This window comes from Panthera leo, chromosome D2 (genome assembly GCF_018350215.1).
Source record: "Panthera leo isolate Ple1 chromosome D2, P.leo_Ple1_pat1.1, whole genome shotgun sequence".
NCBI classification, from domain to species: Eukaryota; Metazoa; Chordata; class Mammalia; order Carnivora; family Felidae; genus Panthera; species Panthera leo.
In genome coordinates this window covers 54,184,358-54,425,299 of record NC_056689.1, presented here as the reverse complement: position 1 = coordinate 54,425,299, position 240,942 = coordinate 54,184,358, and the positions used below count along the sequence as shown (strand labels likewise).

Sequence of the window (240,942 nt, the reverse complement as noted above, 5' to 3'; positions counted from 1 at the left end):
CTGGCTGGTCAGCTGCCACCATGTGGACCAGGTGCTGGGATGACCCGGTGAGACAAGTTCCGGGGGCCTGGCCACATGGGGAGCTTGCTGAATGCTGGGGGTTGGTGCAGGAAGGACAGGCGGTTAGGACAGACAGGCCCAGGGTTGGGGACCCCACTCAGGCATGAGAGGCTGACCAGATTGCTATGTCTAAAGGGACACAATGGACATTCTGGGTCCCACAGCCAGAGTCCCATCTGGCGGGCAAGAAAAGCTCCATGGTGGGGGTCCTCAGAGAAGCGTTTGGTCTCAGGTGGGTGGGACACTACCCATTCAGCAAATATGTGTTAATGCCTACTCTGTGCCAAGGCACTGCTCTGGGCACTGGAGATTCACTGGTCTAAAGGCAGACTTTGTCCACAGCTCTGAAGCTTAGATTCGAGTAGGGTGGCAAACAAGAATGTGAGCTCCATGGCGGCAGAGATCTCTGCTTATCTTATTCACTGGATATCCCCAGCTCTTAGAAGAGCACCTTGCATGCAAACATGATGGGTACTCACTAAAAATTATTTTATGAACAAAGTAGATCACTAAATAGATAATAATATCGGGTGGTAATAGGTGCCATGGAGGAAAAAAAAAGTGAGAGCCACCCCACTTTGTGTTTTTTGTTTTTTGTTTTGTTTTGTTTTGTTTTGTTTTGAGGGGCTGGAGGGACTATTTTTGAAAGAGTGGCCTGAGAAGACTTCTGAGCATGGGAGAGAGAGGGAGAAAATTCTGTGCAAAAAATCTGAATGGAGTGAAGGAATCTAGGGGGAAGTGTGTAGGCAGAGGGAACAGTGAGCGAAAAAGAAAAGCCTTTGACGTAAACTGAGCTTGGCATGATAGGAGAACAGGAGGGCAGCCAGTTTGGCTAGCCTTGAACTGGGAGGTAGGTATGGGGAGGGAGAGTGATATGAAATGAGATCAGTGGCAGGTGGGAGCCAGATCTTGTAGGCCATGATAAGGAGAGTGTGATTAGACACCACTGGAGAGTTTGAACGGAATTATTTGTGCTTTACAATTATTTTCCTGGGTCCTGAGTGGAGAATAGACTTTGGGGTCAAGAGGAGAACCATTATAACCTGAAGGGGTCCAGGAAGGAGATAAGGGCATGGCTTGGATTAGTGTGGTGAACTCAGGATATATTTTGAAGGTCATGCCTGCTGGATTGGTGTGGGGTGTAAGCAGAAAGAGTCCAGGATGAGCCCAGTGTTTTTGGCTGGGTGAATGATGTTGCTGTTTACCGAGATGGGGAACAAAGAGGGCTATATGTGACCGTGTTTGGGGGCGGGGGACCTGAGGGTTCAGTTCGGGCATGTTAAGTTTGAGATGCCCATTTGCTATTCTCAAGGAGATCTAGAATTGGCTGGGGCTGGAGATGGTCCCTTTGAGAGTCATCAGCATGTAGATGGTATTTAAAAGCTATGAGGCTGAATGAGATTACTTAGGTAGAGAAAGGAGTGCGAGGTAGGATTTGGACAGAGAAAGAGGCAAAGGGTGGATTTTCCATATAAAACCCCTAAGAAGTAAATGAAGACACATGCTAATGAATATGGTATGATTTCATGTAATACAAATATAAATTATTCAAATGAGATAATGATATAAAAGTAGTAAGGTCTCACCTTATATTAAAAAAAAACTTGAAGTACTGTGACTCCCCAAACCAAGAAAATTAGTTTTAGAGTTGTGTAATTTTAAATCGGGTCAGCTGAGAGAATTATAAACTGCATTTATGCAACTGGCCCGTGGCTGTGCTTTCGGCTGGCAGGCAGAAGGTTCCAGCATCCTTTGCCATTAATAGCATATAAACTACACTGTTCTTTATCTGTACTGCCACTTCTGCAAGCCATTTTGATGACTAAGTTTAATTCACTGTTAGTATGTTTCAGGTTTTTCATCCTGTAATCATACCATCCAAAAGTTCATTAAACGAAGGCTCTCCAGCGTGTAAAACCATGCACGAAGATCAGTACTTCTGCAATCAAAGTTAGATGTGATTCTATTAAAAGGTCAAAGAGGCCTTTCTTTGTTTGCAGAACCACAATTTAGGAAATATTTAGAATATCGCTGAAATATTAAGATAAACTATATCGCGGCAAAAATATACCCTGATGCTTGTAGTAGACGTATGCGTTTCAGGTACCACCCATATCCCTCAACTGCCATTGACTGACAGGAGAAAATCAGTTCTGAATCATATACATTTTTATCTATTTGTGGGCTCTGGGCACAAAATGCACCTGCTACATACAGTTTTTGTCTGTTTCTTAGAGAATTCGCCCCATTGAGTTTCCTGCACATTCTCATTGGGCTCTTTAGTTTTTCCATTTTCACACTACCTGGTGAGTTTCTTTAGTCTTGTTATCTCCGGTCCCCATAGAAATTTTTGTCCTCTTCTTGAAGTTGCTGCCCAAAGTTGGCCTGCCTCCTCCCTCTTGTCCTGGGCTTCGGGCCCCACCCATCTTTGACTGCCCTAGTGAGCCTCCCAGCTTAGCCCTCCCCAGAGGCTTTTCAGGATTCTTTAGGAATCCCTTCTTTGGGGAGACTTTCACCTTTTTCCCCCAGGCCTGGTCTTTACATGCTTTTTGTGGACTTGACAAAAAAATAGGAAACCAGGGTCCTGTTGAGGGCAATGTGATAAACAACTGTTCTAGAATGTACTGTTTCAAATTGCTTGGGCAATGGGCCGCCCTAACTTGTGTTTTCATGTATTTCAAAACCCTTGTATCTCAGTGAAAATATTCTCAATGGGACCTCTGGAGCATCTTATAGTAATATGCATTGGTTATGTACAGTTCTATATCTATAGCAAATGATTTATGGTGAAATGAAGGTTTCGGTTTAAGGGTATTTATTCATGACAACTGACATCAATCCTGGTTTTAATTTGTCTTTTCTTATAGAGTAGAACCTAAATATGATTAAAAAGAATGAAATTTACTGACAATCATGGGAGGATTTCTCTTCCCTACTTACTTCTTAATAAGTGCTTTTAGGAATTAAAAAAAAAAAAAAAAAGGCTGATACCTTCTCCTGTCCCTGGAGACTGAGTGGTCAGGCATTAAAAAATGGTGGTATCTTTGCGGCGCCTGGGTGGATCAGTCAGTTAAGCGTCCAACTTCAGCTCAGGTCATGATCTCAAGGCTCATGAGTTTGATCTCAAGGCTCTGCATCAGCCTCTGTGCTGACAGCTCGGATACTGTGTTTCCCTGTTTCTCTGCCCCTCCCCTGCTCATACTCTGTCTGTCTGTCTGTCTCTCTCTCAAAAAAAAGAAAATAATAAAAATAAGCATTAAGAAAAATTAAAAAAAAAAAATTTAAAAATGGTGATATCCTCCTTAAGGTGAAAAGCAAAACAGTGCTTCGGTGCCTGTATGCATGTAGACCATCTCAGGAGGAGATGCTAGAGAGGGGTGGCTTTTTGGGGAGGGCCATGGTATAAGAAAGAGACTTCTTTTCACTCTATACCCCTTTTATACTAAGAAAAAAAAAAAAAAGAGCTGCCCAAAGTGGAGTCACTCGTGCTGAGACTCACATCAACAAACCAAGACTTAATACCTAACCTAATTATGTAACTTTTAATAGTCAATCAGGAATTACCTGCTCTGCAGTAGTGAGAAGGTAATCTGCCTGATAGATACCCCTCTCCCCCTCCCCCTCCCTGCCTCCCCCCAAAAGAAGGTGACCTTGCCTGGGACAACCTACTCTTTGCTAGAACAGCTTTGCACCACGTCCTTCTGCCTATAAAAATCTTCCATTTTGTATAGTTTCTCAGAGCTCCTTTCTGCTAGAGGGGATGTTGACTGATTTGTGAATCATGGGATAAAATCTATAAGATCTTTAAATGTACTCCATTGTTTTGCTTTTTAACAACTTCTAAATTTTTTTATATCATGTTTATGTATTAACTTTAAAAAGCATGATAGTATCCCTTTTAACCTTTAATACATGATCCAGAAAACTTAAAGTTCCTTCGTTAACTTGGTTTTCTAAGTGCCCTTGCTCGATGTATATTTAGATTGAAAACGTTGCCTGTTCAGTGTCTGTTGCCTTTATTTGTTCTGAGGCTCTGTGTTCATCAGCAGGTTGAGACTAGGCTTCTTTAACTTGAATTTCAAATTTTTTGCATATATTTTGCATATGTCAGCCCCATTGCTTTCTTTCCTCCTTCTTTCCCTTCTTTCAGAAAGGATTTAATAAGGCTGTTTCTGGCCAATATTTTATTCCACAGCTTTAGACAAATATGAATTTGAAATGAGGTGACCTTGCCATGAATTGAACCACAAATTATGCTGTTTAAACCGACATCTCTCTGCTGCCCTTTGGAGCAAAATATTGTTGCGTTGCGGAACAGGACGTGGAATTTGGAATCCAGTGGTTGAGAGTTTCTAACCCCAGAGCTCAGTCAAATTTAAAAGCAACCCTAACTCATTTTCCTTAGGAATCTCAGCTACTGGAGGGAAATGCTCAACATGGAATTTACGTGAGTTGTCACCTTTCCTTAAGTGAAGGCTGGAATTCAGGGTCGAATACCAATGTTGCCAGTCACTACGCTGTTGTTGGGCAGCTGTGTGTGCTGTTGGGGACAGCTTCTGCAGAGGTCATTGTCTAAAAAAGTACCTCCCTGGACTTGCTGTATTGGTTTGTGTCACCAGAGTTTCAAACAGGCACTTTCTGGCCAAAGTTACTTTGTCCTGTAAAGAGATGATACCCATTTCAAGCAGCAGCGACATTTTTGAGGTGTTGCTATTTCTTCAGAAGATTTACACCTTTGATTTTGTACTTTTTAAACAGGAAGCTTTATCACATTTGCCGGCCACGTGTATAAACAAGATATTTTCTCCTTTTCCATCCAGTGACTACAACTAGAAAGTGAGAAACCTCTTTTGCCTTTCTTTTTCCTCCCTGGTTTGGGGAAGTAAACATTAGAGCATACGTGGGGCTGTCACAAAAACAGGGAGCTCATCATCATCTCCTGTGATTCCTGAACATCATGGGAAGAAGTCCCTCTGAGTGCTCCACTGACTAAATTAGACAAGGCACCATCTGATACCTGCTTCACAGCAGTGCCCTCATCCTGCAGTCTCCTTATCAACGTGGAGATGACTCACTCTGTTTTCCTCACTCAGAGAGATTTGCTCTGGTTTGCTGATTATGGCAGTGATTAAATAAAAAATGGTTCCTGCAGAGGTATGCTTGAAAAAATAACTGCATTATTTTTGCTCGAACTTGCACAATTGAACTTTCATATTACAGTCAGTTAGGTATTGGTTCTTGGGCTTTTTTGGGAGAGGGGTCAAGACCCCTCTAAGGCACATATGCACATTGCCTAATTTGCATATATAATGGATTTGCACCCCTCCACCCAGGTATCATGCCTTCTAACTTAGTCACACAAACCATTAGCATATTATTATAAGAGTGATTCTGAGCAGCAGGTTACCTGCTCTGGATGGCATTTCTGTTAGAGAAAGATTAAGGAAGATAGCTATGTTCAAAGCAGCCTAAGTTTATTGAAATTTGCAACTGCCAGAATTGGCTCGATATGGACTCAAAAGCTGGAAATACTCTTCTATGAATTGCTTTTTTTTAGTTTATTTATTATTTTGAGAAAGTGAGCATGAGTAGAGTAGGGGCAGAGAGAGAGAGGGAGAGAGAATCCCAAGCAAGCTCTGTGCTGTCAACACAGAGCCCAACACGGGGCTCAGTCCCACGAACCACAGAGATCATGACCTGAGCCGAAATCAAGAGTCAGACACTCAACCACCTGAGCCACCCAGGCACCTCAAATTGCTATTATTTTAATAAAAAAGGGAAAGAGGTACTTTTACCCTTTTTGCTTTCCAACAGCTAATCTCATGTTTTTCTCAAATTCATTTATTCCTCTTCTCACCTCCCTGTTCAAGAGAAAAGTTATTATGGAGAAATATAGGTTAAAAAAAAAAAATGTATAGAGCTCAGTCTTCATTTTCCAACCAAGTTTGTGTTTCTAGATGTTGCATTTGTTCCCTGAGTTAATTACGTTTATAAGCATCCTGTCTGTTGTGACAGGTTACAAACTAGCTGCCCAGGAAACACCAGTTTTAAGTATTTGAAGTAAGTGGCCAGAATTTTAAAAGTGAGGCAATTTCATATAATTTTATTTCTAACTCCTCTTGACCGAGTATCTTGCAGTATCAGGCCGTATCCTTGCGTGGAGCAGAGTGGGCTAAACGGAGGACCAACGGTTGTTCCTCTTGTGGGGGCCTTCGGGGCCCAGTTTGCTGCAGTCCCCGCACACCCACTTGTCACCTGCTTAGCTCGCTCAGGCTTTTGGTTTTGTAACCTGTGACTTATGGTTTCAGTTTCAAATCTTACCTCAAAGAATCAGGGGATCTGGAGGCTCAACAAAACATTGTTTTGGTATCCTCCTTTGTAAATTACAGAAACTAAATTCAAAATGATAAGGAGAGGGGTGCCTGGGTGGCTCAATCAGTTAAGTGTCCGACTTTGGCTCAGGTCATGATCTCACAGTTCATGGGTTTGAGCCCTACATCAGGCTCTCTGTGTCACCTCAGAGCCCCCTTCAGATTCTCTGTCCCCCTTTCTCTCTGCCCCTCCCCAACTCGTGCTCCCTCTCTCCCTCTCTCAAAAATAAACAAACATTAAAAAATTTTTAAATAAAATGATTGGGAGAAAAACGGTTGGGGCAGTGGAGTAGTGAAACAAATATTTTTTCCTTCAAGAGATTTGTGTGTTTTTTAATAAGAGGAAGGAAAGAAAGCAATAAGGTAATTTTTAGAGTATTCTTTACAAATACCAAATGATTAGATTAGTTGTGAAACATATCATGTATTCTACATAATGTGGTTTGCTCATAAAATTACCATATTGGGAACATTTATATAAATCTAATTAGATTTTTTTTCTCTTAAATATTTTCCTTTTTCTTTCTTCAAATGGAACTGAACTACTGAACTTGAAGGAGCTGAACATTTCTTAAGTTTTTTTTATAATAAGATCAAAATATAAAACTGGATGACAGAAGTCACCATTTTCACGAAACAGTTGTTAGTTTTTGAGCCCTGGTACCTTCCAAAGTAATGAGTAGATTACAGGAAAGGAATTTCACACAAATGAGACCAAGCCAACAAACCAACCTCAGATTTTAATAACCATGTGAACTAACCATTACCATTTTATGAACTTTGTGATAGGCAGTTTCTGTTTTTTCCTAAGAATTCCTTTTTTTCCCCCTCTTAAAATCATTCTTGTAACCTTCTGAAAATGGGATGCTAGCCAGGATGCCGACAACATCTCCGTCCTTTAGCTTTCTGGTTTTAGAGTGCAAGCCCATCACAGAGGAGTCTGGGCTCCTCACCCTGGCCACCCTGACTTGCCACCTACCTTAGAACGACATACCCTCTCTGGGCTTCATTTTTTTCTTATATAAAATGAGATCATATTTGGGTTAGCTGTGAAGAATTCTCTGACATGTAGCAAACCCTTCGTTCTGGGTATAAGTTTTGGGAAACTCTGGTGTCCTGGCCAGACAAGTTCTGTGGGGCTAGAAGGGCAGAGCCTCAGTGGAGAGGGGTTCCTCATGGTTGCCTCGAATAGACATGGAAGAGCTAAGTACAATGAGGTTTGTACTCAACAAGCTCACGGCATGACCCTCAACCCACCATTCTGGGAGAGGACTCTGGACCTCTGCTTAGTAGACAGGACAGAAGCGAATTAGGAAGAATTTTATCTTCTTGGCATTGTGTAGAGTATTTCCAACCTTTGGTGCTCCCAGGTCTATGAGTGGACTCACGTTTGCTGTTCGGATTATCTTTACACTTGAATTATACGATCCTGGGTCATACTTTTCCTTTCTTTGTGGCAGTCCGACACCAGTTACATACCATCTCTTGGCTATTACGTGGCAAAACTGTTGACCGGAACAAAAAGTAAATGGCAAGTGGAGAGGTTTTAGCTGAGTAAACGATACATGTTATAGAACATGGTCAACACAGGACAGTGCCATAGAGGCTGCTGCGGGTGTTTTGTGGTGGGCCTGGGTCTGCAGTTGGTGGAGAGTGTGGTGTTCTGCTTGTCATTGGTTGGCAACTTCTAATGGCACTTGGAGCATGGAAATATAAATATATGCACATACGCTATAACATATGTAACATATGTTAAATGTATTGTGTGTGTTTTATATCAAATATATTGTGTTTTTTAGGAAATTTATGTCAGGAATAAATGGCACTGCAATGATTTCAGTGCTGCTTGGGTTATCATTAAAGGGGCTGTGTGTGTAGGAGCCCATTAGAGACCAGAGACTAAGCTTGCAAAGGCCTTGCGATTGTTTTAAAAGGCTTTTGACATATTCTAGGCTGCATTCTTGGCTCACATACCTAAAGATACTGTGGATTTTGCAACTCATTAGATCGGCTCTTCAACATTAAGTCAGTGATTTGTTTTGTTTACTCGTTTGTTCAGGCAACAGCTATGGAGTAGCGAATACCTTACATAGTGCCTTTTGGCATTTGGAACATATCCACGTACCTCAGCCACTCAGGTGTGCTGGTTTCAGAGACCAGTCAGATGCGCGGGCAACAGCCTGCATTGGTCAGTGACCGTCTTTTGTGCTTGTGAGCAGATATACCCACAGCTTGGCCTGGGCTATTTAGGAAGGAACTCGGGACAGGTGGACAGAAGGGTTGCTATGGGGGCTGGGCTTGGACAGTCGTGCCCAGGAACAGAGGGGGTGGGAGTCCTCTGCTGAGCATGAGTGGGGTGGGTGGGATGTGGTTGTGGCTCTGAGGAAGATGGAAACTATTTGGAACAGCTGCTGTGGGTTGGGCACTAGGGGCTGAGCGAGAGCTGAAAACTAGGCCTGCTGAGTAACTAGGAGGAAGCCGTAGTGGACAGCAGGTGTGGCCTGGCTGTGTGACTCTGGGACAAATGGAGAGGCTGGGGTGCGGGGTGGCGGTAGGGATTGGCCTGTTGCTTGATGATTGACCTAGTGTAGGCATATGCCAGCCGTGTGAGTGTGGCCGGACAGGGAGCTGTCGAGGGCGTCTGAGGGTGCTGGGCAATACCTCTACTTAGCATGGCTTATAAGGCCCTTTGTGTCTGGGCTCCTCCCACCTTGCATGCCCTCTTGGGCCATTCCTGTGTACTTTTATACATATTATTCCCTTGGTCAAATTATTTCCTCCTCCAAGTGCTGGCTCAGGCATCAGTGCTGGGAAGCTGTTCCTGCTTGCACTCTGCTCCAGTCTCTGCTGGGGCAGCTGACCCTTCGCCCCGTCCACATGTCTCTCCCGTGGTACCGTAGAGGCTTGTTCACAGGCCGCTGGCATATGTGGAGCGATGGGTTCATTGAGTAGAGGACTGTCCTAGTACCTAGACGTACAGAATGTGTTCGGTAAATGTTTGCTGAATGGAAGCATAACTGCTGTGTTGCAGTATTAGTTTGTAATATTAGGTACCTATCTATCCATCTATTGGTTGATAGAGTAAACAATACATGTTATAGAACATGGTCAACACAGGACGGTGCCATAGAGGCTGCTGTGGGTGTTTTGTGATGGGCCTGGGTCTGCAGTTGGCAGAGAGTGTGGTGTTCTGCTTGTCATTGGTTGGCAGCTTCTAATGGCACTTGGAGCATGGAAATATAAATATATGCACATACACTGCAACATATGTAATATACGTGAAATGTATTGTGTGTGTGTATACATATCTTAACTGATAGGTAGATAATATATGTATTAGATATATATTAGATAGATAATATATATGTATAAATATTAGACCTAGAAGAAAACTATAAGATCAGCTAGTTCAACTTACTCATTTTATAGTTCACGGAGAACTGAAACTCAGAGAGATTGAGTGCCTAACCTGATGTCACACAGCTTGCTCGAGGCAGAGCTAGGACTCAAAATCACCTCCCCTGCCTCCAAATGCCATATTCCTTCCACTGTGCCACAGCAGTCTCCGGATGTGTCTGTGCATGACTTAAGTGTGTGAAGACAGCAAGCCTCTGCCTCCGCTAAGTGCGTGGTTGCAGGCTAATGTCACTACTCATGGTGGTATGTTATCTCATTTTTCTCCTAGGGAGGAAAACTGTGTCCTGACAACCCGAGGACCTTTTCCTCCGCATTGTGCCAGGTTTACAACAGCCCTTACCTCACTGCTTCCCCTTCCCTTTCCGGGTTTGTCCTAGTTTATCTTTGGTTAGGGCGAGCATCAGCAACTGTTTCTAAGTAAATAGAGGAATTGCAGATTCAGGGTTTGTGGTTTCCAACATTCAGTGCTTTGGGCTTCAGCCTGTCCCCTTCTGACTGCTGTCATTGCTACTCCTGTCTCCAGATTGCCCTGATTTAGCATGTGTTCAAGACTGGTAGTGTACAATGGAAGTTTCCTTCTTGGAGCAAGCAGAAGAACTGACAGAGCACTGAAAAAGGGAAGCCTTAGGAGAACGAGAGTGGGCATATGTCTGAACTGTTCTGTATCAGTAAAAAAACAACAACAACAACAACAACAACAGGGTATCTGTTGGTTTCCAGACCCATCCTTGGAGAATGGGATACATTTTGGGTTGTCTAGAAATGCTTGCTGTGTATTTTCCGTCTCCAAACTTGTCTCTGTGCTTTTGGATAATATTTGATGCTTAGAATGTTCTGTCTAGGGTTAAAGTCTCAGTGTGACAGAGGGTGGGGTGTGGCTGGTTCCCTTACCGCCTATTCACGGATGACGCAGTTTTGTGAGGTTGGTTCCAGGTCACTGCAGATCTTCTTAACTCCCTGCCCATTACCCTTGGTCTGAAGTACCTTAGGGTCAGTTCCAGGACTAGAAGATCTGGACATGAATTCTGGGGGTGGGGGTGACTGGTTTGAACCTTTGGGCTCATCTGTTAATTAACCAAACAGTACATGGAAACAAATGCCCATTTTGAAAAAAATGCTTTGGAGACCAGGGTCTTCAGAGTTTTTATTACTTCAGGGAGCTCTTCAACACTGCTCCCTCTTAGCACTTCCATACTCCCCTCACTTTTTTTTTTTTTTTTTTTTTTTAAGTAGGATGATGCCCAGTGCCCCCATTAGCTCAGAAATCCTGTGGCTTGGAACAAGGCCAGTGTCTTTGGTTTTATGGGGTTTCTGAAGCCACTTTGGACCTTCTTGGCTCCCAGGCACTTGGGAGCCTGTTTCTGATTCTCCCTGGGCTGGTTTTGAGTTCCAGGTATTGAGCTGAAAGTACATCAGCCAGGGAGTTGGACTGCATCAGGAAGTATTTTGATTTGCTATATTCTCTGCTTGGCATCTACTCATTTCCTTCAGGGACATCCCCTTCCTTGGAAAAAATAACTCCAAAGATGCTTGTCTGACCTATGAGCTAATAAGAAGGCACTCCAACCAGGCGCTTCCCTTTAAGGATCTTGGTTTGTCAGTCACAGGTCACCGGGTGAGAAGGGCATCACCAAATTTAAAATGTTCCTGCATCCACTCCTCCTTGACCCACCTGCCGGCAGTGGTCCTTATGCTGGCTCATTTTAGAATGACAATCTTGGGACAGAACCAGCATTGACGATAGCAGATGTTGGCCAGAGAGTTTTTTTTTTTTTTTAAGTTTATTTATTTCCAGAGAGAGAGAGAGAGACAGCACGAGCAGGGGAGGGGCAGAGAGAGAGAGAGAGAGAGAGAGAGACAGAGACAGAATCCCAAGTAGGCTCTGAGCTGTCAGCACAGAGCCTGACACGGGGCTCGATCTCACAAACCGTAAGATCATGACCTGAACTGAAACCAAGAGTTGGACGCCTAACCAACTAAGCCACCCAAGTGCCCCTAGAAAGTGTTTCTAAGGTGTCAGCCATCACACTGCTGGTGTACCCTAAGAGGTACCCTAACTAGTGGCCTCTCTGAGCCCCAACCCTGAGCTCTGCTCCGGGTGTGTGTAATCTTCCTCTGTGGTGCCATAACTTCTCTGTAATTAGGAACGAGAGCATTAGAAGGGGCTCTGCTGGGATCCCAGAGCTGTGTTCGGACCTCATCTGGAAGCTCTCTGAGGAGCATCATAAGGACTCTCACATAGCTAAACTTGACTGCTCTTTTCAGTAACCACTTTGGGCTCTTGGTCTGTGTGAAGCATGTGGCCAGGGATAGGTAGATTTCACGTGTATTCACCTTAAATTTCATCTTGTTAGATTTGATTCATCTTACAACCTCCAAAGAACTTTAAATACCCAGCTTTTGTCATCTAACATGATGATGAGCCCTCCCTCATGTATGTCACCTCTAGATACAAGTTGTAGATCAAATGTACAGGACAGGCCTAAGTCCCCGTGCCTGCAGGCTGGTGGCTCAGTCATCTCTATGTAAATCTGCCTAATTGCTCATATTCATATTCACAAGAATATCATAGAACTGTTAAAGCCTGGCTCAGGTGAAGTTATGCTCATCTGAACTATCAGTCTTCTAAATCTAACAAAAAAGAGAATTGGTTCATTTGATACTTGATTATGGCGAACCTCTATCAGTTTTTGGCAGTCATCACTCTTGAGTATTCATCTATGTAATACTCCAGGCTAGAATTTTTCTGGACGTTAGTGCCAAGCCTGTTGGCATATACTTCTAGAATCTTCCTTTTGTTAATTATTTAGTTCCTTATCTTTGAACGCCATTCCTTTCTTTGAGGTTTCTGAAGGACTGCTGACGGTGATTCATCTGCGGCATAGGTCCATACTTTGGCTGTCTGTGGGTGTGATTCATCTGAGCCTAAAAACCTGACTGGACTTAAAATGGCAGTAGCTCCCCCGGCTCCACACCTGTCTTAGTTACCAGAGTCGCCTCTTCTGGTTTGAAGAACGTTCCCTTAGCGCAGGCGAGGAACTATTTCTCTTCTCCTCCGCTGGCTGCAGCGTCCCACTGGCTTCCCCAAACAGGCCTATGCTTCTTTGCTTTTCTTCTCACTCTGATGCTAATTTGACAAACAAATGACAAACAAAAACCTACCCCTGATCGTTATTCACATTTCTCACCTGTTGTAATTCATCCCAGATACTAGCCTTTTGGACTTTCTTCTGACTGATAAATGCTGCTGTCCTTTGTTTAGCTTCATCTCTATTCTATCCTCCTGCAGCCCAGACATGCAAATAGAGCATCCCAAGCTAGGAGTGCAGCCCTTTAAAGGACTTTGCAGGGCCTTCCTGGCTGTGGTCCTCCCTGGGCTCTTTGGACCACAGGAGGATTTCTCCAAGCTCAGATAACCTCTGCCTCCCTGTTTGCCTTTCTGATACTTAGCTTCTCACCATCATATTCTCTCTCATTTTAAGCTCTGACTGGCTCTCTGGGCTGCCTGGCATAACCCTGTGGGGCTGAGTTAATGACTCAGGACAGGAGTCGGCCATGCTGACCGCCCAGAACTTTCATTCCCACCCTGACTCCCCGAGAGACCAGCTCTTCAAACCTCCCACCCAGGGCAGGGCAGGGCTGGGGCCACCGATACCTCTGCCAGAGTTGAATTCTCAAGGAGCATCTGGGCCTCTCCCTGAGCTGAGGCAAAAGACCAAGGCCGCCCAGCCCCGGGTCAGAGAGCCAAAGGAAGGGAATAGGTCAGGGATGGGCCAGCAGAGGGAACGGGCTGGCCGAACTCAAAGCAGGACATCTGGGGGAGGCTGGAAAGTTTGCTTTCGATAACTCTGAGGACTCTAATCCAGGGGGCCAGGCAGCGGGGCATTCCACTTTTCTGCAAGAGGAACTCGGTACTGGGAGACTGCCTTCTGAGTCGCCATACTATTTTGGGATGAGTAAGTCAAGGAGCAACCCTCTCCTGGCGCCTGGAAGTGCCTCACATTTCCTCATTTTAGACTTGCCGTTCCTATAAAGAAAAGCGTCAACTCCGTTACAGATGCTGGATCATTAAGGCTCAGGCTGGATGGAATTTTATCTCCCCACTGTCTGTGGACAAGGATTTACTGAGAAAAATCTCAGTAAGGGATGTTGATTTAGGGAAGGCTTTTTAGAGGACCCACTTTAGGAATGTGCATTTGCATACAAACAATGAAAGTGCTAATTAAAATGATTCTCACATAGTCATTTTAGCCATGCAGGGACTGCAGCTCGGCAACACTTGTATAGTGGAAATGAGTGTACTTGGAAATAATAAAGTATTGCTCCTTTCATCCATCTAACCAACTAAGACTTATTGAACGCCTTCTGTTTGCAAGGCACTGTGCTAGAACCAGGGGGTTGGGCATTGAAAGGTCAAGTACAAAACCTGATGTTTGCCCTCTAGGGTAACCAACTGAGGGGGGTTCCTGGGACATGAGACTACCAGGAAAGTCCAGGGAGAACCAGGGTGATTGGTCACCCTACCTCAAGAGTTGAAAGTTAGTAGGAATTAACCAAGTTCCTAAAATGCTCTGCCTGTGGATGGAGACCACATCCACTCACATTGTTTTAAAAACTCTCTGTATTTTGGGGCGCCTGGGTGGCTCAGTTGGTTAGGCGGCCGACTTCGGCTCAGGTCATGATCTCGCGGTCTGTGAGTTCGGGTCCCGCGTCGGGCTCTGTGCTGACAGCTCGGAGCCTGGAGCCTGTTTCGGATTCTGTGTCCCTCTCTCTGGCCCTCCCCCATTCGTGCTCTGTCTCTCTCTGTCTCAAAAATAAATAAACGTTAAAAAAAATTTTTTTTAAAAACTCTCTGTATTCTGCCCTTAGAGTTTTTCCTCCTCCATGTTGAATAGTCAAATTCCCTTTTGAAGCTATATACCAACACTTAGAGTATTTCTGTTGCCATCATCCACCATACCGGCATCACCTGTCACGGGGCACCTGCTATGTGCAGGACTTTGGACTTTGTCGTGGGGAGTGTAGGTGGGGCCGGTTCAACACTGAGGTGCTATGAAAGCCTTTCCAGCTCCTGACGGAACACCACCACCAACTCCTTACCTTTTTCAAAAAGTGTGTTAGGGCACAGTAGGTGCAGAATAAATATTTGTGGATTGGAGGTTATCAACTTTGCAGTTAAGAGTACAGGTTCTGGAGTCCTGTAGACTCGGCTTCAAATTCTCTTCCATATACTTGCTTCGTGATCTTGGCTTGCTGTAACTTAACCTATGAGCCTCATTTTCCTCTTTTGTGGAATTGAGATTAATACAAGGGATTTATTGTAATATGCCATAATAGTAATAACAACTATGATAGGCTGCATGGTATAGTGTATAATTGAACGTACTCTGGACTCAGACCGTCAAAGTTCAGATCCCATTTCCTAGTTATGTAACCACAGGCAAGTTATTGAGCCGCTCTGGGTCTTAGTTTTCTTATCTGTACAACAGAGATAATAATAGTACCTCTAACAGAAGGTCATTAAAAGTGAGAATTGTACGTGAATCTCTGAATTTTCCAAGGGTGATGAGGGTAAAGTTAGTATGACAACATTCCAGGCAGCTCCTGCCTGTGGTTTTGGCAAAGTAAAACCATTGTTTGGGTCTCAGCTTTCAGTTAAAATTCCGATGTAATCTCAGACCTTATTTTTAACCCTGCCCACCCTCATTTCCCCTTTTCTGATATATATTCATGTATATCTAAATGCTATCTTTACTTGTATATCTAAAAATATGTAAGAATTATACAACACCTTGTGCTTGGCATGTAATGTCATATAAATGTTTGCTAAACTGTAAAAACTATACAGCATTTCATTTTGGTTATTTTAAAATTTCTGTGAGATTAGACAAGTCAAGTATTAGTCTCTTGCCACCTGTTTATTGTTGTTATATTTGAGGGACAAAAATGAGATTCTGATGGGTTAAAATGGCTTGCCGAAGGGAACCTCGTTAGTAAATGTTAACTGGGCCTAGAACCCATGGTATTTGCAATAAAAGGTACAGGTGTACCTATACTCGTTTATCAAAGGCACATGGGTATGCACAAAAACATTAAGCCTTTGATATAATAAATCTGGAGACAAGCGAATAGTGTATTTACCCCCTTCTATATCCACTGCTCTCACTCAAATGTGCCGTGATCCCCTAGAGTACTGCTAACTGATGTTCTCTGTGAATTGCAGCATTGAACTTGTACACTCCAGTTGGTTCTCTGAAACTTATTAAGGTTGCCAGTTTAAACCTCTTCCAGATTCTGTCTACTATCTGGCTGGACTCCCTTTGGAGACCAAAAGATGCTACTGTGTTTATATACCTGATTGCAAAGCCTCTTAGAGGAGCCATTTCATTCAAGGGGATCCCAGGCTACATAGGAACACTCCCTCTCCCCCTGCCTTTATATGTGGTGTTGAAACACTTCATTTCTTGTAAGAAAGTTAATTATGAAAGGGGTGTATCCAGGAATGTGAATATAGGTTTAAAATGTTTGTGTTTACCAATCTGCCACTCACTCAGATAGATACCTTTAGATTAAAACATGTTCATGTTTGTTCATTAACGTGAGCACTTAAAAAATGCTGCTGTGTAAGGTGTTAAAATATAAATATTCTATATGAGCAGTGAAAGGTGGTTTAGTACTTAAGTCCTATTTTTGAGCTCTGGAATTCAATTCCTTCCTGTTACCAGCTGAACCTGGGACTGATGTATTAGATGAAAATATAGTCCTATCTTCAAACGTGGACAACAGGACATTCTGTCCTCCAAATTTCAGTGTTTGAATCGGGCGTTGCAGGAAACTTGGCTCCCTCTCTTTCTTTTCAAAATAATAAACAGAGATGATGTTGCCTCAGGTTTCATCTGATGGGGCTTAGATGCTGTTGCCTCATAAAGGCTGATTCATAGACAAATGGGAACTAATTATAGTAACGTAAAAATAACGTCCCCGTTTAAATTTGGCAAGGCAAGATGCCTTGCATGTTTTGTAGGACATGAGAGACTGTTTCTTTAGTGGCATGGGGGTGACATACCCATTCCTATTTTAGCCACACAGTGGTTGTGCTGGGTCACTACCTGCCCTCTTTTATTTTTTAAAGGATTTCTCTTGCTCTCTCATGCACACGCCATGCACAAACGTTGAAACACCTCTTACTACCTTCTACACAGGGAATTCTCTCTTGTTATTTATCCACTGCATTTTTGAGAAGCAAGTGTCGGAGTAGTAGAAAGCGGATGGCATTTTATTCATATATATGTGTGTGTGTGTGTGTGTGTGTGTATGTGTGTGTATATATATGTATATGTATACATATATATGTGTGTATATATATACATATATGTGTGTGTGTGTATACATGTATGTGTATATATATATATATATATATATATATATATATATATATATATATATTTAAAGTTAATTTATTTTGCACAAGAGAGAGAGAGAACACATGCCTGGGTGTGTGCAAGCATGCTTGCAGGGGAGGGGCAAGTGAGAGGGAGAGAATCCCAAGCAGGCTGCACACTGTCAGTGCAGAGCCCGACCCAGGGCTTGATCCCACAAACCGTGAGATCATGACCTAGGCTAAAATCAAGAGCTCAACTAACTGAGCCACCCAGGTGCCCCAGAAAGTGGATGGCATTTTCAATTTATTTTTTAGTTCTAATTATTTTGGAATATCTACTATGAAAAAGTATTTGATGCAATGAATGGAAAAGTGTCACAGGGTATTCCTATCACTTCTTACCTTCCCTGCTTGGAATTAGGTTGGAAAACATTCCACCATGATTTTCTTCAAATAATTTTGGTCTTTGAATTTGCTTTATATAAATAGGTGATACATGAACCATGTTCTTAATTCAAAAATTAGAAAGATATTTGTCATGAAAATTAAATCTTCCATCTTTTTTTCTGTCAAATTCCTGTACCTAGCTTTCTCCTCAGAAGCACCAGTTTCTTGTGAACTATTCTGGAGGTTTTCTCTGCATCTGTAAATATGTATGTTTGTCTGTTTTCTTTACACAAATGACTTCATACTATCCATGGTGTGTTTGGACCCATGGTATTATCCATGGTTATTTAACCATAATTTTGGAAATCATTCCATCTTACAGTTTGAGCTACCTCATGGTCTTTAATAGTTGTTTCTGTTGAATAGATGTGTCATAACACATAAACAATAGTTTATGAATGGTATTTAGGCTACTAAATCTTTTGCTACTAAAATCATGGAACAGTGATGACCCCATACATCTGCTATGTGATAGGCACTCCATCTTGGTGGTCATCAGTGTGGGCTCTAGAGCCTAAGGGCCTGGGTTTAAATCTCAGTTTCTCCATTTACTGTTGAACTCTATGGTCTTGGCTAGTTACTTATTCTTTCTGTGCTTCAGTTTCATCATTTCTAAGATGGTATTCATCTTGTAGGTAGGATGTGATGATTAAAAGCCTTAGTCTAAAATACCATATGATTTTACCCATATGTGGAATGTAAGAAACAAAACAGATGAACATATGGGAGAGGGGGAAGAAAGAGTGAAACAAACCATGAGAGACTCTTAAAGATAGAGAACAAAATGAGGGTTGATGGAGGGGAAGTGGGTGGGGGATGGGCTAGATGGGTGATCAGCATTAAGGAGGGTACTTGCTATGATGAGCACTGGGAGTTGTATGTAAGTGACGAGTCGTTGAATTCTACTCCTGAAACCAATATTGCACCGTATGTTAACCAACTAAAATTTAAATAAAAGTTTGAAAAAAACCCCCAACAACCTTAGTCTATAGAAAGCTTATAGACCGTGCCAGGCATGTAGACCGGTCTGTACGTATTTATTAATAGTGTCATTTGGGGTGATGTGGAAACATCGGAATTTTAAGATGCACTTATCTCTGTGTATTTCTGACCCACTACTAGTAGTAAACAATTTTTGTGTATAGGTTGTAGCTCCTAAATTTACTGAAATGTCATGCTCATCCACCCCTCCCCCATTTCCTCGTTGCTTTTGTGTAACATCCTGGAGGAGAAAAGGAAACATTTCTGGCCACTCTACTCAGGTGTTCAGACCCCTTCAAAGGCATAAAATGTATTGCCTATGGTGATAATTTGTTTTGAAGTTTATTTACTTATTTTGAGAGAGAGAGAGAGAGAGAGAGAGAGAGAGAGAGAATCTCAAGTAAGCTCCACGCTGAGAGCACTGACGTGGGGCCCCATCTCATGACCATGAAATCATGACCTGAACTGAAATCCAGAGTGGGATGTTTAACTGATTGAGCCACCCAGGTGCCCCGCCCATGGTGATAATTTTTAACAAATGGTTCAAAATCTTCCCCCATCCATAACTAACTTAGAACTTTATGATACTTAAATGTCTTACATTTAGGTAAATACATTGTATACGTATGTGTATATAACTCAAATTTATTTAATGATTTCACTACATTTGAAATGATAAATTGAAACTTAGGGAAGGACTGGAGAGTGCACTTACCCTGATTTAACGTCGGTGGAAGTTACAAGGTCTCCTGTCATCTGTGAATCTTACATCATTGAAGACCATCACTTTTGGATTCAGATAAACCAAAGCTGAAGTCCCCATATTGGTGTTGGCCAGCTGTTTGAGCTTTCACTTCCTGGGCGTTGGTTCCCCATCTATAAATGAAGACATCAATCCAGCTCATAGGACTTTGCGGATGACAGGAAAGAGTAAGTGAAGGACCCAACAGCATATGGCACAGAGCAGGTGCTCATGAACTATCAATTTTCCTACCTTTCCCGTCCTGCATCCTGCTTCCTCCTGCCATCCGCACAATCGCCTGAGAGTAACCTCTTCCACCTGACTCCAGTGTTCTTCATCTCCACGCTCCTGACTCACCCTGTGATTAACCGATGTGCTTTCACTGCTTCAGCCGGGAGGACAGTAGATGTCTCATGTGTCACCTGCCTCTTACCTTGTGGTAACCAGTTTTCAGTGAATGCCAGCGAGTGAGTGAGAGTCAGGCTTGCCATGACCCTAGTGAGGTCATTCCTGGCTCTTTGAAAGCAGTAGCTAGTACCAGTATTGCAAGATTGCAGTTCGGGGCCACAGCTCCTGGAGTGTCATGGAGAATGGTGTTTTCATTCTTGGCTATTCCTTTTGAGATAATTTGCTATAGCTAACTTATAAAAACGATTTTCCCAGATAATTCTTTTTGGGGGAGGAGATAGGTGTGGGTGAGGGATGTCTCGAAAATGTTTCACTTCATCAAACTCCATTTGCAGGGACTTGCAGGCTTTGACTGTTTTACCCCCACTTCCCAAGGCAAAACTTAAGCCAGCTGGCTTATAGACTCCGTGGCCAGCTTTGCTTGTCCCTTGGTTTAATGTGTTGGAGGTGGGCAGCTGGGCGCCCAAGCAGAGAGGGCGAACAGGGGAAGTGAAGCTACAGCTGGAAAGGGAGCAGGAAGACCTTTGCTCCATCCTCCAAATCACTTTGGAGAGCAGCTACTCTATTTTGCATTAAGTGTTTTGCTGTGAATTTTTGAAATAGCAGTCACACCCATATTCAAATTAAGAACCAGGGTGCTCTCCAAAGACATGCACAGCCAGGCCTCCACCATTCTGCAAACAAATATTTGGATAATAGGAACCATTGTTACCACTTGGAATGTTCTTCCCAATTATATTCTCTCTCTCTCTCTCTCTCTCTCTCTCTTTTAATTTTAGAGAACATGAGTGGGGGAGAGGGGCAGAGGGAGAGAGAGAAAGTCTCAAGCATGCTTCATGCTCAGCACAGAGCCTGGTGTGTGGCTCAGTCCCACAACCCTGGGATCATGACCTGAACTGAAATCAAGAGTCAGACACTCAACCGACTGAGCCACCAAGGCACCCCATTCTCTCTCTCTCTCTCTCGTTTTCCAGACTTTCCTATCGTTTCACACCAAGTAATTCCCACTGTCCAGTTTTGGTAGTTAACTCTGGACCGTTTGGTCATTTGTTAGATACAGCCTCGTGTGTTGAACCGTTAATTATTAACCCTGTTGTCCTGTAGGCATTTTCCCGAGTTGACGCCTTGGCTTCCCCACCAGGTCTTCCCTCTGGGATGAGGCACGCCCCAGCCTCTGTGCTGCTGCGGGCGGGTGTAGGACAGTGCTTCTCAAAGTGTGATTCTTCTGGCAGCAGCAGCACCCAAGAAGTGTTGGAAATACACACCAGATCCACTGACTTAGACAGTTTAGGGTCAGACACAGCAGCCTACAGTTAACCATCGCTCCTGGCCATCCCTCTGTGTGATGAAGTTAGAGACCCTCTGGTATGGCCAGAAGAACTGGGGCTTGGGGGTTGGAGAGGTCTGGGCCTGAAGCTACCTCCGTCATTTACAAACTGACCTTAGGAAGGGTTTTTTCTGTTTCTGCTCTCCCATTCCACTGGGACTATGTAGAAGTTTGTTCTGCATGGCGTTAATGGGTGCCCTAAAGGGAGGGAGGAGGAAATGGTTCTGTGGGCAAATAAATTAACAGAATGCTGCTTGAGTGCATTTCAGTGGGATTCCTTATGGCTAGACTTCTCAGATACCTAAAGGTATCACTGAAGGTCACTGAGAGTTGCCATGGAAAGACATTGCAAATTTGTTAGATTCTAGAACACCTTTTTTGCCACACGCTAGCTTTTCTGGCAGCACTGTTCTGTGGAACATGTTTTGGGAGATGCTGGCCTAGGTGATGGGATAGGGTCCTATTAGCCTTGTGATTTTACAGCCCGGTAAACCAGTGTGAAATTCAGAAACTTCAAATGCAGGTAAATCAGACATAATGCCAGAATTTATAATTTGGGTAAACCAGACTTACACAACAACTTGAGCACTGGAACAAAATGGAAGTAACGAAACATTGAAGAATATAAGGTTAATATATTTTTAAAGCAGCAAGTTTTTCTTCAGTAGAAAACCATACACTAGGAGAGAAGTGGGAAAGATAAGGAAAATGTCACTTACTGAGTGTATTGGGAGTCCTGGCAGGAATCCTATGGCACATTCAAATCAGGTAATTTAAGGAGATTTAAATAAAGGAACTATTTATAAAAGGTGTAGGCAGAGTTTGGGAAAAGCAACAATGGTTGACGCAGGACTTATTCCTCTCTGTATATGCAGGGTTTTTCACGTAGCCGGTACAGTCCTCATAATCACCCCAAAGATAGGTTTTATTATTTCTTACTTTGCAGAAGAGGAATGTGAACTTGAAAGAGGCAAAGGAAGTTACCTTCGATGCTAGTTGGAGAATGGAGGCAAAATTCCAACTGCGATGTCAGACTCGCAACCCCACGCTTTCTCCACATATTTCTTTAGGGGAACATCCTCTTTTCCCTCAGTCTTTCTCCGCGTGATGAGGCTGAAAACACTGCTCTCTAGAAGCTCATGTTCTGAGCTAGATGTGTTGCTCTGAACAATCAGTAGACTGGAGAAAATAGCACATTAGGCAAATAATGTAAATTAACAAAAGAATATAGATTCCATATATATGGGAGAGAGAGAAAGGCAGTAAGTTGGAGCTCTGGAAATCCATCATCTGTCCTTTTTTTCGGGTTGGTCCCATTCTAGAAAATAGGCTTGGAGGATATGGGAGCCATTTGAAGGACACAAATGAGGCAGCATAGCTTGTTGGGGGTAGGACAAGGTAGAGGGAAACTTTTGAGACATATGGCGCAGCTTGGGAGGGCTTGCTGTGGGCGTAGCATGGAAGAGCGCTCTATGCCCAGGTGCCTCCACCAAACGGAGACAGTGCTGGTGGTAGGAGGTGGGCAGGCATGTGGGAGAAGGAAGAAGGCATGGTGGGATCCTTGGGTGCTTCTGACTCCAGTTTTTACATTGGGGCCATGCTTGCCCAGTGAAGTCTCCATAGCTTAACACCTTTGTTAGAAAGTGGTAAAGGTAGGGGCGCCTGGGTGGCTCAGTTGGGTAAGCGTTCGACTTCAGCTCAGGTCATGATCTCACGGTTTGTGAGTTCGAGCCCCGTGTCGGGCTCTGTGCTGGCAGCTCAGGGCCTGGAGCCTGCTTCGGATTCTGTCTCTCTCTCTCTCTGTCCCTTCCCTGCTCACTCTCTGTTGGTCTGTCTCTCTCTCTTTCTCAAAAACAAATAAACATTAAATTTTTTAATACAAAAATGTGGTAAAGGTTGAATTTTTTAAGAACTGATTTTACCTCCTTTAGGAAGTTTCAGATATGAATGCTTCATTTCTCTTATACACTAAGAAAATTTACAAGTCGTGTCTCTGAGGAGGCCACTTTCCCCGTATCCTTTTGAATTTGGATTGGCTTTTCCTGCTCCATTAAAATACATCTTATGGTTAAGCCCTCTTGATTCTAGAAAACAAAAAAACCTCTCAAGTACTGTGCACAAGCCCTGCCTTTGAAAACATCTGGTAAAAATAACAAGTCGCTTGGAAAACCCTGATTCTCAGATGCGACCCCTGCCTCTTTATTAGCAGGGAGTCACTGGAGTAAACCTTTATTTCCTGTTGCTTCCACACAGCGGTGCTTCACGGAAATATTTTGCATGTTTCCTTAGGCAGCAGGGAACCTTGAAGGGCAAACAGAGTGCCGAGGCCCCAAATAGGAACAGAGATGCCGTCTCTGCCTGGCCTGGTCGCGCCTCCGGGGGCTTGGAGAGCCCGCCTGGGCCTCGGAGCTTTGAAGCTGTGCCGGGTCTCTGCCCCAAACCGCAAAAAACTTCAGCTCTCCCCAGGCATGAGCAAGGCCCGACCTGCCACACCTCCAGCTCTTTGTACAAGAGAGGTGTTTTAAAATAGTCTTAAATGTCAGACGTATTTTTTTTCACAGCATTCCTCAGACATCTCATAAATTATTCTGCAGTGAAACTTTAATAGGGCCGCTTAGAAGATGAAGAGTTCTAGTCAGTGGAGTTTTTGGTAACTTAAGCAACTAACTGTTAACCTCAGCCCCTCCTGCTTTCTCCACCCCAGAACTCATTGAAGAAAACCATTATGAATTAGAGATAATCTTCCTGAAACCATGCTCGAGGCTGTCTTCGATGACAGCGGTCTTCTGTTCCCTCGTAATGTTGTGTGTTAATTTGAGTAATGTGATATTCTAATATTTGATTGTTTTTGACTTAAAGGCCATTTGATAGGGTTCAACCTGGTAATGGTAAAGAAAGTAAGGAGTTTGAGCTCAGAATTTTCTGACTTCATAGTATATCACGAAAAAAAAATTTTTTTTTTTAAAGCCTGTGTTACCCACCTTTCTTGCCAATTTGCTTCCTAGGGACATAGGTAATTAAAGATTCTGGTTTTAGAATTTATGTTGCTGCCCCGTCTGTGTCTGCTGTCATATTGGCTCCACGTTGAGCCTTTTACAAATATGCATCACATCTACAGCTATAGACCTATTGGGTTCTGGAGGTAAGCGTGTGAGCCTTCTTTTTGCGGGTTTTTAGTCTGTTGTGATTTACTGTTACATTTACTTACAATGCTTACTGACTTGATTTATTTGGTTACTGGTTTCTGGAAAACTGGAATTTGGAGAGAAGTGAAATTATTTATTGGTAAAAGAGATAGAAAATTTGAATTTGGATCTGCCCTAATAGTCTGAGATATGTGGTACAACACAGAATTGTTGTCACTTGATGCCTAGAGTGATGCTCTCTAGACACTGTTCAGTCCATAGAAAGAGAAACTGTATTAAGGATGCTAGTATACCTCATTGCATGGTATTTTTCATTCTTCAAAAATTGGACTTTGTAATTAATCAATGTCTTAGTCTTTTCAGGCCACCATACCAAATACCACGACTGGGCTTAAAAACAACAGAAATTTATTTCTCACAGTTTAGGGACATTCAAGGTCAAAGCACCAGCATGATCATGTTTTGGTGAGGGCCCTCTTCCACATTACAGACTTCTTGTCATAGCCTCACATGGTGGAAGGGTTATGACTCTGGGGACTCTTTTATAAGGACACCAATTCGATTTATGAGGGCTCTGCCCTCATGACCTAAGCACCTCCCAAAGGCTCCTAGTACCATCTACCTTGGATGTGAGGTTTTCAGCATATGAATTTGGGGGGAAATAAACCTTTAGACCATGGCAACGTTTTATTATCTAGAACATTCTATTATTTCTTTGTATATGGATATGGAAATATGGATACTGGAAAATCTTCCAGTATCTGGAAGAATTTTTCATAGTGACGGTGTATTTCTCAGTGTCATTTGCCTTTTTATATAAAATCAAAATATTTATTGCTCCTTTACTACATCCAAGGCACTGTGTGAAAATTCAGAAAGAATATTTGTAGCGAATAAAGAATTTTGTTCCTCTTGAAATATGATGTTAGCATGACATTCTCCTTACCATTTGGTCTACAGAAAGATAAGGCCAGTTATCTGTGTTTTGACTCAGGGCAACATCCTGTGGGGGAAACAGTGCTGAATAGGGAGCCCTTGTTTTACTCTTGGCCAGGTCACAATCTCACTCCAACCATGTGGGTGGGCTTCTCCTTCCTCACCTGGACTGTTTTCTCAGCTATACAGTGAAGGTGTCAAACTACATTATTTCTGTGGTCCCTCATAACAAAATAAACCCAACATTGATTTTTATTGAATGTTTTTCACTATGTAGGCCACTGAGATAGGTCCAAATAAGTGTAAGAGAATCTCTTGTGTGAGTGTTTAAAGGTCCCTCAGAGCTAAACAAAAACAAACCCCCAAAACATTTATTGACCATCCTATAAGAGTAGGTCACTGCAAAGGGTAGAGTGAACGTGTACTCAGCCACCCTTCAGAGAATCATCCCTGGCTTACAGAAGAATGACCAATACAACAGCCAACACTTAAGTGGGAAAAAGTAGACCAGCCAGTGAGTGCCCCGAGTCAAAGAAGTCATTTATCAAGCACTGCACTGTGTCCAGCTTTGTGGCAGGTGCCCCTGAGTGCTTTACCAGTGTTACCGCAACCAGATCTTGTAGTAGCCACACGAGAGGGATTGCTGTAATACTCCATTTTATGGATGTGGAAACTGAGGTAACTTGCCCAAGATCACACAGCTAGTAAGGGATGGAGCTGATCATTTATACCGAACCTACATTCTTTTTTTTTTTTTTCCTTTTAATGTTTACTTATTTATTTTTGAGAGAGAGAGAAAGGGAGCACAAGCAGGGGAGGGGCAGAGAGAGAGAAGGAGACACAGAATCTGAAGTAGGCTCCAGGCTCTGAGCTGTCAGCACAGAGCCTGACGCGGGGCTCAGACCCATGAACCATGAGATCGTGACCTGAGCCAAAGTTGGACATTTAACTGCCCGAGCCCCCCAGGTGCCCCAAACCTACATTCTTAATCACCATGCCTCTGAGGGAAGGCAAGGGCAAGGGCATGGGGAGAGATGCAATAGGCCTCTCTCATTAAAGGAAAGCATGGGAATCGCCAAGGGTTAGTGATGGAAGGAGAAGGGGACATTCATGATCACGGGCCACCTACATCGGCCCGTTTCCCCGGGCTCTCTCACCTTGATCCCCGTCACTGCCTTGCTGGATCCCGGGGAACACTGCCTCTCTGTTAAGGCTGTAGCCCACGCCTGGCCAGAACCAGGCCTTCCAGCTTCCCCCTAGCGCGCCTGCCAGAGCTAAAAAGAGCTGTGTGTGTTTACTGGAACTTGGGATATCTCTGCCACTTGAGTTGACAAGAGTCAAATCGAGGGAGTAAACAGCTGGACTCCCAACAACTATGTGGAATTGGAGAGTGACGCCAACAGCATAACTATACAAAAGTTGGTAAAAATTTTTCAAAATTCAGTTTTACTTCAAACTAATGTTCCCCTTGTAACATCTCCATTTATAGAACCAAAACATTCTAGTTTGGGAATTTGCTGTGAAAAGCTTATAGTCCTTAACTAGCTCTCCGTTCATTCCTTGGGCCGAAGGGGTCACTTGTATCCACTCCCAGCCCTCAGCCCAAGCTTCTGTTCACTTCCACTCTCTCGGCAGCCAGCAGTGGACTGTCTAGGCATCGCGTGGCTTTCACAGAACAAAAGACACCATCATCTTGCTTTGAAGCCCCCTCCACAGTTTGGACCATAGGCCTCTGGAGGGCAATGGTGGTGTTCGTCTCTGTAGCCAGCCCTGAGCACAGTGTCTGACACTAAGCTGGCACTTCATAAAGGCTGGATAGGTCTGTGGGAAGGTCTGTTGAGCTCATTCTCTTAATCACCAGAAAACAAATGCAGTGGAAAGGTGTTTACAAAACGAGGTGGGAGGAGTGGAAGGAAGGGAAATGCAATGCAGTGCCACGCTGGTACGAGGTGATCTTTAAGAGCCTGGGATTTAAGGTCAGATCAGGTTTCTGTCACAATCCCACAGCATATACTGGTCATGTGACCCTGGGGAAGACACTGAACCATCTCCTCCTTTCGAAGTTGGTAGCAACAGTACATATGCTCTAAGGTTATTAGGGTTAACTGAGATCTTGTATGTCACATGCTAAGCATAGAGCTCTTGATGACACAAATAATTGTATTTTATTTATTGCTAGGGAGACAAATCAGATTTGGCTACCTCTCAAAAGAAACAGGAAGCAGACTTGAGTATGTGGCTCCCCAACTCACTAAATTAAAAAAATGTACGTGTTGCAGAGTGGTGTAATCCTGAATGCTTTGCAGTCACCTGTATCAGAAGCGAGTTCACCAGGGCTTGAGTGCTGTTTGTCAAAGTTTGGTCCTACAGATGAAGAAAGAGGTTGTTTTAGAGTGGTGACAATATGGATCTTTTTCTTTAATTTTCAGACGTTTAATTCTGTGCTTATAATTTCCTTGGTACTTGAAAATATAAAAAATAAAACCTGTTAGATCTAAAAAGAACAATACTCTTGAAATGAGAGGAAACTCTTTTTCTTCTAAAAAAGAGCTTAATACTTGAACAACTGCTTTTGAATTTCTCTGGTTGTAACTGCTTTCCCAGTTGCTTTTTATAGGAAACTATTTTCTGTTGCTGAATAGTTAATAGAACTGTCTGGTGGAAACACGTTGAGAAGTTAGCAGTTTGAGTTTGATATAAAATGTAAACGTTGCTGTTACCGTAATATGAGAGGATAAAGCATTAATGGACTTTTAGAAATCAAAGTCTGCTTAATTAAAAAAATTTTCTTTACATGGCATCAACGGATGTATCAGATATATATCTTTTTTTTTTTAGGGTATAGTCATTTTATGGGTGATGATATGAAACAGTCTGAAATTTTGGGCACATTTGATTTCTTGGCTTTCTCAATTATCCAGTTTAGGAATATTTAAGCTGATAGATGAATGTGCTCCTAGTAGATTTCTCATTTGGAAACCCTGTGCCAGACAATGTGCAGATGGGGCAGCAGTCATGCCTGGCAGGCCTAAGTGCAATTATATTTGCACGTTGTTTTACTCACTGTGAACAGTTTGCAGGGGAAAAAGGAAAAACTGTCTCCCTGCTGAAATGAAATTCTGACACAGTCAGTGCAAATTAGAAATTCTGTTTAATTTGATGCAACAAATTCATAATAATTTCCAGCTTTGTGTCAAGTGTTGGAGCTGTGGGCATTTAATACTTGGAACTGCCGTAACTTGGTCATATTGACCAGTATTTCTCAAAGCATGGCCTTAAACCACATCCTCCAGAAATGCAGATTTTAGGCACCCCCCCCCCCCCCCCCCCCCCCCGCCTTGGAACTTCTCAATCCACACGTCTGGGAGCAGAAACTGTAATCTGCATTTGAGACAAGTGTCCCCTCCCTGTGACCAACATACAGCAGTTTTTGAGGCCCTCTGATACAGCGGGAGCATTTTTTACGAAGATTATTTTAGTTGTGCTTTGAATTGAAAAAATATTTTTAAATCCAGAGAATTCAAATTTATAATGAAAATTGAAGTCCAAGTTAGGAATTTAGTTGAAGGGCACATGTAAAATGCTCCTGTTCTTTTCTGAATTCTCTGATTCATCAAAGTTGACTAGGAGCAGGGTTACAAGTAGTACTTTAACTTTCTCAGCATCCATGATGAAACGTACATTTGGGGAAATCATTAATGATTAAGTCATGTTTGAATTTATAAAATAGGAAATTACTAAGTTTGGAGGAAAAGGGATGAAGAGAAAGACCCAGTGTTACCTCCTATCAAGGGTTAAGACCAATATTTATTTACTTGGGGGCAAAAGTAAAGACAATAGCCAGTTCTCCACAAAAAGACAATGATGGTTTTATTGGGCTCTTCCCACCACATAGCAGCATTTTTGGCCTTTAAAGTAATGAAGTTAGAGGTCAGTTTGTGGCTTGCCATATTCTGTATTGCAGATGCATCTTTTAAGGAAAAAAAATCAGGACATGAGAAAAAAAATCACTGTATCTTAAAGTTTCTTTGACTTAAAAAAATGATTTCATATAACATATCTATATTTAAATGCAATTTCTTAATGTCATTTGTGTAGATTTCAGTGATAGAAGAGATGAATAAGATTTAACCTTTTTAGTGAAGTATTTTATATGTACTTATTTAACTTTAATAATTCTTGTAAAGAATTGATATTTTTGTTTTAATATTATTTGTGTTGGTCTACTATTCACTGACACCGTGTTACTGATCTTTGGGGACTCACTGCCCCACTGCCTGTGTCTTCCTCCATCTGTTCTGTCTCCCTGATGATAATGGACCCAGCACGTTCTGAGAGAAACCGCACTATATTTTCAGCAGGAACAGAGCACCACTCTAAGGATGATTTCCTTATCTTCCATACGGTTGCCTGAAATCTGCCTTCTAGCACTGTGATCTGTGAGCTACCACAACCCAGGCGTTCAGTCTGTTTTCTTTGCTAGGAATTTCCAGAGCCACGGCTGGGTCACCCTTTGCCTTTTCTGGCAGCTGGTTTCACTCTGAATTTAATGAGGGAGCTGAGCTGAACGGCCAGAGGAGGGTTTCCCTGTCTGGCCCCTCATTGGAAGAACTCGGCCGCTTGTCCACGTTCAATGAGTCAATGCCCGCTGCTGGGCACTTCCAAGAATAGGCTCTTCCAAGCCGGTGTTCATCTGGTCGGCGTCTAGGGCACCTTCCTGAACTCACCCACTTCTCCCTCCCTCCTCTTTCAGCTTTGGTGTAAACCAGCAATGAAGCCGGAGCATAAGTATTTTAAATTACACCTATATGTAAAATTTGGCATCTCTGGGATTTTGTGTTCACTGGTTGGACTTTAGCAAAGTACGTGGGCACACTTCATGTAGTCCTCTTGGATTTCATGCTCCCCAGGGCACCACTGTACCTGATTCGCTGCACTTAAGTTTTTTAGTTACTTTTTATTTTTATTTTTTTTTATTTTAGTGAGCAAGCCGGAGACAGGGGTGGAGTGGGGGAAGAGAGAGAATCTTAACCGGGCTCTAAGCTCAGCACAGAGCCCAGTGCGGGGGTTGATCCTGCGACCCTGGGATCATGACATGAGCCGAAATCAAGAGTGGGATGCTCGACGCATTGAGCCACCTAGGCGCTCTGCCAGTTTGTTTTTAGAGCTGTGATATTAGCACGTGGGAATTTGAAATGCTTCATCACCATGCTGAGAGGTCAAGTGTTTTTCTTGTCTGTTTTTAAGAATTTTGAGCTCATATTTTAGTTTCTTCTCCCCTTATAACCCAGTATATTTACTTAGGCTTTACATTTTTACATAAGGAAAAACCTATTTTTGCACTTTTATTATTAAACAGGTAGGAAGAAAGTCTATGATTGTGTGTAATATATTCACCAAACTATACAAATACTGCAGCTCCCTGTAAGAAGATTGGGAACCAACCCAAGAGTTCTAAAGTTACATTTTTATGACGGGTTTTTGTTGCACACTTCAAGGGCAAGAGAGATTTTTGTGTGGGATCCTTATTTTTCCCCCTCTCTGCAGTCTTCTTAAAATGCTCTCTGTTAGAATCCTGGTGGTTTGACTTCCAGATCTATACAACATACTACAAGTTAAAATAGAAGAACCAATGTTCATTCCTCACATTTAGTGAACTTTTATTGCATGAATTAATGGGTTCAGCAGCACCAAAGGGCATTTGATTGTGGGCTTGCCTTAAATTAATGATTTATTTTTAAAAAGGAGAAAGCCATTTATTCCCCAACTTTGTACTTGTGTGTAAGATTTTAGAATTTAATTTTAAAGACATTTGGGTTTACTATAAATGTTATGAAACCTTAGATTTTAGTTTTCTACTACTGCTTTTTTTTTTTGACGAAAGAGAATGCCACAATGAAATTTTTCAAAGCCATTTAGAATATTTTAGTACTCTCATGACTTACAAACTCATATGATCATAGATGCTTGTCGTCAGGGAGATTAACTTCAGGAAAGCACAGCAGGACCCCAAACCTAGGAGCTGTCACCTCTATTGCTGACACGGTTGGCTTTCCCCAGTGTGTCCTGTTGGACTTCAGGGCTTCTAATATTTGGACATTGTGGTCCTTTCCAGCCCTGACGTATTATGATACTCTGAGAGTCCTTTGGCCACATGAAACCTTCTTAAAGACAGACCGCATTGCATTTCTTCCCCATCCCCTTTTTCTGTGATTGAACTCAATTCCTGACCTTCTTACAGACAGCCAAAGGCACTGCTGTTCTATAACCTGCAAAGTTCTATACAAATGCAGGGTGCTGGGTGGAGCTACCTCAAGTTTTGTGTGTTCTCTGTCCAAGGCAGAAAGCCTTCATTGCTGGCAGTGCCCCTGCCTCCTTCCAGCAGAATCCCGGTAAACTGTTGTTATAGTAAAACAGTGACTAACTCGAGCCTTTTATTAACCAGCATTTCCACCCACCTACTACTATGCTCATTTTTGGAGTTAGAACGAGACAAATGGGAAATAAACCAATTATATCAACACGTGATCATTTATTGAATTCTTACCGTGTGCAGGCACTGCTACATGGGCGATGCTTGGTCCCATTAATCCTTACGGCAGCAGGGAAATTAGTGCTATTATTAATCCAGGGGGAAACTGAGTTTCAAAGCGGTAGGATCACTGCCTCAACACCTGGAACTATTTGCTGATAGAGCTCAATGTGAAGCATTTAATATTCTCTTAATCAGGCTCCTTAATCTAGATCTCAGGATCATCACATTAACTATAATTGAATACGTAGTTCTCTTCTTCCAACATTTTTTGTCATATTTACATGAGTGGTGAATTGTGAAGACAGGGTCATTTTATGTCGAGAACTATTCTCTTTAACATTAGTTTGAAAATGATCCCTCATTTGTCATGTTTTAGTCTATGGTAGTGGTTGTTAATTGTAATGTCTCCAGTTAGTAAGCTTTGTGAGTAATAAAGGATTTTTGACACCTTTTGTTTTCTGGTAATTTCATGTCAGCCACCAAGGCAAATGGGCAAAAAATAAGACTAGCCGTGGGCAAAAGTGGCAGAGTGAGATTTGAGGAGTAAGCTCCAAAAATCAGATTCTCTCTGAGCAGCACTTTTTGCAGCAAATAAGCAAGATAAGACAAATGTAGAAATTGTCAGCTGTGGTTGCTGTAATCAACGCTTTTGTGGAGCTTTTCACAGCCAAATGGGCAAAACAAGTTTGCTGGGAGCTGCTTTCCTGGGCAGAGAGGGTATATATGGTTGAGGGAAATTGGAGGAGGAAGTCACAAAAAGCAGTAGATGTCCATGCATTCTCCGTTGGCCTGGCCTCAGCTCATGTACTCTCCCTGCACCAGTGTCCCCAGCCCCCCTAGTTCATCCTGTGTGCCTCAGTCAGATTGATTTTTGGATTAGGAAATGTCTAAAGAACTCACCTTGGGTTCTGTGGTCTGATAGAGGCAAGTACAGATGCCTTTCCTGGATTCAAGGCCAGTTGGTGACCATGTACACCATCTACCCAATGTTATTTCCATATGCTCTTCAGTAAAAGTCCTTCCCATCAACTGGATTGGACTTGGGTCTATTCTGTGTATATGCTGTGCTGTGGACTAAATACCACCTTTGTGGAACCCACCTCAGAAACCCCAGCTTAGGCACTTTGTGAGAGCAGCTCGTGACTAGCAAAGGACACAGAAGACAATAAATTTTACGTGGAGTCAAGTGATACCCAGTAACATAACATCCATGAGAATGAACTGTGCTGTGAAAGAGTACACCAGTTACTTTGCTTCTCATGGGGAGCTGAGTTAGAAGAGGGGATTGTATGGTTGGGGAAAGACAGACCATGTGACTTAGGAGGGACAGGAAGTTGGTACAGTCCCCTCTTAAGAGGGGAGCGGAGACTGTTTTGTTAGCCCGAAGACTCCAGCCTCCCTATCGTTGGACACCTACTCAGAGAAACCAGCTGCGGAGAAAGTGGGCAGGAACCTTCCTGTCAAATGCTATTGATGATGATGATGAGAGCAGCTGACATTTATGGAGCACCTTCTAGTCCTGTGTTAGGCATTTGAAGTGCTCGCTTTCTGCATTTAATGCTCAGTGTAACACTCTGAGACCGCTGGCTGCTGGTATTCCCATTTTACAGATGAGGACACTGAGGCTTGGCAGGGTTAACTGACCGCATATCATGCCTCTGATAAGTGGCCGAGCAGTAACTGAAATCCAAGTTATTTTTGCTTTAGAGTTCCTCTACACATTTTTTTAAGGGGTGTGTGAGTAACAGGGTGATGGTGGATGTCATTGATTCGTAAAGGCTACTAGAACATGCTGTGTGTAATTCTATTCAGTTTAGTCTCCTCCGATGAACACTTTCTTTTTTAAAAATTTTTTTTTTCAACGTTTTTTATTTATTTTTGGGACAGAGAGAGGCAGAGCATGAACGGGGGAGGGGCAGAGAGAGAGGGAGACACAGAATCGGAAACAGGCTCCAGGCTCCGAGCCGTCAGCCCAGAGCCTGACGCGGGGCTCGAACTCACGGACCGCGAGATCGTGACCTGGCTGAAGTCGGACGCTCAACCGACTGCGCCACCCAGGCGCCCCCGATGAACACTTTCTGTAGAGAAGTCATTATCCTAAGAACTGCAGTGTATTTTGCACATTCAGAAAAGGGTGCTTTGGTCAGCACATCCTGGTCTTTCCCACTAAGTCCTGAAGTTCTCTTAGCTGGCATAGTCTTACACTGGAGGGTGATTTGTAGATGCTTTTCCGTGCTGTCTTTAGTGATCATCAAGGTTTCAAAGCTCTTCGTCTTCTCCCTCCAAGTAGGATGTAAGGTCTTGGAGGCAGGCACCATCTCTTGTTTTGGCTGATAAGCTGATTAAAAATGTTCCTTGAGATTATCATCTCTCTTTTTTAGGTCTGTATATTCTCTGAATAGCCTACATGTAGTAATATCTTTCTTCAGGCAGGGACTGTGTCATGCCTCTTTGAGGCCACATTGTGGAATGGAAAGAGCCCAGACTTGGGAGCCAGCACCAGGATCTGTATTCAGCTTTCTTAGTGCTTCTGCAAGACTTTTTAACAAGTCTTCTAACTCGCATTGAGCCTGAGTTTCTCCTTTCTCCGTGTGGGTATAGAAACCTTACAAGGTGTTCTCAAAATGAGAAATGACACATGCAAAGTTGCTGGTTCATCTGTCTGAAGCATGAGCACAGGCTCTTGTCTAGAATGCATGCACAGTAAATGGGTCTAGATCATCATGACTTGGTTCCTTGAGACCTGACTTCTAAGAGAGCAACCGTGAAGTGTCTTAAAAAACATGATGCCTTTGTCGAAAGTGTCCTTCATTGCCCGACTTTGCATAGGAAGACAGATCTAGAGATGGATTTCTTGGTTCTTAGATGCTCCTCTAGTTCGTAAAGCTTAACGTTTTGTACAGGTGAGTATTGGTACAGGTAATATCAGCTTCGTGATGAGATATACAGTGACCCTATTCATCAGTCTGTTAAAACAATAAAGAAAGAGTAACAGGACTAGACAGCACCTTCTTTGCTAGAACCATTTTTCCTTTTATAACACAATTTACGATGTTTCATATTTATTTTTAAATTTAATTAGAAACACCTTATGAAATTAGATATTATTAATTTCCTTGGATAGGTGAGTAAACTGAGACTGAGCAAACTAAGGCACTTCCCAGTTTGCGCAACCCTGGCAGTTTGGATTCAAACCCTGTTCTTCTCACCCTGGATTTTTGTTGTTTTCTGCAGACACTAAGCACATGTAGCAACTGTTAGCATGGTTTCTTTTTCTGCATGAATTTAATTTTTATCTATATGTGTCTTTGTAGTTGATGTGGGCTTCTTAGAGACAGCATACAGTTGAGTCTTGTTTTTTTATCCACTCTGACAATCTGTCTTTTAATTGGTGCATGTAGACCATTTGCATTCAAAGTGATGATTGATATAGTTGGGTATACATAGGGCAGCTGAAGTCATAAATGTGTGTATATATACATGCATAAATATAAAATTTCTATTTATATAAAATATATACTAGATGCCAACCTGTTTCCAAGTAGTCTGGTATGAGAGTTGTCATGGATTTTTAAAAAAAATATTGAATGTTTGCTATGATTTTGCTACTATATTTTAGTGATGTCAGCTTAGTTTGAAGAAAACCCATTTCAGAAATTTGCACTATGTTCTCGAATGCTTGGATGCAGCTTTTATACCTGATATATTGAAAAATTGCCTAAAACCAGCACAAAATGAGATTATGAGAATAGAGAAAAAGTAGCTAATATATAATTCACTGATTATTTAGTGACTAATGGAAGTTGGGGGTCTCATGTTTATTACTGGTAGGGACCCAGGGTCTGATGAAGTCCTTGGCCTCCAAGACCTGAGTTAAAGGATCATTGATTTTGGGTCTATATGTGTTCCACCTCAGTTATTAAGCAGATACCACTAAGAAGAGAGATTTTCTCAGAAGAAATAATGTTTTCAGTGTTCCATATTGGCTCTTTGCTGGCTAATATACATTCAGTAAAAATTTCAAAACTCCTTAAGGAAAACAAGCAATTCCTGAATAAGCCAGTATTATGAATTGAAGTATTTAAGTTATGTATTTGCAAAAGACCCAGCGTCTTTTTACTGAATGGAACTTCTGTTCCCTCATTCCTGAGCGTGGTATGGGCCTGTGCTGTAGACGTCTGTGATAGATGATGTGGTGAATAGCCTTAGGAGTTTTGTGGTTCAAAAGCCAAGATGAGAGGGAACTATGGATTGTCTATAAGACTGGACACCTCTCCTGCCAATATCAAACCCACGCTTCTTTCCCATTCTCAGGCTCCAATTGACCCCTTTTTTAGAATTTTTTTTTTTTTCAGCCACACTTAGTAACTTCTTAGTTACTAAGACTAGACCACTAGACTCTGGCCCAACCTTGACTCTTCTGAGAATTCAAAATGCCCTTGTCTATCCTTTCCCTACAAGGAGGCATCATGTAGTGACTGTGGAGACAAAAGGCATCATCTGTCTCCTGGGCTTGCCTTTATTAGTTTGAGGTTATATGTTCACAATGGAAACAGAGCTAAGATGTTTTCCTTTTATCTCATGAATTTGGGAATCTGCCCTGGTTTGAATTATCTAGATTGTCTCAATGGAGGGTTCCAAATGTGCGGGATGCTACAATTAGACACCTTTGTTTTAGTTCTGTAGACACAGCCATATTTGGGAAACACAAATGGGCCAGTTTTGTATTTAAGACTTGTCTTGGTTAACAATGCATGTTTGAGAAACCGTGTGTGCCCAGAGTTGTACATATAAAGAGTTTGAGAAGGAGCTCAGGGCTCTGGAATGCCATGAAGTCGGGTTTGGAGCAAGGAATTGGCAGCGAGCAGGCGTGGGGAGCAGTGGGGTACTGGGTGTGTGTTGTCACCGGGCAGCCCCTGCTGACTATTTTAAGATGAAATGTTTTGGTGCGATTGCTTCTTTAGGAAATCTGGCTGAACATCTTAGTCTTTTTATCGCCCCCCTTGTCCTCATAAGGAACTACACGGGAGTAGTTTGGCTTCATTAAACAAAAGCAATCACTGGAGATTAATGTTGGAATCCCACATTTGGGGCATTCGCTATTAGTCCTGTGGAAGATTGCATCATGTGGGACTGTGTTCAAATAGACAGGGTTGTTAGTGGTGCGTTTTCTAGCTTGTCGCCTAGAACTTTCTGTTGAAAGTTCTGAAGATGACACAATTGCATAACAAATGCTAGGTATGAGCTAAAAAACATTACTTTTTTGTTAAAAAAAGAAATGTCGTATAAACAGTCTGGAAAATAGAAGTGAAATTTAAAAGTTACCTGTAATTCCATGCTACCAAATCATTATTAGAATTTGGGCATGTTTCCTTTCCAATATATGAAATAGGTTTTATTTTTTACATAACTAGAATCACAGATGTCCTACAAACCTACACACTGCTTTCTTCACCTAATCTTGTAAGAAGTGTTTTCCCATGTTGTGTGGTCTACATAACCATTATCTTTGTAACTGTCCAACAGTCCACCCAGAGGGGTGTGTGGCCATGTAATTGGCTTCCTGTTACTGAACACCAGAGAGTGTCCAGGTTCTCACTATTATTAGTAAAGCTGTGGTAAACATCGCTGTGTAGCTTTGTTGTCATTTGGGATTCTTTCTTTGGGCTAGATTCCCCGAAAGCACAAAGGGATTGAGGTGGATAGCTCTGGATGTGTTACGTTCAAAACAGTGATAACCGTTTACAGTGTTACTGGTAGGAAAATGTCAGTGCCTTTGCCTCAGCTGAGTGTTGGTGTTTTTAAATTTGTGGACTAATTTAAGAAGTTAAAAAAAAAAAGACATTATTTGAATCTATTTTTTTTTTAAAGCTAATCAGGTTAAGTGAGCATTTTCTTATAGGTTTGTTTGTTTGCCTTTTTTCTTCTGGGAATTATTTCTTCATGCTTTTTAAATTTTTTTTCCTGGCAGTGAGTATGAGTATACTATAAGATAAGGATATTAACCCTCTCTGTTATGTTTGCTGCAAACCATGCATTTTTAAAAACATAATGTAACATATGATTACAAGTTGTCACCCAAATTCTATTATCTGAAGCTCAAATAATATTGCATTTATAAGACTTGAAACTATTTAGGGGCTGTATTTTGCTTATTGTCAATTTTGTTGGCAGCATCAACTTTTTATGTTTGCTTAAAGGCTCCATTTAAGTATAAAAGGTAAAACGTGATTGCAGATGTATTGCAATCTTTTATAATTAGTCTTCTAGCTCCAAATCTGACCCATCTCTGGGAAAGGCCTGGGATGAGAGTGTGATGATTTTAGTGGGCACTTGGGCGTGGGATTCCTGAATTCTGTGATTATAAATTGGTCTTGTTAAAATGAGTTCCTTATCATCACAACTTTTTGTGGTGATTAAAAACAAAACTAAGGGGCACCTGGGCGGCTCAGTCGGTTAAGCATCCAACTTTGGCTCAGGTCATGATCTCAAGGTTCGTGGGTTCAAACCCCGCATCGGGCTCTATGCTCACAGCTCGGAGCCTGGAGCCTGCTTCGGATTCGGTGGCGCTCTCTCCCTCTCTCTCTCTCAAAAATAAACAGAATAAAATAAAATGAAAACTAAAGCAAAATCCAAACCCTTTCATTTGTGTTGGGCCAGTGCATCTGGCTTTAAAGGTTGAGGAGGTAAGGGAAAGGGTCTTAGTGGTGGGAAGAAACAATGACATGAACGACTTGGAGACTCTTCTTTGGGATTCAGAAGGAGTGACAAATCTGGTACAGTGGAGTTTAGGGTTTATTGAATATATGGAGATGAGCCTGGGAGGCTCATCAGGACCTTGTCTTCATGGCCGTATGGTATATTCAGGAATCTGGACTTAAATTTTTAGACCTGCATTTCCCAAAGTGTAACATCTGAGGTGAGTTGAGAAGTATGTCTTCGAACGTTTGAAGATGTTAGCATTCATTCCTTGATTCTCTCTCCTGTGCAGAAATTATTCCTTTCTGTGGTCCCATAACACTTAGCTCAGATTGCTAGCAGAAGGGTTACCCATCATATTGTATTTCAGTGGGACATGTGTGTCACCCTAAAATTCTGTGGTGGCCTCAAAGACTGCAGCTGTCTGATTCATGCTGGTCTCCTCTGGGCTAAGCACCATCCTGGGTGCATAGCAGGCATGAAAGAAATACTGTTTGAACAGTGTCACCAGGCCAGTTTTAGCCACATTGTTCCTTCCTAGGAAGTTTGCTGTCTTTTTTCTGTTTTCTCTGTACTGCCCAAGCCAGCCCCTCTGAGTTCACAGGAGCTCTGTGGATCATTTTCCCTGTGGGAATTTGACACATAAGAAGTCGTCTTCCCCTGCTAAAGCCACAGTGTGGCACTATATGGGCTGTACAGGGTGGTTCTGAGGCTGATCAGGCCATTGTAATGGTCAAGGAATAAGGAGGTGGAACACAGTGGTGAGTATGAGGATGGAAGCACAGAGGTGGCTGAGGTTATGACTCACGAAGAAGGAGGAATTGATCAGACCAGGCAGCTTGTCAGGTGTGGGGTGGGAAGGGAGTGACAAGGAAAAGAGGAGAAAACAGTGTGTGAGGGACGATGATTCACTCCACCATTAACTGCGTGCTTGCCAGGCACCGTACCAGATGTTGGGGTACAGAGAAGAGGGAGACCCTGCCTTACCAGAAGGTGCTCACTGTCTAGCGGGTTCCATGAATGAGGCCTGATTGGAGGAGCAGACACAGATGGGAAGGCAAAGTGGGGCAAGATGAGTGAAGGACTCAGCCGGCTCTTGCAGCTGGTTATCAGGACTCGGTGTTCAGTGAGTAATGGAGTGCTATTGAAAGGTTCTAATGAGGGAAATGGCACTTCCAGTCTGTGCATCGACTGTGGAGGGCTGATTCTCATCTGGAATTCTGTATCTGTTGCCAAGGGGTCAAAGGCTGAAGATGGCCTGAGGAGGAAGAAGAGGGATAGGGGACTTAGTAGAAGGGGTAAAAAGACAAAGAGAAACTTTATCTGAATCCGTTTTTGCACCCCAGTAAGGATATGGATTAGATTTCTGGTTTAGGAACCTTTGTTTTGTAGCCACAGAACCCAATCATCCCAGGAAAACTCAGGAAATTATAAATGAATGAAATCAGTAAAAGCACAGCCACCATGGTTGGAGTGAAAGGTGGGGAACGGGTGGGTGGGTTACGTGCACTGTGGCATGAACGTCCTTCCAAAACAGGCAAGAAACCAGGGAAATGGGCTAGGTAACCTGGCATGGATCCTTCCAGCTCTCCCATTCCAGATGAAATCCTCAAGGAAAAGAGCATGAAGAAGGAGAGGGATGAGGACCCAGTGCAGGGTCTGCTAGGTCTTTAAACTCCTGGAAGAACTATGGAGGCCCTGTTCTAGAAAGAAGATCCTCATGGGCTGACGTAAACCAATCCACGGTGACACTTAGAAATCAGGACCTGGAAGTTTTATGGGAGGAAGAAGGAGTTAAGTGTTTTAAATTCAGTGGAAAGGTCAGTGAGGCCCCGACCAGTGCAGAAGCCAGTGTTGGGCTTGGCCGTGTGTGCACTGGAAACCTTTCTGAAGGCCATTTCAGATAATTGGTTAGAGCGGAAACCAGTTGGAGAGACTCCAGGAGGAAATGAGAGGATGTGGGGGATGGCCTTTCTGATGTGTTTTCCTATAGTTCCCTCTCCAGAAGCATGGCTCTTTTCACAAAAACTGTGTGTTTGTTGTGTTTTGAGCCCCCAGCTGTGTCATGGGATTCCAGACTGAAGTTAATGTCAGGGTCGAGTTTATCCTATCTTTCTCCCCTTGAAAGGAAGTGTCAGCGACTCAATGTTTATCCTTTGTGGCTTTCTGAAGAACCTTCTGCACCCTCTCCAGCAATGTAGAGTGTGCATTTGAAGAGACATGACCATTAATAGAGATTAAGAAGAGGATGAACTGTCAAAAAAATTGGAGAAATTTGGCTTTGCTGGTGGGTCAGCAAAGTATAAAAAGCAATAAGGCCAAGCATTTATTCTGGGGCTTTGTGAGCTATCACTGTTCTTTTCAAGCCATTGGAAGGAGGTAGCTGCAAATATATCAAATCAAGTCCCAGATGGGGTTTCAAAGCCAGAGTATGGTTTGGTTGGAATGGGGAGCTAGCTTGCTTTTAGGCAGCTACTGTGGATTTAAGGAGGATCCTGGTTATCTTGAAGTGAAGACTCCAAAATTAGGTTCTAAAGGCTGACTAGAGACAAGGACAAAGTTCATGACTGAACGCCATGAGGATGACACAGTGTCTCTCCTATGGAAACTTAAAAGTGTGTGTGTGTGTGTGTGTGTGTGTGTGTGGGTGGGTGTACACATGTCCTTATGTACATATGTGGAGAGAAACAATAGAAGCCAAACACCGTGGGCACAGGAGAAGCTGGAGCACCCTGTGTGAGAGGTCAACCCGAAACTCCTTCTTTTCCCAGAATCTTTGCTGGACCTTGAGTTCATTTTTACAAACTCAATTCTTCCCTTGTTATATATCCCCGAACCATCCATATAAGGAAGGACCTTCTTTCCTTCTCCAATAAACAAGCCATATTTAGTTATTGGATCCTATTTGAGCTGGAAGCATGAGTATAATTTTTGCTTTTTAGTAATTATTCACTCTGTGTCATCAAGACTTATCTCAGAATTACAGGGTCATGGAATTAGGGAGGGACTATGCGGAACCATTAATTATCCAGTTGTATTCTTAACAAGTCTGGCTACTTCACATCTTGTTCTTCTGTTGGAATGTCTGTGTTGATGCTGTGGCCCTTTAACCAAGTACTGTAGGTCCTGACTGCCTAAGGCATGGAATGGCCACTTGACCTTCGCTGGCCCACCCAAGCTGTGACACTGTGTAGGTTCCTGCAACTCATAGTGGGATAGCTGTCCGCCGGCAGCTGTATGTTTTTGTCACTAGGTGGCACTGTTCATCTTTTTGGCTTTTACCCAAAGGTGCCTGCTTCTTTTGGAGGGGCTTGTGAGAGAAATTCCAAAGACATGGCATCATGTTCTCAACCACATCAAACTCTTTACAGCTTAGTTTTTAAGTAAATATTAAGTGTCAGGGGGTTTTATGTAAAATAAATTCTCACATTCTACATATGATTTTAATAGCTTGCATTATTTCTAAATAAACTGCAGGGACTAGATTATGACTTTCAAGACTATGACTTTCAGACTCCGTTTGTGCACCTTCCTGGTCACATCCTCACCACCCTGACTCAGAGCTGTTCAGGTTGTAGAGACAAAACCCTTTACTGAGCCACATGGGATTCAGATCCAGTTGGCCTTACTTCAGGGGAGAGGAATGAAGATCCTCCTCTCAGAATGAAACCTTGGGACCCGCCCCCCCCTTCTTGTTCCGGTCAAGATTCTCAGGTTGCAGATGACCAGAAACTGCCTCTGGCTAACTCCAACTGAAGAGGGGGTTTGTTGGTAAGATCTTGGGTCGTTCAGATTTGTGGAAGCTGGAGAACTGCGCCCAGAACAGGGGCAGGAATTCAAGGAGGCTGAGTCGGATGGAATGAGAGCTGAAATCAGGCCCTGACACGGTCTGGATTGGATGTCGCTACAGTCGCTGCCGCCACTGATGAGGACTGGACACTGGGTGCCCTCCTTGGCACAGCTGCCACTGCCACCCTTGCTGCAGATTTTATTTTACTTTACGTTACCCCCTCCATGTGTCACCTGCTGCAGATTCAGTCACCAAATGAGAGCCTGCAACAGAATCTCCTACCCAAAAAGTCTGTGTCCGGAGCCGCTGCTCACCTGGGCGTGGTCGTTGTCACCTATCACTGTCATTCCAGTTCTTAAAATGTTCAAATAGTGTCCTGCCACTCTGGGCCCATTCTCCTTCCATCTTACAGTTCCAACCACTAAATGGTTAACCTCTGGCATGGGGTTGGGGCGCAGCTCCCAGAGAGTGCTAAAGTGGTATCTTCTGTGGTTGCTGGGCACTTGTGGCAAAATGATGGTATTTGGGATATTTTTCCTGACCGTATGTACTTTAGATCAGTTTGTAAGCAAGTGTGGGGCTGACACTTAGAAATTACTAGTATCTGTATTGAAAAGTATTAAGTGTGCAAAGGGCTACCTGCGTATGACAGTGATTTTCATCATGTGTGAGTTGCGGCATCTTTTTTGCTTGATTCAGAAGACCTCTCCATTCATCTCTTTCCCAGCCCGAGAATGCTGTTGTGCCATGTACTTATTTTTAAATTAAGATGAATTAAACTAAACTATACAGAGGGAATCGGTGCGTGAATTATGGACGGTGATTGCAAAAAAATATGATATAGCCATTAAATAATGGATATGATAACTGTGTAAAAATCAAGAGAAATGTTCAGGAAATCTTTAGTTTAAAAATTAAAACACAAAGCCGCCAGACATTAAGTTTACAACTACAAAAATGCTACTTGTTGAAGATAAAGGTTAGGAAGGACTATAAAGAAAGAAAATACATTTGATTAAGGTAGCTTCATGGCTGAATCAAAAACATGTCTTCGGGGCGCCTGGGTGGCTCAGTCGGTTGAGCGGCCAACTTCGGCTCGGGTCATGATCTCACAGTCCGTGAGTTCGAGCCCCACGTCGGGCTCTGTGCTGACAGCTCAGAGCCTGGAGCCTGTTTCGGATTCTGTGTCTCCCTCTCTCTGACCCTCCCCTGTTCATGCTCTGTCTCTCTCTGTCTCAAAAATAAATAAACGTTAAAAAAATTTAAAAAAAAAAACAAAAAACAAAACATGTCTTCAATCACTTTAAAAGTTGAACAAAACCTTTATGAAATTATTAAAGTTATTTTATAAATAAAAATGTTTGGGTGCCATGATGACAGCCTTTTTGGTCTTGGGAGGCAAACTGGGGTATCCTAAAACCGGGCTTGGACACCACTGGGGTGTACAGAACACAAAAGGTTGTGTTCCTTAACTGAAAGAGCAAATGTTTCCACAGGTGGGGGGGAGGGGCGGCTGTTGAAGGTCACAGATAGTCTCAGGCGTATTTGACAGTGTCAGAGACAAGCTATCGCTGATTCGGGGCCGCAGAGGACTTAGAATGATTTCCTTTTTGCCCCTAGCATCCTACTCAGCTCCAAGGACAGTAAGCAAGGCAGCGGCCCAAGGCAGCGGTCCGTGTGTTACAAAGGAAACTAACACAGGTCTCCTTGTGCAGACCCTCAGACCATACGGTGGCCTTCTTATTACAGGGGTCATGAACTAGAGAGTTGATGTCCTCTCCCTCATTGCTTCTCAATTTTAAAGTGCAAAGAGACCAGCTGGGGATCTTGTTAAAATGCAGATTCTGATTCAGTTGGTGTAGGGTCAAGCCTGAGTTTCTGCATTTTTAATAAGCTCCCAGCTGATGCCAGAACCGCTGGTCTGTGGACCACACTTTAAATAGCAAGGTTCCGTATATCCTGAAGGCTTGCTTTTCAGATTTCTTTCCAATATGTTCAGCTAGACCTTTTTATTCAAAATGTGTGCTTTGAAAAGTATAGAATGTTGTTGAGAGATGAAAGACCTGCACAAAGGGACGGAGAGTCTATTCTCATGAATTGAAAAATCCAGTTTTGTTAAAATGTTAATTTTCCTTCAGCTGTATAGATTCAACATGATCCCAATCAAAAGGCCAGCACCGTTTCTATTTTGTTTTGTTTTTGGTAGAAATCGGTAAGATTCTAAACTGTGTGAAAATGTGAAGGATCTAGAAGGGCCAAAAATGATTTTGAGAAAAAATGAATTTGGAAGACTGACACTACCTGATTTCAAGACTTAGGCTAAAGCTAGGGCAGTCAGATAATTAGTTATGGGTTAAAGTCAGACCAGTGGAACAGAAGAAAGTCCAGAAATAGACCCCCACATACGTGACTAATTCCCAAATTGTGGTATGCTAAGTGAGAGAAGCCAGCTGCAAAAGATTACATACACTATGATGCCATGTGTAAAATGTTCTAGAAAAAAGGGTTAAACTATAGTGATAGAAAGCAGATCAGTGGTTACTGAAGACTTGGGAGGAGACCATAGTGAGTGAGTAAGTAGAATGCATTCCCACCTTGGGGCCCAGAGTGCACAACCTTCAGGTCAGTCTGTTTAGGTTCCACCACCAATCTGTGCCCCTCTCTGTACTCCGGTCTCCTCATCTGTGCAAACTAATACAGTGTCAGTGCTTACCTTGTAGGGTCATTGGGAAGATCAAATGAATATATTTGATGCATCAAGAACATTTCCTTGTTCATAATAAGCTACGTATATATAGCTTATTATATATACGTGGCTTATTATTCTTTGATAATCAGTTTTTGTTGTGATCTTACCTCTTTCTCACAAAATTTGGTTCTTTCCTTCACCCTCTCCTTGATCCATGTGCATTCATGGAACTTGGGGTTTTTAATAGAATCTTAGAACTGGAAGAGGTCTTGGATAGTATATTAACAAAGTACGGGTGACAAAATGGAGGCCAAGGAGGTTGAGTGACGTGCCCAACGTCATGTTCCCACGTAGCCAACCAAGAACTAAAGGCATGGCCAGGAGACTCCTCGTTCTGCTCTGTTTTATCAAGGATTATGTATGGTGTTTGCATTCTTAATGTAAACCATTGGGACTTCTTGGGAACCCACCATTCCTCAATTCTGTTGTGTTGGTGTTTGTTTTTCTGCAGAGCAGTTCAGAGCCCCAGTTGCAGAAGACTTGTCCTGTTACCACCATGAGCTCTGGTAAGTCACTTTAAATCCTGTCTTTCTCTTCTGAACAAATCTACAAAACTGGGTGGTTTACCCAGATTTCCCATCTACTCTTAAGGCCCCAAATGCATTTCATTTTTTATTTTTTGAGACCTGGGTAAGCGTCAAAGCTTTGTCGTAAGTCGTCATTGCTACCATCACCTTCGTTATTAATGATTTAATGAGCACTTGTTATGTCTTAAGAACTATGATCTACATTTCACATGCGCTATGTCCTAATTTTTATATATTTCTAATTTTTAAACAACTTTATTGAGATACAATTGGCATAAAATGAACTGCAGATATTTCGAGTGTACAACTTGATAAATGTTGACATATGTGTACACGTCAGTGGCATTATTTAATCCCAGTGACTACAGCAAAAGTAAACAGATTGACCATAACTGCTCCAAGGAGTGAGCTGTTCTAACGTTTTCTTCATCGAGGCTGGAACAGCAGTTTGCTTACGTTTTTGCTATGCCTTTGGTAGTAACAATCAAGACCTAAGGAAATGAACAGTTTTTAGTATTTTTATTATTTATTTATGAGAGAGGGAGAGTGCACATGGGGGCACAGGGGAGGGGTGGAGGTGGGGAGAGAGAGAGAGAAAGAGAGAGAGGGAGAGAAAGAATGAGAACGAGAATCTTAAGCAGGCTCCACGCCCAGCATCGGACACAGGGCTCCATCTCATGACTATGAGATCATGACCTGATCTGAAATCAAGAGTTGGACGCTTAACCTACTGAGCCACCCAGGCGCCAGCCTGAGTTTTGAGTATTTTTAGTTTAGAGCGGGGATAGAAAGCACGGGCAAGGGAAGACAGAGAAGGGAACAGGTCCCCGCTCGTTGTATAGCCAAGTACTGTCAGCTTTCCAGCCCAGAATTCAGGGCAGAGAAGTTTCCATTTGGAGACTAAGGCCCACCTTGGCTTCTGAGCATGCCCTACAGCCTCCTGAGACCTGTAGGCTGAGGGGGAGTTGGGCAGATGACCAAGTTGTAGCTCATTCAAAAAGGTCTCCTGGGGGTGCCTGGGTGGCTCAGTCGGTTAAGCATCCAACTCTTGATTTCTGCTCAGGTCATGATCTCACGGTTCATGAGTTTGAGCCCCGAGTCGGTCTCTGTGCTGACAGCACAGAACTGGTTTGGGATTTTCTCTCTCTGCCCCTCCCCCGTTCGCCTGTGCGCATGTGTTCTCTCTCTCAAAATAAATAAATCTTTAAAAGAAAAAAGGTCTCCTAATTCTGCATTCTCTCTGGAGTATTAATCTAATCTCTGTCCATTAAAAACAAGCCTTTCTCGGGAGCCTGGGTAGCTCAGTCAGTTGAGTGTCCCAACTTTGGCTCAGTTCATGATCTCATAGTTAGTGGGTTCGAGCCCTGTGCCGGGCTCTGTGCTGACAGCTCAGAACCTGGAGCCTGCTTCAGGTTCCGTGTCTCCCTCTCCCCGCCACCCCCCACTCCCTGCACTCTGTCTCTCTCTCTCTCTAAAATAAATACACATGAAGAAAAAAAAAATAAAAAGCCTTTCCATTTATTGACACACAGTGCCCTGTTAGCCAAATCCTAAATTGTGCAGGACAGCATGTGCTTAGGACAGAGGATGGCTCCAGGTGGAACAGTGCAGGGCCTCAACTTGGCTTCCTCACACACCAACTGTCTGGCCTCTGGCCCGTGGGGGCCATCTCAGCATTCTCCTCTGTGAAATGGACATCATGAAAGCACCGGCCCGCCCGGACTTTGTGAGGATGAAGTGAGGCAGTGCTTCTCAAGTACTGTGCCCGCGGCATCACCAGGGTTGGGTCCTCCGTTGTCGGTTCAGCTCACGTGTCCTCCTTGAGAGGAGGGGAACTCGACTTGTCTCTGATTCCCTGAGCGCTTTTGCTGCACATGCCGATGCCACACACTTTCTTTTTCCCTCCACGTGGACTTGGGTACCTCCAGGAGCTCCTGCTTTGTAACTCATTTTTTTTCTTTTTGTTTGCTTGGCTTTTTGGTTTTGCTGTCATTTAAAACAGGCCAGGGCTTTTATTTTTTATGTATTTTTTACTTTTCTTTCTTTCTTTTTTTTTTTTTAACTTTTGCCCTAAAATTTCTGGCTCTACCAGAGTTCGCCTAAGCTGGCATTGCCACTCCTGGCACGCTTAACGGTAGAAGGAGGAAGAAGGGAGGGGCCCGGCAGGAAGGTGAGGGTGAGGATGGGCCTGCGGGACTGGACTTCTCCCAGGTTCGCCGTCAGGCGTGGTGCGAGAAGGTATTTCATAGAAAGAGTCCAAAAAATCCGGACCTTTTGGCCTGATAATCTCACTCTTGGGAATTTCCATCTTAATTCAGAGGAAACAAAAACATCACCCACACGAAGGTGGGGAGTGAGCAGGTTCCTGATGTGCATTTGTTTGATGGAATATTATGCCAGTATTGAAAGTGATCATTAAGGGCACCTGGGTAGCTCAGTCGGTTAAGCGTCGGGCTTCGGCTCTGGTCATGATCTCACTGTTCGTAAGTTCAAGCCCTGCATCTGGGGCTCTGTGCTGACAGCTCAGAGCCTGGAGCCCTCTTCAGAGTCTGTATCTCCCTCTCTCTGATCCTCCCCTGCTCACACTCTCTCTTTCTCTCTCAAAAATAAATAAACATTAAAAAGAAATAGATCATTAGGAAGAAAGCAGCTGTGTAGAAAACATTAGTTTTAACCTTTGGTGGAAAGAGAAGCATGAAAATGATGGCACTTTTTTAAAAAATATTTTTATTTAGTTTACATCCAAGTTAGCATATAGTGCGCCAATGATTTCGGGAGTAGATTCCTTAGTGCCCCTTACCCATTTAGCCCATCCCGCCTCCCACAACCCCTCCAGGGGTTGTTCTCCCTGGAGAACCCTCCGTTTGTTCTCCAAATTTATGAGTCTCTTCTGTTTTGTCCCCCTCCCTGTTTTTATATGATTTTTGCTTCCCTTCCCTTATGTCATCTGTTTTGTCTTTTAAAGTCCTCATATGAGTGAAGTCATATGATATTTGTCTTTCTCTAATTTCACTTAGCAAAATACCCTCCAGTTCCATCCATGTAGTTGCAAATGGCAAGATATCATTCTTTTTGATTGCCGAGTAATACTCCATTGTATATATATGCCATATCTTCTTTATCCATTCAGTAATGCATTCTTTTTATTCCGAGTTTGGAGGGGGCTGCCAGTCACTGAGGGAAGTGCTTTGCTCGTGTTATCTCCTTGCATCCTCCTGGCAAACTCACAAACGTGAGCATGAGGTACCAGTCCCATTCTGTAGATGGGGAAACTGAGACCCTGAGAGATTCATGATTTACCTGTGATAACCGGCTAGTGTGTAGTGTGAAGTTTAGGCAAACCCAGGCTGTGGGCACCAACACACGATGTCGCAGAGGTCTGAATCTGAGGCGATGGAACTGTTTTGCATATTCTCTTCAAGTCTAGCTATATTTAATGAAAAGAAAGAAAGGAAAGGAAATATGTGGGGCTGGGCCTGGTGGCAGCTCAGAGGCTGCCCCAGTGCTAGCGTAGGGAGGCCTGAAGCAAGGCCTACGGCCCCAGAAAGGAGACAGTGAAGACGAACTGGGGCAGGTGCATGGGGAAGGGAGAGTTACAGAAAGAACAAGTGGGGTAATGCAGCTTCGGTTTCTGGCCTTCTTGCCAATGCCCTCCTTCCACCCATCCCTGAAATGTAGGTGCGAGGGAGATAATGGCATCCGGGAGAATTAGCCTTCATCTGTAGGTGGACAGGGCAGTGAGCAGGACAGAACCTATGGGCCAGAGTCAGGAGGTCTAGGCTGCCGGCGGGGAGGGGTGGTGGCCCTGCTTGGGTCTGGATCCAGGAGCATCCAGGCTGGCCTGTCAGTGAGGCTGATTGTTGAGAGCCTAGGTAGGTGACCCAGTCTCAGCCAGATGAGCTACTGGGATTTGGGGCAGGGCTTCAGGCCCAGCATTTGGGGAAATAGCATATAAGCTATTTCATATAGAATATATTTAGTTTATAGAATATGTAGGAGACATTTTTTATTTTAAAAAATCAAAAATGTTTATCCCTGCTGGGGTCAAGAAGATGCCCTGTGGGATGGAGCAGACCCGAATTCAAACCGCAGCTTAGTGATCTTGGGCAGGCCTGGCATCCTCTGTGGACTTCAAATTTCTTACCTATAAGATAGGAGTCCCTAACTCCTAGCTCCAAGGGACTGGGTCTGAAGTATAAAAATGAGATGCTAATTGTGGAATGCTTAGCGTGGAACCTCAGATCCAAGCAAATAGATATTTAAAAAGCCATAGCTGGGGCGCCTGGGTGGCTCAGTTGGTTAAACGTCTGACTTCGGCTCAGGTCATGATCTCGCAGTTCATGAGTTTGAGCCCCACATCAGGCTCTCTGCTGTCGGTGCAGAGCCCGCTTTGGACCCTCTGTGTCCGTTCTCTGCCTCTTGCTTATGTGCATTCTCTCCCTCCCTCCCTCCCTCCCTCTCTCTCTCTCTCTCTCTCTCTCAGAAATATTAAAGGAACACCTGGGTGGCCCAGTCGGTTAAGTGTCTGACTCTTGGTTTTGGCTCAGGTCATGATCTCACGGTTTCTTGGGTTTGGGCCCCACATCGGGCTCTGCACTGACAATACAGACCCTGCTTGGGATTCTCTCTCCCTGTCTCTCTGCCCATTCCCCACTCGTGCTGTCTCTGTCTCTCTCAAAATAAATAAATAAACTTTAAAAATATATTCAAAAATAAATAAAAAGCCATAGCTGTTATGATTCTATTTGTGGCTTGGTGGCTCCTTTGCTGTCGGGGGGCAGGGGTGGGGTCACTCCAAGCGCGCTGGTCACAGGTCTCAGGGTGGCGGGTTCTGTCTGCCCACCTGCTTGCCTTCTTGGGCCTGCCTCTGTCAATTCAGGAAGGGGGGACTTGGTCGGGGCTTAGGCTGCCGGTGGGTAGCTGGGGTCTCTCAGTGCCTCCAGCTGGGCAGAACTCAGAAACGTCTTAGCTGACCTAGAGGAAGTGACGTTTGAGGTGAGCCTCAAGGATGCACGGGATTTCCCCAAGGTAAGGAAAGAGGAGGAGGCATTCCTGGCATGGGCCTTGCCGGTCTGGAAGTATCTGACATGCTGGTGGTGGGAGGTGCGGGGGGGTGGGGGGGATGTTGTGAGGAGACGGGGGTGGCAGGCAGCTGAGGAGGGAAATGCAGCAGGGAAAGGCTGGGACCAGTGGCTGGAGAGCCCAGAATCCAAGCTGAGCTGCCCAGGCTTTGTCCCTTGAGGTAGCTGCTGGCCACTGTGGCTTGTGTGTTTGCTTGCTTTTAATTATCAGAAAGGTCAGTTAATTTAAATATAATCAGGTAGGCCAAGGTACACGTCATCCAACTTACTAAAAAATTAGGTTCTTAACAATCATTTGTGCATTTGGGGGAATTTGGAATACATTTTTTTTCCTCATGGAAATAATTGAAATGAATGAATTCCCAGACTAAATCCCAATATTTTCATTTTCAAAACAGAGGTGAAATACCCACTACTTACAGTAGAGGGGTTTAAGAAGATACTATTGCATTGAGCCATTTTGCTTTCATCTGTCCTGCACCCTGAGGCTCTTTAACCTGGAAAGGGCCATGGTTAGATCAGGAGCTAGACGGTTCTCTCCAGACGTAGATTGGCAGTGGGCATAGAGAAGGGACAGAATGGAGGTGGGGCGTGGGGAGGCGGTGGTTGGGGAACCGTGTCATCTCTGGGACAGAAACCCAAGAGCCTCAATGGGGGATAGTGGGCAGGTGAGGAGGGGCAGTGTCCAGAGACATTGCAGGGGAGGGATAGCATGCCTTTGTGACCGGGGATGTGGGTGTGAGGTGAAGGAAGGTGTCAAAGAACCTGAGGTCTCTGTCTGCTGACAGCTCTCACTCTGGATGCCCAGGGATGTGTTTGAGCTAGCCTTCGAGTCAGCTTGCCAGTGAGCAGCTAAGCTTTTGTCATTCAGGAGATACCATTTTGAGGGAATTAAGCAGATTTTTATTTTATTTTATTTTATTTTATTTTATTTTATTTTATTTTATTTTATTTATTTTATTTTTTAAATTTTATTTTATTTTATTTTATTTTACTTTTTTTAAATTTATTTATTTTTGAGAGAGACAGAGCAAGTGGGGGAGGGGCAGAGAGCGAGGGAGAGAGAATCCCCAGCATGCTCTGCGCTGTCAGCACAGAACCCTATATGGGACTCAAACTCACAAACCATGAGGTCATGACCTGAGCTGAAACCAAGAGTCGGACTCTTAAATGACTGAGCCACTCAGGTCCCCCAGGCAGATTTTTTTTTTTTCTAATGGCAGGAGAGTTTGTTATCTACCACATACTTCCCATCCCCAAACAGCTTTTGTGTTCTGTCCTGGTTCAAGCCACACCACATGCTCAGAGTTCTCCCGTGGTGCCCAAGGGGGCCCTCCTCAGGCCCCGAGAAAGCCTGCCTGTCCCAGCATGTCACATCAGCAGGACTCAATAAATGTTGGGGGCACATAATCCCAAGCCTGTGTTCTTTGTGTCTCTTTCAGAATGTGATGTTGGTGTTTCTAAAGCCGTGGTGAACGGGTTGGCGCCAGGCAGCAATGGGCAGGACAAAGGTAAGGTCTTGAGGGGAAGCCCGGCTGGTACCACAAAGCAGTTCTACGTGGAGCAGAGTATGTTGGGCCTGGGCCACTGGCCTGCCATGAGCAGTCACTGGTCGAATCGGGTCATGAACTGGAGACCTGTTTCTCATGCCAACTTTGAGCATGTTCTTGCATCTCATGGGTGCAAGGTCGCTCTTTTCCACTGTGAGGTGACGTGTTAAAACCTGTCCCCCACTCATAAGATGTGAGTAACAACAGGTCAAGTACACCGACTGAGGCCTGTGTCATGCCTGGTGTGAATGGCATTTATCGGCCTGAAGTCTCTCTCGCCCAGCATTTTACCTTCACCTACGGTAAATAGTGACACGCTCACAGTCCTGACCCTGAGGCAAGACCCTCTAATGCTGAAATAAGTTATTTCGGTGGCATTAGTTTCCTGTGCATCTTCGATTTTCAGGTTTTAAACATTTTCGGACAAAAGATTTAAGTGTGAAGTGAATTATGGGTAAGATGACCTTTGAGGTCCTGTTTGTCCTGTGGTCTCTCATGGTCAGTGTCTCAACGTGGCTGCCCAAGTAGCTGGGCAGCAAGGCTCCCATGTCACTTCTGCAGTGTGTCGTGAGCAGAGTGGTGAAGTACCTTGCTTCTGCTGCTCACAGACAGACATCTCGGGAGGTCCATCGTCTTTATGGATGTGAGTGCCCTTATCTAGAAAATGAGGGAATTAGATGTTATGCAGTGTTTATTCCTGCTTCAAATTCGGAGTTTTGGTGATTCCAAATCTGTGCTCATCCCAATACATTTTGTGATATCAACGAGAGGGGGCAAAAGTCCTGTCATTGAGCATTCAAGTCAAAATGCACCATCTCTCAAAGAATAATTTCAGAAAGTGACACATTTGGCCTTCGTAATTTCCTTCTGGTTCAGCCAAATATTCCTCTTGAGACCAGGCAAAGTGTAAAGTCAGGAGGAGCAGCCGGGAAGGGAAGGCATAGAGCACAGGAGGAGATGGGGAAGGGGGGGGGGCCAGTTGGTTTGGGGGTCATCTCCTCTGCTGCTCTGTGCTCCTTGCCTCCCTGCTTCCCTCCCCGACCACCCCTCTCTCATGGTGTGGGTCCATGTTCTCAGGGCCTTGGACAATCTTACTAAGTTACGCTTGGGAGCGTTGAGGGGCAGTGCCTGTGGCATGGCTCCAGGGGTGTGTTTAAGCATCCAGTGAGCATGGGGAGGGGTTGGGCCCTGATGCTTAGAAAACTTGTGGGGCCACCAACCCCATCCCCGTGAATTCATCAGTAGAGGAGACTTCAGGGGTGTGGGAGAGGGTGGCAGGTGGATTCCACTCTCAACTCGGTAAGACTCAACCTTCATTTGGAAAGGAGGCAGCAGATGTCACCTGAAGGTGATCATGGCGGCCTGGGGGAACTGAACAGGTCACTGAACCAGGTGCCAGGACATCTAAGCTCCAGCCTCTTCACCTAAAAGCTGGATGACTCTGAGCAGCTCTGAGCCTCTTGCTTTTTCCTCTGAAAATGGTAACAAAAATCCCAGGTGGTCATAAGGAGCAGGCAGTAGGATTGCTGTGAAAGCATCTTAATACAGGTAATATTGCTATTATCTACTTAGTTGTTGAGGGCCGTATGCTATGTGACTGCCTTATGAAGCAGCAGCATGATGGACTGGAAGGTGAACTCTCCAAGGTTGAGGTGCCTACATCCCTCCTGTCCCCCGACAGGCTCACCTGCGTGATACTGATGCACTGGTGACCATCTTGCTTCCCAAACAGCCTCACCCCCAGTTATTACGTAGATCTGGGGCCATAAGACCTCGGAGTGCTGCTCGTTGGGGTGACATTGGTGCCATGACACATGAGCTCCCATCTCTATTTGCTGCCATTAGGGCGAGAGGGTGAGGGGAGGCCCCCCAACAGGCTTATCGTGAGGAGGAAGGTTCGGGGATGTGCCCACCATTGAGACTCCAGAATTTGGGGACACAGGGGGTGCAGGGCAGCCTGCAGATGGAGAAGTATGAGCACCCAGGATATAAGGACACATCCCTGGCCACATCCCAGGCAGCCATCCTAGTTCTCTTACCCACATGCTGGCTGTCAGGATCCTGGGCTGCGTCCGTGGGTGCTTCCCAGAGCCTTGAGCACGCACTGGACACCTGGCAACCTCTTGTCCAGGAAAGGCCGGTTTGAGCAAGACCATCTGCTGCCCAACAGATGGAGGTTCTGATTTGCTCGGGGACAGAGGACCATGGTTGTGAGAGCAGACACAGGACCCCGGAAGTTGTGATGGTGGGGAAGCAGCTGTGGTGTCTGAGAGGACCAGGCAGCTCAGCAGCTTGTTCCCTTCCCTCCTCCGCTCATCTGGGGCCTGAGCCAGAGCTCTCCTCCTCACGGCCCTGCCCCCAGCACAGACACCCCGGCATTATTCTCCCAGGGGCCCCTTGGACGCTGGGTGCTCTCCCTTCCTCTGTGTGCCAGGCCATCTGTGTGTCTGGAAATCTCTTTGTCCAGAGCCTTGGCACATTCCTGCTGTGGCACGAGGCACAGATGAACACTGACCAACTGCGTATGGGTGACGGTGGGAGGGTTCTGCCATATTGGCATGGAACCCTGGAGAGGGAAAGCAGGTTATTTTAAATTACCGCATCTACTGCTCTTCATATTGTTCTTTTCGTGTGGGCGACTTCCTCCTATTGTCCCTGCCCAGTTCCTCAACTGCCTGAGTGTTTCCCAAATGTTCTTTCTGGATACACCATTTACCCTTTTGTGTTTTCAGCAACTGCCGACCCTTTACGTGCACGCTCTATTTCTGCTGTTAAAATAATTCCCGTGAAGACAGTGAAAAGCTCTTCAGGCCTGGTACTCCCTCCAGGTATCTTTTCTTGGGTTGGTTTCTTTCTTTCTTTCTTTCTTTCTTTCTTTCTTTCTTTCTCTCTCTCTCTCTCTCTTTCTTTCTTTCTTTCTTTCTTTCTTTCTTTCTTTCTTTCTTTCTTTCATTAGCTTATCATGCATGTTTTTCCTTTCTTTCCTTCTAACAAAGACTCAAAGGCTTAATCCTTATTCCCTCTCACATCCTTGGCTGGTTTCCTTTCTTCGTGTGTGTGTGTGTGTGTGTGTGTGTGTGTGTGTGTGTGTGTGTGTGGGTGTGTGTGTGGGTGTGTGGGTGTGTGTGTGTGTCTGTGAGCCAGCAAGTCTGGAGAAGAACTGACAGGTGCCTTGCCCCTCCTCTCTTTAGTAGAAGGGTCAGTCCAGAGGCTAATCATTTACTCTTCCCTGGGTCTTTGGTACATGAGGTATGTGATACATGGAGGTACATGAGGCACGTGGCTTTGCAGAGGGGCTTCCAGCTCCCAGTATTTTATTTAAAACTTCAGTCTCCCCGAGAATGAATGTATCCCCAGAAGGAACCTCTGAGTTGGGCTGAACTTGAAGCAGCTGCCTTAGATACCTAACTAGATGCACCCCTGTGAGGCTTGCTGGGCCATTTTCCTCCTCAACCCCCTACTTCACCTCCTCTCCAAGGAGAGGGTGCCCTTCAGCTCTCTGCTCTGGCACGTAGCTTCCTTCCGTGCCAAACGGGACAAGTGAGGCTGAGGTGGCGCTTTATCCCAGTGGGGCTTTCGGGAGTTGGGCAGATCTGGTTATGGACCTGGGAACCTAGGATGGCTGGATTTGTCAGTTTGCTGCTCATCCTTTTTGAAAAGACCATGAATCAGGGGCGCCTGGGTGGCGCAGTCGGTTAAGCGTCCGACTTCAGCCAGGTCACGATCTCGCGGTCCGTGAGTTCGAGCCCCGCGTCAGGCTCTGGGCTGATGGCTCGGAGCCTGGAGCCTGTTTCCGATTCTGTGTCTCCCTCTCTCTCTGCCCCTCCCCCGTTCATGCTCTGTCTCTCTCTGTCCCAAAAATAAATAAAAAAACGTTGAAAAAAAAAATTTTGAAAAGACCATGAATCAGTTTTCCCGGTAGTTTTGCGACATCAGTCACTTATCCTCTTGACAGGGTTAGACAAGTCGCATGCTCCCCAAGGCTGCCGCCTGCTCTGCCATACTTTGTGTTTTTGTGCTTCACTCTCACTGGGAAGAGGTGCTGACGGGGCTCTCTCCTGTCATGCAGTGGTCGTTCATCTGAGCTGTTGGAAAGAGGCTGCTGGACTTGGAAAGAAGGAGGGAAGAGGCTTCTCCCTGCCCTGGCACGGGAATGGGGTGGGGTTGATGTCTGAGCCTACATCCTGCCCATCACCCACCTTCAGCCTTACCATATAATCGCAGTCTTGACAATTTTAGGTCAGAGGTCCAGGCCGTGCTGTGAGCAATTTGAAAAAATGAACTGTGGAATTCAGTTCAGCTCTAGCTGCACAGAAGGAAACACGTGCTTTCTAGCACTGTGTGATTGATCTACGTCAGTTTCTGGCCTCCCCATCACTGGTTTTCCTAGGGATGGACATCTAGATCTTCTGAGGTCTGTTTTAAAATCCTTCTCAGTGGAATTTTGAAAGATCGCCTGGGTCTGCTGTTAGGCCATTGTGAACTGTAGGAGAGGTCGGGACCCAGGGAAGGCTCAGTGGGGGGTGCGGTGAACACTGCTCACTGAAGGATTTAGCGCTTCTTGTCGTTTTCTTTGGTGTGAATTCGTGAAGTTTGGAATGTGAGGCTCTTACCCATGATCTTTCTCCACAGGCAGCATATCCTGTCATCATTTCAAGGGTCTTGACTTGCTGATAGAAGATTTTCTTTTCCTTTTCCTTTTCCTTTTTCTTTTTCTTTTTCCAATGGGGAACTGCAGGGAGCAGTGATTCTCCCCAGAACAACTTGATTCCCAATGTTTCCAGCTTGCTCTTTTATAGGAAGAATGGTCTGGAAGCTTGAGAAATCTCTCATCAGCTCTTGCTTGAATTGTGCCTTACTAATTGGTCAGAAGTCTGCTCACCAGCCCAAGCCTCATCTAATAAAAGGAATTAACCTGCATTCATTTTGAAATGTTTTCAGCTGATAATTATAACTTACACAGAACTCATTGTTGCCTCCATTTTCCCCGAACCTCATGACGTGTGGTAAACCTCCGAAAATGGGATTCGTCTTTCTCCTCCACCCACAAATTAATTTTCATTGACCACCACACTGACCATAAGGCTCTCCATGGCTATAAGCAGGTTCATCTCATTCTCTGGCTGTAATGAGTTGCTAGCTGACTACTGGCTTTAATCCTTCAGGAGCCTGGGATTCAGGCGTCTCTTTTGTGCCTTTCCTTTTCAGACATGGATCCAACGAAAATCTGTACTGGGAAGGGAGCGGTGACTCTCCGGGCCTCGTCTTCCTACAGGGAAGTCCCAAGCAGCAGCCCCACGAGCCCTCAGGAAACCCCACAACATGAAAGCAAACCAGGTGTGTGACCCCTGTGCTGGGGGGAGCTGTTCAAAGTCATACTGGGAGGGAGGGAGGCCCTCCTGCTTTTGCTCAGAAAGGTACGAATTCATCTGCTGCCTCCTAACTCTCCCAGGGGTCCCTAGAACGGTCAACACCTCACTCCACGTGTGATGGGTGGTGATCAGTGCCCTGAACTAATGGGTATTCACTTGCTTCAGGCAGACGCATAGCAGCGGCCACCACTTTGTTAGCTTTTGACCAGAGATGAGGAGAAACCTCATTAGGGAGCCGATGGCTCTGCAGAGGACAGAGGTGGCTTAGGGGCATGGGAGGGAGTGGTGAGATGGGCTAGAGGGGAGGTTTTGCAAGGCCATCCCCGCTTTTGAGGGCTGGGTGTAACTGGCCAGGCAGGGCTGGGGCAGTAGGAGGGGAGAAGCCAAGGGAGGCTGAGAAGTGCAGGTGCCTGACTGGCCAGGCTCCCAGGAAGACGGTGGGGCAGGGCTCAAGCCTGGTGGGGGTGACCTGGCGGCCAAAGCAGCAGGAACAGAAGAGCAATTCTGAGGCCCCTGCACACTAGGAGCCAAGGGAAACAAAAGAAGCTCCCATATGCAGCCCACCTCCCATCTGATCCATTGTTCAGGGTGTCTAGAGAGTGGTGTTGAGAACTGGGACCTGGGAACCCAATAGATCGGCATTCTACCACCTGTGGCTGTGCAACTGTGAACGGGACATTTCACTGTCTCAACCCTAGTGATCTCATCTGTAGAATGGGCTTGATAATTGCACCTGCCTCATAGCATTCCTGTGAGCGTGGAGGATGTAAAGTTTTTGCACCTGCCTAGTGACATGGAACAAGCCCTTAGCTGCTATTCGTAGGTTATGATTGTGATTATTTTGACCTCTCTAGAGAGGGTGCTCCAGAGGGCCCCTCCCCACTCACCCCCCCCCCATCCCACAAAGTGTTCTGGGCACTGAGAAACACTGAGGTTTCACAGGGACAGCTGGCTTTGTGGCCCCCTGCCCTCCACATGGCACTGGTTCTCACATTGGAGCTGCATCAGAATCACTGGAGTAAAATGACAAGGTGCTGCGTCCCAGGCCAGAGCTTTAGGATTTATGATTCCCGCTTGTAGGTTTCAGGTGGGGTTGGAGGGTTTACATTTCTGACAAGTTCCCGGTCATGCTGCTGCTGCTGCTGCCCTAAGGACCACATTTGAAAGCTCCTGCTGTAGGGAAAGGGGATTGCTTCCTTTCTGGATGGGAATGAAGGGAGTAAAGGAATTAGGATAATGTCCACTTCCTTGGGACTGGAGACAAAAGGAAGTGGGACACACAAACTTTTTGGTGCAGTGGGGAGCAGTGTGTTGTGATGAGATGGAATTCTGTTGGATGAGGATGGTTGGTGCCCAGCATCCCGGGTCATGCCCAGGAAACTGACTTCCTGTCCCAGCCACCTATAACCAGCGCCAAGGCAGATGCCCAAGGACTAGGCCAGGCTAGGGTTTGAGCACAAACCCTGTTCTGATAATGTTGCCTCCCTGTGGAGGGCTTCTTTTTCCCTGGTCTCAGGGCAGGCATAAGTGGCTGCCAGCACTATTGGTTGAAAGAAGCTTCCTGGCCTCATATTCCTGAACCCATACCTGAAAAGGTAGGGCCAAGCAATGAAGGCAAAATAATTCCTTCCTAAGGCTAGCTTAATCCAGCCTCTCCAGGCCTAACTGGGAAGATCTAGCTCCCAAGGATGTTTGAGGAAGAGATAATCCTAAGGGATAATTTAAAGAAAAAGACCATACCTACAGCTCATGGCCCAATAAAATGACCTTATCAAGCTCAGGGCCCTTTCTCTGGTGGTAAAAGGTAGAGCGAATGGGAGGAGGAGAGGGTCCTTGAGCTCCCCCTGGTGGTTATAGAGTGGCACTAACATAGAACGCCTGCTACTCTTTCGCCCAGTAGTCTTGGGCTTACAGTGCCGTGCAGTGATTTGAGTACTTTAAGAAGCTCTCTAGTCTCCAAATAATTCTATATCCTATGAATTCTGACAACTCACTTGGGTGAAAAAAGATCTTGTTTGAAAACGCAAATACATTGAAGAATTAGGGGATAGCCCAGTCGTGCACACTTCCAAGGTAAAAATCAGTTTTAGTAGAGTATTTTCCTCCTGGTAAGTGGAGTTCATTGGCTCCAAGCCAACAGACATTTAGTTAGCATCATCTGTGTGCCAGGCACTAAGTAGTCACTGGGAATTGTGGCGAGAAATGGGGAGAAGGGAAGGAAAAGGAGAGTAATTCTAGGTGCATTAGGTGAGGACAGAAGTCCTTTTGCTGCAACAGAGGAGTCTGGCGTGGGCCGCTAGTCCACTTCTGTGCTATCCGACTGGGGAAGCCACACCTTTGAAGACCATGTAAAGTATGAGGGACCTGTGCAAGCTGCTTTCCAAGCTTCCTAGCTCCAAAATGCTCTATGACCTTGGGAAGTTTGGGGATTAACCTGACACAAACAGAATCCCATTCACTGAGGTCAGATTCGAGATTACACATAAGGGCAGTTTGGGGTGGAAGGAAGAAGCTGGGTTTGAGTAAAGGGAAGAGTAAGTACCAAAGAGGCTGGGATGAGTTAACACTGGAGTGAGGTTAAAAAAGGATGTGACTCCGAGGATGGGACCTCCCAGCTGGAGACCTTTCCTCTTACTGTACTGCTCACGGACCAGCATACTGCAGACTCTTGACTGGCTTTGTCCAGGCGGCTCCTCAGCCCTCCCCTCATCCCTGCCTGCTCCCTCCGCTTGGGCCTCTGGCTGATGACCTGCCTACCCCGCAGCGGCCTCTAGTCCTGTCACAGGGCCTGGGAGTCCATGGGCCTCGACAAGCCTCAGGCAAACCATTTTCTGCACCATCTGCAGGCAGCCACGTTCAGCCCGGACCAGCAGCGCACATATGAGGCAGCGAGTGTCTCTTGCCAACGACAGGGCATGCTTCCTGCTCGCAGTGCCTTCACAGATAGCTGATGTCCAGTAGCGTCCAGCTCCCTCCCTTATCACCAGGGCCAGCATCTGTGCCCCAGCTGCTCTGTCTGCCTTTCTCTGCCCGCTCCCTGGCTTCACCACCTCCTTCCATCCCTGTATATCTACAAGTTGCTGATCATTTGCCCAGACTGGAAGCTCCAGTCTTGTGCTACTGCCCAGCACCTGTGTCCTGGTTTCTTTCCTTACGTGACCCTTTGACACCCGCATTTCAGAGGTGGCTCCTGTTTCCAGTCCTTGCTTCAGCTCCCTCATCCTATGAGACCTGGTCTAGTTCTGCAGTGACACAGCCCTCTTTTGAGGCTCAGCTCTGCCACTTACCGTCTTTGTGATGTGGGCAACTCATTCAGCCTTGGCGAGCTTCAGTTTCCTCATCTATAAAATGGGGATGGCCTGAGTAGAGTTGCTGGGATTCAGTGAGCTCTTTCACACCAAGATCTAGCATGAGCCAGGCACACAGCAGGTGCTCTTTGATGACAACCCTCCTAGTTATGCACATCCGGAGGCCTGTCACAGCCTTCCAGTAATTGCAGTTGGTGGCCTTGAGGGCAGCGGGAATGAAGAACCAGGGCCAGGGGGAAAGTGCATGTGGAAGAGTGAAGTGGCAGGGCTTGGTACAGTGTGTTTGAGGAGCTTGGAGATGTGAACCTGCTGAGAAGGAAGTGCCTCCCCTGGTTGACTAGGAGGATGGCTGAGGTGCTCATGGAAGCAGTGGCTTTATGAAGGGAGAGAAAGGGATGTTGAATTCCATAGTTTCACATACTAAGTTTTGGGGAAAGGGCAGGACCTCTAGAAAGGAGTTTCTAAAAGATATTTGGAAACTTGGAGTTCAGAGTGTGGGTTTAGGAGCCGTGTGCATCCAAGATTGGGAGGATGGAGGTGCTGTCTGAGGTGGAGGGTGGTAGAGTCCTAGGAGTTGCCCGGTTTAAACCCACCCTCCAGACTCCTGCCCTCAAGAGGTAGCTCGACTCTGGATTGTCAACCGTGGCTTCTGACCAGCCTCCTAATCTGTGAATGTGGACCTAGGTTTTTGGATCAGAACCTTCTAGAAAGAACTGCAATAATTTTAGTGCCGACTCCCTGACTCTGGGAGAGGTATTACCTTATCCCTGCTTCCTTGCCTGGCCATCATTGCCTGGCCAGGTCTGGGTATTGACCTGGTTGGTTCAGGGAATCTACACCTGTGTCCCCAGGTCAGAGTGTTACTCCAGAAGAGACAGGGAGCCTGATGAACTGGTGAGTGTGATACCAAGCTTCCTGTCTGGTGTAGCCAGAAGGCCATCAATCCCTATGTTCTGACCCACAAGCCAAAATCCAGTTCAACCCCTACATTTTGTTAATTCTGTGCCGGTTGCCTCCAGTCTTTCCTGCCTGATTCTTGACTACCACATTAGCTTTGGGCGTAAATCAACTCATTTCCTCTGGTTTGACTCTTGTGTTTGTGCTCCAGAAATGGCAGTAGCAAAAAGATATCATGAGAAAATTGACATGGAAGCAGTTAAAGACTGCTAAAGACCGTTAATGTGAGTTAGAGTCCTCTTTTATGAATGCCTGTACACGAATTAGGGCCAAACGAAGTTGGAAGGAAAAGACTCCACCAGAGAACACCGTGATTTCTGACACGAAATACTCATTGAAGGGATTCCAAAAAGTACCCTCAGGTTTCATATTTTGCTAGGACTGAACTCATCGAAAGCTATTATATTCATATACTCACAGTTATGGTGGATTACAGGGAGAGGATACAGATTAATATCAGCCAAGAGAAGAAGTCCAAAGTGAGCTCTAGGGAAGAACCAAGCACAGAGACTTTTGTTGACCTCTCCTAGGGAGTCAGGATGCATTAGTTCCTGTCTGATGTAGCCTAAAGACCATCAATCCCCGTGTTCTGACCCACAAGCCAAAATTCAGTTCAACCCCTACGTTTTGTTAATTGGGGCAAGGACAGGACCTCTAGAAAGAAGTTTCTAAAAGACATTTGGAAAATTGCAGTTCAGAGTGTGGATTGAGATGTGACAGTATGTTCAGGGAACTGTCAATCTGGAAGTTCTCCTGAGCTGTTGTGCCCAGAGTTTTTATCCACTGCTCATGTGGCCAGTCTCACTCTCCAGCCCGAGGGTGAGCTCTTGATGGCTCAAAGTCCCCACGCTGAATCACATTATTGATCTGGCACAAAGACACTCCCATTGGGATGACATTATGGGTTCAGAGATTAATTCCCAGAAGGCAGATGGCAAAGGCCAGATCTCTTTCTGGGTAAGGTTAAATTATTTACCACACAGCTGGAATAAAGAAATAAACATAAATGAGATTTGGAACACTATTAGATCCACTGGTAACAATTCTTGGGATACCCTCCTAGAATACATCGAATCTGACTCGGTAAAAGTTATCCTGAGATCCTAAGAACTGATCAGCAGAACAGCTTCAGAGCAGACCAAAATGAAATTAGCACAGAATGAGATAAAAGAAAATATCAAGAGGCTGTGGCCACAGGCCAACAAAGATCATGTATAAAAAACAGAGGAAAAGATAAGACAAAATAAATTGTACTTCTCCTGGAAAGGCTCGGTCTCAGCAGGGCTGCAAAACCTACCTAGAATCCAACTTTCCTAAGCCCTCCTCCCCCCTCAGGGGCTCTGAGGTAACATTTATCGAAAGAAGCATTTTGACAGTCTCCTCAACCACGAGCTAATAATTGATGGTTATGTATATAAAATTTCACCTGCCGCACTTGGATACAAATGGCTGTGGGCTGGTGCCGACCTTCAAGGTTCAGAAGACTAGGTAACAGAGGATGACATACATTGGAAATTCAGCCTTCCTTTAGTGAGGAAGAGAGGAATGCCTAGAGAGGTCCTGGAAATTGCCTTTTCTGGGGCAAGGTGAGGGGAACAGTTTTTGTGACTTGAAATGAGAAGAAAAAGTGGGTTGATTTCCATGGATATTACCTTCTCAAAGCTGTTTATCAGATGGCAGATGTCAACAACTCTCATTTCTATGTGTGGGGAAACTTTTTTCCCTTAGTTTTGGATTCCAATTTTACTAATAAGCACATACTTTCTGCCAGGTATTTCCATTAAGTCCTCATGACTCAAAAGAGGTAGATAATACTTCATTTCACAGATGAGGCTGTCCTGTGCTGTGGGATGTGCAGTTAGCAAGGACTCCAGCTAGACAGTCGGATGCCAAAATGATAGTCCCCTTACGACTAGTGCTTTGGAGGGACAGACTCATCTCCGCTGTCCATGACGCATCTGCTTGTCAGTGTCACCTGAATAGAAGCAACTCAACCAAGAACAAAAGAGCAGGCAAAGTAATGTGCCCCCATGTCCGTGTAGAAAGCTCACGTCCTTCATCAGATAGCCCCTCACTCAGAACCTATTGATATTCAGTGTATGTGTAAATCTAATACATTTGACAGAATGGCTCAACAAAGGTGGGCTAGAAATAACTTAGGAAGGTGGGACAGTATAAGTTGATGGATACAGGGTTGGGGGGAACCATTATCATATTGTGTTACTTCGTGCTTGAGGGCCTGCCATGTGCAAATAAATCTCTGGGCCAGGAATCTGGATGGATGCAACAGTGAGTGTTAAAAATGGTCACTTTTAGGATCCTTCATATGCCTGATCTCTGGATCTTCAGCAACCCTGTGGTGTCCATGGAGTAAGGATCCTATTTGATAGACGAGAAAAAGAAAGTTCAGAATGATTGGCAGCCTGCCCTTGGTCACAGAAGCCAGTACATTGCAATAATGTGCATAAAACTCAAATCCTATAAATTCCCCAGCTATGTGGTTGGGAAGAGAAGACAAATACCTGTAAATTATGCATAAGGGAGCAGCAGAAATGTACCCAGCAACCCACTAAAAGAATACATGACAGAAACGTTATAAAAACCTCTGTTTGGGGGGCCCCTGGGTGGCTCAGTCTGTTAAGCATTTTGGTTCAGGTCATATCTACAGTTCATGAGCTCAAGCCCTGCATCAGGCTCCATGCTGAGGTTGGAGCCTGCTTAGGATTCTCTCCCTCTCTCTCTGCCCCTTCCCCATTCTCTTTCTCTCTGTCTCTCAATAATAAACTTAAAAAACCCTCTATTTTAGAGGGGAAAAGAAAGCAAAAAATGGGTACAAAATAGTTAACAGTTAATGGGAAACAGTTTTCCAGAAAAACGATGTGTTTCAAATGTTCCTTGTATCGTGGTTTTCAAAAAGTATGGACTGTGGACCGGCAGCCTCAGCATCACCTGGGAAACATGGTAGAAATGTAAGGCTTCACCTCCCATCCACTGAGTCAGAAGCACTGGGGGTCGAGCCCTCCGGTCTGTGCTAAGAAGCACGCAGGTGATTCTACTACAGTTGAACTGCTGTGCAGGGGTGCAAACCATTCGAAACCTTTACCTGATGCTTTGCCTTTTGTTCCCACACCTTTTATCCCACCTCCTCTCTGGAATGTAGGTGGTTGGAGGGGGGTGGGGGGTTGATGGCTGTGGGTGGTGGGCAGAGTGCTGCACTAGCTTCGGGATACCCAGGCTGGCTGCTTTGCATTTCCAAGCTGTGTGATGTGGGGCAAGCTGGCCTCTCTTATCCTCGTCCGTGAAGTAGAGTGATCACCCACCTCACAGACTTGCCGTGTACGCTAAATGAAGTACTAGATAGGACAAAAGTGACTAACGGTGTCTGGCCGTTAGATGGTGTTCAGTAACACTGGTAAATCTCAACTTGACACCTGGAAAGCCCACCTCTAGTCCTTGAGGTGGGGCTTGGGTTGTGACAGCTGCTGTATTAGTCCCTTTTTATACCCCTAGAGGGTAAGATAAGAGTAGGCAGGACACGGGGCGCCTGGGTGGCTCAGTGGGTTGAGCATCCGACTTCGGCTCAGGTCATGATCTCACAGCTCGTGGGCTCAAGCCCCACCATCGGGCTCTGTGCCGACAGCTCGGACCCTGGAGCCTGCTTCAGATTCTGTATCTCCTTCCCTGCCCCTCCCCTGCTCGTGCTCTCTCTCAAAAAATAAATTTTTAAAAGTTATTAAAAAAAAAAAGAGTAGGCAGGACATGAAGAAGGAAGTTAAGGGTTTGGCTAGTTCAGGGGGTTGGCACACTATGGCCTGCAGGCCACATCTGGTCCATGCCTATTTTTGTACAAAAAATAGTACAATGGGAAAATGGTTCAAAGGAAAGCACAAGAGGAATAGTATTATATGCATGTGAAATTCTATGAAATTCAAATTTCAGTGTCCACAAATAAAAGTTCTTTGGAATACATCCACACTCGTTCATGTACATGTTATCTGTGGCCACTTTTGTGCTAGGATAGCAGGGTTGAATAGCTGCGACTGAGACCATATGGCCCGCAATCCCTAAAATATTTACTGTCTGGCCCTTGATAGAAAAAGGTTGCTGACCTCTGGGCTAGGTGGAGGGTAGAGCATAGAGACGAGGTGATGCGGAAGGTGATGATGATAGCTAGCAAACATTTACTGAGCCCTGGCAGGCACTGTGCTAAGCATTTCTCCTGCATTATGTCATTTAATCCTTATAGCAACACTTAGGAAGCAAGCATATCATTATCCCCACTTTTCAGATGGGAAAATAGGCTTAGAACTTGCTCAGGGTCACAGAGCCCATCGGTGGTGGATCCAGGATTTGAGGTGAGGTCAGGGTGGTAGCCAGCCACAAGGGGACAAGGTTGGCTTGTCACGTGATGAAAACTCAGGGTGATTAGATTTTGAAATGTTTATGTGGCTCATTTAAATGGAAAGAAGGAAAGCAGGCAGAGGAGGAAAAAAAAAAGTCCTTATCACAGCAGATACCTCTGGGCTTAAATCATGCTTTCCCCCTAGCCCCGCTGCCAGTAGCCACAGAAAAAGTGCTTATCTATTTCTCCCTCTCCGGAGTCAGTTAATTAAGCCCAGCCTGCTAATGAGGAGAGGTCATTCAGAGCCCACATCAGGGATGGAGAAGGGGAATGGGAGTTACTAGGGACAGGGCAGGGGAGAGTTCTGTTGCCTTTTTGTCTGTAAAATAAGAATGTCAAGGAACAATTGTTTCTTCATTACTGTGAATGTGAGCCTTGTGTTTTCAAAGGTCAGCGCCTGTGAGCACATCATGGTTTAGAGTGGGTTCCTATGGTAATTAGGCCATCGTGACTGAGGGCATTTTGTGTCAGGCAACGGGGTGCTGGGTTTTCCTCTTTCTCTGCAGTACATGCTTGTTTCCTGCGAGTGTAACCATTTCTGTTTGCCCCTTTCTCTTGTTTTCATCCTTTCTGCACCACACGTAGTTCTGGACTCAGAGAATCCCTCAGCAGGTATGGTTTCTCTTGCATTCTTTCTGCCCCTGCCTTCCACCAGGGACTTAGAGGGGAACCGGGGAGTGTTCCCTGTGAGTGAGGGGTTTCTTTCTTTTTTCCCCCCCATCTCTCAGATGAGTGGAGGCTCTCTTCCAATGCTGATGCCAATGGAAACGCCCAGCCCTCCTCACTTGCTGCCAAGGGCTACAGAAGTGTGCATCCCAACCTTTCTTCCGACAAGCCCCAGGTAGGCCTGTGCCCACGGGTGGGGTGGGGACTGGTGAGTGGCACCTGTTCTTGAGTCTTTTAGCCTGCGCTCATGACTTCCTGCTTGCCCAGCTGAATAACGGACTGGGATCTGAGCCACACTTTTGGCTAACTGTGGAAAAGTTCTGCAAGGACCAGAGATAGGGGGGAAAAGTTGGGGCTCAAGGACAGCAGAGGATGAGGATGATCTATACCAGGGGATAGGAAGTGTGAGCCCAATGTTTCTAGGTTTGAAATGTATGTGGAAATGTTCTGAAAGAGGGAATGCATTTAGCCCTGAGTAAGGAGGGGAAGAGTCTGAGCCTGGTGGGTTAAAAACTCTGGAATCAAAGAGTACACTCTTGTGTTTATTGCATTTATTTGCTGTAAGAGTTCCAGCAACTCTAGGCTTACAGATCACGGTCGGGTAGCTGTGGCCAGCCCCGAACCCCGTGGCCCAGAGCAGGCAGACGGACATCTGAATGGCCGGAACAGCACAGCCTCAACTGCCTCGTGCTGATCTGCTAAAGAACACACCAACCCCCGCCGCAGGCCCCGCACAACTTGGAGAAGGGATCATTTTGGCTTAAGTCTTCCCCCTAAGTTGTTTTCCTGATCTTTCTTCCTTCCTCTCCCTGTCACTACTCTGCCATTTTGATGAAAGAATAGATCCTGTTTTAGTTTAGCTTAGTGAAGAGTGTTTTTTACAGAGGAGTAACATCCATGGGATGGAGCCATCCTTTCTCTTAAAGGACACTGTACTGTTCCAAAAAGTGTGGTGGGAGTATGTTCCTCATGTGGTCCCCGTCCCTGGGCCTGCCTTGCGCGAAGGTACTCCCAGAATTCACCAGGAGCCTGGGCATTCCAAATGCCGCCCCGGATCCCACCCCACTTGTCTGATGATCCTCTTGCTCCTGAGGGCATAAAGTTGCACTGGCCTCTGAAATGGAACCAAGTCAGAGAGGACGTCTTCCTTCCTCTCTGCAGACCCTGGCTTTCCAGGCTTAGAGGTGTCGCTGAGCAGCCCCGCTAAACCTTCCCGCCATGCTCGCCTCCCGTAGGCACAGCCATGTGCCCGCAAGGCCACTGGCTAGAACCCGAGCTGCAGGTGTGCCTCATGATGCCCTTATAGGACACAGCTGTCCAGTAAATGACTTGCCATCGATGTTCCATTTCCGAGACCTTCCCCGGTGTGTGAGTGCGCTGCCTGTCTCTCAGAGACAGGTTTCTGTCTCTGCAGTCTCAGGCGTGAATAGAGCTGGCTCTGAGTTAGGAGATGGTGCTGATTAATTCAAGGCAAATGTGGAAGCACATCTTCCTCCCCTATCAGTGACGTAGTTCAAAGGCTAACTCGCTCCTTCCTTTGGCTTCTTAGAGAGTTCTTCTGAAGAGATAATTTTGAGAACGTGAAGTAAATAAAAATTCCTCTTAAATACATTTATTTACTACAGCTTTACTGAGCATTCACTGTGTTCAGATCAAGATGTTAAACATTGCCCTCAAGGAGTTTATAAGGGTGAACTTTATCATAATGGTGAATTTCCTATCATATCGCCTACAGATAGCATATTTTCTTATTTGTCACTCTCCAAGAATTTTTTTTTTTAACTGGGGTGTCTTAAAGAGAACCTGGCAAATTGCTGATACAGAGGTTTTGTTCTGTATATTCAGTGTACAATTGGCCACCCAACTTTCAAGAACCTTTAGGTCATACATCATTTCTTGGATTTGTTTTCTGAATGCAAGAATGACTTCTTGTCCATAGAGCCATTGCCAGACCTGTAAGTACTATGCTGGCTTAGACAGAACCAAGTCGGGCTGGGCTGGGAACTGCCCCGGCTTAGTTTCAGATGAAGATAGCTCTTAGAGCCCCACAGGCCTGGCATCTGCTTATAAGGAATGAGTTGGGGTCCAGGAGACCCCGGGGCCAGAGGGGAATCCTGTTTTCTGGTGCTCCCAGATGCTGCCTTTCTTTCTGCTGTCCTGGACCTGCTGCTCTCCTCGCCTCTCATAACGAGGAACCCGGGCTCCCCTCCCTCTGACAGCATCATCGCGGTGGTCTTCACTGGGGGCGGAAATGGGCAGTTTCTGGAACTGTATAAGCTAGGAACATATCTGATTCTTCAAGCAGCTCCATTTCTTCACTGCCCCCACCTTCTACAGGGATGAAGGGAATTTCATTAGTAGCCAGCTAGGCAGGAATGGAAGCTGCCTCTGTAGTTCGTACAGTGTTTACAATAAATCAGAAAGTAGTTCCTTCCATGTAAAATGACAATGCCTATCTCCCTCCTTCTTTGGGACAGGAAGGCCTTTGGCTCAGGGTGAACTGTCAACACTCTGGGGAGGCATCTTCTCTACAGGGTCAAAGCCCTGGGAAGCCTTGTGCCTGATGTCATGCAGCCCTGGCACCTTATATGGCCAAAAGCAGATTAAGTTAAAAACCCACTGAAACCTACTTCTATCTTTGGACAAGAAGAATCACATGTGGGACACTGGAGCTCAAAGTAAAAGTAACTCTGAGCTGAAGTCAAAATTGGCTTTTGCTTCTCTCCCTGACAACCACCGCTCCACTCACCCCCAGTCCCTTTGGTGTATGATGGTTCAAGTGCTTTATTTGTAAAGAGCATTGTTCGGTTTGAAACATGCCCCAACCTCCGGTGTAAGTTCACTGGAACCAAGTATGTCCCAACTGGAGGGTTTTACTCCTGCTAACTACTGAAGAGGGGTCATTCGTTTTGTATTTTTGACTGGTCCACATGGCCTCATTCCACAGGCACTGTCTTGGGCACCCTGTGGAAAGGATAGGCATCAAGTTAACCTAGGATATCCAAATTGTTTCTCCTCAATCCAGGTTATCTGTAGCTTGAAAACTGAGTTTGTTATGAGTTGCTTACTGTTTCTGGGGTTGATCTTCTAATCCAGACTCAAAAAACTTGATTTCTTACCTAGTCACCCTTGTTAGTATCCCTTCCCCTTGCTACCTGCACTCCACAAAAAATAAAAAACAACCCCCAGATAGACCCACACCCTTGCACTCTCCCGGCTTTTGGTCATAACCCATTTGCTAAGTATTGACCAAACTTACTATACTTCACCGGTGCAATTTAGATGATGTTCCGGCTTTCTAGTACTGGGCTGTCTTTGAAGATAGGAACCCGTGAGGAAAATCTAGGTGTCTTAGCTTAGGCTGCTGTAACAAAATCCCATAATCAGGTGTCTTAGACAACACATTTATTTCTCACAGATCTTGAGGCTGGGAAGTCCAAAACCAAGGTGCCAGCTGATGTGGTTCCTAGTTAGGGCTCTCTTCCTCGCACATAGACAGCCACCTTCTCGCTGTGTCCTAACCTGGTGGGGCAAGAGTGAACTCTAGTCTCTTTTTATAAGGACACTGATCCCATCATGGGGACCCCACCTTCATAACCCCATCTCCTCTCCTACTCACTCCACTTCCAAACACCATCACTTGGGGCTATGGGTTCATTATATGAACTTTGGGGGACATACACATTTAATCCATAACACAAGGAAAATAAACTTTCCTCATTTTATGGTCTAATTTCCACCGATTGCCAGATGGTTCTCATTGACATGAGGGTCATTCTGGAGATTTACTCCATTTCCTCTGCCCCACTGAGACCCAAGGAGGAGCTAGGGGCTGTATTGAGGGAAAGGGAATGAGATGTGACCTATACCTTCCTCTCAGCCTGGAACCAGAGCTTTGGGCTTAAGCCAGGAGTGTGAGGCTGGGCACCCACTGTGGGATTGTCTGTGCCCGGTGGTGGGCTGGATGGGAGTGGGGAAGGGGCCGGAATTTGAGGAACCAGGCACAGTCCAACTCATTAGGCAAATCAAGTGCTTCATTGCCTGGTCCCTTTGTTCTGTGTGCATCAAAAATGGGAGACTACATGCTTTTAATCTCATGCCTGTCTTCCTTCTCATAATTAGTTCCATCAGATTGTTTCCTCTGAGAAAAGAGCACATGTGGATTCTAAATCCTGAGCATTCTCTTCTTGGTGAGCTTTAATTGGTTACGCTTATGGAATTGAGCACTAAATCTCAGTGATTCAATTAAGACATCTGTCTCCTGTGAACACAAATAAGGACGATTCTTCCAATTCCCTATTTCCTAAGGGAAGAGAATGAAAGACATTCGAGTGCTTCAGTGAACTTAAACTTTTAGAGCTAAGGGCATGGAGAGGAAGATCTTTCAGGAAAGGTGTGGGGGCTCTGGGGCCTCTTGCCCTGGCCGTGAGCCCTCGGGCATCCTTCAGTCCGGAGGGCTAACAAGGGGTGCGGTCAGCCAAGGATGGCTGTCAGAGTGGCTTAGCACGTGGCCGCTCCTGGGCTGAGATGTAAGAGAAGCAGGCCTGCCTGTCCAGGTGAGTATGATTTAGTCCTTGACTTTACCCGGAGGAGAAATGTAGGGATCACAAGGACTCTAAGCTCAGGGTTTGCTTAAAGACATGTCAAGAATTGTTTTTCTTCCGATCATGTTACGCTATTTCTAATGGTCATCCTTCTTTCCATTTCCCATCCTCTTTCTTTCTTTGTTCCCCATTTTGATACTTTCTCTTGAAAATCATGCTGAAGGTTCTCTCTCCCCCTCGGCCTCCTCTCCCTAAAGGGGACCGCTTTGCATGGCAGCCCCCCACCATCCACAGTACCTCCAAGGACTCCCTCTACCTGAGCTCACCCAAGCCTTACGTCCCCCTCAGCACCCCCAGCCAACAGAGCCCCTCACGACCCCAGCCCGTCTCCATCTCCCTGGCAGCCAGATGCGCTGCCAAAGGCGTGGTGCATCCTGGGCCCTTGCTTCCTGGTTCCACGTTCCCCAGTGCTTCCTCCCAACCCCGGCACCACTGTGTGGCCACCAGGACGGTTTACAGTGAGAATGTGAGCTCTAACCCACGTCATAAGGCAGTTGGGAATAAAAAGGTCAGCAGCTTATATGTACCTTGTTTATCCAATAACATTTGCCGGGTGGCAGCGCAAAGCTCCTCTTGTGTTGCACCTGACCCAGCCACGGGCACTCCCTTGGAAGCTGCAGGCGCTCGCGCACAGGCTCCCAGCCTTGTCTCCCACGCGGCCGGCACGGGAAAGCCACCCTCTGCTCCTCCTGGCCCTCCCAAGCTATTCTTTGACATCCGTAAAGATGCCACCGTCCGGGGCGAGAGTCCTTCCCTGTGCACTCGGCCTCCGTTCCCGGACGCGGTGAGACCACCTGTGCTAGGCCCCCAGCTTTCCTCTGCTCCCGAAAACCGGAAGAGAAAAGAACCTTACCTTTTGCAGCCGTGTTATCCAGCCAAGGCAAGGAATTAGACATGTGTGTGTGTCTTCTACACCATCTCTTTCGAAACTCCTGCAAAGCAGCTCCCTTGTTTTCTGGGCTGCCCTCCCCTCCCTTTCCTCGTCTACACCGCTGCAGCTTGAATCCCGAATTCTTCTCTCTAAACACCTCGGCACAGTCCTCTCTGTCCCCCTCTCTCTTTTCTGGTAATATGTAAGTATGCTGGAGTGTGGGATCCATAGACTAACAACATGGTGAGATATGGAATGTTTATATCTTTTCACAAGGTGCCAAAGAAATTGTATTGACTCCCAAGCTTTTGGGCTCTGCAAGCAGTTTGGGGGCTAAACACAGCCTGCCTGCCTGCCTGTTCTGTTCTCTGTCTCTGTCTGTCTCTGTCTCTGTCTCTGTCTCTGTCTCTCTCTCTCTCTCTCAAGTGTTAAAAGGATTCAAAAATAGAAGGATGGAGAGTAAACTTGGATGGGGTTCCCTCTGTGTCACGGAGTGTCAGGAGGCCAGCTGGCTAGTACGGACGGTCTCATGTACTCTGGAGAACGGGCACCGATTAAATATTTCTCAGAGTACATCACTGCATGTCCAGTCTCAACTGTTTAAATATGGAATTCCTTCTTCCCTGCCGTGCCCCTTTACGTAACGACCCCCTTATTTCCTACAGGATGCCACTCTCTCCAGTTCAGCCCAGCCTGAGATAATAGTTGTCCCTCTCTACCTGGTTAATACTGACAGAGGGCAAGAAGGCACTGCCAGAACTCCAGCATCTCTGGGGCCTCTTGGCCCCCCAAGCCCGGCGACCACCCCTGCCGGCTCACCTCTGACCTTCCCGACCCTAGATGATTTCATTCCCCCTCGTCTGCAGAGGCGACCCCACCACAGCCAGCCGGCCAGCGCTTCTGGCCCCCACCCCCCCGTTAGCCAGACCCCGCCATCCTTCTCACCACCTCCTCCGCTGGTCCCTCCGGTACCGGAGGACCTCCGCAGAGCCTCGGAGCCTGACCTCACGGGAGCTGTTTCAAGTACCGTAAGCTTGCTGGAACCCCCTCCTCAAAGCCTTCCTGAATGTCTGCTCCTGGCAGCGAAAAACCCCTTTCTCACTGAAGTGCTAAGTTCTGAGGGAAGTGTCCACCGCCACTGTGCTTGTGTGGTGACTGTTTGCTTTCCCCGGAGTGCATGCCTCCCGCGCGTGTTCATGGTTCTCCTGCAGCTGCTCACAGACCCCTCACGTCCCTCTTCCTGTCTGTCTTATTCGGAATGCACATCTTCCTGAAAGAACTCCGTTTCCCTCAGAGAACCTCTGTGGCCTTTCCTTTGGCTCGCGATGCTCTTGAGAGGCCAAGCAGATGTGGTGTTGGAGAGCTGAGGAGCCATGTGGGAAAGCCGATGGCCGATGGCCGGCAGGTTCCCCACCAGGGAACAGTGAGCCTCCAGGGCTTTTGTTGATTTAGCAAGTAAACAAACTCTTTTATATGCAGCGATGGCAGAGAATGGTTAAAAAAGAGAGAGAGAATGGAGTTTAATGGAGCAAATGGATCTAAAAGCCTTGCACAAACGTTGGGAGTTGGGACCGTTTTCTCCAAAGGCGTATAATTGCTGGGGCCCCTGACTGGAGGCTCCCAGGGGCCTTTGTGACACAACGTTGCTCCAGGAGTCGTGTGAAGGTAAAGAGCCCTGATACCTCAGGCCCCATCCTGTGAGGGACGAGTCCCCATTGTAGGTAGGAAAGCCCAAGTGGAAAAGCTGAATCAGGGTACCCAGTCTTTTCTCTCCTCAGGAGCTCTGGGAATCAAGAGAATCTGTGAGAACCTCAGAGTGAATTGTGAGATGGGGATGCATGGATCTACTCACAGGCCTGTGGGGTACAGTAGGACCAAGTATGTTAAACTTCTGTTATAGTGCTTCCCATGGAGAGAGCACTCAACTGTCAGCTACGTTGCCGAGGACTTGCCCTAGCAAGTGGGGGCCAGAGTTCTTAAAAGTAAGCTAGTGGCTAATTAGTTAACAGTTAATGAGCTCCTGCCGTGTTCTAGGCATCCTGCTAGATTCCATAGGTACAACTATGAACAGCGTGCAGCCCTTGCTTTCAAAGGGGTTTTTTGTGGATAGCATATTGGTTCTCAAGCTTAGCACACGTGAGATTACCTAAGAGGCAAGGAAGCTGGTTTAAATTGTCAATTCTAGATTATACTCCTAGAGTCCTGGAATAGGTCTGCAGAGGGGCCTAGGGCTCTGATTTGCTCAGGCACATCCCAGGGGTTCTGTTGCTGAGGGTCCTCGGACCACAGTGGGTCCTGTAATTGGCTGATGAAGGTAAATGTTCAGTAACATCCCTGTGGCTCATTGAAGCCCTGTGGCTTCAGTCTACGTGACTGATGCCAGTCATGTAGAAAGCAGGAGAACTTTTTTGGCTTATAGGAGAATTTATAGCCAGATATCAGGCACCCCAAAGCTGGGAATGGCTTCATCCTGGTCTAGGACTTCTTCTCCTATCTCTAGATGCAACACAATGCAGTTAGGTCAGGACTCAACTGAACATGGCCCAGGGGCTTTAGCTGTCCTTCTAGCTTTGAGCTTTGCAGCTCAAACCTGTTGGAGGAAAATGCTAGACTGTTCCTAATGCACTCCACTCACCCCAGTGCAGCTTACAGGTGAATTGAGAAGCTGCTCTTGTTATAGGTGGTATCGATATTCTTCCCTCTGGCACAGAATATTTCTTCTTGAGCAGCATATAAAGTGAGATATTTTTAGTGTCCTGGTATACAATTGTGAGTAGTTTTGTTGTATACTCTCAAATTTATCACCTTTATAGATCTAGATTTTCGTACTGAATTTTGTTTCAGGTATGCCAGGACAGATTAGTTAGGAGTTTCCTCGATTTCTCAAACCTGACTGATCAGCCTGATAAAGACTTGCAGGGGAGACTTCAGTTGGCCTGAGAACTTCTGGTTTGGCCCCGGGTAACAGGTGAAAAAGGAAACCGCTTGGGATCCTCTACTGAATGAGAATTGTCGAGAAGAACAGGAGCCCCTAGGGATGGTGGCCAAGCCACAAGTTGATATTTGCTCAGTTTCTGCAGCTATTTAAGAGTAAGAGGGAAGAAGAAAATTCATGTTAATTGATCCACATTCTTTTAGTCAATAGCCATTTTTGTGATGTTCCAGAAATAAGCCTCGTGGCACAGAATAATATTTGTGTAATACTAATGTTCAGGTGATCCATCCAGACACCACAGTAGGCATTTATACTTTAAAGAGCCATATGCATGATTTTTTTTGGTGTGTTTCTTGGGTGCATTATGGCCGAATTTTCATGAGTGTGTCATTTATCTTTATTAAATCACTTAGGAAGCAAATTAAGAGCAGAGTAATTTTTTTCTATTTTACAAATGAAAAAAAAATGGAGATGAAGCACTTTTGAACAAGATCATATTGTGCCTCTCGAGTCTTGGAAAGATTTTGTTCACTAAACTGAGCTGTTGCTCATAACTAACAGCTGCAACGTCAGGGCACTTTCCGAAGATTTGGAATGACCAAGCCAGTGTGATCCAGGAAGCCCCTACTGTGTGTCAGGAGCTGTCCCTGGTCCTGACACACTCTCTCTTGATGCTCACATGTTCTCTTGCTGCAGAAGTTGTTCAGAAACACCTTTGCTAATGGATGGCTCCAGTCATTCAGGTGGCATTTACCGAGCACCTACTGTCTGCAGGGTGTTGTGCTAGGTGCAGGCTGGGTGGGGCAAAAAAGAGGAAGGGAGGCATGGCTTTTGTCCTATGGGCACTTACAGAGAAGCTGATCTCTGGAGCATACTAATTGCTTTGAGCCATACTTTCATCTGGAGAGTAACGATCAAAGTCTTGTTTTTCGAACCCTTTTAAGAATGATGTTCTGGCTAGAGGTCTGCAAATTCCAAACTAGAAACTTGGCAAGATTTATAGATGTGATAGAGGAAACTGCCTACATATCCTTACTGCATTTCGAGGTCTTATTTTCCTGTCTTTAAGAAAGACTGGCATTATTCCCATCATGCAAATTATAACGTTAGTAGTAATGGGTTTATTGGTTTTTAGACCTCAGGTTTTTGAAGTCAGGATTTTCATAAGTCTTTACGACTTCAGAGATCTCTGTCACTCAACACTGCAGTGAAAAACAATGTCAGGATAGGACCGGAAAATATCCCAATCTCAGAAACAAATGCTAGTGAAGTTGTTGAGTGATGCAAATAATAAGAGTAGCTTTCTAAGAGTACCGATACTTAACTCCTCCTCATTCTTACATCGATGGCTCCTTGTGCTCGCATTGTCTCATGTTTCTTTAGACAAGTGTACTAAACTTTCCTGATTTTTCCCTTAAACCAGCTCTTGTTCTCCGATCACATTTGGAATTGCATGAGTCTTGCATGTTGTTCTACTTTGTTTTGAATTTCCTTTTTCAGTAACCGGATTGATCCACAGTTATTACCAGGTGAAAATAATGAATGATGTGGCTGAGAATTCCAGTAACACTCACCTTCCCTCTCTACCCTTACTAACACCAACAAAGAGACTAAGCATTCCAGCTTATACTTCTAACTGGAATTAGTGATGTCTCATTGATTACATTTCTTTCTGTAATTAAGGTCCTTGTAAAGCTTTAAATTTCTGCTTTTTAAAAAGCATCAACATTAGGTTTCATGTACTTACAGTTGGTTACAGTGTTTGTTTTCTTTTCAGGATTCAGGCCCTCTACTGAATGAAGTTTCTTCATCCCATGCTGGAACGGATTCCCAAATCTCTGCACCAGTTAGCAAACCATCATCTGCCTACCCCTCTACGACAATTGTCAATCCTACTATTGTGCTCTTGCAACACAATCGAGGTAAGAGAGCTTCAGAGAACCCCTCCCCCAGCTCACTGGCATCAACATAGCTGTTCTGTGACTTCAGGGGCAAGAATTCTGCCATTCCACAGAAATTTTCATAAACCCCATCCTTCTCCGAGGTCATCTGCCCTAGTCTTCTCCCTCCTGTGACCCACAGGGTAGACCACAGCAGGGAGGTAGGCCCCTGATTTGGCATGATGTTGGGCATCTGCGTAAGTAAGCTGGTGTAGTATGTGTTCCACACGTTGGGTGTTCACAGTTGCCTTCAGATGATTCCACCAAAAAGAAAGAAAAGACAGAAGGGAAAAAGTCTGTGCGCCTTAACTCTTCATCATGAGATACCAAATCAGAGCTTCGCCTAGAAAATCTGGGTACAGTAATACTTCTTGTAATAAGTCATGTAGTTCTTTGACATCATGAATTTTCTAGAAAGCAAAATTTTGAGTACCAAAACTTAAAAACAAAAGAAAGCATAATGGGTGGAAACCTTTCTAAAATGTCAAACATGTTTTGGGGCCTCTAAAACAGGCTACTGGACTTTCTCTTTGTGACTCACCGGCCTTGATTCTTGCCAGCAGTTAATGCTCTTGGCTGTCATTCAGTGCACCCTCTGGGGACATGAGGCTCACGTGGCCCCTTAGAGCTCTGCTGCGGGTTTCCATGTGTGTTTTCTATAGTTTCTCGTACTGCTTCTGGTTGGCCCTTCCCCTTCTCTGAAGGGGCATCTTAGGTGAAGCCGAAGTGCTCTGAGGTAATAATTGTATATGTCGACCTTTCTGCTTTAAAACTTCAGAAGATGATGCTAAGTAAAGTCCCACGTTTTAACTTGTTGGAATTCAATAGAGGAATAAGCTTCCCCTTCACAAAAATCCTTTGCAGTGTGAAGTTGTGAAGCTGTTTCCTAGTGCAGAAAGGGCTGTCTAGTCTGAGTTTCATAGAACATGGAATGTTAATTATTTTATTCAGAGCTCAAAGCTGGGCACCCAGTCTTCCTTTTCTCAACTCCCTACTTGCCTGCTGCTCGCCCCATCCCCCACATAACTTGGATGAGAATGGAACTGGAGTCTATTTTTAATTGTTTTCCATGTTAAATGGAGTTTTCTGTTTCCTGCTTCTAACTTGTAAAACAGATGAATGAAACATTTTTTCTCACTTAAAATCTTCCCACTTGAATCTTAAGTAGTTATTTTAGTTATCTTATTTTTTTTTTCATTATGTGTGGCCTCCAGATTAACTGTCCTCCATGAATCTGTGTTCTTCCAAAGGTGATAAGGGTCCCAACCCCCACCCTAAACTATATAAAAGACCCCATTCTCCTTTCAGCAGGGTCATACCCCCTACTGGCAATGGCTTTCTCTGCCCAGACACTGTCCATCATGCAGGACAAAGTGAAATTTTGATTCTCTGTGAACTTCTTTATGATTCATCTTTAAAAAAAAAAAAAAATCCAGTCAAACAGAAGTAAGTTTGTTCCCGGAAGGAGAGGCAGTTTCTCTAAAAATGGGATTTATTCCCAAGGCAACTTGGTTTTTGGGAAATGCCAAAAGTAATGTCAGCCGCTTCCACGACGTCCCTCTGATGACACCTAGTGAGACATCTTTGGGCACAGAAATGCCCAATTCTTTTTTGTTTCTTTGAGCAAACAGATTCCTCTTATTTGCCCAAATGTCTTTGCTTCTTGCCTTTCTCTTTTGTCCAGCCTTGCCCTTTGGGTTTAGAGATCAGATTCGTGCTGCCTGAATCACACATCCTTCAGAAAAAGGATACAAGTACGTTAGGGGGTTTTTTTGGAATAAAAAGTAGCCTGTCATGAAGAGCAAACCATATGTTCCCTAAGGAGGTGGAGCACCAAGAGTGGAGGAGAATGGGAACACCTAGCTTCGGATTCCTGATTGTCCGTGGGGAGTAGGTCGTGCGTTTCAGGCCTTGCTTTGCAATTTACCCGGCCTGGCAGCAGTGCTGGTAGACGGTAGCCATGAAAACAGTTTCTTCACTATTGCAGAGTCTCCTGAGAGAATGATAACTTTACTCTACTTCTGGAATTCTAGTTTAGTCATCCTAAAAAAGGCTTACTTTTTTCTTGCCTAGACAGCCCCAGGGCACAGTGTGACAATAACCCTCTCTCTCCAAACCAGGCCCCCCGGTTGCAGACAAATGGGGGGCAGGGGGCACTGCACGTCTAGCCCAGCGCTAACGGCCACGCACAACACGGCTCCTCGCCCCTCTCCTCGGCTTTCACACCACACATCTGAGGGCAGATCACTTAAAATCAGTCTGGAGGGAGAATTCGAACCAGAAAACTCAGGACTGAAGAGGCACGTGGATCTCCTAGCTCAGAACTTCTCGGTCTTTAATGTGTACCGTCTTGAGAGGACACACTTGCGGATCCAGATTCAGGAGGTCTGAGGCAGGGCTGAGATTCTGCATTTTTTTCAGCAACTTGCAAGGCACATCGATGTCGCTGGTCCACGGACCACGTCGGAGAGCGAGAGTTGCCGTGGTTCCCAGACTCTGGATCTCATGGTCACATGAAGCGGTCTGGGAACTAGCCCAGGGTTGCTAATTTCTAACTTTGGTAAATAACACCCCTGAAGAACAACTGCTGTTATCCGTATCACATGTCATTCTCTAAAAGAAAGGCCATTTCATATCTCAGAAGTAGCGACGACATAGTCTTGGAAAAGTTGAATAAATTTGATTTTGCGTAGTAAGAAAGGCCTTGCCTCTAGCTGGCAGACTGGAGCTTGAGAGCCATAGATCCGGTGGGCACTTTGATGTGACGGATGAGGAAACAGGCTGAGAGCTGACGTGATTGGCCAGTAGCCTCCAGCAAGCTGCTGGCAGTGCTGAGCCTGGAGCTCTTTTGGGCTCCTGTTGTCCGGCTGATGTGAACTATGTCCACATCCAGAGGTGGACAGGCTGTTCCACAGGCTGAGCGAGGCCCTGCTGCTCTGTTTACTTCTTGCCCACATGGATTCTGGAGGGAGGGTGAGGCCGTAGCCAAGGCGGATGATGACAGCACCCAGGGGCTGGCAGGCGCTCTATTTTTATCTGTGTGGCTGCTTATATTTAGCAGCTTTGGAAGGTAAAGGTCATTTTTGTGCTTATCCCATAGCACGTACACACAGAACTCTCCAGAGGAGATATTGGCCTCCCCTCCCCACAAGTGCCCGGGAGGGTGAGGAACCGATAGACCTTCCATGTTAGGGAACAGCGATGGCCCGGCCATCGTGGTTGGAAAGAACCCTGGACTAGGAGTTGGGGGTCAAGGTTCTAGGCCCTGCTCTGATTTTCAGTGTCATCATGGGTAGTTTGTGCTGATTTTCTGAGACGTCTCAACCCACCTGACCTACCTGCTAGAGTTGTTGCAAAGATTAAAAGTGTTAACATGTGTGAAAGCTCTTAACACAATGTCTGGCATTTGGCAAAGCTCTCAGGAGACGGTAGCTGCTTTGGTTATGATTACAATTACATTCCCTCCAAACGTAGTAGGACTGGGGTCTTTATAGGGTCCTGGTCCCTTGAAACCAGAGGAGTTGGGAGGGTCTCTTTCCATGATCAGATCACCTTGAAACCAGACATAACAACCAGAAGGCAGTGACTATTCCCTGAATCTTGGTGCAAATGTAGGAGGGTGGGCTGGGGGGGGTGAGGAGGTGGGACTAGGACACACCACGCCTGGATAAGAAAGCTGTGTTAATGCCCCTGCATTCAGCTGGATGTGGTGACTATGCAACATTTGACATCTAAGCCCAGGGACAGTTAGGGTGCCAATTTGGGGATGCTCACGAATTCTGGAGTGACTTCCCGGTCTTGCCTTGTCTGTGTAAATCTCATGATGTGTGTCCTTTCTCTTACCACAGAACAGCAGAAACGACTCAGTAGCCTTTCAGGTAGGTACCAAGTACTTATTTACATGCTAACACCTTTGATGTGTGCGCAGCATAGTCTGAGGAGCCCCTCTGCTATGCTGGGGACTCTGCTGCTGGACCACAAGGATGGTGAAAGCAGGCATGGTCCTGCCGCCTGCGGGCTAGTGGGAGCACACCCAATGGGTGACCCTAACCAGTACACCTGTTCGGTGCAGCTGTGATATGTGTCTTGATGGTAAGAACAGGGTACTCTGAATAAAAAGAACAAGGAGTTGTACCTTAGCACATTCATGAGAGCATTCATGGCAGGCCTTGCTGAAGAAGTCACCTTTCTGTTTGCTTCTATTCCTCTTCTAGGATGTGACAGGTCAGGGTTAGGAAATGTGGGCAAGTTCTTTTATTTGGGGGCAGCAAGCCCAGGTGCCAGTAAATGACCCTGCATGATGGACCTGGGTGAGAAACTCCAGACCAGCAGTGCCTGGAAGAGGGTGTGAGGACTGCTTCCTGAACTTGGGCAGGCATCAGAATCTCCTGGAGAGCTAGTCAAAACCCCAATTCCAGGCCACAGCTCCAGAGATTTGGATCTAATGCATATGGGTGAGAACTTACATTTTAACAGGTTCCCCAGTGATGCTGATGCTGCCCTGTGTACTGACCACACTTGGGCATCGCATTTCATCAGGAACTGACAGTGCTGGGCATGTATCTGACAGATCATCAGATGTCAGGGCTCATCCCGATAAAGCATGCAGCACTGAGGCAAGGCCAGGTGTGGAGGGAACAAACGCACAGCCAAACCTGTGAGGAAACCCAGGAATGGAAAGGTTTTACCATCTCCTTGTGGCTTTCTGCTTTGAGTCCTGGTTCTACTGCTTCCCGTTGGCAGAGCCTTAGGTTCCTAATGATCTAAGATGTGAGTTACTGTTATCAGTAGGCACCTCCATTGATTCGTTCGTCATTTTATTGAGTGCCTGCTTTGTATCAGGCCCTAAGCCAGGCTCGGTGGCCATGACTGGGCCCTTGAGCAGCCCGTGGTGTGCTGTGATGGTTCATAACCTTATTTTTGGTGATGGACTCATTTGGAGAATCTAATAAAGGCAGTAGATGCATTTCTAGAAAAAGCCACACGTGTCAAACGTGCATGTGGTGGATTGGTAGATACTTGTGAATCGGGGCGGGAATCCCTGATCTGGTGGGCACACACAAGCCACCGTTTTCTGAGCAGCTGCGTCACGATTTCTGTGTTCTTTCATGCTACTGCTGCCCTTGTGATCCGTGGAGAGCCTGGTGGGGAGAACATGGGCTTCTCACACCCTCTCAGCTTTATCGGGACTTGGCCCCAGGACCAGGACAGGCCATGGTTGAGCACAAGGTGCCCTTCGCTGCCCCCTCCTGACTTGCCACACTGACTCACTTCACTCCCTGGCCCCAGCCCAGGTTGCTGAGAACAGGGTGGCTCTGAAACAAAGGTAGCTCCTGTGAAGGAACGCCTTCTTGCCTTTGGGATTGGAAAGGAGCATGGAGTAGATGAAAAAGGTGCTCAGACACAAGTTAGGAGACCCAGAGTTTGGTCCTGGCTCTTTCCTCTTACAACTGTGTGTCCCTGGGTAAATGACTTTACCTCTCTGAGCCACAGCTTCCTCATGTGGGAAATGGGGATGATAATCCTTGTCCTTGCCTCAAAGAGGTGTAAGGATCACGTGTGACAGGAAGGGGGGTATGCCTTGCACACTGGAAAGTGCTCTGTAATGTTAGGGCTTCTCCACCAGGCTGGCAGGCTCAGGCCACTTCCTTGGCTCCAAAATGAGCCTAATGTTTCCATCTTCCTTGAGTTTTGGGACAGAGCCACTAATGGTATTTGATAGAGTGGGACATAAAGTAAGTGCACACTAAATGTTCGTTTTTGTTTAAAAAAAAAAAAAGGCACCCTTTTGTTCAGAAGCCCTTGATGGAGAGAAGGCTGGCTGGGCTGACTCCAGTCACTGACTCCATCAGTGAGGCTTTGCCCATCATACCTGTGGTGATGGCACATGGAGGGCCGCCCATCTCTCCCACTGTCCTTAATGGGTTTTTATTGAGCCTTTATGGGGCTTCTTGTTCAGTGAGATGCACTCGGGATTGAGTCCCACATGGTGTTTAGCCACCTCAAGTTCGTGGTCCTCTTGGGCAGATGGAGAGGAAAACAGGTCAGGGCTGGAGCACAGGGGCTGATATACGTTCTCAGGGAGATGTCAGCATTGCTGTGGCTCTCACTCAAAATCTGTGGGTGTGAAGAAAAGGGAAGCTGCCCACAAACACAGAGGCCCTGTCCCAGGTTGTCAGCATTGTCACTTATTTAACGACCCTTTGCAGCACCTTCCTTTTGAAATCAGTATAAAACTAGAAAGAAATGCTCCTGGATGTCCTGTTGAGGGGGCAGTATTTGCCTATTAAGAAATACCAGCAAACCCTCATTGTAGATGTCAAAGGGTGGTCCTGTCACCTGCATGGTACAATGAAGTGTCACTTTGGGCTTTCACTATATATACTTAAAAAAGAAATTTTTTTTTTTGAGGCTGCAGTTCATCTCTCTGTACACTGAAATTCACTCAATCATGAATTGCATGATCACAAGCTTCTGAATTGAAATAATTCAGGGCTCATTTCTGTAGATATGAAGAACTCTGACAGCCTTGGAACAAGTCCATGAACTGTCAGCCTGAGTTTTGCAGTTAAGTGATTGTTGTTAGAGCCACCTGCCCTAACAATTAAAAAAAATTCTCTGGGCCTGAAAACCCTGAGAATGGCAAGTCTGTGCTCTGCTTCTGAAGAGAGGACATTGGAGCAAGGAGTGGGAGCATCTCCAAGCACCAGGTGAGACGGCTCAAAATCAGCCTCACCTGCTGCTTGGTGGTGACACTTAGGAAGGCTTTTCCAGGTGGGAGGAAAATGCTCAGCAGAGCCATTTCAGGGGTAGACTTTGGTAACTTGCAATCCCCCCTACACTGCCAGGCTTCCTGCCAAATTCTTGTCCCTCCCTTCTGGGAGCCTGAGAACTCACCCCATAAAGCCAGTCTGGTAGTAACATCCTTTAAAGCTCATGGTGATGATGTCAGGGATCACGTTTTCTGAAGCATTCACTAAGCTGAGTCTTGCACAGAAAGTTTAGAAACCGTTCTGTGGTCACAGAATGAGTACTTGGTTCAGAAGTTGGTTTATATACAAAATGGAATACTACTTGGCAGTGAGAAAGAATGAAATCTGACCTTTTGTAGCAACATGGATGGAACTGGAGAGTGTTATGCTAAGTGAAATAAGTCATACAGAGAAAGACAGATACCATATGTTTTCACTCTTATGTGGATCCTGAGAAACTTAACAGAAGACCGTGGGGGAGGGGAAGGGGAAAAAAAAAAAGAGAGAGAGGGAGAGAGCCAAGCCATAAGAGACTCTTAAAAACTGAGAATAAACTGAGGGTTGATGCGGAGTGGGAGGGGGGGCGGGTGGGTGATGGGCATTGAGGAGGGTACCTGTTGGGATGAGCCCTGGGTGTTGTATGGAAACCAATTTGACAATAAATTTCATATTTAAAAAAAAAAAAGAAAAAAGAAAAATCCAGGCAGTGTCGCTTTGTCGGGCAGGCAGGCTGTGAAGGTTGTAGAACCTGAGCCCAGCTGAAGCAACGTCACCCCTCCTCCACACCCCCCCTCCACACTCCCCCTCCTCCTCCACACCCCCCCCTCCTCCTCCACAACCCCCCCCTCCTCCTCCACAACCCCCCCCTCCTCCTCCACAACCCCCCCCTCCTCCTCCACACACGGTCATCTCTGACTTGGCTACAACTTTGCCTCTGCTCTCGGGTCCCTCCTTTTTACTGGATTTTAGTCTCGAGCCAGCACTCTGCACCTTTTCCTTTTCTAAAGATGAGAACCTCTCAGTCAGTAAACAGATCCTGACTCAGCATTTCCTAATGCCAGGGCACATCTCTGTCCCCATCAGTCTCACCTCATGGGTGTCACTGCTAGGACTTAGACACCAACTCCCCCCCCCCCCCCCCCCAGCTTAAACCTTTTTCTCCCTTAACCTCCTGACCTGTCTGGTTGCCACCTGCCATAGTCCATGCCTGTGTGCTGACTCCCTCACTAGCTACTTCCCTACTTCCTGCTTGCGTGTTCATCGCTTTTCCTGCAATTTGGCATCTACCACCGCTGCCCTCTGAAACTTGCTCCCACCGGGGATCCTGTGACTCTTCTGCTTTGTTGAACCCCCTTTCTATGTTCTGGTTTTTCTCCCTTAACCTCCTGACCTGTCTGGTTGCCACCTGCCATAGTCCATGCCTGTGTGCTGACTCCCTCACTAGCTACTTCCCTACTTCCTGCTTGTGTGTTCATCGCTTTTCCTGCAATCTGGCATCTACCACCGCTGCCCTCTGAAACTTGCTCCCACCGGGGATCCTGTGACTCTTCTGCTTTGTTGAACCCCCTTTCTATGTTCTGGTTTTTCTTCCTTCCTTTATGGGTTGAAGCCCTCACATCTCTGGCTTCAGCAACACCTCACTATTCCTTTCTGATTCATCTCCTCTCTGTCCCATAACTCCTGCATCCTTTGGGGGGTCCTTTTTGCTCTTCAGCACGTGATGTCAGCCCTTAACTCTGCCCGCACTTACCCCTCCATCTCCTGGACCTCAGCCATTGCTTTTATGCCGAGGGCTTGGGAATTGCACTCCTGCCAGGGCCCCTCACCGGGGCCCCGCTCCTCTATTTCTGCTTGGATGTCTCACTGTCAAAGTTACCATGCCTGAATGGAAACAGCCATCTCTCCCTGCCTTCCCCACCCCAGTCCCTTTACTAACTTCTGTTTGGATCAGTCCAGGCTCGAAACCTTGGTGCCATCTTTGAGGGAGGCAAGACAGGATATGGTTCAGAGAGAACTGCTGGAGTCAGGTGTCCCTAGTCCAAATCCCAACTTGGCCAGCTGTGTGACCTCGGGAAGGGTACTTTAACCTCTCTGTGCTTTGGCCCACTTAACTTTTTAAAAAATGGAGGGATAACAGTTTCTTCCTCATATAGTTATTGGGAGGATGAACTGAGGTAATGTATTTGAAGAATTTAGCACAGTACCTGGCACCTAATAAACTCAGAGTAGTTCAGAGTCCCCTTGCATTTCCTGATGGTGTTCCCTCTGCCTGGAACACCCTTCACTTCCCATCTGGCTGACTCCCTCTGAGAGGTCAGTCCGGAACCTCAGTTCCTCAGCTAAGTTGGATGCTGACTCTCAGCCCTGGTCATCCTGCATTCTCGTCCCTGGCTCCCTTGCCCTCTCTGCCCACGGGCCATCAGCTCCTTGAAGGCCCGCGCTCTGAGGGGTTCACCCTCATGGCCACAGGATATGTGCACGCATAGCCATAGTGCCTTCCTATGATAAGTGACGTGGCTTGGAATAACAGTATCAAAAGTAATTTTATAATCTGTAGACCACACGTGGTATGTTTATTAGCACTCTGTAACCTCTAGTCCTGAATCAAACTCTAATGTGCACTTAGCAACTTAAAGGCCAGATGGTAGATATTTCCATCTTCGCAGGCCATGCAGTTTCTGTTCGAGCTACTCAGCTCTGCCGTTGTAACTCAAAAGCATTCATAGATAATACATAATGAATGGGTGTGGCTATGTCCCAGTAGAACTTTACAAAAGCAGGTGACCAGGCCATAGTGTGCTGACCCACACTTTAAGTGAAACTCCTTCTGATTGGGAATTTGCAAATACACCCCTCCCCTCCCCCCAGCTGGATTGTTTGGGAGATTTTTGCTTCAGAGCCAGCAGAAGAGCTTCAGCTGACAGCTGTTTCTCACTTCCAGATCCTGTCTCAGAAAGAAGAGCGGGAGAGCAGGACTTGGCACCAGCCCAGGAAAAACCCAGCTCACCTGGAAGGGCTCCTGAAAAAAAGGCAAAGGATGACAGTAGACGGGTGGCCAAGAGCGCTCAGGACCTAAGCGATGTTTCCATGGATGAAGTGGGCATCCCACTCCGGGTACGAACACTGACCCAGATGTCTTCCGTAGGCTTCCTCTTACACCAGTGACCAGTGTGCACCTGGGTGCGTGTGAGCCCCCCTATGGTTTGCAAAGGCCTCATAAGGAAGTCCTCGCCACGGCCCGCCCTCCAAGCCTGCTGAGGGCCACAGAGCCTCCCAGAACTGTGTGCCAGCCTCCTGCCCCACCTCGGTCCTGAGTGCATGACCTCAGAGTGCAGTAGCTTTTCCCCAAAACATGTTAGTGTTAATAAGTCTCATGAGAAAAGGGTTTTGGGTTCATGGGACTATAGGTAAAGGAGAGTGGGGCAAAGGCAGAGCGGTTTCTCTGCAGCTGAACTTCTGAGAAGCTCCGGGCACATGGTGTTCAAGGGGAGATGTTGTGGGCATTGTTTCCAAGTCTCCCTTCTTTTGTCCATTGGAGCACACTCAGAAATTGTAGGTCCGGGATTACAGAACCCTGAAGAGAGTGTGGGGCTCAGGGTCCCTGGTAATGGGTTCAGGAAGACATTTCCCTGGATGAGAGATACCCCATCATCGGGGGTGAGCAAGAAACTAATGGAACCACAGAATGAATACAGGCTGCCCCAGATCTCCCCCTCTGTACTGGGGGGTGCCAGCCTTATGCAGGCCCTAAGGGATTCAATGGAAGCCTGACTTCTGAAGCTGGTTTAGAGGGAATCCCATTTTTTGCCATGGGCCCTTCAGAACACTGGCTGCGATGTTTCTCTACAGTTTCCATGTAATGAACGGACTGGATTTTGTTTCCCTTTGGGGGAAGCCAGTAGAAATGGCAGTGGGCTAAGCCTCAGAAGAGCTGTTGTCTGGCCCTAAGTAATAATAAGTATATAATAAATAATAATAGGTAGAAAGGGAATTGTGACAGTAATTGTGGCTACCGCTTGCTGAATGCACCATCTCATCATTCACGCTACGAGGTGAACGCTGATATAATTCCCATTTTATAGATGAGGAAACAGGGACTCAAGAGTGATTCCGGTCCTGGCCAGGATTGCACATCCTGTGGGCGAAGGAGCAGTCTCTCTGAATCCCATACCCATGCCCCCTAACCATCATGTGGGGCAGCCCTCCCACTCACCTTCTCACCAGCCCTGTGACCTTGGGCATCATTTCGACTTTGTACCTCATTTCCTCATCTGTAAAGTGGTAGTGAAAATATCTGACCTAACTACCTATCCGTCCCCTTCCTTGTTTTATATTTGTCTTAAAAACAGCCCAGCTTTGTGGTTAAGATGAAAACTCTCTGGCATTGGCTGCTAGAATTGGTTACATTTTAATGTATGTGTTCTAAATCTGGCCCTCTCCAAGGTGACTTAGCTTACTCTGCTACAGAATAACCTGAAATGGGTGGGGGCTTGGCCTGATACAGAAATATCCTTTGTCTTTTATGTTTCTGGGAGGCTTTACTGTGTTTTAGTTGTCTATAAATGAAGACAGATTCTAAGAAATGAAATTTTAAAAAATTGAATGAACACATTTCAAGAGGATCTTTGTTTATTCTTTGCAAAATCTGCATTCTTTTTGGCCACCTATTCAGGTTGGAATCTCTTGGTTTATCTATTCTTAAAAGTTTTACATTTTTAATAAAGATTTAAATGTAGGCTCACCAAGATGTATAGAGTTACGTGAGTTTTGACGTCAGATGTCACTTTCCATTGTGCTTTCATAATCATGGAGGTTCTGAAACGTGCTGACATTTTCCATTTTATTTTACCCTTTGCCTTTGTTTTTCTCTAGAACACCGAGCGATCAAAAGACTGGTACAAGACCATGTTTAAACAGATCCACAAGCTAAACAGAGGTACTGATTTTCATTTGTAGAAGCTGTGCTGTATTCCTATGTTGACTGATGTGGTGAGGACTTAGACTTGCTTTGCTAGGATGCCAGAAGACTGGGCCCTACGCTCGACCCATTGGGCACCAGCCTGCCTGAGCCCAACCATGCGCCTGCAGAGCAAAGTGGGGAGGGAGCGCTTGTGCCCTGCGTCACATGCGGGATTTTAGGTCAGCTCGCAAGTCCTCCCTCCCGGGTGTCGTGGGCTGCAGCAGGCTGAGCCCAGCATCTGCCTGCCCAGGATGTGAGCAGCTCTGACTCCCACCTGCTTCCAGCTTTCAGCGCAGCTCCCCGTGTCAGCCCGTGACTGCCTTGTAGGCAGAGCAAGTTGAGAAAGCACTGAACCTGGGAGTGAAGAAAACTGGTCTCACCTGGATTCAGTCCCACAAGCACTCATGTGACCTTGGGCCAGTCACATGCCTCTCTGCATTTGTCCCTCTTCCTTTCCTCCAAAGGATGTTGCAGGGTCCAAATGAGCGCGAATTCTTCCTAATGAAGGAGAATGTGTGGTGCACCTGTAAGGTGTTAACATGAAAAATAATCTTCCCCAGCTGGGAGCCAGCACTTGGCAGGTAGCCCTGAGAGTCAGTCAAGAGCTGACACACCAAAGCCCGCTGAAGCTCGAAGAGAAGCGCTTCCAAAGCAGGGGTCCCCTGGGCTATCAGCAGGGGATCCAGCATGGTGGGAGAACCCAGGCCAGTGCTCAGGCGGCTCATGACCCCTCCAGCTCCCATGCGCCTGTGCCGCCAGTCAGCTGACAGGCAGGGATGCAGCTGCGCTGTGGGGAGGGTGCCCCTCCTCCCAGAGGCAGAGCATCCTGTCATTCCCTGTGGCCAAATCCAGTCTGGCCGCCTGGCAGATGACACATGAAGGCAAAGAGAAAGCATTCTGGTCGATGTTGGCCTGAGCCGCAGCAAATAACCAGTCTCTCTGATTAGCTGCGGCTGCCAGCTAAAGCCACTGTTAATTAGCTCCTGCAGCGTCCACAATGAAGCTGGCCATGCCTCTCTCCAAACTGTTTCAAAATTCCAAGATGCTCAATGTTTCTAAACCAAGGGTAAATCCACTTTGGTTGGGTAGCCGAGCTCAGTCATGGTGGTGATGCCTGAGGCTGGGTCTCCAATTGGGTGACGTCAGTTCTGCTGGTCACTTCCTAAAGCTGCTGTCCATTTCCCCCAGCAATCTGTGTTTCTCTCACCTTGAGACCTGGCTTCGGCAGCCCAAATGCCAAGACGCAGGTGCATATGTGAACAGTATGTTGTTCTGCCCCACAGGCAGCATCTCTCCTGTTAGAGGGATTAACTCAACCCAAATTACAGGTTCTAAACAAAACTACCTGCCCTAATGGTAGACAGAGATGTGTGAAAAATTAAGAATCCACTTGTTTGTTTGGAAACTTGAAGCTTTGTACTAAATCCCTCTTGCTTACCAGATCCTCTATATGTAATTCTTGGTCCAAGAGGAAAAAGGGTATTGTCTCTTTAGATGTGTCTCAGTAATTCAGGCGAAAGGACTGGATTTTTCAAAGCAATTTGAGTTTCTTTCCTATCACTGGTGAAGCCTAGTACATTCCAGAATTCAAGGGCCCTGAATTGTGCACGGATCCCTGTTCGTTCATTCTCTCCATTTGTATCTTCCTCTATTCTCTCTCCCAAACCTGCTCCTCTGCCTAGACACTCCTGAAGAAAACCCTTATTTCCCTACGTACCAATTCCCTGAACTTCCTGAAATCCAGCAAAATTCTGAAGGTACCATAAACTTAGACAGTGTATCTGTTGTCCTAGCCTTAAATTAATTCTTATAGTTCCATTATAGGAATAAGATTTGGCTTTTAGATTTTGTTTTTATAGTCATTTTCGGTTGGTAAAAGTCTCATTTGCATGATGTGCTATATTAAAATAACTAAGGCCTTTCTAATTCATTAATCTCGTTTTAAGTGTGATGCTGTGTGCTTTAATAACACTAAAATAGGTAATCGTTCAAAAGAGCCAATTGGGGATTTGTCAGTTCCTCCACTTCATGGTGGGTGGTTTCAAAATCCACTGCTTTTCTCTGCTACAGAGGACAATCCCTACACTCCTACCTACCAGTTTCCAGCATCTACTCCTAGTCCTAAATCTGAAGGTAATTAAAGGAAAATCACGTGCCTGTCTTTGTACTGGTGCTGTTACTTTCTTCTTCACCTTGGGGTTTTTTCTGGTGGCTAACGGGCTGTCTCCCAATCTTTTGCTTCCCCCAACCTTGTGCTTTGTGGTATTGCTTCACTCCTCACTGACTGTATGACCTGAGTCTATCCAGATGGATTTTCATACTATTCCCTTGGAGTTTACATGATTAATTGGGTAACCGATGTAGCTTAGTTATAATGCTTTGAACGTGTGGGGCTCTGGGAAAAGCTGCCAGTGTTTGGGGTGGTCACATAGTGCTGGTGGCTGGGCAGTGACTCAGGGAGGCTGTTGTGATGCTGATGGGAGCGGGTAGACAGGCCCCCTGTCAACAACAGAAAAATTACCCACTTCCTACATGTGCAACAACTTGTCGCCAGCCCCCTCTTGTCATGGACCCTCAGGGTGCGTCTCCTTGGTAAGGAATTCCCAAAGAGGTTTCCAGGTATGAGGTTCAGCCATGGTGGGAGATGACATCTCTCGAAAATAAGGGTTTTGGCCAAGTGAGAAAATGTTTCGTGAAAGAGCTGGCTAGGAATTTGGACCTGCTGGGAAGGATGGCCACACTTGTATCTAAGACTTTTTTCTGGGGCAAGAAGTCTTGGTGTCAAAGAAGGTTATAAAAGGTAAGATAAAGGCACCATCCTGAGAATTATCCTGTCCTGGGGATCGTCTGATCTCTGGGTGAGTGACCCAGAGAGCGGGAAGTGGAGGGGTACACAGAGGACATTTCATTAAATGCTCTTCTAGGATGAGATGTTGAACGCTCTGAACGTCACTTATTCAACTAGTACCGAGCACTTGCGTTGTCCTTGGAACCGAAAATAGTACCACGAATAAGATAAGTCCTCTGTTTTCACAAGTGCACGTCTGGCAGAGAGGTAGACGAGGCCCCTTCATTGCACAATGTCTGTGGGGGGGCAGCTGCAAGAGCATATGCCCCGAAGGCCAGAGGAAAGCTTGCTGGTGGAAAGGGGGCCCTCCGTACATACCTGGAGAATGTTGATGAGTGAGGCTTTGGTACCAGCATTCCTTTTTAGGGACAAAGCCCAGTTCACACCCCCCCCCCCCCCCCCCCGCCCCGTATTTCTGTGCTCTGATTAGCCAAGAATCCATCCCGCACAGCCCTTCTCATCACTGGTAGATTCGTCCATTCACCCATTCACCAAACTCTCATTGACTACTTAACATGCATGAAATGACACTCTGGGAAGCATTTGATACAGTTTTAGCTAAAATACCGTATTCCCTTCTGGCTCTGCCCTTGATGTGCTAGTCAGTGGTTTCCAACCTTTTCATGTCTGGATCTGAACGAAAAGAAGTCTACCAAACAAACCCAGGCTTCACATCAGATGCTGATGATTTCATTATAATCAGCAACCTCCCCACTTCCAACAAGAACCTATTTGGTGTGAGATAACCTCATCTTTTGATCTTGGGGTGCTGATTCCAGCCAAAAGCATTGCTCAAGAAACAACTGAGCTGGATGAGGGAGACATTTTTTTAGGGTAATTTTGTGCAGTGTTTCGTTGGTGCCTCATTTGGACTTGAGAGCCCAGTGCACTCCTAGGGTAGGGGTCCCTTCTGGGGAAGGTGACAAGGGCACTGCAAGCCTGAAGGCACAGTGTTCTGTGGGCAGAGGAAGGCCACCTGGAGAAGTCCTGGGAAGAAATACAGTGACTCCGTCACACTGGAGGAATGCCGGGGGCCTGCCACAGGCAGGTCAGCCTGGCTGTCTGTCTGAAGCCAGGGTTTCGTGGCCTCACGCCCAGAGCTGCCGTGTCATCGGCTGCCACACCTTAGCAACCCCAGCTGACAATGACGTCTGCTGTTTGGGGCACATCAAGTCAGGCGCAAGAGGGAATTGAGGTTATTTTTCCTTGAGGCATAAACAGTAAGGGACGATATGATAGCTTTTCACCCATAAAGTGGGAAGCGAACCTTAATATTTTTTATTTTCAAAGACCAAAAAGGATGAAATTGTCTTGAAGGATAAAAAGGGAAAAAAATTAGATTGAACATAAAAGATTCATAACAACCAAGATGATTAGGTTTTCACACGAGTTTCTAAGAAGTCTTTTTCCCTGGAGACCTTTTTAAAAATAGGGTAGATTCCATCTCGCCCCTGCTCCCTGCTCAAGATGACAGATCCAGACATAGACCACAGACGGATTCAACTAGATGAAGGCTTTTTACAAATGAGTGAAATGTTTGAGCTAAATCACTTTAAAGAATTGGTATTTTTTAACTTTTTTTTTTTTGTTAAGGTATTAAGAGATTCTCTGGCTTGTGGTTTTGAGGTCGGTAAGCTCTGGCAGGTCCCCCTCAGCCCTGTTGTTGGTACCTGTGCCAGCCCTGTGTGCTTCCAACAGGTGGCCCTGAGCTCTGCACACCTTAACGTGGGAGATATTTATGCCTTTCAAAGAAAGGTGTTAAGGACAAATCAGCACCTAACCAGGGTTCTACCCATAGATTTTAATGAGCATGAAAAAATAGCCAGCTTTAATGAGGAAGGCGAGCCATCATTCCAGAGTCTCTCCTTTGCGAAGAGCAGGCTGCTGTTGCTGCTGGGTTTTTTGTTTTGCTTGAACTCAGAATCTGAAACTAGAATTACTTTCAGTAAATCTATCAAAACCTAGCCTCAGGGATGCTGCCTCTGCCTAAATTCTAGTTGTTTAGAGGATATAAAAAAAGGCTAAGTGTCTGAAAGCTGATTCTCCTAAGTAGTAAAGGACTATGTGAAAGTTTGTTTATGCCAGCTTAGCAACCCTTTCCCCACTCCGCCCAAGTACTACCATGAAAGAGTAAACTTCTATCCAGACTTTCAGAAGATACATAGAATTATGTCTTAATCAGTGAAGTTTAAAATGTACTTTAAAAGAAACCTATAAATTCCAACAGGGCGCGGTCACTTCTAATCACTTTATAATCTTTGAGACCACTCTGGGACACGAGGTCTTTGTTTCATGAGGTAGCTGGGAGTAATTGGGGCTAGGGAATTAACAGAATGGATTCAGGAGACGTATTTCTTGAAATTTCCCTGTATACTCTGGTCACTAGCTTATCAAAAATAACAATTCCTTTGGGAATAACTCTCAAGTAAGGCTAAGCAAATGAGTTTTACTTCTTTTTTTTTTTTTTTTTTTTTTTTTTTAAGCCTTCACTTGACCCGCCCTCTCCTCCCCATCATTCCTTCCTCTGTGACCCAAAGCTGCTTGTCTGTGAATTCCATTCTCTTCTCTCTCTCAAAGGCAGATAGAGGTCTTTTCGTAGCATCTGGGATGTCACTGGGACAGAAAGATTGTTGGGGTGGGTTGAGAGAGCGTAGATGGCCACAAGAGCCAGCCCCACCCACTGCTGCACCCAGATGTGGAGGGGCTGCTCTGGAGGGTCTTCAGATGCCCTGCCCCTGGTTTCCTCCTGGAGTAGGAGCCAGAGGAACAAGCTGTGGAGAAGCCTCAGAAACGCTGCCGCTGCCTCTTCCCCTGTCTCTTCCCCTGTCTCCTGCTTTGGGAAACAGCAGTGTGGTGGCTCAAACCTCAGCGGCTCACAAGCCTAATTCTATTAATAATAACAATAACAACAACAACAATAATGGCATAACCACTGCAGCGACTGTCACGACCACCGTTCATTGAGCCCCTACCGAATACAGAGCCCCACATCCTGAGTGCATCACAACTGTCACCTTGTTTCATCCCTCCAGGGACCCCCTGAGGTAAGTCCTCATTTCGTAAATAAAGGGTGTGAGGCTCGGGAAACTTATGTAATTGTTCAAGATCACCCAATAGGTAGCAGAGTTAGGTTTCAAACCCAGATCTATAGACCCCCACACATGGGCTCTTTCTTACTGTTCTGCTGCACTGCTGATTCCTCCACCTCTCCTGCTGCACCCTGTGTTCTTGGCTGACCCCTCTTGCCAAGGGCTTTCTGACACCTAACTCCGGACATCCAGCCTGCCTTGCTTCTGAATAGGCTGAGCCAGTGTCTCCCAGGATGATTTCTGGGAGTATGTAAAGAAAGGTCCCCAAGATACTTGATTTGACGTATGGCCAGGACTGGGAACCACTGGCGTGAAGGAATACCACCCTTCCCACCCTCCAAGAAAGAGAAGATAGTCGCCAGTGCAATCTGGGGTGTTTGGATATAGAATTCAAGCAGGGAATACAGATTCAAAAGAGTTAGCCTTCCCACTCTAAACATGCCAAATGATGTTGGCTCTCTTGACCTGCTTTATGTCCACAAAATGGCAGAGCTTTTCAAATAATGCCTCCAAGTCAGCATAAAACTGAATATCTGGTGTGTTTTTCCATGGTCCGTGGCCTCTGAGAATACGTTTGGCCATGTCAGGGTAGAGGGCTGTCCTCTTAGCCAAGGGGTAAAGTCCCAGAGACCAGCTTTTCCTCTTGCTTTTGGATGCTTCTTCCACCAGTCAGGCTGATGGTGACCACTGCCACCTCCTGGCGAAGTGTCTCAAGACACCACCCCAAGGCATCCTCAAGTTATGGTGACATATGCAGTAGTGGTCTGTCTCACTGAGCTTTCTCCTTGTTCCTAGATGAGGATGTGCCAGAATAAGGATTTAGGAGGCTGATTTTTTTCCCAGGCACGTCTATACTGAATTAAAGTAATCCTCTACTGGCCTTTGAAGATTTCTAAGAATAGCTTTACTTTGCTGGAGTTCAAGCAAATAGTTCTATTGTGAAAATGCCTGGCCAGGATCTACACCCCATGCCCCAAGCTCCAGCTAGCTAGCACTGCCCAGAGGAGGCGGACCGAGCTGCCCGGTCACCTTTGCTCTCCTAACGGGAGCTGCGCAGGACGGCTCCACCCAGCCAGTGCGGAGTCTTGGACGGTCCTGCAAGATAGTTGAGAGGCACTAGCAGCTACTCCGTTTCCACCTCCAAGGGCCAGGAATGCCACTGGAGATGAGGACGGTGAGTCTTTTTCCAGCCCCCTGGTCCTCCCCAGGTCTTCCTCCTTCCCCTTCTTCCCTTCTACACATCATTCTTTCCTTCAGATTTTTTTTTTTTATATGAATTTGTTTTCTATAGCTACTCTACACCCTATCAGGATCTTTTTTTCTTTTAATCCCCTAAAATTTGCCTTTAACCAGAACACAGAAGACAGTTTGGAGACTCTCTCCCTGAGCTCCCTGGACTATGCCTGACCACCTTACCCCATTTCTCCTTGTGCTCATTCTGCTCTCCCATCCCACCCAGACTTTGTACCCACTTCTGCATGCATCTTTTTCTTTGAATATTTTTGGTTGTGGGGTGAGTATGTGTCTATCTTGACTCTTTTATCCCTCCTCTTCCTAAGTGTGTGGGGTAAAGCAGGAGAAGGAATTAATTTGTGCGGTAGATAAAGGTTGTGTCAGAAATCAGCCCCTGATGTTAGAAAAATAATTGTAAATTTAGGGGAGCCTGGGTGGCTCAGTGGGTTGTGTGTCCAACTCTTGATTTCAGCTCAGGTCATGATCTCACAGTTTGTGGGATTGAGCTCCATGTGGGGCTCTGTGCTGGTGGTGCAGAGCCTGCTTGGGATTCTCTCTCCTCTCTCTGCCCCTCCCCTACTCGCTCTCTCTCGAAATAAATAAGTAAACTTTATTTTAAAAAGAAGAGAAAGAGGGGCGCCTGGGTAGTCAGTTGGTTAAGTGTCCGACTTTGGCTCAGGTCATGATCTCGCGGTTTGTGGGTTCGAGCCCCGCGTCGGGCTCTGTGCTGACATCTCAGAGCCTGGAGCCTGCTTTGGATTCTGTGTCTCCCTCTCCCTCTCCCTCTCTCTCTGCTCTTCCCCCACTCACGCTCTGTCTCTCAAAAATGAATAAACATTAAAAAAAAAATTTTAAGAAGAGAAAGAAATAGTTGTAAGTCTAAAGGCCTAAGAAATGCATAAAATGAAAATTTGATAAAGGCAAGTGATTATGTAAATACTCCTTTTTGCTCATTATCTCATTTTAGTTACATAATTTTTTATAAAATAATCATTCTCAACCAGCACTTATTCCAATGTTTTTAAGATTGTTATAAATTCTCAAAAAAGAAACCCAGAAAACCCAGAAAAAAAGTCTTTTTTAGAAGTTCATTTAAAGTCACTGTGGTTGAAAAGGCAATTATGTGCTTCCTGGCAGTTTTAGGAGAGTAGCTGTCCCCAAATCGAGCCTCCAAGGACAGATTGCCAAAGCCTAGAGGGCAATCACTGGTGTGTAAACATCGGAGCCCAGCAGGGGCCTTTGGGTTCCAGAAGTGGATTTTTCACTCTGAGTAAATCCTACTTAGTGTCAGAGCTTCCTGGAAGTCACTGGCACCGGAAGTTCTGGGTGTTGCTGCCGAAGTTTAGTGTTTGCTGCTTGGGGCTCTGGGGCACAGTCAGCATGTGGCTCCACCACAAACAGGAATCACAAGATCCCGGCTCAGCTGAGCCCCCTAAGGCACAGCTCTAAAGAACCCTTGGAGAAACCGTAAAGGCAGGATTTCAGACACAGACAATGTCTGTGTTCACAGACAACTAGAGAAACGTTTCATTTGCTATGTCTTAACTGTGCTTAAAAATACACTCCCTTTGGCTAACTCTAGTGTACAGAAACGCAGAAGAGCGACCCTTGCACCCAGTTTTCCCATTCCTCGGTATTTCTAACTTCTTATCCATCTACCCCAGCGTGGACTCAGTCTGCCAGGAGAAGGTAACAAGAGAAGCAGCAAGTGGATGATGGATGTAGCAAGAGTGACTCAGTTTTACCCTTGTCCCTGGAGACCAGGAGAGAACTAGAAGTGGATGACTCAGAAAACTTGCTTAAGCATCACCAGCAAGGGGATGATGCAGAAAAATGGAGCAAAGGCTCCAAGGGTTGGAAGTCAGTCTGGCCAACGCTGTAGTGCGTGACTTGAGTTTCAAAACAGCACCCTCCCCTGCCTCTTCCACAACAAAAATTACAAGGGAATAGCCACAGTGTTCCCCACGATTGGGTAGATGAGACTGGGGTGAACCGTAGCACGGAGCACCCATCCCTGTCACAGGGCTGAGAGGCAGCACAGGGAGGTGGAGTCGGAAAGACCTTGAATCCATTCCTGCTTTGTCTTTTTCTCACAGTGAGGCTAAGAGCAAATTTTCTTAACTTCCCTGGACCTAATTTCCTTGTCTGTGAGATGAGAGATTTCTATGCCTCCAGGAGTTTTTGCAAGAATTAAGTGAGATGATAGTAAATTATCAGCAACTGTTAGGCACTTAATGGAAGCAGCTATTATTTTTATTCACACACACAGGTAAAATTTTCTTACGCTAGATTTGTAAGACAAACATAAAAAATTTAAATAAATTTTACATTCCCTGCAACTTGCCCTAATTGCTAGTGTTCAACGGAATCCATGGAACTTCAGTTTGCCCTCTTAAAAGTCAAACTGAAATCCACATGTCAGAGTCGGATCCGATGGACACTGAGAAAGAAATGAAAAGCCCAGAGGCACTCCTGCCCTATGTTGGCCTTGGATGGGTGACAAATAAGAGTAGCTTTTTGTTTGTTTGTTTTTGTTTTGGGGTTCTTTTTTTTTTTTTTTTTTTTTTTTTTGGTAAGTTTATTTATTTGAGAGAGAGCAGGGTAGGGTCAGAGAATCCCAAGCAGGTTCAGTGCAGAGCCCAACTTGGGGCTCAATCTCATGAACTGTGAGATCATGACCTGAGCAGAAATCAAGAGTCGGCTGCTTAACCCACTGAGCCACCCAGGCTTCCCTAAGAAGTAGCTTTAAGAGTGTTCAGTCACCCAGACTTCTCTTTTGCCTTCACCCCCATTTTTCTCCTTCTGTTCAATACACATACTCTCCAAGCTGTGCTATTTTTTTTTTCCATCTTACAAGAACTATTTGTCATTTCCTTCTAGCAAATATTTCAGAATTCTACATAAGGAAGCTCTAAGAAGAAGAAAATTTTTAAAGAGCTTGGGCTTTAAAACAAGTTGAATATTTAATATTTTGAATGTTTAAATGCCATTTTGCCCCCATGAAAATGTTGCTTCTTGCCCCAAGAACCAGGTAATAGTTATACATTAACACTGACCTTACCATCTATGGATAAGCTGTTGCTTCATGATTCAGAGAGAGGCAGGGTTTTGAGCTAAAATGCTAGGCTGGATTTTAAGCAGTATGTACTGCTGGTGTTCCTAAGTAAGCTAATTTCTCATTTGGCAGACGCCGTTTTTCCGATCACATCTTTGTAGTCAGAGCTGATGTTTAGTTTTCTCTGACATCGTGTCATTTCAGTACGATAATCAGACATTCTGTGAAAAAACAAAAACAGGCAAGACAAAATACTTCGGAACAGTACTCCACAAATATGTCTGGATATCGTTTTATCTCTTCCTTCTGCCCTGTTTTCAAAAGCTAACATAAATAAGCTTGAACCCTCCAAGTCTTGTTCCACTTTGATGTTGACTAATTCTTACCCTCGAAGCAGAAGGAGGAAGGGAGGGAAAGATAACTTGGTACCTGATACCTTTCCTTTATTTGGGCTGGGAGAGACCTGGGGCAGATGAAAATCAGGAGAGGAAACGGGATAAGAAGCAGTGATAGAGAAACTGTCTTTGAATAATACTCAAAATAGTATTTATCTCACGAAACATCCTGGACTTCACTGCTCTGAAACTCAAAGTGATTTGCAGAGAGACAGAACTTGGTTAGCACTTTGTCAACACATTACATTGGATTCTTTGGCTTGTCTTTGTGGGTTACTGTGTGTTCTTTGTTAAAGCTCTTCTGGATTTTAAGGGAAGGATTTGGGTCTTCATTTCATATTCATGAATTCTTAATTCAGGTTAGCAAGATATTAGAAAATGGGAACAGCCGACTGATCCAGCCTAACTCTCGTTGGAGAAGTGCTCTGGAGGGATTATCGTGGATGTGGTGACTAAATGTCCTACCATTTCAGGACAGTTCCAGTTTAAAAATCTGTTTCCATAAATGTACGTGTGGTCTCATTTTTAGTTCAGGGTGACCACTAACGTGAGTGGCTCAGATCTGGTCTCAGTTCTACAAGTGTCCGTGTCCCAGTGTTCCCCTTACTTAGGGACGTGTGTCTCTCCCCTGGAGAGCAGTCTCACAAAACCATGTGAGTTTGATTTGGTCCGGAGTCATGGTTTAGACACTTAGCCTGAGCAGTACCTTTGCAAAGCAAACCTGCCAGGGTGTGCCATGTTCCAAGACAAGCGAGCTACTCAAGCAACTAGATGGAGGTGGAATCAAAACAAATGATTATGAGGGGCTTGTCGAACTGTGTTCTCAGCTGCAGCACCTCTTTAAGTGATACTTAAATGGGACCTCAGAGTATAAATCGGGTCACAGCTGAGGTGGGCAGTTGAACCCACATCACTGGGCCTCTTCATTCCATCTAGTGGTGGTCCTGGGGGACTCTGTGGAACTCAGCAGGCTAGAGCAGAGACTTTCAGCGTGAGCATTCTGGGACCTATCTCCGCCCTTGCGTCCAGCCCAGGCTGGGCACCCTGCATTCTAGCTTTGCTTGTGGAAATTGTCTTGAGGAGGACCTTTGGCTATTTGTCCCCATGCTTCCTTGGTGGCAGGTGGCAATCAGCCCGCAGGGGTCATGAATGTACCTTCCAGCCTCCAGGTCTGCAGACCCTCTTTGGTTGGGTGGGCTCTCAAATGGGGTTTGCGATGGTGTGGCTTCCGGCCCTGGGCCCCTCCTCTGTCTGTCGGGCCCCCGGTGTGGCTGGATGCTGGTGTAGGATGGTGTGAGTGGGGGACATGTCACCTGGTTCTCTTACCTTAGCCAGATTCCTCCTGATTGTGTTTTGTTTTGTTCACTAGATGATGATTCAGATCTGTACTCGCCTCGGTACTCCTTTTCTGAAGACAGTAAGTGACGCAGAATTTTCTGGTCGCGGGGGAGGAAGAGAGGGTGGTGGATGGGGGAGGATATCTTCCTGTTTTTGGTTTCCCCCAGGTTTGAAAGTCTTTTGTACCCACTTTTCTTCTCTAGCAAAATCTCCCCTTTCTGTGCCTCGCTCAAAAAGTGAGATGAGCTACATTGACGGTGAGAAGGTGGTTAAGCGGTCGGCCACACTCCCCCTCCCAACCCGCTCTTCCTCACTCAAATCAAGCCCAGAAAGGTAAGAGCTCCCCCACCCATCATCAGCTGAGATTTAGGGCACTCACACCCAAGCTAGCAGTGAAGTATTGTCTCTCTCCGCTGGGGCAGGCAGCCTTGGAGGCAAGAGTCAAGCAGACCTGACTTTGAATCCCTGTGCCGTCACTCATGAGCAGTGACTTATTCTGAGTCTCAATGTCCTCATCCGTTAAATGGGCATACGTTTTACACTTATAGGGATGTTGTGAAGATAAAACAATACATATAATATTTGTAGTAGTGCCTGACTAATGGTAATGGCTCAATTAATGTTGCCTGTAATTATCATGTCTTTTTACCCTTCTCACAAGAGAAATCTTAGCTGTAAGATTTGTCATGTGTTTTTATACTCTTTGTGCATACTGAAGGGGCCCATAATTTTAAAATGAAGCCACACATATTAGTATCTATTTGTTTATGTAACGCGTATCACTGAAAGATAAGGCTCGGACTGGTTACGCTGATGGCGTTCATCATCTCCCAATGGCTGTAGTAAATGACCCGCTTTTCTTTGTTGAGTTCTTATGCCTGATGGAGTAACCTTTTTATGCTTTGATAATTAATTTGAAAGGAAAGCTGAGGATGCCCTTACGTCCTGTGGGTAAACACGCAAGTGCATTCATCTTGAGGCTCAGGATATACCTCAAGCATCTACTGGGTACCTTCTGTGTACGCGTTGAGCCGGATACTGTGGGGGAATAGAAGCATATGTAAATCATCATCCCTGCCTTCGAGAAGTTTATAGCTTTGCAGGAAAAAAATAAATATAATCACAGTGCAAAATGCAATAATGTACACGCACTAAAAATTTGCAATTTTTAAGGATTCACATTTCACCTGGAACCCATCCTTGGCTCAGGTTAATTAAGTAGCTGTGCCAAAGGCTGCAGTATTGGTGACTACTTGGGCAGGGTGTGAAACAGGCAAGAACATGGTTGTTAATAGCCAATAACATTTGTTGAGTGGTCACCATGGGCCCGGTGCTCTGCAAAGTGACTTACATGCGCTGTCTCATTTAACCCCTACAACATCCCCCTTTTTCAGATGAGGAAACTAAAGTAGCCGTAGGTAAGGTACTTGGCTCAGATCACCATGCCAGCAGCGCTGTAGCAGGGACTGGAACCAGAGCCACCTGGCTCCAGGACCCGCGTTCTCTTGCACTGCACTAGCAGGAGTGGGAGGTACAGGCATGCTTGGGGAATGATAAGCTCGTGAGACGAGAGCAAGTGTGGCTGAGGCTGCTTCCCACCCTTCTTCTCGTTCTCTTCTCTCTGCTTCCTGGTGCCTGGTTTTGAGCACAGGACACCTCAAGCCTTTTGTGAAGCGAACGCAGAGACGTAACTGGTTATTTTGAGAAGGAACCCAGCACAACTAAATGCTTGCGTCCGGTCCGATTTTATGCTTCGGATATAAAAATTTCTTGATTAGACTACAGTCAGCCAAAGCCAGACCGTGTCGGATGCCAATTTTCATGAAAATAGCTCTAATAGGATTCTTTTTCTACAGAAACGACTGGGAGCCCCCAGATAAGAAAGTGGATACAAGGAAATACCGTGCAGAGCCCAAAAGCATTTACGATTATCAGCCGGGCAAGTCATCCGTTCTGACCAACGAAAAGATGGTAATGTGTATATTAAAGTTCTTTTGTCTCCCCTGCCACGTTCTTTAATCCCGATGCATTGTGCATCTGGGTTACGTTCTTTCTCCCCTGAGGTAGACTCGCTATGTTTCGAAGACCGTGAAAACATGAAGCATTTTTACCCTTTTCAGTTTTGCAGGTGTTTATAAATTAAGTCCTGGGAGTCTGCTTTGAAAGAAACCTTATTGTTCTTTGTTGTTCTTTTTGTGCATGATTTGAACTAATTTAAAATCCCCTACTAATGTAAAGATTGATTTTGCTGCTGTCTTTTTAAAAACCTCTAACCATTAATTTATCAGGCTTATTGCTAACTGGACCAGAGTCAGGTTTTTGGTTTTTTTTTTAAGCGGCTCTTATTTGAACACACATAAATTTTGTAGAAGCTACCGGCACGTCACTAAGAGGTAAATAATGAATCTGATGTTGTGACTTGGGAAAAAAAGACCCAGGCTATTAGAATATGTCTTCCCCTTCTGCCGAGTGCAGTATTGAGGACGAATCTCATATTCAGTCTGGTTTCTGATTCTCTACACAAGTTCACATCGCCAAGCGATTGTAAGTGGGGAAAATGGCCTGTATAGGCATAGAAGACCACCCTGGAAATGAGGCTTCTTCTGCGAAGTGGGAAAGAATTTTTACAAACTGATTAGTTTTGTATCTGCCACTCACGCTTCCCTTTTGTTCACCCTTCGTTAGAAAAGCTGGTTCAGAATTCTGATCATGGTTAAAGGGATTCTCCAAAGCTCTATAAAGATTGCAGCCCTCCAGCCGTGCCAGCAGGATGGAATGATCATGCTGGGGTTTGGTTTTTATTAAAATGCAGTTACCACACTGCGAACAGATTAAGTAGGCCTCTGAAATGCAGGTTCAGATTCTTTTCCCTCCACCTCTTCCACTCTACATGCTTTAAGTAATAATTGATTTGACTTTTACTAAAATAAAAATGTGACATCTTTAAAAGCACAAAGGGATAAGTAATTTTAATTGGGAAGAAAGGTCAACAGTGCACAGAAATGCTTTAGAGCTGTCATTCTTTAGCATCACTGTGCACCAAAGTTATTTTAAGCAAAAAGTTCAGAGATGAGCAGAGAATTTTGCCTCTGGCCCCACAGTGCCCTGGGGGTCATCTCCCTGTTAGAAGTAGAAGAAAATACATGGCAGAAGTTCACCTTCCACGCCGCTGTTCCTAGAAAGACAGTCATGTGCTTTGGCACATTCATGACACTTGAATCACCAGCCTGGGACGCACCGTCACATATCAGTACATTTAAATGACTTCAGAGATTCCATAGCCCTAGATTCTATAGGGTGCTTTCGTTTGGGCAATATTATGGTTCATAGGTGATCATCGCTTTCAGGGAAAGCTTGCCCCTTTTCTGAATTTCTTTTTCGTTTCCCCCTCCTTTCCTTGGCTCCTAGTCATTTGACCACCATCCAGAAATAAGAAAAAAACAACATTTTGTTTTTGTGCTTCTCATTGATCCCATAATGGTTACAAACCCTGGAAAGTGACAGTAGTGCCCCTCAGGGGCCTCTGGAGAGTTGTGGTGGCCGCGCACACGGTTGGTGAAGCCCCGCCCGGCGGTCCTACACAGGAAGCTCCCCTGTGTGGTAAACGACCGACCGGGGCCGGCCCGGCGACCGGACGTGAAGGCCCCAGGCGGGCCTGGGAGGAGCACCATGGACAGCCGTTTCATTCAGTGCTGTTCACTCTTTAGCTCTGTTCTTCCTCAGAGAAGTCTTTCAGTTGAGAGAAAAATTTCAGATCTCCTTCATTTCACAGTCTACTCCTCACAGTAGTTGAATTAGTCCTTTATTTTTGAAAATTTTCTCCCTGCTATTTTTGCCACGTGAACAGAAAAGTTGGCACGTAAGTGTCCGTGTGTCTTTCCTTTTGGCATCTGGTATCTGGTTTGCCAGAATTTGAGGACACCTCCCACCCCCACCCCTATCAACACACACACACGCGCGCGCGCACACACACACACACACACACACTTTTGTCGTTAACTGTGGATCAGTATGCTAACTCGTGACAGATGTAGAATCTAAATTTGCTCACAGAAATGTACAACTCCTATTGAGGAGAAAAATGTGTGGTTTTTTTCCCAATTTGAGGTACTCCTGTCTGCTGACGCTTGCCAATTTCAGTAGCGACCTCACAGGCACATCTACCACAGGGAGGGTGGCAGTAGATTGTAGAGGCCGCCTAACAGCTTGTCTTGTCCCAGGTGCGAAGCTGGACCATCCCCGGCCAGTGAAACACTGTGCTGCCTTCCGAATCCCACACAGTACATTTACAGCCTTCTGGCCTCTTCAGTCGTTTAGCCAACTGCTGTGACATTCTTCATAACTCCTCAGCCCCTCTCATCATAGTCTGAGACCACTGTCTTGTCTTGCGGCCTTGGGATTGGAGGTCTGTTGGTAGGCCTTGCTTTGTCACAAATGGCCTTTTTCTGGCTTTGTTCCTTTAACTTTCCTCTAAAGTCCCTTAAGAGCTTCAGCTCAATTCAACAGATATATAGAGAATAACTTTTATGTGCCAAGCCCTGGCTTAGAGGTTGGGGTCCCTGCCCCCACAGGTATATATTGGGAAGGACAGGAATTAAAATAGTAATTATAGACACGATATAGATTTGGATGTGTAAAACAAGGGGGTTGACCCAACTTGGTTTCTTCCGGTGTACAGTCACTTTGAGTTTCTTCCTGGCTTTTCAAGTTTGTCATTTACCCCTGTTTTAGCTTGGTATCCCCTGCAAACGTAGAGGGTCTGCCTCCTTCTCAGGAACGTGAGAAGGGGATGTCCTATACTATAAAGAGCACTGGACCTAGAGTTGGAAGATCTGAGTTCAAATTCTGAGTCTGCCCTAAGGTATCTTGGGGCAAGTCATTTAACTTTCTGGAACCTCAGTGCTTTCATCTGTAAAATGGGAAGTATTATTTGGCCTGCCAACATTACCGAAGCACTGAGTATTGAAATGAGTATTGAGTGGTATTCCATACTTACTGAAGTGTCGAATGAGAGGATGACGTGTGGTCATGTACAAAAGAACTATGAACACTATAAAGTGCTATGGAAATGAACGTACCACATTAAGATTGTTTAATTAAAAATTGAAGCTAGGCTCGGGCTCCTTTCCAAGAAGCAATACCATCCTTGAGGAGAATCAGGCATTTTTCTGGCAGGTCATCTGCCTTTTCCAAGGATTTTGCCGAGCTGGGAAAATAGCCCACGGTAGCAGAGAACCAAGCCTGGCGTTGTGGAACCCACCCTGCCTGCCGGTACAGAGCTCACATTCTGCATCCAAAAGGACGTTTTCTATTTGTCCATTCCATAATTGGATCCACAGCTGAGTTACAAATGACAAAATCAAACACAGATGTCAGTGCCGTGTGGTATTCCCTCTTTAACTCTCTCTCTGGGCACCTGCTCTAGGCCTAAGCAGTTGACATGCCTCCTGATTCAGTTCTCAGCACCGTGTTAACCTCCGCAGTTAACAACACTCTGCAAGCAACCTTCGGCAATAAAATGGGTTAATTCTTTCAGGACCTAGTACCAGAACATTCAGGCCATTTCCTGAAAGAGCTGGTACATTTTATTTAAAACAACAACGACAAAAACCTAACCTATTCCCAGGGAGCAGTTTATAAATAGTGTTTAAAAATAATAAACATGACATAGGTTTCATGAAACCCCATCCTGGAAGGGTCTAGGATGCCCCAGGGTCCGAACGGTCCCTCCTGAATAGTTGTGTCCTTATAGATCTTGTGCCTCATTTCACTGAATACATAAAGAATCCATTTGGAATCCACTATCTTACATCATTTCACAATCCGGTGAGAAGGAATACACCTTCTCCTTCAGGATTTAAGCCCTAAGTCCCTAAAGCCAGTGGGAGGAGGTTTTAATCTGGGTGCAAGAGGACAGACGCCATTTCAGTAGACCTTTCCCTCTGATCCCAACTAACTTACATTCAACGAATTTCAGTTAAAGAAGAGTTCTCTGCCTTATCTTCCTCCATTTAAAACAAAAGTAGAGATCATGGTAAAAATTCTTCTAAGGATTTTAGAAGAAGGGTCTGGTCAAGATCACAAAGTTTGCAGCCATTTCTACAAACTGCAAAAGGCCTGTTAACAGAATGTTAAGAAAAACGTGTCTGAAGGGGCTACTCTGTGAAGCAGTGTCGTCCAATTTCCTTCACGCGTCATTGCCCCGAGGGAGTGAAGTTTATTTTCTATTGTTTTCAATCTTGGTGCAAAATGTATATTTTATATTTCATATTGTTGTCAGAAAATCATCATATCTCTGTCATTTAGTGACTGCCGAGGTTTTCTGAAACATATATACACATATATGAATTTAATGAAGCCATGAGCCTCTGATGCTTTTGTCTGATGTGAACGTACATCTCCAGTTTATTAAGGGGAAACCTGATTTGCTTGTCAGGCATTCATTTGCCGACTAATTATTTCCAGAAACACAAGTGATGCCACAGAGCAAGGAAAACTTTCTAAATATCTGACTCCATATGGAATCCCATGGAATCAAATCATCAGTCTGTGTGAACTGCCTCTTAGAGTTATATAAGGTTGAGATATCTAACTAATTTTTGTAACATAACCCAGAAGTTTTTTTCCCCCCCTGCTCTGTTGTCTGTCTCGTTCAGCTTTTCCCTCACTTTATTTTTCCCAGTTCTTTAACATTTATCTGTGAAAACACGAAGTATATTCTGTCTGTATTCATCCCCCATGGATGCTCATTTAAAATGTTTTTACACTTGTGTTCTGTTTTTACCTATATCATCTTTCACTTTACTGTTTATGGGACATGATTTCTCACCTACTCATGTGCCATTAAAGATGCAGTATTAACAAATTGGCTTTTATGAAGTGTTGGTATTTGCATTTCTTTTGAAAACCTTAAGGCAGCTTTGCAAATAAATACTAAAACTATATAAATTATTTGCTGTACTCATCTGGCATAGATGGCTAAATGTTTGGTGTGCTCACCAGATTGTTTGCTCCTAACTAACAGCTCTTTGTAAAGAGGAAATGAGGGCTTTCTCTTCTCCCACGATAAAGTTATTGAGGAATATGCTCATATTCCGATCTGTCGTGGAGGTCAGCAGTATGGTGTAAAATTCTCCACCCGTAGTCCATTTGCCTTCTGCCTTAGGGCTGAGAATGATTCACTCACTGCTCTCTACCACCATTTCTCTGTTTTTATAAACCCATCCTCTCCCACCTGTTTTAGCTCCTTGTTTTTGCTGATGTCTGTAAAAATGGATGATTGCTGCTGTTGAATACAGTTGCTATAGATACCCGGAAACCACTGCATCTCTACTGGCCTGTTCCTATGTAACCTTTGCATAATGTTATCCTTCTCTCTCTTCCATTTCCCTATCACCAACCCCTATAGAGTCGGGATATAAGCCCAGAAGAGATAGATTTAAAGAATGAACCTTGGTATAAATTCTTTTCGGAATTGGAGTTTGGGAAACCGGTAAGTTTAATAGCTTCAGTGGTTATAGACACCTTTTTAAATAATGCTGTTGATGCATTGTTGCCGCTAAACAGTCAGATCTATCTGTAAGGAATGCAGGAAGCAGGGAACAGCCATTTCACTTGTCAATAGTGGGACTGTCTATTCTCACTACAACCTGTAAGCTTTTGCCGAGAAAGGACAGCTCTGGAATTATTTCTTGCCAGAAAATCACAGAGAAACACGACTAAATCATTGCTCAGGACCTCCCACCACCAGCCACAAATATCACACGCCTTGTGGACAGCATTATTTCAGCCACTGGTTTGATTACTTAAGCAAAGTCTTTATGGCAAACTGAAGATAAGCAGGAAAATGCATTACACACTGGGAAGACCAGCATTGTCACTGCTTTAAAAAGAAAAAAAGTTTTTTTAAGTACATGTGCAAGGGAAGTGCCCAAAAGGGCCTTTGTGTGTAGATGTGATCCACAAATACATCCCTGTTATAGGTGACTCAGGGAATGATCTACAAGTTAGGGTAATATTTCCCAAAATTTGAAATGGGAGTTAGGCTCAACACTAAATGTGCTAGAGTTCCTAATGTTTTGCAGCTTCCCTGTGATGTCTCTGAGTTGGCCTTGGTGCAAACTGATTTTTGGCACTGACGGGAGGATTTTCTTAGCCCTGCACCCAGAGGGGTATCAAACAGAAGGGAGAATTGAGTCATTTTTCCACTGGAGATGGCTAGAAACTGACCCTAAACCTCCAGTTACTTTAAAGTCTTACTACAGCTGCAAAAAGAATTTATGGGTGGAGGAATTAAGTGTATATATATATAAAAAAAAACCATTTTGTCAGATGCTTGTATGAAACTTTAAACATTGAAGCCAGCACTGGAATCACTGGGGCTTGGAATGATAGTTTTATTTGCAGACAGGAATTTATAGTTCAATAAAATGTTACATTCCATGGTGTACATTTTTCATTAAGATGAAGCCAAAGACAGATGCAGCGGCTGCTGTGGAACTGCTAATTTGATTCAGCGATGCTGAGCTTTGTTAGGAAGTTGAGGCATCTTCTGAGTTAGGAGCGCCTGACTTACAAACATCCTGCTGGTGGGAACAGGTTTCCTTCCTGCTCACCCTGTCCTGGATGCCTCTTAGCTGCTAAGCTGTCCTGAGTGAACAGCGCCACCTAGTGCAGTATAGAGGGATGTGTCTAACCTGGAGTCTGCACCCTCTTCTCTCCCTAGCTGTGGTGCACGCCTCATTTCTCCTTTCTCTCCCTTTTTCCTTTGCTGTTCACCATTCAGCCTTCACTGAAGTCCACCTCAGGCAACCTTCTCCACCCTCAAAAATTTAACAGTGTCTTAACCCTTTTCTTTTTCTTAAAAGTTGTTCAAACATCTCACACGAAAAGCTACTTCTGAATCGTGTGGTCCCTTCCCCCTCTGCCAAAGGAAAAAAAAAAAAAAAAAAAGACCATGATTGGTATATGTAATAACAATGCCATACCTTCATCAGGGTAAGCAAAAGCTATTAGCTTTAAATTCTGTGTAATGGAGAGTCCATGTCATAGATTTTGGAAGCTCCTCTCAGAATTCACAAATTGCTAGCCATTTCTCATTTGCCAAATAACTAAATTAGTTTTATCTGAAATGTTAACTTTTAGGGAAAGGTGCGAAACAATTTTTATCATGTGATTGGTTTGTTTTAGTGAATCTGTAATTGCAAATAATTCTGTTTTGGTTAGCAAAGGGCAGTATTTGAGTCCCAGCATACATTAAATAGGCTCTGTGAATAGCTTGGTAGACTAACACTGTTTCTGCTGGAAAGTGTGGTCTGAGAACCACACAACCAATCCAAATAAATGTTGAGGACACGGTCCATTTGTGTAGTGAGACCTTCCTAGAATTTGTATTGCTACTGTTGTTCTAGCTGCCTCTTAATTATTTAAAGACTTAGTGATCCTTTTCCAAAATGTCATTTCCTCTGAAGCCATGATGTTCCTTGCACAGACCTTAGAGCCCTTCTAAAATGGGACTTTTTGTGTGGGTTTTTTAAAGTAATAAAAGATAATACTGTTGAAGACTTGCCAAAATAACTTAATGCCCATATCCTGAGGAACAGTTTTGAGACGAGTGGCTCCTTATGGTCTAGAAAGAAGCATCTGAAGGGTGGGCTTGTCATCCAGTGGAACAAACTTGATGACTGGCTCTTGCTCCAAGTTTGGGAAGAAGGTGTTGTTGGGAGAAATTTTTTCTTCAGTCCTACCTTAATTGCTCTAGGCTATAATAAGAGCTATAAATAAAAGTGGTGTAAATCATGGAAATTGTTTCAGCAGGTTTTTCAGTCATTCAGAAGCAGAATGAAATTAAAACTCTTACCAAATAATATGAATCATCATTTCTATTTTTTTTTTCCATACCAACTCCGGACCCACTTCCCCTGAGTGAAAAGCCTGCCAGAACTTGGACACTAGACATTGACCCTGAACTCCTTTCTTCCTCAACTCTTGCACTTAAAGCCAGCCACCCAGATGAGCTGAAATCTTAGCAAGATGCTGGCTTGTAGTACCTTTTAGCTCGGATACGTTGTTGTAGAATATCAAATAATTCAAGATGCCAGGCACCCTTTTTGTAAGACTTTTAAAACCAATTTAATTTGTAAGCACTGCCTTAACATTTTGCAGTTATGAAAGAAATGACTAGGTAAGATCATAAGTGACTTTAAAAAGTTTACTTCTCCAGGTGAACAGTCCAAGTGTATTAAGTGCTTAAAGATGAATGGTAATTTTTAATAGCACTTACTTTACACATTGCAGAGTATATACATGCACAGAGATTGCATTATTGACCTATTAGCTGTCCGTGATGAAAGCACCTTGGATTCAGATTGCTTTTCATTTGCAGGTTCATTACTAACAGTCTGGATGTTAGTTCTCCCCTCCCGCCCCCCGCAATTTCTGCAGGAATCAACGTGATTTCTAGAAGTAAGCTCAAGGCAAAATGTCACAAAGTAAACCAATTTGCATGCTTCCACATAGTTATAATATTTGCTCAAAATTCCAGGAGCTATTAATGATCTCCTCTGTTCAGGAGTCATTGTATAAGACATCTCAGGTCTAAACGGGCAAAACAAGGTCTACTTGGTGGGGGAGAGGTTCCACAGTTACAAGTGGCTTGTAACTTCCAGATGTCCTACCCTCTGAACCCCTCCTTCATTAAACTTACAGTTCTCTTGGCAGAGTTCTGTTTTAGGAATGCAGCTCTAATTCTAACTTGAAGAGTTAAAGGAGAAAATGAAAATAACCCTATAGTCTGCTGTTCAAATTCAAGTTATGGACTGTTCTGTAAGGCAGATGAAAGGCATGGCTGTACTACCAGCAATGTTATCAAAGTCTAGTTAAGCTTTAAAAGGAGATTTTAAGTGTTGTCCACTGGAATTATCTAGTTACACAGTGCATTATAGAACACCCATTTTGTACATGGATTTCATTGCCACAAACCACAGAAAGCACATTTGGTTCAATTTACCCTCCCCTGGCCAAATCTCCAAATTCACAACACTTATTAAGGTATAATGAATTCTACCGTGGAGAAGACTGCTTCAAAAACATAGAATCTCAGTGTCCATCTTAATTTGAAAACAATAGTGAGGATGTATGTCAGCCGTCTCAACTAAAAAAGAAAAAAAAAAGAATAGTGAGGAATTTCAGAGTTTTGATTTTTGTTCAAATTGGTGTTAATGCTTTTTTTTTCTTCTGTTTTCTTTTTTTATGTTTTCAATGTTTAGAATCCAACAATGATTTACTCTTGAGTTGTAGACCTAGAAAAAAATTCCCAGTTAATGTTTCCAGCTCCTAAATCCTGCAGAACCCTTCCCTGGGCGGCCCCCTCAGGAGGCAGAGTGCCTGCTCCCTGTGTTTTGAGTTCACTTCTCTGTGTTGATACAGTTCTCCTAGTGTGCCCCTCTTCGTTTGAGCCGGTCTCCGTGTTTGTCTTTATGTCTTTATGCTCATTTCTTCATTTCCTCCTCTGCTTCCCGTCAGCCTCCCAAAAAGATATGGGATTATACTCCTGGAGACTGCTCTATCCTTCCTAGAGAGGATAGAAAGGTAATTCCGCTGTGCCTCCTCCGTGGGCTGTGTGTGTGTTCTCTAGCCTGGTTAGTGTGAGTGTGTTGTGGGGTTTTTGGTTGTTGTTGTTTTGTTTTTTTTTAAATTATTATTATTTTCTCAAATCACTTTTTTTTAACTTGATAACTTTTTTTTTTTTTTTTTGGCTTGGTGATAAAACCATTTAACAAAGTCTGTAAGACGTCTACTAATGTTTAGAGGTTTATAAAGCAATGCCTTATTCTCCTGACATATCCTGCTTGTCACAGTCACTAGACTCTGAAAAGAGCAAAAATAGGTCTTTCGCAAAAGGTAGGTTTTTGTGGTATTTGTAGTTCTCTCTAGCGAGTAGAATAGCCTTTTGGAGCTCTGATGACTTGAGGATTTGTATTTTCTCTGCCTAATGTTGCATTCTGTTTTCACGTCTGCACCTGATTTCTAGTGAACTCTTGTGTTCAGTCATGCCATCTTTGCCTTATTAAAGTATAGCGCTAAACCAGCTCATTTTTCAAACTTAACCTTCCATTCTTTCTGCCTCTCCTCTAAACTAAAACATGCTTTCCCATCTTTTCTTTCTCAAACCAGACTAATCTAGAAACAGATCTCAACCTCTGCCCAGCAGAGTTAGAGGCAGATTTAGAAAACACGGAGACGCTTAATAAAGCACCCGGGGCAAACTTGTCACAGGTATTTCCTAGTTTTTCTCACGCTGTCGGTTCCTCTTCCAGCTCGGTTTTGTTTTCTCCTCTGCTCTCTGGTTTCGATACAGGCAAGGCAATGAGTGGTAATGCTGCTTCTTCTTAAGCTGCATGGCTTTCTGACTCCTGTTTTCCTCTCCCACCAACCTAATTTTTGCCTGGATTTCTTTTGAGCTTGGCATCTTCCTTAAAGGAGACTTTTCAAATATACACAGGGTGGCTGGTGATTTAAATGACCCCACCCCCTTATCATTCTCTTTCTGTGCTCTCAGAAGGTGACCCTTTCCTTCCCTTGCCTCCATATACCTTCTCCAGATTTTCAGGGAGCCATTTTTGGGGGGCACTTTCCTTGTTTTTTTGCAGCCTTGGGAGATGCCAACCTCAGAGATCATTTTCAAAAACACAGTGGCAGTGATTTGAGTGCCTCTTACGTGCCTGGCACCATCAGAGCGTTCCTATTTGTCATTTGGAAGGTTAGAAAGTTCTCCATGAAAAAATGCACTCCAGAGGCCAGACAGCCTGGCCACAAACAAGCATCTGAAACTCAACCTGCATGGGTATTTTTAAAGAGAGCTATGTCAAAATGTGGTTTATTAAAGGATATGTCAGAGAGAGAGAGAGAGAGAGAGTCCAAGGTAAATGGGTTGCCAAGGGAAGAAACATACCAACTATTTGGACAACCACCCCCAGGGCTCCCTGACAAAATAACAAAGACTCTTACAAGGAAAGGGTATCTTTACAGAAAATAAAGAAGGAATGCAGTCACTGCTGGAGAGGATAGAAAGGTCCACAGACCATGGCAGGAAAAGTGGGAAATCCTGTGGGTCGTGTTCTGTTTAAGCAGAACTAAGACAAGGAGGGTCTTGAGAGACTTGGGTTATGAAGTCTTGTGAGTGCTGGACCCTAAGCCAGGGAAGGAGTAGGGAGCCCACGGGATTATGGCAGCAGCCAAGGCAGGCTGAAATAAGGTCAGAAGCTGCAGAACTGAAAGCAGATCAGGAGAGCTGGGGTTCGGGAATCCAGAATCACAAAAGGATGAGTGCACCCAGGCCCCTCTTCAGAACTTGGGTGAGGCACAAAGGTGAGCCACAGTGCACACAATCAAGGCAGATATATCATGGAGCAGGGAGAAGGGGGTGGGGGGTTTCCAGCCAGGGTGGAGACTGGAACTGGTTGTAGCCTCTGTGGGATGGAAGGTCTGAGCTAGTTTGAGAGTGAGAACCTCAGGTAAGTCCTAGAGTGCTCTGGGGCGGGACGGGAGCGTGAAGATTCCAGGTCCTAAAACAAATCAGGGGTCACTTTTCAAAATAGTCTAATAAGAGCAGTTCTATTATACATACAAGGAGGGAAGGCAGCTGGAGAATTACTGAACTCGCTAAGGCCTCCTTGAAGTTAGAGACGGCTTCCAGTACATGGACCACTACCCAGGCAAGGTGGGCACAGAGAAGGGTCTGATGTGTGAACTTTGCCTTCAGAAACATGACAGCTTAGTCACACTCATGCATAAGGCTCTCCAATAATGCACAGCAGTGCCTGCGAAGAGCTAAAAGAATGGTATGGGCTCTGAGTGCCAGGAAAAACTGACCTTGTGGAAGACTTCTCCAAGGAGTTAGCCAGGATCTTAAAGGATGGGTGCAACCTAGGTACATGGTAGAAATAAGGGGCATCCATGTGAGGCATGGTCAAGAGCACAGAAGTGAACACATTTAGCATGTATGCAGGGAATAAAGTAGAAAAGTCACCTGTAATGGAAAACTCGGTAGTAGTGGAAGGTAGGTATGGGAAAGAGGGTTAACCCTGGATTACAGAGGCTCAGAAAATATGGCTAAGGGGATGATTTTGTCTACAGACCAATGTTGTGATTCTGGAATTGTTTTTTGGAAAGTCTGTGTCCTCACTCTAGAGAGGTGAAGTTGAAGGGAGAACCCCCAGTTGGAGGTGCAGAAGGCATGGAGGCTACTGCAGTGGTCCCAGCATGGAAGGGTGAGGGCCCCCACTCCAGCACCAGCATGAAGGGAGGCGAGGGGTGGATGTGACAGTGCTCACAGAGGAAGTTGCAACAGGACATTTTAACTGGTGTGTAGAACAAAGAATTGGGGGATGGATGGGGACAGAGGCAACTCTAGGGTTTTGGCTAGGAAGTCAGAGGGGTGAGGACCTTCATACATCACATAAGATCGATGGGGAGAAAATCAGCACAGTGGTAAGACGGGGTTAGTTTTACGTGATTTATTTTTGAAGCATTGGTTGGGTATCATGTAGGGAATATCCAGTAGGCAGCTGGAAATCTAAGACGAGGTGTCCTGAAAGAGGCAGGGGCTTATAAAGTCAATTGGAGCCACCTGAAGAGAGTGATGGGTGAAGCCCTGGGAGCAGATGAAAGATGGAAGGAGACTCATGTGAACGGAAAGGATGAGAGAACAGCAGCTACCCCCTGGGATGTTGGATGGCATGGAACAGGAGAAGAAGGGGGAGAGTCAGAGGGTGAACAGTTCAGAGAGTTGAAGAAAGTACAACTACCCAGTGCTCCAGAGAGGTCAGCAGAAGAAGACTGAGGAAAGGTCAATGGACTTGATAAACTGGAGGTTTCTAAAAAAATCTTTGGAGGTTGCTGGGTGAGTAGTTGCTGGGAGCCAGGGTAGAGAAGAATCCGGGGGTCCCCCAGGGGTACAGCACTGACTGAAAATATGTGATTGTGGAAGGAAGGAAGGAAGATGTTCCCAGAGGGCTCCACAAGGTCATGCAAAAGTTTTTCCAAGATGGAGACCAGGGCATCATCCTCAAAGTGGATGAACACCCAGAATGGGACAGGTGCCAAGGTGGGAGATGGGCAGGAGGGCTGGAAGGATGAACGTGGAGGTAAGAGCCGCACCTTCTCTGAGGAGTAAGGATGGGCAGCTGGGGTGGGGGAGGGCAGTGTTCTCATCCTGGGGCAGAGGTGTCCTCCCAAGTGAAGGGACCCAGCAGGTGAGGGTGGGTGTTCGGCAGGCAGAGGACCAGGCAGGTGAGCCCTGATGAAGGTTGCTTCCTGTCCAGTCTTCTCCTCCCTCTTGGTCACTCTTCCCTTTCTTTATCCTGGTGTTTCTCTCCTTCCCCCTAGTATCTCCTTCCCTCCAGATAGGGTATTTCCCTTGAAATAACCACCATTGGGGTTAGGAGTATCTTTAAAAGTTAACTTTTTCATCAATTTATTCAACTATCTCATTATTTTTAAATAAATTGAGCCCTTTGCCTTTTTTCCTCCAAGACAACAGAAACCCTCAACTATGTAATTATGTTGCCTTTTCTCTGCATGTAGCTCTTGGTTGTTTTCTTTCTATTGGGTAGTGGCCTGTAATTTTATAAAATGCTCCCCCACTCAGACTGAAGTGGTCATTCGTGGGTTTTGTGAAACTGCATTTCTCCCCCATTTCCACATTCTAAACCTGCAGTGGTGAACAAATGATCTAAATACAGTGTGGTCTTTTCAAATGCATTTTTGTACTTTCTGTACCTAAGATGTCAGGTGATCCTCTCTCTGGATGTGGCATTGGGTGCATGAAGGAGTCTCTCTCTGGTGGGCTTGGCCAGGGGCTCTGAGGGCTGGGGATAAGCCGGTGAAGGCTGTGTTGTCCTCGTCACTAATGCATGTTGGCCAAATGGTGGGCTATCTGCTCTGCGGATCTATATTTAAGCATAAGCCAGGGGGCCATCTTCCAGTGCACCCAGAGAGCGAGAGTGCCCGCTGGCCCAGAAAGCTTCCAGCACCTAGACCTTTCCGGCCAAGCTCCCCATCTCCCAAAGGTCCTTGGTTGGCTACATTGGGAAAGGAAAGGGGCTGCTCTCTTTCCCCTTGGCTTGGAGTGTCTGAGGTAAAATAAATGATCTACATTCTTTTTTTTTTTTTTTTTTTGACCTTTACAGAGCTCGACGGTCAGCCCCACTCCAGAAATTTCTTCAGAGCTTCCTGGATAGTAAGTTGCCACCATTTACATGGCTTACTGTATTAATGTCAGAAATGGGAAGAGGCTATGTTTTGGACCCAGGTGTTTTGTTGGCATCAGTCTAGTGGCTTTGGTGATAAGCAGCAATTTGATTATGTTCTTCAAATTATTTTTCTGTTTTCTCTTCCTCTTCTAAATTAATTTTGTGATGACTTGTAGTATTTTTGATAAGCTTTTTCCTATATGGGCATCTTTACCTTTAGGATGTGAGTCTGTCTGAGTTTGGAATCAAAGTTCACTCATTTGCTGGTTGTTGGTTGGGGTGTGTGACTGAGACGGGCCACACTGGATATAAAGGGGAAGGGGCGGGGAGTTGGGTCCTCGGGCAGCACCTCTCACGGGGAAAGGTGGAGCCAAGAGGGGGCTAACTTGCGAGATGTGGATTTATTTCCTCATACCAGTCCAGATTCTGCCTGGGTGATGCGTGCACACTCCACTCCACGGAGTAGCCGCCAGTCTCCTTTCCGCCTCCCTAGACCATCCTGAGCCCTGTGCCAGATTACTTGCCACACGGCTGACATGTTCCAGTGCCGTCCCCTACCCGTCACCTACCCGGCACATGGCAAGCACTGAGCTGGTACAGATCGGCCCGGAGCCTCCCTGTCCCCAATGTTGGCACCTCTTAGGGCCCTTGTTCTGTTGCTGAATACCTGAATCATGCTCTTGTGTTAAGAACACAAGATAATTTATCTGTTGATATAATATCAGCTCCCTGAGGGCAAGGGCCGCATCTCCGTAGTACCTGATGCACCCAGTGCATTTGGGAGCTTGTTGTGGTGGGAGCTGCTTCTCGTCGCCATCGTATCCGTATCTCATTCTTTGAAATATGATGAGAAAAGGCACAACTGGTACCTGTCCCATTGGCATCGGGTAAACCCCACAGTGAGCAAAGTTCACCTTTGCTCAAATAGAAGCCTGGCTTAATCTGAAAGCTGAGTCCATGGAATTTCTGGCATATGTTGTGGTCACTTGGGAATGAATGTCCTACCTCCCTTGCCAAAGAAGGCATGCTACAAGAGTAGTTTCATTTGAAAATCAATCAGCTGGGTTTAGGGTATTTCAGTGGGAAATTGGAAAAAAATCTTAATTCTTTTAGTATAGTCACCAAATCTCTGGCTAGATCCATTCTGTTCATTTTTTCCCTATAAATACGGGTTAATGATTATGATTAAATTTACCCCAGAGCGTAAGAAATGGAGAAGCTACATTAGGACAGCAGCTAGAAGGGAAGTTACCTGCTTTCTTGGAAAAGTCCAGGCATAAAGTCTGTCACACCTAATGTGGGTTTGGTCATCAGACCAGCAGTGCGATAGACCTCAGAGCTCAGATACGGTGTCGGGACCCCCTTCCTGAGCTCCCTCCACTCGGGGCTCTGAGGCTCACTGTCATTAAGGAGCTAGTTGGGCTGTGCCTTTGGCTGTAAGGATGACAAGTCCCAGGCCGTCTAGGTCCCCAGAGATGTTCTTTCAGAGGTGACATCCACCAGATGACCTTAGGCTACCTGCAGGTAAAGGGCGTCTTCGAGGCCACAGCTCCCTGCAAACTCTCCGTGGTCCCTGGGGCCACCTATTTGTCCCCTTGACAGTCTTGACACAGCCCAGTGATTGCTGGGCTGATTGCTCCAGATCTTTCCCTGCCCCTACTGTTTTCAGGATTGCCCAGTGTTAACCCTTCTGCCTGGACTCCCCCCCCCCCCCCCCCGCCCAAACCTCCTTTCCTTTCCCCATCTCCCCAGAGTACATGGCACAGAAGAGGCTGCTTCTGGTGGCCGGGTGAATAAATTGTCAATGTGCCTTAGTTAATGGGTGAATTCTTACTGGATCTAACGCACGATGTTTAGTGTTAAAATAAGAGCATAAGATACAGTCCCTTAGTAGTTTGTGGGCAAAACACATACCCGGAAGGATGTTGGTAGCTGAAAAGGCAAAGTGGCAAATGAATGAAGGAGGTTAAAGGATTAAAAGTATTCAGGTTTGGGCCCCCTAGGGTACAATCAATCAATATAATAACTTAATAAAATAAATCGTAAGTAAAAGTTTTCAGAAGAAAAAGCAGTGCCCACAGGCTGTCAAAGTTAGGAGCACAGGTCTTGAGTGAAATAATTTTAGTGACTTAATTGAACATGTACTATGAGCCAGGCCATATGGTTAACATCTTATGTACGTTCCCTCACTTAGTCCTTTCACCATTCCAGGGTCAAGTGTTATTTTTGATGCCCATTTTATAGGCAAGGAAACAAGCACATAAGGCCATGTGATGCCCACAATTCCACAGCTGGTACCCAGCCGAGCTATAGCCAGAAGAGGAATAATGAAGTTCTAGGAGAGTGGATGATGTTGGCAGTAAACTCTCATCTGCACCGTACTGACTCAGAACTGGGCAGTAAATTCACAGAAAGCAAGCTACAATTGACTGGTTCTGAGGGATTAAAAAAACAACGTAGGCAACTATTTGTAATACTGTGTTAGCAGGATTGAAGGGGGCTAACGCAACTGCTTAAAAGAGCACGTGGCTTTCAGACGTTCTGAGTATTTGTGTACCTAAAGATATTTGCTGTGTTCATTTATCAAGCACTCTTATTTATGTCACTGAGCTAGGTCTCCAAAGACCTCTGTTTCAGCCATAGTCTGGCTCTCATGAGCTACTTGGCAGGAATACGTGAGTTTTATCTTCCTGCTATCCTACCAGTTAGGGATTTTTCAATAAGTCAGGCTAGGTTTCCTTCCAGTTTGTTTCAAATGAGTAAGGTTTTTCTGTATTTGGAATTGGTGGGGAGCCAGCCTCAGCACACTTCCTGACACTCGGGGAAGTGCACAGCAAATGTTTGCTGAATCAATGAATGTGCCTGGGAGTCTTTATTAACTAGCATCCAACTTGCTCAGCACTGAGGCCAGCAACTTTTGAAGACTGAATCTGGCCCCTCTGACTGGATAGTTGGGAAGGACGTGTTGAAAGAAACATTGGCAAGACTTGACTTAACCCCAAAGACTAAAGGAGGAGTCGCAGGACAGCCCAGGTTCAAAAACATTGGGATTAAAAAAAAAAATTCTAGATTGATAGATAGATAGAATGAGTCACTAGAGAAGTGATGATGTTGTTTTAAATCTACGTTCTTATCATATCTTGGACAGTTTAGAATTCTATTAATTAACATGACTACATATCACACTGTTAAAAGAATGTGCATACAGAGAGGAAGAAATTCACCCATAGCCCCAATATCCCAGTATAACTACCAGTCCTTACTTTCAAAAAATATATATGTATTTGTTTGTTTGTTTTATTTTATTTTTGAGGGTGGGGAGGGGCAGAGAGAGAGGGAGACACAGAATCTGAAGCAGGCTCCAGGCTCTGAGCTGTCAGCATAGAGGCCAACATGGGGCTCGAACCCATGAACCATGAGATCATGACCCGAGACGAAGTCAGATGCCTAAACCAACTGAGCCACCCAGGCACCCCCAAAAATATATTTTTTATGCTTGCAATCACAATGTCCAATTTTGTATTTTATTTCCCTAGAGTTATCAGATTTTAAGTCAGCCCTGACTTAAGATCTGATGATTTTCATCATTGTCATTTCTCTTTTTATTTGAGAGAGAGAGAGAGAGAGAGAGAGCGCTCACATGCACACACAAGTGGGGCGTGCCCACGAGCGGGGAGGGGCAGAGAGAGACACAGAATCACAAGCAGGCTGCGGGCTCTGAACTGGCAGCACAGAGCTTGATGCAGGGCTTGAACCCACAAACTGTGAGATCATGACCTGAGCCAAAGTTGGATGCTAACTGACTGAGCCACCCAGGTGCCCCTCATCGTTGACATGGATTAGCACTAATTCTTTAGCACTAATTCATTTTTTGCTTAACTAAAGAGGCTTTTCTCTATTTGGCCAGCAAGTGGCACTCAAGAGCACGCTGCTTTTTCCTCAGAAAACACTTTCTTTTAACCTAAGATCAAAACACAAATTTTCACCTGAAGAACTATATGAAACTCTCCTGGGCCTTGAAAATGTTTCAGAAATCTGCATGTAAGCATTTAATTTTATAGAGTCATTTATTCCACTTGTATTTATTGAAAAGCAGTGCTAGGCACTGGGCATGCAAAGATTAGTTAAAATGAACTGCCTGCCCTCAAGGGGCTCAGAGTGTGATGGGGACACAGGCTTGTAAATCACAATTAGAATCTGGTGTGGTAAACACAGTGCTGGGACCCAGAAAGAGTAACAATCACATACTGTAAATATAAAAGGTAATTTTTTTCATGCAGTACAAAGGCTAAAGATTTTCTACACTTCCTCCTCCAAAGCCACAGTTAAAAAGTTGCGCTTTTTTTTTCTTGCTAAAAACAACAAATGGTTCTGAACAGTGAATTCCATGAGGCTGGAATTTGTCGCCTGTTTTGTTCCCTGTTGAAGCTCCACCTGGAAGAGTGATTCACACTTAATAGATGCTCAAGAAATACTTGAGTGTATAAAATGAGCAGTGGAATGAACTACTGAGAGCTTTTCTAGAAATATCATTGACAATGATTTGCAGAGATGACTGGAGGGAGTCAGGGCGGAGGAGACAGAAGTGGTGGTGGTGAGGCGGTGGCCAGAGAGGTCAAGGGAAGGGACTGAAGTGAGCTGTGTAGGACAGGGAGGAAGCAGGACTTGGTAACTGGTTAGGTTTGGGGAGCAAGGAGAGGGAGAAAGGGGTTGATTCCCTGGGCTTTTTGTCTTGGGCGAGAGGAGACAGAAGAACAAAGCCGGGCTTGGTTTGGAGCATGTAGGGGTTAAGATGCCTGAGGAACACCGAGGTGGAGCTCTCCAGAAGGCACTTCAATGTATGTGTCTGGAGCTCAGAAGAAAGGTCTATATGGTAACAGGTTTGACGGTGGATTTCTTGGACAGTCTTACCATACTTAACAGTTTTACAGGTGAAAGAACTTGAGAAACAGCTTGCTTCCCAGCAGGTTAGCCTTAGCTGCTGCACATTGCCTTCTGGAGTCAGGCTGGGGTCCCCCAGAGCCCACCTGGTCATACAGTTGCAAGTAGTTGGCCCTAAGGGGATTACTCCATTCTCTCACTTTATTCTTCCAGCGAGTGTTTTCGTTGAATCCCCTTGAAACTCAGCCCCCTTTGCATCTTAGCCAGAGGGCGAATTGTCTGGCCTGTCTCCTCCTGGCCTGCTGCTCTCTTTGAACTGAAAACTGGCTCAGCCCAAGCTGCTGAGAGCTGAGCTCCAGTGCTGAACTTGGCTTGTTTTGTTATGTGGTCGGTAGCTGCCAGTGCTGATTGGGCCTTTCTCATCAGTCCGGGCTTTTCTCATCCTCTCTGATCTCTTTGAACACAGTAAAGACCCAACAACTCTGTGACCCTCAACAGTTGCCTTCACCACTCTGGCCCTCAGTTTCCCTTTGGTGCAATGGGACAAATGATGTCTGTCTTTCCAATAATTAGGAGATCTGATGGACAGCTTACATTTTAAAGCATTGTTCCAGAACTTATAGGAGACCCCAGTTGGGAAATTTTACACATCTGGAAAAAGCATGTTGGCTTTGGTATCAGAAAGAAAACAATTAGCTATAGCAAATCCATTCTGAGAGGTTTCCTGAGTTGCTGGTTTGTCATTCTGGTGGGGAAGCAGGACAAAATGGTGATAATGGATGGAATGAAGCCAGAAAGTGGAGTGGCTGCAGGCAGGAGGGGATTTCTGACAAGTAGTGAGGCTGAGAGGTATGAAATCATGGCAGAGTGATGACCAGATGAAGCTGGGCAGACCTGGAGAAGACCGTGTTGGAAATTCTGACCGAGGCTGAGGCACTTCAGAGGACAGCAGGGTAGAAACCTCCTTCAGTCCCTCCCCGGTGCTGAGGGAGGTCTGTGAACCCCAAACCAAGGCCAGCAGGGCTTAAGAGACTGTCCCGTCACCACAGCTGAAGGAAAAGTCAGAAAATGCAACCAAAAAGAGGGTAGGCTCTAAAAGGGAAATTGAGATAAGGGCAGATTTATGTTTACTTATGAAATTCAAAGTTAAAGCCAGTAGTTTAGGGCTCCTGGGTGGCCCAGTTGTTAAGCATTTGACTTTGGCTCAGGTCACGATCTCACTGTTTGTGAGCTCGAGTCTCGCATCTGGTGAGCTGGAGCCCTGCATCACGTAAGCTCAAACCCCAGTTCAGGTGAGCCCCGCTTGTCTGTCTTTCTCCCCCCACCTCTCTGCCCCTTGCTCGCTTGTACCCTCTCTCATTAATTAATTAATTATCTAATTAATTAATTAAAGCCTGTAACTTAGATGAGCTTGCATTTATTTAAAGTGGCACATAGTGCCACCAGCTGGTAAATCACCTTTATGGGTCGTCCTGCCTTCTAACTGGAGTTGACGCCGTGTCAATCAGAGGGTGGGGAGGAGGGGTGGGACACTGTTGAGCACCCCTGCGGGTAGAAACAGGAGAGCCAGAAGCTGTGTGGGTGGCAGCCCTTGTCCCCGGGCCTCTGAGCCTGGCAGAGCCATGCCTCTGTCTCCGGGGGTGGGAGTGGGCACCTCCAATCGGGGACCAGGGTGCCAGTAAGGACAGCCAGCCTAGGCCTGGGCCATGCCAACTCCCTGCAGTCTTACTGTTGCCACCATTCTGATGACTCCATGGTCCCTGATGTCAGGAGCCAGGAGCCTAAGTAGATGTGATGAAATTCTTATACTTGTGAAAGAATTTCTAAAAACATGATTGTATAAATCGAAGCAAATCCTTAATCAGATCACGTGTACCAATTTTACCATCAGAGAATTTGACCTCATACTCATTCAACAAATATTATTTATTGAGTGTATTCATGGACCTGCTCGCGGGCCCCCTGCCAGTAAGGGCACAGCCTGGCAGAAAGAGATTTGTCGTATCATGCCCCTTCCAGAGGTTTCTTCTCTTGGAGACACACCCTGGAGGCTGCTCTGTAGACCCAGTTCACTCGCATGCTTTTAAGTTCTCAGCTTTGAGAGTTGATTTTCTTTCCCCTTAAGTGTTCAGTAATGTTCTCCTGTCTTGGCTGAGAAAAGGGGAAAAGCATTTGATCCCCTGACATGGGGCCAGAGAGAGTGAGGAGAAGGACCTCGGGGAATCCTGACTCCCCTGGGCAGTCTCCTGAAATAGAGCATGGAAAGCTTTGGAAGCCAGTGGTGGGCACATGGTAAGGAGCTAGGAAGTGGTGGCTACCATGAGGGATGTCACCAGTGCTAGAAGCAATGGGATTGCTCAGTGGAACTTATGTACCCTGAGGTGCAGACATGGCCTATTCTACCAGAGTCTCCACCTCTTTTCCATTTCTGACTCCTGGGCTCCAGGGCCACTTGTCACAGGAGTACATTCATGGCAGGTGACACTTGACAGTGACACAGAGCTCAAGCATCCTCAGGACTCCTGTGCTGTGCAAGCCTGGGCTCTTGGAAGGCACTGCCTCCTCGGTTGTAGGGAAATGTTACATATAAAAATACAGTGGAGGGTGCCATGTGGTGCCCAACGACAAGGCTCAAGTTCCAACGCTGCCATTGCACGGACGGTGGCTGCTTGGACAAGTGCTGATCTCTCAGTGCCTCCTTTCCCCATCCAAAAATGGGAAAAGTTGGATTGTTTGTGAGGATTAAAGAGAGAATGACCGTCAAGCCTCCCCCATACACAACTGTCACCACGTTGTTGTAGAGTCATCGTTGTCATTATCTGTGACCCCGGGGACCCAGAGGCTGTGTCATATGTAAGAATAATCCCATCATCGATGGATGGGTAGAGGGAAAGAGATGGATAGGTATGTGATAAGCAAATGCAGTCCAGTGTTCTGTGTAGAATCTGGGGGTCCAGAAGATACAAGGGTTCACTATATAATTCCTTACATTTTTCTATACACTTGATAATATTCATCATAAAATATTGGGAGAAGCAATTCCATCTTCAGAGCTAAAAAATCCATACGGATACTAGTAAACCGAATTCAGTAGGACTAAAAAGCAGCCTAGCAGAAGCCTGAGTACTTTTGTGGGAAGGAGGTCATTCTCTATCTGAATGAGTGTATATGTGTGTCTCCGTGTGTCAGTGGGTGAGGGCGTAGAAAACAAGGATTAGGGGAAGGGAAGGGCTCAGTGAGTAAGTGCTCTTAATTTTTTTCTGTACCCCACCTCATTCCTAAAAGGATTTGTGGTAACTTGCAAAAATACCTAGAATTTCAACAAGATAAAAATAAACAGAAGATGCAAATGAGCAAGAGTTTATACTCCTATTATATTTCAAAAGGTTCTGACTACAAATTTTGAAAGAAGCTGGTGCAAAATGTGGCTGGGATAGTAATGGCATATAGAATCCCAGGTTCCCCTTTGGTGACCGGTTTTCCTGGAGACCCAGGATAATTGTTGACTTCAGTGCTCCATCAGCCAAAGTGCTTGTGAAGAATAACCCAGAGAAATAATCCAAGTGGTGAACTTGAAGTCACCAACTTTGGCTGGCAACATGTCAGAGGAGGCTCCGCTCATGTCTTCAGCTGTGCCATCTTGTCCCCCAGCACCCACCCTGCCCTCCCCGCCCCCTTCTCCCAGCCCTCCCTCCCCAGAGTTTCTCAGAGTTACTCTTTTAAAGCACAGATGCCGTCATTTCTTTTCTTTCCTTTTCCTTTGTTTTTTAACACGTATTTATTTTTGAGAGACAGAGGACAGAGAACTTGAATGGGGAAGGGGCAGAGAGTGAGAGGGAGACACAGAATCTGAAGCAGGTTCCAGGCTCTGAGCTGCCAGCACAGAGACCAACAAGGGGCTCAAACTCACAAACTGCGAGATCATGACCCGAGCCTAAGTCGGCCACTCAACCCAATGAGCCACTGGGATGCCCCCAAATGCCATCATTTCAGTTAGAGCACTTTGCTGTTCCAGCACGATTCCTGAGCATTCAGGGGCACCCTTGGGCTTGTGTTGTCTGAAGAACTCTAAGTAAGACTGCCCTTTAGAAAGGACAGTGCTTGATCAGGATGCCAAGAAGTGTGATTCTTGCCCTCAGGTGGTAATGTGCTTTTTAGAAAAATGTTAAAAATTCTAACTTCCATTCTTTTTTTCTCTCTCTCTTAAAATTCCACTGTCTTTAGTATATATTCTTCCAACTTCCATGCAGTGAAGAGGGAATCCGATGGGGCTCCCGGGGATCTTGCTAGTTTGGAGAATGAGAGGCAGATCTATAAAAGCGTCCTGGAAGGTGGAGACATCCCTCTCCAGGGTCTGAGTGGGCTCAAGCGACCCTCCAGCTCGGCCTCCACTAAAGGTAACTGGGGGAAGCCTGCAGGGCTCTGGCTCATCCGCACGGTTATCTGGGTGTCTGTCACCCATCCACGCCCGTTATCAGGATGTCAGCAGTGGGTGACTTCCAGCTACGAGGATATCCTTTGCCTGCGCAGGTCCATTTCCAGGCCTTGGAGGCCTCTTAGTCCCCTCCCCTAGTTTCTCACCGGCCATTTTTCTTTCTGGTATTAGTGGCTTCCCTTCCTTTGAACCCCAACCTTGCTCTCCCTAAAGCATCTCTCTCTCTCTCTTGTTCTGATTCCCTTTTCTGAGAACGGAGCTGAGCCTTAGCTCCCATAACTCCAGCAGGGTGGCCGTTTTCCGTTGCATCTTTGCACCTGCTTTGCAGCACAGATTATTTTGCTTCCGGACATCGACTGGAAACTAAAAACAAAAAAACAAAAACAAAAAAAACACAAAACCCTTATGACAAATGAGCATGTGACCTCTTTTTTTTTTTTTTTTTAAAGCGGCTTTCAGCTTTAACCTAATGGGTCTGTTTATTTTATTCTGCATGCTTTCCAGTGGATCGTAAAGGTGGGAATGCTCACATGATTTCTTCATCTTCAGTTCCTAGCCGAACGGTTAGCACTAGCAATGCGTTAGGCCCCTTGTGTAAGCACAAGAAACCCCTGTCCGCTGCGAAAGCCTGCATTTCGGAAATCCTTCCCTCTAAATTCAAACCCAGGCTCTCTGCTCCCAGCGCTCTTTTGCAGGAACAGAAGAGCGTCTTACTGCCAGCAGAAAAGGCTCAGAGCTGTGAGAACCTTTGTGTTTCACTGTCTTTGAATGATTCCAAAAGAGGTCTCCCCCTCCGAGTGGGCGGGAGCATCGAGAACCTGCTCACGCGCTCCCGGCGGGACTGGGACAGCAAGTCGAGCAGCACCGTGAGCCTGCAGGAGTGTGGCACCAGCGCCAGGAGGCCCTGCCCTCTCTCCAGAAGGGCCGGGTTGCAGTTCACTATGTTCTATCGGGACATGCACCAGATCAACCGAGCTGGCCTCTTCCTGGGTTCCATCTCCTCCTCAAGCGTGCGAGATCTTGCCTCCCACTTTGAAAGGAGCAGCCTGACATTGGCCAGGGGTGAGCTGGGCCCCAGCCAGGAGGGCTCAGAGCACATCCCCAAGCACACCGTCTCCTCCCGCATCACAGCTTTTGAGCAGCTGATCCAGCGGTCCCGGTCCATGCCGTCCCTGGACCTGTCCGGGAGGCTGAGCAAGTCCCCCACGCCTGTACTGTCCCGGAGGGGCCTGATCTCGGCCCGCTCGGCTGAGTCCCTCCTGGAGTCAACCAAGCTCCGTCCCAGAGAGGTGGACGGGATGAACCCCGGGGGGCTCTACGCCTCCCCGACGTGTGGCAATATGGCCGAGCCCACCTTGGGCTTCAGGGGCCTCGTGCCTTCTGAGCCCCTCTCTGCCTGCTCTGACGAGCTCGACCACTGTTCAAACGTCTCCAGCGACAGCAGAGAGGGCAGCAGCGGCAGTGTCCACGGAGACTTCCCCAAGCACCGCCTCACCAAGTGCAAGGGCACCTGCCCGGCCTCGTATACCCGCTTCACCACCATCCGGAAGCACGAGCAGCAGCAGACCTCCAGGCAGCCTGACTGGCGCCCAGATCTCAGAGGGGACAGGAGCACACTCCTCAGGAACATCTACCTAATGAGCCCCCTCCCTTTCCGGTTGAAAAAGCCCCTCCAGTACCACCCCAGGCAGCCTCCCTCTGGTGACTTCTCAGCCCCTCTGGCAGGCCAGAGGCCAGACTTCCCCAGCCAGCCCCATCAGGACGAGACCCCCTCTAGGGGGAAGCCCTCGGTTCCCAAACGCCTGTCTTCCCGACACACCATGGCGAGGCTGAGCCGGATCTTGGAGCCCCCTCAGGGAAGACCTGTGGTCCCAGAGGACTGCCTGAGGGCCTTTAATAATGGCAACTCCATGCCGTCCTCAGACCACGGCCTGGACAGGAACAACAACCCACAAAGTGAACTGGGAACATCCCTTGGAGGTGGCCTTTGTGTATTTGCCCAGTCTCCCCTCACCCGTCTCTCCACTTTGCTTGCTTTGTCCCCTCCTCCCGTGTGCCCTTGGTGCTCATTTTCTGGTCTGTCCTTTGTTTTCTGTTTGTTTTGCTTGGCAATTAATCATGGCTCGTAGTGGCTGCACTTCTTTAAAAACAAAGCCCCCCCCCCCCATGTCATTTAGACTAACCACCAAACTCTGTTTCGAAAGAAAAATTGGCCGTTTAGCTCATCTGAGAAATTGGTCCATTTGAGCTCTTGAACCCCTTGCAGTTCACACCAATCCTCAGTCCCCCTGCGGTTTTTTGAGAGGCAGCCTCTCTCAGTGGCCCTGTGTGTGTGTGAGTGTATGGTGTGTCCCTGTAAGGTCCTGCACGCCTCTTAGTAGGGACACTTTTCAAAGAAGGTCCTCTCTCTGCTCACTTTTTGCCTTCTGATTCTTTTTCTTTGTATTAAGCTAGTTTACAAGGAAATCCAAAAAGTGGGGCTGAGGGGGAAGGAATTTGGTTTTTCTTGTCCTTCAGAATTTGATTATTGGTCAATAATCCATGATTGTAAAAACTTGATATTTATGACGGATGAAAGGTAAAATCTTATCCCAGTCTGGTTTCCCACTAAATCTTTGCCTGTTTTAATTCTACTTTGTTGTTTTGAAGATTCAGAATCACCAAGACATTTTATACCTGCTGATTATTTGGAATCCACAGAAGAATTTATTCGAAGGCGTCATGATGATAAAGAGGTAAATGCCATCTCTAAAATCTCTTAGCTCTTACGCAGATAAAAAATAGGAAGGAAGCAAACATTCTAGTCATCTGTCACAGAGGTGAACTGACCTAGCAATGGGAAGCAAAAATTGGCATTTTCACAAATGGGTGTTTATGTAACCTAAGCTCAATTGTTCGCTTCTCCAAAAAGTAGGACTTATTTCGCCACAGGCACTAGGTTGGAAATGCCAAGTCTCACTAGCGCCCCTGCAGGAGAGGTTCAGAAAGAGGCTGCCTACCACTGCATGAGGGGATCTGGGGTTCACTACTCTCATCCCCTCCCATACCCACCTTGGTATTCTCTAAGGAAACCCACCCACGTGTTTTCCCATACTGCCCACCCCTCTTTGGCACAAAGCACAACTCATACTGGGAAGGGTGCAGCAGGAGAAAGAGGAAACAGAAATAATAACCACCATGATACATTTTATAAAACAATTTGACGAAGTTGCCTTTAACTCAGGAGGAGGAGAGACACCCTAGTAAATGTTGGGGAACCCCCCCCCCCAAGAAATTCAGGACGCACACATCTTCTCGCAGCTGCTGAAATGTCTGTACTGCAGTGGAATGACTGACAAGGCAGGGAAAGGATTTCGGAAGAGGTAGTTCTGCATATCGGCTAAATGGGCAAAAATCCCAAGCTTCTTTTGTGATAAGGTGGTGTTATAAGGCATGCTTTCTTGCCTTTGCATGCCCAGGGGAAAGGGTCCTATAGATTAAACCATCTCCGATGACCATTTTCCTGTATCAAGTTAAGAAGTGGAAGAATGGCTTTGAACCTGGTGGCAGTAGGGGACAGTGTTCATGTGTATGCAACTCTGGCCCCTTCCCTATAAAGTCTGAAGCCCTTTTCCTATTTTCTGTTTTGCTGAGTGGTTTCAGAGTTAAGGCGGGTTTTCCTTAAGGATTTAAGGTAAGGCTGACCTTGAAGGGGGAGGGGTCCTGGATGATGATAGTCATTGCTGCTGAGACAAAAAGACCATAGTGCTCCCCCTCTCCAGGCATAACACCATATTCATGAAGATATTTACACCTGTCCAGGGGGGAGAAAACAAGGAAGCATTTGATGTACAGACTTACAGTGAGTGTCCGTCAGGCCACAAAACTGTTTCATTTCTAGTCACTGTCACTGAGATACAAGGGTCCCACCTATGTAAAGTGAAAGAAGGTGACATTCCATTTTATTAGTATAAACACTAGTATCCAACATGGAAAGCTTTGTGAATAGAATCGTGCCTGCCACATGGGGGGCATATTTTACTCGGTCGGTTTACCAATTGTTATATTATAAGGTGTGTTCACAAGGTGACCAGCTTGTTTGCTGAATAACGCTGGCTCACAAATCCTTAAGAATGTCGTGTCTTTATTCACGGTATTTGCCTTCTGTGGTTAATCTGTGGGAATGATGGATTTGTTGAGGTCAGACTCAAGCACTGGATTGGGAGCTTTGCTCCATTGCTATCCACTTTTCACTGATTTTATGTAACCGTGGCCCAAGCACCAGGGACGTGGCAGCCTCAAACCTCGGTCCATTACCATTGATACAGAAACAACTCACACTTCCAGCTAATGGAGTGTCGGTCTTGACGTTTTTCTGTGCAAATGCTTTATTCCTAATATTGATGATAGTGGCATTTCTGAAAGTGAGAACATGTCAGTCCTAGAAGGGACATTAGTAGTCCTCTGGCCAAGCCCTTGTTTTAGCCAGGAAAGGACTCCAGTGGGGTAGAGACTTGCCCAAGGTCATGTAGCAAGTTAACTGACACAAGAGGCACAGCTGGAAACCAGGGCTCCAGATTCCTGGGCCGGTCCATTTTCGACAGCACCGGGCTTTGCAAAGCACTTTCTCACGTGTTTTCTCATTTAATCTTTACAATTTATCTGAGCACTGGACATCCCACAGCCATTTAATGAGTTGTTACTTGATTATTTGCAGACCCTGGAGAAAAATGGATAAATCAGGCCCACCATCCTTTGGGGCTGGATATCCCTTGAGGCATTTAATTGCCTGCTGGAAGATGTCTAATGTCTTATGAAAATGTTAAGAATGACCATTTCTAACTAATGCCTTTCTATAAGGAATGTTAATCCCAGGAATGTGCAACTGGTAGGGAATAAGAAAACACATTAAAATTCTACTCCATAGAATTTTCAATAGGAAATGAGAACATTTGGTAAAATGCAACATTGTTGAATTATTTGAAAAAGCCTTTAAGAATAGAAATAGATGACCATTTCCTTAACCGAGGAGCGTGTATTTCTTCTAAACCCAGGTACCCATATTCTTCATCTTCTATGTTTATATTCTACATCACTCCTTTAAACTCAGCTTCACTTCACCTAACGAAGAACAGTTAAGTAAAAAGTACAGTAAGAAAGTAATTGATGTTGTCTGCCAGTCACATAAATAGCTTTTAGTTCACATGCAAAGGCCTCCTAAAAATTGTGCCCGGAGGAAGCGTTGGCCAGCTGATAAGGGGTGCCGTATTTTCTGGAGTGGGCATCTCTACAGAGCATATTAGAATAACAGACTAAGGAAGCACAAAAATGACCTAGTTGTCGTAGGTCCTGCATTGTAAGGGCCCAGATTTGGGTAGCAGGAATCAGCCAGCCCTGGCCCCACCAAGGGAATACACTGGGAACTCATCACTGCCTAAACGAGGTGAGGCTCGCACTCCCAGCCCCCCACCTCCAGCCCAGCATGCCTGTGAATGCTCCGGGCACCTCCCCCTGGGGGACCTGGGCTTTGTTGCCATGTACTGGGGACAGGAGGCTTTTGGCTGAGCCAGAGGATGGTTTTCCAAGCAGTGTAACTGTCTGGAACTCGTCCTTCCCCCCATGTCCCAGTGCTCCCCATGTTTCCCGTGCAGTGCTGTCTCCCTCCTACACGGAGCGCGTGGAGTGTGGGTACACCAAGGATGTAGTAGTTGTGGCCATAAAGCCCGTCTGACGCCTGCCCCTCAGAACTTCCTCCCTATTGATCCAGCACCTGTCTCCTCAGTTGTGTCGTTGGCAGTTTTCCAATACCCTGGACCAGATGATTCACTGCCCATTTTATGCAATTTCATGGCAGAAACTTTTAGCGGACCAGAGACGACTTAAGCGTGAGCAAGAAGAGGCCGATATTGCAGCTCGTCGCCACACGGGCGTCATTCCGACGCACCATCAGTTTATCACTAATGAGCGCTTTGGGGACCTCCTCAATATAGACGATACGGCAAAAAGGAAATCTGGGTCAGAGGTCTGTTTTGGTCGCCTCAGTCTGCTGCTTGACCCAAAGCGATACTTGCCTCCCCTCAGCATCGCCTTCTGTAGGCCAAATTAGTTCTCCAAACGGCATCTGTCATCCTGGCTCCCCCATAGGCTTGCTTTGGCTCTTCTGCGGCTGGTCATGGACATGAGTCCCATTATGTCCTTGCTCTGTATGTTCAAGCATGCCTGGCTGTGGGACCGGGATCCGCTGGCACCCCCCCCCCCCCCCCCCACTGCATGCCTTAGAGCGTCGCCTGCCTTCGTGAACCCAGTCCTCTACATCCTGCATTTTATCATGACACTGTGCTGCCTGTGCATTCTGCCTAGAAACTTTATATTTTAGTGCGTGTGCGTTAGTAACTGCAGTGTGGTCAGTTATGAGTCTTCTTTGAAGAGATGGTGTTGTGAAACTTACTACAAAAGTTTGCAAGCGTTGTGTTACTTACGCCATTTACACAGGTCCCGAAATCTCAGAGAATGAAATTGCCGCTCAGTATTAACTGATGAATTAATTGTAAAGGGTGTTTAGCGGTGCTACAGCCTCACTGAAAAACTTTGAAACCCAAAGAGTTTTGCAGTTAGGATAAGCCCACACAGAGTGAGAGAGCCCTCTGAGAGACATTGCGTTTGTTCCCTTAATTTTGACATTTCTCAGCTGAGATTATAAAACTTAATATTACAAAAGGCACAAAGAAAGCATAAACCTTTGAAGTGATTTTTTCTGGGCCTTGGCCTCCTGCACTAAGATCAACATGTTGAAATTATTTTTTTTTAATAATTTTTTAATGTTTTGTTTATTTTTGAGACAGAGTGCAAGTAGTGGGGGGCGGGGCAGAAACGGGCTCTGTGCTGATAGCAGAGAGCCCGATATGGAACTCGAACTCACAAACCGTGAGATCATGACCTGAGCCAAAGTCAGGCTCAACCAACTGAGCCACCCAGGCACCCCGACAACATGTTGAAATTCTTATGCTGGCCAAATGCTGTGTCTTGTGTCAGGGTATGTTTTGCCATGTAGCCCTCAGTGGCTCCCTAAGGATTAGCTCCTTTTGGGGAAGTGTGTGTGTCTGGGGCTTGGGAGGCAGGGAACTGGGCGAGTGACACCAAAGCATATATAGTTTTATAATCTTTAGATGTAATAGATTGATATTCACATTTCTGCCTTTTGAGTGACAGAGGCACTGGCTATTCATCAAATGGTTTTTGTTCTGTTTTTCAAAGAAGTGGAAGGTTTCTGTGACAAAGAAAAGAACCAGAATGAAGGAAGGAGAGCAGGGAAGGGGAAAGGAGGCTCTAAGGTGATGGAGAAAAAGAAAATGTAACAAGGAAGAGGCAGAAGTTGGCAGGAGTCACTCGGATGCCAGGGAAAGACAGCCCCCAGTATTCCAGCTCCACAAAACCACCCTGTTCCGAAGGCTCTGGTGACAGATTATCCGCATTCACAGGCCCACCTGCTTGCAAGTGATGGAGAGGAGGGGAACCTGGAAGGCACCAGAGGGCTGCATGGTTACAGGTGTAGGTAATACAGGCACGTGAAAATGCAGCTAGGGCAGCACAACCACGGAAAGAAGCAGGCCAGCTGCCTAACCCATCCTGCCTCCCTTCCAGAGCAGTGATTGTCAAACTTGAGCGCTCATCAGAATCTCCTAGGGGCCCATCCGCAAAGGTTCTAATTCTAGGGTGGGCCCCAAGGATTGCATTTCTAACCACTTCCCAGGTGATGCTGATGATGCCAGTTTAGGGACCACGCCCCGAGAATCACTACCCTAGATGTTGACTGACAGACATGGGAAAATAGGGACCAGCAAGTCCCGGGTGCACAGGGCTGTGTAGATGGACATCAGCCCCACTGAGGAGAACCCAAGTGACCACCAATTCTGTGCGAGACCCTGTGCAGAGGCAGAAACAGGACTCAGGCTGTGTCCTTGGGAAGCTGGGAGTGTAGTGGAAGAGGCATCCTCCTGGCAGTTGTGTCTGTTGTAGCAAGTGACAACGTTGTACAAGCCGAGAGAGGGGAGGAATGGATTAGGCCTCAGGGAGACAGAGACAGATAAACAGGGCAATGATGCTCTGTATAGGCAACAATGACTCATGACACGTCTTAGCAGCTCAATGGAATCAGTGTTTCTCAACCTGGAGTAATGTGTGGATTCTGTTGAACGGGCAAAAAAATTTTTTGTTTTCACCAATCCCCAGTATTGGCCTAAGCCAGTTTACAAATTAAGTAGTAAATTGCACACCTGTAGAACTCAGTTTAACCAACAGGTGATATCATTTTGCCTGAACTCAGTTGCCACTCAAAGTGTGAATATGGTGCTATTTGGTATACATTTTTTAAAGTTCACACAGCTCTACAGCTGGCTGTCCTGGGGTAACCACCACGTTTGTTTTTTTGTTTTTGTTTTTTAATTGGAATCCCTGAAATTTTTGTCCTTACAATGTTGGTCATCTGGCCTTCTCTTGCGAACTTGTCATTTATCATTCATTCCACATCTTTCTTATTTGCTGGCAACTATTAAATTGTGCTCTTTGGTCACAGACAGATACAAATTCGGGCACTGAAATTGTGTGGCATTGATTATAAAGTAGTCGTTTAGTTGACCTGTACTATATATGTGAACAGATAGAAACATCGACGTGAAAATGCAAAAATAAATTCCTGTGGGGAATTCATCACCCTAAAGAAAATTCCTACAAGATCCCAGCTTTGGGGGCCTTCACGTAAGGGACATATCACTGAGGGGTTTTGGACCTAACCCTAAGCTTGATGGAGCTTTTAAATACCATTTTATGTTCCTCACTGAGTCTCCCATTTCCCACCCCCCACCCCCCACTTTGTCCTCTAATATTGAAGAGGAAGTGTGTGAGACCACGTTAGGAATTGAGAGTTGATCTGAGGGACACTTGAGAGGCTCGGCCAACTTCAAAGCAAGGAAGTGACAGACAGAAATATTTGAGAATGTTATTTGTGCTCTTGCGTGACCGTAGATGGAAGCGTAAAGAACACAAAGTCAAAAGAAGCTTTGTACGTGTAGGAACTAGAGGTCAGACCTGAGTGTGGTTTTGGAGGGAGGGCTGGCGTGACTTAGCAACAGACTTGAGGAACTGGAATCTGAGGAGGACTTCCAGGCCTGGGGGATCCGGAAGGAGAGGAATACCCAAAAGGGAGGGAAGTCCTGGAGAAAGAGAATGAACTCAAGGCTTGCTCTGTCTGGATTTTGAGGTGATCTCACAGAACATGAGTAATATATGGAGTCAAAGATGACATGAGAGGTGAATCAGGGTTTCATCCACTTGCAAATCATAATTTTAAATCAGACAAATAGAATATGTCCCCCAAAGATGGAGACAGTAGATAAGGAATGTCTGAGGACTTCTGAGTGGTGTGTGTGTGTGTGTGTGTGGTTGTTGTTGTTGTTGTTGTTTTTAATAGTCATGGTCAGCTTTGGGGAAACAGCACTTCAGCTATGAGACTTTTCAAAGCATCTCTTCCCCAAATCTGGCCCTCCTTGGGGAGATTCTCATGCATGACATAGTTGATCAAACATTCATCTAATGTTCTACTGAGGTCAGATAAGTGGAATTTGGCCCAGATTTCTACACCAGAATGAACTAGTTAGAGTGAATTTTTCTGCTTTGCTTTCTGGAAACTTCTGAAAATGTGTCCTTTCCATTGTACATAAATTGTGATTTTAAATTGTGACTGTTTCTTGTGTTTAGATGAGACCTGCCAGAGCCAAATTTGACTTTAAAGCTCAGACCCTAAAGTAAGTACCACCACTTTGTTGTTATTTTTAACTGCCTCTTTGAAACACAGCTCACTTGTAGAGAAGAGATAGAGGAAAAACAGCAATGATTCAAAACAGTAATTTATAGAGTTTACTACGTGCCAAAGACTATTCAAGTTACATATGTTAACTGATTCAGCCCTCACCAGAACCCTCTGGGGTTGGTACTATTATTACCCCCTTATAGTAATGGAGAAACCAAGAGGCTGTGAGGGTAAGGAATTCGTCCAAGCTGGTCAGTGCTAGAGGCAAGGGATTCAAATCCAGGTAGCCTGGGCTACTACCACCATATGCATGCCACCCTGCTGCCTCCTATACAGGGATTCAGTTTCCTTGATGAAGCGGAGGCCAAATCTGACTCACTCTTTCTCTGGAAGAACCAGAACCAGTTTCTAGGAAGATAACTTTTTTTCGGTTTTGCTACATCTTACAACATTCAAAGCTTACGGGAACCCACAGAAAACCAACATTTCTCTAAGTATGTTCCTCAAAGTGCTAGCTGTGTAAAATATTTCTTGAAAAGAGTATTCCATGCTAGAAATGAATCTGGGAACCACTGCTTCCATATCTCCCATGCCCCTTTCTCCCCAGAGACTTTGCTATTGACGTAGTAATAGCTCTAGAAGGCTTTCAATGAGGAAACCTGATGAGCTCATTTAACCCAGTGTTACCTAAATTCACATGACCAGGAAGCCTTTCTATCTCCATGGAATGAAATTTGGCAAATGCTACTAAAGACTGGATTCCACAAGGAACTTACTCAGTTCCTATCTAATTATGGGTTAAAATGGGCCATGAGTTTCCACTGGTGGCAATACCAGCAGCCATCCCATCGTCCTGCTGATAGAGGTCCCACGTCTCCATCCTCGGTGATGGGAGGGAGAGTTCTCCATCACTGGACGCTGGGAAATGCCATGGAGAGGCCACGCAACCATAATTCTGATCTTCTCCTAACGCTAAACGTGACCAAGCCACAGTTCCCGGACCTACGTACGAATCTGCTGTGTTGGGTTTGTTTGTAATTACTCTAGTCCTTTAGCTTATCGGCTCATGAGAAGTGGCAGCCTAGTGTGCTGGGAAGATGGGCTCTAGAGTCAGGAAGCCCGGTGCATGAGTCATGACTGTGCCACTTACGGTCTCTGTGACCATGAACAGGGTCACCAAGCTCCACCTCAAATTTCTTCATTTATAAAATGGGCATAAAAATGCCACTATCGCGGGGCAGCTGAGGCAATGCTTATAAAACATTTTGCAGAATGTAGCAAAAGTCAGCATCTCCCCTGCCCCTTCTTTTTAACCAGAGAGAAGATAACAGAGGTATATAAATTGATTTTTAGTTTAATCAAGCAATATCTTTTCCCCTTTTTTCTTTGAATTGAGCGAGACCCACATAATCTTTGAATGGTATTGTGATGATTATATTTGTGTAGATTTCATTAAAATGTCTTAGAACAATTTTGTCCTCAGAGCGACCTTGTCAGAAGACAGGGAGAGGGCTGATGGAGACAGAACTGTCACTATTTATCAGTATTGCTAATGCTGGAGAGAGGGCTCCTTCCTCCTGACTCAGTGCTATTATCACACCAAGTTCCCTCCTAGAACAGTTAACAAAGCTTTTTTTTCTTTTTAATTTACATCCAAATTAGTTAGCATATAGTGCACCAATGATTTCAGGAGTAGATTCCTTAGTGCCCCTTACCCATTTAGCCCATCCCCCCTCCCACAACCCCTGCAGGGGTTGTTCTCCCTGGAGAACCCTCAGTTTGTTCTCCATATTTATGAGTCTCTTCTGTTTTGTCCCCCTCCCTGTTTTTATATGATTTTTGTTTCCCTTCCCTTATGTTCATCTGTTTTGTCTCTTAAAGTCCTCATATGAGTGAAGTCATACAAAACTTTTTTTTAGAAGAGTAAATGACAGGGGCCACCTGGGTGGCTCAGTCGGTTAAGCATCCGACTTTGGCTCAGGTCATGATCTCACAGTTCGTGAGTTCAAACCCCGCATCAGGCTCGCTGCTGTCAACACAGAGTCTGCTTCGGATCCTCTGTTGCCCTCTCTCTCTGCCCCTCTTCTCTCTCTCTCTCTCTGTCTCTCTGTCTCTCTGTCTCTCAAAAATAAACATTAAAAAAATAAAAAAAAAAATAGAAGAGCAAGTGACAGATCCATTGACTTGAGTCTTCTAAACATCTTTAATCACTGGGTTCTACTTTTCTCCACAGTACGTTACTTGAAAAAGTGTTCTGTAGGAGTGTTCAACTCAACCAAGTTAAACAGGTTTCTTACCCACAGGACTTCTCTGAGCCTCTACTGTACTAATACATGTGGTGACACTCTGGAAAAGATCTGAAATATATCATATTACTGTTTCTCAAGCCTTGTTACCACCAGACCTTGCCATGTGGTTCTTTGGGACATGGGCATGTGGTCCCCAATGCAGGAAGGATGGCAGCCCCAAGCACCCCATGGCACTTCACCTTTGGCCATGACTGCAGACCTCTCAGCCCTCCGCAAGCTATCCTCCTCTTTGTTTACCAGTGGGGCCGTCTCCAGCTGCAAATCACTTAGGGTGGCCAAGCAGGGGGCGTAGAGATCTCCAGCAGGAGTGGATATGCTGAGCGTGTCGCACATCCATGTGTCCATGATTGGGGAGTGAAGAGAGGAGGGAATTCAGAGCACTGGCAAGGAGAGCTATAGCAAAAACTTGGCCAAAGACATTCTTTCTTACGGAGACAAATGCCCCAGGTCCCCTTCACGGGCCTCCTCAGGATCAGAATCTTGTCTACCAGTGCGAGACCCACAAAGTCTGCCTTGTTCCTGCATTCAGCACACTGCTGACTTTGTGTAAAGTCTTCCAGATGTGCCCTCGTTGTTGAGCCAGCACCCGTCGCATAACCGTGGGACTTCCTGGCACACTGCAGAGTAGGCACCCCCCCCTCCAGACTGCAGTCAGAGACTTTCTTCCCACACTGTTGGTTTGATGCAAATGGAAAAAGATCGAAGTCATTTTTTTTCTTAATTCAAAAAACCTTTCAGTGTGCCTGGCTGGTTCAGTCAGTAGAGCATGCAACTCTTGATCTCGGAGTTATGAGTTCGAGCCTCACGTTGGGGGTAGAGATTTACTTAAAAATAAAATCTTAAAAAAAAAAAAAGTTTACATCCGTCCCACAGAAAACTGGAAAGATGCCAAAAGAGATGTAATTTCCCAAAGAGTGGGGTTCTCACTTCCAAATATGGAGCCCCCTCTTGTATCATCTGTCTCCTTTGAGCTCACTCAAAGTCTCCTTTTGCTAAAAACTGGAGTGTCTTCATCTTCCACATTTTGAAACATCTGCTAAAATGCCATGACTCTCTGTCGACAGGGAGCTTCCTCTGCAGAAGGGGGACATTGTTTACATCTATAAGCAGATTGATCAGAACTGGTACGAAGGAGAGCATCACGGCCGGGTGGGGATCTTCCCGCGCACCTACATCGAGGTACTGTAGCTCCTCTTTCCGGGGAAGAGCCCCGTCGTGCCCGAACCACCACTTACTTACCAAGACCTTGTGTTTTGTTTCCTCCCTTCCTCTCCTCCCCCTGCTTTCTACTCTTTTCCTTCTTCTCTGCCTCTCTCCATTTCTCAGCTTCTTCCTCCTGCTGAGAAGGCTCAGCCCAAGAAGTTGGCACCAGTGCAGGTTTTGGAATACGGAGAAGCCATTGCTAAGTTCAACTTTAATGGTGATACACAAGTAGAAATGTCCTTCAGAAAGGTAGGCGCCCTCTCCTCTCGGCTCTGGGGCTCTGTTGGATGGCTGGGTTTTGGTGGGGAAGTGGCGTCATAGCCAAATGTAGCCTGGTGGTGCCATCGCTATGCCTAGGAGATGTGCCCCATCAAGGATTGCATTAAAGGCAACTGGAGAATTTTCTGAGGCGAGGAATTTAAAAAATAAACCCCAGTCTCTGTCACGGGTTAATTACATTAAGTTCATTGACTAACGGCAGTATTTCTGGAATCTTAGACCTCTTCAATCAATATTTATTGAGCACCGAATGACATGGTAAGTGTTGGTGACTAGGTTTCACACTATATTAACATCGCCCTCGTAGAGAAGAGCAAGTCCTTTGACACCAAGAGAAGTTTGAAATACTTTGAAGGCAAAAGTTAACGGGTTATCAGCCGTGCAACTTTTGGGGAGTTAAAGAATCTTTCCAAGCTGCCATTTGCTCATATGTAGAATGAAGATAGAGGGGCCTCTTCTGTAGCTGTTTTAAAAGGCTCTGTGAAGGGGCGCCTGGGTGGCGCAGTCGGTTAAGCGTCCGACTTCAGCCAGGTCACGATCTCGCGGTCCGTGAGTTCGAGCCCCGCGTCAGGCTCTGGGCTGATGGCTCGGAGCCTGGAGCCTGTTTCCGATTCTGTGTCTCCCTCTCTCTCTGCCCCTCCCCCGTTCATGCTCTGTCTCTCTCTGTCCCAAAAATAAATAAAAAACGTTGAAAAAAAAAAATTAAAAAAAAAAAAAAAAAAAAAAAAAAAAAAGGCTCTGTGAAGCCCCCAGAGCGGCACACAGCAGCTGGTCAGTGCTCAATGAATAGGAGATGGCGGGGTTCTCCTCACTGCCCTCGAGGAGCTCGGCGCGCTCATTTTCAGACAAGTAAGCTATGCATGGATGCCGTCTTTCCCAAGGATCAGATGCTCTCTTCACGTGTCAGAACTCTCTGGATTGCTACAGTTACTAGTTACTGATTTTACTGAGTATAGAGGGAAATCAACACACGCCTTAGAAAAAGATGAACTAAGGGTGCCTGGATGTCTCTGTCACTGAAGCGTCTGACTCTTGGTCTCAGCTCAGGTCTTAATCCCATACTTGTGAGTTCAAGCCCCACATTGGGCTCTGTGCTGGGCTTCAAGTGTACTTAAAAAATAAAACAAACAAACAAACCAAGCAGTAACAGCAAAAGAGATGAGCTGCCTTATGGAAAAGAGAGGCACTGGAAGCACCCTAAATGCCCAATATGGGGGAACCAGTAATTAGGTCGTCATATGTGTGTACAACAGGATAGCCTGCAGTGGGCCCTTCAGCTGCTGTTGCAAAACCATTAAAAATGTAGAATTATATTCCTTGAGAAAGGAGGTTTACTGTATGTAGAAGGTTGAAAAAGGGAAATACAGTGCAGACTCCATTTTTGTAACAACAACAAAAAATATGTGCAAGTCTAATTCACATGCATGGAATTAAATCTCTGAAATACATCATCTATCAAAATATGAACAGTGGTTTTCCCTGAGTGATCATTTTATGGGCAACAATTATGTTCTGCTTAATGTTTGTGTTTTAACTTTTCTATAATGATACAGGGGAAATTAAAGTTATAAAAAGGAAGGAAAAAGATAACCCTCCAAAACCTTTGCCTTAGAGAAAGTTGGGTATCGATTTTGTGTTAAATGAGGCAAAAACCGTACGTTTGGCTATTCGCTTGGGGGAATGAATCTGAAATATTTCAAGACCGAGCTTGACTTCCCAGCCTCCAGGTAGCTCTCCTGCTGTTAGTATCCCCATCTCGATGATCCGAGTTTCGTCCGGGTCTAGCAAGGAAGGTTTCTCTGAACAAAGTCTGTGATAACTGATGAAGCATGGCCCAGGGTGCAGGCGGGGGCCTCAGGCATACCAAGGCATGCTGGGACAAAGGACCCTTGTCTCACCGTGTCTTACAGGGTGAGAGGATTGCGCTGCTCCGACAGGTGGACGAGAACTGGTACGAAGGGAGGATCCCAGGGACGTCCCGGCAAGGCATCTTCCCCATCACCTATGTGGACGTGATCAAGCGGCCACTGGTGAAAAACCCCGTGGATTACATCGACCTGCCTTTCTCCTCCTCCCCAAGTCGTAGTGCCACCGCGAGCCCGCAGGTACCTAAGCCTCTCGTCACTGGTTTTCACACTCATGACAGATACAGTGCCGATGGCACACAGCCTCCCGGGGTGGTTCTTCCATGCTGTGATTAAGAACCATGTGCAGTAATGCAGAGAACACACACCAGGGTTTGTTTCCATGCATACAAATGACATTTTTCAAGAACTTGGAGGGAGCACGCTTATTTGGGGGAAAAGAAAGAGCTTAAGGTGATTGCCCTGAGAGTAAGATGATTGGGGCAAGAGACATAAGAGTCCTTATCAGTTGGTCCAAAACTCTGTATGGGAGCATCCTGCCCTGGGTGAAGCTGGCTGTCTGGGGACCACCAGTGTCCCATACATACCATGACCCAGCATGCTTCTCTTCATCATCTTACTGGCCAAGGCTGGCCTGCAGAAGACAAACATTCAAAGAGAGAATTGCATGTTCTCGTCCTCAGACATAAAGACTAGATCCAGAGTATTCTTTGCAAGCAAGAACCAGGCTGGGAAAGGAACATATAGCATCGCTACACTGGGCTGAAAGGAAGTAGGTTTATAGGCGTAATAAGATGTTTGCATCCCTAAACGTCATGAACAAACTGGTTTTAAAAAACATGAAGTGTTCCAAATCCATCCCTACTTTCCCAAAGCCAAGAAAGAATGAGGGCCTTGGGTTCAGAAGAGGCAAGGTAGAGTGACTTCCTGTGGAGGACACTGACCACACCACCGTGGTCAGTTGTAAGGAGGGTGGCAGAGGCGTGACTGGTCCCGGGATGACAATTGGATGGTGCCTCTTTTCTGTCATCCTCTCATTATTTCCTCCTCTTCCACCTGCCCGTCACTGACCCCAGGGATGGTTCTGGGCAGAAAGAATGAGACGGGCTGACCCAGGGCTTTCTGCACAACGAGATCCATATCCTGAGATCTCGTGGAGAGAGGGTGTGGGGTTGGCACAGCCATTCTGCTTTGTGATAATACGAGGAGCTCGGCGAGATTTTTCACTGGGGTGTAGCCAAGCACGACTATAGAACGAGACAACTCCACTACTCATCCTCCTCTCTGGAAGGCTCTTTGCTGAGAACCCTGGAGAGAATAAAAACCCAAAGAAGTGGCAGGGCACCTTTTTGGCCCTTTGTGGTGTTGTGGGTCAGTTGTAGAAGGGGTGGGGTGGGGCAGTGCGGGGTGGGGTGGGAAGCTTCGAATGTGTCCCTTTGAAAGTCTGACTCTGCAAACCAGGCCAGCACCATCTGTAAGTGCCCTGACAGGCCCCTTTCTCCCACGTCCATACCACTCGCTTCACCTCTCCTCCGCTACCTGCACACACCATGCACACACACGCGTGCACCCACATTCTGCTTTCTCTCCAGTCGCACCAAACGATTTCATTGGGGGGACACCGGAGTGTCCTCATCCTCTCCATTTCATTCCTCTTTTGTATATCCCTTGTGATTGTTTTCCTTTCTTCTTTATGCTGACACTTGTACCTTTTGCTTCTTTCCTTTGTTTCTCCTCTCTCTCCTTTTCTTTTCAAGTCCCCCGGTCACAGCCAACTCCTCATGCCGGCCCCCTCATCTCTGCCCCACCCCCACCGAGCCCTGTCCCCTGAGATGCACGCCGTCACCTCTGAATGGATTTCGCTGACTGTAGGGGTCCCAGGCAGGCGGTCTCTGGCCCTGACCCCACCCTTGCCTCCTCTGCCGGAGACTTCTGTCTACAACACTGACCACCTCGCCTCGTGGGCAAGGCCCGGGCCCTCCCTGTCTCTCAGCCTGCCCCGTTCGAGCTGGGCAGATCGTTCCACCCCACGCTCCCTGACGTCCCCACTGGCCCTGCCTCCCCCCCACAAAGCCTCCTCCCTGGTGCCCGGTGCCCCGGCCTCCCTGCACATCAACGGGGACAGTGGTATCCACGTGCCACCCTCAGGTGTCCGCCCGGAAAGCTTCTCACGGCCGCTGCCGGGGAGCTCTGATAGGGTCATCTGCGAGCTCAGCGACGCCTTTAGCAGCCAGGGTAAGCGGCAGCTGAGGCGAGAAGAGCGTGGACAGTGTGAGAGGAGAGCAGAGCGGGAGGCAGGTGACAGATGCCCTGGAGCACCCAAGATCTCTAAGAAGAGCTGCTTGCGACCTTCAGACGTGGTCAGGTGCCTGAGCGCGGAACAGAGACTCTCAGATCTCCACGTCCCCGAGGAGAGCCGGCCCAGCAAGCCCCTGGGTAGCCCTTTTCCGGGAAGGGAGGCTGAGCAGACAGAGCCGCGTAGAGGTGGCGAGCAGGCTGAGAGGAGGGCTGCTGGGAGTGCTGTGAGCCAGGTAGGCCTGCAGCATGACCGTGTGTGCCTTGGCGTCTCAGGTGCAAGGGGGGCTGGACGTCTCACCCGCGGCCCAGTGGATGCCGGTGAGAGCCCTGTGCTTGCCTTGGGAGCAAAAATATTACCCAGGAGGGAACGCAGGGGTCATCGACTAAGGTGTCAGGCTGGGGACAGTTGGAGGCGAAGGACAGTCTGCACTCGGGCCTCTTGAGGTGACTTAGAAGTTGCTCCCATCTTGGGCGCCTCTGGGCCCGGTGCAAAAGCCCGTGAGAAGGAAGACCTTCCTCACGCCCATTCAGGCCTTGGAGACTTTCCTCGATTTGCTCTAACACAGCTGAGAACACCAGGCTTCAGTTTGGCTCCGTGTGGCTTGGTTTTGTGTGAGACGCACTTTGTTTCCATAACCCGTGGCGCTCTGCCAGTGCTCAGCTGCGTCAGGTCTGCGTCCTGTCTCGTGTTTGTGTGGGAGCACAGGGCTTTTGTGTCCTGATGCACAAGTGCGTTTTGGTTCTGGGGACCAGAGCTGGGGCCCTGGGAGGCAGATATAGGGTCCTTGAACGGACACACCAGGTTTTTATGGGACTGGCCCAGTTTCTCTCTGGGTCAGCTGCAAAGATTTCAAGGACCACAGTGGCCTTAGGGTGTTTGAGGGCTGAAAAATGGGAGGGTGGGGCTGGGGGTAAGCTTGGCAATTAGAGCATGATTCTAGTTTTGGCTATGGTGTTCAATACCCCAGAAGTCAAAGACTTTGGACAACTTCTCCAAAGTAGCTGAGGTTGAATGCCCATTCACCTCTTACCGTCTATGCCTGGGCGTCCTTTGCCCTCTCTGAGCCTCACCTATAAAATGGAGATGATGCTCTACCTCCTAGTGTGGCTGAGAGGGTTCCATGAAGTAATGAGTGTGAAGTGCCAAGTGCATGGGGTGGGAACAGAATGTGGTCAGCTATCCATTTTGGGTGGTCTAGAGCTGCTTCTGGAATTGAGAACATTCTAGAATGCCTTTAGTATCAGATGGAATTCTTAAGTCCCATTTATTATTTACCATGTACAGTGCCCACAGTAGACCATGCTTGATCCTCAGGCCCGCAACCCTAGTTTTTCTCTAAAGTTTCATTTATTCACTCAACAAATATTTATTCGAGACCTGTAGACACCACCCTGTACTAGGGCAGGGTTCAGGGGTCAGTGCCTTCCTGCTCTAGAGGAACCTGTGTTCCAGTGAGATTGGCAGACACAGCCGCATCATGACCGCAGTAACAGAGGTAGGCTCAGAGGCCACAGGAGGACAGAGGCCTGAGACACAGACCAAGCCAGACCTCCAGCTCCAGCCTCCTGGTTAGGAGTGGAAGATCTTGCCACGGGAAGAGCAGTGTGGAATAGTGATGAATAATCAGGCTTAGCCTCTCGCCAGCGAGCCACTGTTTTCTCATGTGCAAAGCAGGAGCGAAAGTCTTCCCTCCCTCATAGGGTAGTTGTAAGGATTAGATGAGGTAAGTGAGGTGCCTGGTATGTGGGAAGGCTCCATAAAGTAGATTGTTTTTCCACCTCTGAGCATGGGGCCCAGGGAAAATAGCAATACCTGGGGAAGGCCTTGCCTGGTAGAGCAGGGGCTCCTGGAGTGTGTGTTCTAGGAGGGAGAAAAGGGTGTGTCCTGTTAAGGAAAGAATAGTTGGTTAGGGAGAGATAGTGAAGGGACTAGTTGGGAAGAATTTAATGTCTCTGACACGATAACAATTCTGTAAACGTTCTAAGTCAGCCCACAGTGCCTAGAGACCTCATTGTTGTCAGCCCTGAGTCACCAGCACAGCCCAATTCCAGGACCCAGCGCGTCCAGGAAGTGCATGTAGTGCCGGGGCTCTGGGCGAGTTTAGGGATGCATACTTCCCACTTCCTAATGGAGGATGGGAGTTGGGGGTGGTAGCTGGCAACATGGAAAGACAGGCCTGTTGAAAATTGGTTTTCCTTTCTTGGTGGGCCTCCAGACCCCAAGTGTACGACTTCCTGTCCCCTCCCTTCCTCCTGCTCTTCCAGGGCCAGCCCCTTCCCCACGGGTGTGCACAGCCCCGGGCCCTGGCCTTGTTCCCTCTGAGAGTTGGAGGAGTTGTGTGAAAAGGGCTCCTGCCCACACACCTCCCACCCAACCCCTGTGCTTTCCCCTCATATGACTGGGGCCCGGAGCCAGCCGCTCGGGAAAGGGGGACCTGCAGAAGCTCCCTGCCCCTTGAGGCCCTCTTTGCATGACAGAGCTAAAGATGGAAAGGACTTCAGGGACAACTGTTCTTTGGTGGCCTGCCAGCTTGCTGTGGCCTCAGGCTGTGTCACTTATTGGGATAAATGCATTGCAGGCCAGTGTGTGTGATCAGGAAAATTGTCAGTCGCTGTTCTCCTTGGGGAACTGAACCAAAAGTTCACTTTTATTATAGTTGTTAGGAAGCTTGGTTGAGTATGTGGCCAATAAGTGAGGGGGTTTAGCTGAGTAACTTAAGTGAAAAGACATTCCGAAATGCTGTGATCATTTATTCTTTCACTCAAGTATCTAGGATGTTCCAGGCACTTTGCTAATGCTGCAGGAAACAGAGAGGGATAACTGTCATCAAGTGCTTCCCGTTGCTCTCAGGAAAGTGTCCTCCTTCACAGGCTTTCAAGGCCTCATGTGATCTGGCCATTTAGACAGCAAGCCAGCTTCACCTTCCAAAACCTTCCTGCTTGTTTGTGTGGATAATTCCCACCTGCCCTTTACTTCTCCACTTAGATGTTACTTCTTCCAGGAAATCTTTCCTAACAACTTCTCCCAGCCCCTGTAAAACTGGATTAAGTGCTCTGACCTTCTGCTTCCATAGCCACTGCACCAGACTTTAGGGGGCACTTCTCAGCTCTGTTGTATTCTTACCTTTGCTTGTCTGTGTCACCAGTAGAGTGTTAGCGCCCTAAGGTCAGGGATCATGGTTCCTGATATGTGGAAGGTATTCAATAAATATTTGTTGAGTGAAAGAAAAGATTAACAAGTGACTGACTCCAGTGAAAGGAATGTAGGATCTCCATTGGTGGGGGATAAGACATGTTCACAAATAATTATGATGCAGACAGGAAAGGAGAGTCAAGTAGTTCACCCTGAAAGTTCAAGATGAGGAGAAATAGTAAGCAACTGGAGAGGGAAGGTGCCAGTCTGATAGACTTTGTAAGAAATGTGGCATTTCATCTGGGGCTTAAAACACAGGGAGGCTTATAATAGGCAAACAGCAAGAGGGTGTCATTCAAGGCAAGCAGATAGCCCAGCCAAGACCCACAGGTGGGAACGTGAACAGGGGTATGGAGCTTTGGGAGCTTTGGGTGAGGCTTAGTGTGTCCACAGGTACATAGAAGGGGGTTCTGGGGAAGGGGCCGGGAGCAGAGCTTGGAGGGGCTCCTGTATAGCACGTAGGTTTTCATCCGCACCTCCTAACACTGTGTCCGGTCCCCTTCCTCACCATGACGTGCCCCTTGTGAATCAGTTGTCAGACTTCCCTGTTTGGTGCTAAGTCCCTGCATTGCTGCTTCCTTCCCCTGAGTCACCTGTCCAGCCCCACCCCTGCTGCCCCCCAGCCGTGCGGATGTGTGAACACTTGTGTAAGGTTTGGCTTTTCACTCCTTTGTAGACTCCCAAGCTGAAATCACATTGAGTCAGTTGCTCATTATTAGGTGTGTGTTCTCTGGACAGCGGAAGGTGTGGATGAAGTGCGGGGGGTGTTTAGGAGAACCCCAATCTAGAAAGGAGAGCGCTGTGTCGAAAGTCTGGATCCCCGGGCTCTGGGCCAGCTCTGCTGTTGGCCTGCTGTGTGTCTTCGGATGAATCACTTCCCTTCTCTGGGAGCTTCCTTATCCATAAACAAAAGATTTAGACAAGAGAACTAAAGTTGTTTTTGGCACTGATATTCTACGATTAGCTAAAACTCCTGTATAAATGAAAGGGAGAAAAAGAACAAATCCAAAATTTTAAGGAGGGGGTTTATTATAGACCTGCAGATGTTCACAACTGAAAAATGAAAAGGTTTTCCCTTTGGCGGGGGTGGGGGGGCAGACAATGACATAAATACAAAGAAAATGCCCAAGAGTTCAGAATCATCAACCAAATTCTTGGATTTTATCAGGCATCATTTTGGCCAAGGAGGTTTGGGGTGATCAAGACAGTGAAAGAGAAGAGCATCTTGGAAATCTGTCATTAGCATCATCAAATATTTATTGAGCCTTCCCAAGATAGAGATGCTGTTTCTGACTGGCATCCAGCTGTGGTTTTTAAGAGTTCCTACAATTGGTGTGAGAGATCCTCATAGAATTTCTGAATTAAAAAGAACCTTTACAGATCATCTACTCCAGTGACTCTTAACCTTTTCTGGGTCACAGAACCTTTGAGAATCTGAGGTCAGCTGTGGACTCTGGGACAGTAGTTTTGGGACGAGGGTAGTGCACACACAGTTTTGCATCAAGTTTCAGGAGATCCACACCTGAGTCCGTCCGAAGGCTCCCTGGGAGTCCGTGCCTCCCCGCCCCATGCCCAGGCTAAGAGCCCCCCCCGTCTGTTCTCCTTTTATGATGAGATGAGAAAACTGAGGGCTGAGAAGAGTGACAAAGTTTCTGTGATATTTGTTTGGGTCCCAAAGAGAAGGAATCCAGTCAACAGTAAAAGCAGCATTCAGAAAAGCCATGTGGATCCTCAAAGCATCTGAGAAGCACAAGAACAGCCTTGGAGAAAGGAGAGGAGAGAGAGCTACTCAGCTGATGGCAGAAAGATGCTTTGGCGGATTCCCTCGGAATCCATGGAAGCTAGCTGCATTCCCAGAAAGATCAGAACAAAGACCTAGGCCTGCTCTGAACATGGAAATTAGAAATAGAAGGGAAAGCATGTAATGCAGTTTACGAGAACAAAAAGGAAATAAAAAGTGGTAAGATACCCAACTAAAATTGGAAACATTTTCCTTTTACTCAGAAGGGAAATCTCTAAATCTGTACAGAGGGTTTTTAACAATTTGCAGGAAGGGGAGAGGCACTGGCCACAGTTGTAAAAATAATCAGGTGTTATCTCAACACCTGAGGGTAGGGAACTAAGACCCAAAGTTGAAGTGTCCACCCCCAAAAAGGTGTTAGGAGAGATGGTAGGTATCCATAGCAACCCTCATGCCTGTGTAGCCACACAGTACCTCCCGAGGTACCTCCTCAAGGAGTACCTCCTTGATCACTGACCTCTCCAGCTATTCTGATGTGTCCCTCAGGCAGAGCACAAGTGCAGAGAATCAGGGTGTCGTAGAATGCACAGGACTTGGTATCTGAGAGACCGGGGTTCACGTCCTGGTTCCTCAGTTACCAACTCAGGCATGTTGGGTCTTAGTTTTGTAAGATGAGGTAAATGTTGACCACCTTGTTAAGAGTATGAAATGAGATAGCATGGAGATGATCACGCCCCGCACAGAGCATGTCACTGCGACTCAATAAATACCTGTTGGATGATACCAGGCCACAGGGAAAAGGAACAAAAGTTTGCTTTATCCTCCTTCTCCCATCCCACCTAAGAGAGGAAGATGGAGGTGGGGGAAGAGAGGAAGGTAGAAAATGGAAGAATCCTTCTACTTTGTGTGAACAAACCCAGAGTTTAGAAAATTGAGAATTTGCACTCTTAACTTAGTGCTTCTCCCTGCTATCTCGTACCTGGAGTATGAAGGCATCCTCTTGGAAAGCTTCTGATTTCTTCATCTTCGGATACACATTTGCTATTACTCCTCAGATCACTTTAGGAGAGAAACAGACCACATTACAGACCATGAGGACAAGGCTGAGTGTTTGGGTTTAGTGTTGTAATCAGATTCAGATTACAACGAAGTAATGTGTTCTCTGTGGAGTAGCCTGCAAGAGGGTTGTGTTTAGGTGGTAAATAGCTGAACCGGTTGATTGTAATTTGTTTTATGTTTAAGCTGGGGTATTTTTCTTTTCTTTTTTTATTTTTTTTAATGTTTATTTTTGAGAGAGAGACAGAGCGTGAGCAGGGGAGGGGCAGAGAGAGAGGGAAACACAGAAACAGAAGCAGGCTCCAGGCTCTGAGCTGTCAGCACAGAGCCTGACACAGGGCTCGAACTCATGAACAGTCACATCATGACCTGAGCCAAAGTCCAACGCTCAACCGACTGAGCCACCCAGGCGCCCCTAAGCTGGGATATTTTTCTTAATAAACTGAAGGAGAACTTGGTGGGGTCCCATTTTGAGGGTCCTATGGGGGTTTTCTAGAGCTGAAAACCAGAAGCCCAAACCATTCAGGCCTCTGACACCTCAGGCCCAGGTGCCTGTGGTGTTCTGAGAGCTGCAAATCTACCGCCGTCCAGGGCAACCCCTCACCTCCCATGCTGCCAGAAGGAAGCTCTCCATGTACATCTGGAGGCTGCAGTCACAAGCCCTCCACCCAGTCCTCAGTGGGCCTTGAGTGGGGTGCATCTGTTCTTAAGGCAGGTCAGCCCTGCCCAGCCCTGGTTCTCAATTCACAGGATGCATGTACTCTTATGTTAGAAACTTAGAGCCAAGAAGAATGTTTATGTAAATCATGTCCAATCCTCTTATTTTACTAAGAACTTGAAATTCAAAGACATTAAGCGTTTTGCACAAAAGATAGCGAGTTAGTGTCATAGCCTGGAACCCAGATTTCCTCATACCCAGTCAGGTCTCCTCCTAGGAGGCCAGTGTGGGTCACCAGAAAGAGAGGTGGGGTGGGGTCTGGGCAGGTGAGAAGATAGGTGTGTGTGGTGAATTGAGGAATGCCATCTCTGAGCCACTCAGGGGTATTAGGAGGGCAGAAGGGGCCTGAGATGCTTCCAGGGGGGTAAGGCCACACTGAGGTTGAGTTCTTTACTCTCGTTCACATCTCCAGGACTTTCTGCTGTTCTGTACCCTGCGGGCAGTTTATTTGGGGCTTCAGGGCTTGGGCACATACCCAAAGCTGGAAGAGAATGCTTGCTAACTCCCGTGTTAGTGCCAGGTATTCTGTGGATCCAGAGGGATTAATAGCCCCAGGGAGGCCAGGGTCAGATTCCTGGGGCACTTCTGTGCACTGCAGATAGAAGGGAAACAGAGCACAGGTCCATGCAGGATTGCTCACTCTGGGAGAATAAAGTGAGCCCTCCAGACCAAGGCAGGGGGCAGTGTGTGAGTGCGTGTGCAAATATGGAAGAAAAGCAGTTTCTGGATCAGTAACTAACTCCTGCTTACTGATGGGGGTGTGGGGAATGCCTCTGTGTGTGTGTGTGTGTGTGTGTGTGTGTGTGTGTGTGTGTGTGTGTGTGTGTGTCTTTTGGGCTGATGGCTGTTTTTCTAAACGTGAAAAACTGGGGCGCATCTCCAAGAGTCTGAAATGTACTTGGCGTAAGATAATACTCCCTTTATTCTTAACCCCGGATGAGGTCCTTGTTAGAACTTTGTCTACTTTTAGGCTTAAATAAGTAGGGGGAGGGTGCAGAGCAGCACTGCCCAGGAGACATATAACATGAGTCATGTATGTAATTTAAACTTTTCTGATAGTACAATGGAATGAATGAAATTAATTTGAACAATATCTTTTATTTAACCCAACATATCTAAAATAGTATTAAACTACTGATAAAATTACTAATTGATATAATAGTATATAATCAATATAGTAATTATGAATGATAATAGTTTGCATTCTAAATTTTGTGCTAAGTTTTTGAAATCCAGTATTTCAAAAGTAAGTATTTTTACACTTACAGCACATTTCATACTGGCCACATCTCAAGTGTTATGGGCTACCATATTGGACAGCATAGGTTCAGAGAGAGATACATAAAGCTGTATACAGTTAGAAAATGGGGCCAGGGAAAGAAAAATCTATACCTAAAGGAAAAAAATCTGAGGGTCAACAGCCTTCAAAGTAAAGGACAAATCCCTACAATGAATATCAGTGGTCTCTACTGCCCCTGAGGATTCACCTGCCACACGACACCCCCCAGAAAAATGGTTTACATCTCAACTACCTGAAATGTTTGATTTAAATATAAGGAATCCATTTCAACCAGGGAGAAATTGAATCTTAGCTAATAGGATAAATGTTTATCTTGCCTTTGTCCCTCATCCCACACACTATGAGTAAGGAACCAAACTATCCTTACCTCTCGGGGACAACTTCAGTTTGTACTAGATGTTAACTTTGTCTCAATGCGAAGGCTATGATGATGATTATCCTCTGATTTGGATCCGACCTGAGACCAAGGAAGGTATTAGCTATGTCAATATCCATCCAGTACTGTGGATCCTTGAGTTCATGACTGGACCATATCAATTACCGTACCCTGTACCTTTTACATGCAGAGAAAGTATTCAGGAAGAGACAGGACAGTGTCTACTTTCACAAAGGGCAGAAGCTGGGTGTTGGTTGCTATCATCATAGACATCCCAACGTGGCTTGAGAGGAGGTGGTGAATGTCGGTTAGACACCGAGGACTCAGTCCTCAGTGGCTTTGCCACATTGTGCAAACCTTCACACTTCCCTGAGCCTTAAAATGTCCTTTTCCACCCTCTCCAAGTCAAAGGGTTAGTATAAAAGTCAGATGAGGTGATGGACCTCCATGTGCTTTTAAAGCTTTTGTTTGTTTTTAAGTGCTTTACAAAAAAAAAAAAAAAAAGGGCTAATAAAATATCAGGTTCTTTTTACTGTATGTGATTCACCAAGCCTCTCTTAAGCACCAAATATTTGCTTGACGATCAGTGCCAGTCCCTCCTTTGAGATTAAGTTGATTGTAAGATGCTACAGGGCTTCTGTAAGCTGTGGACATCATGTGAAGAGATTGTCCACATCCTCTCTTTGTTCTCCATTTGACCTGAGGTCATTAGGCCACCAGCTGAAGTTTGGGTTTTTATGCCAACTTTTATTTTCATGAGGTGTGACCCAGACTGATCAGTCTTGCCACACTGTAGCTAGCCAAAGAACTTCAGTGAAGGATAATTAAGGTCCTCTTCAGCCTTGCTCCCCAAAGTTTATCTGTGGGCCAGCATCGTGGGCATCGCCAGTAGACAGACAGAGTCTCAGGATGCACCCCAGACGTGTCAAGTCAGAGTCTGCATTTTAACAGGATTCCCAGGCGATACCGGCATATGCTAGAGGTTGAGAAGCAGCGCCCAACAGCATCCCATCAAGTGACAGCCTTGGCTTCCATGTCCTCTGGGATAGGCAGCTTCCCTCTGTCAAAATCTGCCCGTGGGTGTCACCTAGTCACCCAGAATACACTTCATTTTTCTGACACCTGAAAACCCACGTAACAAGTGCTTGGAAATGTCATTACTTTCCTTTGTTACACAAAAGCCTTGATCCAGAGGCTGGATGGGTAGTAAGTAGAGCCACACAAGGTCACCTGGCAAAGGTCTGTGGGTCCTGAGACATGGGAGAAGGAACGTGAAAAGGCCCCTGGCAGCTCTGTCTCTTCCTTTACTCCTGTCAGAGTCCAAGGTTTAAAAGATGGCAGTTTTGAAGAAGTTAGAGAACTTGAAGAGGTTTTCCAGAAGGACAGGAGTCCTTCTGGAAAAAATGATGTCTGGAGTAGAAGTTGGTCCTGCAAGACACCCTAAAGAATGAGGCCATTTACAGTGGAGATGAGCAGGAGGGGGCGGTGTGGTGGCGTGCCCGGGACAGCCCGGCAGCTCGACTTCTCGCTCACTGCACTGTGGGACGTTGGGGCGTGCGCTAACCACCCTGAGCGTCAGCTTCCTGGCTTTTAAAAGCAAACAAGATGACAAAACCTGTTCTGCCTATCTCCAGGGTTTCTGTGGGACTCATGGAAAGTAGTGTCAGTGAGCACTCTTAATAACATGGTAAATGGTCCAAGGATGAAAGAGAAGGTCCAGTAGATGAATCCAGAAAACAAGTCAACCACTAATTCACTGTGTGACCTCGAGGGAGGCCCTGGGCCTCTCTGAATCAAGTGAGCCATATGTAAAAGATCTCTGAGTGCCCTTCGAGAAGGCCCTGGAGCTGCTGTGGCTCATTGCTATTAGCACACATTACCAGGGGCATTTCTCCAAGAAAGATGTCTTTTCAAATATTTATTTAGGGAAAGTTCTGAGAGTTTGGAATTGAATGCTTTCTAGGGGAAATGATTCCAAACACTCTTCCCGGCCTATACTCTGGGAGACCCATTTACAAAAACGGGTCTGCTTGGCCATCATTGCACCTGTGTTTCCATGTCAGCATGTGGTACCTGAGCTGGTGAGTGAAGAGCGATGGTTTCATTTCTACAGCTATGTCAGGACACACAGTCCTATTTCTGGAAGCAGGCCCTGCCCTGTGAGATATCTGAACTCATCTCATACCTGACTGGAGTGTGTCATGTGCGGACTTCTCCAGGGGAACAGTCTTGTTTGAGACTTCAGATACTCCTGGGGAGTTTTTCAGAAGCATTTCTCTCTGTTTTCTAAGTACCCCAGTATGGCATACCTGTTAGTTTAATGAGCCTCCTTTGCCAGAGGAGGCTTCTAGTCAACGGCTTTCGGCACAGCAGCCCTTCCATAGATGCCTGCCAGCTGAGAGCAAAAGGACCAATGTGTGTTTTTATGGAAGGTCATAACTGTTCCATAAGACAGCCCTTCTGTGTCTCTTTCCTGCCCATCTGGGGACCCTGTGTTGTCGATGCTCACCTCACTGCACTCATGCTCCGAACTTTCCATTCCGTTGCCTGGATGCTTGCTTCTAACTCTGTACATTGCATTTCCTCCTGTGCGCCCACCGTGTTGTCATGGAAACTCGAGCGCCATAGGCCACGAGTATCCGGTGTCATCGAGTGTGATGGTGTGGTACGTGTATTTGCTCACACTTTTATTTTGAATCCGTTCCAATGTGACATCTGCTAAAATGTCTCCCTTATAATTTGCTTGGTGATCACAGCCTTCTCATCATTCATTGAGAGCAGGACCTGATCTCACAGAATCTGAAAAGAGCTATGTGGTAAGATGCCTGTTGAATAAGAACTGTAGCTTTTCTAAAGAGAATCCTTACTGACTTCTAGAGTCTCAACTGGAGTAATGCCTGGCTAACTCACAGAGCCATGATTTACATGGCTGTTGTCCTAGAGGGAAATATTAGGCCACCCCCTTCCCTCTCAGAAAGCAGAGGTATTTCGAGACCTTATTTGTACTCTGCCTCCATGTGGGATTAAGTTAATGGTTAGTGCATGATCGGGAATACATACTTGCATTTCTATCTTGAAGTTATTCACTAATTACAGGCTTTTATGCTGCTGCCTTTGGTTTTTTTTAATAGTCATACTAAATCCCAAATTCTTCTGTATCTTACCTGTTTTTTCCATGCTTACGCCTGGATCCCTCCTGCACTTCACTACTGGAATATCTATTTTTTTAACCTGGATCTTCAACTCTGTTGTTTCCCTGGACTTATGTGCTTCGTCTGGAATGTTACATCTCTTCCTCTCTTTCTTTTTCTTTTTTTTTCTTTTGTTGTTTTTTTGTCCCCATGTTGACTGTTATATGGGGGTTTCTGGATATCTCGGGGCCACTCACAGGAAGCAGTTTGCAATGAGATCATAAACATTGCCGAAAAATCTGTTCATTACTGCAGCACTGTTTCTCATCCCCTTGACTTTCATCACAAGGTATCCCCTTCTGACAATAAATCATCTTTAATCATTTCTCAGCAACCTCAAGCCCAACAGCGAAGAGTCACCCCAGACAGGAGTCACACCTCACAAGATTTGTAAGTATTCTTGGCAAACTTCCTTTCTCACATCACATGCTTGGTGGACTCCTGGCTTTAGAGAGTGGGTCATTGACCAAGTCTGGGGCAGCCATTTGGGGGAATGAACAAATCGCCCCTAGCTTCTCTGAGGATTTCTAGTTGGGGCCATATTTCCCATCAGCCAACATGAAACAGGTGGTGGGTGGATAAATAAAGGAGGCCATAGACTGCTGAGAGATAGAGACCGGTGAAGAGTGAACTGCCATTCAGGGGCAAAGGAGGGCTGTGCTGACTAGAGTCAATCCTAGTGTTGTGGGAATATAGGGGAAGGAGTCATTGGTTCTGCCTGGAGATAAATGAATAGAGTTGATCCATTCATAAAAAAAAATCATTGGATGTCTCCTGTGTTTTAAACATAGAGGGGTAAACTCCATTCCCAGAAGAAGGGAGATTTGGAATGGGCATTGAAAGGCAAATTGGAGGGGCACCTGGCTGGCTCAGTCAGTAGAGCACACAACTCTTGATCCCTGAAGTCATGAGTTCAAGTCCCACGTTGAGTGCAGAGATTACTTTAAAAGAAAAAAGAAAGACAAATTGGTTTTGAGAGCTACAACAGAGAGGTAAAAGGTCTTCCCAGCTGAGGAAAACAACATGCAAAGACTCAGGGTAGACGATGTGTTTGGGGAACTCAGAGAAGGCCCACATGGAGAAAGGACTCAAAGGAACAGTGCCCTGAGCAGCATGAGGCCCATCCAAAATTAGAGCTGATTGGGGGACCCAAGCAGCAAGGCTGTGGGACCTTGGCCAGCCAGTCTCCACTGTCTGGGGGTGATGATAGAGAAGCAGATATCTGGAGTTATTTCCCAGAGCTGAGGCTAGCAAGGCAGCCACAGTGGAAGTTAAGAGGAGGATAAGGAATTCTAAGGAGTCCAAGTAGGATGGAGACAGGAGGCAAATATGGAAACATCAAAAATGTATGTGCTTACCAACTGGAAATCATTCTGCATCTCTTAATTCCTCATTCGAGACTTTCCTCTGGCAGACAGATCCACCTACCAAATTATCAAAACATTTGGATAAATGCACAAAATTAAATAGTCCCTTTGGTTTAGCAAAGGGGAAAACGAACCTGTCGTTCCTGGGGACTGTGTCCTCTTGTCTCTAGTCTCGCCTGCCCTCTCACAGGCATTTGCTGGCATGTGCTGGAAATGGTAGATGGTTGGCTCGTTTGCACAGTTGTGCCCGGTACTCTTGTGTTTCAGAATAGCGAGCACACAGAATTGCGAACTGGTGCGTAGTAGATGCTTCTTAAGTATTTGTCAAAGGAATAAATGAAACCAAACTTTTCCCTGTTGCCAAAGCAGTTACAGGATTTCATCACAAATAGTCCAGCCTTCTCCTGCGAGCTGTTAGGACAGACAGAACAGCACACACCAAATGGCCTTAGGCCAACTAACAATAAATAAAAATCTTAACCACAAACATCACTGGGACAGAAAGAAAGCAAAAAGTGTTCAAGAATTTCAGAAAAATGACATCACATTTAAAAACAATTGACGAGAGGCACCTGGCTGGCTCAGTCAGAAAAGCATGCGACTCTTGATCTTGGGGACATGAGTTCGAGCTCTACTTAGTGTGTAGACATTATTTAATGAATAAATACAACTTTCTGTGGGGGAGCACCTGGGTGGCTCAGGCGGTTAAGCGTCTTTCTTCGGCTCAGGTCATGATCTTACGGTTTGTGACTTCGATCCCCGCATCAAGCTCTGTGCTGACAGCTCAGAGCCTGGAGCCTGCCTCGGATTCTGTGTGTGTGTGTGTCTCTCTCTCTCTCTCTCTCTCTCTCTGCCCCTCCCCTACTTGCATGCTCTCTCTGTGTCTCTCTCTTTCAAAAATAAACATTAAAAAAAAACTTTTTTGTTTTAATGTTTGTGTATCCATTTTGAGAGAATATGTGCGAGCAGATAAGAGGCAGAGAGAACGGGAGAGAGCTGTAGAGCCTGGCACAGGGCTCAAATTCACAAACCGTGAGATCATGACCTGAGCTGAAATCAAGTCTGATGCTTAACCAACTGAGCCACCCAGGTGCCACAATAAATTAAAACTTTAAAAAAATAAAAACAACTAACAAAATATGTATCAGCATATTAAGGAACTCAAGATAGTGAGGCCATTGGAATGTACTTTTTATATCCTTGTATCAGTACAACAATTTTATACATATACAACAATTGCCTTACACTTTCCAACGTATATGAGCAGAATATAGTGTCTATCTCTGGAGTAAGAAACTTCTGATTATTTTTGATAATCTACATACATTCTCCTGTGTTAAGAAAAAGCCTTGGTTAATTTTAAAGAGGGGGCATCTAGACAAAATACTTGTAACCAAATGAAACTAAATAGAAGGACTGATCATAGCCTTGCTTGTCAGAGGCTCCCCCCATCCCTATCAGTCTTCATTTACTTATATGCTGAATGGATCTCCCCATAAGCTCCACTGTTAGAGAAATAGCCAGTAAAATACTTTCATCTGCCTTGATGTGTGTGAAACACTACCAAAGTGCTAATTTAACTTACATGGGCTTTAAAAAACTCATTATTTAATCCTATCACTGTTTGAGTGAATGTTTTTCATTTTTAGATTTAGCTACCAAGCATTGTATAGCTATATACCACAGAATGATGATGAATTGGAACTCCGAGATGGAGATATTGTTGATGTCATGGAAAAATGTGATGATGGATGGTTTGTTGGTAAGTGATCTCCTCATGTTTTACTCACTAGTTGTATATTGAAGGAGTAACTAAGAGTGATGAGCCATGCAAAAGGCAATGTTCTCTGCACAGAAAAAAGCCTTCTCAGATCCTGTATCACCGTCAGGAATGCTGGGCCACCCAGTTTATGCTTGCTCTGGAGACAGTGTGGATGACACTAATGGTATTGGACCCAAAAACCAAATACATCTAAGTGACTGCACAGAAGGGCAATTTCAAATTGGTTGAGTTCTGTATGTCTTTGTATTCTGTGTATATCTGTACTACATGTGCAGATTTTATTCTCTTAAAACTTTTAAGAAACAACACAAGAAAATTTGAGCCTAGGTCTCAGCCATGAAACTCAAGCATATGTGTAGATGTTCCAAAGACCTTATTTACTTCAGGCTTCTAAAAACTTTTTTTTTTAATATTTATTTATTTATTTTAAGAGATTTAGAGTACAAGTGGGGGCGGGGGTAAGTGCAGAGAGAGAGAATCCCAAGCAGGCTGTGTGCTATCAGCACAGAGTCCAACACGGGGCTTGAACCCACACACCGTGAGATCACGAGCTGAAATCAAGAGTTAGATGGCTCACCGGGTGTCTGGGTGGCTTAGTCAGTTAAGCATCCGACTTCGGCTCAGGTCATGATCTCGCGGTTCGTGAGTTTGAGCCCCGCGTTGGGCTCTGTGCTGACAGCTCAGAGCCTGAAGCCGGCTTTGGATTCTGTGTCTCCCTCTGTCTCTCTCTCTCTCTCTCTCTCTCTCTCTCTCTCTGCCCCTCCCCTGCTCATTCTCTGTCTCTCTCTCTCTCTCTCAAAAATAAATAAACTTAAAAAAAATTATTAAAAAAAAGAGAGAGAGAGAGAGAGCGAGATGGCTAGTGAACTGAGCCAGCCAGGTGCCCCCAGGCTTTTAATAACTTCAGTCAAAGCAACCTACTTAGTTAAGGTCCTATTCTTGATTTCAGCTCAGGTCTTGATCTCACATTTCTCAGAGCCTCGCATTGGTCTCCCCACTGACACATGGAGCCTGCTTGGGATCCTCTTTCCCCTCTCCCTCTGCTTCTCCCCAACTCGTATGCATGTGCTCTCTCTCTGCCCCCCCCCCCCAAATAAATAAATAAATAAAACCTTTTTTAAAAAGCAGCTTGCTTAATTAAAACAAAAGATTCACCATTACAGGAGAAGGATCAACAGTTTTTAAGATTTTGCTACAAAGCAGATACTTGCTTCATGTACTTTCTTATTGAAGATCTCAACAAACAAGATAAGAATTACCTCCATTTCACAGACTCAAAAACTGAGGCCCAAAGATGTTATATAACTAGACCAGGTCACCCAGGTAGCCAGTGGTGGGGCCAGTACTTGAACTAGGCCTCTCTCTCCCATAGCCTTTGTTGTTTCTGCACAGGCACAAACATGTTGCTGGGGACCACTGGCTCACTTTTTGCCTCTGTTTTACACTTACTTGTACAAAGGGTTTTACCTTTATCCTCTTCCCAAGACCAGCTCTTTCCTGATCTCTCTGGAAAATCTTTGCTAAAGTGAAGTCAGTCAGGGCTGAGGTAGTGAGAATGGCAAGGCCTCGGCATATGTGAGAAGCCAGAAAGATTTGCCTAGGCCTCACCAGCCTCTTAGAAAGCTGCCCCTTCCTCCCCAGGCTCCCAGAAACCTCCCCAGGCTCCCCACTACCTTGAACTATTCTGTTCAGATGGAAGCCCCATCTGAGAAGCCACCAGCACTCCCGTGGAGTGCAGTCCAATGGAAACAGAACACAAGCCATGTATGGAATTTAAAATTTTCTGGAAGCCACATCGGAAGAAGTAAAACGAAACCGAAAATTAATTCTAGCGATATATTTTATTAAAACCAACGCATTCAAAATATTATTTGAACGTGTAATCAGTATAAAAAATCATTAGTGCCAAAGGAGGATGTAAAATATCTAAGTCTTAGGAGTCCAATGTGTGTATTATACCGTCACAGCCTAGCTCAGTTCAGAATAGCCCGGTTTCGAGTGCTCAGCCGCCTGTGGCTGTCCTATCAGAGAGTGTGACTCTCGTATGTCTTAGCTGTTAAACGCTTCCAGGAGTGCTTATGTCTTTTATGGGAACACGGGGCACTGTTGGGGGGCACCAATTCTCTCCTGGGGGCGTCCCTGGCAGCTGGGTAAAGGAATGTTGCTCAGTCCCTCAGGTGCTTTAGAACGTAGCCTGGTGCTCAGAGTGGAAGCCTATTTTCTCATCTGTAAGGAGAGGTCGAACCAGGTGTAGGAGCACATCTCTGGGCTTTGTACTCTCGGTTCTTTGCAGCCTCCTTGGCCGTCCTCCCTAGGGGTTCAACTAGTTATTTTAGAGGTCTTTAGTTTTGACGCCCTTTTTTTAGCTTGAGGTTTCACTTTGGGCAACAGCCCCGACCTACTGGTGGCGGCTGCTTGAAATGCTGTGTTCACCAGGGTTCTGAAGCTATATCCAAGCCGATTGGGGAAAGGAAGCAATCGTCCCTATTGTGATATCTGCCAGCGAGAGGGGAATAATGACCCGGCATGTATCCGCCACCATCCCCACCCCCACCCCTGCCCGGGTCCCTACCCCCCACCCATCCCAAGGGAAGGGACTAGGTTAGGGATCCAGCAGTTCCGGATGTAGAGCAGTTGGGGAAGGGCTTTGCGCCCAGGTAGCTCAGTGTTCCTGGCTCAGCGGGAATCGTGAAGAGGTTGGAAGCAAAGACAGGGAGTCAATCTGGGGCTTAGGCACAGGCTTCTGGGAGGAATTTCCTTTTGATGTGTGGTCATATCCAGTGGACTTTTAGAAATCTTACAGTTTAGAAATTAGATAAATGTGCTCCTTTTTCCAAAAAGAAGTATCAGAAAGAGCAGAGGGCTGGGAGTTAGAAGTCCTGGGTTCAAAGCCTGCTTCTGATGCTTGCTAAACTGTGGGACCTCAGTAATGTCACTTAAGCTCTCTGAGCTTCAGTTTCCTCATCTGAAAGAGGGGAGTACTGAGAATACCTTCCTGGCTTACCACCAGGCATTATTTGATAGCCTAAATGAGATAAGATGGAAAAATGTGCTTTGGAAACCATATGCTGCATTGTTATCAGGGGGCCCCCTCTGAACTCACATAGTAAGTCTTCTGATTTTGCGTGTGTGTGTTTTTTTACAGGTACTTCAAGAAGGACAAGGCAATTTGGTACTTTTCCAGGCAACTATGTAAAGCCTTTGTATCTATAAGAAGATTGAAAACCACAGAGATTATTTTTATTGGAGGATGAAGCATAACTCACGAACTGGTCTCTTTATTTAAACATTGAGTCAATAGGAAAACTAACGCAGCGGATAAAGTAAGAAGCAAAAGAGAGGGACAGAGAAGTGTTGTGTCTGAAGCCTGAACCTGTGTGAACGTACAGTGTCAGGCAGGCTGAACTGAGAAAAAAGGAATGAGGCAAATCTGTATTTACTTAGCTGCTTCTGGGAGCCACTCCAAGCCTTCCCTGCCTCTCCCCCTCTTGGGTAATCTGACCTGTAACACGGGCCAGGATCAGTGAGGTCAGAAATGCCTCTTGCTGCCCCAGCCTTGACCAGCTTTTGCTCAAAGGGGTCATTTAGCCGGAAGCAGCCCTCAGAGCATCAGGCAGACCCCTAGCCATTCTCCAAAGGCTCTACACCCCAGCCACCCAGAGCCCCATTTCCAAACACTGCTGGGGATCAGCTCGGGCTGCCGAGGCCATCCCTGGAGGCCCCCAGGCTACCCAAGACCACGTCCCTCACTCCTGGGGTACGTGGGGAAATGGAGGGAGAACACAGGTGCCCTGTGCATTCAGCCCGCATGCAGCATTGCTCTTGACGCCCCTGGTGTTCAGACAGAAAAGAACATGAGGTTTGCCCGTGGGAGCGGGGTGCCCGGGTCAGATAGTTATATTTGTATTCCCAGGTGATTAAGTTAAGAAGCTCTGTAGTTATCGAGGTCACTTGCAGTGTGCTCTTTCCCATATCTCTGACTTTTGTAAGTGGTCACCTTTAGCACAGTTTCATTTAGCAGAATGCCATTGCTAACCTTTCTTTTCTGGATTGTTTTTGGTGAGGGCAGTTTGGGGTTGATGGGCCTATTCTGACAAGGTACCGAGGATGACATCCAGTGAATCATTTCACATACGCCGGATGCTGGGGCCACTGATGAGCAGGATGTGCTCCACACCTTAGCACAGACTCCCTGCAGCAGTTCAGGCACCACCCACAGTGCAGTAGCCCAGGGTCGTGAGCCCCGATGCACCCTGGTGAGGCTTCTCTTTCGAGCGGAAGGTGCCCGTGCCCGGGCCCGAAGTGCGAGGCAGTGGTTCGCCACTCCCAGGACGTCTGTGCTTTGCGGGGCTACATCTGAGGAGGGAGGGCCCTGTGACACCCGGGGTGCTCCAGTCACATCTCCATCCAGTTCAAGGATGTTTCTCAGCCTCTCTGCTGGACCCCTTAGAAAACTAGAGAAATGACCCACTCCCTGCCCGCCAGGAACTCAGAGGTGATTGGAGAGGTACACACACACAAATATGGAATCGAGAGACTGTGATATGTGCGAAGAAGGGTATGAGAGAGGAGGAGGAGATTACCTTTCCCTGGAGAGACGCTAGGAAGCATTGTCGTATTTCTGTCTCCATGAGCTCACTCTTGAACAACTAGGCTGCTTAGAAGAACCTTCCTCTGAGGGTAGTTTATGGCTGGAAATTCTTGGAACTGTTTCCAGAGTTTTCACACTCTTATCCTCCCCACAAATACGCATCCAAGGTCACAAACAGGAGTAGCAATTCTAGGTGGTAGGGTGTATACAGGAATCCTGGCTCTCTGCATGTAGCTCAGAATTGCCCCAGGACCATTGTCCCAAAACCTGGAGTCTTTACAGGTAGGCAGTTTGTCTTCAGTGCCTCCGTCCCACCTTCTGTGTCTGCCATTCATCTCCCCATCACCTGTCCACCCCCGTACCCCCATCAGAGAGCCTCATTCTCTTCCTGTCCTCCTTTCAAATCTTGGCCTCAGGAAAGAACCTGCCACTGACTCCTTCACACTGGAGTGTAAATGACCGGTAAGAGGAATGTGTTACTTCTTCCTGGAGACACTTGTTTTTAGCTAGGACAGAGCAGAGCCTTAGCCCCAAGGGATGAGGCAGTGGAACTAATGGTGGTGGTAGGGGGTGGGGGTGGGGTGGAGGAGCTTCCTGGGTAGAAAGAGCCTTTTTGATATTCTTTAACACTCATTGCTTTGGAAGGTCGACTTCAGCATCCAAGGGCACTGTCTGACTCTCTGAGGAACTATAGTACAAGTGCATATGCACGTGCATTTTGCACAACAGCATTTCACTCATTTTTGGAACGTAATTCTCGTATTGGCTAATGTGTTTCCTGGTCTTTCTTAGATGCAAACCATTAATAATGACCTTATTCTAATAGCTTTTTGAGGGGTGCTTCTTAAGTAGGTAATTTTGAACACCTCTTTCAATACAGCTAGAAAATAAAACCAATTTGTAAAGCCACATTTGCATCTGATGCCAGCCTCATGCATTTGTATATCTTCAGAAACCCAGGTATGCCTCACCAATTTGCCCGTCTTTAATAAAATCATGTTAAAATTTGCATCAAACTTCAGCTTCCTATGTATGACGGAACAAGGAACAAAGTTTCCAACTGCTCTTTTGTCCTCAAACATTTAGTAATATAAAATACCTATTTTTATGCTGAAATATTTATACAGGTTTATTAATAGCAAGTGCAACTAACTGGCGCCATGCCTTGCAACACATTTTGATATATTAGCCATGCTTCTGGGTAAAGGCAAGCCCCCAACTACTTATCTTTTGCAGTCTCTCTGGGATCAGTTAAAGAAAAAAATCATATGCGTAAGAAGTAGGACTGTAAATATGTATATTTAACTTTGTATAGCCCATGTACCTACTTTGTATAGAAAAATAATTTTAAAAATTTGAACTGAAGGGGGGTGAAATAAGGAAGTCATGAAGTTTTTTGCATTTTTATTTAAATGAAGGAATTCCAAATAACTCACCTGCAGATTTTTAGCACAAAAATAGCCATTGTAAAGTGTTAAAATTTTAAATAATCATTCTTTCTGGGAGAGAAGGTAATTGTGATCTCAGTTATAGGTTTTTTATTTTGTTTTTGATTTTTTTTTGTTTTTTGTTTTTGTTTTTTGGCTGTCTTATTTATCTACAGTAGTATTAAGTTCTTTTGCTAGAATAAGTTACTACAAAGAAGATTATATTCTGAAAGAAAAATAACTGACATTATATATAACCAATTAATTTAAAGTGTTGCCATTTACACACCAAGAGCATGTACTATGCAGACACAGATTTTTCCATTCATTTATTTTTCTTTATTGCGGTGGATTGATTTGATAAATGGATGTGTTGAATTACTACATTTGCTGTACATATTATTTAATAAACTTTATTCAGAATTGCGTGGCATATGTTCTTACCATTCATTATTTCTTTCCTTTGCCAAATCTCTCAGGAGGCTTATATTCACTGCTTCGATTTCACGTACTCTCCTTTTCCATTCTTTTCTTTTCTTTTTTTTAATCTTTATTTTTGAGAGAGAGAGAGAGAGGGAGAAAGGGCGGGGGGCAACAGAGAGACAAGGAGGCACAGGATCCAACGCAGGCTCCAGGCTCCGAGCTGTCAGCATAGAGCCTGACGCGGGGCTCGAACTCACATTCGTGAGTTTGTGACCTGAGCTGAAGTCGGACGCTCAACTGACTGAGCCACCCAGGCGCCCCTTTTTTTATTTTAATTTTTTTCTTAACATTTATTCATTTTTGGTACAGAGTGCAAGTGGGGGAGGGGCAGAGAGAGAGGGAGACAGAATCTGAAGCAGGTTCCAGGCTCTGAGCTGTCAGCACAGAGCCCGACGCAGGACTTGAACTCATGAACCATGAATTGGTGACCTGAGCTGAAGTCGGACACTTAATCGACTGAGCCTCCCAGGCGCCCCCTCCTTTTGCATTCTTAATCACGTACCATTTGACTTCCGTCCTGCCCTTTGAAGACACCACTTCTTACCTTACTCTTTTCTCAATAAGCTAACTCCATGGCCTTCTCTGAATTGACTACTGTTGACCATCTCACCATTCTTTCTACAATATTTTTATAGTGATTATAAAAATAATGCATATATCTTTAAAAGCAAAAGTGAAACATTATAAAATGCATGTAATGGGTCATGATTTGCTCCGCAAGACATAGGTACAGAAAATGATACAGCACTTTTTCCAAATCGAGTTAAATCAGCTATGAGTCCTCTCTGTGGCAGGTGAAAATGCAGGCTCTTCTTTTATTCCCTCCCAAACCAAGTGTGTCGAGATGATGGCATAGGCATCTAACCTCCCCTGGCATCCCATGGCTGGGACCACCCCCATCTCAGTTTGGGGCAGGGCCTAACTGCCCAAACCAAACCTCCACCCTCCCTGGTTCTGTTCTTTTCCACCTCTTTTTTTTTTTTTTTTTAATTTTTTTTAACGTTTATTTATTTTTTTTTTATTTTTTTTTTTAACGTTTATTTATTTTTGAGACAGAGAGAGACAGCATGAATGGGGGAAGGTCAGAAAGAGGGAGACAGAATCCGAAACAGGCTCCAGGCTCTGAGCTGTCAGCACAGAGCCCGACACGGGGCTCAAACTCACGAACTGTGAGATCATGACCTGAGCCGAAGTCGGACGCTTAACCGACCAAGCCACCCAGGCGCCCCTCCACCTCTTTTAACTCAAAGCACTAGTTGGCACTTCCGCCTCTTTGAGGTGACTCAGTGGAATCCTTTTCAGTAGGCTTGGGCGTCAGTCATGGGAGAAGGGTGGTCTCCCAGGGGTCTGAACCCCGGTACTGAGCCCTGTTTCACAGGCACTACTTCCATGGCCTCCATCCCATTCAACAAATCCATCAGCTGTACTTTCAAAGTAGGTTTAGAACCAACCACTCCCATCACCAGAGTCCAAGCCGTTTTCTCTCTGGATCATTGTGCTGACTTTCCAACTTGGCTCCCTGCTTCCACCCTTATTCCCTCTACTTTGTCTTAACAGAGCAACCAGAGTGATCATTTTTAAGTTGGCTTACAACCCTCTAGAGGCTTCTCATGTTGCTGAGTGGAACCATGCCTCACATCCATTGGTACGCTGTCCCTTCCCTCTCCCTTACCTCTGACTTCACTTCTCCTTGCTCTTTCCACCCACATGATCCTTATGGCCTCAAAGTCATCAAGCACACTTCAGGTTCAAGGTCTTACATTCTACCCCCTGTGCCCAGAAGACCCTTTCTGCTGGAGCTGCATGGCTTTCTTCTGCCCTTCTTTTACATCTTTAATGTTGCTTTCTCAATGAGGCTCTCTTGGACCACTTTATATATAACAGGACCTTACTGTTTCCACCGAGCATCCTATCCCCCTTCTCTTCCTCCTTGCTTCATAATTCATCAGCATCTCATAGATACTTGTTTTCACAATCATACAAAATCTGTGAGGATAACGATTCCATTTGGCTTTGGTATGTATGCCCAGCACCAAGAAGAGTTCCTAACACAGTTGGCACTCACAGTTACTTGATCAAGTAAATGAGTACCTAAATGAATGAACCCCTGGGGCCAGAGATCCTAGAACGCAGAATATAATAATGAAAGAAGGGAAGCATTGTCAGTCCATTTTATTATAGCAGCAGAAATAAAAGAGAAGGTAATCTCTCAAATTATTCTGAGCTCGTCCAAACTGAGAATTTTCTGTAATTATAGTCATCTTCCCACAGAGATTACTGCTAACTCTGTAAGCTCTCCTTGGTCCTCTGAGCTTTCTTTGCACACAATAAACACACGCATATAAACACTTTGCATAGTCTTATTCACCTTTTCCCCCTTAACAACAGAGCTTGGACTTGTTTCCACAATTTACTTAACCGATCCCCTGTTGATGATGCAAATAATTGCCAGCTTTTTCCCTGCAACAAACAATGCTGCATTGAGTACAATTATAGGCTCAAAGAGCCAGAACATTTCAAATCTTGAGACACTGCCAAATTGCCTTCCAGAAAATATCACACCAGTTTACACTCCCGCCAAGTCCATGGGAGTGTCTGTTTCCCCATCACCCAATTATCTGCTTCCATGGAATGCTATTCTCTGTTTCGCCTGCCTGTTCACTGGCCAGCCCCTTCTCAGCCCTCTTTCCAAATCTTTAGTTGCATTCCTAGCCATCTATTATTTTCTCTTAACACATGCTCCTTCAGGAAGCAGATCCCTCACAATATACTTTGGCCTAAAGAGTCAGTTGTATGAGGGCTCCTGTCAATGACAAGTGGTAGACACTTAACACTACTGGCCATTCTTGGGTCAAAGCACTGGGAAGAAAGGAGTTAGAACCAGCCTCAGGCAGGAGTGAATCCAGATCCTCAAACTCTCATATTAGTCTTATTCTTGGCGCCATTGGTCTTGTTTGGCTACATTTTCACCTACTGAGTACAGCAATAGGAAACATAAGCTGTAGACAGCCCTGGGCTCATTCTTACAGGTCTCGGACTCTAGACTAGGGAAAAGGGCCTTCTTGGTGGGCTTCCCTGAAAACAATTCCAGACTCCGCCAGGTCCAACTTGGATAGTTATCCTTCCTTTGACTAATCACTGGCCAGGGTGGGTGGAGTATGAGTGACAGCCCCACCAGCACCACGTGGAATGGGGGAGAGGAGGAGGCCAGGGGAGGGGTGTGCTGCTATAAAAAGGAAGAAGGTGGCTGGATTGGTAACTGAATGGTCCACTGTGTGAGCTAGACCCTGAGCATTATTGCAACAAGCTTTGGAAAATGGAATACTATTGCCTTATCAATACAAATGTCAGTGTAGCTGAATGTAGGCTATGTGCTGAAGCCCCTCTGGCCAAAGTCTTAAGAAGAACATGGTGGAGAGCACAAGACGTCCACCCAGACCCAGGGTTTGATCTGACCGTAGGGGCACGGCACAACCATATCACATGCTAAAAATATTAGGACTCTTCTGAAGGAAAATGACTAGAGTCTCAATAGTCATGTAGAGTGTTTGCATGAGTTTACATAAGTGTATTCACCAAGTCTTGGCATGTGGAGATTAAGCCTGCCTCGGGAACGCTTAGCTGAGGCCTTTAAGACAAATGAAAGAAGTTACTACTTGATATAGATAATCTGTGGAATAGAGTAGCAAGGCAGGTGGTTCAGACTGAAAATATTTAAGAAAATTTAAGTTGAACCCAGAGTTGGAAAAGCCCTTGATGAGACAGCTGAATGACCATGTGTCACTGGTTTATGATGCCTATCCTGGAGGACAACTCCTTTGCCCCTCCACCACTCTCCCCCTGGTATCAACAGAGACAAAATAGTAGGTAGGTTAAGAGTCTCTGGCCCCTCTGGCTTACTTGTTTTTAAAGTGAGACTGACAACGTGCCTGGCTGGCTCAGTCAGTGGAATGTGTGACTCTTGACCTCAGGGTTGTGAGTTCGAGCCCCAGGTTGGGCATAGAGATTATGCGAACAAAAATAAATAAATAAATATAGTGATACTTACAAACTTAGGTGAACCTGCAAAGAGAGGTAGAGCTGAGAATCATCCTCAAAATAGTAGCATAAATCACATAGATTGACATGAGCTTATATCATCAGGGTCACTGGATCTCAAAGTGTGGTCCGTGGACCTGTTGGAGTCCCCAGACCCTTTCAGCAGATTTACAAAGTCAAAAGTATCTTCGTAACAATGTTAAGATGCTTGTGGTAGCCAGCTTCCAAGAATGCCTTTGGTGATCCTTATCTCCCAGTATTCACACCCTTTCGCATTCTATCAGGACTGGTCTGTGTAACCAGTAGAATATGGCAGAAGAAATGGGATGTCACTTCCAAGACTAGGTCATAAAAGCCATTGTGACTGCTATCTCTTGTTCGTGGGGAGAAGTGGACTATGCTTTGGAACTTCTAAGTCCTGGGGCTCCTGGGTGGCTCAGTCAGTTAAATGTCCAACTTTGGCTCAGGTCATGATCTCTTGGTTCATGAGTCTGAGCCCCACATCGGGCTCTGTGCTGACAGCGTGGAGCCTGAACCCTGCTTTAGGTTCTGTGTCTCCCTCTCTTTCTTCCCCTGCCTCTCTCTCTCTCTCTCTCAAAAATAAAGAAACATTAAAAAGATTAAAAAAAAAAAAAAAAGAACTTCTAAGTTCTGGGGCACTTAGGTGGCTCAGTCAGTTAAGTGTCTGACTTTGGCTCAGGTCATGATCTCCGGTCATGGGATTGCCATCCACATCAGGCTGTGTTGACAGTGTGGAACCTGCTTGGGATTCTCTCTCTCTCTTCCTCCCTCTACCCCTCCCCTGCTCATGCTTTCTCTCTCTCTCAAAATAAATAAATAAATTTAAAAAAAAAAAGAGGAACTTCTAAGTCCTAGTTGTCATATTGGATAAATGCGCTAATTGTTCCCAAAAAGAGAAGTATTAGAACAAAGGGCTGGGAGCCAGAAGGCCTGGGTTCAAGTGCCACCTCTGATACTCTGATACTTATTTTGTGAGGCCTCAGACATGCCACTTCAGCTCTTTGACACCTGGATCAAAGAGACTCTATTAGGAAGGAGGGAAAGGAAGTGATGTTTAAAGGCAGTGCCCACCACAGAGTTCTCCTGTTATTCCGGTGCCTACTGCATACCAGCATTTTTCATGCATTTTCTCATTTACTTCTCATACCAACCCTACGAGGTAGGTATTCTGATCTTCATTAACAAGTAAGGCGTCTGAGACCAAAGAGTGCAGCCCAAGAGTAAACAGCAAGTGACTGGATTCAGTCTGACTCCAAAGCCATGTGCTTTCCATTGATCACCCCCTTCTGCCTCCCAGGGACAGACAGCGGGACAAGTCTGCAGACCAGTACACCTCAGGACATCTAAATTTTACCAAGAGATTATAGCATCTTCAAGAGTGACTCATGGAATAATGATAACTGTGATAACCATCTGATGAACACCTACTCTGCGCTTGAACATTAAAGGTTCGAAAACAGGTCTGTCTCCTCAATCTTCCGCCTGAGCCAAGGGCCAGAAGAACTCTTCGGGGAGCGTTGCTGTTTCCAGGCCATCTCATCCTCCATCCTCATAAGCCTCTCAGAAGTAGGGTCCAGCCTCGCTGTCCGCACTTCCTCACCACACCTACCCTTTATCACCTGCACTGTGGCTCCCCTGTGTAGTGTCACAGACCTACAAAGCTCAAAGGCCCCCAAGAACTTTGTACTCACCATATCTTCTGTGTCAGCTAAGAATGACTTCAACTAGTAACTAAATAATTAGAAATAAATTTGAAAAAAAGAACGTTTGGGGCACCTGAGCGGCTTAGTCGGTTACGCGTTCGACTTTTGATTTTGGCACAAGTCATGATCTCACAGGTCATGAGTTTGAGCCCTGTGTCAGCCTGTGTGCCAACAGCACGGAGCCTGCTTAGGATTCTCCCTCTCTCTCTCTCTCTCTGACCCTCCCCTGCTCTCTCTTTCTCTCAAAATAAATAAATAAACTAAAAAAAAAAAAAAAGAATGACTCTACCTACAGTAGCAGGTGGCCCCCAAAGTGACAGCTTATGTGACAGATGTGTCTCATTATCTCACAGAAAAGAAGACACACTCTGGGTTAGTGTATTTGACTCTCCTGGCCTTTCTCTCATGATTACAAGTTGGCCACCTTGACAGCTCCAAGCTTCATATCCCCATACAACCACCTTTGATGGCAGGAGACAGCAACACAGGACACAGGTTTTCTCTGTGCGTGATTAGGGAAGAAAAATCCTTTCCAAAAAGCTCCCCAGCAGACATCTTCCCACATCTCATTGGCTGGAGCTAATCCCAGGGCTACTCCTCACTGTAAAGAAACTGTCAGAGGGCAGTGGGCAAGATGGAAGGGAGCTGGGAATGACTTTGGGTAGCTAACCAGCAGCGAGGACCACAAGCTCACTTGTTCCTGGCCTCCGTGAGATCTTCCTGCCTCTCCCCTCACTGTGTCTTTGAATTCCTTCTCGGCTTTTCCTCCTCTCTTCACTACTTCATTATGAATGTTCCCTAAGCTTCCCCCTCTATAATCTGTGGCTTGGGCAATCTTATCTATTCTCCTAACTTTAATATTACCCTTTTATTTTTCCTATGGTAACTTTTTTTCCTACTTTTTTCTACTTTTTAAATGAAACAACACAAAATTATCAAAGCAAAACAGAACTCACCTAGTTATTACCACTGAGATATATATAACCTCTTTCATGCTCCACGCGTGTGTGTGTGTATAACCTGCTCCTCTCACTTATCATAAACACCTTTCTTGACAAGACGTATTCACCTCTATGTCTTTATTTAATGATTACATGGTATTCCACGGTATAATTGTGCCATTATGTATCTAGCAGCCATCTATTTTTGACACTTAAGGTGTTTCCAATATTTCGCAATTATGGACAACTCGATGGTGAACGACCTTTTACACGCTCTTAGTACCTTAAATGCCTACTTTTTCCTAGACAAATTCCTAGAAGTGGAATGGCTAGGTCAAAGGGCACACCATATTTAAGGCTTTTGACACACACACATTGCCACCCAACGGTTGACAAGACCTGTCAGTTCTTCCTTGGCACTTCTCTTGGATTTGTCTTTACCTCTTTGTCACTAAGAATTCATCATCCTACACCCTCCCTCAACCGGTACCACTCCCTGAAACCTCTTCTTGCTTTGTACCCACAAAATGATTGTGGGTTTGGAGGTGCCCTCATCACCTTCTGCTTGGGAGTCCAATTGTAGGCAACAGTCTTTAGTATTTTTGAAACGTTTCCAAAGAATTAAAGTGGGGCTCCTTAACATGGAGCATGGATCAAGATGGGCTGGGCCAGGGCAGGTGGTGTGCAACTAGGGGGCACTTTCCAGGAACCTGTGGGAGAAACAGGCCAGAGGAGATGGGGAGGGGGCTCCAGGAAGAGAAACTAGAATTTTCAAGAATTGCTGCATAAAAGGGACAGAGAGGAGGCTGAGCTTTCATCCAAGGGGCATCAGAGGGTCAGCCCAGAGCAGGATCAGGCCCGGGAAAGAATACAAGAAGGTCCCATTGACCTAGAAACAATGAAGTCCCTTATATACAGCAACCTTTCCATGACCCTGCAAAAAAGATCCAATCTCCCCCTTCCATTTAAGGAAAAGCCTCTCCTGTCCTGTTCCTCCTCCAGTGACCACGTCATTTCTCTCCTTCCCTTACAACAGAATACCTCAGAAAGCTATGCATACCTGCTGTCTCCCGCTCTTCGGCTGCCTTCCCGTCTTGAATCCCCTCCAATTGAGATTTTGCCCTCACCCTAACAAACTCTGCAATCGGGACCCTCAAGGGCCTTAACAGCGAGAAGTTTGGCTGATTCTCCGTTCTCAGCTCCCTGGACTTTTCAGACACACCTGAATACTCCTTTCTCCTTGGCTCCCAGATCGCACTCTCTCTAGGTTCTGGTCCCGCCTCACTGGTGGCTCCTTCTGGATCTGCTCTGGCTGCTCCTCCTCATTCCCCAGCCCCCGCATTCACAGTCGGTGGGCCCAGGCCCATTCCCTGCCTGCCCCCTTCTTGTCCCTGTCCCCGGTGCCCTCATCCATCCCCTCGGCCTAAAAATCCCCTGTGTGCCCGCCTCTTGCCTGGGCCTCTCTCAGGCCCCCAGCCTCCTACATACAACAGCCTGCTACACATCTCCACAGAAGTACCTACTGGGGAAGTCTGCCACTTAAATATGTCCGGACCCAAATTCCTCAGGGTTCCCCCAAAGCTGCCTCTCCCACAGGCCTCCCTGTTTCAGTTAATGGCAATTCCATCCTCGTAGCTGCTGTTCAGGCCGGAACACGTGAGTCATCCTTGACCTCCTGCCTGCACCACGCTTCCCATCTGTCAGCAAATGCCATAAAATACAGCCAAAATCCAAGCACCGCCCCCAGACTCCTCTGCTCCCACCCTGGGTCTCCAAGCCAGTGTCACCTCTAGGCTGGATTCTTGCAGCAAGCCACTCCCTGCTCCCCTGCTGCCGCTCCTGCCTGCTCTGCCATTCGTTCCAACACAGCAGAGTGTGGGGGACAAGGGGCAGATCTGTTAATCCACAGCAAAGCCCTCGGACCTTCCTCTTGCTCTCGGTGTTTCTCAGATGCCCCACGCGGGAGGCGCCGCCCGGTTAGGTGCTGGTATTTCTCTGACCTCATCTCCACGACTCCAGGCGTTCAGCTCAGCCACAGCCCCTGCTGAGGAAGGTGCCAGGCTGGTTCCCATCGTTGTGCCATTTCCTCCGCCTGGAATGCTTTCCCCACATATCTACGTGCTCGCTCCCCTGTTCAGGTCTTGACTCAGATCACTTTCCTGGAGAAGTCCTCCCTCATCACTTTCATCATTTTATCATTCACATTCACAACCCATATTTACTTTTCGCCATAGACTGCAACACCATCTATCATCCTATATGTTTTTCCTTAAAAACACAAACAAAAACACATTGCATTTGGGGGCACCTGGGTGGCTCAGTTGGTTTGGGGTTTGGCATCTGTCTTCGGCTCAGGTCATGATCTCACAGCTTGTGAGTTCTGCTTCGGATTCTGTGTCTCCTTCTCTGCCCCTCCCTGCCTCGCACTCTGTCTCTCTCTGTCTCTCAAAAATAAATAAACATTAAAAAATTTTAAAAAAACATTTCATTTGGAGATCGGTTCAAGATCACAGAAAAAGAATAAAGACAATACAAAGAACACCCATATATCCCTTACCTCATATACCTATTGTTAACATTTTATCCCAGTTTTACTCTACACCCCCCGACACACACACACATGCACATTTTTTTTCTGAAACATTTAAGTTACATATACATACATGTGGCCCTTTACCACTAAACACTTTCTCGTGAATTTCCTAAAGATACGGATATTCTCTTACACAACCACAATCTAGTTCTCTACTTAGACACTGATACTTTTGAACATTGTTGTAAATTGAACATTGAACTTTCATCTAATCTCACATCTGCATCCATTTTTTGCCCTCCCCTCCCAGATACGTTGCATTTAGATTGTCTCTTTATTCCCCTCTAATCTGAAATGTGTCTACAAGCTTTGTCTTTTATGACATTACCCTTTTTGAAGAATACAGTCCCTCCCCGTCCCCTTATTTATTTACTTTTTCTCCTCTGCCCTCTCCTTGGAAACATCTCCTTGGGAGCTGGCAACCACTAAACCCCGCCCACTACCTCCCCATCCCTTTAGATTTCAGAGGGGGTGGTTTGATGTTTCCTTGTGATTAGAGTCAAGTTATGCATTCCTGACTGGAATGTTACATAAGCAATATTGTGTCCTTCTCAGGATATCATTGTCTGAGCCACACAGTGTTCTTTTGCTCCTCACAGGTGATGTTAATTTTGATCTTCTGGCAAGATGGTGTTAGAGTTTGCCAAGTTTTGCTGTTGTCTTTTTGTTGTTGTTTTTCCCCCTTCATATCTGATAGGCAATCTGTGGGGAGAGGTTTTAAGACTACGCAGACACCCTACCCTGCTTCTCATCGCACTCTCACACTTGACTTTGCATTCAATGATGATTCACACCCAAATTAATTCTTACCATGATAGCTGCAAAATGATGGTTTTCAAACTCTGGCTATTCCCTCTACATTTACTACACGGGGTTTAAAAGTCTACTGCAAGCAAGAACCTTTCCTGCCCCTTCTTCCTTCCTGCCATCCTGCCTGCCTGCCTGCCTTTCTCTGTCTATCCATTTATCTCCTGTGTGGACTTGTAGCTTCTTACTTTTCCCAATAGGCTAGAATTCCTTATTATTTTAAGAAATTGCCTCAGATGTGACCAGCTAGAGCCCCTTTAGCAGGCTTCTGTGCTCCCAGAACACGCCCCCACCACTTTTTCAAGCACTTTCGTACTCTCTGCGTAACAAGCTAGCCCAGGCTAATCTTGTACCCACCCTGCTGCTGCTCTAGAATTTCTCTGAGAAGTCTTGGGCTCCTCCTGTGGTATTTAGAAACCAAGATCAGGATACCAGGTGTACTCATGGCTCTGGAGTATCTTTGCTTGTAGGCCCTTTTGACTGGAACACATATGCATGCAAATACACATATACATACATATACTTACTTAAACACATACACACCTACCTAAACATACATACACAAAACATACCATATGGTTCACTTGTTTTGTTTGTCCATCACACTAAAATGTAAGCCCCACCAGGGAGAAAATTTGTGTCCATTTGGTTTGCTGTTGATTTTCTACACAGAGAACAGCCTGTAGCAAATGATAAGTGTCCGGTAAGTGGTTGTTGACTAAAAGAGAAGAAGGAAACAACAGGCTGCATGATTTGCCAAACTGTCACAGCTGACAAATGGCAGAACTCTCTTTCTACGGTGCTTCCAGAATAGGAGCTACCCTCTGGCTAGGAGCCCTGTTGTCTTCACTTTCTCCCCTTAATTTTTTTCTGACCTCTTTGACCTCCAGACCTCTGTAGGTTACATCAGCTCTAAGGGATTTATAACTCAGGCCGTCAGCAGGTGGGAGGTGAAGGCAGAAGCTAGGTGGTTAGGCTTGAGAGTGGAAGAGCCCAGGCCCGCATCATCCTGTGGTGATGGCTGGGACCTCTCCTCAGCCTGGACTGTGATCTAACGCAGGGAGTAGGGGGACAGGTGGTGGCATCACCTTTGCCCGCTGGCCTCCAGCTCTGTTCTCATGCAGCACCCCCTCCCTCATTGCTTCCCAAGGAATGACCACATGAGAGTAGAGAGCTAGAGGTAATAGAAGAGGAGACAGACCCAGTGGGGGCAGTGGGGACCCAGCGGGGAGGAAGCTACCCTCAAGGAGCCCTGGCGTCATGGAAACTGGCCTGCCACTCCATCTGTCCTCAAATGCTATAAATAGTTGGTTTCAGTATCAGCCACGGCCAGACGAGGCCAGCAGCACAGGCCAGCCCCAAAAGGAAATGGATTTGAGGGAGGATGTCAGAGAGAGAGAGAGAGAGAATGGATGGAATGAGATGAGGCTAAGGGAGTGCCTTTGCCTGTCCCCACTGCACACCACATCAGATCCCTGGCATTCAGAGCCCTCCCCACAGAACTTTACAGCCTGCCTGTCATCCCATAAGGTCACTCCAGCAGACCATCCTCTGCCTTTCCTACTACCTTGTCCTGTTTCTGCCACCTGGTATGGCCTCTCTGCTTCCATATGTGCTCATACTTTTAAAGCTTTTTGCAGGTTCCACATCCTCCAAGGAGGAAGTCCAAAAAACCATTCCTGAAGGATCTAGTCGAGTTGAGTTGCTGGCACTAGGGCTGTGGGTGTGCATGCCAGTGAAGTGGGAAGATCTGGTCCTTGGGACCTCCATGAATTGTGGGCCTGAGGGGTCTTTCTGGAATCGTAGGAAACTCTGAATAACCACCTGCCCCTCCCTCTTCTATTACAAAGCTCTTCAGACCCTACCGCTCTTCCTATGCTTCCCCAGCTCAGACTTTGCCCTGTTACTTGGTTGCTGAGTGATTTTAGGAAAATCTCTTAACCTGTCTGGGCTTGTTGCAGGCTGGGTTCCCTGGTCCCAGAGACAGAGTGAAGCATGCAGGATGTTTATTAAGGAGTGCCCTCGGGCTCCATGTCTGCAGAAGGGAGTAGGGAGGAGACTGGATTGGGCAGAGAGGGAAGTTGAGCTGCCACATGGGCCTGTCGGGCTTGACCTATTCCACAGGGAACTCTGGGGCCAATACGACCCAGCCAACTTGTCCCACCTTGGGCCCAAATGGTCACTTCTTTGTCCCCACCTAGACCAGTCATGGGATACAGGCAGCATGGGGAAGGGCATGCCCTTGGGCAAGGCTGCTCTTCACAGTTGGAGGCACTCCTTGAAGGGGTGGGAAGCCTGAGGCTGTCCCCCTCCCAGGAGCTGGAACAAGTCCTTCCACGAAGGGGGTCCAGGGGTCCAGGGCGGTGGCTCCATGCCTCTGCTCCCTCTGGTAATAAGGGCATCGTGACGCTTCACTGGGCTCTTGTCCAGATGAAATGCAACAATGGATGTCAAGTTCTAGCACACACTCTGACTCATAGTCACTGTTTAGTAATGAGGCAATGTTCATTGTCTGGGTATTGGGCTAGAGTCTGTTGGGTAACTGACCCCAAGCCACCTTCCCCCGTTAGGGGAAGCGGCCAAAGGGTGACTCCAGGTGAGCTAAAGACTCAAATTTAGACTTTTGAAGTTTCTCTAGATGAGGTTACATATAAAGCCACAGAAATAGAATATCAGCAATGAAATATGTTCATCACACAACTTTAAATTCAGGTCCCATTAGCAGACAAATTACATTGTTTATTAATCTATTAATTATCTTGTGAACAACACAATTATATGACATTGTCTTCTTAACTTCTTCAATGTAAACATTTAATACGCATTGCTCTATGATCCAGGTTTGCAATCTCTTCTTCTTTTATTTTTTTCTTTAAAGTTTATTTATTTTTGAGAGAGAAGGGGGGAGGTGCAGAGAGAGAGGAGATACAGGATCTGAAGTGGGCTCTGCATTGACAGCAGAGAGCCTGATTGTGGGCTCGAACCCATGAACCCTGAGATCATGACCTGAGCGGAAGTCAGACACTTGCTTAACAGAGGCACTCCTCTTTTAATAAGCAGGGATGCTTGAGAAATAGCAGTGGTCCAGGCCTCTCTACCTTTGATAACTTTTGTGCCACCTGTCAAGGGAGCCAGGAGGCAGGTGGACAAAATAGCTCTGGTCTGCTCTGGACAGGGCCAACCTGCACCACTAGCTCATCTGTCCACATCCTCACCAGGCGGGAGGCCAGGTCCACTGCTTAGGTGTCTTTACGGCCCGAGGCACCACGGAGCATGCTCGGTGCCGAACGGAATCTGAGAGGCGCCCAATCCCAAGAGGCCACTTCAGGATTTCCCTGTCGGCTGGAGCAGGAAGTGGGAGAAAAGCAAGAATTGGGAGTCCATTCGCTGTCCGGTCCGTGGCACAGCCGGGGGCACCTCCCCGGGCCGGTTCCGCCACAGGCCGTCCTGGAGCCGCACGGGGAGGAGCCGCGCGTGGATCCCAGTGAAGGACGCGCCGACCCTGGGAGCGGGGCTGGGGACCAACGGGGTCTAGACTGGTGGGATAGGACTAGGCAGGGAGAGATGCCTTTGTTTTTCAAGACTGTGAGCTTGAGTTTCAGTTCTTTTTAAAGAAAAGAGAAGGAAGTCAGTCGCTCGGGTGTGATTTGGCTGGGGCAGTTGCACCCGTTTGGGGAGTTGAGAGCCGCTGCGACCCCGCGCCCGCACTCTCTCTGGGCCAGCGGGGCTCAGATCCCCCTTAGGGGTAGAGTCTAGGAGTCAGGTCCCTCAAGAAACGCTTAGCCCAGGGGAGGGGTCCTAGCGGCGATCTCCAGGAATGGGGGCTCTGCGGTCACAAGTACAGGACTTGTCCTGGAGATTAAATAAAACTATAGTTCAAGCCTAGCCCAGCCTGGACTCCCTGTCCTTAAGAACTGGAGCTGTTCCAGGAAGCCAAGTCTCAGCACAGTGGCTCTGGACGGTCCTGGCAATGGCTCGCTGGGGAGTGGAGGAATGGGGGGGGGGGGGCGTTGTGTTCGCTACATCTGCAAGAAGCCTTACTGGAGGAACCCACCAGCAGTCACCTTCCACCCTGTCCACACTGTAAAATTGAGAGCTGGGAAGGCCCACTGTCTCCCCTGATTTTCTGGACCACTTTTTCCTACCCTCCTTGCTTCCCATTTCTCCTGAATTCTCCTGCAAGTCCCCCCACCCACCCACGGCCAAATATTTGATTGATGAAGGCTGTTTAGGTCAATAAACTTTTATGGAATGCATTATAATAATAACAATAAGACAACTGAACTTCGGAGAGGTTGCTTAAGGGCCTTCCCTTAGTACTCGGCTTGAGTCTAGGGTCCGAGGGACCTGGAGAGTATAGATAAACAAGTAACAGTGTTTAAGATGAGACAAGGTTGCTTGCATTTGCAAGGGGTCAGAGCTGTCAATCACTGGGTATTTTCTGAGTACAAGCTGTGTGCCCATCTCAGAGCTAGCTTCTAGATAGAAGATGAGGTGCCTACCCTCCACCCCAAAACACTAGCATTTAGTCTCCATCCATCTAAGGACCTTGTTTTGAGAGAGAGAGAGAGAGAGAGAGAGCATGCACATGGGGGAGAGGCAGAGGAAGAGAGAGAGAATTTTTTTTTAATGCTTATTTATTTGAGAGAGAGAGAGAGAGAGAGCAGGGGAGGGGCAGAGAGAGAGAGAGAGAGAGAGAGAGAGAGAGAGAATCCCAAGCAGGCTCCACACTGTCAGCACACGGAGCCCCACACGGGTCTTGATCCCATGAACACTGAGATCATGACCTGAGCCAAAACCAAGAGTTGGACACTCAAACTACTCAGCCACCCAGGCACCCCTCTCCTAATTTTTGATAGCAGGTAGGCATCATTTTTATTTTTTAACATCAAATTAACAAATAATTTTGTTTATAAATAATACTATTGGGTTTACACATAATTTTGTAAACTCTTTTTTATGTATTTTGAAAGCACATCCCCTGCCTCCTCGTACCCTTCACTGTTTTCATGTTCATGCTGTGTACTATTCCCTCACGGCCATACCATATTTAGCCACTTCTCTGTTACTGCTTGATTCCAGTTTTTTGTCATTATAAATAATGCAGCTATAAATATCTTTGTACATATAGCTTTTTCCTCCTTTGAAATTATGTCCTTGGAATCAGTGCCCAGAAAGGGGATGACTGGGTCAAAGGGTTGACTGTTTCATAGCTCTTGCCGTGGAAAGCCGGACCGCAACCAAGAACATTTAACAACCAAGAACATTTAACATTTAACGGCAGCTGTGGACTTGGACGACCTCACAGCAGTACTAGGGCCCCATATTTGTAAAGAATATTGCATGCAATAAGCACTCATTGGCACCTACGATGTATCAGGTTCATGCCAGTGGGACACCTGGGAAGAATGAGAGGCAGCCCCCTGCTCTTGGGGAACAGAGGCTGTGGCTTTTCAACCTTTTTCTCCTCCTAGACACAAAATATTCAAAACTACTGCACATCTAAAGGCAGACTCAGAATTTAAGGATTCCCCCAAATTCTGCAGGGACTTGAAACACTAACATGTTTTCTAATCCACAGAAACTAATTGAAGAGGGTATATGTTTGGCTTCGATGAAGCAGGTGGCTGGTTCCTGGCTATAACTCCATTCCTTTTTTCTCAGATTCAAGGAAGAATGTCAGGTTGTGGGGGTGGGGGGTGGGGGGGGGGGTGGAAGGGATGTAGAGATAACATAGATCCACTTTGAGCAACCAATTCGAGGCATATGCATTTGTGCTGTGACACAATTGGACAAATAAAGTATTTGTTTATATGCAAATCTGTGCACAGTGCTCCTTGGTAAGTATGCCGGGGTCACAGAGACAGAGCTCTGCTTTTAACAAATGCATACAGCATGTGCTGTGTGCCAAGCACTGTGCTGGGGCCCAAGTGCCAGTACGAATGAGCGCCAAGAAATCTATGAAGAACCTGGGCCCAGGGAGGCAAGGTGGTCATAAGGGTGGCCAGTGAATTGCAGTCCTTACATACTACGTGCCCGGCACTATTCTAAGCACTGGGATACAGCAGTGATCGAATTAGCTCCCCTCCGGGAACTAATGGTTAGAGGTGGGGATGGGACAAACAATAAGGAAAATATTAAGTATATGTCAGATGGTGATAAATACAATGGAGAGAGATAAAATAGGGAAGGTAAGAGGGCAGTCTAGAGAGAAGGTTCTAGATTTCTTAACATTTATTCATTTTTGAGAGACAGAGGGTGAGCAGGAGAGGGACAGAATCAGAAGTGGGCTCCAGGCTCTGAGCTGTCAGCACAGAGCTGATGATGTGGGGCTCGAACCCACTGATCATGACGGGAGCCAAAGTCAAAGGCTTAACTGACTGAGCCACCCAGGCGCCCCTGGAGAGGGGGTTTGAAATTGAGTGCACTCAGCAATGGCCTGTATGATGACATCTGAACAAAGAGAAGGCCATGGATGGCTGGAGAAGAGAATTCTAGACAGAAGCCCTGCTGTGAGGCCCTGAGGCAGGAGCAGGGCCAGTGTGGGGTAGGGGTGGGGAGACAGTAGGAGGATATGAGGTCAGACAGGGAGTTGGGTTATTCTGTGAGTGGCCTGGTGAGCGTTTGGACTTCAGCCTTACTTGGAGTGCAGACCCAGCTGACAGCGGGGAACCTGGTCTGGTCTGGCGTGGAGAATGCACTGAAAGGCCAGGGTGGCAGGGAGCCCAGTTACAAGGCAGGTAGCAGGCTGGGAACTCAAGTTTTTGTCCTCAACTTAGGGCTCTTTCCACTCGCTTAGCCCTTGGCCCACCCCGGACTGGACGTCTGAAATGAAGGTCAGAACCTACGCGAACTCGAACTCCGAACTCCCGTCTGGAGGAAAGGTTTCTAGGAAAGTTGTGAAGTCCAGTCACAACATCGTGCGATGGTCTCATTAGCATTAGGAAAGTTCCAGTGTGAGCTTCTGCAGCACAGGGAGCCTGGGCGGGGTTACGGTTACATCACTGACCAGCGGTGTGGCCTCGGGCGAGCCTTCTAACTTCAGGCCGGCTCACTTAGTTCATCTGTAAAATGGGGTTAATCACCCTGACTGCCCCAGCGCATCCCATGAGATCATTCGAAAGCACCTTTTAAACATCATTAGCATTCACGAGAAGCAAACGTGAAAATGCAGTGGACCTCTGAGGGCTGAGTTAGCACAGCACTTCCAAACTCATTTTCGAAAGCGCCGAGCCCGGCTTTGTCTCCCGCGCGGTGTGTGTGTCGGAACCTGCTTGGCTCACACCTAGCACCCGCGGCGGGGCTGGGAGCGGCGGCGGCCTGCACGGGGGAGAGGGGGGCGGGCGGGAGACGCTGCTGGGGCGGGGCTGCGGAGAACCCGGACCCCCCGACCCGCCTCGGGGCTCCCCGGGCGGGCGCGCTGGGCGGGGAGCGGCCGCGGGCCGGGCGGGGCGGGGCGCCGGGGCGGAGCCGTCCCCGCCCCCGCGCGCCCCCACCCCCGCGCGCTCCCTCCTCACGCCCGCCCCAGGCTCCCGGGGCCCGCGCCGCGCGCTCTTTCTCCGACAGCTGCCGGGAGCCCAGCGCACCGCGTCCTGCACCGTCTGTGCCCTCGGGTCGCCCCGCCATGACCAGCCAGCAGATAGTCCTCCAGGGCCCGGGACCATGGGGCTTCCGCCTCGTGGGGGGCAAGGACTTCGAGCAACCCCTGACCATTTCCCGGGTAAGAGCGCTCGGGACGCTCAGGGAGCGGGGAGCACCGAGCTGGGGAGCGGCGGACCCGGAGGGGATCTGGGGGAGGGGGTCCGGGGTCCCGCGGTCGCGCTGCCTGGAGACCAATGTTAGGGAGCCCGGGCCCGAGCTAGCACGGCCGGTCGCATCCAGGTGCGCCTCGCGCCAAGCGCTCCCCGTGCGCCTGGGGCCTCCGCCCCTTCCCCGCCGCTGCGCTCCCGGGCGAGGCGAACGGGCGGCGGCCGGGCGCGCACTGCCGGTGTCAGCGCGCGCCAGAGAGGGGGCAGTTTTCGTTCTTTCGCCACCGAAGCGCGGCCCGGCGTGTGGGCGCGCCTTGTCCACGCTCGAGGGCGTGAGAGTCCCCGCAGCTACCGCACGCTGGCAGGTATCCCGTCCCAGTTCTTCACAAGTCGCCCGAGTGGCTGAAAGTAGATTGGAAGCAGCTGGAAAGACCTGGAAGTGAGGTGGAGTAGGTGGGAAGTTTACCCGGGGCAGGTGTGATGAATTTCTGAAACAACTGGTTTTCCACTCTTTGGACTTAACTCCGTGGCCAGGTCTCCCCTCGTTCCTACCTTTTGGAGAAAGTACCGGATTTTGGAAACAAGCAAGCCCAGATAAACCCTCTTGGACATTCCCCTCCTCCTGCGGGAGATGGCCATGCCTTTTTTCTTCCTGCCGTTCCCAGGTTATCAACCAAACAGCCACTTTTGCCCAGGGATACTGGGTGGGGAGGAGTTTTCACTTTGCATGGAGGGGGAATGCTGCTTGAAAGCTTCTTGGGCCTTTCTTTGGGAAGGCCCAGGTGTAATGGGAGACCACCAGGCCCATTACCCTGGAATAAAGCAGAAACCCCAGGGAGACTCAGACTCAGGGTTTGGAGGCCCAGGCTTAGGTCTTCTAGTCTGGACTAACTGTAATGTCCCAGTGGGAGTTGCCCTATTCACTGCCTGCATCTAAAAGGCAGCCAATAAATATTTTCCAATAAATGACAAAGGGGAGCAAAAAGCATTCCCTGGTGTTAACACCCTGCCTAGAGGCCTGGTATTCCATTTTGGGGGCCATCTGCTTGCTGAAGCTGACCCTAAACTTGCCTCCCCAGTCATCTGAACATCTCTTTGTTCTTTGTGGGAGGATGGAGAGGGAAGGGAAGATCCCTGTGGGTGTTTTGTTTGTTTGTTTTTACTTAAATCCCTGCCTCCAGCGGCTGAAGGAATATGGTGGGGGGTGCCGGAGGCAAAGAACTGGGGGGCCTCTTCTTGGATTCTCTGCCAATCACTGTCCCGGCCATATTTCCTTCCAGGTAGGTCTAGCCCAGTGAGGTCTTCTCTGACTATCCCATCCCCTAAAGGGGCAGGTGACTCAGATCTTAGGCCCTGTTCCCCCTTTGTTCCACCTGCTACCCTGAGGGGACTTCTTTTATTATTCTTACAGGTACATGCTGTCTTCTCAGATACCAGCCAAATTCCTCAAGTGTAGAAACTGTGCCTTCTCCTAATCTAGACCCCTGCCCCCAAGCCTGGCACAGAGCTGAACCTGACTGTACCCAGTCAGTGTTTGCAGGCTTATTAATAAATGCTTGTCCTGGGAAGGCACATTTAGACTCGCTTACCTCATAGTCCATTTGTCCTTGCCCTTTGTGTCTATAATTAACCTGTCAGCCCTTTCCACTTCTGAATTTATATATGGCATTAAACCTTTTTTTAAGAAGTGGAGGCTATATTGCCTATCTGTTAAAAGGGCAGTTACTTCCTGTCATTTTAACTGCTTTAAAAAAGTGCAAGTGGCACTGTGCAGGAATGACTATGTGGCATGGAAACCACAACACGATATTCATTGGTTTGTACCTTCATATGTTTATTCATTTGTTTATGAGCTCGTTTACGTTTAACGAGCTTATACTGTGCAAAGCCTTGGGGTCCCAGCTATGAGAGGACACAGCTCCACTTTCAAGGTGTCCGTGGTCTAGTGAGGGAAGCTAATCTTTATAATGCCCTTGGCAGTGGCTTTGACAAGTGACAGTGACGCAGAAGAGGGGACGTTCTCATGCTCTCCGTTATACAGTTGTTTCTTCGTGTCATTATTTCTACATGGGATAAAAGATGTGTCTCCTCACCTCCTGGGGATGAGAAAGTCATCCTCAAGGGGCCCTGAGGTGGTCGTCTGAGATCTTATGGTGGTCTGGTTTCTACTTCTTACTTGAGTTGTACCTGGCGGTGAGCCTTCTTACATTTTTGTCTCTGAGATGGGGGTAACCCCGCCGTCGGCTGCCCGTTGAGGAGCATGAGAGTGCTCAGGGAACAGGAGAGGGGAGGTGTGAGCACTGACAGAGACACACGCCTTCTGGCTGGCCGGCAGGTGCACTGCATTTATCATCTGGGGCAGACACACTTTGCTGGTATGGTTTTATACACATAGACTTTGAGTCTCCACGCCAAAGCAAACCATAAAATTAGGCCAGGAGAGGAGTACCTTTCATTTGAATAAATGCATTTGCTTTCTCTGGCGTGAATTATTCTGGTATTGGCTCCAGTCTTTTGTGAAGCGACTAAAGCTTCCGGATATAACTGTAATCTTGCATGCTTGAAAGGGGTTCTTTTTCTTTTTTGTAATAAAAAAAAAAGTCATAAAATATAAATGCATTGGAAACAACTATAAAGTAAATACCTGTATAGTCCCCCACTCAGGACAAGAACTAGAACATTGCCTGCGCTCCAGAAGTGCACCAGACATAATCCTATCTTGACATATGGTAATCACCTCCTTGTTTTTTTTTCTTTATAGTTTTACCACCTAAATATGTTTCCTGAACACCATAGCTTAAGTTTACCTGTTTCTGAGCGGAATCATACAGAACACATTGTGTGTGTAGTTCTTTTACTCCTCATTGTTTATTTGTATTATTGTGATAAACTTAAAATTTCAATCCAGGTTTTCAACTTTAAATGGGCATGAACCAACTTGCTTCCTCTTCCCAGTTTCTACCCCAAGGCCCCTACTGTGGACTCTGTGATGATCTAGCCACGTATTTGCCTCTGTCCTCTGAGATTTTTTTCTCTGTCACTTCCTGCTCCAAATCTACAGTTGTCTCTCCTTAAGGTTTTTTTTCCCCCCATATCAATATCTTATTTCCTCTAGTTGCTTTCAAGGGAAGCCTTCAGAGAATCCACACCCAGACCGAAATTGCTGCCCAATTTATGTTGACTGTTTTTCTGTCCCAGCAACTGACAAAAGACAGGAAAGGGTGGGGCCAGAGATAAGGGGGTGCTCTTGGTGGGAGGAGCTGTTATTTGCCTCTTGAGTAAGCCTTTGCTAAGAGCAGTGTGGTTTTATGGGGAATGCTGTACCCTTTGCTCGGGTGTCCTAAAGGAAGCTCAATGATGGATACTTGGTAGCCAGAGGGTCTTTTCTGATTTTTAGGAGTGTTCTTTTCAGACTGAAGTAGATTTACATCATGTCCTAAGGGTCGAAAGAGCAGGGCCTGTCAAATTGTGAAAGGCAAGAAGTGTCCATAAAGGCTCACTATATTTTTATAGCCCTTGCCCCGCACCCTCCTCCCCTGGGAAATACTAGCTGCTCCAGCTGACCATGGTTGATCGAAGGCGAGAGGAGGAAGAGGGTCAAAGGGAAAAGCACTTAAGTGCTTTCAATAATTTTTTTTTTTAAGTAATCTCTACGCCCAGGGTGGGACTCAGATTGACAACCCTGAGGTCAAGAGTCAGTCACATGCTCTGACTGAGCCCGCCAGGTGCCCCTGGAATAGCACTTAAGCGAATGCTTGAGCCTACTGGCAGGAAATTCACCAAGCAGTGTTGGGACCTTCTGATCAAATACTCTGCCCTTGCCCAACCTTCTGCATGCCAGGATTTGTCTTGAAAGAGGAGAGGGGGAGAAGAATGACGTTCAGGTATTGTAGCGCGGCAAAGGACCAAGAGGAGATTATCACCTAACCGCTGAGGTCACACTCTCCTTGGCTCATCAGGACTGGGAAAAGCACCAAGCAGTTGCTTTTGTGCAGAGAGCAGAGACTGGCAGCTCCTTCCCGAGGATGCCACCCCATTGTTCCACAGAGAGCTTTGCTTTAGGTAATTTGTTTGAATTTACATAATTTTACATTGACTGAACTACTTCCTTGTAAAGAAGAGGGTAGAAATTGGTTAAAAATGAGCAAAGGTGGCTATGTCAGAAAATCAATTTTTAGAGGATGATTTGACTTCCAGTGTGTCTCAGGAAAGCCTGGGGAAAACTGCCAGAACGTCTGTATGGTACCTGGTAACATGTCCAGGGCGGAGACTCAGGCTGAGCTCCTCTCCAGTCCTGAGCACCACACTGGGTGACCCTGGGCACATTGTTCACCTTCTCTGTGGTTCAGTTATCCGTAAAGATAAAATAACCAGCAAACCCACTGGTTTTGTACCCTTTGAACACAAGGGCCTACTTCTTCACTGTTAAGAAATGTTTCAGCTTTAGGCAATATGGTATTGGTTGTACCTTCGACTATGAGTTGATTAAGAAAATGCATTCTGAATTCAGAAGTGCTTTCAGATGATTCTGTGTTGTGTTATTCATCCGTAATTATCTGTGTTCAGATGACTCTTGTGTTAATCATGAGATTGGTCTGGCTTCAAAGCCCACAGCCTTAGTCTCTATCTCATAATAATCATTTTAACAGCGGCTAACGTTTCTTGAATGCCCACTCTGTGCTAGGTGTGCACTTGCATTATCTTCTGTGTTCCCCACAACCCATGACACAGAGACACAGGACGCTCCGGCAGTAAATTGCAAAGCTGGGATTTGAAACGAGGCAGACTGGCTCCCAGGCTAGCTTTAACCACTGTGTTCTGCCTCTAGATGATCCCTGTCAGTATTTCATTGGTGGGAATCTTGGCACATAGCTCCAAGAAGTGCTAATGGTGGTACAGGTACAATGTAAGGGGTAGGGAGGACCCTCCTGGGCTCCTCACCCCAGAGCCTATCATACCCATGAGAGTTGGCCGTGGTGGCCTTAGCCCAGGTGCTCCTGGAGCTCAGAGCATCCCAGAGACCAGCACTTCCCCTCCCTAATCCCCGGAAAAGCCAGAAGCCATGGCCCCACCTGCGAGAATTGACAGTCCAGCTGTGGGATTCCATGACCACGTGGCCAGTGGAGAACAGAAGCACAGAGGATTTGAAGGATTAGAGAGAAGCCTGCCAGGGTGGGTAGGAGGGGATTTGGGGGCAGTTTTTGTGTCAAATGAAGATGACTAGGGATAAACAGATCCACGTTGCTCAGCCACTCATGGGCCTGGAAAGTGGCAGCCAAGCCAAGGCCAAAATGAAACATACCCATGAAAGCCTAAGGGAGAAGAAGGTTATTTCTGTATGGCACTTAGCACCCTGTGTGATTGTCGATGTCGTTAGCCTCATCGTGGGCGAACTGGAATGCTCCTCCATAATTGAGGCCTGCGGTGTGCTTTCACGTACGTGGTACACTGCCTTCTGGGCAAATTCCATAAACCTTTGAAATGATTTCCTGAAGAACACTATGGTCTTGAAGGAGCCTGGGTTCTTGACCAAGGACTGAGAGCCCAGTTTTTATAGATTGGACTACTCATATTACCATGTGAGACCGTAAGGACACAGGTATGACCTACAGAAGATAAAGATGTCTGAAATGCATATGGATAGATTAAATTCAGATAGGGCCACAAGGTTTTACATCCATTTCTTTTCTTTTTTAAAAATTTTTTTTAATGTTTTGTGTTATTTTTGAGAGACAGAGAGAGACAGAGCTTGAGCGAGGGAGGAGCAGAGAGGGAGGGAGACACAGAATCCAAAGCAGGCTCCAGGCCCCAGGCCCCGAGCACAGAGCCCGATGCGGGGCTCGGGCCCACAAACGCGAGATCATGACCTGAGCCAAAGATGGTTGCTCAACCGACTGAACCACCCAGGCGCCCCAACATCCATTTCTTTTTTATTTATTTATTTAAAAAAAAATTTTTTTTAACGTTTATTTATTTTTGAGACAGAGAGAGACAGAGCATGAACGGGGGAGGAGCAGAGAGAGAGGGAGACACAGAATCAGAAGCAGGCTCCAGGCTCTGGGCCATCAGCCCAGAGCCCGACGCGGGGCTCGAACTCACGGACCGTGAGATCGTGACCTGAGCTGAAGTCGGACACTCAACCGACTGAGCCACCCAGGCGCCCCATCCATTTCTTTTTTAAATGAATTGTAAAAAATACTCATGCTTCTGAAGCTGAACCCATACCCATACCCTATGACCAACAATTCTGATAGTTAAATACTCCATAGAATTGTGTCCATATGGGCAGCAAGATACATCAAGAGTTTTCAAAGCGGCACTATTCACGGTAGCCCCAAACTTGAATAATTCCAGTGTCTAGCAACAATAGGATGGATAAACAACTAGTAGTAGAGTTAGAGGACATAAAACACCACCAGCAGTTGTAGGAATTGCAACTCTGCACAATGACATGAAAGAAACATGTAAAAGGGAAAATACTATGTGATTTCAGTTATGTAAAATTAGGCAAAATTAATCCATGGTGTTAGGAGTCAGGGTCAGGTTAGCAATGGGAAGGCGGTAGGAGGGGCCTTCAGAAGTTCAGTTCGGTTTCTTTACCTAGTGCTGGGTTCGTGGGTGCCCTCTCTGTGTGAGACTCTATCCAGCTGTGTGTTTATGATTTGTGCACTCTTCTATATGTGTGTTACACTTCAATTAAAAGTTTCTATAAAAACTTGCATGCTTGGGGCATCTGGGTGGCTCAGCTGGTTAAGCATCTGACTTCAGCTCAAGTCATGATCTCATGGCTGGTGAGTTCAAGCCCCACATCGGGCTCTGTGCCGACAGCTCTAAGCCTGGATCCTGCTTCGGAGTCTGTGTCTCCCTGTCTCTCAGCCCCTCCCCCACTCACACTCTGTGTCTCTCTCCCTCAAGAATAAGTAAACATTAAAAAAAAAAAACTTTCATGCTTGTTATAAAAAAAATTAAATAACGTAACAATGTGGAATGCATAAGGTTAAGACCCCTCCCCACACCCTTCCCCAGTCCTGCTTCCCAGAGGTAAATAAACTCTTGACAGTTTGCTGCAAAACTTTTCAGACTTTTCTCTATTCGTGTAACATTTTTAACATCAATGTGCCATGTCATAGTAACTTACATGTCACGTAGACATCATTGCTTTGTACCTTCTGCCTTATTTTTACTGCAGCAAATCAAAAGTTAAAGACATCTTGATGTCATGGTGAAATGTAGTCTCAGAATCAGCCTGCTCTGGGCTCAAACTCTGTCTTGTTCACTTACTAGCTCTGTGTCCTTCGGCAGGGATAGCCCCTGAAACTTCAGTGTCTTCACTTGTAAGGTAGGGATAATAGTAATTGTCTTCAAAAGACTGTGGTGGGGATTAAGGTGATGTGTATAGAGAGGCCAGCACCATAGTGAACGCCTAGAAGGCATCAGAACTCAGTGCTATTAGATAAATACCAGTGGTGATCTGTGTATTGAGTGCTTATTATAGGCCAGACATTGTTCTAAACTTTTGACACCTGTAATGTCATTTAATCCTCCCAACAAACTAATGAGGTTGCTGCTATTATAAATTCCATTTGATAAGTAAAGAAGCTGAGCTATAGAGAGCACCTTGCCCAAGGTCATGTGGTTAGTCGATGGTTGGGCTTTGGGTTATGGATGGTAATTATTGGAGCGATTTAGAAACACATGGGGTTCATAAAGGCTTGTTTGTGAGATTCGGTGATTTCTTGATAAATTAGGGTGTTCTATTTTTTTTAACTCCTTTTTAATTTTATTCCTACCTAAGAAATAGTGTTTGGTCTTTCAGACTAGGAGAGCAGTCTCTGAGTTGTCCTTCCTCAGTGTAATAGCTTCCTTCACACTAACCATGAAGTAAAGCTGAATTAAGGCACAACTCATCTACAAGCACCCAAACCCTACTCTATTGCCTCATTTTGTTGAGAAAATGGTTACAGTGTAACATTTTGAAACTTTCTTGAGGATTTTCAGGGGAACCTGTATAAGCAAGCTCATACAGCTTCTGTGACTATAATGTAGCTTCAAAGTGTGGGCCATACCTGGGCCCACAAAGAAATTGAGTTAAAAGTACGACTTGAGAGTTCAAATTCCACATCTAAATGGCATACTGCAGGGAAGCCTGGGTGGTTCAGTCGGTTAAGCATCCAACTTCGACTCAAGTCATGATCTCACAGTTTGTGAGTTCAAATCAGGCTTCTGCTGTCAGCACAGAGCCCACTTCGGATCCTCTGTCCCCCTTTCTCTCTGCCCCTCCCCTGCTCATGCATATTCTCTCTCTCTCAAAAACAAACAAATAAATAAATAAATGGCATACTGCAGGGTTGGGTGCTGTTCTGTTGCCCACCTCAGAATCTTTTAAATTTATACCCTACTTTGATACAGCCATTAAATCCGTGGAGGTTGACCCTAACGATACATGGCACTGAGACTGAACTTGAATTCCAAATTTCCTTATTCCAGTCTTCTTTTATATAATGCTGAATTATATCATTTATGCTATCTCACCTACTCATAAGAAGAATTTAAGGTGATTTACAACACACATTTACAATATTTCAACATAACACACATCATACGGTTTAAAATAAAATTGGACCATAGAAGAGGAAAGAGATGTGCCAGACCTTTAAATCAGATGGTTTCTCTAATTGCATATCACACTGAGCTGTAAGGGTTCTGGCCAAGGCAAAATAGCAACCATGTTGAGTGATTCAGCATCTGGAATGAAATTACTTCTACAAAATGAAGTTTGCATATCACCTTCAAGGGTGTTGACCAGCATGATGGAAGCAATACACACACACACACACACACACACACACACACACACATACACATACACATATACACACACGTGTGTGTGTGTCTGTGTGTATAAAGATTTTATCTTCAAAAAAAATTTTTTAACATTCATTTTTGAGAGGCAGAGTGTGAGTGGGGGAGGGGCAGAGAGAGAGGGAGGCACAGAATCTGGAGCAGGCTCCAGGCTCTGAGCTGTCAGCACAGAGCCCAACGGGGGGCCCGAACTCACGGATAGCAAGATCATGTCCTGAGCTGAAGTTGGACACTTAACCGACTGAGCCACCCAGGCGCCCCATTTAAAGATTTTATTTATAAATAATCTCTACACCCAACATGGGGCTCGAACTCAAAACCCCGAGATCGAGAATCACACACTATACGGACTGAGCTAGCCAGGCACCCCTATACATATGTATGCATGTGGTGCACATATATGTATCATGTGTGTGTGTGTGTGTGTATATATATATGTGTGTGTGTGTATATATATATATATATATATATATCACGGTATGTATATATTTATATTCTGTTTCAGTAGGAGATAGAGAAATACTCTTCTCATGGATGTTTCTTTCAAGGGCCTTTTGTGTATCTTAATAGGAGTGTAAGCCCTTGAGGTTGTTTCTGGAGGAAGATTTTAGGGTCTGAGTATTTTTTGCTTACCTTGTAACTTCAGGGAGAGAGCTTTAGGGGAAGGGGTAATCAAACCCATGTTTCCAAACCTGATGAGCATCAACATTTTCTGGGAAGCTTTACAAAATGTATAGATTCCCCAGGGGATCTGATGACTGGCCTGCCTGGGAACAATTGCATCATCCTTGCAAATATCAGAGTTTTCCTGAGTTCTTGGTAACATGGCTCCATTTCTGGCCTGAGGTGTAGATACCAGTTCCAAGGGGCAAGGTTAACCGTGTTCTGTGAACATTCAGGAAATTGCCCTATATTCCTGTCCACAGGTGAAAGAACCTTCTGAATAGAGATAATTTTTTTCCTTAGGGAAAAAAAGCTCTGCATCAGAACTGTTTAAACTATTTGGTGACTATTTAGTTAAAATCGCTCTCTCTGTCAAAAGGGTAATAATTCAGTTTGTCATCCAGGCTGGAACACTGCTAAAAGTGAAATGGAGTGCTTCTGATAATTAAGCTGGGAAAATAGGTTAGTGTCCTGAGCCAACTAGGGTGTCTCATAATCCTAGCCATAAAGCATTTTACATTTAATTTTGCTTTACATAACTTTAAAACTAAGCCAGTGATCACACAGACACATTTGCATGAGGGGTCAGGAGGCAGCATAAATGAGTTTTGACTTGAGGGTGAGGTAGTGAGAAAACTATTAGGTAGCTGCAAGAGTGATTGGAGGTTTCTGTCTGTTAGTGCACACTCCATGGAGCTGTGAGTTTTCTGATAAGTGGCAACTGGTACCGTGTTTCTGTGTCGGGGGCGATAGAGCGTGGCGGGGGGGAGGCTGTGCCGAATGGAGAGCTCATGCCTGATCTAAGGGGGCAGAGGCTTCTCAGCCAGTGCTGATTGTTTAGGTCCAGAATTGCCAGATTTCTCACAAGGAGCTGAGAATGTAGAGTTTTGTGTGAAATTTACCAATATATAAATATTGGCGAGTTTTCCATTGTTCGTCAAAGTAGTCTTTTTAGAAAACAGCAGGGTTCTTACAGCCTGGTCCGTGTTTACGTCTCCAGCATCATCCCCTTTCTCTCCCTTTACCAGTCCACATGCTGTGCCTGTAACTTGCATGCTCTTTCCTGCCTCCTGTAGTGCCTTTACACAGTTTTAAGCAATACCTCCTCTTGGGAGTCTTCCCTGATTCCATCCACTGGCTGTTGTATGTGCCCGTCTCCCTCAGGAGATTGTGAACTCCTTGATGGTACGCACCATCTTTTTCACAGCTGCATCCAGTGCCTTGTGTGGTTCCCAGAATCTGTAAACAGTAACTTGTATTTCTGGAGCTTGACCGTGTGCTCAGCCTGAATGATTTCATGCAATCCTTGTAACAGCCTTCTGGTGTCAGGACTGTTATCACCCATGTCTCCTAGATGAAAAGAGGTGAAATATCCTGCCCAAGGACACTTAGCTTACATGTGACAGAGACACAGGACTTGAACCCTGACCGTCTGACTTCAGAAGCCACATCTTTTTTTTTTTTTTTTTAAGTTTACTTATTTTTGAGAGAGAGACAGAGTGTGTGTGTGTGTGTGTGTGTGTGTGCATGTGTTTATGTGCATGCAAGCGGGGAAGGGGCAGAGAGAGAGGGAGACAAAGGATCCGAAGCAGGCTCTGTGCTGACAGCACAGAGCCTGACGCAGGGCTTGAACTCACGAATTATGAGATCATGACCTGAGCTGAAGCTTAACTGACTGAGCCACCCAGGCGCCCCTGGAAGCCACAGCTTAATCAACAAGCTACACTCTCTTTCAGAATGTACTTAAGGAATGGCTGGTGAATGCATGACCGAGAAAGAGAAGACAGGAACAGAGGAGGGATAAAATAGAAACATGCCATTATCACAGAGGAGCAAGGGTATCTTTTCACTTATGGCCAGCGGGTATGCAAAACATTCGGTTCTGTGTAACAGCTGTGTTTAGTTATTTAGATGTAAATTGAAGAAAGCGGGAGAGCTCCATCGCAGTTCTATTCTGCACCATTTAGAAGTGAAATTAAACTCCTCAAAAACCTTAAGAGCTCAGGAGTCTGGCAGCAAGGCTTTAAAGATGCATCAGGACCTTGCAGTATAGGGTGGTTGTATGGCTTGACCTCTGAGCCAAGTGTCTGCCTGGGGGCTGACGGGTGAGACAGACGTTAAGTGAATTCTGCAGAAAATGGCAGGTTGTTCATTAATGGAAATGGTTGTGCCTAAGCCCATTTGTTCTCATGAAGCAAGAGTGGTGTTGTGTGGTCTCTGGGGAAGAAAGCTGGTAGAGGGTTTTTGAGGATGTCTCTTGAGCTAATGTGTCTGTTTCTTCGGAGGAGTGTACAGGATTGCTTTGTTAGACGTTGAAGCTGACTCCACTGTGAGCTGGTTCTAATGGAATTTGATGGTCAGGAGGAAATTAGAATAGACAGTGTGGGATACGGGGTTAAGTGGTTAGACTCTGGAGCCCACCAGCTGCGTAGCCTCATGCAAATAGCTTTAACCCCTGTTCTTTCATTTCTTCAACTGTAAGGATGCAGGTAATACCAGTTAGCTACCTGCTAGCATGGCATGAACACTGATAGGTTAACCCTCGCCAGGTACTTAAACTGTGCCTGACACATAAGAAGCATGTATGAACTGTTGGCTGTTACGATTATGATGAACAGTGTCGGGAAGATGGGAGCTCATCATTCAGGATGGAGACCAACCAGGGTTGTAGACACGGGTCTTCTCCCAGTGCCATGTTCTGATTTGGGTATTTTACTAGGGCGGGGTCACCGGGCCCAGCCCAGTACAGAGCAGCAGAGATGCTTGTCCTGGGGCAGAAAACCCCAGAAGTTTGTGACACCAGTTCCTTGTGCAGGAGGCTAAGGCAGAGGAGTCTTCTTAAATCTGGGTTTCTCTTTGGCTCTGGCAGTTAGGTTGGGAGCATCTCCTGTGGCATCTTGGTAAACAGAAAGGGGGTGGAATTTGGGATGAGGGGATGTGCTTTCAAGTTCAGGCTCAAGCCTTTAGCTGTGAGAACTTGAATCATTCATGGCTTCTCTGAATCTCAATTTCCTTATCTGTGAAATTGTCTTTTTTAATTTTTTTTTAAGGTGTATTAATTTTTGAGGGACAGAGACAGAGGGAAAGCAGGGGAGGGGCAGAGAGAGAAAGGGAGACACAGAACCTGAAGCAGGCTCCAGGCTCTGACCTGTCAGCACAGAGCCCGACGCGGGGCTCGAACTCACGTACTGTGAGACCTTGACCTGAGCCAAAGTCAGACGCTTAACAGACTGAGCCACCCAGGTGCCCCTTTGTGAAATTGTCATATGTTGGTGGTGAGGTCATCAAACACTAGATTGAATGTGAAAGGGCTTTGCATTGTTTAAATCCATTTTTTTTTTTTCAAAAGTAAAAGTGATCTGTTTCTCTGTGTGATCTCATCCAAGTCCCAGCTGATGATATTGTCTTATAACTTTCTGAGATTTCCCTTAGCTTCCCATCAGTTTGTCTTTAAAAAAAAAAAAAAAAATCAGACCAGGAAACGGGGTGGTCAGGGCCCAGTTACTCAGGCTTGGGACTCTCAAGACTGGTTCTAGCTTGTCCAGGACCTGTCGGGATGTACTTAACAGAAATGCCTCTCCCACAAGACAGTTTGAACCAATGCTGGAAATTCCAGAGTTCTTAGAAGCTGAGCATTTTAAAGTAAAAAAGAAACTTCTATTTTCATTTTCTCAAGCCTGTCCCTTCCCACCCCACCCCCATCTCATCATTTTAGTTTTGTGGGTAGTTACATTCCAGGATAGCGCTGTTGAGGGAAATGATTATTTGATTCCTTTTGAAATAGCCATTTATGAAAGGGTATAATAAAGCAACATATTATATATTTAACAACACTAGATATTTTAGATTCAGTCATTCATTGGACAAATATTTATTGACTGCGCCAGGCACTGAGGATACCACAGCACAAAAGGCAGACAAAATCCTGCCCTCACACACCTTACTGTTTAGTAGGCCCTCAGGCATTAAGTCAGTAAACCCACAAAATAGATTTACAAATCTAATGTGACAAGTGTCATGAGGAAGAAAAACAGTGTGTTAGAAGGAAGGCGGGGATCTACCTTAGATTGGAGGTCAGGGAAGGCCTCTCTGAGAGTGGGTCATTTAAGTGTGACCTGAAGGAAGAGACTGAGTTAATCAGGACAGAGGTTACAGGAGATGCTAAGGCCCTGTGGTTGGAGAGAACTAAGGAAGGCCATGTAGCTAGAGCTTAGATGGGGGGAGTGGTATGATGAAGGTGAGGAAGGAAGTGTGGTCTGCACGGACCTTGTTAGTGATTCTGGATTTTATCCTAAGGGGTCTCTTTAACGCTATTAGATTTCACACTAATAGATTTCACACTATCAGATTTTATGATAGATGGGTTCCATCAGGCTGCTCTTTCTGGAGATAGAATTTGCCGACAGAATTATTGCCAATCCCAAACAGAGTAATGCCTGGGGCCATTTTTTTTTTTTTAAAGCAAGCTCTATGGCCAATGTGGGGCTTGAACTCACAACCCTGAGATCAAGAATCGCATGCTACACCAGTTGAGCAAGCTAGGCGCCCAAGGTCTCTTGCTTTTTACAAGCCAGATCTCTGGTAAATAGATGATGGGAAAGCCAGAAAGGAAGGTTAGGAGGTCACGATCCCTGCACTGGCTTCCTGCTACATTCCAGAAGAGTTTTGCCTGATAAAGTCATAGCATGTCTGAGCTGGAAGGGACCCCAAGGATCGAGTCATCCACCCCTTATTCCCTGGGGTCAGGGAACTGTTGGGAGGGATGGGCCATGACAACAGCATCGCACCAGCCATCTCAGAAGGGTCAGTGTTTTCAGATGGGTGAGGGCTGAATAGAAACTGTGGCTACTAGGGCGCCTGGGTGGCTCAATCGGTGGAGCGTCTGACTTCGGCTCGGGTCATGATCTCGCGGTTCGTGAGTTCAAGCCCCACGTCAGGCTCTGCGCTGACCGCTCAGAGCCTGGAGCCTGCTTCAGATTCTGTGTCTCCCTCTCTCTCTGCCTCTCCCCCTCCCCCACTCACACTCTGTCTCTCTCAAAAATAAGTGAACATTGAAAAAAAAGAAAAAGAAACCATGGCTGCTGAAAACTGCATCAGCCACAGAGGCCTCCCACACAAACCTTGTGTTCTGGTTTGGTGCCTCGAAGGGCCTCTTACCCATGGTGTGGCTTTGTGGAGACACCTGGACGTTCACAGGATCTTCCACGGTGGCTCCAAGGGGAGGCAGGATGCCCTGAGCACTGGGAGTCTGGGTGTGTTGCCACCACTCTGCTCCCGGGGGACTTGGAATCCCATCAAGGAAGGTCTTTTAATACCACAAGTCATAGACCAACCCTGGGATGACAGTAGTATTTTTAGCATACCTTGGTTTAGAAAATACCTATTAGCAAACAATTACTCTGTGGTTAGTACTGCTTCCGAATGAGTTTGTACTTCATTCATTGCAATAACATCTGTAGTTCACTTGAAAAATAGCTGTACATCTGTCGGTGTGTGAAGCAGGATATTTATTCAGTCCGCATGTATTGCTGCTCAGTAGGCAAATGGATTTGACAAGCCATTGCAGTAATTGACTGGCTTTCCCCAAGCATGGGTGGCCCATAAATTGGGAACTGCTAGTTCAGAAGCATTGGCCTGGAGCACCCAGTGGGCTCAGTCAGAAGACCGTGTGACTCTTGACCTCAGGATTGTGAGTTTGAGCCCCACGCTGGGTGTAGAGATCACTTAAAAACAAAATCTTGAAGGGTGCTCGAGTGGCTCAGTTGGTTAAGTGTCTGATTCTTGATTTCCACTCAGGTCACGATCTCACGGTTCGTGGGATTGAGCCCCGCATCGGGCTTTGTGCTGACAGTGTGGAGCCTGCTTAAGATTCTCTATCTCCCTCTCTCTCTGCTTCTCCCCCGCTTGCTCGTGGTTGGTCAGTCTCTCAAAATAAATAAACATTTAAAAAATAAGTAAAATAAAATCTTGGGAAAGAAAAAAAAGAAGCATTGGGCTGCAGAAAACCAGCCACCTATAGGAAATGATCCTAATTGTAATCAACTTCTCAGTGGGAGGAAACAGACCATGTAAGCCGCACCACCATATTTCAAAGTATTCTTTATTGCTTTTTTTTTTTAATTACGAGAATAATTCAAGATCATTGTAAAAGCCAAAAACATTATACAAATGTATAACTGTGAACAATTTTGTGTGAAGTGTTCCAATTTGTTCTGTGCATAAATAATATAAGATTTTTATAGAAATAAATAGGATGTTGCCATGCATTATGCTGTGTGTGTGTGTGTGTGTGTGTGTTTAAATGTTTATTTATTTTTGAAGGAGAGAGAGTGCAAGAAGGGGTGGGGCGGAGAGAGAGGAGACAGAGGATCTGAAACAGGCTCTGCACTGTCAGCACAGAGCCTGACGTGGGGCTCGAACTCACGACTGTGAGATCATGACCTGAGCCGAAATCAAAAGTCAGACGCTTAACCAACTGACCCACCCAGGCATCCCTATGTGTGTGCGTGTTTTTAACATACTTGGTAACTTATTTTAAGGAAGCAACAAGATTGAGTGGGAAGAACATTGGGTTTGGGTTCTGGCTCTGTAAATATACTAGTTGGATGATTAGTAATACAGTGATAAACTAGTTGGGTGATCCCAGGTAAATCACAGATCTTTCTAAGCCTCAGTGTCCTGGTCTCTAAAATAGGGACTGACATTTGTCCTCTCTTAGAAGGTTGTCGTAAGGATCCAATGACACGGTATATTGAAAAGGACTCTCTGTAAAGCATGTGTATTGCATGGATATAAAGGATTATTATTATTTAAAGTTACGATTTCAGTCCTTTTCCCCTTTGAAGTGCTCTGATCAGTGCACTTACACCAGTGGTCATTTACTCAATGGTTTCCTTGGAGACGAATAGGAACTAACCTGCTCTTCCCTTTTTTCCAGGTCACTCCCGGAAGCAAGGCAGCAATGGCTAACCTGTGCATCGGAGATGTAATCACAGCCATCGATGGGGAAAACACCAGCAGTCTGACACACTTGGAAGCTCAGAACAAAATCAAGGGCTGCGCAGACAACATGACTCTCACGGTCACCAGGTAAGGCGTGGAAATGCTCCTTCTTCGCCTGCAGGCTGCTTGTGGGAAGGTCCACCGCACCTGTCCCAGATCCCCTCCGGCCCAAGCTCTGTGCCCTGCGGCAGGCCTGCAGGTCTGTGGGATTGGGGTTTCCTCAGGTTTTTCTTTTTCCTCTCGCATTTTCCCAGTGTTTCTTATAGTGTGGGCGTCTCTCTCCAGGAGCTCTGTGTTTTCACTTGCTCCAACACAACCAACCGAAACTTTGAGGAAGTCAAATCAGTAAAGCATTGTCAGCTATGACGAAATGAAAATTTCTTCTCAGAAACCATGGAGAATCTACTTAGGATGCTGCTTGCATCACACCATGTGAAGCCGGGGTACCACCCCTGGAGGTTACAGTGGCAGAGAAAGATACCGACACGTTAGACAAAGTGCCGCGTGTAAGCTTAAGTGCTACGAGAAAGGATAGTTGAATGTTCTCAACGGGTCTGGTCGCTGCTTGAGGAGAGCACTTGGGCTTGGGAGTGGTCACTGGGGTAGAATTCCCATTCTGTTTCTGATTAGTCTTGGGCGGGGGTTGGGGGGGGGTTCCTGCAAGGACTGGATGTCAGGAGAGATTTGGTTTAATATTTGCTGGCTCCCTCTTTCCTGTTGGATCAAGTTCACATTCCTCATTCTGATCTTCTGCTTACCTGCTGTTTAATGCAATTAACCTTGGCTTCCACTGCTCTTCATCGTGGGCCCTTTGCTCAGGTTCTTATCTGAAATAGGTTTATCGCTTTTTCTACCTTGTGCTGTAGGACTAGTGGGAGGACCAGGTGTAGGGCAGGAGGTCAGAATATTTCATATATGTTAGAGCCCTGCCCCTATAGGAGGCCCCCAACATGGGGCTTGAACTCAAGAACCTGAGATCGAGAGTCACCCCACACCACTTTTTCTATCCCCTCAAAAGCACGTTTGTCCCTCATTCTCCTCTCCATTTCTACCTCAGTCCAAATCCTTTCCAAGACACTCATTCATTCATTTTTTTTTTTTATTCATCTACCAACAAATTCAACAGGTGTATCTTGTATCTGGCCCTGTGCTTGGCAGTCTAACAATACAGGATACGCATAAATGTTCTATTTCATTCTACACTAATGAAAGCTTAGACTAGACTGAGGTTTATGCTATGTGATAAGTACAAAGAAATCCTTTGCACACTCAAGAAGGGAAGCATCACTTTTATTTGGGCCAGCCAGCCTTCACACTTGGTGAGTCAGTTCCCCAGTCTGGCTCAAGAACACTGGGAGGGGTAAAGGAGAAGCTCTTTCTGTCCCGACAGAGGTAGGCCATGTGAGGCTGCTCGGGACTGTAGAGGAGGCTGGTGTGGCTGGGGGTCAGCGACACAGTGCAATGATGGAGGGTGAGGCTGGAAGAGGTCTGCGCCACATGGGAAGCCATCGGACGAGACGTCATCAGATGGGTGCTTTGGGAAGATCACACTCGTGGCAAACAGAGGGGAAGGCGAGTGGCAGGCAGAGTGTTCAGAGCGCAGAAGTCAGGCAGCAGTGGGCATTTTCCCGTCCTGTTTTTAGTATATGTGACTTAGCATGAATGAAACAACATTGTCAATGTGTTGCAGATCTGAACAAAAAATCTGGTCCCCCCTGGTGACAGAGGAAGGGAAACGTCATCCGTACAAGATGAATTTAGCCTCTGAACCCCAAGTAAGTACTTGTTCACCGTTGCCACTGCTCCTGTCTTGTCTTCCTTTGACACAACTGTTTGGCCTGCCCTGGGGGCCTGGGCCAAGGTCAGGAGAGCCCTCCACAGACAACCCTGGGACCTGGCTCTTGTTCACTTCTTCCCGTAAGGGAACGCGGGAGGAAAGAGCTGGAAAGCCCCAAGGCAGTGACGCCAGGGCCAGGGCTGGACACAGAGTGTAGGAAGCGATACAGGAAGTGGGTGGAAGCTTTCCTGTGCAGAATAGGGTGGCAGGACTGCATGAAATAAAGGAGCTGGCTCAGTTCACTGCGGATTTCAGATACATGTGAATCATACCAGGCATGAAAATCAGCGTGGGTCCTGAGGCCTAGAACCTGGAGGGGAATCAGAATCATAACCCTGCCTCTCCTCCCCAGACCCCACTCTCTTGTTTCCATGAGCCTTGCAACGGAAATCTCCATTTTTGTTTCACTGAGACCCTAAAATCGCTAAAATAAAGTCACTTCAGACTGAAACTGCTAGGCGGTCAGTGCACAATTTGTCAGCCAAATAGAATTTCCGAGGACAGTAAACTGTCTAAAGATCCCATATTTGTAAACAAATCGATAGTAAGTGATTTTCTTTCTTTCTTCCTTAATTGCATCTTCTAAATTATCTACAATGAATGGATTGGGCATTCTTTTGAAATAAGGGGAGGGGTACCTGGCTGGCTCAGTCGGTTAAGTGTCTAACTGTTGGTTTCGCTCAGGTCATGATCATTCAGCTTTGTGAGCTCAAGCCCCTCATCGGGCTCTGTACTGACAGCACAAAGCCTGCTTGGGATCCTCTCTCTCTACCTGATGCTACTGTCCCCTACTGATGCTGTCTCTGTCTCTCTCAAAATAAATAACTAAACTTAAAAAAAAAGTGGAAAAAACTTAAGAATGTTTAGAACATTTTTGTAAAATTCCTTGTGCCTGACCTACTTTTTACAAAGTGTGTATCTTGGATAAATTAATGAATTATTAATAACAAGTTAATAGGGGCTCCCAGCTGAGTCAGTGGAACATGTGACTCCTGATCTCAGCGTTGTAAATTCAAGCCCCATGTTGGGTGTAGAGATTACTTGGTTTAAAATCTTAAAAAATAAATAATAAGTAAATTGAGAATGGATTTTGAAAACTTCTCTTAGGCTGATGTGTGATTGTTATACATTTAACCCCAGCTGAAGATTTGAACTTTAATTTTTTTTCCTAAAAAAATTTGGGACACAACTTACTTTTTATGATGAATCAAGATACAATAAAAAGATAGCACATAACTAGATCTCCTTTATACATGACAGAAGCTTCTATGAAAATGAACTCACAAAGTATGTTGGTGTGAATAAATGGTTGTTTGTAAGTCATGTTTTCTCAAAGGTATCCATTAAAATTTCTGAAATGTAGGCATACAGCATTTTTTTCATTAATATAATAAAAATCATACTCAAGAAATCCTAAGAGTTACATCAAGGACAATTTTGAATCTGGCATTTCAGAACTGGCATGAACATGTTCAGCTCCTATAAGGAAAGCTCATAAAATGGCACTCAGTTGTAAACTAGCAGTTGTAAAAAAGTTAATTTTTTAAGTTTATTTATTTTTAGCAATCTTTATACTCAACATGGGGTTCGAACTCATGACCCTGAGATCGAGAGTTGCATGTTCTTCCTACCGAGCCAGCCAGACTCCGCGTGCAAACTAATTTTAAATGTGCCACTGTTAATTCCAATTTCCCAAGGCGTTCTTAGCCACTTCACTGAATTTACTATAAGTGTTAAGTTCTAATGTGCTAAGTTGTGACATATTTTATAATACGTAAGAAATGGTTTTGTTCTGATTTGGTCTACCTAAAATCTTACTTTTCACTTACATAAGGGAATACTTCCATTTCAGTTATACTTTTTATATCTTATACTTGAATTTTCATCGTTAAGCCTATAGTCTGGTTCCTATATTAGTATTTTGAAGGTAGTTCTCTTCAAAAAAAAATTTAAAAAGTTCTCTGATGCTTTAACACCTGAGTATATTTTTCTTTTGATTCAGTAATTCTTTGTTCCTATGAAAAACTTCCCACTCTCCTTTTCCCAAAACCTTTCACTTCCAGTCATTCTAAAATAAAAGAATGAGTAAGAACAGAGTTCATCTATAATTAAAAGATCTGTTAGTTCATGTAATGCCAGCCACCACCCCGGCTTATCTGAGGTCAGGGTAGTCACACACCTAGTTTATATTTCCTCATTATTCAGTTTCCTTGGAGACTGATAAATACAAAGCCCAAACAATTACATCATCCATTCCAGAGGCAGGCCCTGAATTAACCGCCTGACTTCTGGAAAGACCAGTATTCACATGGGGTTAGAGATACTCCTTTTAAGTACAAAACGGATGTATTCTCAGAAGATTCTCTATAAAGTGAAAAAGGAGAACGTCCAACCGGAATAATTTTCTATTGACTCTCCATTCTAATTGGAAATGTGTGTCTGGGGAGGGAGAAGGGACCGGACACTGACTGAATGTCTGCTTTGTGGCAGTCACTGTCGTTGGTACACTGATAGGTCATACCAAGTGCTTGTGAGAGAAAGCTTTACTTACTTCCATGTAAAGATGAGAAATGGCCTCAGAGAGGTATAACTTGCCCAAAGCCAGAGAGGAAATGATGGGAAAAATGGAGCCAAAACAGAAAAATAGGAATCTTCCTTGGCGCTCAGCATCCTGTGCTGCTCCTTGGAATTGCTGTGGAGACGGAGGTGACGACGGAATTGCGTCCCTGGCTGCAGCTGTGGGTCTGTCCTGCAGTGCTGTAGGGCAGCCACTGACGTGGGCCAAAGTCCCAGGCCACCAGCCATCTGCAAGTCCCCTGCTGTTAACGACTATGTATTATTCCTCATGGTAGTTGTGCCATAAGATTTACTTAACCATGCTTTGATTACTGATAAAGTCATTTTTTTTTTTTTTTTGGTTTATTTTGGGGGGAAGAGAGAGAGTGAAAGTGAGCGAGGTAGGGGCGAGAGAGAGGGAAACAGGATCTGAAGCGGGCTCTGCACTGATAGCAGAGGGCCCAGTGCAGGGCTCTAACTCATGAGCTGTGAGATTGTGACCTGAGCCAAAGTTGGCCTGAGCCACCCGGGTATCCCTGCTAAAGTCATTTTCTTAACTAGTTATACTTCCCCTTTTGTGAATGATCTGTGTGTACTTAGCTTTTGTCCAGTGTGGACAAAGTCCACTCAATGTAACTTATACATTAAAACCTCACTGGTTCTGACTTGTCGAAGAGAAGCCTATCTGAATAGTGAAAAATCTCAATCATAAAACTATTTTCTTTTTGTCTTTTATTTTTAATCAGTACCCAGTGAGGGGCGCCTAGGTGGTTCAGTCAGGTGAGAGTCCGACTTCAGCTCAGGCCGTGATCTCACAGTTTGTGAGTCTGAGCTCCGCATCAGCTGTCAGCACAGAGCCTGCTTCAGATCCTCTGTCCCCCTCTCTCTGCCCCTCCCCTGCTTGTGTGCACATGCTCACGCTCTCTCTCTCTCTCAGTACACAGTGAATTAAATTGTTACTTTTCATTGTAATGTATTCTAAGAAAGCGTGAAAGACAACGTTTCAGTGAAAGATTAAGAAAAAAAAAAGGAGCAACAGACAGAAGACTGGAAGGAAATCTTTTGGGATCAGTTCTTCTGGGCCTGAGTGTTAAGAAGGGGGCCAGCGTTCAGGAAGGTTCTATGTTGGGGAACACAGAAAATACGATGCATGTTGAGTTTAGTAGCTGCACAGAGCGTGCTATCGGGTGGGTCCAGGACATTCGTGCAGAAAGCACCTTCCTGACTGAGTTGTCAGAAAAATCCATGATTTTTAAAACCAGGAATGTTAGTTTAGAAAGTTTGCGGGGGGGGGGGGGGTTGTTTGCAAAGACGCAATGAGCTCTGGAGCTGTAGGAATTATCCTTGGCTCCTGGCAGTCCAGGGAAGGGGTGGAGGGCACTGTCTCAAATTACAGAAAGAGGGGGGGATGAGCCCAGACAAGATCAAAGTCCTCTCCGTCAGCTCCCCCCAGGCACCGCCCCTGTAACAGGTATCGCCTAGCCTTCCATCTGGGCAGCCTTGTCCTTCTAGAGAAACTGCAGATCCTGAACTCCCTTTACCCCTTCCTGCTGGAGCCCTGAACCACCTCTGCCTCCTCAGCAGCTGCTTTGCCCGGTGGCCCCGTGGGCTTCTTATCTTGCTTGTCTAATCCCCTCAGTTCTAGGAAGTTTGTCTCTACCTTTTATCATCTCCTGCTCTGCACTGACCCAGGCACCAAGAGCCTGCCTGTTCTCCTCCTTGTACCGTAATCCCTTTGGAATGTACTCTGAAAGGGAGTTTCAGCCCAAGCTTGGATCATGACAGCCCAAGGCATCTAGAGGTGTTATGCCCAGGGGGTGCCTAGCAGCAGATTAGGCTTTGACTGGGCCTCCAGGGAGAACAAGGTGGAGCTGGCATGTGAAACCCACATGCCCAGCTGGAGATTTACCCCAGTCGGTCGGTTGGTCGTCGGTCGGTCAGTGGGTCCGTTGCCTGCGTGTCTGGTGGGCACGTCAGAGCCCCTCAGTTGAAGTTTGGTGTTGAACCAGGGCTACCACAGCTCAACAGAACACCTTTCTTTCTGGCACTCAGCCTGCAGTGTCTCTCGGGGGTGTGCACTGATCTCCTCTGATCTCTGCCTACAGGAGGTCCCACACATAGGGAGTGCCCACAACCGGAGTGCCGTGCCCTTTACCGCCTCACCGGCCACCAGCTCTGCCCCCAGGGTCATCACAAACCAGTACAACAATCCAGCTGGCCTCTATTCCTCTGAAAACATCTCCAACTTCAACAACGCCTTGGAGTCCAAGACAGCAGCCAGCGGGCAAGAGACAAATGGCAGAGCGTAAGTAGGCCCTTGGATCCCCCCACAGGCCAGTCCTGGAAAAGGCTGCGCATGGCAGGACCAGGTTCATCCAGACGGGTGGGAAGAGGTTGAGCCACCAACCCAGAGAGAAAACTGTCTACTTTAGCACTGTTCTTTCTGCATTCATTTTCCGTTATCTCTGAAAAAGGGGCAAATACCACCTGCCGTATAGGGTTGTTGTGAACATAAGAAGTAACATGTAAAGAGTCTGGTACCATATCTGGCACAAACTAATCAATTATTCACCAAGACTGACATTGTTATTTCCCTGATTTCTCTGGTCATCATCATCTTCTCAGTGAACATATTCCCTCTTTGACAGTCCTACTGATTCCTGAGATATTTTTGTTTGTTTTGAGAGAGAGAGAGAGAGAGAGAGAGAGAATATCCCAAGCAGGCTCTGCACTGGCAGCACAGAGCCCGACGCAGAGCTCGAACTCACGAACCATGAGATCATGACCTGAGCCGCAATCAAGAGTCAGACGCTCCACTGAATGAGCCACCCAGGTGCCCCCTGAGATATTCTTTAGTATTTATAGTTTGGGGTTTCTGCTTGTGTTCACCATCTGATCTGAACAAAGGATGAGTACTTCATGATGAAATGTTTGGGAACCAGCGTCTGCTTTTTTCCCTACAGTGGCCCACTGGAAATAATAGAAGTTTGTGAGGATATAAATGTGTGTCTGTTGGAACCGGTTCTGATCTGGGGCAGACACAGGGGAGAGGAGGGCTGCAGGTGGACAGGGTAGAGAGTTCTAAGGAAACAGCTTTCTCAGGGCTGGGGAGGCCTGTCCCCTCCTGTCACCAATCTCAGTTTTTATCCAGAGTATCCTCTGTCTTCCCAGCATAGGAGGCCCAGTGTCCGCTCCATCCTGGACTCTTTGAAGATGAATCTGGAAACACTGGGGATACTGCAACCCACAGCAAAGGAACTGGGTTTGAGGATGGAGAGTAGGAGGTGGGACCAGTTCTCTCTCTGTGGGTTAAAAGGGGACAGACTAGGTCCCAAGTTGCCACCTCCCATGCCCAAATGTGGCAGGGAAGATAAGGACCTGAGGGCAGAGCTCAGAGTGCAGACAAAGGGAGCAGAGTGGCCTGTAAGCAGCTGGATGTGCAGCAGCCCAGAGTGGTTCCAGCAGCTCTGCTCATTAATTAATTCCTGCTAATTAATTTCACTGAAACAGAAGCTCTCAGAAAGCCTCTTTTTATCTGAAACCCCCTGATTTAAAAAAAATTGTTTTTTATTAAAAACAAATTTTTTAATGTTTATTTCGTTTTGAGAGAGAGTGAAACACAGAGTGTGAGTGGGGGAGGGTCAGAGAAAGAGAGAGAGAGAGAGGGAGACACAGAATCTGAAGTGGGGTCCAGGCTGTGAGCTGTCAGCACAGAGCCCGACGCGGGGCTCGAACTCACAGACTATGAGATTATGACCTGAGCCAAAGTCGGCCACTTCACCAACTGAGCCACCCATGTGCCCCCCCACCAATTTTTTTTTTAATGTTTCTATTTTTGAGAGAGAGAGAGAGACAGAGTATGAGCAGGGGAGAGGCAGAGGGAGAGAGGGAGACACAGAATCCGAAGCAGGCTCCAAACTCTGAGCTGTCAGCGCAGAGCCTGACGTGGGGCTTGAACTCACAGAGTTGTGAGATCATGACCCGAGCTGAAGTCGGACACTTAACCAACAGAGCCACCCAGGTGCCCCTGAAACCCCCTGATTTATAAATGTTGGTGACAGTTACATTTGTTGGAAAATACCATGTGATCCAAACCTTGTCCAATCTCTGAGGATCTTTCCCACTTAGAATCCTCAGTTCTTACATTAGCCCTAAAGCCCATTTTGCTGTTCAGTTTCTTCCCAATTTACCTTTAACAAGAGTCTGCTCGGCTCTTAGAGTGAGTAAATTGCAGACCCGTTGCTTCAGAGGCAGGTTAGGTGAGAGTTAAGGCATGCGAGTTTCCAGACTACTTAACTGTTCGGAAAGGGCTGTCATGGGGATCCCTCTCAAGGGCTCCTTGGTCCTACCGTGCATATAGCCCCCCTCTCCCTGCAAAGGGAGATGGACATTACTGGGTAGCCACTGCATGCAAGTCCCTGTGCCCAGCGCCAAAAGGCTCTGCGATTTCCTTTTAAGTTTCTTAGTGTCTAGTAGGGGAGACTTTTTGCCAGATGCCTTTGGCTTTACAAGATGTTCAAGGTTATTGACGTTTATTGTAGTAACTGAGGCAAAGTGGCTACTAGTGTCTTCTTCCCCCAAATTCTGATTCCTGCAGTGCCTTCAAGCCAGTTGCTTGAGGTGATGATGTCCTTCAAAGTGACTACAGGGGAATTTGGAGGTATCTGAGAAAGAGCGCCGTGCCGGGCCCCCCGAGCTTTCCACAGACACACCCTGAAGGGAACCTTGCTTTCATGCAGCTCCATTGGGAGCCGAGTGACAGGAAAACCGAGGGCCATGATCCCTGTTCTTTGCTGCTTTGGTGCTGGTGGAGGCTGAGAACGTGACCCTCTTTTACTGTCCTAGAGTGGAATGTTCTGCGATCTGGATTTAATAACCCAGGAAATGACACATCCTTAATTGAAAGAGCTGCTATGCATTGGGAGAAATATGTGCCTGGGAAGTATTTTTAGTATGGCCTTGGCGGTTATTCCTTCATTAATGTCTTCTTTCTCCTTTCATGCTCCCTGCCTGCTCTCCGCCTCCAATCTGAAACAATTAAGTCTGAAACTGTCTGGACACTTGCAAGCCTTTCCTCCAGCCCCCGTCCCCTGGCTGCAGCAGGCTCTGAGTCTTGTACCAAGAATCTCCTTCGAGATTTTCTCCGCATAGGGGGCCGAGCTTCTGCCTCATCTCAAACTCTTTGAAGATGAATCCAGAAACAGTGGGAATACCAGCAGCCTGTGGCAAAGACAGTGACCGAAAGGGCCATGCTGCCCGTCGTGGGGCTCTGCTTACTAGCCTGCTTCTAGAGCAGCCACTTGTGCATTCTCAGAGAAGGATTGTCCTGCATACCCAGCAGCCGCGGGGTAACTTGCTTGCTCAGTCAGCAGAAGTCCCAGGCACTCACTCACCCCCACTGTTTAGTCTGTAAAATTCAGAGGTTCCACAGTTGGCTCTCTTCATACTTTGTGTCTGAGGTCATCACTGATTCCCTGGGGCTCTCTGAGTTTCTTTGTCCCATGCACTTCAAAGCAGCCTAGTGTGTGTGTGGCTCAGTGTCTCACAGGGCGTCCTAGGGCCGCGTCCCCACGTGACGATACAGACTGCTTTGCTGCTTCCAAACTAAACTAGGATGGAGGGCGAGAGGGCACCATCCGCCGCCTGTGCTCCCAGCGCGCACACAGCTGACTGGGAGAGCCTTTAGGTCAGTTCAGCCTAACACTCATTTATTGAGTGCCTTCTGTGTACCAGGTGGGTGGAGGAAATGTTGCTGTGTTCAAACGAAAGCTTTCACCTGCCTTCCGACCTCTTTCAACTGATTTTAGGGGCTATAGCCATTTTCTGGTGATTCAGAGCCTGTATTTCCTTGTAGATATGATGCTGCTTAATACTTTCCCAAAGGTACAGGCTTCGTAGATAGAGGGCCCTTGAATTCCAACTGGGCTTCTTAGGCAGACCATGTAACCTCTCTGAGACTCAGCACCCCCATCTCTCAGGTGTGTGTAATACACCTAAATGACCTACCTCACCAGCAGGCTATTCAGAGAATGCGCTGAGGTGTGCAAATAGCACCCAGAACAGCACCTGGCCTCTGGCAGGTGCTCAGTGAATGCCAGTTATTCCTGATTTCACTGCCCATGAGGACTCCATACCCATCACTTCTGAGTACTGGGGCCTCCAGAAGAGCAGAAGCATGCAGATAAACATTATGGAGAAGATTTTGCTGTGACTTATGGTAGACTTCTTTCTTTCCAGCATTGTGGCTTCAGTCCTGCCAACCAGCACCATTCATCACCTTCCTGATGGAGTGGTGGCCTCTTCATGGAATGATTGGTTGGGCTCCCTTCACCAACACAGTAGTCCAAGCATACTAACTCTTCCAACTTGTGTTCTCAGGAGATCTCCCCATATACTCACGAGGCCTGTATCTAAGCAGGTGCAGGGGGAATAAAGGGATGCATTGTTCTCTATTCAGATGATATCAGAGGGATGGTATTAATCCTGACGCGTTCACAGCTGGATGGGAAGAAAATCTCTATCATGAAGGTGGCTGTTTGCCACCTAGCTAAACTTGCCCGTGGCCCACAGAAAATTGGCTCGGGAGTCTGGAGTCCTCTCCTGGTGCCCATAATTACTCCTCTGGTTTCTTATTACAGGTCCAACATCCAGGCCTTTGAAGACTAAAACGTAGGGAGCATTCTGGCTAGGCTCCTTTTCCAAAAATGATTATGTAGGGTTTCTCAGTACTGCATTTTTTGGTGAACAGTGGGGTAACCAAGTTGAGGCATCTCAGACATGAAGAGTTTTTCTGAGTCAACCTGCATCCTTCACCCCCACTTACATAAATAGCAAGCACTAAAAATCTATGTCTACATTATTTCCAATTAACGCTTAACTTCCATCATGTGGGGAAACGTAATTAAACTGTTTATCTTAATTGTAGATTCACATGCAGTTATAGGAAATAATAGAGGTCCTCTATACCCTTTACCCCGTCCCCTTCAGTGGTACCACCTTGAAAACTATATAGTACAGTATCAAAACTGAAATGTTGGCATCGATACGGGCAAGAGAGAGGATTTCCATCACCACAGGGATCTCTCATGTCACCTCTTATGGCCACACCCAACTCCTCCCACCCTCCTTAACCTCTGGTAACCCCCTAATCTGCTATCTGCTATCTATTATTTCAAGAACGTTATATTGATGGAATCATATAAGATGTGACTTTTTGGAATTGGCTTTTGTTTTTTTTTTTTAACTTAGCATCGTTCACTGGAGATTTATTTGATTTATTCAGGTTGTACCAATAGTAACTTTTTTTTTCCTGTTCTAAGGATTTTTTTTTTCATTGTAGTAAAAATACTTAAAATATACCATCTTACGGGCACCTGGCTGGCTCAGTCTTGATCTCAGGGTTGTGAGTTCAAGCCCATGTTGGGTATAGAGATTACTTAAAAATAAATCTTAAAAATAAAATAAAATAAAATCTATCATCTTAACCGTTTTTTAAGTGTATAGGACTGGTAACTATACGCACATCTTTGTGCAACAGATCTCTAGAACTTTTTCTTGCAAAACAAATTCTGTATCCATTGAACAACCCTGCTCTTCCCTTCCTGCACTGTTTCTAAGAGTGAGTATTTTAGGTACCTCATATAAGTAGAATTACGCAGCTATCTATTGCATTGTGACTGGTTTATGTCACTCAGCATAATGTCATCAAGATTCATCCATGTTGCAGCATGTGACAGTTGCTTTTTTTTTTTTTAAGGCTCAGTAATCTTCCACCGTCTGTCTGTACCACACTTTGATTATCCACTCATCTGTCAATGGGCATTTACGTTGCTTCCACCCCTCAGCTATTGTGAATAATGTTGCAATGACCGTGAGTGTGCAAATATCGTTTTGAGATCCTGATTTTAATTCTTTTGGCTAGATACCCAAAAACAGGATTTCTGGGTCATATGGTAATTTTCTTTTTTCTTTTTTGAGGAACCTCCATAGTGTTTTCCATAGCACTATGCTATTTTGCATTGTCACCAACAGTGCACAGGGTTCCAGTTTCTCCATCCTTACCAACATTTGTGGTTCTTTTGGGTCTTGGTTTTTGGTTTCGTTTTGGATGGTTGTTTTTTTGTTTTTGTGTGTGTGTGTGTTTTGGTAGCAGCTATTCTATAACTTTTCATATTGTTGCTGGCCAGTATGTATCTTCTTGGAGAAATGTATATTCACACCCTTTGCTCATTTTAAAAATCAGGTTATTTGGGTTTTTTGTCATGGAGTTGTAGGAGTCCTTTACATACTCTGGATATTAACCCCTTATCAAATATATGGTTTGCAAATATTTTTCCCATTCCACAGATTGCCTCTTCAGTCTGTTAATTGCTTCTTTTGGTGTTTAGAAGTTTGTTCTTAAAAAGTTTAAATACTCCCACTTGTCTAATTTTGATTTTGTTGCCCGTGCCTTTGGTGTTAATTCAAGAAATCATTTCCAAGACTAATGTCAGAAAGCTTTACCTCTATGTATTCTTCTAGGATTTTTATTTCATTAAGTCTTTAGTCAATTTTTTAGCTGATTTATTTATGGTGAGATAAAGGTCCATTTTCATTCTTTTATATACAGATACCCAGTTTTCTCAAACCATTTATTGAAGAGACAATCCTTTCTGCATTGTGTATTCTTGGCATCCTTATCAAAGATCATTTTTACCCTATTTGCCAGGGTTTTTTTCTGGGCTCTGTATTTTCTTCCATTGATCTGTATGTCTGTCTTTATGCAAGTACCACACTGTTTTGGTTGCTGTAGCTTTTATATTATGTTTTGACATCAGGAAATGTGATACCTCTGGTTTTGCTTTACTTTCTCAAGATTGTGTTGGCTGTTTGGGGTCCCGTTAAGATTTTATATGAATTTTAGGATGCTTTTTTCTATTTCCACAAAAAAAAACAAAAAAAACCGTCGAATTTTTGATAGGGCTCGCACTGAATCTGTAGATTGCTTTCAGTAATGTGGACATTTAAAAATTTTTTAAAGTAATCTCTACACCCAATGTGGGGCTCAAATTTACAACCCCAAGATTAAGAGTCACATGCTCTACTGACTAAGCCAGCTGGGTGCCCCTGGACGTTTTAACATTATTAATCCTTCCAGTCCATAAACATGGATATCTTTCCATTTATTTGTGTCCTCTTTGATTTTTTTCATCAGTGTTTTATAGTTTTCAGTGTACAAGTCTTCATCTCTTTGGTTAAGTTTATTCCCAAAGATTTTATTCTTTTGATGCTATTGTAAATGGGATTGTTTTTTAATTTTCTTTGTGGATTGTTCATTGTCAGTGTATAGAAACACAGTTGATTTTTGTGTGTTGATTTTGTGTCCTGCAGCTTTGCTGAATTCCTTCATTCTAACAATGTTTCAATGTTTTTATTTGTGGAAATAAAAATTTTTTTATTGTGGAAAATCTTTAAGATTTTCTACATATAAGATCATTTATAAACAGGTAAGTTTACTCTTCCTTTCCAATTTGAATAATTTTTATTCCTTTTCTTGCCTAATTGCTTAGGCTAAGACTTCTAGTACTATGTTGAATAGAAGTGGTAAGAGTAGATATTGGGGCGTCTTGGGTGCCTCAGTTTGTTGAGCAACCAACCAGCTCAGGTCATGATCTCACAGTTCATGGGTTCAGGCCCCATGTCGGGCTCTGTGCTGACAGCTCAGAGCTTAGTGCCTGCTTTGGATTCTGTGTCTCCCTCTTTCTCTGTTCCTCCCCTATTTGTGCTCTCTCTTTTTCTCTCAAAAATAAATAAACATTTTAAAAAATTTAAAAAAGAAGAGTAGATATCCTTGTCTTATTCCTGATCTTAGAGGAAAAACTTTCAATTTTTTACCAGTTAAGTATGATGTTAGGTGTGGTCTTGGCATACATGGCTTTTATTATGTTGAAGTAATTTCTTTCTATTTCTGATTTGCTTAGTGTTTTTATCATGAAAATATGTTGAGTTTTATCAATTTTTTTTTTTAACTATTGAGATGCTCTTGTGGTTTCTGTCTTCTGTTCCATTAATGAAGTGTATTAGATTGATTTTTTTTAACAAGACTTTTTTTTCTTTTAAGTTTATTTACTTATTTTGAGAGAGAGAGCGTGCAAGAGGGGTCGGGGCACAGAGAGAGAATCCCAAGCAGGCTCCGCACTGTCAGCGCAGAGCCCAAACTCACAAATCGGGAGATCATGACCTGAGCCGAAACCAAGAGTCAGACGCTTAATCAACTGAGCCATCTAGGTGTCCCTACATTGATTGATTTTTGTATGTTGAGTCATCTTTGCATTCTAGAAATAAATCCAACTTAGTCATGGCGTATAGTCATTTTAATGTGCTGTTGAATTCCATTTACTGAGGATTTTGCATCAATGCTCATTGAGAATAATGGTCTGTAGTTTTATTTTTCTGTGGTACCTTTGTCTGGTTTTGGTTTCAGGGTAATGCTGGCCTCATAGAATGAGTTTGGAAGTGTTCCCTCCTCTTGAGTTATTTGGAATTGGTGTCAATTCTTCTTTAACTGTTTGGTAGATTTCTCCAATGAAGCCATCTAGTCCTGAGTTTTTTGTTGTTGAGAGATTTTTGATTACTGAGTCAACCTTGTTATTTTATTATAGGTCTGTCCAGGTTTTTTCCTTTCATGACTCCATCTTGTTAGGTTGTAGGTTTCTAGGAGTTATCTGTTTCTTCTAGCTTATCCAGTTTGTGCATATTGTTCATAAAGATCTCTTAAGATCCTTTTTATTTCTGTCATATTCATTGTAATGCCTCTTCTTTCATTTCTGATTTTTTTGTTATTTTGGTCTTCCCTCTTTTTCTTAGTCTAGCTAAGAGTTTGTCAGTTTTGTTGATGTTTATTTTTTTAAATTTATTTTTTAATGTTTATTTTTGAGAGACAGAGTGTGAGCGGGAGAGGGGCAGAGAGAGACAGACAGAATCTGAAGCAGGCTCCAGACTCTAAGCTGTCAGCACAGAGCCCAATGCTGGGCTCAAACCCACAAACCATGACATCATGACATGAGCTGAAGTTGGACACTCAGCCTACTGAGCCACCAAGGCACCCCTAATTTTTTTTTTTAAAGTTTATTTATTTTTGAAAGAGACAGAGTGCAAGTGGGGGAGGGGCAGAGGGAGAAGGAGACAGAATCTGAAGCAGGCTCCAGGCTCTGAGCTGTCAGCACTCACAAACTGTGAGATTGTGACCTGAGCCGAAGTTGGATGCTTAACTGACTGAGCCACCCAGGTGCCCCAATTTTGTTGATCTTAAAACAAAACAAAACAAAAAAATACAAACTCTTAGTTTTGTTGATGGTTTTCCATTGTTTTTCTCTCCACTATTTTGTTTATTTGTGCTCTGCTCTTTATTATTTCCTTCCTTCTGCTAACTTTGGCTTTAGTTCTTTTCTTCTCCCTTGAGATATAAAGTTTGCTTACTTGAGATCGCTCTTCTTTTTTTAATTAGGTATTTATAGCTATAAAGTCCCTTCTCAGCTTGCCACATCCCATAAGTTTTGGTATGTTATTTTTTCATTTTCTTTTTTTAAGATGTACTTTTATTATTTATTTATTTATATTTTTTGCTGATTTTTAAAAAAGTTTATCCATTTTGAAAGAGAGTAAGCGGATTGGGGCAGAAAGAAAGGGGGACAGAGGATCCAAAGCAGGCTCTGTGCTGACAGCAGAGAGCATGATGCAGGCTCGAACTCACAAATTTGTGAGATTATGACCTGAGCTGAAGTCTGACTCTTAACCGACTGAACCACCCAAGCGCCTCATGTTTTTCATTTTCATTTGTCTCAATATTTTCTAATTTCCCTTGTGATTTCTTCTTTGTCCCATTGGTTATTCAGGAGTGTATTGTTTAATTTCCACATATTTGTAAATTTTCCGGTTTTCCTTCTGCTCTTGATTTCTTGTTTCATTCCATCATGGTCAGAAAAGATACTTGATGATTTCAGTCTTCCTAAATTTAAGACTTTAAATTTTTTCTCATGCTTTGTGGCCTAACACAAGTTCTGTCTTGGAGAATATTCCACGTGCACTTGAGCAGAATGAGTATTCTGCTGTTGTTGGATGGAGTGTTTTATAGTCCGTCACAGTCCGTCTGCAGTGTGATTCAAAACCTGTCTCCTTATTGATCTTCTGTCTGATCGCTGTATCCTAATTTGTTTTTATTCCGTGGTACAGATGGACCACAGTTTAACCATTCACCCAGTGAAGAACATCTGGGTTGTGTCTGTTCTTCTGCTGTTATAAATAAAGCTGCTATAAATATAAATTATAAAAATTTATAAATAAATTTTTATTTATTTTTGAGAGAGAGAGACAGAGTGTGAGCAGGGGAGGGGCAGAGAGAGAGGGAGACCCAGAATCTGAAGCAGGGCCTAGGTCCTGAGCTGTCAGTACAGATCCCAGCGTGGGGCTCAAACTCACAAACCGCGAGATCATGACCTGAGCCAAAGTCAGACGTTCAACTGACTAAGCCACCCAGGCGCCCCCAAAGCTACTATAAACATTTGTGAACAGGTTTTTGGGCAACCATAAATTTTTAGCTCTTTGGGAGAAATGCCCAGGAGTGCAGTTGCTGGATCGTAAGGTAATTAGTTACATGGTTAATTTTATAGAAACTGCTAAACTGTTTTTTGTACAGTGTACCATTTTACATTCCTACTCACGATGTCTGAATAATCAAGTCTCTCCATATCCTCTCTAACTTTAGGTATTGTCACTATTTTTTATTTTAGCCATTCTCATAGGTGTGTAGTAATACCTCATTCTGCTTTTAATTTGTACTTTCCTCATGGGTAAAGATGTCAGACATCTTTTCATGGGCTTATTTGCCATCAGTATACTCTCCAGTCCTTTTTTCAATATCCAGTTTCAGATCCCATCCTATTTCTCAGCCTTAGTTGCTTTTCCAGAAGCTGCCATCCTCTAGGGAAGAGGGACAGTGCGCCCAACGGGGCCAAAGAGCAAACATCAGAAGGACGGACAGTTTACCGATGCAGATGGATAGGTCTATGGGTCTGTGCGCAAGCAGGTTGTAACCTGTGGGTGACAGAGCTCTGTGCTACCCAGCCCGCCAGGCCACCTCCCAGCAGCGGCTCTCAGCAGTCTTTCTCAGCAAATCTAACCACTTTGTCTTTAGGGCTGAAGCCACTCCTCTAAGTGCAAGTGAGTTGTGCCAATGACATTTACTCCCTCATTGCCCACCCACCCTCCCACCCACTGTGTAATTCGTTCACGTTCCCTCTTAAAAAGAAAACAGGCGTCTGGGTAATTATAGGGGTAATCCTCCCCAGGTTACCTCTCCCTCTCCTCTTTCTCTCCCTTTCCCAGTCAGCCTCCCGGTGGGGGGCAGGGGGCACTCGGGGTGCTCAGGTCCCCAGCTGGAAGCAGAGTCAGTCACATCAGTGAAGCTCAAAGATTGAGGGAAGGTCAAAACGGAAGTAGAAAGACGCATCAGCTGGTCACCTGCACTGGCTGCCGTGCAGGGAAGGGAAGCCAGCCACCGGCCCTGTCCACTGCTGCCGGTCCCTGCCTTTGTCTCTCCCCCTCCCGCCCACTGGGGACTGTGGGAGCCTCCCATCCCCCAGGCAGGTGATGGGCCACCTTGAGGAGTGGTCTTGGCCAAGGTAGGGGTAGAAGTCCAGTTTCCCCACTTTGCCTGTCTTGACACTGAGGTTACTCAGGCCTATTCCTTACTGCTGGACAGGAGTGAGATGTCTGGCTACCCACGTGCCCTCTGCTGCGACCACTGGAGTAAGTGGTGGCCTTGTTACTACTGGTTGGTTCTCAGAGTCCTCACTTTCTCCTAGGCTTTTCTCATTCCAGATGCATAGGATGAAAAAAGGCTCCCTACTGGCCCTTCTTTGATACCACCCCAGTGGATACTTGGGGTGCCTCATTACAGCCTGGCGAGTGTGTAAATCTAGACCTCCCACTGGCCTGGGGGGCACCTGGCCAGCTCAGTCCATAGAGCTTGTGACTCTTGATCTCAGGGTTATGAGTTCAAGTCCCACGTTGGGCATAGAGTTTACTTAAAAGAAGAGAGATGGGGGTGCCTGGGTGGCTCAGTCGATTAAGCGTCTGACTTCAGCTCAGGTCATGATCTCACGGTCCGTGAGTTCGAGCCCTGTGTCAGGCTCTGTGCTAACAGCTCAGGGCCTGGAGCCTGCTTTGGATTCTGTGTCTCCCTCTCTCTCCGACCCTTCCCCGTTCATGCACTGTCTCTCTCTCAAAACATAAATAAACATTAAAAAAAAAAAAAAAAAAAAGAGAGAGAGATGATGGAGCAGCTAAAGATTTCGATGTGATCTCAGTGGCCTTTGAAGGCCACTCAGGCCACCCTTTGGAGATGGACCATTAAGAAATGAATGGGACACTTGCGTGGCTCAGTTGGTTAAGCATCTGACTTCGGCTCAGGTCATGATCTCCCGTTTCTTGGGTTTGAGCCCTGCATCGGGTGCTGACAGCTCAGAGCCTAGAGCCTGCTTGGGATTCTGTGTCTCCCTCTCTCCCTGCCCCTCCCCTGCTCACACCCTGTCTCTCTCAAAGATAAACAAACATTAAAAAAATCTAAGAAATGACTAATATAGGGGCACCTGGGCGGTTCAGTCGGTTGAGCATCCAGTTTCAGCTCAAGTCACGATCTCACAGTTTGTGGGTTCGAGCCCCACATTGACTCTCTGCTGGATGCTTCTTCTAATTCAAATAATCCCCCTTTTTGTCCCAAACTTTGTCTCACACACAGGCAGTTTTAGGGAGGAACCAAAGTTGACTTACTATGTGAGAAACTGGGCCATTAAGGTTTTATCAGCGTGGGAACTTTTTTCTTGTGGCCTCCTTACTTTAGTTGGGATTTATATACAGATTATCAACTTGCTGCACCGGGGCTGGTTCAAGTTCTAAAAAGATTAAAGAGCCCCTTATGTCCCCACTCTGGTCACCTCATTATTTCCGTCGAACGGACTTTCATCCCGCGGCCGCTGTGCTGATCCCTTCCCCAGAGACAGGGATCTGCTGTTCTCTGTCCTCCTGGACCTTCTGACCTTCACCCCCACTACTCTTGACTGGAGCAGGCCTAGGGGGTCACACAGGGGCAGCAGGCTTGGCCTCCAGAATCTTCCTCTGCTAGACAGACTTATAGGGAGTTTCTTCTCGTCCCAAGGACCACTGGCATCCTTGAACACCTGGCTATCACAGGGAGAGGGGTCCCGGGGTTGGGATCTGAAAGAGTGACAAAAACTATGAAACGTTTAGGTAACATGATAACAAAACGTCAAACATTTGATAGCAAGAGTAACTACTGTGACTAGGGGAGAAACCAGGACTAGGAAACCAAGTGTGTAACACAGGGTTAGTGCAACAGCCTTGAGTTTGTTCTTTAAAGGAGTCGAGTTTGATTAAAAGCTTGTATTTTGTTATTAAAGTGGGAAAACTGGGTTCAGAAGAACGTGGTTAATTTTCAATGTCCCCGCCCCCCGCCGCCGACCCCACAACTACTTGTTCCCTGGTGACTCAGTCTCGTCTGTTACCTTTTTGTAACTGATTGCTGTAGAATTCGTCCTTCCATTTGTTACTACATACGAAAAATGAGAATATGCTTTTTTGGGCTCCATTTCTTATGTATGTTTTTGTCCTAGGATCAATTTTTTTTTTTTAACTGAGGATATTATTTTTGTTTTGTTTTTTTAAAGAAGATACTGATTTTTTAAAATTCCTGTGTAGTTAAATATGGTGTTATATTAATTTCAGGTATACAATATAGTGATTCAACAAATCTGTACATGACTTAGTGACCATGATAAGTGTCCTTTTAATCCCCTTCACCTGTTTCACCCAATGCCCATCCCCCCCCCCCCCCCCCCACCAGGAACCATTAGTTTTTTCTCTGTAGTTAAGAGGTTTTGGTTTGTCTCTTTTCTTCTTTGTTCGTTTGTTTTGTGGATGATATTATTTTTTACTTATATGTCTCAGTGCTTGAAATGAGGTAATGGATCGTGTTTTATAAATTGCCAAGTGGTAGAACAATCTAATCATTGCTTGAGAATAAACAGTAAATTGTTTTCCTTTTTTTTAATCACGGAAATAGTTTACAAGACTGTTTCTTGGAAGAGTAAGTGATGACCTTGTGGTTTGAGCTTTGTCATTTTTAACGTTCCCTTGGTGGCTTCCAGACATAACGACATACCCCAAAGAAGGGGAAGAATTCTCCCAAGAACATTCCATGGTCTGATCTCGATTTTAAAATAGTTCTAAGTGTAATAGGAAAAAACATTAAACATTCATCAAAAATAATGTAATATATTTATACTGGGCAAGCTCAGAACTCAAGACTCACAGAGAATCAGGCATACAACTCAGAGGTGGCCAGAGGAAGACAATGGCCCTTGGTTAAGACCACTTCTCACCATAAGTTAACTAAGTTGGGTTTAAATTTAAAAACAAAAAACAAAAAAAAAACCCAACTTCATGAAACTATTTAAAAAAAAGACCACTCCTCAAGGTGGCCCATCACCTGCCTGGGGGATGGGGGGCTCCCACAGTCCCCAGTGGGCGGGAGGGGGAGAGACAAAGGCAGGGACCGGCAGCAGTGGACAGGGCCAGTGGCTGGCTTCCCTTCCCTGCACGGCAGCCAGTGCAGGTGACCAGCTGATGCGTCTTTCTACTTCCGTTTTGACCTTCCCTCAATCTTTGAGCTTCACTGATGTGACTGACTCTGCTTCCAGCTGGGGACCTGAGCACCCCGAGTGCCCCCTGCCCCCCACCGGGAGGCTGACTGGGAAAGGGAGAGAAAGAGGAGAGGGAGAGGTAACCTGGGGAGGATTACCCCTATAATTACCCAGACGCCTGTTTTCTTTTTAAGAGGGAACGTGAACGAATTACACAGTGGGTGGGAGGGTGGGTGGGCAATGAGGGAGTAAATGTCATTGGCACAACTCACTTGCACTTAGAGGAGTGGCTTCAGCCCTAAAGACAAAGTGGTTAGATTTGCTGAGAAAGACTGCTGAGAGCCGCTGCTGGGAGGTGGCCTGGCGGGCTGGGTAGCACAGAGCTCTGTCACCCACAGGTTACAACCTGCTTGCGCACAGACCCATAGACCTATCCATCTGCATCGGTAAACTGTCCGTCCTTCTGATGTTTGCTCTTTGGCCCCGTTGGGCGCACTGTCCCTCATCCCTAGAGGATGGCAGCTTCTGGAAAAGCAACTGAGCCTGAGAAACAAGGTTGATCTGGGCCCAGGAGGCTGGGCTGCCATTTCCCTGGCACACCCCTGGGAGGTCCTGCCACCCTGTAGGGTACCCTGTGACCCCGTAGGAGCAGAGAGGGTGCAGCAAATTGATCCCTTTGGCAATTGCCCTTCACTTCCCTCACACTGGCTGAGCCCTGGCCCTGTGCCATGCACTGATCAGGGTCAAGAACGTACGGGTGAACAAGACCGACCAAGGCCCTGTCCTCATGGGGCTCACTGTCTAGGGGGAGAGGGACAATAAGGAAACAGATGCATGTAGGATTCATAGGACGAGGGTGAGAAATAAAGTGGGGTAAGATGCCGTAGAGTGAAGAGGGTGACCGCGGGGGTGGGCGGGTTGTTTTCAGTTGGGGACCGGGAGCCCTCTCTAAGGAGGGACATCTGAGCAGAGACAGGAGGGAAACATGGCAGCCATGTGGCGATCTGGAGGGAGAGCACTCCAGGCACCGGGAGCAGTAAGTGCAGAGGGTCTAAGGCTGCCGTGTCCTGGAAACAGCGTGGAGGCTGGTGTGACTAGAGCCGAGCGAGCAAGGGGTGGCAGGCCGTGTGCTTGCAGAGGGGAGCAGATCACATCCTCCAGGGCCTTTCAACTTTACGTAATGAATGTTTATGCCAAAGAAGATGAATTTGATTAAACTTGTATTTTGTTATTAGAACTGTAAATATTTGGTTCTAAGTCAGATGAGACCCTTGGAGCCACATCACAACACCGTGCAGTTCTTGTGTTTAATACATCACGTGGCCTCTGTTTGGAAATAAGACTGTCCCAGGCAGAGGATGGCAGTGCAGGGGCCAGTGATGAGGGTGGTCCATGGTGCCGGTCGGTGGCGGTGGCTTGGACACGGGCGGAGGTGGGGGGTGCTGAGGAGGGGGGTCGGGACAGACTTTGCAGGTAGAGCTGACTAGGGTCTCCCTCCCTGTTACCCCTTCTGACACCAGGCAGCAGAGACTTCTCACTGGACAGGCCTTGGGGGGAAGCAGCCCCAGCTCGACCTGTCCTGTCCTGGGGAGCCATCCTATCCTGTCCTGGGGAGGCGTCCTGCCCCGGGGAGCCATCCTGTCCCAGGGAGCCATCCTTTCCTGCCCTGGGAAACCGAGCTCAGGCCTCAGCCCCTCCCTCACATTGGAACAGCACTTTATTAATAAAGAGAAGAATTTATGAGGCCTGTACTGAGGAGACCCAGCTGAGCTTTCAATGGTCAGGTTGTGGTTGACATTTTTTCTCCTCTAAATTTTCTTTAGACATAATGTTGTTTATGTAATTAAGAAAGAAGCATAGCTTTCCCATTCCATGGGATTAGGCCAAATAGTAATTGAATTACTGAAACTCTTTGAGAAGATAGCCTCTTACTGCCTTGAAGCAGTACCAGCTCTGAATATACACACCTCATACTACTGGTGGGAAGTCTGCGGCTGAGTTAAGAGAGGGCTTTGTCCGATGGGATCCTTTCTATCTACTCTTTGATTCAGGGGTGTCTTCACTTGGAAAGGGGTGCCTCGTGATTTTTTTCTAACTTCTGACATGTCCTAATAAATTTCCAAACATTCTTTACAGCTTAGACCATTCTCAGCCTCCAAGCGGACTCGTCATCGACAAAGAATCTGAAGTTTACAAGATGCTCCAAGAGAAACAGGAGTTAAATGAGCCCCCCAAGCAGTCCACCTCATTCCTGGTTTTGCAGGAAATCCTGGAGTCTGAGGAGAAAGGTAATCAACCCTGAGTGCATGCGTGTGGTCAGAGGCTCTTGGGCAAGGCCTGGGTGAGGGTCCATTGTGTCTGAAACAAAGGGACTACAGTCTTGAGTTGGTGAAAGGGGCACGGTGTGCTTTGGAAAGCATGGCTTTTAAAATGCCGAGGGGCTCCTGGGTGGCTCATTCGGTTGAGCGTCCAACTCTTGGTTCCAGCTCAGGTCATGATCTCACAGTTCATCGGTTCGAGCCCCACCTTGGGCTCTGTGCTGACAGTGCAGAGCCTGCTTGGGATTTCTCTTTCCGCCCACCCTGCCCCTCCCCACCTTGCTCTCGCTCTCTCAAAAAATAAATAAACATTAAAAAATTAATTAAAAAAATGCTAAAAGCTCTGAGAGAGGGGTCCCTGGGTGGCTTAGTCGGTTGAGTGTCCGACTTCGTCTTGGGTCATATCTCGCGGTTCGCGAGTTCAAGCCCCGTGTCAGGCTCTGTGCTGACAGCTCGGAGCCTGGAGCCTGCTTCGGATTCTGTGTCTCCCTCTCTCTCTGCCCCTCCCCCACTCGCAGTCTGTCTCTCTGTCTCTCAAAAATAAATAAACGTTAATAAATAAATAAATAAATAAATAAATAAATAAATAAATAAAAGCTCTGAGAGAGAGAGAGAGAAAGAGAAAGAGAGAATGCATGAGCTCCCAAGCACACCTGGCCAGGTGTTCTCTGTCACATGAGCTTTAGGAGGCTGACGTCAGGGTGAGCTTGACTGTTGTGGGAACCTGTTCTTCTTTCCCTTGGCCATTTGTTGGGCTTGAGCCCATGCTGCTGCGGTGGCTGACACATGTGACTGGGTGAAGGCCGCGAGCCGTGACAAGCAGAATGAAAAGGAAGCAGCAACACGGAGCTGGGTGCTGGGCTTTTACTCTGGGGCGGTGCATTTGTTCTTGCTTTAGGGTAGGTGGACTCCCGAGAGCCAGAGAGCCCCGGTTTGGCCCCATCCTCCCCGAGTGACCTTAGACAAGTCTCCGAACCTTTCCAGGCCTGTTTTCTCATCTGTCAGTCGGGGACAGAAGCCCTCTCGTCTAAGGCCGGTGTGAGGATCCAATGTCATAAACCTCACAGACACCTGCTACATGACCGGCATGCAGTGGGTGCTTCATGCCCATGATTCTGTTTGCAAACCTCATCAGCAGGTGCCAGGCCAGCCTTAGCTTGTCCAGGGAGCGAGCTCTGATGCCTGAGGACCCAGGGCCACCCGTGTGGCTCTGCAGGCCTTGGGAGACAGCCTTTGCACTGCAGACGTCATAGACTGTATATACAGACAGCTTTCAAGCAAGGACTAAAGCTATCTTTAACAATTACAGCCTATTATGAGAAGGCTTGGACAGATGGTGTCGCTGGCAAACGGGTGCTTTTTCTTCTTTCTCACGAAGGTGACCTGGGAGCCGCAGCCCCTGCCCCGCCCACCTCCCTGGTGGTTATTCACAAGCACTTTCTGATTCTCCTGTCAGCCTAGCCATGAATGACTTTTCTGGAGGCTTGGGTTTTGCACCCCTTCCTGATCTCTGTGCTGCCCAGCCCCCCACACTCTGTCTGCCCTGCTTTCCCTGAGGCTCAGATGTCGCTGGAGCCCTGCTTTCCGTTGGTCTCTCTTCTTCTCCCCCCACCCCCACCCCATGTGTCCACCTGTGAAGAGAGAGTTGGTGATGCTGACGGTGAAACTGGCTTTACTGGCCCGAGGGAATGACTTGCCTGTTCAGAGCTGAGCACCCTCTGTAAGAGTAACTTCCCTCCCCCAGAACCCCCAGCCCCAAATGCAGGTGTGGCTTCTTGGGAGTCCTGCCTGAGCTGAAAGTTCCCTACTGAACAAACCCAAACCCAGGCTTCCTCCCCATTTGGGTGGGTTCTTTCCCGAAATTGGTAATTTACAAGCACAGGAAGTTAGGGGGGAAAGTTCTCCTATTATGCTAAAAGGATATTGTTTTACCAGCAGTTTCCCCCTTTGCTTGTTGTACCTGTGCATTTTGGAAGGAATGAGTCATATTCTGTATTAAGTTCCAGTATTAGGGCCAACTGACAAGTGACTTGGGGACCAACCCTAGAGAATGACAGTTTTGTCAAAACATGAGAAACCACAATTTATTCTGCTCTCTGAGTAAGTGGGTGCAAACCCCTTCAGTTAAGAGAGGAAAAGTTAGTCCATTCCAGCCCAGACAAAGACCTAGATAGACACTGCAGAACTCATCTAGTCAAACGCCCTCATGTCCCAGAGAAGGACCTAAAGCCCAGCCTCACTCCTGGTGTGTCAGCTCCATTGCTCATCATGATCTGGACTCCTTCCATGCAGTGGCTTCCATTCTCAAGGTTACCTCATGGCCCTAGTTGGCAGCTGGTGCTCCAGCCAGCACACCCACATCCAGGCACCATGGAGGAAGAAGGGCTAAGTGGAGGCTCCTCCTTTCCGACAAGCCAGCTTTTTCTTTTCCAGAAGTCCCACACTAGTATTCCATTTCATTTGACCAGAATTTAGTGACATGACCACATCTCGTAGCAGGAGAATCAGAATTATAGTTCTTTCCTTCCTGCGATGGTTATTCTTTTGCCTCAAAGAAAATAAAAATTCAGTCTCTCCCATATCTCTTAATTATGTACTTGAATTAAATTTTCACTGAACGAAACACTGTAAGTTCTAATTCATACATCCACTGCATTCAGAAGGCTCTCGGGAGGGAGCTCAAATGCCATCTTTTATCTGAGATGAAATGGTCAGAGCTCAGGGAAGTGAGGGCTCCTCTCATTCGAGAAGGCTTGGGGTTCAGAAAGCAGTGCCGCCCTACCAGCACTGGCGTCCAGGTCCTGCCTGTGACCCGCCTTGAGACCACAGGCAGGTTGTCCATCTCTCCAAGCCCTGGTTTCTGCACATGTCCAGGGAGGCTGATAATGGCTACTTCACAGATGGTCTAAAGCGTTAAGGGAAATGGTGCATGTCAGGTGCCAGGCCCTCCATCGGTGAGGCCCGCGTGGGAGGCTTGGCTGCGGTAGGGTTTGGTGATAAGCCTCCAAAAGATTCGCTGTGGGTCTTCTCATTTTGGGTGAAATTCAGCCTCTGAAGTACGAGAAAGGGTCCTGGGTTTCTCAGACTTCATCTTGCCCTGGATCAGATTCCAAATTTGCAGGGAGAAGGAGGATTTCCTTTTTTTTTTTTTTTTTTTGTTAAACTGTGAACTGCAGCTGACACAAGATGTACTGTCTGAACCATATTTAAGTGTACGCGGTGCGATTAGCTGCATCCGTCCTGTTGGGTTGCCATCAGCACCACCCATCCACAGGAGCCCCTCTTGTAAAACTGAAGCTTGGAACCCGTTCCGCGCTGCCTCCTCATCGCCCCCTCCCCCAGCCTTTGGACACCACCGTTGTACCTTCTGTTTGCATGAATCTGACTACTTCAGGCACTTCCTATGAGTGGAATCCTACAGTATTTGTCTTTTGTGACTGGCTTCTCTCACTTAGCATAACGTCCTCAGGGTTCACGTGTTGTAGCGGGTGTCAGCATTTCCTTCCTTTTTAAGGCTGAGCTTTCTACGGTATGTATGCAGCGAATCTTGTTTATCATCCATCTGTCCACTTAAGAGGACTTGAAATGAGAGGAGACTTGGAAGGAGGCATCAAGGACTGAGAAAGTACAGTGGGCACCAGAGGCTTCAAGATGAGAAAGCCAGAGATTTGCTCAGGAAGTGTCCAGGTGCTAGGTTAAGGACCATGAATTTGGTTCTTTGGAAATGTGGAGCCATGGAAGGTGGTTGAGCAGTGAAGTGGATAGAAAAAAAAGCTGTGCTTTTACTCAACCCATTTTCACTTTTTTTCCAGAAAGCTTGGACAATGCCAGTTTCACTGGAAGAAGAGAAATTTGGAAATTTTTATAGCTTACCAGAGTCCAAAGGGAGCTAATATTTTTACCGTAAGCTAGTTGAAAAAGACAAAGTGAAATTTCTTTGAGTTTGCAGTGCTGGCTGGATAAGTGAGAGAAGAAGATGGAGCCAGCAGATGGTGCTGCAGGGTTGAACAACCCTGAAGGCTGGCTTTGTCCAGCACACAGCTGCCTCTCCTCCCCCTGTGCTGTTTCCGCCCTTTGCCCCTCCCTCCCTCCTTTCCTCCCTCCCCCGAACTTCCTTCCTTTTTTTATTTTTTTAAGTTCTCTCTATACCCAACCTGGGGCTCGAACTCATGACCTTGACATCCAGAGTCCCATGTTCTACTGACCGAGTCAGCAGACAGAATGCATTATGTGAAAAACAGCCCCATCGTGTGAGACCATGACCTCACTGAACTGGTTCCCTGGGCACAGTTTCCCTTCCAAGCCATTGGGGTGCACAGAGACACCGCATGTCCTTCCTTCACAGGGTAGGCGGCAGCCCGGGTGGCTCTAGCAACAGGGGCCCGCAGATGAGGGAGAAGCCTCTTTGGGATGCTTAGAGGTATGAAGCTGGCCACCCAGGCCCTTCTGAGATCCCCAGAGGGAGCCAGGATTAGAGTGACAGGAGGGAGGCTTTGCCTTGGGTACAGAATTTAAGGGAGCATCACAAAAACTCAACAGCCAAGACAAAAATTATACTTTAATGCAATATTTTTTAAAATCACAATTAATGCAGAAAGTATAATAAAGTCAGGACTGTGGCCAAGGAAGGAGGAAGGTTTGGAAAGGCACAAGGGGACTTTGGACTTAGGATAAGCAAAGTGCCAAAGGCCGCTAATGGGGCAGCACCAAGCCTTCCCGAAGCCTATTTGTAGAGCTTATGGCTGAAAACAGCGGAAACCCTGGAGCCTCCTAACATCTGCCCCTTCTCATGTGTTGCCAGCTGGACATCTGTGTTGATCAGTTCCCGGCACTGATGGGGGAACCCCGAGAGACCATGCCATCAACACCCATGATGGGGCCTTTAAGACAGGCTGCTTTCAAATATTCCCTCTTGCTGTTCTCTGTAAGGTGACAAAATATCCCAGGCTAGCTGTCAGGCTGCATCAGCCAGCAGTGGGCTGCAGCAGCCAATGCATTTCTTGTTCCTGTTACAGGAGGGCTGCTGGCTGGGCCCGGCCTGGCTCCAGGACTCCTCCCATCCCAGAGCCCAGCAGGGGGAGGTGTCACTCTCTGGAGCTTGCCGTTTTTAGGGCAGAGGCCGGAAGCTCCATGGGGACAGGACCAAACCACCCAAATGCACCTCATGCTTCTCCCAGAACAGGGCTCACATCTCACATTTCCCTTGGCCGGAGCGAGTCATGTGGCCAAACCCGAGGCCCATGGGATATACTCCACGGAGAGTGGGGTTTCTCGGTTTGGTGCTGTTGACATTTGGGGCCAGATAAATCCTTGTGGTGGGGCTGTTGTGTGCATTTTAGGACAGTTAGCAGCATCTCTGGCCTGGACCCATTGGATGCCAGAAGCACTGCCCTCCAGTTGTGATGAGCAAAACTGATCCCTAGAGGACAGAATCACACCCCCCCCCCCCCCCCCCCCCCGCCAGGTAGAGATCTACTGACCTAGATGCATGGTAAGGGTAGGGAGGGTATAGATAATTGTAACAAAATAAACAGCCTACCATCCCAGCCAGTTATAAATGCCCCGTACTTGAATTCCTCTCAATTTTTGGTTCAGAAGCACCAGTCAATACGTGGGGACTCATTTTCTAAAAGGACGAGAGAAACAGGGCCCTCATTTGTCAGCTCAGGATTGCCCAGCCTGGCTACAGCTATAGGATGACTCTTACCTCCTCACCTTACATGAGAACCATTTTTTTTTCTTTTCTTTTCTTTTTTTTTTTTTGCTCTTGTGTGGTTCTCAAAGTGTGGTTCCTGGACCAGCAGCACCAGCGAGCTTGTTAGAAATGCAAATTCTTAGGCCCTACCCCAGGCCTACTGACTTAGAAACTCGGCATGGGACCCAGCGAGCTGCATTTTAGTGAGTTCTCCAGATCACTCTGATGCACAGTAAAATTTGAGAAGAGCTGCTTTAGTCTGAAGAAGTGGGTTTTAACCAGGGACATATAGAGTAGGATCTCCTGGGACCCCTGCACCTGGAGATGTTTGGTCAGCAGCTCTGGCTACGAGCCTGGTCTTTGAATTTTAGGAAGTCTCTTCTGGTGCCTGGGATGTTCACAGATGCCTGTTCAGAACCACTGGTGTAGAGATTTCTATGGCTTCTTGGGCCAAAACATGTCAGACTAGGGTGGGGACCAGCGAGCATTTGTCATGGCATTTCACTCACATCTGCGTTTTTATTGAACCTCTACTATTTGCCAAGCCCAAGGCTAGGCTCTGTGGAATCTTGCCAAGTAGGTAAAACAGGGTCATGGTCCACTAATTTGCAGTCCAGTCACAGAGATGTGTAAATAGCTGACGAATGACAATACTGCCAGCCGAATAGATGGCAATAATAGTAATATTAATAGCTTGCCATTGTTAATAGAAGCCACGATAGAGGGCTCTGAAGGCGTGATGAACTGGGCTGCAGTTAGGCACCCATCAACCGGGGGCTTCAATTATCCATCCAGGGCTGACTGCAGGGAGGTTGCTGTCTCTGTAGCAGGTGGTTTTTATCTGGCTGCTTATAGATAGATGCTCTACTGGAATGACTTTGTACCACTTGTGAGGTGGGTTTCTTTCTTTTTTTAGGTTTATTTGTTTTGAGAGAGAAAGCATGAGTAGGGAAGGGACAGAGAGAGAGGGAAAGAGAATCCCAAATGGGCTGCGCGCTGACAGCACAGAGCCTGACACAGGGCTCGAACCCACGAACTGTGAGCTCATGACCTGAACTGAGGCCAAGAGTCAGATGCTTAACCGATTGAGACACCCAGGCGCCCCCTTGTGATGTGGGTTTATTTTGGCATCTAAATACATTGTCTTTTGATTATCAGGTAATGTTTTTATTTACTTATTCCAACTGTGTAAGTCATTTTTAAGTTCCCGTATCAGTATATGCATGCATTTAATCAAAATGAACTATCATTTGTTTCAGGGCTTTGTGCCATGTACTGTGGAAAGGCTTTGTATTTTTTAATTTTTTTGTACCACTGTGGAGGGAAAAATGATCTCCTGTTTTATAGAAAAGGAGATTGGGAGGCCAGAGAGATTAAGTAACTTGCCCAGGGTCACACAGCAGAGTCAGGTCTGTTTGATGGCAGTGCCCAGGAACTTGCTGGAACGTATGTATAAGTGACTCTGAAAGAACTAAATGAAACTTCTGCAGTCCCACCCTTCCTGGCCAACCCAAGTGTTTTCCTCATTGTAGGAGACCCCAACAAGCCCTCAGGTTTCAGAAGTGTTAAGGCTCCGGTCACCAAAGTGGCTGCATCTATTGGAAACGCCCAGAAGTTGCCCATGTGTGACAAATGCGGCACCGGCATCGTGTGAGTACCTGCCTTCCCCGGGCGTGGGAGGCCCTGCAGATTGGGTAAAGCAAGAAAATGCGGCAGGTGCCGGACGTTGTGCATTTTGGGTGTGATGGGGTGAAAGTCCCGCCTGGAAAATGGAACAGAGAGGCCAAGGAGGCCTTGGTCCAGAGCCAGGTGTACAGGTTTCCCTTGGCCACGGACCCCTCACAGTGTGAACGTGTAAACCCAGGAAGGGCTGCTCTGTCGGAGCGGGAGGGTTTCAAGAGGAATGTCTGAGACCCCAGGAATGAGCAGCTGCTTTATGAGTGGAGGCCCGTTCTGAGGCCCTGACCCGCCCTCTGATGGGCCTCGGGGAAGGACGCCCCGGCCGCAGTGCCTCCTTTAGGTGCCTGTCACTAACGGAGCCCTGTCCTGCCTCCCTCCTGCAGCGGTGTGTTTGTGAAGCTGCGGGACCGTCACCGCCACCCTGAGTGCTACGTGTGCACTGACTGTGGCACCAACCTGAAACAGAAGGGCCACTTCTTTGTGGAGGATCAGATCTACTGTGAAAAGCACGCCCGGGAGCGGGTCACACCCCCTGAGGGCTACGACGTGGTCACCGTGTTCCCCAAGTGAACCGGCAGACCTGCACCTGTCGCGACTTGTCCTCTCGCTGCCCTGGCCCTCTCCTCCCCTCCGAGTTCTTGCCAACTTTGGTGTTATCCCTGCTCCTTAAACACCATGTCTGCCTGCCTCTGCTAACTGACTCGCTGGCCCTGTGACACCTGCTTGTACGATTAACAGGAGGTTGTTTCGTTCGGTGGCCCCCTTGCCAGCATCCCGGGGTCTTCTCTTCACCTCGGTTCATCTCTGCCGCAAATGGACATCAGCCAAATTGGAACCAAACCAAATTTAATATGTGTGACGTTGATTTTGTTTTTACTCAATAAATTTATAGACACCAAGGCGGTGTGGCGTTCTCTATCATTTGACCATGTGCTCTGTTTCCTGTCTGAAGCCAGATGGGATTTCCGAGGCCTCTCTCCTCTTATTTTGGGCTTTCCCAAAATAAATCTCTGACATTTGCAGGCCTTTTGCCTCCAGGTGTGAGAAATTTGACCTCTGAATGAGCCATACTCTCACCTTTCTTGGAAGCTTGCTCCAAATTCTCTCTCTCTGATGCTACTATAAGATCAACCTCGTTATGTTGTAACGAAATGATGTTTTCTTTTATATCTGACTGTTCTGGGACTTATCTGAGGAAATGAATGCTTCTCAAATAATAGATGGAGAGCTTTACCAGTTGACCTTGAATATTCCCTGAGTCCCTTTCCAGCTGGTTGCTGCCACTAAGCCCCTCTCCTTTGTTTGTTTGGGGTTTTTTTAGCGCTTATTTATTTTTGAGAGAGAGAGAGACAGAGCATGAGTGGGGGAGGGGCAGAGAGAGAGGAAGACAGAATTCAAAGCAGGCTCCAGGCTCCGTGCTGTCAGCACAGAGCCCAAAGTGGGGCTCGGACCCACGAACTGTGAGATCGTGACCTGAGCCGAAGTTGGACACTCAACCGACTGAGCCACCCACGTGCCCCAAGCCCCCCTCCTTTCTGGAGGGATGCAAACTCAGGATAGATCTCACGTAGGTGTTAAACTCAGGCACCTCTTGGTAGTCTGTGGAATTTGAATGGCTGGTAGACAAGTTCAGCAGCTGCAGCCTGAGAAGGGCCTGGGACCGGTGGTGGTCCTGCCATCAGGTAAGCCTCAGATGCTCAGAATCGCTAGGTGAGGGTGAAGGGAAATAGACCGAGGTAATGATGATAAGTTACCAACTTGGGGGGCAGGGGCTGTTTATCCCACTGACCTTCCCCAAGCTTGCCACAGGGAAGGCTGGCCCACCAGAACCTGGGAGGGGCGGCCTCGAGGAGTCATATGAAGATTTCTCCGAAGCTGACAGTGTCGCATCACTTGGATACCCCTTCAGAACCCGAGGACTTGGTCCCCGAGTTGCCAGCGGAGGGCCACGTCCATCAGCTGAAGAGTGCTCCTTTTCCCAGGTGGTCCAGTGCCTGGAGAGGCAGGCATATCCGGGCCCCGAGCCCTGGACAGCTTTGAAGGGGTCCGCCGAGACCTCCCTCTAGGCCGTACGTAGCCAACTTCTCCCCCCGCCTCCCCTCCCTAGGTCTTGGTCCCAAGGGCACCCCTCATAAACTTTTCCTTACGCTGATCCCCGGGTCACAGTTTACTTCCTGGGAAAACACTTCTGACAACCATGACAGAAACTTTGGATTTTTTTTTTCTGAGGTGGGATTTATTTGGAGAGTTTTTTTCACAGGGACGTACCTTAAACTGACTTACCCGTTTAAATGGTTGATTTGCATTCCATGTCAAAAACTCACCATAGTGGGCAGAAGTATAAACAGACCAGGTAGGAGGCTACTGCCCCGGTCCAGGTAAGGAATGGAAAGACTGGCACAGGGGGTGGGGGTGGGAGTGGTGGGAAGTCACTGGATTCGAGACAGATTTTACTTTATTTATTTTCATTTTATTTTAGAGAGGGAGAGGGGCAGAGGGAAAGAGCATCTTAAGCAGGCTCCACACTCAGCACGGAGCCTGAGATGGGGCTTGATCCCACAACCCTGGGATCATGACCTGAGCTGCAATCAAGAGTCAGACACTCAACCCAGCTGAGCCACCCAGGCGCCCCTGAGACAGACTTTAAACGTAGAGCAGACTGACTCAGGCTGTTCTCCTCCTGCCAGACGCCAAAGAGCTTCTCCCCCATAATGGGCCACTAAGGCAGACTTTTCAGCTCTGCGGACCCCGTTGTTCTATGCCCGGAGCTCGGAATGGCAGGAGAAAGGAGTGTGGCAGGTGTGGCCTGGTGTCCCCAGTCCCTTGGGCATGTGCTGAAGGTTGGCTCCCTCACCTGCTTCCCTCTTCTACCCCCAAGAGCCCTGTTCTAGAGGAAAGAGTAACATCTAGAAAGTACATCAGGTGTAACGGTCCCTTACATTGATGGCACTTTCCATATTACAAAATGCATTTATATTTGTTGCTCTGCGGGCATCACAAACCATACCAATGGGCAATTTCATAGGTGGGGAACCAGGGACTTGGTGCAAATGAGAAATAGAACGTATAGGGTCGTGAGAAAACACGTGCAGTGGGTTACAGGGAACGCTGTGGTTTCTGCTCTGTGGGCGAGTGCCTGTGGTCAGGGTCTGAGAGCATCAGGGGATTTGTTGTAGTGGTTAGGTCGTGGCTGACTGCCCTCCTCCCTCTAAATATTCTCTTGATGCCATGTCACTGAATCAATTTGAAAAGAAGTAAAGCATTTCTGTCCAATGGGACTAAGCCAACAAGGAACTGAATTGCTGAAACTGTTTGGCAGAAGACACACGTTGCATTGAAGCAGCAGCCGCTTCTGGTGACAAATATACCTCAAAACCTTGGCAAACCATCTGTTGAATTTAAGAGAGGGTTTGCTGCATTGTGATTACCTGTGTATATCCTGAGATCTGTGTCTAATATTTACCAGAGAGGAACGCATGGTGAATTATTTCTGACTTCTGACACATAATGAATTTCCATATGCTCTTCCCAGATTGAAGCATTGTCCTCTCGGCAACCTTGGCATAGGCCAAGAATCTGAGGTTTATGAGATGCTACGGAGAAGCAGGAGCTAGAAAAATAGTCCACCCCATTCCAAGCTTCTGCAGAAAATCCTGGAGTCTGAGGACAAAGGTGACCCGTCTTGCATGCCGTCGGAGGCTGTTGGTCAAGGCCGGGCGTGTGGATCAGTCATTGCTGAAAGACAGGTGCGCAGAGCCTAGCGGCGGGAGGAAGGAGCACAGTGTGGGCCATTAAACACCAATAATAAAGTAATCTAACTTTGCCTTCGTGCCTTGGTCTGTGTTACAGAAGCTGCAGATCTGGCTGTTTCCTGTCCCGTGTGCACCGTATGGCTGAGGGCTGGGTAAATTATCTTGTGGTGGGATTTTGTCGGTTTGTCCCTCAGGCCCCCTTGATTTGATATGAGCCCATAGATCCCAGTCCTACAGTGACTGGTGGGCGCAGGTAGGCAAAGGCCAAGGGCAACGGACAGACTGAAGCAAAATGAGCCACCAACAGAATGAACCCAGGCTGTGGGCTTCACTGTGCAGCTGAGGAAATGGCATTTTATTTTTGCGCCCAAGTGTGTTTGGCACATTGGAATCCTGCTTTTACGCAAGGCTTTCTCCTCTTCTCCCCACGTGGGTGAGACCTCCCCGCTGAGAGGGATCTGAGTACCTGGTGACTCTGCTGGGGAGGGACCTGCCTCAGCCAGACTTCCAGTCCCCTGGGCTCCTCCCATGCTGGAAGGGACTGAGATTTTTTCCCCAGGGTGACCGGGTCTAATGCTCCTAGCTGTGGAACTTAGCCAAGTTACTCACCCTTCTTGAAGTATCGACCCTGCGTCATTTTCTCCTCTGTTTTCCATCAGTCTGTTTTCTTTTTGGTTTCTGTTTGACTTCTGTAGTAATCTTTATTATTTCCCTCTTCCTCTTTGCCTTAGGGTAGTTTGATCTTCTTTTTCTCGTTATTTTGTGGTGGACATTTAGAACATTGGTTTGACACTTTTTTTCTAATGTAAGAATTTAATGGTGTGTATTTCCCTGTAAGTACTCCTTCCGCTGCAGGCCACAAATTTGATACACTACCGCATTTTCATTTTCGTTCATTTCAAAGTAGTTTCCAATTTCTCCTGGGATTTCTTCTCTGACCCCTGGAATATTTAGAAGCGTTGTGCTTAGTATCTATTTAAAAAAATTTTTTTTAATGTTTATTCTTGAGAGAGAGAGACAGAATGTGAGCAGGCAAGAGACAGAGAGAGAGGGAGACACAAAATCCGAAGCAGGCTCCAGGCTCTGAGTTGTCAGCACAGAGCCCGACGTGGGGCTTGAACTCACAAACCGCAAGATCATGACCTGAGCTGAAGTCGGACACTTAACTGACTGAGCCACCCAGATGCCCCATCGTTTTCCTTAATATCTAAATATTTGGTGGTTTTCCAGCTATCTTTCTGTTATTGATGTCTAATTCAATTCCACTGTGAGTTGGAATTAAATTCTTTTCAGTTTCTCTTGTAGCCCAGATCATAGTCTAGACTGGTGAACATTCTATTATGTATTTGAAGAGAATGTATATTCTGCTATTTAGGATGGAGTGTTTTATAAACTAAATTAGGTCAAGCTAGTTAATAGTTTCAAGGTAATTAAGCTCATGTCTTCTATCTTCTTACTGAGATTTTCTGTCTAGCTATAATATATGAATTCATCTAGTTCTATTGGTTTGGTTTTATATCTTTTAAAGTTTTTATTTAAGTAATCTCCACACCCGGCATGGGGCTTGAACTCATGACTCTGAGATCTAGAGTCGCATGCTCTTCTGACTGAGCAAGCCAGGCACTCCTGGTTTTATATCGTTTTTTTTTTTATTATTGATTTTTTAAATGATTATTTATTTTTGAAGGAGGGAGGGAGGGAGGGAGAGAGAGAGAGAGAGAGAGAGAGAGCGAGCGAGCATGGAATCCCAAGCAGGCTTCATGCTGTCAGCGCAGAGCCCAACATGGTGCTTGATCCCACAAACTGAAATCATGACCTGAGCCAAAGTCAAGAGTGGGACGGACTCTTAACTGACTGAGCCACCCAGGCACGCTGGTGTTATATCTTTTAAAGCTCTGCTTTAGGTACATATACATTTAAGGTTCTTATATTTTGTAATGAGATAACTCCTTTGTGATTATGAAATGAACATCTTTATCTCTGGTAATATTCCCTGTTCTGAAATCTACTTGGATATTAAGCGAGCCATCCCAGCTTTCTTTGATCCGTGTTTGAATATTACATCTTTTTCCATCCTTTTAATTTTTCTGTGTCTATATATTTAGAGTTGGTTTTCTTTAGAAAGCATTTGTTTGAGTCTTGCTTTTTCGCTCAGCCAGCCAATCTCTACCTTTTGGTTTTGACCATTTTTATTTCATTTAATTTTTTATGTCATTGGGTAAATGTCTGTCATCTTGCTATTGTTTTCTCATAGTTTTGTTCTTTATTTTCTTTTTTACCTACATCCTTTTGGATCAGTTATTTCTTATGGTTCCATTTGATCTCAATTATTTGTTTATTATCTCTATTTTTGTGTGTTGTTTTTTAGTGGTTTACAATTTATATCACCAACTTAATGTAGTCAATGTTCAAGTAATAATATACGTATCAAGCATAGTATAAAAACCTTACAATCAAAGTACCTGGGTGGCTCAGTCAGTTAAGTGTCTGACTTTAGCTCAGGTCATGATCTCACAGTTCATGGGTTTGAGCCCTGCGTTGGGCTCTGTGCTGGCAGGTCAAAGCCTGGAGCCTGCTTTGGATTCTGTGTCTCCCTCTCTCTCTGCCCCTCCCCCACTTATGTTCCCTCTCTCCCTCTTTCTCTCTCTCTCAAAAGTAAATAAACATTAAAAAAAACCTTATAATAGCATATTTCCATTTCCTGTCTCCCATCTTTTACATTTTTGTCATGTATTTTATTTCTACACATGTTTAAACCCAACAGTAGTCTTTAAAAAAGATATGAAAATTACTCTCTATAATTTTCTAAATAATTTTATTTAAGTAATTCCCACATTACCCTTTCCAGTGGTCTTCATTCCTTCCTATATATCCATGCTTTCCTCTGGGAGCATTTTCCTTCAGCATGAATAATTTATTTTAGTCATAATCTTAATCAGTGTGGTCTGCCATGGTGAATTTACTTCATTTGGAATGTCTGAAAATCTTTTTATGTAGCCATTTTTATTGAGGCATATTTTCAATATGTAATTTTATGTAATTAAAAAAATCTATTATGAATTGATTATAAACACCAAAATGATATATGAGTATAAGGAATGATTGTTGTCTCTAATTATTGGTTTTTCTCTCGGCCTCTTTCTGAGTTCCAGTATAGAGAATTATTTTCTATGTGTAGTAGAAGTTTCACCTCCATTGTAGGGACCATGTAATATTTATCTTTATGATCCCAAAGCCTCGTGCAGGACGTGGCATAGGTATAAGTGTGCTCAGTGAGGTTTTTTTGTCTGTCTGTTTGTTTGTTTGTTTATATGGGGGGGAGGGAGGGAGAGGGGGAGTAGGGGAGGGGGCAGAGAGAGAGAGGGAGAATCCAAAGCAGGCTCCAGGCTCCGAGCTGTCAGCACAGAGCCCAGCGCGGGGCTCAAACTCATGAGCCATGAGATCATGACCTGAGCTGAAGTTGGATACTTAACTAACTGAGCCACCTAGGTGCCCGAGTTGTTTTTTTTGTTTTTTGTTTTTTTTTAATTAGGTAGATGAGGCCTCCTCTATTAAGCTTACTTTCCCTTCTTTCATCCATTCTATCTAGGAAAGCCATAATAAGTTATTTAACAATACTGCTGATTCAAATAGTTTTATTTTGGAGAGACTAGAGGAATGACAAGAATCGTGGACACTAACAATCACTGGAACGTCTTTGATTCTTGTCAAAATGGAACAGAACAAATGTGAACTAGGTTATAAGGCTCATCATTTTATTCTTTCTGGAGGCATTTAGGTGATTGGGCAAATACTATTTGGCAAGCATTTACAACAGCATGTACTATGTGTGTGGACCTACACTAAGCATCATGGGGGACTTTCAATCTTGTAAGGTGAGAGAATGATAAAACTTGATCCCTGTTTGGTGAGTGGTAAAGGTGGAACTGAAGAAAGGCAGAGCATACATACTCTTATGTCTTGGATGAAATAATTATAACTTTTAAGGAGCAGCATATGCAAAATACTGTGCTCTAAAGTGAAGCTATAATTGATGATTAAACATAGTGCACTTAAAAGAAGTGATGGTGTAAGTTGGCCGTGAAGGATGGGGAAGGGAATTCCGTATGTGGTGAGGACATGCCCAACTTTAGACAAGTGGATTGGCAGGGAGACTGGGTAGAGGGAGCAGAGGACTTTAAGTGGTTTGGTAAAAATGGGCTTTGGCCTGATAAGGAATTGGAGTTTGGTATGTATGGAGTGATCTGAATACTGAGTTAGCAATTTTTTATTTGATTCGATGGAAATTTGAGCAAGAACAGGGATGTGCTTGCAGGTGAAATTTGAGGGAAATTATGCAGGAGTTCCCTGGAGTGTTTTGAAATACAGTGAGGGGGTAGTTCAAGGGCCTGCTGGAGGTCTCTAATTTCTAGACTTACTATCTGAGAGTCTGGATAATCATCATAGCCATGGAAATGCAGAGAAGATCACATGAAGATTGGGGCCCCTGGGTGGCTCAGTCGGTTGAGCATCTGAATTGTGGTTTTGGCTCAGGTCTTTGTCTTGGTTCGTGAGATGGAGTCCCACATTGGGCTCTGCACTGACAGTGCAAAGTCTTCTTAGGATCCTCTCTCTCTGCCCCTTCCCTGATCATGTACATGCATGCATGCATCCTCGTGCTCTCTCTTTCTCAAAATGGGTAAATTAAAAAAAAAAAAAAAAAAGATTACATGAAGATTGTCTCTCTGCGTTCTCATGGATCTAGGAAGACAATCAGTTGGGCAAGTCCAAAGAAGCAAAAGGAGAAGAAAAACATTAAAAAGAAGGAATGGGGCGCCTTTGTGGCTCAGTTGGTTGAGCTCCAACTTCAGCTCAGGTCATGATCTCATGGTTTGTGAATTCAAACCCTGCATCAGGCTCACTGCTGTCAGTGCAGAGCCTGCTCCGGAAACTCTGTCTCTGTCTCTCTAAAAAATAAATAAACATTTTTAAAAAAGAAGGACTAGATCAGATTGAGTGAGGAAGGTGGACCCCTGGGTGGCCTTTGGATGGGCTAAGAGGATTTGCTGGTGAATCATAACTAAAGAGAGCAATTTAGAAGGAAGGAGATGATGGTGAGAGAAATTTCAGTAATGGAAGATCTTCTCTTTGAGAAGTTAAACCAAAGTGGGAAAGATCTGGGTGACAGATTTAAATAGTGGTTGGGTCAAGTGGAAAAAGTACATGGGAAGGGAATAAAGATACTTATTGATACATAAGTGTGAGTGCAAAGTTTTCACCAAAATGGGACAGGGAAGATTCTAGAACACATGGAAGAGAGGTACTCCCAGAAAGAAAAGGACATTTCTTCCTCTGAAATTACAATTGGTTTAATCATCTATTTTCTGTTACACTGGGTGGATTGGAGAAATTGGTTAGCGGGCAGGACCTAGGACCCTAAATGGGTAGAGTCTAGAAGGTCAAAAATAATGACATTCAAATAATTTTCTGTGGAATTTGGTCTGAACCAATTCCCAATTTCATGGGATCTGGGTGAGGTACAGTGATTTGGGTCAAGTAGCTGATTTAAGGAGCTGTAAGAAGAAGCAAATTCCTTTCAGTATCTGTCCTTTTTTTCTATCCCTTAGGAATGGTTCTTAACCTTTTGGAGGCCATAGTTCTTTCTGGGAAGATTTCACTTGTATGCACCACTTGCTTTTTTTGCCCATTTTGATGGGTGTTATGGATGCTGTAAAGCCTCTTCATTACTCCCAGGATGAGGAGGGCTCCAAATCCTCTGGTGTCTGAATTATCAGTAGCTATTGCCCCAGTACTGTATTTAAATATAACTTCATTGTTCTGGGCAACATTATTTTATTTTGATTCTAGCATAATTTTGATAGGCCAGGTATGAGAACCACTGAATCCCCTGATGCACTTGAACAGATGGGTATATCCAGGGAAAATTTGTACTATTGTTTCTTTGTATTGGGACATATGTTGGGCAATTATTTTGTCAAGTAATTGCATCTAATCACTCCTAGGGAGTGCTAAATGCTAAAAAACTTACCTATGACAACCTGATAATGATTATATCTAACTTGTGATGAAATAGAAATAATGAACCTTATCCTGAGATGTAGACTCTTTCTTCTGTCGAAACATCCTAAGAGCACAGGTTTGATAACAAGAAAGGTGAATTTGGGGATAGATTAGAATAGAATTATAGAAGTTGGAAAGGCATGGATAGTATTCACTTTGATTCTTTTCTTTTTTTAATTTTTAAAAAGTTTTTATTTATCTATTTTGAAAGAGAGAGAGAGGGAGAGAAGGAGAACGCAAGCAGGGGAGGGGCAGAGAGAGAGGGAGAAAGAGAATCCCAAGCAGGCTCCACACTGCCAACGCAGAGCCCAACATGGGGCTTGAACCCACAAACCGTGAGATCACGACCTGAGCTGAGATGAAGAGTCAGATGCTTAACCGACTGAGCCATCCAGGCGCCCCACCTTGATTCTTTTTCTTAAAAAGTTTTTAAGTTGATGTGCCCACGGCTGTCTTCTGTTCAAATTGCCTGGCAGGACTGAAGAGAGGAGATAACCCAAAGGGGAGAATGATAGGGAAAACTGAAGGGCGGAGTGGACAGTAGGAGATGTGATCATTCTCTGA

At 45.8% G+C, this 240,942-nt stretch overlaps 2 protein-coding genes across 20 annotated transcripts; both read left to right on the top strand.

The window, feature by feature from the left end:
- The first annotated feature begins 19,474 nt into the window (after positions 1-19,474).
- SORBS1 (sorbin and SH3 domain containing 1) lies at positions 19,475-165,345 on the top strand. Of its 19 annotated transcripts, XM_042909202.1 has the most exons (30): positions 19,475-19,838; positions 45,441-45,495; positions 52,040-52,108; positions 54,880-54,975; positions 57,356-57,484; positions 66,772-66,798; positions 66,915-67,027; positions 77,040-77,184; positions 81,051-81,080; positions 86,896-87,068; positions 88,827-88,890; positions 100,904-100,951; positions 101,076-101,205; positions 102,729-102,843; positions 108,281-108,364; positions 112,396-112,461; positions 113,047-113,148; positions 117,063-117,112; positions 126,231-126,403; positions 126,946-128,421; positions 129,091-129,176; positions 132,275-132,442; positions 136,174-136,220; positions 139,599-139,713; positions 139,861-139,986; positions 141,927-142,121; positions 143,639-144,412; positions 156,086-156,144; positions 158,771-158,883; positions 162,050-165,345. In XM_042909202.1, exons 1-30 carry the CDS (start codon positions 19,806-19,808, stop codon positions 162,115-162,117), a joined length of 4,929 nt encoding a protein of 1,642 aa, XP_042765136.1. In that variant the 5' UTR covers positions 19,475-19,805; the 3' UTR covers positions 162,118-165,345. The 19 variants fall into 19 exon arrangements, with proteins under 19 accessions (XP_042765136.1, XP_042765147.1, XP_042765137.1 ...); XM_042909213.1 differs by lacking the exons at positions 54,880-54,975; positions 126,946-128,421; positions 143,639-144,412 and adding exons at positions 90,597-90,671; positions 90,985-91,047 and having other exon boundaries at positions 19,487-19,838; XM_042909203.1 differs by lacking the exons at positions 126,946-128,421; positions 143,639-144,412 and having other exon boundaries at positions 19,487-19,838.
- A 17,668-nt stretch (positions 165,346-183,013) lies between these two features.
- On the top strand, positions 183,014-231,463 carry PDLIM1 (PDZ and LIM domain 1). Its single transcript, XM_042908311.1, has 7 exons — positions 183,014-183,228; positions 199,719-199,870; positions 201,474-201,558; positions 206,282-206,481; positions 223,010-223,161; positions 230,419-230,536; positions 230,950-231,463. The coding sequence occupies exons 1-7, from the start codon at positions 183,133-183,135 to the stop codon at positions 231,134-231,136; spliced, it is 990 nt and encodes a 329-aa protein (XP_042764245.1). The 5' UTR covers positions 183,014-183,132; the 3' UTR covers positions 231,137-231,463.
- Positions 231,464-240,942: the final 9,479 nt, after the last annotated feature.

Bases quoted from the DNA above. Each gene is read 5' to 3' on its own strand.
- SORBS1 (XM_042909202.1), top strand. From the start codon at position 19,806: ATGTCTCATGTGTCACCTGCCTCTTACCTTGTG. The intron at 88,891-100,903 runs GTACTGATTTTC...TTTGTTCACTAG, and splicing joins GATCCACAAGCTAAACAGAG to ATGATGATTCAGATCTGTAC. The intron at 136,221-139,598 runs GTAAGTACCACC...CTCTGTCGACAG, and splicing joins TTTAAAGCTCAGACCCTAAA to GGAGCTTCCTCTGCAGAAGG.
- PDLIM1 (XM_042908311.1), top strand. From the start codon at position 183,133: ATGACCAGCCAGCAGATAGTCCTCCAGGGCCCGGGACCATGGGGCTTC. The intron at 206,482-223,009 runs GTAAGTAGGCCC...CATTCTTTACAG, and splicing joins CAAGAGACAAATGGCAGAGC to CTTAGACCATTCTCAGCCTC. The intron at 223,162-230,418 runs GTAATCAACCCT...TCCTCATTGTAG, and splicing joins CCTGGAGTCTGAGGAGAAAG to GAGACCCCAACAAGCCCTCA.